The 266,632-nt window shown below is 49.9% G+C and overlaps 70 protein-coding genes and 7 non-coding genes across 77 annotated transcripts in view; 41 read left to right on the plus strand and 36 right to left on the minus strand.

Annotated features, from left to right (window-relative positions):
- Positions 1-1,766: 1,766 nt before the first annotated feature.
- Positions 1,767-3,199, minus strand: B0T23DRAFT_316952 (glycoside hydrolase superfamily; the record flags this gene model as incomplete). Its single annotated transcript, XM_062834965.1, has 3 exons — positions 1,767-2,496; positions 2,558-2,789; positions 2,866-3,199. 3 exons carry the CDS (start codon positions 3,197-3,199, stop codon positions 1,767-1,769), a joined length of 1,296 nt encoding a protein of 431 aa, XP_062692459.1.
- Positions 3,200-5,900: 2,701 nt separating this feature from the next.
- B0T23DRAFT_315790 (uncharacterized protein) lies at positions 5,901-6,143 on the plus strand (the record flags this gene model as incomplete). Its single annotated transcript, XM_062834881.1, has 1 exon — positions 5,901-6,143. One exon carries the CDS (start codon positions 5,901-5,903, stop codon positions 6,141-6,143), a length of 243 nt encoding a protein of 80 aa, XP_062692460.1.
- A 1,525-nt stretch (positions 6,144-7,668) lies between these two features.
- Positions 7,669-8,983, plus strand: B0T23DRAFT_395438 (uncharacterized protein; the record flags this gene model as incomplete). The annotated part of the gene is made up of 2 exons (XM_062838189.1): positions 7,669-8,590; positions 8,661-8,983. 2 exons carry the CDS (start codon positions 7,669-7,671, stop codon positions 8,981-8,983), a joined length of 1,245 nt encoding a protein of 414 aa, XP_062692461.1.
- Positions 8,984-9,604: 621 nt separating this feature from the next.
- Positions 9,605-12,835, minus strand: B0T23DRAFT_404154 (uncharacterized protein; the record flags this gene model as incomplete). Its single annotated transcript, XM_062838872.1, has 2 exons — positions 9,605-12,066; positions 12,139-12,835. 2 exons carry the CDS (start codon positions 12,833-12,835, stop codon positions 9,605-9,607), a joined length of 3,159 nt encoding a protein of 1,052 aa, XP_062692462.1.
- A 3,568-nt stretch (positions 12,836-16,403) lies between these two features.
- B0T23DRAFT_404155 (uncharacterized protein) lies at positions 16,404-17,389 on the minus strand (the record flags this gene model as incomplete). Its single annotated transcript, XM_062838873.1, has 2 exons — positions 16,404-16,602; positions 16,656-17,389. The coding sequence occupies 2 exons, from the start codon at positions 17,387-17,389 to the stop codon at positions 16,404-16,406; spliced, it is 933 nt and encodes a 310-aa protein (XP_062692463.1).
- A 774-nt stretch (positions 17,390-18,163) lies between these two features.
- B0T23DRAFT_378831 (DUF423-domain-containing protein) lies at positions 18,164-18,959 on the minus strand. The gene is made up of 2 exons (XM_062837115.1): positions 18,624-18,959; positions 18,164-18,551 (listed from the first exon to the last, which is right to left on the minus strand). The coding sequence occupies exons 1-2, from the start codon at positions 18,873-18,875 to the stop codon at positions 18,318-18,320; spliced, it is 486 nt and encodes a 161-aa protein (XP_062692464.1). The 5' UTR covers positions 18,876-18,959; the 3' UTR covers positions 18,164-18,317.
- Positions 18,960-19,229: 270 nt separating this feature from the next.
- On the plus strand, positions 19,230-19,763 carry B0T23DRAFT_317181 (uncharacterized protein; the record flags this gene model as incomplete). The annotated part of the gene is made up of 1 exon (XM_062834984.1): positions 19,230-19,763. The coding sequence occupies one exon, from the start codon at positions 19,230-19,232 to the stop codon at positions 19,761-19,763; it is 534 nt and encodes a 177-aa protein (XP_062692465.1).
- A 53-nt stretch (positions 19,764-19,816) lies between these two features.
- B0T23DRAFT_132277 (cytochrome P450) lies at positions 19,817-21,275 on the minus strand. Its single transcript, XM_062832207.1, has one exon. It carries the CDS (start codon positions 21,097-21,099, stop codon positions 19,870-19,872), a length of 1,230 nt encoding a protein of 409 aa, XP_062692466.1. The 5' UTR covers positions 21,100-21,275; the 3' UTR covers positions 19,817-19,869.
- Positions 21,276-21,451: 176 nt separating this feature from the next.
- B0T23DRAFT_315674 (uncharacterized protein) lies at positions 21,452-21,712 on the minus strand (the record flags this gene model as incomplete). Its single annotated transcript, XM_062834875.1, has 1 exon — positions 21,452-21,712. One exon carries the CDS (start codon positions 21,710-21,712, stop codon positions 21,452-21,454), a length of 261 nt encoding a protein of 86 aa, XP_062692467.1.
- Positions 21,713-25,164: 3,452 nt separating this feature from the next.
- B0T23DRAFT_132365 (uncharacterized protein) lies at positions 25,165-28,400 on the plus strand. Its single transcript, XM_062832208.1, has 2 exons — positions 25,165-25,488; positions 25,545-28,400. The coding sequence occupies exons 1-2, from the start codon at positions 25,381-25,383 to the stop codon at positions 28,233-28,235; spliced, it is 2,799 nt and encodes a 932-aa protein (XP_062692468.1). The 5' UTR covers positions 25,165-25,380; the 3' UTR covers positions 28,236-28,400.
- Positions 28,401-29,079: 679 nt separating this feature from the next.
- Positions 29,080-30,862, plus strand: B0T23DRAFT_132413 (uncharacterized protein). Its single transcript, XM_062832210.1, has 2 exons — positions 29,080-30,650; positions 30,770-30,862. Exon 1 carries the CDS (start codon positions 29,216-29,218, stop codon positions 30,575-30,577), a length of 1,362 nt encoding a protein of 453 aa, XP_062692469.1. The 5' UTR covers positions 29,080-29,215; the 3' UTR covers positions 30,578-30,650; positions 30,770-30,862.
- B0T23DRAFT_132382 (uncharacterized protein) lies at positions 30,697-31,663 on the minus strand. Its single transcript, XM_062832209.1, has 2 exons — positions 31,211-31,663; positions 30,697-31,146 (listed from the first exon to the last, which is right to left on the minus strand). Exons 1-2 carry the CDS (start codon positions 31,577-31,579, stop codon positions 30,817-30,819), a joined length of 699 nt encoding a protein of 232 aa, XP_062692470.1. The 5' UTR covers positions 31,580-31,663; the 3' UTR covers positions 30,697-30,816.
- Positions 31,664-32,987: 1,324 nt separating this feature from the next.
- B0T23DRAFT_132418 (cytochrome P450) lies at positions 32,988-34,878 on the plus strand. The gene is made up of 2 exons (XM_062832211.1): positions 32,988-33,453; positions 33,506-34,878. Exons 1-2 carry the CDS (start codon positions 33,345-33,347, stop codon positions 34,780-34,782), a joined length of 1,386 nt encoding a protein of 461 aa, XP_062692471.1. The 5' UTR covers positions 32,988-33,344; the 3' UTR covers positions 34,783-34,878.
- A 6,332-nt stretch (positions 34,879-41,210) lies between these two features.
- On the plus strand, positions 41,211-43,627 carry B0T23DRAFT_132536 (uncharacterized protein). The gene is made up of 3 exons (XM_062832212.1): positions 41,211-41,508; positions 41,679-41,797; positions 41,882-43,627. The coding sequence occupies exons 1-3, from the start codon at positions 41,328-41,330 to the stop codon at positions 43,580-43,582; spliced, it is 2,001 nt and encodes a 666-aa protein (XP_062692472.1). The 5' UTR covers positions 41,211-41,327; the 3' UTR covers positions 43,583-43,627.
- Positions 43,628-45,447: 1,820 nt separating this feature from the next.
- On the minus strand, positions 45,448-47,411 carry B0T23DRAFT_132581 (mitochondrial acyl carrier protein). The gene is made up of 4 exons (XM_062832213.1): positions 46,897-47,411; positions 46,298-46,315; positions 45,998-46,078; positions 45,448-45,731 (listed from the first exon to the last, which is right to left on the minus strand). The coding sequence occupies exons 1-4, from the start codon at positions 47,104-47,106 to the stop codon at positions 45,636-45,638; spliced, it is 405 nt and encodes a 134-aa protein (XP_062692473.1). The 5' UTR covers positions 47,107-47,411; the 3' UTR covers positions 45,448-45,635.
- A 591-nt stretch (positions 47,412-48,002) lies between these two features.
- Positions 48,003-49,254, minus strand: B0T23DRAFT_132619 (ferredoxin-like iron-sulfur subunit of mitochondrial complex I). Its single transcript, XM_062832214.1, has 3 exons — positions 48,811-49,254; positions 48,202-48,521; positions 48,003-48,116 (listed from the first exon to the last, which is right to left on the minus strand). Exons 1-3 carry the CDS (start codon positions 49,071-49,073, stop codon positions 48,040-48,042), a joined length of 660 nt encoding a protein of 219 aa, XP_062692474.1. The 5' UTR covers positions 49,074-49,254; the 3' UTR covers positions 48,003-48,039.
- Positions 49,255-49,868: 614 nt separating this feature from the next.
- Positions 49,869-49,970, plus strand: B0T23DRAFT_t162. Its single transcript has one exon. It is a non-coding gene; the product is annotated as a tRNA-Ser (tRNA).
- An 886-nt stretch (positions 49,971-50,856) lies between these two features.
- On the minus strand, positions 50,857-53,346 carry B0T23DRAFT_132660 (uncharacterized protein). The gene is made up of 2 exons (XM_062832215.1): positions 52,923-53,346; positions 50,857-52,862 (listed from the first exon to the last, which is right to left on the minus strand). Exons 1-2 carry the CDS (start codon positions 53,059-53,061, stop codon positions 50,878-50,880), a joined length of 2,124 nt encoding a protein of 707 aa, XP_062692475.1. The 5' UTR covers positions 53,062-53,346; the 3' UTR covers positions 50,857-50,877.
- On the plus strand, positions 52,893-53,570 carry B0T23DRAFT_132664 (uncharacterized protein). The gene has a single exon (XM_062832216.1). The coding sequence runs from the start codon at positions 53,088-53,090 to the stop codon at positions 53,505-53,507; it is 420 nt and encodes a 139-aa protein (XP_062692476.1). The 5' UTR covers positions 52,893-53,087; the 3' UTR covers positions 53,508-53,570.
- Positions 53,571-54,024: 454 nt separating this feature from the next.
- B0T23DRAFT_441348 (ketoacyl-synt-domain-containing protein) lies at positions 54,025-62,053 on the minus strand. The gene is made up of 4 exons (XM_062840768.1): positions 61,276-62,053; positions 55,561-61,118; positions 55,188-55,505; positions 54,025-55,147 (listed from the first exon to the last, which is right to left on the minus strand). Exons 1-4 carry the CDS (start codon positions 61,616-61,618, stop codon positions 54,308-54,310), a joined length of 7,059 nt encoding a protein of 2,352 aa, XP_062692477.1. The 5' UTR covers positions 61,619-62,053; the 3' UTR covers positions 54,025-54,307.
- A 2,827-nt stretch (positions 62,054-64,880) lies between these two features.
- B0T23DRAFT_316211 (serine hydrolase-domain-containing protein) lies at positions 64,881-66,555 on the plus strand (the record flags this gene model as incomplete). The annotated part of the gene is made up of 4 exons (XM_062834916.1): positions 64,881-64,922; positions 65,120-65,554; positions 65,651-66,176; positions 66,323-66,555. 4 exons carry the CDS (start codon positions 64,881-64,883, stop codon positions 66,553-66,555), a joined length of 1,236 nt encoding a protein of 411 aa, XP_062692478.1.
- Positions 66,556-67,910: 1,355 nt separating this feature from the next.
- On the plus strand, positions 67,911-69,214 carry B0T23DRAFT_132740 (uncharacterized protein). The gene is made up of 3 exons (XM_062832217.1): positions 67,911-68,001; positions 68,053-68,284; positions 68,364-69,214. Exons 2-3 carry the CDS (start codon positions 68,098-68,100, stop codon positions 68,846-68,848), a joined length of 672 nt encoding a protein of 223 aa, XP_062692479.1. The 5' UTR covers positions 67,911-68,001; positions 68,053-68,097; the 3' UTR covers positions 68,849-69,214.
- Positions 69,215-70,395: 1,181 nt separating this feature from the next.
- B0T23DRAFT_441358 (uncharacterized protein) lies at positions 70,396-74,396 on the plus strand (the record flags this gene model as incomplete). The annotated part of the gene is made up of 4 exons (XM_062840769.1): positions 70,396-70,632; positions 70,714-71,220; positions 71,303-71,488; positions 71,557-74,396. The coding sequence occupies 4 exons, from the start codon at positions 70,396-70,398 to the stop codon at positions 74,122-74,124; spliced, it is 3,498 nt and encodes a 1,165-aa protein (XP_062692480.1). The 3' UTR covers positions 74,125-74,396.
- A 1-nt stretch (position 74,397) lies between these two features.
- B0T23DRAFT_132749 (uncharacterized protein) lies at positions 74,398-76,068 on the minus strand. The gene is made up of 2 exons (XM_062832218.1): positions 75,881-76,068; positions 74,398-75,798 (listed from the first exon to the last, which is right to left on the minus strand). The coding sequence occupies exons 1-2, from the start codon at positions 75,925-75,927 to the stop codon at positions 74,649-74,651; spliced, it is 1,197 nt and encodes a 398-aa protein (XP_062692481.1). The 5' UTR covers positions 75,928-76,068; the 3' UTR covers positions 74,398-74,648.
- A 1,368-nt stretch (positions 76,069-77,436) lies between these two features.
- On the minus strand, positions 77,437-78,646 carry B0T23DRAFT_395455 (uncharacterized protein; the record flags this gene model as incomplete). The annotated part of the gene is made up of 2 exons (XM_062838190.1): positions 77,437-78,309; positions 78,548-78,646. The coding sequence occupies 2 exons, from the start codon at positions 78,644-78,646 to the stop codon at positions 77,437-77,439; spliced, it is 972 nt and encodes a 323-aa protein (XP_062692482.1).
- Positions 78,647-80,574: 1,928 nt separating this feature from the next.
- On the minus strand, positions 80,575-83,630 carry B0T23DRAFT_132759 (uncharacterized protein). The gene is made up of 4 exons (XM_062832219.1): positions 83,041-83,630; positions 82,917-82,974; positions 82,399-82,853; positions 80,575-82,333 (listed from the first exon to the last, which is right to left on the minus strand). The coding sequence occupies exons 1-4, from the start codon at positions 83,243-83,245 to the stop codon at positions 80,868-80,870; spliced, it is 2,184 nt and encodes a 727-aa protein (XP_062692483.1). The 5' UTR covers positions 83,246-83,630; the 3' UTR covers positions 80,575-80,867.
- Positions 83,631-85,120: 1,490 nt separating this feature from the next.
- On the plus strand, positions 85,121-85,192 carry B0T23DRAFT_t163. Its single transcript has one exon. It is a non-coding gene; the product is annotated as a tRNA-Trp (tRNA).
- A 128-nt stretch (positions 85,193-85,320) lies between these two features.
- Positions 85,321-86,109, minus strand: B0T23DRAFT_419934 (uncharacterized protein; the record flags this gene model as incomplete). Its single annotated transcript, XM_062839718.1, has 1 exon — positions 85,321-86,109. The coding sequence occupies exon 1, from the start codon at positions 86,002-86,004 to the stop codon at positions 85,321-85,323; it is 684 nt and encodes a 227-aa protein (XP_062692484.1). The 5' UTR covers positions 86,005-86,109.
- Positions 86,110-87,017: 908 nt separating this feature from the next.
- B0T23DRAFT_316933 (uncharacterized protein) lies at positions 87,018-87,670 on the plus strand (the record flags this gene model as incomplete). The annotated part of the gene is made up of 2 exons (XM_062834964.1): positions 87,018-87,505; positions 87,613-87,670. The coding sequence occupies 2 exons, from the start codon at positions 87,018-87,020 to the stop codon at positions 87,668-87,670; spliced, it is 546 nt and encodes a 181-aa protein (XP_062692485.1).
- Positions 87,671-88,517: 847 nt separating this feature from the next.
- Positions 88,518-90,035, minus strand: B0T23DRAFT_404174 (uncharacterized protein; the record flags this gene model as incomplete). Its single annotated transcript, XM_062838874.1, has 3 exons — positions 88,518-88,588; positions 89,753-89,918; positions 89,982-90,035. The coding sequence occupies 3 exons, from the start codon at positions 90,033-90,035 to the stop codon at positions 88,518-88,520; spliced, it is 291 nt and encodes a 96-aa protein (XP_062692486.1).
- A 1,176-nt stretch (positions 90,036-91,211) lies between these two features.
- On the plus strand, positions 91,212-92,624 carry B0T23DRAFT_317478 (uncharacterized protein; the record flags this gene model as incomplete). The annotated part of the gene is made up of 2 exons (XM_062835003.1): positions 91,212-91,395; positions 91,543-92,624. 2 exons carry the CDS (start codon positions 91,212-91,214, stop codon positions 92,622-92,624), a joined length of 1,266 nt encoding a protein of 421 aa, XP_062692487.1.
- A 1,860-nt stretch (positions 92,625-94,484) lies between these two features.
- Positions 94,485-95,554, minus strand: B0T23DRAFT_317005 (uncharacterized protein; the record flags this gene model as incomplete). The annotated part of the gene is made up of 2 exons (XM_062834971.1): positions 94,485-95,406; positions 95,511-95,554. The coding sequence occupies 2 exons, from the start codon at positions 95,552-95,554 to the stop codon at positions 94,485-94,487; spliced, it is 966 nt and encodes a 321-aa protein (XP_062692488.1).
- Positions 95,555-101,082: 5,528 nt separating this feature from the next.
- B0T23DRAFT_378879 (uncharacterized protein) lies at positions 101,083-102,347 on the plus strand. Its single transcript, XM_062837116.1, has 3 exons — positions 101,083-101,467; positions 101,606-102,101; positions 102,325-102,347. Exons 1-2 carry the CDS (start codon positions 101,309-101,311, stop codon positions 102,059-102,061), a joined length of 615 nt encoding a protein of 204 aa, XP_062692489.1. The 5' UTR covers positions 101,083-101,308; the 3' UTR covers positions 102,062-102,101; positions 102,325-102,347.
- Positions 102,348-104,696: 2,349 nt separating this feature from the next.
- Positions 104,697-105,122, plus strand: B0T23DRAFT_428349 (uncharacterized protein; the record flags this gene model as incomplete). The annotated part of the gene is made up of 1 exon (XM_062840129.1): positions 104,697-105,122. One exon carries the CDS (start codon positions 104,697-104,699, stop codon positions 105,120-105,122), a length of 426 nt encoding a protein of 141 aa, XP_062692490.1.
- Positions 105,123-108,227: 3,105 nt separating this feature from the next.
- B0T23DRAFT_412228 (uncharacterized protein) lies at positions 108,228-109,717 on the plus strand. The gene is made up of 2 exons (XM_062839476.1): positions 108,228-108,717; positions 108,774-109,717. Exons 1-2 carry the CDS (start codon positions 108,538-108,540, stop codon positions 109,407-109,409), a joined length of 816 nt encoding a protein of 271 aa, XP_062692491.1. The 5' UTR covers positions 108,228-108,537; the 3' UTR covers positions 109,410-109,717.
- Positions 109,718-112,500: 2,783 nt separating this feature from the next.
- B0T23DRAFT_132857 (uncharacterized protein) lies at positions 112,501-113,567 on the plus strand. Its single transcript, XM_062832220.1, has one exon. The coding sequence runs from the start codon at positions 112,732-112,734 to the stop codon at positions 113,377-113,379; it is 648 nt and encodes a 215-aa protein (XP_062692492.1). The 5' UTR covers positions 112,501-112,731; the 3' UTR covers positions 113,380-113,567.
- A 2,158-nt stretch (positions 113,568-115,725) lies between these two features.
- Positions 115,726-116,981, plus strand: B0T23DRAFT_357278 (uncharacterized protein; the record flags this gene model as incomplete). The annotated part of the gene is made up of 4 exons (XM_062836191.1): positions 115,726-116,223; positions 116,362-116,454; positions 116,534-116,899; positions 116,934-116,981. The coding sequence occupies exons 1-4, from the start codon at positions 116,095-116,097 to the stop codon at positions 116,979-116,981; spliced, it is 636 nt and encodes a 211-aa protein (XP_062692493.1). The 5' UTR covers positions 115,726-116,094.
- Positions 116,982-117,809: 828 nt separating this feature from the next.
- Positions 117,810-118,279, minus strand: B0T23DRAFT_315929 (uncharacterized protein; the record flags this gene model as incomplete). The annotated part of the gene is made up of 2 exons (XM_062834891.1): positions 117,810-117,959; positions 118,088-118,279. The coding sequence occupies 2 exons, from the start codon at positions 118,277-118,279 to the stop codon at positions 117,810-117,812; spliced, it is 342 nt and encodes a 113-aa protein (XP_062692494.1).
- A 608-nt stretch (positions 118,280-118,887) lies between these two features.
- Positions 118,888-121,036, plus strand: B0T23DRAFT_441368 (uncharacterized protein; the record flags this gene model as incomplete). Its single annotated transcript, XM_062840771.1, has 2 exons — positions 118,888-119,856; positions 120,016-121,036. Coding segments are annotated over exons 1-2 (1,878 nt in total), but the record flags the coding sequence as incomplete, so codon positions are not given.
- A 262-nt stretch (positions 121,037-121,298) lies between these two features.
- B0T23DRAFT_315815 (uncharacterized protein) lies at positions 121,299-123,758 on the plus strand (the record flags this gene model as incomplete). Its single annotated transcript, XM_062834885.1, has 1 exon — positions 121,299-123,758. The coding sequence occupies one exon, from the start codon at positions 121,299-121,301 to the stop codon at positions 123,756-123,758; it is 2,460 nt and encodes an 819-aa protein (XP_062692496.1).
- A 637-nt stretch (positions 123,759-124,395) lies between these two features.
- Positions 124,396-126,114, minus strand: B0T23DRAFT_378889 (mitochondrial biogenesis AIM24-domain-containing protein). The gene has a single exon (XM_062837117.1). It carries the CDS (start codon positions 125,937-125,939, stop codon positions 124,572-124,574), a length of 1,368 nt encoding a protein of 455 aa, XP_062692497.1. The 5' UTR covers positions 125,940-126,114; the 3' UTR covers positions 124,396-124,571.
- A 28,096-nt stretch (positions 126,115-154,210) lies between these two features.
- Positions 154,211-157,048, plus strand: B0T23DRAFT_316743 (uncharacterized protein; the record flags this gene model as incomplete). Its single annotated transcript, XM_062834954.1, has 3 exons — positions 154,211-154,359; positions 154,521-154,558; positions 154,920-157,048. The coding sequence occupies 3 exons, from the start codon at positions 154,211-154,213 to the stop codon at positions 157,046-157,048; spliced, it is 2,316 nt and encodes a 771-aa protein (XP_062692498.1).
- Positions 157,049-158,097: 1,049 nt separating this feature from the next.
- B0T23DRAFT_453241 (iron-sulfur clusters transporter atm-1, mitochondrial) lies at positions 158,098-160,589 on the plus strand (the record flags this gene model as incomplete). Its single annotated transcript, XM_062841168.1, has 1 exon — positions 158,098-160,589. The coding sequence occupies exon 1, from the start codon at positions 158,445-158,447 to the stop codon at positions 160,587-160,589; it is 2,145 nt and encodes a 714-aa protein (XP_062692499.1). The 5' UTR covers positions 158,098-158,444.
- Positions 160,590-163,148: 2,559 nt separating this feature from the next.
- On the plus strand, positions 163,149-164,207 carry B0T23DRAFT_378895 (uncharacterized protein). The gene is made up of 2 exons (XM_062837118.1): positions 163,149-164,078; positions 164,144-164,207. The coding sequence occupies exon 1, from the start codon at positions 163,565-163,567 to the stop codon at positions 163,940-163,942; it is 378 nt and encodes a 125-aa protein (XP_062692500.1). The 5' UTR covers positions 163,149-163,564; the 3' UTR covers positions 163,943-164,078; positions 164,144-164,207.
- A 1,035-nt stretch (positions 164,208-165,242) lies between these two features.
- Positions 165,243-165,937, minus strand: B0T23DRAFT_133091 (uncharacterized protein). The gene has a single exon (XM_062832221.1). It carries the CDS (start codon positions 165,650-165,652, stop codon positions 165,272-165,274), a length of 381 nt encoding a protein of 126 aa, XP_062692501.1. The 5' UTR covers positions 165,653-165,937; the 3' UTR covers positions 165,243-165,271.
- A 2,298-nt stretch (positions 165,938-168,235) lies between these two features.
- B0T23DRAFT_316738 (uncharacterized protein) lies at positions 168,236-168,806 on the minus strand (the record flags this gene model as incomplete). The annotated part of the gene is made up of 2 exons (XM_062834951.1): positions 168,236-168,534; positions 168,719-168,806. Coding segments are annotated over 2 exons (387 nt in total), but the record flags the coding sequence as incomplete, so codon positions are not given.
- A 1,079-nt stretch (positions 168,807-169,885) lies between these two features.
- On the plus strand, positions 169,886-169,977 carry B0T23DRAFT_t164. The gene has a single exon. It is a non-coding gene; the product is annotated as a tRNA-Glu (tRNA).
- Positions 169,978-170,392: 415 nt separating this feature from the next.
- On the minus strand, positions 170,393-170,463 carry B0T23DRAFT_t223. The gene has a single exon. It is a non-coding gene; the product is annotated as a tRNA-Gly (tRNA).
- Positions 170,464-170,557: 94 nt separating this feature from the next.
- Positions 170,558-172,925, minus strand: B0T23DRAFT_412237 (uncharacterized protein). The gene is made up of 2 exons (XM_062839477.1): positions 171,091-172,925; positions 170,558-171,012 (listed from the first exon to the last, which is right to left on the minus strand). Exons 1-2 carry the CDS (start codon positions 172,632-172,634, stop codon positions 170,835-170,837), a joined length of 1,722 nt encoding a protein of 573 aa, XP_062692503.1. The 5' UTR covers positions 172,635-172,925; the 3' UTR covers positions 170,558-170,834.
- A 1,190-nt stretch (positions 172,926-174,115) lies between these two features.
- On the plus strand, positions 174,116-176,188 carry B0T23DRAFT_441395 (uncharacterized protein; the record flags this gene model as incomplete). The annotated part of the gene is made up of 3 exons (XM_062840772.1): positions 174,116-174,189; positions 174,248-174,457; positions 174,514-176,188. The coding sequence occupies 3 exons, from the start codon at positions 174,116-174,118 to the stop codon at positions 175,805-175,807; spliced, it is 1,578 nt and encodes a 525-aa protein (XP_062692504.1). The 3' UTR covers positions 175,808-176,188.
- Positions 176,189-176,282: 94 nt separating this feature from the next.
- On the minus strand, positions 176,283-176,354 carry B0T23DRAFT_t222. The gene has a single exon. It is a non-coding gene; the product is annotated as a tRNA-Gly (tRNA).
- A 528-nt stretch (positions 176,355-176,882) lies between these two features.
- B0T23DRAFT_133163 (uncharacterized protein) lies at positions 176,883-178,615 on the plus strand. The gene is made up of 2 exons (XM_062832222.1): positions 176,883-178,112; positions 178,208-178,615. Exons 1-2 carry the CDS (start codon positions 177,265-177,267, stop codon positions 178,452-178,454), a joined length of 1,095 nt encoding a protein of 364 aa, XP_062692505.1. The 5' UTR covers positions 176,883-177,264; the 3' UTR covers positions 178,455-178,615.
- Positions 178,616-179,022: 407 nt separating this feature from the next.
- Positions 179,023-180,696, minus strand: B0T23DRAFT_404192 (ribonuclease H-like domain-containing protein; the record flags this gene model as incomplete). Its single annotated transcript, XM_062838875.1, has 3 exons — positions 179,023-179,846; positions 180,203-180,394; positions 180,468-180,696. The coding sequence occupies 3 exons, from the start codon at positions 180,694-180,696 to the stop codon at positions 179,023-179,025; spliced, it is 1,245 nt and encodes a 414-aa protein (XP_062692506.1).
- A 1,087-nt stretch (positions 180,697-181,783) lies between these two features.
- On the minus strand, positions 181,784-181,892 carry B0T23DRAFT_t221. Its single transcript has one exon. It is a non-coding gene; the product is annotated as a tRNA-OTHER (tRNA).
- Positions 181,893-187,014: 5,122 nt separating this feature from the next.
- B0T23DRAFT_t165 lies at positions 187,015-187,122 on the plus strand. The gene has a single exon. It is a non-coding gene; the product is annotated as a tRNA-Ala (tRNA).
- A 6-nt stretch (positions 187,123-187,128) lies between these two features.
- Positions 187,129-188,644, minus strand: B0T23DRAFT_133209 (uncharacterized protein). The gene is made up of 2 exons (XM_062832223.1): positions 187,768-188,644; positions 187,129-187,679 (listed from the first exon to the last, which is right to left on the minus strand). The coding sequence occupies exons 1-2, from the start codon at positions 188,352-188,354 to the stop codon at positions 187,244-187,246; spliced, it is 1,023 nt and encodes a 340-aa protein (XP_062692507.1). The 5' UTR covers positions 188,355-188,644; the 3' UTR covers positions 187,129-187,243.
- Positions 188,645-189,505: 861 nt separating this feature from the next.
- Positions 189,506-190,911, plus strand: B0T23DRAFT_133248 (uncharacterized protein). The gene has a single exon (XM_062832225.1). The coding sequence runs from the start codon at positions 189,738-189,740 to the stop codon at positions 190,851-190,853; it is 1,116 nt and encodes a 371-aa protein (XP_062692508.1). The 5' UTR covers positions 189,506-189,737; the 3' UTR covers positions 190,854-190,911.
- A 434-nt stretch (positions 190,912-191,345) lies between these two features.
- B0T23DRAFT_133230 (O-methyltransferase-domain-containing protein) lies at positions 191,346-193,795 on the plus strand. The gene is made up of 2 exons (XM_062832224.1): positions 191,346-192,015; positions 192,085-193,795. The coding sequence occupies exons 1-2, from the start codon at positions 191,539-191,541 to the stop codon at positions 193,366-193,368; spliced, it is 1,761 nt and encodes a 586-aa protein (XP_062692509.1). The 5' UTR covers positions 191,346-191,538; the 3' UTR covers positions 193,369-193,795.
- Positions 193,796-194,347: 552 nt separating this feature from the next.
- On the plus strand, positions 194,348-195,360 carry B0T23DRAFT_317689 (Mss4-like protein; the record flags this gene model as incomplete). Its single annotated transcript, XM_062835016.1, has 2 exons — positions 194,348-194,617; positions 194,896-195,360. The coding sequence occupies 2 exons, from the start codon at positions 194,348-194,350 to the stop codon at positions 195,358-195,360; spliced, it is 735 nt and encodes a 244-aa protein (XP_062692510.1).
- A 2,971-nt stretch (positions 195,361-198,331) lies between these two features.
- Positions 198,332-199,222, minus strand: B0T23DRAFT_133317 (uncharacterized protein). The gene has a single exon (XM_062832226.1). It carries the CDS (start codon positions 199,032-199,034, stop codon positions 198,540-198,542), a length of 495 nt encoding a protein of 164 aa, XP_062692511.1. The 5' UTR covers positions 199,035-199,222; the 3' UTR covers positions 198,332-198,539.
- B0T23DRAFT_133318 (glycosyltransferase family 20-domain-containing protein) lies at positions 199,223-202,961 on the plus strand. Its single transcript, XM_062832227.1, has 3 exons — positions 199,223-199,905; positions 200,003-201,938; positions 201,996-202,961. The coding sequence occupies exons 1-3, from the start codon at positions 199,411-199,413 to the stop codon at positions 202,598-202,600; spliced, it is 3,036 nt and encodes a 1,011-aa protein (XP_062692512.1). The 5' UTR covers positions 199,223-199,410; the 3' UTR covers positions 202,601-202,961.
- B0T23DRAFT_441401 (bilirubin oxidase precursor) lies at positions 202,949-205,397 on the minus strand (the record flags this gene model as incomplete). The annotated part of the gene is made up of 4 exons (XM_062840773.1): positions 202,949-204,650; positions 204,768-204,887; positions 204,941-205,166; positions 205,234-205,397. 4 exons carry the CDS (start codon positions 205,395-205,397, stop codon positions 203,322-203,324), a joined length of 1,839 nt encoding a protein of 612 aa, XP_062692513.1. The 3' UTR covers positions 202,949-203,321.
- Positions 205,398-207,767: 2,370 nt separating this feature from the next.
- B0T23DRAFT_441406 (uncharacterized protein) lies at positions 207,768-209,729 on the plus strand (the record flags this gene model as incomplete). The annotated part of the gene is made up of 2 exons (XM_062840774.1): positions 207,768-207,862; positions 208,013-209,729. The coding sequence occupies 2 exons, from the start codon at positions 207,768-207,770 to the stop codon at positions 209,727-209,729; spliced, it is 1,812 nt and encodes a 603-aa protein (XP_062692514.1).
- Positions 209,730-210,665: 936 nt separating this feature from the next.
- Positions 210,666-212,834, minus strand: B0T23DRAFT_317110 (uncharacterized protein; the record flags this gene model as incomplete). The annotated part of the gene is made up of 3 exons (XM_062834980.1): positions 210,666-211,551; positions 211,657-211,707; positions 212,062-212,834. The coding sequence occupies 3 exons, from the start codon at positions 212,832-212,834 to the stop codon at positions 210,666-210,668; spliced, it is 1,710 nt and encodes a 569-aa protein (XP_062692515.1).
- Positions 212,835-213,155: 321 nt separating this feature from the next.
- B0T23DRAFT_337241 (major facilitator superfamily domain-containing protein) lies at positions 213,156-215,227 on the minus strand (the record flags this gene model as incomplete). The annotated part of the gene is made up of 2 exons (XM_062835821.1): positions 214,530-215,227; positions 213,156-214,414 (listed from the first exon to the last, which is right to left on the minus strand). The coding sequence occupies exons 1-2, from the start codon at positions 214,843-214,845 to the stop codon at positions 213,156-213,158; spliced, it is 1,575 nt and encodes a 524-aa protein (XP_062692516.1). The 5' UTR covers positions 214,846-215,227.
- A 1,911-nt stretch (positions 215,228-217,138) lies between these two features.
- Positions 217,139-220,949, minus strand: B0T23DRAFT_133383 (uncharacterized protein). The gene is made up of 3 exons (XM_062832228.1): positions 220,589-220,949; positions 220,250-220,515; positions 217,139-220,178 (listed from the first exon to the last, which is right to left on the minus strand). Exons 1-3 carry the CDS (start codon positions 220,844-220,846, stop codon positions 217,355-217,357), a joined length of 3,348 nt encoding a protein of 1,115 aa, XP_062692517.1. The 5' UTR covers positions 220,847-220,949; the 3' UTR covers positions 217,139-217,354.
- A 2,598-nt stretch (positions 220,950-223,547) lies between these two features.
- Positions 223,548-233,394, plus strand: B0T23DRAFT_428375 (uncharacterized protein; the record flags this gene model as incomplete). Its single annotated transcript, XM_062840130.1, has 8 exons — positions 223,548-224,522; positions 224,583-224,600; positions 224,668-224,727; positions 224,780-226,869; positions 226,932-226,957; positions 227,171-227,443; positions 227,531-227,809; positions 227,873-233,394. 8 exons carry the CDS (start codon positions 223,548-223,550, stop codon positions 233,392-233,394), a joined length of 9,243 nt encoding a protein of 3,080 aa, XP_062692518.1.
- Positions 233,395-234,956: 1,562 nt separating this feature from the next.
- Positions 234,957-237,455, minus strand: B0T23DRAFT_317802 (uncharacterized protein; the record flags this gene model as incomplete). The annotated part of the gene is made up of 1 exon (XM_062835024.1): positions 234,957-237,455. One exon carries the CDS (start codon positions 237,453-237,455, stop codon positions 234,957-234,959), a length of 2,499 nt encoding a protein of 832 aa, XP_062692519.1.
- Positions 237,456-239,800: 2,345 nt separating this feature from the next.
- B0T23DRAFT_404206 (protein-tyrosine phosphatase-like protein) lies at positions 239,801-241,348 on the minus strand (the record flags this gene model as incomplete). Its single annotated transcript, XM_062838876.1, has 2 exons — positions 239,801-240,221; positions 240,534-241,348. The coding sequence occupies 2 exons, from the start codon at positions 241,346-241,348 to the stop codon at positions 239,801-239,803; spliced, it is 1,236 nt and encodes a 411-aa protein (XP_062692520.1).
- Positions 241,349-242,689: 1,341 nt separating this feature from the next.
- B0T23DRAFT_441418 (uncharacterized protein) lies at positions 242,690-244,145 on the minus strand (the record flags this gene model as incomplete). The annotated part of the gene is made up of 2 exons (XM_062840775.1): positions 243,526-244,145; positions 242,690-243,443 (listed from the first exon to the last, which is right to left on the minus strand). Exons 1-2 carry the CDS (start codon positions 243,909-243,911, stop codon positions 242,690-242,692), a joined length of 1,140 nt encoding a protein of 379 aa, XP_062692521.1. The 5' UTR covers positions 243,912-244,145.
- Positions 244,146-244,976: 831 nt separating this feature from the next.
- Positions 244,977-247,975, minus strand: B0T23DRAFT_133406 (uncharacterized protein). The gene is made up of 4 exons (XM_062832229.1): positions 247,704-247,975; positions 245,632-247,649; positions 245,327-245,571; positions 244,977-245,266 (listed from the first exon to the last, which is right to left on the minus strand). Exons 1-4 carry the CDS (start codon positions 247,808-247,810, stop codon positions 245,171-245,173), a joined length of 2,466 nt encoding a protein of 821 aa, XP_062692522.1. The 5' UTR covers positions 247,811-247,975; the 3' UTR covers positions 244,977-245,170.
- Positions 247,976-249,768: 1,793 nt separating this feature from the next.
- On the plus strand, positions 249,769-251,110 carry B0T23DRAFT_133442 (uncharacterized protein). The gene is made up of 2 exons (XM_062832230.1): positions 249,769-250,316; positions 250,382-251,110. The coding sequence occupies exons 1-2, from the start codon at positions 249,909-249,911 to the stop codon at positions 250,913-250,915; spliced, it is 942 nt and encodes a 313-aa protein (XP_062692523.1). The 5' UTR covers positions 249,769-249,908; the 3' UTR covers positions 250,916-251,110.
- Positions 251,111-252,524: 1,414 nt separating this feature from the next.
- Positions 252,525-258,918, plus strand: B0T23DRAFT_133446 (uncharacterized protein). The gene is made up of 3 exons (XM_062832231.1): positions 252,525-252,696; positions 252,772-258,109; positions 258,166-258,918. The coding sequence occupies exons 1-3, from the start codon at positions 252,623-252,625 to the stop codon at positions 258,814-258,816; spliced, it is 6,063 nt and encodes a 2,020-aa protein (XP_062692524.1). The 5' UTR covers positions 252,525-252,622; the 3' UTR covers positions 258,817-258,918.
- A 621-nt stretch (positions 258,919-259,539) lies between these two features.
- B0T23DRAFT_428382 (uncharacterized protein) lies at positions 259,540-260,673 on the plus strand (the record flags this gene model as incomplete). The annotated part of the gene is made up of 1 exon (XM_062840131.1): positions 259,540-260,673. One exon carries the CDS (start codon positions 259,540-259,542, stop codon positions 260,671-260,673), a length of 1,134 nt encoding a protein of 377 aa, XP_062692525.1.
- A 478-nt stretch (positions 260,674-261,151) lies between these two features.
- On the plus strand, positions 261,152-263,106 carry B0T23DRAFT_453264 (uncharacterized protein; the record flags this gene model as incomplete). The annotated part of the gene is made up of 2 exons (XM_062841169.1): positions 261,152-261,965; positions 262,231-263,106. Exons 1-2 carry the CDS (start codon positions 261,189-261,191, stop codon positions 263,104-263,106), a joined length of 1,653 nt encoding a protein of 550 aa, XP_062692526.1. The 5' UTR covers positions 261,152-261,188.
- A 989-nt stretch (positions 263,107-264,095) lies between these two features.
- Positions 264,096-264,667, plus strand: B0T23DRAFT_404213 (uncharacterized protein; the record flags this gene model as incomplete). The annotated part of the gene is made up of 2 exons (XM_062838877.1): positions 264,096-264,135; positions 264,453-264,667. 2 exons carry the CDS (start codon positions 264,096-264,098, stop codon positions 264,665-264,667), a joined length of 255 nt encoding a protein of 84 aa, XP_062692527.1.
- The window catches only part of B0T23DRAFT_133471 (endoglucanase EG-1 precursor), a 2,024-nt gene continuing 27 nt past the window's right edge, over positions 264,636-266,632 (plus strand). The window contains exons 1-2 of the mRNA XM_062832232.1: positions 264,636-265,688; positions 265,764-266,632. The exon at positions 265,764-266,632 is cut by the window's right edge and continues 27 nt beyond it. Of these exons, the coding sequence (XP_062692528.1) occupies positions 265,080-265,688; positions 265,764-266,471 (1,317 nt within the window). The 5' untranslated portion in view covers positions 264,636-265,079 and the 3' untranslated portion in view covers positions 266,472-266,632. The remainder of the gene's footprint in view (positions 265,689-265,763) is intronic.

The following is a 266,632-nucleotide window of genomic DNA, read 5'->3' on the forward strand; positions in this document are numbered from 1 at the left end:
AAGGTACCTCTACAGGGAGTGATCTAAACGCCGGTCTTATGTCACTTCTCCGCAAAAACCGTGGCTGTCGATGATTGATCATATTTCAATCGTTTCTGCGCTTAGCTGCCACTGCATCTCAGTTGTTAGGAGCCCTATCAAGGAGAGTTCTGGAGGATAGAACAAGAGGAGACATTGCCAACGGAAATGTGGAGCACATATGCAGTGGGGACCGGAATTGAGCGGGGCTTCTGCGGGCGGCCTGCAGTCAGCGGCCCGGGCCCTACAACCGGCCGAATAAATGACAAGAGTTCTCCGGAACTAGAGGTATCGACGTAGCTCTGATCACGTGTACCGTGCGTCCTTGGCCCTGTACAGTTCACAATTTCTGGGTATGTAGTATTGCGTCTTGTCCCAGTGATGATCGAGTGTTAGGTTTGCAATGGACCGATTACGCGAATCACACAAGATGTACGAAATCTGAAGACTTCCACCTATGGTGAGGGTACCATGTTGCTGCCTCGTCACACTCACTTCAGATCTGGACGTTGATGTCTTTCGTCGTGATGATGCTGACCCGAAGTAGGTAGGAGCGCCCCCCGCGCCCTCCAGTCCTATCGCTTGCGCCTCCTTCCAACCTTCATTTGATCCTCGCACTTTCTGGTCTTACCTAGGTAGGTAGGTACCTTTTGGCAGGAGCGGCCAAGTTTGCGAAATTCTTTTCTCTTGCATAAACATGTACTTTCAGAAGCTGACAGCCGACAAACATCATCCACCCGGACAAAGAAACTGAAAGCTTTCCTGGTACACACGGTAAATCTGGACTCAGCCAAGAGTCAGACGAAAGCCTTGATATCTACATTCCAGTTCACAGACAATTTCGATAGAGGGGGCATCTACTTCGGCGCGCTATTGCCATTTTCTCCATTGGTGTCGATTTAGGGCTGGCTTTTGGCCAACAACAGGCTCAATCTCCAAAGACCCAGCGTTGAGGGACTTTGGCATGAACTTCAAGTCCTGAGAAGAAAAAAAAAAAATAAGACCCTCAATAATAGGATAAAAAACCTCCTTCCCAGGTTTTGCATGAAATCTCAAGTATATGACCCTTACCTCTACAAATACCAGGTACCTAAGCAGGTTACCTACTTAGAGGTACTTACCTCTAGCCTTGAAACTGCGTACAGAGAAAGTAGCAAAACTCACTTCTTGAGCGTAGTCGAGTGAGTCATAGGTTGATCTTCTGCCTTGAAGAGGTGTATTATTTCTGACCTAAAGTATGCTTCCAGTCTACCTCTGCTTCCCAAGAGCTTCCATTTCTGGGCCAAGCTGGGAGGTATCCTCAGATACCGGGTTTAGCCATGCCTTTTTCCTTCTTTCCCTTCAGCTGACCAGCTGCAGTTATTGTCGATTCCTTCCTCTGTTTCTCTATCCCCTCCCGAGAGTCAATCTTAACGTCCCTAGAAGTAGCAGTACCTAGGCAGCTTCTATCGGTTCCACTGTAGAGGTGTTGAGGAGGTAGAGAATTGAAGTTGAGTGAAAAGTTCAAGCACAGGATGGGTACCTCTAGGTACTGAAACTGACCGAAGGTGTAGTCTATAGGTAAATGTAATTCATGTTCTAAAAATTGTATGTACAACGTCACTCTCTGCGCCTATCGCGTTCGTCAAACCACCACCGAAACAACTATATACAAGAACGCTCATGTTCTCCTCTACTGGCATCCATCGTCACTCTTCGTGAGTTCGGTCTCAGCCTCACGGCTTCAACAAGAACTTCTCTCGAAAAGCTTACAAGCACTGGCTATACCAAGGGTTCTGAACCTTGCAAGTATACGGGGCCTGGCAAGCAGTGGGGCCCGTGTATCCGTTACCACCGCACTGCGCCCAACGCGGCTGCTGCGCGCCAGTAGAGGAACCGGTGGCCGGCTTGGCCGGCTGGGCAGCAGGCGCCGCCGTGGCCTTGGGGGCAGGGGCGGTCGCCTCACAGGCAGGGGCGGTCGCAATCGCGGTCCTGAGGGTCGTGTGCACAGCAGGAGGGGCGTTGGCGTTCTTGGCAGGAGAAGGGGCTTTCGTCGCCGCAGCGGCCAAGACGGAGCTAATAGCGGAATAGGCGGGCTTCTTGTTGAAGTTGCTATCAAAGATCGCAGCATTACCGTTCTGGATCCAGTTGTACTTGTCGATGAAGCCCCAGATGGTGACACCGACGCAGCCGTCGACGTCCACGCAGGAGCCAACCATGTTGGCATAGTCGGTAGCCTGTTGGGCCTGGACGGAGGAGGAGGAGGGCTGGTTCTTGTGCGCAATGTCGAGCTCGGTGTAGGCAACCTCAACACCGAGAGCGGTGAAGCGCTTGAGGAGGTTGGCCATGGCAGTGCGCGAGGGCGTGCCGCCGACAGTCATATGGGCCTGGAAACCGACACCATCAATGGGGGCGCCGGCAGCCTTGATGAGCTTGACGAGCTCAAGGGCCCTTTCGGTCTTGGCGCCGTTGTACTCGAGGTTGTAGTCGTTGTAGTAGCTGGGAGGTGTTAGTTTGGGTACGACCATGTTGGTGTGGCTGATGCGATGAGCAGACTCACAGCTTGGCGTTGGGATCAGCCTTCTTCGCAGCTTTGAAGGCAATGGGGAAGTAATCCGTCTTGAAGGTCTTGAAGAAGATCGAATCGCGGTAGTTGCCTTGAGCATCATCGGAGATGGCCTCGTTCACAACATCCCAGGCGTAGCACTGGCCCTTGTAGTGGCCCATGACATTGCTGATGTGCGACTCGATGACGGACTGAAGGGTGGCACGGTTCCAGGAGCCGTTGGAGACTGTATATTCCCTGTCAGTACACTGCACCGTTCCTTCCCAAGATCGACCTCATCGACAAAAGGTCGAGGTACTCACCCCACGAAGGCAGCTGGCTGTACCAAACCAGCGTGTGGCATCTCAAGAGCTGTCCGTTGCTCTTGGCCACTCCAGCAACAATATCTCCCGATTGGAAGGTGAACTTTCCGGGTTGGCCCTCGGTGGCATCCCACTTCATGCCGTTCTCGGGAGTGAGCTGGCCGAACTCGTGCACGTTGTTGATAATGTTACGGTATGTGGTATCCGAGGTGATGGTGCCTTCCTGGCCAGCAGTACCGAAGTACTTAAGACCGGCAGCGACGGCGAGATCGTTGAGCTGGGCGGTAACGCCGGCCGCAGCGAAGATGACAGAAAGAACGGTGGGGAGATGCATGTTGATGACTTGTAGAGGTAAAGAGTGACTTGGATGTAATGAGTGACTGAACGGAAGAAGAAGCTGTTGATGGGGATAGAAAACTTGAGAGATCGGGAAAGGGAAGTGTCGATGGGTCTTATACTCGTTCTATCCTAGGCGCCGTGACCTTGTGAGGTAATGCACCCCCAGATCATCCATGCCAGTCACCTCCTGTCCTCAATCCTGAATTCGGTTTGATGGTTCCATGTCCCGGCAAGATCTCGCCGTCTTCCATCCTTCCATGCTGGGGACCTTGTGGTCAGCATCTACATCGAGCCAGGGCGAAGTAGCATCTAGCCCAGTCCCAGGATCTAGCGCCAGGCCCATGGAACGATAGCGAATGGACCGATGTTACGGTTGTTAGTTGAGAAAACCAGGAGTTTCCTAAGGTAGCTTTTCTAGTGGAGCGCTTCATGCTGTGAAGCATTGGCCCCTGGCGGCTCTCGACTCCCATATCATTTGCAAACCTCGGCTTCCTGGCCCATTTTGTGAGTCGCGTCATAGAAGCCCGGTCCATGTAGATGTCAATCGGAAAAGCCAACCGAGGGAAGGCCGATAGGGCCACTGGTCCCATGCGTGAATCAGTCAAGGGTACCCGTCGAGACTCTACCGGGGACCCGGATACGGATTCACTTACCTGTGCGCTTGGAGTTTCACTGCTCGTTGAATCATGAAACACACTTGGCCGTCGGTGAACCAAACATGAGCCTGTTTCCTTTTTGGGGAACGCTTTCGATGTTCGGCATGAGCCGTACTCCTTCTTCCCAGGCTGTGTTTCACTTCCACTCCAGCTTCCATGTGGGGCTAAATTGCAGGAGACATTGCGATGTAACGGTGTGATCTTGGCACGGAGGTTACTAAAACCGCTAGGTTCCGAGGAACGCTAGCTCCCGTGGACGAAAAGAGAAGAATTAGCGAAAACGGTGATGCCGTTAGCGACCTACAAGCGAGGTTAGTGAGGATTCGACACGATGTTTCGGTAAGTGGGGACCGAGGAAGAGCGGTAAAGTCCAGGCTATTTCTCTCCGTTATCCCATCGTGCGGGCTCAAACAAAAAGCAACAAACCGAAATCGAGGAGGAAACAAATGTAAACAAATTGTTGATTACTCCTGTGACTGGTATATTCAACATCCAAACCCAACCTCCAGTGCATCCATCCCCCTCTAGATGTGCACGTATCGTCTTTTCGTACTTTGAGTCGGACCCTCTTCCTTTGCCTCAGTCCGTCTTGCGTCCGCCCAGATGTCCATCTACCACCATGAAAATCCAAAAGCAAAACAAGGTTGTACAAAGAAGCTCGCCCAATGACAGCTTCAAAGAGAAGAGAATCTCATCCAATCTGTTTCTTTCTAAACAATCCGATGTCAATCAAACCACTCCAGATACCAGTGACATGAACCAGCTCCTCCCCGTTGTCACTTCAGCCATTCTTCAGATCCATCTAGACGACTGAGAACCCACAGTACAATTGAGTACATGCCCACTTACTCCCGCTTAAACCTGAACTTCTTCTCCTTCGCATCACCCTTTCCAGCGTCATTCTTCTGGGAATCATCCTCATTCTGGTGAGAATCATCCTCCTTCTGGTGGGAACCATCCTCCTTCTGGTGGGAACCATCCTCCTTCTGGTGGGAACCATCCTCCTCCTGGTGAGAATCATCCTCGTTCTGGTGAGAATCATCCTTCTGTTGGTGAGAGTCATACTCGTTCTGGTGAGTATCATCCTTCTGTTGGTGAGAGTCATCCTCCTTCTGGTGAGAATCGTCCTCCTCCTGGTGAGAATCATCCTCGTTCTGGTGAGAATCATTCTTCTGGTGAGAATCGTTCTCCTTCTTCTGGGAATCATCATCCTTCTTCGATTCATCATCCTTCTTCGATTCATCATCTTTCTTCGAATCATCATCATCCTTGGAATCATCATCCTTCTTGGAATCATCATCCTTCGAATCATCGTCCTTCTTAGAATCATCATCCTTCTGGGAATCATCGTCGGCATCAGCCTTGGTGTCATCGCCATCGTCAGCGACGTTGTTGTTCGCACCCTGGCCGGCGGCAGCGGTCGTAGCGGCCGCGTTCTGTGTCAGAAGTGACAGACCGGCGATCTGGCGCTTGTCGCGGCCGAGGGCGTACAAGAAGCGCTTGCCGTTGGCGGTGGCGGCTGGGGTGGCGGTCACGACGGTGACGCCGGTGGGCAAGGTGACGCCGGTGGGGAGGGTGACACCGGAGGGGACGGTGACGGTGATGGCCTCAATGGAGCCGGCGGCGGCAAGGAGGAGGGAGAGGGTGATGGACTTCATGATGACTTCAGTTGGTCGTGAAAGATGCCCTCAATGTTGGGTTGTGTTGTGGATATGAAGATGGTAAGGTACGTGGAGTTCAAGCGAGAGTTAGTGTTCTTCTGGTTGCGTAGATTGTCGAAAGAACAGAAGCGGTGTGCTGAGGGATGAGGAGGGAAAATGATCGACTGAGAAGTGAGTTGTGACGCAGCTAAATAGATGTTTCGATGATGGTGACCTCATGACCTTGTAAAGCTTAGAGAGTTCAACATCTTCCCAAATCACTGACTCGCTCTGTCCCTGAAGCGTCTCGAAATACGCAATCTCACGACTCTCGCAGACCCTAGTAGGCTGTGCTGCAGTTGCTTGCTTTCGACCCTTTGCCTTTGGTTCGAGGAGTTTAATGGAGCTGAACATGGTGTGCTATACTGTTGCGATTGCCGTGGCCTGTCTCCTGACTTCAAAGCCTCTCCTGCTTGCCTCTGTCTTCTGCCAGAGGCTCTTCCTCGACCTCACGCTTCCGTGGGTCGACAATGTGTATCGCCCACCCGCAGAATCAACCTATTCGCCCCAACTCAGCCAGCTCCGAGAATGCGGCATAGCCTTGTCAGTGTCGGCTTTGTGGCTCACGTTGGACATTGCCTAAGATAGAGGTGTGAGGTGGACTTGGTATGCAGTGTCCATTACTTGAAGTTTTTCGAAAGTTAAAGGGCCCTCTTGGAGATTTCTGGATGACAGGGTGAGTATTCAATCAGCTGATTCATGTGAATATTGCAAAACTTGGCAAGTTAATTACTAGAAAATGCAAAGATGTTCTGATCTCTAAGGAGGCGATACACCTGCACATCAGCTGTGCAGTCAGACGGGTGCACCCGCTGCCGAATGGGACGAGTTGATGGAAGTTGAACCTGGCCTGCTGTTTCCGAGATGCATCGATTCTTGCATACAATCGTGGCTTGCAGCTCATGTATGTCCCCCGCAATGACGGGCGATCCATGTCGTTGACATCAGATCGCCAGAATCCTCAAACATGGAAAGACGACGTCATGTGAAGAGAAGTTCGGAATGAGGAGAAAAATGTGTCGGATTCCAAGAGTGAATGCGGGAGCAGTCAGTCCCTTTCCAGAAGCTGGTTGTAAGGAAGAGAGAGAAAAAGAAAGAAAGCAAAGATCGAATGCGCTCAGTTATCAAAAGCCGAGAGAGATGTGCTGATCCTGGCACCGTGATTTCAAGAACAGATTTACGGTTTCTCTCGATGGCAACTAACCCTTTGACGGCAACGTACGTTCTTCTTTTCTCTCTGGAGACAGTTTCTAACAGCAGCGAAAGATCACGACTGACTGCTGGTCAGGCAGTGAAGATTTGTGTCTGGTATCGGGTGAAGTTCAATCGCCACGGGCCGTCCCCTTCCAACATATGCGATCCAACGATTCAACCGGAGAAAGCATCAACTGCCGAGATGCGGGGCTCTCCGTTTTGTGTGTACTAGCTGTGCCGTTCTCCCAGGCTCCCAGCATGACATGGTTGCGTTCTATGCTTGTCGTTTTGAGGTCCTGCGAACCGATTGGCGGGGATGAAGGGCAATGTTGGATGTGTAGTGATGAACCAGGTCTTGGGGTCAATATCAGGCATCTACCTGAACATAGGTTCACGTAAAAAAGCTGCCTTTCCAATGATAAGCTGGCATTGGCGATCTTGTATCGAAAAGCAACGCGGAGATAAATGTGACGGCCACTCAAGGCGACGTTGACCCCTCACTCCCAACTTGCAGAACCGTGGAAGAGGCAGGAATTGGGAAATGAAACCCTTTCATGGCTGTTGATGTTCACCTAGTACTTATGTTGCAACGAAGCACTTGCTTCTTCGGTAACCATTGTTTGCTGGATACCCATCCTCTCCTCAACCACTTGACTGGGAGAACGGCATCCGCTTGAACTGGGGATGCTGCCCACTTCCATCACTTGATCAAAAAAAAAACCCAACAACCGAAGCGCAACATGGGCACCAAGGAAAAAGACAAAGAGATAGCGGGCTCACCATCCCTTAGCGTCGAAAGACTCCCCGAAACCTCGCTCTGGACCAACAGCAAATGTCTCCTCATCTGCGCCCTCGTCTCCCTTGCCAGCATGCAATACGGCCTCGACAGCGCTTGCCTCGCCGCCTTCTAAGCGATGCCCGGCTTTCTCAAAGTGTTTGGATACCCCGACCCAAGCGCTCCAGGTAGCTTTGGGATTGGCGTAAGTTTTCTCACCGCTTCATCCCTCTGTCTGGCTCCCTCTTTGGGGACTCTTCCACTGACAAGGCAACAAGCACACCTTCCAACAACTCCTTTTCTCCTTCTTGACCCTTGGCTCTCTTCTCTCCACACATTTCGCCGGTCCCTTCTCCCACCTCTACGGGCGTCGTCCTGCGCTCCTCTTCGCGTGTTTCCTCACTGCCTTCGGTACCGCTATCCAAATTGGCGCCTCTTCAGCGGCGGCTTTGTATGTGGGTCGAATGATCCTCGGTATCGAAAACGAGTTCCTCGTGACGTTTTCCAACATTCTTGCGCGGAAGTAGCGCCGCCTCATCTGAGAGCTGTCATGGTTGCGCTTTTTCCGGAATGGGTCTGCGTGGGAAGTGTGCTGGGCGCGGCGGTGACGAATGCGACTAAGGGGTGGCTGGGAAAGGCCAGTTGGAGGGTTCCGTTGGGCATGCTGTTTGTTGTTCCTGTGATGTTGTCGGCCGGTGTGTGGTGGGTGGTGCCGGAGAGTCCGAGGTGGGAGGTTAGTCGAGGACGGCACCAGGAGGGAAGGATGGCGTTGGAGCGCGTGAGGGCCGTAAGAGAGGACGACAAAGAAGGGCAGCAAAGGTTGGAGGTGGAGTGGGTGGAGATGGTCAAAGGGATCGAAGAGGAGAAGAGGCTGGCGAGTACGGTTGGGCCGTTGGACATGTTCCGCGGTAGTGATTTGCGCCGAACGCTGTTGTGTTTTGGGGTGATTGCAACCCAGGCTGGTAGCGGCAGTTGGTTCTATATCAGCTACTCGACATATTTCATGATTGTGTCGGGACTGCCGGTGGACCTGTCTTTCAGGTACAACATCATGAAGACGTGTATGGGTCAATGTCGGCATGTACTTGATGCGCTTTGTCACCGGTCGGCGGATGCTGATGACGACGGGAGCGATGGTGCAGGGCATGTTCATGTTGGGCATGGCCATCTCGGCGACGACGACGGAGGCGGGGACGAGGAGGGCGAGGGGTAGTCTGATGGCGTGCAGTGCCTTGTTCTTCTTTTGCTGTCTCCCGGAGCTGAAGGGTCGGGCGCTGGAAGAGATTGACGAGTTGTTTGAGCGAAGAGTTCCGGCGTGGAAGTTCAAGTCGGCAGAGACGTCGATTGTCAGCGACGCCATCGAGGAGGTTCGAAGACGGAGGGGTGAGGTCGGGGAGGACGGCGGCAAGGCAGCGACGGTCGAGATTGTCGAGGAGCGTGAGAAGGAGGTGTGATTTCGAGAGATATTGTGTTCGATTCGGAAAGCTGTCGAAGGAGGTCGAGTGGAGAGGAGGAAGACAGAGAGATGGAAATGATAGAAAAAGTGTGGAGGGAAGTGATGTTGACGGGAGGGATAAGTTGTGTTGGGTTGTTTGGCGGGGAATTGTTTGATTACAGTGGACAAGGCGCTGTACTCGTCTGGGCTAGAAACGCCTCCGGGACCCCAAGCTTTGCTGACTGGGCGTTTCTAGCCCTGACGAGTAGCAACCCCCCGCAAGTGGACAGCAGAGATTCTTCTTTTCCATTTCCACACCACCACCAGAATCACCTCACCACAAAAACAAACACGGGACATCGGCAGGGCAGTTACAATCGACGGACAAATCTGGTCAACCATTGCTGTATGCTAAACAAAAATACACTCGAAATGACACCCAAACCTACACCTCTACACTACCTATGCAAACCCAATGAAAATGCAACAACACCATTCGAACCCAAGTATATCGGCTCCAACCCATGAATGCACTCAAGGAACCCTCGCTGGACAATGCAACCCGCTAACCACCCAAAAACAACCCCCAACAAAGCTGAGTACCTCTACCTACACCTCTCACCAAGTCGGTCCTCTCCGCTCAAAAGTTCCACTGCCTGCACCAGTTCTTCATCAACTCCCGAGTCACGGCGTGCATCTCCCTCATCGTCTTGGAGTACTCCTTCGTCCTCGTCATGTCGAGCGGCACAAACTTGGTTCCCTTCTTGTACCCCTCCGACCAGGTCCTGTACGTGTCAATGAGCTTGATGCCCGGGTTGCGCGTCACGTCCTCGGCCTTCTCCTGGCTCTTCTCCAGCGCCTCGAGCCACTCGTCCAGCGGCACAATCTTCTGGATCCTGTCGCCGTAGTACTCCTGGACGGCCGGCGCGAGCGCAGACCAGCTGGTGCGCTCGGGGTTGACACCGTGGAAGTAGCCGTTGATCTTGTCGAGAGGGACGTTATCGATGACGCCCGACACTTCGAGCAAAAGCTTGGCAATGGCCTCGATGGGCGTCCAGTCGATCGTGGTCATCTGTCCCAAAGAGTCCGGGAGGACACCGAGGTAGGCGGACGAGGCCACGATGGACGGCAGCCACTCCTGCTTGTTCCAGTATCCCTTCTCGGAAGACGGGCCGGCGACCTGGCCGACACGAACGACTTCGGTCGGCACCCCAGACACCTCGGCGGCCTTGTCCAAGATCAGAGAGGAAACGAGCTTGGACTGGCCGTAACCGCCCGCCGCGAGGGACAGGTCGTCGAGCGACGCCTCGGGCACGATGCGGTCCTCGTCGTGCCACCGGTCGACGGTACCGATCGAAGACACAAAAACGATGGGCACGTTCTTGTCAGCCTTGTACGAAAAGTCCACGAGGTTGCGGCAGCCGCGGATGTGAGGCTCAAAGGACTCGACAGCAATGTTAAAGTTGACAGGCCACTGGTTGTGGATCACGCGGTCGACTTCGCTCAACAAGCGCGAGTAGACCTCGGGGCCGAGACCGAGATCAGCGCGCGACATGTCGGCGTGGTAGAACTCGCACTTGGAGAAGTCGGTCGACAGGCCACGGCCCGACGAGGAAGCCGTCTGGCGCGCCTTGCCGTCCTCGGAACGGTTGAGGCAGATGATCTTGGACACGCGCGGGGAGGAAGAGCAGATGTCGATCAGGTAGGAGCCGATGCCGCCCGTGGTGCCGGTAATGACCACCACCTGACCCTCGTCGGCCGGCGCAGGCTTGTTCTGCTTGGGGGTGGGAAGGTCCCGCGTGTACTTCTCTACAAGGGCCTCCATGACGTGGTGCTCGTTGTCCAAAGTGCCCTGGTTGCTGTCCTTGTTGACGATCGACAAGAGGTAGTCGGCCAGGCGCTTGGGAGTGGGGTTGCCGTAAATGACACGGGTGGCCAGCGCCGAGGCTTCAATGTGCACGCCGGCAGCGGCCAGGCCAGCACGGATGAGGCGAGACGCGGTGATGACTTGCATCGAGTCGACACCGGCCGTGAAGAAGTCGGTGTCGGCCTCGAGCTTGGGAGCGTTGAGGGACGTCTCAAAGAGCTTCTCGATAGAGACGATCAAGGCGTCGGACGAGGAAAGATCCAGCTTGGGGACCTCGTCAGTGGCAACGCCCTTCTCGGCATCCTCGTAGATCTTGTCGATCTCGGCCTTGTACATGTTGATGGTACCAGGGCGCAGGACGGTGCCCTTACCCGCGCGCAGGAACGGCTTGCCGGGGGTCGAGAGAGCCATGTACTGGCGGCCGATCTGGCCGTGGGCGACCGTCTCCTTGTTGACGCGGACGACGGTGGGCCAGATCTCATCCAACAAAGCCTTGCGGCCCTCCTCGGTCTCGGGGTGCTCCACGGGCTCGATAATCAGAGCAGGCTGGAACCGGTTCGTGCCCACGACCACGGCGCCCATGACCTTGGGGTGGCCTTGCAGCGTCTCCTCGATGGTTATGGGGTTGAGTTTCTCGCCGTTGGAGAACACAATGATGTTGTCGGCGCGGCCCTGGTAGATCCAAAAGTCCTCGTGGGTAGGGTGGCGCTTGTACAAGTCCTTGGTGCTGTACTCGCTGGAGTCGGGGAACGTGTAGAAGAAGCCCTGGAGACCGGGGTGCTTGTCCTTGCGGACGATTACCTGTTCATAAGTTGACTCGCCGTCATGGAGGCGCCAGTCAATGCCGAAGAGCTCCGTGTCAAAGTTGAAGTAGCGCCAGAGCTTCTGGTCATATTGCCAGTAGAAGGGGAAGGGAGTGAACTCGGTCGCCGAGATGAGGTTGCAGAGCGTCACGTTGTTCTCGACCAGGCGGTCACCGGCCTCGGGAGCGAGGTTGCCGCCGCCAAAGGACACAAAGTTGAGCTTCTGGAGGGACTGGATAGCTTTCTCGTCCTGGGAGAGCTCCTCGAGGATTGCCGGCGGCAAGACCATGCCCTCAACGTCAGCGTACTCGATGTAGTCAAGAACCAGGTCGGAAGACAGTGGACGCTCGCCGATGCCCAAAGCAGCAGGGGTGTCCCAATAGTGGATCATGAGCATGGAGATGTACATGGCAGCCGCGTGGAAAAGAGGCACTGGTTGTCGTCATTTGTTAGCTTCGGACCCTGATCGACCATCATGGTTTTTTTTCGGGGGGGAACACTCACTAGGATGCATAAGCCTCTTCGCCCGCTTGCTCATCTCCACGATCCACATGAGCTTGCCGTCCTCGCGCGGCGGAAGATTGTGAAACTGGTCCGCTACAGCCAGCATACCCTGCCTGGCCACGATGGGCTTGGGGAAGCCAGTGCTTCCAGAAGTGTGCAGCACCATCAGGGGATCCCACTCAGCCTCCTCAAAGGTCTTGTTGTACGGAAAGTCCTCCTGGTCGGCCGGGAACCACTCGTCAGCGGGAAGCGCCAGAATCGCAGTCATCTCGCGCTCGTGTAGCCATGGCTGGACGGTAGCCTTGTAGCTCTGATCAAACACCAGGACGTTGCAGTTCGTCAGCTCAAACAGGTTCACCTGGGCCTCGGCGGAGTTGCGAGTGGAGATGAAGAGAGCCTGATAGCCGGCCTTGACGGCGCCTAGGGCGAAGACTAGGTAGCGAACGTCGTTGGGGCCGATATACGCAACGGTCGGGAAAGAGCCGGGCGCGGCAGCACCGCAGACCCGTGTGAGCTTGTGCGCGATGCGGTTGATGCCGTTGTAGGCGTCAAGGTAAGTGAGGATCTTCCACCCATCTTTGGGGTCGGACGAACGAGGTACAGACACCCATTCCCGGTTGGGCTCGTTGTGGGCACGCTCCTTGATAATGTCGAGGATAAGGCGGCGGCCGTAAGGGGGATTTTGTTGTTGGCTCATGGTGATGTGTGTATTAGGTGAAGGGTGTTGTAATACCGAAGAAGGATGGAAGAAGTCGAAATGCCGGATATAGCCGATATTATGAGATGATAAGCTGTCGTCTCAATATCAGATCTATTAGTTCGGACGGTCAAGGTAAGTTGTCCAAGTTGATGGGTATGGCTGAGCGTGAGGGAAGGCTTCCTCCGTCAGAAATGATTAATGGATGGTGATGTGATGATGATTTCACAAAAGTTCGGTCTCAGTCGGTGGGAGAGGACGGAATATATATCACAGATATGTGCTTCTTTTTCCTCCGCCTCCCCCCTTCTGCCTTCCACTACCTCCATTACACCCTCTCGAGTCTTTTTTCCTTCCGGTGTGCCCGGGGATCCTCGCGACGCGAGACAAGGCCATAGTATAACCAGAAGACAGACAAGACAAGCATCCACCGCCACAGCCAGTTGTCCACAGCAAAGCACAGAGCATCTGGAGCATGGGGATCCCATGAAGACTGGGCAGTAATGTCGGTCATGGACGTTAGATGGAGCCGCCATGAGCACACACCTCCATTCCTCTTCATTGTACCTTGGCAGTCTAGGTACCCTACACGCACGCCAATGACTTGTGGACTGCCAGGTGCTGAAACAAACGCGGACCAGTGTACCTACCGACTTCCGTCCAAAACGGGTGGGAACTGGTAGCCCGGGTTTTTGTTCCGGCACCTGGCTGCTAGAAGTGCCAAAGACATGGAGTGGCGGGGTGCCAGTCATTCAAGGTCATGAGATGCTTCCTATCCTGCTCGTCCAACTTGAAAAGTGTTGTTGCGGTGGAAGACCCACGACGAAACAAGCTTTCTGATCGGGAGCGGACCGCCGGTCATGGCCCTGTCACCTTGTTGGTGCCGGGACTTGCGGCACATTTTCAGGGGTTGATGTTCGTAGTGTAGCAGATACAGTAGACACCCCTGCTTCGACCTGTCCTCTTTTATACCTAGAGGTACCTACCTCTACACACCAAAAACACCTTCAAATGTGCCCGAGTCGTTTCCCCATTCTACAGCTGCCAGCACGCGACAACTTGCAAAACCTCGAAGCCAGATTAATAGGTACCTGTACCTAGAAGGATGCTTCTTTTCTAAAGTCAGAATTTGAAAATTGCTGGCCTCTATACCTCTACCTAGGTAGGCACCTCTAGGTAGCAGACCGTATCGAACCGGATTTATCCCCTTGCCGACCTGACCAATCATCAAATCTGCTCGTCACGTTTTGGCGTCGTCTTCAGATCATTCTCTAGATGTAATTGGTCCTATACTGTGGAGATAGCTCAAATCTAGTGTGAATTCAAGAAAAGCGGTAGTGGACATGGACAGCGACGACTGCTCTAGGTAGCGTTATCGATGGGGTGGATCGTCGTCCCAACACCGCCTGGCTGGCCGATACGTCCGGTCGATGTAGAAATCGTAGCACATTGATCATCATCAAGGGTTTCGGGAGCGTTCGACGGCAGTTGCTCGAATTTCCATGCAGACTGACAAAGTTGAACTCCATTTGAATTTATCCCCATGCTATATCCTAACCAATTACATCGCTCGCTGTTGTCGTCTTGCTGCGTCTGAGTGCCGGCCTGCAGGGTCTTTCCTGATATGTAATTGGCAGTAAAACCTGGGGATATATCCGACAAGAATTACCTATTGGTACCTGTAGTGTCACCGCTGCCGATATTCTTAGCCGACCGACCTCGCTGTTTGTGTTACGGAATCAAAGACAATGCGATGTCCTATTCTCATCAGATCGATGCTTGCTCTCTTGTCATTTCCGCGGGCAGTTATTCCCGCGGAAATCCGGACAAGAGAAGCCGCTGTTTTGACTTCCTGCCCTTGACCGCCTGCCTGTCTCATGCATCAGGAAGTCGAGAAGGGAATGTTACATTCCACCTGGACCGTCGAGATGATATCGAGATGGGATGTTTGCGGTGTTTTTCCTAACACGGATTTTTCAGTTTTGTCCTCTACTTGGCCACAACATTGACACCAACTGGGGTGATCTCATGTAGCAACACCTTGACCTTTTCACCAACCCGAAGGGTGCGCTTAGATAATCCAATGCCGAACCGCTTTTTCGTCAGCATGAGCAAGTATTGCAACAAAGATTGCAACAGACCGTGAATGTGAAACTGAACTCGCCAACGCGAATCACGAGTGGGCTTCCTCGACGTTGGTGTTTGGAGCACGAAGAAGCACTGGAAGGGTGGATAATAACAGACCAAGCAAAAGCCCTTGATCTTTCCCACGCCACTCCCCACTTTCGGTGCCGACATCGCAGTATCTGCAACAGGAGGTGAACAAGTCGGCAACGGATAGCCGAGGCCTTAGCTCAGGGGTCATGGAAGCTTCTACACTACATACGGAGCGTCCTCCACCTGTCGACCCATGAGGTCCAGTTTTACAAGGCTGTTGTGGATCCCGATAAGCTTCACGCTCCACGATCCATCCCAGTACCTTAGGACTGACGTCGTGCTGCAGGAATCCAGTCCATATACATATGTCCGGCTTCCCGACTGGCTGACTCTCTATTGCCGACCGACCCGTTCCTCCCTTCTCAGTGCCCGTTCTGGGTGCCTAGGCAGCGTTAGGTACCCTTGAAGAATCGAGTTTCTCGATAAGCTTGTTCATCCCCCGACTGTTGGTCCCTGATTGTCAGCATCTTTCATCACGGCTTCTGGCATTCACAGATCTTCACAACAAGGGACCTCCTCCTCCTCTTGCCCCGGAAGACGGATAGCGGAACGAAGATGAACAGACATAGCCATTGTTTCAAACGGCCCAACTCGTTCTTGACAGCAGGAAATAATTTGGAATACTTGCATCTATGAATAGCTGCCGGCGAGGGTTGCCGAACTGGCAAGTGGGAAGGGAAGTGAGTACATAGAGGTAAGTCATCTCCGTGATCACGACATGGATAGTAGCGCTGGTGAATCTCGATCCCCTTGTTTCAGACGATCTCGTTCTGTGCGTTGATCCCCGCGGGCGGCCGAGGTATTTTAGGGACTGGATTCGGCACCGGACCCTGACCGAACTTCAAGCGAGCATCACGGAAATCGTCGGGCCCGTTCGCCGATGTGAAGGTACCAATCATGCCCGTGCAATTCCCATACATATCTCGAGATACGATGCGATGTGCGGATCAGCGGCTATGCAAACCACGTCGTCCCTGCCATGAATGTGCCCACACGACCGGCCAGCACAAATGGAAGGCACGGCAGGATAGGCCCCTTTGTCCGATCTGCAGTGGTTCAGTTTGTCCCTGTGGAGCCTCCAGATCGTAAGATGTTTGCGAGAGCCCGGTGCTCGCTTCTTGCTTCATGAACCCCCGGCCGATAATCGTACCTCTAGGACCGACTGGTTGTTGGGGATGCTCGGTGAGATGGCGAGATCTCTTTCTCATTTCCCGTCCCATTACCGCTGTTTCCGCCAGTTCGTGATCCAGCTTTCCCGAGGCGCATCATTACCTCTAGCTTTTGCGAGAAACACAAACAAACACACGTCCATACATCGACGGGAACCACCATCTCCAACTTCACTCTTCCTCTACAGGTAGTTTCCGCTCCCAGCCAACAACTTCCTCCCCTCCTCACTCTCCTCCAGCGCCTTCCTGACCACCGCCTCCAAATCCTCCTCCTCCAAGCCCAACAGCCCCATCGCATACTCCGGCTGGTTCGTCCAATCCCCTTCCACCACCCCCAGCGCAAAGACCAAATCCTCAATTGCCTCTCCTGCCCCCTCCCCCCTGCATCCGCCACCCTCTTCCTCTCGTTGATATATTCCTCCGTATCGACATACTGCCTTTCGTACTTGTTGCCCGTCACCTTTTCCAGCACATGCACAACCTCATTCTGAGAGACGAGGAACGACTGCAACATGAGGACTTTGTTCCTCGTCTTCTCGAGATGTCCAGCGTCACCCGTCAAGATACTCACCACGGCCTTTGACACCTGCCCCAGCGTCGCCTGGGAGCTCTTTTCGTTCCCGGAGCCGAGGATATGCGCCCTCGGAGGTTGTTCGAACGGATAGAAATGCAGGAATCCGTTGGTCAGACCCCAGTCGAAAAAGTGGCCGTTGACCAGACTGGTCCAGCTTAGACGGCCTCCGCTGACCTCGCTCAACATCTCCAGTGTCTCGCGAACCTGCACCTTCTTGCCGAACAAGGGTACAAGATCCTGCGCTCTTTTGCTTCGGGCATCTACGCTGCCGTAGTCGGCCGGGATGAAACGGGTTACTGTGCCGGAGGCCCAGGCCGCTGTGGCGAGGGTGAGATGGGCTGGGAGGTCGCGGAGGGGGAAGGCGGCAATTACGGCGTGTTGATCGCGGAGGGCTAGAGTGACTTCGGGGACGGACCAGGAAGGGACGGTGGTGATGGTGAGGTTGGGATGGGAGGGGTAGGTGGATTTGGAGGAGGCGCGTTGGAGAATGGTGATGTGCAGATTGGTTTTGAGGAGGTGGGAAAGAAGGACGCGGCCCAGGTTGCCGGAGGCACCGACGAGGGTGACATTTTTTATCGGGGTTTCCGAAGACATATCGCCGTAATCTGATATTCGGACAAGGTAAGCGCAGGGACAATGACTGGTTGGTGATGTCGTGATGGGGGTGTGTGATGTTGTCGATGTTGTGCCGTTGATGATGTTTCGAGGCAGGTTGCAAAGTGAGGGGAATTTGGGGAAATGAGGGGAGGGGGTCGATAATCGCTGATGAGCTGGCGTGCAGATCGATTCATTGCTCAAAAAGGTGAGGCAATTAGACAATTCACAATTGGCAAGGCTAGGTAGTGAATGGGATGCCATGATTGCCATCAATGCTGCACAAGACGTATCACGTAACACAAAGAGTGAAGGCATCGTGGGATAAGGTCCCGTTGTGGTGATTCATCACCGACAAACGGGATTGTTGACAACCAAAAGGGAGTCAAGACATTTGTGAATGTGGCCAGCCCCAAGATGACATAATCGCAGGGGAGGAAAAGGCCGGTGCGAACCCTAACCCAAGGAAAGTGTTTGTTAACGGCCGGTGACGTGAAGACAAAACTGAAGCAGCCATGTTCCGCGTCCTTAATGAGGCTGTTCACCAGGCAAGAACGAACCCGCAGAGGAAGAGAATAAGGTAGGTAACCAGCTGAATGGTGACGATGAGTATTACGGTCTACAATCCACCCTTTCCGGTAGACGAACGCAGCTTCCGGTAGACCAGAACTGGCAACCACCTCCTCCACTGCTGCACCCGATTCTCATACATTTGCTGTTTCACGCTGTTGCATGCTTTCGCCGATGCATCCGAGCCTACTGGTGTTCACCTCCTTAACCATGAATATCGAGTTGGGTATTGCTCTCAAGAAAAATAGGTACATTTGATGTTACACGGACCTTTGCTGGTCCTCATGCTCCTAGTGCTTTTTGAGCGGAGTCTCATCCATCATTTTTGCCCATCCACAATTGAGGTAGATAGGTACCTCTAGAAACGAGGGAACCTAGCGACGGCACTCCCCTTGGACGCAAAAGCCAGCGCCAACCAGCCCGCAATCAGAAACAGACCTCCGACTGGTGTCACAGGACCCAAGAACCTGAAGCGCTCGGTATCGAGGGTCAAAGCATAGATGCTGCCGCTGAACATGGTCATGCCTGCGGTGAAGAGGGCGGAAGCGACGGGGTGATGACTCGCGACGAGGATGACGGCCGAGTGGACCAGCTACACGTTGAGTGAGTCTCATGAGCATGCCGGATGAGGGACGAAGGAGTTTGAGCAAGTAAGTTGTCCTACCTGGTAGTGAGCAGCCGTCGACCAACTGGCAATCTTGTTGGGATCAGAAATGCGCTTCTTGAGCCCGTGAGCACCAAAGGCGCCAAGACCGACGGCGGCGGCGCCGTAGATGGCACCGACTCTCCAGAAGAGGGAGCTGCTCATTTTGGGGGTGTTTTCTGGATCGAGAGAATGGTGATCGGTGGGGAGAAGAGTGGTGGTTTCACTAGCAGGTTCGGATTCGGGATCGTGCTGGGCTTGGTTTGCAGACATGGAGATGGTATCACGAATTCAAGCAACTGATTGCAACAATGGACGAGTGGAGTGCTTCGGGGTTCGGTGGACTGCGACGGCCGATGGAGGGGCGGGATGTCGCACTCGCCGAGGTTTGAAGAAGGGCAGTGACAAGGGGAGGGAGGAGTAACGTGATTACGCACGTGCACCGCCAAGCTTAGATAGTACCCCGCCTGGTCCTGTACCAAGTTCCCCACTCAACCACTGCCCCTCCCCGCCCCCCTCACCAGGCATCCCCGCCGTCACCATCACTGAATGGAAGCCATCACTGAAAGGGCAAACGACCAACGCATTTCGCTTGCTTCCATCCTGTCATCACATCGAACCCCAAACATGCCCCCAGTACCAACAACGCGACAAGTCATCCCCGGTGCCGGAGTCAACATCGTACTCAAAGTCGACCAGCCCACCGGCCGCACCGTATCCGGCACCATCCAGGATGTGCTCACCAAAGGAAACCATCCCCGCGGCATCAAAGTCCGCCTCACTGATGGACGAGTCGGCCGCGTGCAATCCATGAACAGCAACCCGGACAGTGGAAGCGCCGACATGGATTCCTTCAATGCCACCTTTGACTCTCCATCACGCCAGCCCCATCACCGTGGCGGTTCACGTCCAGACCGTGGCGGACATCCCCAACCTCCCCCGGCGCAGCAGTTCGGTCTGGATGCGTATATCAAGCCGGCCAAGACCAAAGGAAGAAGAGGTGGAGCTGGTCAGGCTTCTACCGTATCCGATCCTATGCCGTCTACTACTACTACTACTACTATTGAACCGGAAGAGGAATCGGTATGCCCGGTATGTGCCGATTTCCGGGGTGATGCCACGGCGGTTGCTCATCATGTTGCTGCTCACTTTGGTGAATGAGGAGGGACTATCGGGAGGTTACAACAATTCTCAATATTAGGTATGAAACTTTCACCTACCTCTACTCGAGGGACGAACGGACGGACAGCTACACCATCCCGGGCCGCTACAGCTTTCTAAACATTACATCCTTTGTCGGATCCGGAATGGTCCCCGCCGCAATATCCCAGTCCCTATACCTCTCCGTCTCTCCCTCCACCAGTCCCATCTCATACGTCATCACCAGGTTCGCCAAAATCATCTTGATTTCGTTCGCCGCAAAGAACCTGCCGGGGCAGGCATGCCGTCCATACCCGAATGTCAAAAACTCCTTGTTGATGCTCACAAACTGGCCCGACGCCGCCTGTTCGGCCTCCCCCTTCTCCCTAGCCTCGTTTCGGAGGTTATAGAACCTCAACGGATCAAACACATCCGGGTTGGGATACGCTTCGGGATCCCGCGAGACAGCGTAGTTGGGGACTTCGATGGTCGATCCCCTGGGGATGACTTGTCCGTTGGAGAGAGCAAAGGTCCTGAGCACCTTGCGGCTGAAGGAGGTCTGTCCCAGAGGGTGGAAGCGCATCGTCTCCTTGAGGAAGGAATCCGTCTTCTTCATGGCCTGCAGGGCCGAGGTGTTGAACACGCCCTTGTGTTCTTGGAGGACCGACTGGATCTCTTCACGCAGCGTGGCTTGCAACTTGGGGTCTGCGGCAAGGCTGTAAACCGCGTGCGTCGTCACCAACGTGGTAGTATGGATGGCAGCGAAGCTGATAGCGAGCTGCAACCTGGCCAACTTTCTCGTTGTGGTCGTGTCCTCCCCCCACTTGCCGTGTTGCTTCCCTTGTCCCTGATCCGCTGAATCCATCAACCACTGCAGCATGTCGTTGTCCTTCTCTTCCCCCTTTCTTTGCTTCTCCCTGCGGGCCTCGACGACAGGCCTCAAGAAAGCCGTGGCATCCCGCTCCATCTGCGCCAACTTCCGAACCTCCTTCAACCGCCACGCGGCAATGGGCCTGACCCAGGGATTCATCCTCTCCACGGCCCTCTGCGCCTCCATCACGCTGACGGTATAACCCACGGCGGCCTCTAGGTAGCGCTCATCGTGACATAACTCGGGGCCGATGAAGACGCGCCCGGACACTTTGGCGACGATGCGCAGGAGCTTGGAGTTGATGTTGATGGGGGCCCAGTCGGACGGAGAGCTAGACATGAGGGGGGCAATTTCCTGGGAGAAGGCGACCTGCACCTCTTCGGATAATTGTGGGTTGAGGCGAGGGAGCGAGGGCGTGAGCGAGGTCTTGATGGTGTGCGGGAGAATAGGTTCGTGGGTCGGGATCAAGGTGTATTTGGTGTGCATGCTCTAGGGCGGCTTAGCATTTGTCGGACAAACCGCGAGGAGAAAAAGATCGATGTGGGGGGCAGAAGAACTGGAAGGAAGACGGAAGGATGCACATGTTGGATGAGGCGGAAAAAAAAAAAAGAGAAGAAAACTCACATCATCATTAGCAGCATCAAAGCTCACCACATCATCTGGCAACTTCTTCAGCTCGTCCAAGAATCTCGGGGAAACGACAATAACGCTGGTAGCGTTGGGGGTCACGATGCGGAAGAGGCCATGTTTGAACTGTGTGTTTTCGCCAGTGTTAGCATCCTTGTTTCTCTTTTCTCTCCCGCGTCCATATTTGTTGCTTTGTGTTGCCCGATTCACCTCATCTCTTGCCAGTACATCCACATTCGAGGGTGAGACAAACCTTGGTATATCCCTCAAGATAAAGATCCTTTGCTTTGGTTAGATACGCCTGCCTCTTTTTCTCGTACCCATGGTACTCTTCGCCGACGATCGGGAGGTTGGACAGCGGATTCGGCGCGAAGTAGCGCTGGAAGATGGCGAAGGCGAGAATGGCTGCAATGGAGGGCAGCACAAGTGGGAGGATTGCTGACGCCGAGTGCGCCAGTTGGGTGAGGGCCATGATGGCTGTTGTCGCTGAGCCTGGTAGCTCTCTCGATCTCACTTCAAGGGCGTTGGTGTAGTAGGTAAGGTGAAGGTAGCAGATACTCGATGGGAGCAGTGGTGAGAGCACGAGAGAGAATGACTGACTACCTATTGTTCAGACCGAGTGGGAGACCGCGCCCTATATACACCACACCCCGTCCTTGATTCGATTGAATCTATGCCCTGTGCAATCTTGACGCCTCAAACGGAAACAATTCCAGCCGAACGAACGACCTCCCGCCTTAGCGGCGTTATTCCAAGAGGCCGCAATTGAGGGTCCATTTTTGGTGGGGGAGACCCAGGATTGGCAATGACGATCATTCCGACACGACACCAGGGCCCGTCGACTAGTGTCTCCGGGGTTGTTCGGTCTCGGTTTTCTCTACATATCACTGGTCCAAACTGATGGTCGCAAAATCATCCCGGAATCAATGGATGGATACCACCATGTTCCAGGGTTCCTTCCACGGCATCTTGAGTCATTGTGCGAGTGGTGGAAGTGGAAGATTGTGAAACATGACCTAATCGCCGGCTGACTGCCTGGGAGCATGATGTATCCATCCGAAGACTCGGACAACATAGAGGCAGGCAGTAGTCGGCGAAAGGGCTTCCTTCTTCCATCATTGCCTTGAATCCCATGTAAAATCGACGGTTACATTTGCCTCGATCCAAAGATATGGACTCCATACACCGACACGTAGGCAGTCAGTAGTAGGGCTTTCTCTTGCCATCGTTCCGGCGTAGGTGGTTGCTGCATAACTCCTATGCCCATTGATGATGATATCAAGAACTTTGCCTGAAGTCAAGGTAGTATGTATCCCCCCCCCCCCCCCCCCCCCTTTTTTTTTTTTTCTTTGGTGGTTCTGGTCCTAATCTTGGCAGCTTTTGTTTATGCTCGTTCTGGTCAGTTTGCTTCGAACCGCTCGACGTTGTGCTACGGATCTAGTGTACATGGTCGATTGTAAGTGTGCTAAAATTCACCCTTGTAGCAATCTGTAGTGTAGACGGAATCGCACATAAGTCTAGTGAAACGCTCGCATTCGCATTCGGTTTTGAAATTGATTCGCTCTTCTGTGTCTTGGCTGTATGATCCTTGTGATTACCTACTTTACCGACGGAAGGTAGAACCGTTTTGGTTCACTATGATTCATTTTCACTTGCCATGACACTTTTTTTCTTTTTTTCCCTCTCCCACCAGTTCGTCTTCATGTGAGCTAAGTACCTAGTGAACAGACCTGGACTGGTCCAGCGGCCACGTCCCCGCCAAAACCCATGGTGGGGGCGGGTTTAACTTAGTCGGGCGTCACCGAAATCTGACATCATTTCTAAGATCGATATATGTCGGTCGGCGTATCCGTACCGTGCCTCCAAGCCCCGGCCGCCAACCCCTTCCTTCGAGGAATGTAGTCCTTAGCAGCGCGAAAGCGCCCCATGCGTGTCCAGATCGAAATCTAGAAGGGAGGCTTTACCAGTGTCGGCACTTGCACCAAGCCTCACACGATGCCGGTGAGCAATCGCCGATAAACATCAGCAAACGTTGGGTTACATGCAGTTTGAGACTGAGTAAGATGGGTAGATCTCTTGGGGCTGAGTGAGCGATATGGTCCGTGATCCGTCCAGGGGCGGGTTCATGTACATAGTACTATGCCGCATACCTAGGTATTTCCGGGGCGTTGGGTTTTAGGATCCCAGGAAATCAGACATGGTCTGCGAGATAATGCAACATTTATGCCCACCACGGCAGAATTTCTATGCAAGACGGCGATTCTGAATGTCCCCAGCCTGGAGCTCTCTTGAGAAAGTAGGTAGAAAAGACAGGGCACCGGAAGAATCGAATTGACAGTGCTCCGGGCTCTTACGCTGCCGCCCTGAAATCCTATGCGGTAGCGAGGGGTAGGCAGAAGGTACCTAGGTACTGTAAGCACCTTAGGCACGACCTAGCTAAGGTAGGTACATGTAATGTAATGTACTCGTCGGTTAGGTGGATTCGCTTCGCCACCAAAGGGAGGCCCCACATGGCTCTGGCAGGTGCACCTAACCGACGAGTATCATAGGTATCTCTAGGGAGTGCTGGGAATCTGTCAGGTCATTCGGGCTCATCCAGTGGTCCGTTGACGGGCCAAGGCAATGACAACGGGCGAATTCAGGAAGAAACAACTAGAGGTACCTAGGTATGTATGTAACGGGCCGGCATCGACATCGCAGCAAGTCCGCATCCGAGAGAGGAGTCCATGTATGGAAGGGTAAAGAAAATGCAAGGAAAGCACGGGGCAGATGTGCATGGCATTGAATTGAACCATCTGATCTGGAAGGTCAAATGCAGGGAGAGGTTCAAGTTCTGGCTGCACCACTGCGCCAATGAGGGGAGCAGTATTCCCGCCTGGTACGTCCCTTACCTATTTCCCGACACTGCACTGCACTCACTGCGTGGTTTCAGCTGCCACCTTCCCGCACTTTTGAAAATATATTCAATTCAGTCGGGGTAGGTGCGTGCCCCTTGCCAATTGGAATATATTCATTGTGTAGGCAGGTAGGATTCAGACAAATTGGACAAAAGGAAGAGAGGCATCACGGACGAATCCGGGTACCTCAAGGAGCAAGATAATGTGCCCCTCTTCGGTAGGAACTTGACACAGAATGCACTCTGTCGTTACTAATCGCTAGGTGCCTAGACATTATGTATCACGAACAGCGACGGATCTAGGAGCATCAAGACAGCGAGACTGCTTGGTCATCATCCATCTCTTGCCGCTATTATTTATTTATCTGACCCGTGGTGCCCCTTTCTCTTACAAGCCATTTTCCCGGTCGAGCTCGTGCTTCTTGGCCCGTCGATTCCCGTCCATGTCCATCACGACAATCATTATTAACTTTAATGTTTCTGAGGGTTTTGAGTATTATTCAAGCATCCATCTGATCTCTTGATCATACGCACTCCCCATCCAATATTCATTCCCCTTTGGAGTAGACGCTACCTTTCACAACAACCACCAGCACCCAACCAGGTGCTCGCCTCGCGGAGAGGTGAGAGGCTCAAGTACGAAACTTACTACTACCTTTACTACCTACTTACCTATTTATACCTTACTACAGACACAGTGAGCTGCTAGCCCAGCCCCGGCCCCGGCCCTGGCTTTCGGATTCGGATCGATGTTCTTTTCAGTGGTGGTTTCCGGGGTGCACGTCCCACACTTCCATGGATCTCCACCCACCCACATCAGTTCGTCCGCTCGTCACCTCCTTTCTCTCCAGAAACTTGGCGCTCGCAGGCTCCCACGCCATCCACACCCATTTTATCCCATTCTCCATCTCGCTTTCGCATGTTTTTTCTCAGGTTGCTCTGAGACGCTTTTACCAGGACACCCCCCTAACCCTGACAGCACCTGGACACACCATCCAGACCGCAAAAGGTTACGACAGAACGGCGTAACGACAATACGTTTTTACCAGCGACGCACTGCACGGGAGTTGTCATATTTCACCAGAATTACCGGTGGAGATTTTGGTTACTAGTGGGGCCGGTACTCACTCGCACTGACGCGACACTCCAACTCATATACTCTACTACCATATCCGAATACAAACTACACCGTGTTTCACCTCTCGCTTTAGGACAGTTCGATAGGATCGTGTACATACAGGTAGATGTACCAATGCCAGGGCGTGTGGTTGCGACTCATCGAGGACCGCGTCTGGGATACACCAAATCTCGTACCGGCTGCACACGATGCAAGCAGCGACGCGTCAAAGTGTGTACTATTTACTACCCTAACTTGTTCTTATATAATACTAACATTCCGCTTACCTAGTGTGACGAGACTAAACCATCGTGTAAAGCATGTCTACGCCACGGTGTCATATGCAGTTTAATGTCGTCGGGACAAACGGAAGCTAGCGGCTCCACAGCCGGGCCAAGCTCAACAAGGTCCGGGCCGGGGTCTGGGTCCGGGTCCCGGCTCGGCACTACTCCACTAACCGGCAGCGGCGGCACCTCTTTGAGTTTTGCTACCCCAATCGCCCCCGGCCCCTCTCCTGGCTCCGAGTTCCGTCCTCTAGCCACTTTTACCCCAGCACCTGGCAGCGCTAGTGATCCTGTCGGCTCATCCGGCGCCGCTCCCGCCTTTGGCTTTGGGTCTATCTCCGGGTCTAGCCCCGTACCCGGCTTCGGTCGAACTTTTCCTCCAATGTCCGGCGCCGCACCCACTTCTGGCTCCGGGTCTGGCTCCGGGTCTGCGCCCGTGTTCGGCTCCAGTCGAAATCTTCTCCCAGTACCCAGCACCGCTGCCGCCTCTGGTTCCGGCTCCTTTCTTTCACCACCCGGCAGCGCTGGCAACCCTTTTACTCCAACCTCCCGCCCATACTCAACGTCCCCAGCAGGAGTCCATCAAGCTGTCGAATCCGGGATGCATACAACAAACCAAAACAGCCGCAATTCTTCATTTCCAGCATCTCGTGGCGCGATCACTATCACCCCTCCTACACCCAACCGTCAGACCCCCATGGCTATCCAATCGCTCACCAACCCTCCATACCCAACTCCTTCTGTCGAAGTCTCTGGCTCCTCCTCACCTGATTTATACTCAATCACAAGGCCTGCAGGGAAATTGTCCCTTCCTACTATCCTGCCACGAACCAGTCCCCACCCCTCAGCCGGCGCTCCTCACAACCCAGTCCCTCAGTCTCGCTCCCGCCATCCCACCCCCTTGCAGCCGAGTCCCATGCCAATCGAATCATCCAATATTCCCGCCACCGATCCCTTCCGCTATCTCACCCAAGCTTTCACAAACCCCAAATCCCAGTTCCCCAGCTGCCCCTCCAACTCAGAGCTCGGCCCCCAGCTGCCGAACTTGGAACTCGTTTACCATTATACCGCCAACACTTACAAAAGTCTAACACGAGGAGTACACGAACACATCTGGAAGGTCCAAGTGCCCAAGTTAGCCTTTTCATACCCATTTTTGATGCACAACCTCATGTCCACGGCTGCTTTCCACCTAGCGTGTACGGAACAGGATGAAGAAAAAAGGCAGAAGTGGGGTACCGAAGGCAATAGGCATTTCGACTTGGCGTTGAGAGGAATGACGGAGATCTTGCGCAAGGAGGGCGTCACGCCGGAGAACTGCCATGCCGTTTTCGCTTCCAGTTCGCTGTCGTTTATTGGAGCTTTGTGCGGTAAGGGGCCGCTGTTTGGTCCGGCTTATAACAGGGAACAGGAAAAGATACAAGCCCCTATGATTGACGAGCTACTGGGAGTCTTCATACTGGTCAGGGGTATTGGCAGTATCGTGGTTGCCCAGGAAGACATCCTCCACAAGGGCCCTGTGGGCGGGCTGTTCGATGGCGAACCTAGTGGGGAGGATCACCCTAGCATGGACAGATTGGTGCACCAGCTCAAGGGATTTTACCAGCGTGTTGGTAGTATTACAACAAGGCGTCCTGGTTTTTTTGCTTCTCCTCCAAATCTTGAGGATACCCGGCCTCCGATGAGCAACATCCCAAAGGAACATCAAACCATCCTGGGAGAGGTCACAGCCATGATAGATTCAATCAAATTTGCATTAACCAAGGGTGGAATACCTGAGCAGGAAATCATTGCGGTTTGGCCCATTACAATGTCTAGTGACTTTGTGGGCTTGTTGCAAAAACCAAAGGTGCCTCGACAACAACACGAACCCTCCCAGCCATCCACTTCCGCCACCGGCTCTTTCACATCACCACCGCCAGGTGGACGAAATCCGATCGCGTTAGCTTTACTAGGGTATTATTGCTGCGTCATGAAGGGAACGGAGTGTGAGTGCTGGTTCACCAAGGGCTGGGCCGAGGCACTCATTAAGGAGGTAGTAGCCGAGTTGGAGGAGTTGGCAGAGGTAATTATGAACATGACCTCTGGGAGCGGGAGCGGGTGCGGGAGTGCAACGCCGGAGGTTCAGGAAGGGGATCATGACCAAGACCAGACGGGGGTTGACAGACCAGTAGAGGTATGGAGGGAGTGGGTGAGGAGAGAATGGCTGGAGGATGCGCAGTGGGCCAGAAAGTGGATTACCACAAAGGCTGAAGAGGAATTGCCCAAGCCAACATTCTTCTCGGGTAACCCTAGGGCGGATGCCATGCATGTGATGATGGATGCTGAGGGTCAGCAACCGGGCGAGGATGCCCCTGTGATGGAGCTGGATACTCAGGATCAGCAACCGGGCGCGGATGATCTGGATCCTGTGATGGATACAACTCAAGATCAGCAACAGGATGCCCCTATGATGGATACTACCTCAAGTCAGGATCAGCAACCGGGCGCCGACGCCCCTGTGACAAAAACTCGAGATGAACAACCGGACGTGCCCGAACCCGCGCCAGCCGAGGCAACATCCTTGGATGTCCTTGTGGCGGGAGCCCAAGGTCAGCAACCAGGTGTGCCCGAAGCAGAGGCAGCCACGGGGGCGTCGGAGGAGAACGTCGATACTACTGCCACTGCGGAAGAGCCAACAGGATCAAGTGTCGAGTGAGTAGAAGCACACGTCAATAATCCAGTTACTTCTTCTCCTGTGGAAGAAGAGGCAATGGTCTCTTTGGAAGGAGTGTCTTTGGATACTGCTTCCGATGGGAACATCACAGATGAAGGCGCGCGGATGGAGGCGGGGGAGGAAGATGAGGCTGAGCCGACAACCTCCATAATCAATTTTGTCACCTAAAACATTGGTGGAGTAGAGATGTAGGTTTAAGAAATGGAAGAGCATATCAGGAGCAGCAAAGAAAATGGCATCATGAGAGTGAGAAGAGCGTTTGTTTTTTATTACATCGGCATCAGAAAAGCGGGTATGTTTTGAATGACATCATGGCAAGGGAAGACAAAAGAGACGGGTTTAGAGGAATGTTAGAGGCTAGAAGTAGAAAAGCGACAATGAAAAGGGCTTTATTCTGGTGTTGTCCAACGGAAGAGGAGAAACAGAAACCAGGGCAGCCTAAAATACCCAGGAAGGGAGTGCCGGTGGATGGGCAGGGCCCAGGGCACGAACTTCCAGCAGTTCATCTAGTTCTAGTACATAATTCACAGTCCATCGATATTTACTTACACTATCTACCTACCTATCTTTTGGCAGCAACATGACAAAGTACAATATCAAGACCACTTGATTCTCCCACTATGATTGACGATAAGGACGGCGCAGAGTGCGGGGAGATGATGGGCATTCCCCAAAAAGGAAAGAAAGTCCTGGCATCAACGCGATAAGCTGATAAGCCCGAGCCAGTAGGTAGACTTTCAAGAAAAGGACTCGACTTCAAATGCAAGTGATGTAACTCTGTTTCCGTATTGGTCGTACAAGCTGGCTGATAAGATACCTATGAATTCTCTTGGGTGTGCAAAAGAGGGAACTTGAATCAAGTAAATGCTGTGATACAAGACTTCGTTGTGCCCCCATCTTCTTCTGTTGTGAGCACTTGGTGTAAGCCACTACGAATCATTCATCATCATCAACCATCAAATATGGACTCAACAGCCATTAACCACACAACAGTCGCTCCTTCAGGACCCGGGACCGCCGACACATTCAATATGCTCAATCAACTTCTCAATACCCTCCACTCCTACCGTCCAACCCCTCAACAAAGCCTCTACCTCATTGCCTTTCTCTTCCCCTCCCTCTTACTCTCCCTCATCACCAGTCGCTACCAGAAGAAACAGAAACAGAAGCAACATAAACACAGTTTCCTTTCTTCTAACACCACCACCACCACCACCACCTCAGAAAAACAAATCCTCAAAGAAGACCGCGAACCCGGCAAATGGCCTCCCTCCTCTTACATCTTCCCCACCCCGCCTTCCTACCCGGACTGGGACCTGCACAAGACCAAACCGCTCCCCTACCGCCCCTTCCGCTACGGGCCCGTCTACCACACCACTATGGGTTTGCGTACCGTGCAACCGGAAAACTGGATAGAGCTGGATAACCAGTACCCCAAGTTTCACGCGGACAAGGCAGCAAGAATTGCATCAAGGGGAGAAAAGTGCATCATGGTTGCGCCCGAGGCTACTGATGCTTCTGTGGAACTCCTCAAGGAGTTAGTCGAGTATCTACCCGCTCGATATCCGAGTTTGTTTCGCCGGACAGCAGTCGGTATCGAGAATCTCTGGTCGGGAGAATCATTCGACATTTGTTCGTTAACCGGCACCGGCACCGAAGGAGGTCGCAAAGCAATGGAGATGGCCGCCCGTCTAGTCCAAGACGACCTGGTCCTCATGATGGAGCGACCAGATGAACAATACTACCTCGTCGCCGGCGCCGTCCTGCTGCCTGGGTTCTGGCGGCTCACCGACAAATTCGGCATGTCGCTGGCGGAATTGCACACTTCGGGGGACGTGCCGCAGTATCAAGAAAAGTTGCACAAGGGCATGTATAACCTCTTTCGGCGGTTACGGCCGGAGCAGATGGTGGGGAGGAACAATTACTTTATCCAGGTGGACGACTCGTTAGCTTGGTCGTGGAGTATCGGGTCGGAAGACGACGAGACGGAGACGAGCTGGTCGACGGCGGAAAAGAATCGGGCTATCGAACATCATTATTTCAGGAGTGAGAGGCAGACGTTGAGGAGACTGCCAAAGACGGGGGCGGTGTGCTTTACGATTCGGACGTTCTTTGAGCCCATCACGGCGGTTGCTGAGGAGGATTACGTGCCTGGAAGACTGGCGAGCGCAGTGAGGAGTTGGGGAGATGATGTGGCCAGGTATAAGGGTAAGGAGAGGTATGGAGAGGTTTTGTTGGGATACTTGGATAAGAAGCATCAAGAGCAGATGGAACGGGGGCTGGATCTAAGTAGAGAGGATGACTGTCGGGCGTATCCGTTCTAGAAGGTTTGTGTGTGTCTTTGGCGTGTCAATCATGCCGTCAATTTCATATTGGTGCGAACGGTAAACATACCTAGTGAGTGAGCTTTTTATTCCATGTTCCATCTTTTGTTTATGGCTGTCAGAGACGGGCCCCTCGTTTGTATATTGTTCATAACATCATCATCATCATCATCATTATTCTTACATTTGTAGTGTACAGATCCTACTTGTTATCATCCCATTGTTCCCTCGTCAGGTACTTACACCTTTTTATCCTCCTTGGGAAACTTCCTGAACATATCGATCAGCTTGTCCATTGGGGTGGTCAGCAGACCAATCGCAGTCTCGTAGGGCGGCTTGTCAGGAGCGCTGGGGTGGCTGTGAGTGGGGACAAAGTGCTTGGTGGTGTTGAAGCTAGAGGCCAGCTTGCTCGAGTATTCGACATCGATATTCTCCTCGAGAGCAGGGAGATCATCGCGCTCTTCCTCCGTAATGTGATCGGAGAGAGCGTCCCAGAGCTTGTCGAGGGTGGGGAGGAAGTCGGAGGACGAGGGAGTCATCTTTTCGAACTCGTAGAGCAGGTTCTTGACCTGTTGTTTTGGTGGTTAGCTGTGTGTGAAACAAGAGATACATGGAATGCTGAGACAAGCATACCCTCTGATGCTCGGCACGGTCCTTTTCGGCCATGACCAAGCCGTTGGGAACAAACTTCTCGAAGGCCGGGTAGACGATAATCTCCTCGGCGATGGAGTGGCGGGCAAGCTCCCAGATGAACTGATTCTGCCATCGGACTTTGGTGTCTTCATCCTCGGCAGCGAGGATATTTCTGTACTGCTTCTCGAGCTCGGCATGATCGTGCTTGACGCGGTCAGAGACCTTGACGGCGCTGTAGGGGGAGTCCATCATGGTGCGGATGGCGACGGGCTGGATAAAGCGCGGGGTCGCGAGGGCGGGGCGGGAAATGCTGTTGGCGATGCTTCTGGGGACCTGCCTGAGGCCGGTGTGGGTTGCCAGGCGATACATATTTATTATATGGCAGTGTGGTGGTTGAGACGGGGTGTTGTTGGTGGTGTGATGTGGAATGGTGTCTGAAATGACGGGTGGTTTATATTCTGTCCGTCGTAAGTCGAGCGTCAAATGCTGTATTTCTGCAGTCACTTGACAGCCCCATGATGCAGTTTTGGCCCAAGTTCACTTTGTTCGGTTCGACGATAAGTACACGACTCGACAGAGGGGGACTGAGCTACAGTCGTCATTGATATGTAAGTGGTTTTCAATGATTGGCCCGGAGCATTTCATACGGTTACCGTCTAGTATCGCTCCCGTCCGGTGCTTGGGAAGGAGCATTGCCCAGGAACAGTGACCGACTGCAGTGCGCTCTATTGAAACTGAATTGGGTTGTCAAATTCGGAAAGAATGAACATTACTGTACTTCAAGTTCTGCCCACACTCGGTTTCTGGTGTGGCCACGCACCACTGCACTCGACCACCCGGCCTACGAAGTGAACACAGTTGTTGGAAACTAGTCGATCGAATTCAGTCTCGTACAGTTTTCCACAAGTTATGGACGAGTCAGTGTCATGCTGCGATGGAGGATGCTCTCTCCAAAATTATGCACGTCATTGTCCTGTCTTCCCCATGTCTTGGCATCTGGGCTGCTCTCCTGATCGACCCGACTGGATTGGCGTTCCTGGGAAGAGCGAAGATCCGGTCTGGATTTGAATCAACGGCCGTTATGGTCAGCAGAAGCAATTCGTGTCGTTCTTGGGTTGCCCTTCAATTGTGAGTACCTTGATGGTCAAGAATGGTCTGTGCGTTCCCCAGCATCATTCTGTCTTGAACAGTAATTCTCTCGCCCGTAACTCCCATCGTCAGCACAACAATTGCATCTTCTCTCACCCAAGAATATCTGCTCTGTCTTCCTTGAAACGGGGTGGACTCTAATCCCTCCCTGCCCGGGAGCAACTTGTGCAGCAACAGGGCCCGTATGTATGGGGGACAGTACCTTAGTACCATTGGCAATCATGGTACATATATGATCAATGCCTAGGTATCGTACATCAGTTTGAACTGATTGGATTGACAAGTCTGCATAGAGGTAGCTTTAGGGAAAAAAAGATAACGACAACAGCATAGGTTTGGTGATGCGCGGGCATCGATTGTATGTCGACAGCCTCAGTTATACACTACACTACTCAGCTGGTGAACTGGGTGGTGGCTGCGCTTCCGTTCGACCTCAGCAGTAGGTAAAAGTGGGTTTAGTCTGCCCGGGGAAGGATTTGAATTCACCCCGCTAACCCAGAGCCCAGGGACCAGCCTTCGAGTTCGCGCCGTCAACATTTCCACTTTGCATCTCCAAGCTCCACGATTCTCTTCAGCTTTGCCTTTTCAGGTGCACCACCGTCGACTCGCCCCAATCATCCCGCGCCAGATGCACTTCAACAAGCGTTCCATTGGTCACCATATCGTCCCTAGGCATGTTTTTCTAACTCCAACCAGTAATCGCCTCGAGCTACGAGATGCATGTCTCAACGCATCACCGCGCTACACGACATCGAGCCCTCCGAGTTGTCATCATTTCGAGGAACACAGGGGATACAATGTCTCGGAGTTTGTGGAATGGCGGGTCGAAAGGAGGGACGAGAGGCTGGAAAACGCTGTGTCATCGGAATGACGGTCGGCGAGAGAAGAGGTATAATGGCCGAGGCCGCACCTCTTGAGCTTCTCTCCCACTTCTCTTGTCTTCTCTTCAACTTTTGCGTTGCTGTAGCGTCGCACAATCACCACAATGTCGACTCCCATTCCACGACCACCGGGAATCCCAGTGCTGGGAAACGTCTTTGACATCACACCTAGCAACACATGGTGGTCCCTCAAGGCACTGGCAGAGAAATATGGTGAGTCCCGCAGCCAAAGACGTCCATGGATACGCCGGCTAACATAATTCAGGCGAGATCTTCCAGGTCAAGATCCTCGGCAAGACCATCGTCTTCGTTGCCAGCGCCGCCCTCGCCGAAGAGCTCTGCGATGAACAACGCTTCCAGAAATACGTAGGCGGTCCTATCGTCGAGATCCGCGCCACAGTCCACGACTCGCTCTTCACAGCCTTCCACCACGAACAAAGCTGGGGAATTCATCACCGAATCATCGCTCCCCTCCTCACCCCTCAAGCTGTCTCAGGCTACACCCACGACATCAACCTCTGCGCAACAGAGGTCATCCAGAAATGGGCATCCCTCGGTGACAGCAACGTCCTCGAGCCTCTCGTCGACCTCAACCTCCTCAACCTCGAAGCCACAACTCTCACCCTCTTCGGCCAAAAGCTCAATTGCATCCAAGCCGGCGGCCACCCCGTCATCCAGGCCATGGAAGATGCCGTCTCCGAAGCTATCATGCGCCCCACGCGCCCCGGACTCGTCAACTGGCTCCTCTACTCCTCCAAGTTCAAGAAGGCAACCAAGACGTTGCGCACCTGGGCCGCTGACACCGTCAAATACCGTCAAGAAAACCCCACAGACAAGCAAGACATGCTTTGGGCCTTCATGAACGCAAAAGACCCCGAAACCGGCAAGGGTCTCTCCGAGTCCGAAATCCTCGACGAAATCGTCACCATGCCCATTGGCTCCGCCACCGCTCCCTGCGCCGTGACTGCCACCATCTATTACCTCCTGCAAAATCCCGAAGTCGTCACCAAAGCCCGCGAAGAACTCGACCGCGTCATCGGGGCCGGCCCTCTCAAGGACGAACATCTCTCCCAACTCCACTACATCGAAGGCATCACCCGCGAAACCCTCCGCCTATCCTGTGCCGCCCCAGGCTTCAACATCGAGCCCATCCCCCGCCAGAACAAGGCCGACAAGTCCCCCATCCTCCTCCAAGGAGGCAAGTACCAAGTCGCGCACGACCAGAAACTCATCATCGTGCTAGCCGGCGTAAACCGCGACCCAGCCGTGTTTGAGGACCCCCTGGCTTTCAAGCCGGAGAGGATGATGGGCGAGGAATTTGACCGCTTGCCCAAGGGCGTGAAGAAGTGGTACGGTAATGGCAAGCGGGAATGTATCGGTAAGAAGTGGGCCAACAATTTCTTGAAGATTGTTACGGCGAGGTTGATACATGAGATCGACTTTGAGGTGGCGGATGAGGGCTATGAGTTTAGGCAGGATGGCTGGTTCCAGATTAGGCCGGTTGCGTTCAACGTGAGGGTCAAGCCGAGAGTGAGGGCCTAGGCTGATGGCCTGAGAGTTTGTCTGGGAGGTATGAGAAGGAGGGCATCATGGAAAAGTAAAAGTGCAAGGTGTAATTGAGGGATGTTGCTTCTTCGTTGAACAGCAATTGGAATATACCATTGCGTTTGTTTGAACATGTTTTTGCTCAAGCTTCTTGGTGTTATGTTTGTTTCTTGCCTTTGTTCACCATGATCAAAACAAGGAAGATCGGATATTCCATCCCAAGCTCCGATACGTACTTCTAGACATACTCGCGGAAGTAAAGTTCAACTCGTCAGCTTCTTCCTCCTGCAGTATCTTCACTCCCCGTTCCATTAGCATTGTCACTTTTCGGGAGACTGCCTCCAATGTTTCGTGACTGTGACTTCCTGGTCTTCCTTCTTCTCGTCCATCGGCCTCCAAGCCCGGGTACTGGCCTGGGATTGTTATCAGATACCTCTACTTTCACTCTCCTAACAGCGTGCCATCAGACTGTAGATCCTAGCATGTAGCATGATCTCTTCTTGTGGCGTAGAATAACAGGTTGATCTAGTGCCTTATGGCAGCTGTTCTACAACTACAGAATATCTCCATACCTACACGTACCTCTATCCTATCCTCTAGGACAAGTGAGTGACCCATCCAGTGCCCCGTGGCAGCTTTTCTAAGTACACCTACAAATTGCACAGCTTGACGTCGACGGTACTGGCCCAATGCCTTGTACTAGATTCCCCAGTCCTACAAGGCGACTTCTCTTGGGGAGCGGCAAGGCTGGCTAGTGGGATGGAAGTAAGGTGGTGTAAGGTAGACTCTATGCAGTGCCCGGCGAGGTGTGTTTTGTTCTTTCACCTTCCCTTCGCCGGTTACAATATTGGTTTCGAACTAGACCTCAAAGCATTAGAGAAATGACATCCATTTGCAAGCATTCGTTAGCCTCTCGGTGAGCTGCAGTGCTTTAATGAGTGAATGAAGTAAGAGGGGCCACAAAATAAAGAATATGGAAGAAAAAAAAAAAAAAAAAAAAAAAAAAAAAAAAAAAAAAAAAAAAAAAGAAGCAAGAAAGAAAGAACCTGGAAGGAAAGAAAAACCTCCACGCAATAAGAAATGAACCCGCTTCGAACGACTTACAGCAGTTAAAGCTCAAGGTAGGAAAAGGAAGGATTGGGAACGGGGGCATAGAATTATCTCTTGCATCATTGATGTGTTTCAGGAAGTCCGCACTCAATAATGCCCCAAGCCACTCCCACCTCTCACATCTAACAAGGCCACAGCAGCGCATCCATTACTTCCGAAAGAGAATCCCCCCCACGGCCCACGCTGGGCATGCTTGTTTTTTTCCACCTGACCCCAACCACAGACACCCAAAGAAAACCTTCGCAAGGCTCCAGCCCAAGATGCCATGTCTACTCTACCTAGTGTCACATGAGGTAGCCTCAAGTCCCTCCGCACCTGATAGCTTCGGCGTGGAGCAATGTCGGGTACCAGCATCTGGTAGGTAGCAGGTGACGTTCATGTTAACGTTAACCGTTACAAACAGGATTACCGCCTTTGTTCCTATAGGTTGCCACAATCTGTTCACTTGCGGATCCATCATACGATGGGATTTGATAGTTCTGCGGATAAACCTGGCTGACAGCTTGACATCTTCATTCCACATGTGTTGGTTGATGGGTGTTCGATGTTGGATGTCCATGTCTCAGTTGGTCCCATACTTCAGGGGGAAGCTGCTGTGGTCTGTGAGCTAAGACTGACGGTAGTTTGGCCAAGCTATATCTCGTACAGGTTGAGGTCATGTAGAATCGCGTCGATAGTTAGGTAGCAACTGCGTGTGGTCTTGATAAAGGTGGAAGTAGGGTGGAAGGACAGACGCGTGGCCGGACAGTGCCCAAGTATGGACGAGCCTTCTTTCACTGTTCTTTTCAGACTTGAACTTGGAAATGGCGATGATGGTTTGGAGACTGGGTCTAGAGCTGAAGAGTCGATTCTCCCATTCCTAGACACTCTGGGACATCCCGCCTGCCATTAAACCTCAACTGTGGGCACTGCCATCAGTGATAGGAAAGGCCGTGATGCTCACCTCAGCTCCTACACCCACAATCATTCCAAGGGAAAGCTATTTTGCGTTCACGTTTAAGCCCACTGGGGTCTGAATTACATTCCAAGGGGCACTGTGGCACACCTACTTGCACTCCAGTCCTGTGGAATTAGGTACGTAGTAGCGTATAAGTGGAGCTTCGTATGAGACAAGCCTCTCTTTGAGAAAGGGAATGAACACCAACGCCATGATGATCCGAGACTCAGACTCGACTCACGGCAGCGTGTCAAGCCCGTCTGTCTTGCCTTGCCTTGTCTCAGTCCACGTGCCTGACGTACTTATTGGCTGAGTGAGACAGTGACTGTGGCGGAGAAAAGGTTCCCGTGTCAACTGAGACCGTCGCCGGCGCTTGAGCTTATGACAATTGTTGGGACCCTCTGCTCTATACCGTGACGAGGCTGGGCGGGTGTCAGTATGAGGAGGGTGGCATGTGGCAATGGAAGTTGGAGGATTGGACGACGCGAGTCTTCTGGACTGGTAAGCAATGCGATGATGGCGAATGTGGTAGTGTAGTAATCGAATTCGATACCGTTGAGGGCGGCAAACGGAGAATGGCGAGAATGGCAATCGTACCACGATGACGATCCGTTGATCATGGGGCTCGTATTGTGGCTCATGGGTGGCTCATGGGGTGGTTGAGTGCCGGGCTGCCTTGATGTTGATCGCCGTGGTTGATCTCGAGACGATAAATCACGGACATGGAGGCAGCCTAGGATGGGTGGGACGGATAGGAGTGGCGGCTCGAGAACGGTTAGGGAAACTTGATTTCGGCCAAGCAGTTCTTCCGAGTGGTAGGCCATGGATCAATGCCACGGCTGAGGTTTGTGAAGAATGGTGGTCTCGGACGTTGATCTGTGCTGATTATACGAGGGGAAGTGAACAGGTAATGTCTTATGAGGAGACATTCATGCTATTCGAGACGAAAGAAGTAAGGCCACTCAGTAGCTCTGGTCCCATCTCGTCATTCAATGTTGTCCAAACCCCGAGTAAGTAAAGCAGTGAACATGGGCGGCTTTTTCAGCTCATGTGGACAAGTCTTTCTCGTCCTGGTATTGTGAAGCTATTCCTGCACTCGCAGTCAGAACAAGCCACTAGCTCATCATGAGGGTGTCGTGTATCACGCAGTGATTGGAGAAGTGGTGAATGGCCGTTGTCACATCTTGACATTTTGTGACATCTGAGGAGTACAGGACGCAGACCGGTTTGACAACTTGAGGAGGAAGAGTAACAGGAGAGACGACCAATGAAGAAGAAACCGTTGTGAATGAATCTTGCTTGTGGACTTCTGCTGCAAGATGATCTCTCTTATGCATGGGACATGAAGTGATACCGCTCTCGCATTTGCGATCCCTCGCGGTGGTCCTGTGAGTGCCATCCAGCCAGTCGATCTTGGCCTTTTGAAATCCTCATGGGCAATGATGGACAATGTTGGTCGACAAAGGGGGATTAATTCGATGAATCGATGGCAACCTTGTGGACCCCGGCTGCACCCCGGATTATCAACCACTAGTGTGGCGTTGTGGTGATAGGTAGGATCAAAGGGATTAACCCAGGCAAGTGGAGGATTGATCAACGTTAGGTAGCGTGAACCATTGCTCTTGGCTTGTGAAGCCGCTGAGTATCTCCTCCTGGTTGATGTGATCAACATCCATGTGTGGAATCGGTCCGAGCCGCCATGTTTTCGAAACGAATGTCGATAGGCCTCAGGAGAACTGAGTTTTTATTTTTTTGCTGAAGTTGGAGGAGCTTGTCACAGTGCTGGTGATGGCTTGATGCTGTGAGCCATGATTGAGGCTTGAAGTGAGACATGCGTCGGCAGGCAGTCAAGGCGTCAAGCTGTCAGCGTGTCGAGTCGAATCCGAAGGAATTGATTTCGATAAGAGTGAGCGAGTTGTCGGAAGCTTTGAAATTCCGAAAAAGGAAACGAAGGCACTGCAGCTGATAAGATGAGTGCATGACGCCCAGGCTCATCCATGGAAGGAGGCGGGGAGTGTGTGAATGTTCTCGTGACGAGGCACGCCGCCCAAAGGTACTAGGTACACTACAACTAGAGGTAAGTACTGTAGTATGTGGCGCGGGCGCCCATCCGATTGCAACTTCCCGGTGGGAATGCTTCCGAGTCCCCTCACTGCCCTCACCGAGACATGTTGACCTTGGCTCTTGACCTTGGCGCAGAAATGAACCGTGACCCCCACGGCCAGACGGCTTGGAGCTTTGAATTGTGCAACCGACCTGTCCGGCTGCCTTGTGTGCCGGCGGGTTGCCCACATGACAAATCCAATCATTGAATGAGTGCTGTGTGAAAATGGTTGTTGCGTGGATGTTTCGATATCAAAGACTGGGGCCAGGTGAGCCCAGGGTCGGTGTCACCACACCGAGACAAGAGGCCGGGTTGACAGCTTGGCCAGTTCCCTTACTGCTTATTCATTCTAGAGAACTTGAAAGACTATCAGCTCCGATGTTATCTAGTCATTCGTGGCGTTGAACACCGGAGCGGACTTGAATATTGGCGTGGTTAGTTAGATGGGGGCGTAACATACGGTAAAGGTAGCCGAGATACCCCACTCAACTCCGAATGACCGATCGGGAGGGAAGGGGAATGCCTCGCGATGGTTGCCATCGCAAACACCGTCAGAAGTCAGCCTTGTTATAGAAATAGGTGGAATGGGAAGGGAACGGAAAGAGGACGAGGCGCGGACCAGTCAACAACCAACTAGACGTAGGCAACTGAACAGCCTCTTGTCACTCACTCCGTTGGTTCCATTTATTCAGCTCGCTCCATCCCCGTCTTCATTGTCCCCTTTGACTTGCATGGTTTCTTTCCTCTATCCCAGCTCTACCGTCATGCGGATGCGTATTTCCATGTTCAGGTTACACCACCAAGAGACGCTGAGAAGTGAGAGATCAACTTGAAATCACTCGGCTGACTCGACCAAGCCGACCTTAACCTTTACAAGACCCTGATGAGCACTCTGTCTATCCGATCGATTGTCCGTCATCCCGACCAGAAATAGCCGGGCTTATCTTGTCGCCCGATCCCCTCCCTTCTTTACCTACGTTTATCGAATCCACGAGTCCAACAAGGTCCCCGTCACTGCCGGCCCCGATCCATACACTACATAGCTATTTATCGACGTTATCTGTCATCTCACCTCATCCATCTTCCGTCCCAGTTCCTGTTTGGTCATCCAATCTACCGGTAGACGTTGGATCGAACTGATAATTGCCAACACTTCATTACAACATCATCAGTTGCATATGACAAACTCTGAATAACCTCAACTTGGCCGCTGTCTTGGACAATCAACCAAGTCTTGGCAGGCACCGTGGAGTTTTGTTTGCCTGCCTCGACCAATCGCCATATCAGCAAATCAAGTCGGCATTTGACGCGATACTAGCTGTGAACCCCGCCTGTTGCCCCTCTTCCCTCGCTGCAATTGGCCGATTCGACCCCGACTCCCCTCCGTACCTCCGCCCGTCCACTGGCAGTCTTGGCATCCAGTGTACTCGACAGCAGCTGGTGTGAGACTCGCAGGAGTTGGCCGAGTGCGTTAGATAACGGAAGGCCATTACCGGCCACCAAATCACTAACAACCGAACCTGCCCAACAACACGCCTGAACCGAGCAAGCGCATTCGGGGACTTGCACTACCTAACAGCAAGCATTCCCTACCTGCCCTGCTACTGGCTGCCCGGCCATCAGAATCGGGCCGCCGCCCCTCCACCGCCCAACTGAAATTCCAATCCAATCTTTTTTCCCCTCAGGCGATTCCCAGGTCCTCCGGTTCCCTTTGTTGCGATCGGAGCCGAGCCGAGTTATCGTGTATGTAAAGGTTCCGTACCTTACCTACCTTAGCTTGCTTCGACATATTATTCCTACCTTGACGTATCTGCACATTGGATACAGTACCTCTACCTACACATTTATACCTCCCACTACCTATTGTACAGCTTGAGTCCCGACTTCAGTTCTGCCACCCAACCCCGACCCCAACTGCCTCGTCTCCGCCTGTTAGTGGCCGGCCTCGGCTGTCATCTCGATTCTTCAACACCACCTCCCCCCTGCCTGTCACCACTTCATCCCGACTTCTTTACTTCTTCAGTTCTCTGCCTACCTTGCCTAAACCTTGCCTTGGACATTCGGCCCAACCCTCGAATCGACAGTTCAATTGCTTCCACTCCGTCACCGCCGCCATTGTCCAAAGCAACATCAACGGACATCCGGCACAAAGGCATCAAGTACGGTACCTACCTCTTCGACCCGCCAGCCACCTACCCGGGCCCTTCCTGGTGCAGCCGGACTTACGCACCGACGACGGGCTGACAACGGCCTGATACCGGACTACCGCGCCTCGGGCTGCCTCGTCCGATCCCCGAATCGCACCGCCGATAAGAGTCATACCTGGACTGAACAGCTTTCATAAATCCCAATCTGCGCCCCTTCCAAGGCTCGCTGCAGCACTTCAACGCCATGTCCGCTACCAACGGTGCGGCCGCCGACTATCGTAGTCACAGTCACATACGATCGGGCAGTCTCAACATCAACCCAAACCCCGCCGGGCCTGGTGCTGCCCCGACCATGATTGCGTCGCCCATGCCTGGCGGCCAACTGCCAGCAACACACCGATTTGATCATTCGCGTAGTCCGCCCAGTGAGTTGCCCTGATGATGATGATGCACTTCTCCCCGCTATTTTCTTCTTCGTCGTCGTTGTGAGAACAGGAGTCAGAGCACCAAGCACCATATCCCCTCAAGATGCTGGATTTCACAACGAATACCCCAAAGTGTCGCCTATGGGCTAACGCGCACTACTCTTTCCCAGACACATCACATGTTCCGTGCAAGTTCTTCCGCCAGGGCGCTTGCCAGGCCGGCTCCGCCTGTCCCTTCAGCCACGACCTCAGTGCCGCGGCCGAGACGGTGTGCAAATATTTTGCCAAGGTATGACCGTCAGGACCCAAATCCCCGGGCCTTTCCATCCTGTCGTCCTCCTGCTGACATGTTCCTGTGCCACCATGATTATAGGGTAACTGCAAATTCGGTCCCAAGTGTGCCAACATCCACGTGTTGCCCGACGGCCGCCGTGTCAACTATGGCAAAGGCGGTGTTACGATCGGTGCCCCACCCGTCGCTTTGGGTGCCCGCGTGAACCCAAACACTTACCACCAACCATCCAACAGCGCCCTTACCAACTCGTTCCTCCGCGCCGACGCCGTTCCCCCGTATTCCGCCTCCGCTTACGGCCATCACGATGAACAATACGTCCCTCAGCCTGGCCAGAACGGCGGAGGCAATGGAATCCCGACCATCGATACCACTTATACCTCCAACCCCACTACCGCATTTGGCTCTCCCCGGGATGAGGATCTTGCCGCTCGCTTCGGTCTTGGCGTTTCTCCCGTCCCCAAGGGCCTGTCGGTCCTAGACGCACCCCTCCCCGCCTCCTTCGACAGCAATGGCATCTCCCACGCCGCCCGCTACGGCCCCTGGCCCTCCTCGGTTCCTGAAAAGTTCGGTCTGGAGTCCAGCTCCCTCGGCATGAGCGTGACCCAGGACGTCAACACCTCGCACACCCTCCGTGCGCTACGTAATTCCGCTTTCGGTGGAAATGACAACATCTCCCAGTCCCTCTTCAGCGGCGATGGATTCGCCAATAGCCCGCCCACTCACTCCTCGGCGGCCTTCTATGGTTCCAGCCTCGGCGGTGAGGACTTCGGTTTTGGCAGAAGGCCGATGCACAGCAGTTCGACCCGGTTTGCAAAGCCCAGGCTGATGAGCCAGAGCGTCCCCCATGATCGGGATTGGGACTCTGATTTGATCTTTGACAACGAGGAGGATTACGTGCCGGCAGAGTTGGCTAATGAGTTGCTGACCCCGGCCGAACGCGCGAGAAGGGGATCTAGCACCGCTACCGTTCGTGGCTTCGACGCCCCGCTGGACTCTACCGGACTCGACGCAACCAAGTTCGGTAGCCCGATTTCTCAAAGCCCGAGCAGATGGGGACCGCTTTTCCAGCGCCAAAAGGAGGAAGAGGAGAGAGAAAAGTTGGAGTCCAACGGAGGTAGCGGCAGTCTCAGCTTTATGCCCATCGCTGGCCGCAGCATCAAGCACCCGCCCTCGGCTTTTGGACACGTTGGCAGCCCGCTACGTAACTCGAGCCTAGCCAGTGCTTTTGTATCTGAGGACTCCAACCGCCAAGGAAGCCTGACCGGCGAGTCGTTGTCTGCGCTCACTCAGCAATTCCAGCGTAGCAAAATCGGCGAGGACGTATCCGTCACCTCCTCTAGTCCCCGCGGTCTTCACCCCAACTTGGGCCGCAATGGAGCCTCCGGAGCCGGTGTCATTGGAAAGGAAAGGGGAGACAGCTTGCAGAGGCACATTAGCTCCAACTCCATGAGCTCGACAAGCGGGAGGTTTACCACACCCATCATCAATGAGGATAATGAGGAAGGTGAGGAGGAGGAACAGAGCGAGTTTGTCTTCAGCATGGAGGAGGAAGAGGACACCACCCATGCGGGGCAGAACCAGAAGCGTAACGGTAGCCCGCTGGGAAACGGGGGCTCGTTGGGTAACGGCGGGTCATCTTCGTCGCCTTGGGGAAGTTATGCGGGCGCTAGTGGGAACGGATTGGCGGCCGGTGGTGCGAACGGCGATGATTCGAAGGGTCAGAACGGCCAGAACGGTGTCAGCAAGGTGGGGGCTATTGGGGCTGTTGGTGGGAAATGATCGACCGCCTTGTCTCAATGGGCAATCCGCTGCTCGATCCGGATACTCGAATTTTCAACACTGCAGCAATCTCAGCCATCTCACACGATTCAACATCGAACTTTCACTATCTTTATATGCATAGACGCGCGGTCCTTTGGATATGACACATAATCTGGCAGCTTTTTTTCTTTTCTTTTGTTTTCTTTCATGGAACTGAGCAAAACAAAAGCACATGGGAGGGGAAGAGAAAACTGGATGGGAAGCAACAAGCATACTTTGGCCATAGGAAAACAACTGAGCGGAGGGGGGGATGGCGTGCAAAACAAAAACATTTGAAGGATCTAATCACGAAAGGGGAAGATCAAAAGCGCTTGAATTCTGCTTGGTCTTCAACTGTTGTAACTGTTTTTCACTTCCTTGCTCTCGGAGTCAAGGTAGTTGCATGACATGTATGTCAGGGGTGGTAGTGTAGGATTAATGGTGTATAGAGTAGCTGGTGGATGACACTTTTCTTGCTTTAAGTAGTATCTTGGCTGTATACACAGAGCAGCGACAGTATTGTTATTTTGAATGATATTGTTTATAGATCATCAAATCTGTTGTTTCCTTTTTAAACCCCTCGCTCGGCGTCTTGTACGCACACACTGTAAAGGTAGGTTAACCGAAGTGGATGGAGTTGATACTATCAAGTTCCCAGGAATGAATACTTTCTTAAAGAAAGAAGGAGGGAAAAAAAGGAAAAAAAAGAGATGATATAGGAAAAAAAAAAAAAGAAAAAAAAAAAAAAAAAAGGTAAAAAAGGAAAAAAAAGGAAAAAACCTTGTAAGTACAGAGAACAGTTTTTGGCTTAAAGTACATAACAAACCCGACTCTACGTGATCTTGAGTGCAGGTATTTGAGGTGGTGAATGTAGGTAAGTAGCTTCATGCCGCGATTTAAATAGGTATTGATGTGGGACAAAGGACGACCAGACATACTCGGAGTGTCAAAGATTTCCGTCACATCAATCTTCGGTTGGTCACAACAAATTTGACGCTCTTTTTTGAGAAATATCACATATTCAGTTCAAGGTAGGTAGGTACATAGTCAGATGGTTTCTCCTGGTTCGCCTGCCAATTTCGCCGCGATTCAGGTATTGGTCTGTTTGTTTGTGTGTGGATGGTGGGCGAGAGAAATGATGGCGTAGTGAATATATCATTCATGATGCAGAGAGAGAATTTGGTAGGTAGGTAGCTTCAAGGGGGCGATTATGTTCTCAAGAGCTGGTTGTAAGGTACGCATATTGAACTGAATTGGTTGACTGCAGTGATCAGACATCGAGATATGAATGCTAGCCTTCCACTGAATGCGCTCCAGTCATTATAATTTACTTTGCATGTAAGAGCGCGCGGATGATATTTCCTACATCAGCTGTAGTCGGTTGGTTTCGCTGTGAACCAATTCTTTCTTTTTGCTTAGAACTCCTCCCATCAGCGAGCGTCTCAGCGCGACAATGGGTATGTACCTAGTGTAGACAGACATACTACCTTGAGGTATCCATCCATCCATCGCTCCTCTCTTTTTATTTGTTTCGTCTTTTGAACCAGCTTTCACTTCAAGAAAAGGGGGGGTATGTAAGTACGAATATTTGCGACAAACAAAACATAACGCAACAGCATAAGACTGGACACCACCGCTATATTGAGCCTGCCACATTACCACTTAAGTGACCACCAGACATCGCAACTTGTCGCCGCGTCGACCAACCCAAACTAACAACTCTGACAAGAACAACAACATCAAGAGCAAGTCCGACCTGCCCACATTTCACATCTAGCCCGTACCCATCACGATGCTCCATTCCATCCATCATCTCTTCTTTCATTCAGGTTCTAAGTTTTCGTATGGTACACAGATCGAATCGAATCTCAAACAATGACAAAGATATGTTTCGAATCGATCTAGTTAAGGATAAGGATAGAGGTGAAAAGGTAAGGTAGGTAAGAAGGGTAGGGAGAAGAAGTATGCTTTATATTTGCGCAAGTAGTGGGGTTTCTAAAACGCTCGAACAAGGAACGGAACAGAGGACTTTTTAGTTGGCATCGGGCTGGCTCAAGATGTACTCGACGGCCTTGTCGACCGAGTGGATCTGGTCGGCGTCCTTGTCGGGGATCTCGATGGAGAACTCCTGTTGCGGGTAGGTTTGTTAGCATCGTGTTTTACGTCCATGTGCTATGACTGTGTTCGGGTTGAGGGGTGATTGTGATAAGAGGCTGAGCTTGGGCTGAGAAGGGAATCTAACATGGAGCAAGCATGCGACCATATAGCGGAACACTTGCCAACCCCAACAGCAGAGTAAGACGGGACGGGAACAGGTTGAGGCCCAAACTAAGAGGGTTTGGAAAGCGACGGATCTTTTGAAGCAAGACAAGGGAAGTAAGGGGAGCAACATACCTCCTCAATAGCCATGACAACCTCAACGGTGTCCAAACTGTCAAGACCGAGGTCGTTGGCGAAGTGGGCGGTCTCGGTGATCTGTGATGCGCAAACTTGTGTCAGAATCTCTCATCGCTGTATCTTTGGTCTCTCGTTCCATTGCATCTATTCTTGCGGTTTGCCCGTCTCGTCTCTCCTTCCAGACTTTCAGGCCGGGAGCACAGGGCACTGGGATTGACCCATCATAACCAAAGATCGCAGCATATTTCGTCTCCGTGACAGTGAGGAGGAAATGTTGGTGGTTGCGTCTGTACTTACGTTCTTGGGGTCGTTGACCTGGAAAGGAGATGTTAGCTTGGACCTGAAAGAGGTTGCGAGGACGGGACTGTTGGAGCTTCTGAAGAAGAGGCTGGAGGAGAGGGGAGATCCAGCCGAGGTAAGGAAGAAAGAAGAGGGAGGGACAAGAAGTTGACCAGCAAGATAGCAAGAGAAAAAGGGCAAAGTAGCGAGGCGAGAGCATCATCATCTGAGCAGAACCGGCCCAGCCGGCAGGGCAACCCATTCAAAAAGCTCCCGAGCTCCCGATAATACCGGCCATGGCACAGCGTGTGCAGCGCGCAGTACTCTTCAATATATTCCTTCTCGTTTCGAGTGCTCTCGTCGCGGCCTTATGCTCTTTGCATCTCCTTGTTCCTCCCGATTGCGTTCTGTCTCCAGGTTGGTTCGCTTGCGATGATGATGCTCTTCCGCACGCTCCCTTCTCTTATCTTCGCGTAGCGTATGTCCCTAGACCACTTGTATCCCTCTGCCTCTTCACACCTCTTCCTTATCCCCTGTCTTCCTGCTGCTCCTCCTCCTCATCCTCCTGCTCGAAGTTTGTGTGCATGTCGTGAGGTCTCGTGTGATGTAGAACGCACCTTGTCAAATCCACTCAACACCTGCGCAATCCTGCTAAAGACCTCATCCTTCTTGAGGTGACCACCGGCGCTGTAAAACCGGACAGCCTGGAAGGCAGCGACCTTGGGGACGGCCTGGACAAAAGCAGGACGGGCAACACCAGCGCGGACGGCGGAGGCGACGGCGGGACGGGCCACGCGGGCGGCAGTGAGGGCGGCGGTGCGGAACATTTTTGTTTTTGTTTGGGTTGGCTGTCGCGGAAAAGGTCAATTGCGCGGGTCGGTCGGGTGTTTGAGGTGGTGGTGGTGACAGGAAAGGCTGTGGCCGAAAATGAGTGTGACGCTACTACTCGGTGGTTCTCGGACGAGGTTGTTGCGGGTTTCTCTGGCTGGGCGGTGGTTGGCTGGAATCAGCAATGATGATGATAAATTTCTCGCCTACTTCGGCGGGGGCGCGGGAAACGGGTGCGGGCAACTGCGGGCGGCGGCCAAGCTACCTACACTAACAAACCCGCCTGGGCTCTGACTCTGGAGCTCCAGCGTGTAGAGGTACCTTGGTACCTACTTACCTCGATGCTCCCCCGCAACTGACTGAAGCCATGGAAGCTTCAGCTCGTTCTGCTAGGTACTCGTCAGCCGAGTCACGTGCAGGCCGCTCAGGTACCGCCTTGTACATGCGGGTATAGAATTCCACTGCGGAGAAATGTGTTAAGCAGATACTCCACTAACACCCCACGGGCAGGATCACTCCACTCGCCTGTTAGACGGGTAATCCTGGTTGATGGATACGATGGGATGGAGTTCATGACGATACAGCTTGTATCTTACAAATGGTACCGTACACTAATTATACACTCAGCCTTTCAAGCATCTTCAGGTTTCTTGATGCGTCCCTTTGGCCGAGTAGTAGGATCTTCCCTGGCGAGATAAGACTCCAAAAAGACAAGAAATTGGATCAGGGACGCCATTCACAAACGTATATACAGCCTTCTTTTGCCTGTCCGCCTGCCTGCCTGCCTGCCTTCTACAACACAATGGTGCGTCCTGTTGATACCGCAACCCGTCCGAAACTGCTGGTTCCGAAGCTCTAGCAAAGCAACAAGAAGAAAAAAACCTCTGTCCTCATTGTCCGTCCTGTTATCCGGTCTTCACACCGTAGCCCCTTTATCTGTAAGGAGAATCGGCGCGAATAGCAGCCGCAAGCTCAGGCTCCCACTTGTCTCCGTTGGAGAGTAGCTTTTCTGTATCTGTTGTCAGCACATGTCATACCTCCCTATCCCCCCAACAGCAACAACCTATCAACGCATCCCCCAGACAAGAACTCACCCTTATTATACAACAACTCCTCCCTCGTCTCCGTCGCGTACTCCGCATTGGGACTCTCCACAATCGCATCCACGGGACAGCTCTCCTGGCAGAATCCGCAGTAGATGCACTTGGTCATGTCGATATCGTAGCGGGTCGTCCTTCTGCTTCCATCGGCACGCTCTTCGGCCTCGATGGTGATGGCCTGAGCAGGGCAGACGGCCTCGCAGAGCTTGCAGGCGATGCAGCGTTCTTCGCCCGAGGGGTAACGACGAAGGGCGTGCTCGCCGCGGAAGCGGGGGGAGATGGGACCCTTTTCGAAGGGGTAGTAGATTGTGTACCTGGGATGGGGGTGTCAGTAGATATGGGGAGATGGGTTTGGGCAGTCGTTAGGGAGCTGTTGATCGTCGTGATGAGGAGCGGCGGGAGGAGCAGCACAGTACGAGCGCGCTTAACCAAGCGGAGAGCCGCAGAGCCGCAATCTCCATACTCTCCAGTGCGCGAGTCATGATACTTGTCATGTCGTGGATCCTGCCCACCTCCTCACCCCCGATCCTTCCAACTGTCACCACTCACCACGTCCTATCCTCCCAAGCCAGCAAACAGACAAAAGACAGACAAAGTACTTACGGCGGCCTGAAAAACTGCTCCATAGCCACATACATGCCCCTAAACATCTCCGTCAAAAGAAAGTACCGTCCGTTCTTGTCCAGCACGTGTTCCTCCTCTTGGTCCCACGTCTTGGGGGCCGGAATGCGGAAGCCCTTGGGCGGGGGACCGGCCGGGGTTGCGTAGGTGCGGATGGCCTGGGAGACGAAGGAGGGAGCAATGACTCGGCGGGTGGTGAGTTGGCGCGCGACGGCCGCAGCCGAAGAGGCAGTGGTGGTGAGCATGATGGGCGGTTGCGGTGGATGGTGTGATTAATTGTGGTTTGAGGTTGGCTGGCTGGCTGGTAAGGCAAAGGTTGCGACTTGCGTTGCGCCAGGTGCTATTAGAGGAGTGGCTAGGTAGGTAGTTGGTTGTCGTCGCAAGCCTGGTTTGATGATGTCGCAGGTTAATACAATGCTCTCTCTGCGCTTGCGACTCAGCGACGACTTCGTTCGGTTCCACTCCGATGTCGTTTCCTTTGTTTCGGCTTCGAACTTCAGTTCTGTAGGTTGGTAACAACCAGAACCAATTTGGGACGACGGTATTATAGAGTGGATCGAAGCAGTTCAACCTTAAGGGCGGGAAGCGGAGACAGCGCACGAACCTGATGGGGGCGACGGACGTTCAGCAACGATCCCCGGGCTGCGATAACTTGACGTCGGTCGGTAGGTTGTCGATGGATCCCTGCCGTGTGCTTGCGAGTATCGCCGACAGGACGTCCACTTCCAGAGCCTTGGAGCCTACAGTACGGCACGGGACAGTGGATTGGAAAGGCTGTGCTGCAATTGGCTGCAGTTGGCGAGCTGTGTTGCGAAGTCGTGACTGTACACGTGATCCTCTCTCAACGCCGCTCCCAGTGCCTGCCGCCAAGTCACCGTACCCCACCATAGCTGGCAGACCGACCCCACTCAAGCTCCCACCGCTGCAGCTCCAAGTCCAACCAACCAACAGCCCAACCCCTCACTCAGCTCAGGGGAACTGAAGCTGCTTCCCCTATATTAGCCTCCTATGGTCAGTCAAACTACCAACAACATCCACTTGTCAACATGGCCGAGTGGTTAAGGCGACAGACTTGAATAATCCTCACTATTCTTGCCTATCTGTTGGGTTCGCCCGCGTAGGTTCGAACCCTACTGTTGACGATTAGCTTTTTCTTTTTTTTGTCTCGGTTTGGGGATGGGTTAGTGTTTTGCTTCCTTCCAAGTCATCTTCTCGAGTTGTTGTATACGATACATGTTTCTTGCCCTTATAGTCATCCATACCCTAGATGTTCTGCGTCTGGCGGTTAGTTTCAATGTGTTTTTTTGTAGATGGCAGTGGCGTTACGCGTCTCGAGTTTCAAATAACAAATGGCTCTCCTAGGTGGGGAGCTACTTTCTTTTGATGTACATACAACTACACTAATTAATTCATGGTTAGGTAGTCAATCTGTGGTCATGTCCAATCCAAGACGTACATCATAAAAGCCCTCGGTGCGATATATCGTTAGGGCCAGCGGAATGAGCCTTTCCCTCCGGGGCAAAATATACCTGACTGCAGACAGGACATTTTCTGTTTCCTCTCTGATGATCACACCCTCATCATGTTTCAGCTGCCTCTGGCACCAGCTCACTTCCAGCATGATCATCACCAATGACACCAGACCAGCACAGAAAAGATACGACACTGCCAGCTCAATTCATCAGTCATCATTCATCCCTCATACCATGCTACCTCTTTGACCATGCTACGCTATGGGTATCTTATCTATGCCATCATGCTATCTATGTACTGTTCCCTCGCCTCTCCCTACCTTCCCCATTTCTTCCTTTCTTTCTTCCCTTCCTATTTCTGTTCCATATCCCCTCGGTTCCTTGCTTAACTTCCACCCTTTCCCTCCTAGTACCAAGATTATTACCCAAGACACCGCACTATCTCCCTTTCCATCCCCCCTTTTTTCCACCTCCCAATACCCCCCCTTCCCCTCCTCATTACCTTCACGCCTCCCAAACCCAAACACCCTCTTAGCGACTCACTGTGTTTGTCCCTGTGTTCCCTGGTCCCGGTCTCCTAAAACCTCTTCTCCCACGTATTCCACCAGACCCCCATATTAGCCGCCACCACCAAATCCAGCATCTTCAGTCCCTCATCATGAATAATCAGCTTCCCCAGCTTCGCTCTCTTGCCTCTACATCCTCCACCCGCATCTTCCCTGCCCAATGCATTCGGATCAAAAAGATCCTCATCGTCGAAATACTCGTCTTCCGAGCTAGGAGGTTCCAGACCTAAGAACTTGGAGAAGCGAAAATGGCGCTTCGATCCGGCAGTGTGACCCGGCGGGCAGTTCTCCGTGCCGGTGCCGGCGCCAGGCGAACGGGGTTCGGAGGGTAAGTTGAAGCGGAGTTCGGAAACGGGCTTGGCGCCCGTGATGGCGGAGCTGAAACTGTCGCCGCGGGATTGACCGATAGTGGGCGCGTCGCGGACGGATTGGGCGAGCTTGGCGGGGTCAATTTGCGAGAGCTGGTTAATTCCGCCGGTGTGCTCGTCGAGAATGTGTCGACACTTCAAGGAGCGGCCAGTGGAGCCGGTGCGGAATTCACAGCGGCCTAGCCAGGGGGAGAGGAAGACGTAGCCTTTGGGGCGGAGGTTGGGGCCTGGTTGGGTTATGAGTTGGCCACCGCCCATGGAATCCTGGCGGTTGTGACTGGGCGGGGGAGACTGGGGCTTTTGGTGTTCGTTAGGCGAAAGATCGGCTGAGCCAATGGTTGAGGAACTGCCATGGCGGGCGTGTCCCGGGAGGTCGCCAGCGGTAGCCGAGGCAGTACTGGCCGAGCGGGAGTGTCGTCTGAAAGCGCCTTTGAGGCCCGAGGTCCAGGATTTGGTGTAGGCCATGACCACCTGGCGATGGAATCCTTCTTCCATTTCCATGTGCGTTACACCCATGATCTGCTTTTGCGGGCTTCCACTTGATCTTCGATCACCCTGATTTCCATTCCCACTTGTACTCCCCGAACTCGTCCCTAAGCCTTGCAGCGTCCGGGCAAAGGACTGAGGGGAAGTCGGCCGCAAAGCCTCAATGTTTGCACGGCTGAGCATTCCCTTGTACTTTGCATACCCGGATGTCTCCAAATGGATGTCAATCAACTGCGTCGCAATCGGCGGCGGTGGTTCGGGGGTTGACGCATCGTGTAGCTCACCGAGATCCGGATGGGCAGACTCGGGAGTAGGAATGTTTGTCTCAAACGAAGAGATCTTGCCCACGTTCCACTGGAGGTTGGTCGAAGGATCCCGCCGGATGAGTGTGAGCGTGAAAGGAATTGTTGCCGCTAGTTTCGAGTTGCTGGAGGCGCGAGCACGGGTGACGGTAGGAGGGGAGAGGATGCCATCGCCGGGCCGGGGGACGTTGGAAGTAGGAGGGTAAAGTGCTTGATCGGTCGGTGAGATGGGTCGGTTGCTCGTTGGGGTCGTCCCAGGGCTGACAGCCGGCTCCTCGGGAATCGTCAAAGAGGTCTGTGGCCGTGGGCCAAAGGGACGGCGCATCGCTGCTAGATTCTCGGCCGGGGGAGGGAGCTGAGGCGTTTGTCTGGGAGGCTGTTCGGAAACCAGACTGGGCTGGAACATGGGGTTCGGTTTGTATCCATCGTTCCCGGCAACAGGCTCCTGAGCAGGTACAGCCCGCTCAACTCTCTCCGAACCCAGGCCTTGTGGGCGTCTTACAGAACCTGTACGTCTGACCGACGGCGACCTGGTCGGTACCGGCCCGGTATTGTTGGGCACATTGTTCTTGTTATGAGTCGCAGGCACGTTTGCAGACGGTTGTCTCGGAGTGGGAAGCTCGACGCGGGCACTAGGCGGTAACGGTTTCCGGGGAATCACACTCCTCGCGCTCTCACCACTAGTTCGAGGCGATGCGGAAGTGGATGTCTCGTTTGGGCGGGTGTTTTCGACCAGTAGTTCGTCCGTGGGCAGGTCAAGGTGTATCAGGTAGAGAGCATTGTTAATGTCTTCTATCGTCACGTTCTTTCGCTGCGGACGGAAGGGGGAGAGGATGACATCTGTGGCCCGGGTTGTTTAGTGAGAGAAAAGGGAAGGGTATGGTAATGATGGGGACATACCTCGACTACCGGGGACTCGTGATATGTACAAGATCAAGGACTCCTTGACATCGGCGCTGTGAGGGTATTGTGGGGGGTTGGCGGCGAGGGAGTTGAGTGTCGAGAGCGACCTCGCTTCCACGTGCTGTCTGGCGGCCATGTGCGTGATGATGATGATGGTGTAATATGATGCGGTTCTCGAGATGCTGTAATGTAATGTCGTGGATATTCCCAGCTCTTGTATCCCAAAGTGATACAGTATCTTGCTTGCCTGCCAGCAGGACAAGGGTTGGTCGTTGTGATATGACTGTCGTGGGACTGGCCCGGTGTCCCTTCTTTGTGCTTCAACCAAAAAGGCGTGTGTGCTGGGAAGCTAACGAATCGTCAGCCGCGGGGGGCTGTGTCTTGGTCGGGTGTCGAAAAGACGGGAACGGTGACGACGGTTGGGCTGGTCAGAAGGACAGCCGAGTCGGGTTCGGGTTGCTGAGTGTGTACAGACTGACTCGAGTCGGTGAGTGTTATGGATGTGGAAGTATCGCGAGTCGGCGGAGGAGCGACTGGACTTTGCTCGGAGTTGCTGGACAGGACCTGTTCAAGAAGTTGTGATGAACTAGCCACTGTTTGAAACAGCGGGCAACAGTGGATATTGTTAGTATACCTAGTAGTGTAAACCTTAGGTTGCAGACGGCGGCCTCTCGAGTCTCTTGCCGACCCGGGGTTGCCTCTGGTCCTCAGAATTGTCCCATGGAATGTTCTGTTGTCGACACCCAAATTGGAAATCTGAGAGCACACTGCAAGCAGTTAAAAGGTTCGTGTTTCAGATGGTCTTTGGGCGCTTGGCCGTGCATTTCCATCGCTCGTGATTTGGCTGTTCTCGTGTTTTTGCTTGGCTGGAGCGAGTTCCATTGGCCGCTTTGATACAGGGGCAACTTGAAGGTACTTAGTACCTCTAGGTAATGATTGGCGGGGTGATCGGAGCCAGCCGAGCAATGTGGCAGTGTTAGCAAAGCAACTGCCGTAGCGGCGAAACTTGATGGGAAAAGGAGGTTTGCACTAACAAACTACCTACTACTTCCTACCTTGCAACAACTTGCCCGACTCTGGTCAACCTCATCACTCGACACCAGGCAACCGACGAAAAATGAAATGTGTCGCCATTCTGACTAGAACCCTACAATAATAACATCGCTTTCACCCAGCTCTATAACTTGACCATCCACCGACCAAACAAACACCAATGGCCGACATACTGGTTTCTGTGAAGCGACTGCCGAGAGAACGAAATCCGTCGGCAGTCTATTCCTGAGTGGTATCATGACATGTCCTCCCATACCGTACTATCACTGAATGCAACATCAATTCCAGACCTTCATGCTGTATAATCAAAGACGCCCCGAGCATACAAATCATGTTCCGGCCCTCGTCTTTTGCACAATAATCGCCGCCAAATCATTCACCGTCCCGCTGCTCAACAGCTCCAAGATCTGCAAATTGGCCCGTAACTCCTTGGCAATCCAGTTCCTCAACTCGATGGCCGTCAAGGAATCCAACCCGTAACTCGTAATGTTCCTCGTCGCGTCCAGGTTGGCCACATCAATCGTCAACACATCCGACAGCTTCTGGAGAATGCCCTGGCCCGCAATCGCCATGGCCTCCTCGTCCGTCTTGGCTGCCCGGAAGGCATTGCCCGCAGACGTTGCGGCTTTGGGAACGTGACCTTCACGCTCAGCGGCCGCCAGAGACTCGGCTTTGAGTTGAGTGAAGCGCGCGTCCGAGGCATAGTACGGCCACGACCCATCCGCCTGAACGTGTAGCGTGAGCCCGGTGAGGACTTGGGCCGGGCTGACCCCGCGGACCGCGGCAGACAACAAGGCGAGCACTTCTTGCTCCGAGACGGTCTCGTTGCCAAAGTTGCGCATGATGTCGTCCTGCCGCTCTGCGTTCTCGGCGAGGTATCCGGCGTCGGTGACGGCTGTGAGGTCGAGCGAGGTGCCGGGGAGGCCGTTGCGCACACGATATTGCACAAACGAGTCGAGGAACGTATTCGCTGCTGCGTAGGCTCCCTGGCCACGGGAACCCAGGATGCCAGCGGCCGAGGAGAGAACAACAAAGTAGTCAAGGTTGGCACCGGTATCTGAAAGCACGTTGTGCACGTTCCAGGCTCCAGCAAATTTGGGCCGGATGACTTGGGTAAAGTCGGAAAAGGACATGCTCTCGAGGAGGACGTCCTGGGTTCTGTTAGCTGGCTTGACGTACAAGGCAAACAGCGGACGAGTCACAACATACCCTCAACACCATGGCGGCGTGTATGACACCACAAATACTGGGCAACTCTCGAGCGCAGTCTTTCGCCAACTCGCGCACTTGCCTTTCATCGCTCGCGTCGCACTTCTCCACCCGGATGTGCAGATCAGGGCAAGCAATCTCCTTCTCCAGCTGCTCAGCCATCTCCCTTCCTCCGCCGCTTCTCGACAGCAGGACAATGTGCCGGGCACCATGCTCAGCCATGTACTTGGCCATCGATCGACCGAGGCCGCCGGTGCCACCAATGATGATATGAGTACCATCTCTCCGGAAGATACCCCTCGACTTGCGGTATGTTGCCTGTTGCTCGTTAGCCACTTGCTCAAACTGACAAGCACCTCCAGCGATGACATACTTTGACCTGATCTTTCTCTCCAGCAGCCACCACAACGGGATACACTGTCATGCCCCCTTTCACCCACTCCAGCGCCGCTGATAGTTCAGACACCTTATAGACATGCGTCTTGGTCGGCGGCTGGAACTCTCCCTTCTCCAGCTTTTGCATGACGGCCGCCAAAGTCTCTTGCATCTCCTGCGGCCTGCCCACAGTCAAGCTGACCATGTCGATGCTCACAAACGTCGCGTTAGCGCCCAACTGCGGCCTCGAACTCTGCGTCCCCGATGCCCTGATCTCTACCAACCGGCCAAAGTCAGCTAGGCACTGCCAGGCTTCGTTTTCGCCTCCATTATTTCTGCCCCCCGACACCGTCAAGATCACCTCGAACCCTGTCCCGCCGGTGGCTTCATCCAGCTTTCTTCGGATGTAAATGCTTCGCTCATCCAACACCCTTTCTCCCGCAAAGCCCATTTTCCGCGCCGCATCGGCTTCGACGTCGTTGGTGACATACACCCACGTATCTGCGCCCAAGGATTTGGCAATTTCCACCGCAGCGACGCTCGTCGGCCCGGACAGCTGAATCATCAGTTTGGTGCCTTTGTGTACGCAACCGAGAGTGACGAGGGCGCGCCACGCGCGAGCGATATAAACGGGAATCCCGGCCCCTACTTCGGGCGTGATGTTGCTGTTCAGCGGCACCACGCTGGTTACCTTTGCTCGGGCGTGCGTGCCGAACCGGCCCTCCGCTAGGGCACAGACGCAGGCGCCCACAGCGACCTCATGAACCCCCCTGCCAACACGGGAGATGGTGCCGGAACAGCCCCTCGCGATGTGGTGGTGTTGGGACGCGTCATGCTGGATGTAGTCAACATCATCAAGCGTAATCGCGCTTGCCGCTACCAGAATCTCTACCTCGTCGTCTTTCAAGACAGTCTCTGGGCGGTCTTCAAAGTGGAGGTGATGCAGGTTACCCTTGGGTCCATGGCTGGGTGCAAGCTCTAGTTGCCTCAGTCCGTTGAGCTCGGGAGAGTCTTGGTGGAAATATTGGGTGTATGGGATGGAGGGACCAAGTTCGCGGGAGATTTCAAGATTGAGCTGCGGATCAGGCTCCAGCCTTGGGACGTACAGCTTGCCCTGCTCCTCGGCGAATTCTAGCTCGGCGCTTTCGGGATCGTTCTCGTCGTGGGCGGCAGAAGAGGAGGAGAGGACAGATCGGCTGAATGCCTGAAAAATCAGGTTGGCTTGCTGCTCAGCAGAAAGTCTCGATTCAGGATCCAAATCCAATGCAGCAGCAACCGCCGAAGCTTCACTCCTCGCCGTCCTCAACAGACCTAGAGCCATGTTGGAGTTTGGGGAAGTTGGGAAGCGGGTTGCGCCGCGGGTTACCCAGAGCAGTCCCGACGACGTGGTCAATAGTTTTTTGATCTGGTTCAGTTGCTCTTCTGCAGCAGGGTTCTTGTTGGTGAGGGAGCTGACGAGGGGTTGGTCGAGTTCGGAGAGAACCAGGAAGGATGATTTGGTGAAGTCGGTGATCTTTTGTATGGAAGAGATCCGTGCCTGCTTTCCTGTCTGCTTTTGAATCTTGCTATAGACAGCTTTAATCAGCGGAGATGTATCGGGATTGGGCATTTCGGTTATGATTGCTATGTTGGGAGTGGACTTGTCCTCCGGTTCTTGTGTATCGGCCTTGTTATCATCCCAGTTATCGGCGTCGGGCCTGTTTTCAGTCTTGAACTCCTCCCATCTCACCTGGAAGCACAACTCCCTTGGCCTACCACTTTCCTTCTTTTCAGCTTCCAGACTCTCAAACTGCAACCCAGCGATCGAGATCGCCGCGGTCGTGGAGCCTGGGGAAGTAAAGGCTTCGATCATGAAGCTTGCATCACGCCCCTTGTTGCTGCTCTCTACACCAGAGTGAGCGCAGAAGGTCTGACCGGGCTTCTTCTTCCATCGCGACCTGATGGTAAAGTGTCTGATCGCTGCCGGCAAGTACGACGTTCCAGTGGACTTGTCTTGCACCCCGGCGCCCAAACTCAACAAAGGGAGCTGCAGCAGCTCATCCAATACTGCTGGATGAATTCTGTACCCAGTCTCATAGCCCAACGGCATCTCCGTTTTGGTCTCTTTCACCACACAGTTAGCCGCAGCGGTGTTTTCATTCGCTGTCACCTCCGTCAAAGTCTTGAAACCGCTGGGGTATTGAGCACCGACGGAGGAAGCCAGATGGCCGTAGATGGTCTCGCTCGAGTGAAGCTCCAGATTGTACGGGTGTGTGGCCCTCGCATGCTCAAGCTTCTGTTCGAGCTTCTTCTTGTCCAGGGAAGCGGGGGCAGAGGTGCTGTGCCCGGAGCAGGCAGGTGTGTCGGGGGTTGTTGAACCTTGGGCCTGGGCGGCTGGCACGTCTGCTTCGGTGGTATTATCAATGTGTATGGAGCCACTGTCTGAGGCCGAGGATGAAGCGGGTTTTGGAGATGAAGAACCGGATGCGGAGTCGGACTGTCCGTCTACGGAAGAGGCGGAGGTGACAGTGTCCTCGCCGAAGGTTACAGTTTTGGGATGAGACTGCGCCCGCGGCCTTGACAAGCCGAGAGGCTGGCGGACAGGCGAGGTAGAGTCAGCCTTGACGAAACCTGTGCAATGCTCAAGCCACCCGCGACTCTCCTCAAACGAGGTGATTCGAAACGAGTCTCGCCGGCCAGTATCGTCGCCAGGCCGGATGGTAAGCAGCACCTCGTACTCCTTCTCCTCATCCTCCAGCCACAACTGCTCCTCCACCCTCAGGTCTTTGACCTCAAACTTGCTTGCATCCCCCTCTAGCCTCATCAAATGCAACTGCCACGCCGCTTCCACCACCATGGCCACAAACCCCGACACTGGGAAGACCATCCTCCGTCTTTGACCCTGACCTTGGACAGCATAGTCCTTCAACCAAGGTAAGACCCCTCCACTCAACACATTCCTCCAGGTAGGCTCTATATCTGAACTCCAATCTGCCAGGACGCCCAGCAAATCATGTCTCGGGAATGGCTTCAACCGATGCTGCCTTGTAATCCTGCTCTCGGCCCAATACGACTGCCTAGTCCAGGGGTAGCTGTATAGCCCCGCTACCAAGTCCGGACGCTCGTACTCCTCCCGGTTGTGGTTGATGTTGAACCAGTTTAGCCCCTGAAAGCCCCGGGTGAAAAGAGCACCGGTCGCTTCGAGGGCGGATTGCGCGGCGGACTTGGCGCGGTCGAGAACAGAGAGGTAGGTGAGCTTGGTGGCCACTGCAGCGATGTTGCCGACGCCAGGGGGGAAAGTCCCTGTGGACGGCGTGGAGGTAGAAGGGGAAGTGCCGAGTGAAGGAGAAGAGAGGGACTTGATGGTTTGCATTATCGGACCTTTCAACGCCGCATGGGGCCCAACTTCAAGCAGGATATCCGGCCGGAAGCCGGAGATGAGGTGTTGCAACGCCGTGGAAAAGCGGACGGGCTGCGTAAGGTTGTTGACCCAGTAAGAAGGCCCAAGCTCCGACAGAGAGGACAGGCGGCGGGCGTGCAGGGACGAGTAGAACTCGACGGTTGAAGAGGAGCGCGATTCAGGTGGCTGAATGTGTGAGACGGCTTGGAGGTATTTGTCGGCAATCAAGGCCATGTGCGGAGAGTGGTAGGCGACGTCGACGAACAGCTTACGGTTGAAGGTGCCCTTCTTCTGGAACAGCTCGGCGACCCGGTCGATAGCGGATTCGTCGCCCGATATGGTGGTGGAAGAGGGTGAGTTTTCGCAGGCCACTACCGCTTTGGATGCCGAGGTGTTGATTTGCTGGAGAAGAGGTGCGCATTCTTCGGCTCCGGAGCCCACGGCTAGCATGGAGCCTCTGAGTTCGGGGTACGCTTTCTTCAGCTCGACGATCATCTGGCCGCGGTAGTAAGCGGCTTCCATCGCCCCTTCAAAGGTCAGCGCGCCAGCTGCGTACGCAGCACCAATCTCGCCGGAGGAGTGGCCCGTGACAGCACCGGGCTTGATGCCGAATGAGTCCAGCAGGTCTACCAAGGCCAACTGCACAGCGGAACAGATGGGCTGAGAAATGTGCGCCTGCCCTACTTTGGTTGTCTCCTTGTCGCGCGTGAGTTCTTCGTAAATGGAGAAATCAGCGCCCACCTTCCGCAAAGCTTCATCGGCTCGCTTGATGGCCTTAAGGTAAAGGGGATGGGTCTGCAAGAGCTCGCGGCCCATGGCATACCATTGCGCTCCCTGGCCGGTGAAGATGAATGCCAGACGTGGTTGTTCTGACGAAGCGCGCATGGGAGTGAGGTCGTGTCCGTTCAGCGATCCCGCAAGACCAGAACAAATCGACTCAACGATGGCCACCCGCCACGGGAAATGCGACCTTCGCTGGCAGAGCGTATACGCCAAATTCCGCGGCATGGTAGTCTGATACAGCTCGGCATGCTGCTCCAACCAGATACCCAGTTCCTTGATACTCGTCCTTAGCGCCTGCTCATCGTTGGCGGACAGCACAAAGAGCCTCGGAGTCGTGTACGCGCCGTGTTCGCCCAGCTCGATCCTGCGATGGATTGGTGGCCCAGCCAAGATACACGTCGAATTGCTCCCGGAAAACCCAAAGTTGTTGACGCATGCATACTTCTTGTGTGCCGGCCATGGCTTCTGCTGTTTGGCGACCGTCATGTTCCATTCCTTGAATGGAATCTCCGGGTTTTCCTTGTCAAAATCCGCATTGGGGAGGATGAACCCGTAGTAAAGCGAGAGCACCCCTTTGATCACCGACACCAGACCGCTCGCGCATTCAAGATGTCCCACATTTGGTTTGCTGCTGCCGATATACAGTGGGTCGTCTGCGGACAAATACCGGCCCACGGCCTTGTATATGGCTGTGGCCTCGATCGGATCGCCCTTCTTCGTGCCGGTACCGTGGGCTTCGAAAAAGCCAACCTCGCGCGGGTCGATCTTGGCGGCAGTGAAGACGTCTCGCAAAAGCTGTTCTTGCTCGTCCGGGGAGGGGGCGACGATACCGACGGTGCGACCATTGTGGGAGACCCCGCTGTGGCTGATGACGGAGAAAATGTGGTCGTTGTCTTTAAATGCTTTTTCGACGGGTTTCAGAACTATTACTGCACAGCCCTCGCCGCGGGCGTAGCCGGACTTGGCCCTATGATCGAAGGCGTACGTCCGTCCTTCGTCAGAAAAAAGACGAAGCATGGACATGGACACCCATACATCCGGTTGAGTTATAAGATGGCTCGCTCCCACCACTGCCGCGTCGCACTCGCCGTTTCTGATGGACTGGACGGCAAGATGCAGAGCGTGCAAAGATGAAGAGCACGCCGTGTCAACGGTGAAGGTCGGGCCGTGCAAGTTAAAGTAGTACGCTAATCGGCCGGACAAGAAGGCTGGTTGGTTGCCGGTTGCATCGAACGAGGGGATCGTGTCGAGATCCCGCATATGTGAAAGTCGGTGCTCGCCATAGTTCCCACCAATGAAGACGCCGGTGCGGGTGCCTGCAATGTGCTCGCGTGGTATGCCGCCGCTCTCCAAGGCTTCATAGGTGCATTCCATTAGGAGGCGCTGGGCTGGGTCTGTGTTCAGGTTCTGTTAGCCATTGTCTCCTTTTATATGCCCTATCAACCCCCGTGAACTCTTTTCTCCTCCTTTTCTCTTCACTCCTTTCCCACTGTTCGCTTCTGTCTTCCTGTTTTCGGAGATCAACAAACGCAAAACAGAAAAGGTACTAACCCATGGCCTCCGCCTCCCGTCTTGTGACATCAAAGAACGCCGCGTCGAACCCGCTCAGATCCTGCTTGATGAAGTATCCGCCCTGCGAGTTGAATGTCCCTTTGTGGTCCGGATCCGGGTGGTTGTAGGCTTCCTGGTTGAATCGGTCTTTGGGAACTTTGGACCAACCTGACCGCCCGCGGCACATCATGCGGTAGAAATCCCCTGGTGTCTCGACACCCCCAGGAAGGCGGCAGGACATGCCTACAATTGCTACTGGGTCCGGGGTGCCGGAGGGTTGCTGTGTGGGCGAGGGAGCCGGGCCGGCGGTGGCCCCCCTGGCCCCAGGGTCGCGGGATGCCATTTTGATCGGTTCTCTGGTGTGTTATAATAAGTCGCTCGGAATGAGTCAAACAAGGCTTCGTGGGCAAAAGACCAAGGAGGTAATTGGCGAGAGAGAAGTTGTCTTAATATAGTCGTCAAGCCGGTATTGCTGGTAGAAGGTTGATGTTTTGGATAACCCGTGTGGAAGTAGGATGGTGACGGACGGGGGGAGATGGATGATGGCACGAGTGAGAGCGAGAAGGAGGGGGGAAGGTGGAAGGGTTGGTCCAAGAATCGGAAGTGAAAGTGAATGTGGAAGGTACCGCGTCTCCCGGTGCCAGCTTGGTATCTTCCTGCCGGTTTGTAGACCATGCACCAGCAGGCGCTCTTCCACTTGAAAGGTTGTCAGTCACCCCGAGTTCAGATGGAAGTCACTACCTATCGTTGCTGGGTAACGGGTAGTGAGCAGTCCACTTGACGCTTCTTGGTCAGTCCACGTCACAGCTGCCAGATGTCGGAAAGAGTGAAATTAAGAGAGAAAGTGAGAGTGAAGAATCAGAGGGACTGAAAAGAGGTGATGAGAGACGAGGTGAGGTGGAGTGAGAGGAAAGCCTTTAACGAGGACCAAAGAGAGCGACAACCATCAACGACGAAGATTGACTGCTGGAAATGTGATGGCGGCTTGGGCGAGATGTCGGTTAATTTGGTGGTCTCCTCGTCAATGAGGCATGGGCTAGCTTACGAGAAGAATTGAGGTGAGTATTTAGTCTTATGAGGGTCTGTTCTTACAGTTGACAGTCACGGACACAGCCTCAGCGAGGTTAGAGGACAACATGTGAGAGAGTGACGGGGCATCATGCTTTCGCCCGGTATCACTCCATAGCCGCTTGCAGATATCTGGAGATAACTACGTCGCTGTAGTGAAGAAACCTCTCTGTGGCTGGACACAAACAACCTTACTATGCAGAGGTAGGTATGGCTGGATGGCTATGTCGCCTTCTTATGCAAAATGCAGTCTCTCCAGCCGACAACCCAGCCTGACGCGATCGTCCGTTCCCCAGACTCCGGGACCAATCGATCCTACAATCGACCTACCGCCCGTAACCCTTACAGGCGCTCGAAGAAAAGCTTCGCGTGATTCGAAGGAAGTCAGCATGATCTCTTCCCAGCACAAAGAGGCTTCCAAAACCTTTCGGTTTCTGCTTCGACGACTGCGTCTAACTCCATACATAACCCCGTGGCCCTGACCAGCTCACTCTCCCCACCAACGACTGATTCAACATGAAGACGACGACCTCGAACCATCTCTCTTGCATTCACCGCCCAGCTTTCGAGCATTTGCGCATGGGTGTGCCAAGCTCGACTCATGGGAGCTTATTTTAGTATGATCAAGCAAGCCTTATTGCTCAGCTCGTGCCGGGCTGCACGTCCAGACCCATAACTTCGAGCAATTTGAGTTGGGGATGGTGCCTAAAACAGGCTTCAGTTTAACAATTTCTTAGCAGCCGTCAATGACTGGCGGTGTGGTTGTTGGACAAGCACATTAACGCTGCTTGCCGGCCTGACAAATATGGACCCCAACCACAAGAGGCTATAGAGGTATCGACATGTGAACACGCTTGCTCTCTAACTCCTCCTCAACCACAACCCAGGCTGGAGAAGCCCGCACGGACTACAGCCCATCTAACTCCGTTGGGCTGTTTTTCTATCTTCTTTGCTTGTGTGGCCTGTTCTCTGCTTTCCCGGACGTCCCGCACGAAGCAATGCTCCTGAGGCATCATCGTGCCGACCGGTGCATACTCGCAAACAGGAATAGGAACACACACCCCACGACGCGTACACTACACGCGTAAAACGATTTCGGAAAGGAGAACCCGAGCCCGAGGCCCGAATCCGACGAAAGTCCAGCTCTACCTCTCGGGTGTTGTTTCCCATGAACAGAGAACCACACAGGCTCAGCCAACGAGAGTGGCTCGATGCTAGTAGTGAGAGGAGGGAAGGAGGAGGGCACTGAGGGCATCCCCAAACCCATCAAATGTGTGATAGAAAGCTTAAGTACCTCTAGTCACACTGTCTCGTGCGGCACCGACAGCGATCCAGTCGCAAACCGTAACTCGTCCAACGTATTCCGACAACCACATCATATCCATTTCGTACAGTATCCAACACCGAAAGGCTGGTGTGCCAGCCACATGGTCTCAGTTCACACAGCCATCACCTCCAGCCTCTTCCTCCTCAACGCCGACAAATAGAAAAAGAAACCATTCTCGGCGTAACACTCGTACACCATCTCGAAGTACAACGAACATTCGACGCCTCAACCCAATAACAAAGCTTCAGCCCTGCCTCTCAGGTGTTTCACAACAGGGCACACATGGACTCAGCCAAAGAGAGTATGGAGGGGAGAGAGAGGACACTGAGGGGAAGGAAAAGGGGAGAAGTTTAAGCCGAATATCTACAATTTACCTACTGTAGCGCAATGTTCGCCACCTAGGGTAGCCATGCGCTTCTCAAGAAGAGGAGAACAAGAAAAAAAGAAAAGAAAAAAAGAAAAAAAAAACTCGAAAAAAGAGGGTTTGACCAGCACCCTACATCTTCCCGCCAGCAAGTATGCTGTCGACAAAAAACATCCATATTTTCCCAACTTATGACGCGAATCAAGGAGGCTACCTCTGAGTCAAAAGCAATGGCCAGACTAGAAATCTATGTCGAGGTACTGATGAGAAGGGTGGTAGACGCATGGCGCTAATGGAACTCACCAGAATGGCAGGCATGCTGCGGCGCGTCAACACCATCCACTGCTCCTGACACGCCAGGCATGCTCAACCCCCTCATTTTTTTTCACTCATGGCATGAACCCCGCAGTTCCTAGTCCCAACTTCTCAAGACTAAGGTAAGATATATCTGGGGGATGGGCCTTCGTCGTGGCCCAGTATGGGCTGAAAATCGCAGTAGCGTCTCAGCAAACGTTTATAATCTCATCTAAGAAAGAGCTAACGCCCATAGTACAGAATGGTCACGCGGAATCCACGATCGAGAGAACTTCGTCGCGTGATAGTCGCCCAAGTCCCCGTACCATACCAACGAAAGAAGTCGCCACCACGCCTGGAACATCGCCAGGAAGGGAAGGGCATAATAACGGCACGGTCGACCGCGACAATAGATGGGAATTGGTGTCAAGTCGATTCCATCCATCTTCTCAAAAACTTCACTTCACTTTGTTCTTGTGCCGACGAGTTTGAACGACATTGGGTCTCGAAAGACGAGAGGGAAAAAGACTTTTACGATACAAGCAAGTCAAGATGAAGTTTCTCTGCCTCCCTGGTGCCTACGGCAGTGCACAGGTTTGTAGACCCCCTGATCTCCTGTTTTTCTTTCTTTTGTTTTTCTCCCCTTTCTTCAAATCTTGCAGTAAAGTTCACTGGAACTGTATAATCCCTTGTTTGACACATACAACAAGAGATGTTGTCCAACTGCACCCCCCCAGCGTGGTCAAACTGTACTTGACATCAATGACTGACAGCTCTGGTCCGCTTTACAGAACTTCGAAGTCCAATTCGGTCCTCTCGCGAAAGAATTCAAACGCCGTGGTCTCGGCTCCTTCACCTACTCGCAAGGCACGCACGAAGTCGCCGCGCCCCCCGGTTGGGAAGACTACTTTGGCAAACCCCCTCTCTACCGGTTTCTCGACGTCTCCCAAGGCGATGCCTTTGAGACTCTGCGCCGGCTGCGCCACGTACCGCGCGGCCTGAACCCCGAAGACACCATGCGCCAGCTGCAGGGCGCGACGGTCGAGGAGGACTGGCACCAAGAGGCCTGGCGCCACGCTCTGAATGGCGTGTTCAAGACCATCGATGAAGACCCGGAGATCGATGCCATACTTGGCTACAGCGAGGGCGCGATGGTGGCGGCGAGCACGATTGTGGAGGAGGTGGAGCGGTGCGCGCGAGAGAAGGGGAGGGAGCGAAGGATCAAGGTTCGTGATTCGCACGCCTACCCTCATTCGAGTGGAGTTTGTCTTCTATAGTACCGAGACGCTGACATGGGACACTGGGATGTACAACAACTATAGTTTGCCATCTTCATCGCAGGCGCACCGCCCCTCAAATTCGAAGGGGACAAGCGCATCACGGCGCAACTATACGACGAAGTCGGCACGTGCATCGACATTCCGACCCTCCACATCTTTGGCTGCGACGACGCCTTCCTGACCTCGGCAGTCGCCTTGTTCAACGTCTGCGAACCGAGCAGCGCAGTCATGTACGATCACGGACTCGGCCACATTGTGCCTCGTGACGCTGAGAACGTGGCCCGCCTCGGAACCGTCCTCAGCAATCTCATCCCAAAAGTCGAGGACCAAATCAAAAGAGCGGCACACTTCAGCAGGAAGGAAAAGAGGAGGGAGGAAAAGGAGGCGAAGAAGAACAAGCGGAGGGTGGCTGCTGCGGCCGAGGGCGGTCAGGGAGTGGAAGTAGTGCGACCGGAAATGCACCAGCGCGGACACTCGCACCTTTCTGCTACGTCGACGCAGGGACGCAGCAGTTCGGGCCCGACAACGAGCGGAAGCATCACGCCGGCGGAAGTGGACTTTACGGCTGGTAAGTTTGTTTTTCTCGGTGTCTTGTGTCACGTGGGAGGCTACTAACTTGCAGAAGCTATGCTGAAGGGGGCGGACGTCTAGGGCCGAGCGGCCCAGATCACCTACCCAAGGTCCGGGCTCCGCGCGCATTGGATTTCGGATGAGGTGAAATGAGGGACCGGGTGAGGACCGTGGATTACGGCGCTGAGATTGCATGGAAACGGTCTGGGAACCGCATGGGGAACGGACAAGACTGCAGTAGAAGGGGGGGTAGGGAGTTGGAGTTGGGACGTGAAAAGGAAACGAGCAACGGCAAATGTTTGATACCAGCGACGGCAACAACAGTACACCTCGCCGACATTCAATATAATCAAAGCGCTTATGTTACTTCGGATTGATTTTCGGATTTCTCGACCTTTGAAGTGATCGGGCATGGGATAGATGCATTGTCCCTCAGCATGGAAGCTGCAAAACATACCTCTGATACACAGCCGGGCGGAACTCACTTGAGGTACTTGCAGGATCGAGGTAGGTACCTAGGTACGCAACAAGATGACGGGAGAACGGAGAACTGCAGGAGCGAAAAGGAGACATGAATTATGACACCGAGTGCTATTCGTCGAACAACAACAACAACTCGGACACCAACACCAAGACCACCGGAATCGCAGCCGAACGTCCCGTCATCATCACTTCCCTCGCCCGCAGGCTGACCATGTGGACTTCAACGCGGATGGAGTCAAAGAAATCATCTGGAAGGTCACGTAGGGAAACGACAAGAGTTTGGTGCAGGACCCATCCTTGAAGTTTTCTGTCCGAACGACTTCGGTCGTCAATGGATGTTGATCCTGGGTGTTTTGCCATCGGTCATGTCCGCTGGTCCTAGTGCCATTTGGCACGTGTGGATGATGGCTAGGTGTAACAAGGGATACGCTTGTTGGTAATACTCTTGGCCTTTGAAGAAGAAACGAAAACTGATGAAGGGTCACCGAACTCGCCGAGTGTTTTCGGTGCGGTGTGCCTTGACTTGAGTTGCTGGGCGTGGTATGCAGTTGGATGTTAAGGAACCTCTAAGGTAAGGAGTTAATGTAGGCACGTACAGCAAGAGGTATCAATCTCAGCTGTGCAGGTGTGATGGGAGGTACGGTGAATCCCCCCTGAAACTGCATATCCCATTCTCGCAACTACACCTGGCACCAAAAGGTGCCCTCGAACCGCCTTCCCAGATGCAGTCTCAGATTCTCCCGTCTGCCGCCAAAAGCCAGATTCCCATCCTTCATATGTATGTGCCCCTTGTTGCATAGAGGTACTGAGATCTGGCAGTCCCCTCAAGTGTCCAGGTCATAGGTATGTATGCAGCAAGACGGGAAAGGACTTAGAGGCACTTTGCCGATGTGCATGCTGCTCAGTCGTGCAACGTTGGCATTGCACGTTGCTTGTGCAGGCATCCCCCAAAGGAGTATTTGTGGCTTTCAGGTGCGAGCAGATATCGGATATTTATTCTCAGATTTCAGATTTCGGACTGCGAGATGCAAGGGATTGTTGCATCCAGACCCCCGTCGCTGCTGAAAAGAAAAAGAAGAAGAAAAAAAAGACCAAAAAAAATGACAGGTCCTCTCTTCCCCTCATGTCTATCTCCCGTCTTCGAGTCCTTGGTTCCTTTTCTCCATTTGCCACTTCCGTGATGCTGATAAAAACCCACCAGGACCCCTCTCGCTCGCCTCTCCGCACGCCTCGTTTTTCACGAGATCCTCAAGATACATGAACAAAAGCACTGGACACATACCTCCACTCTCATATGTCGGTGCACAACCCTTTAGTGTACCAAGATACCCCAAAACAAGGTTCAGACCCATGACTACCGAATCGCCGATCACCAACTGAATGTCATGCAGGTGTCTCAGGCGAGATGCAGGGCCCATTGCTTTTTCCTTGGGACAATGCGCCATGTCTGGTCTAGGCCTCCCATTGTGCTAGCTCCATCCATTCATGTCCCAATGGATCTGGATGGCTTTTTGGATGAGAAGGAAGCCATGCCGGTTCAAGGACCTCGCGACCGAAGCACTCACGTACATATTTCTCTAGGAGACGAGTGCACTGGAAGATCATTCTGGAGTCGAGTCTGGGGTTCGTCATCGTTTCAGACATTTGATTTCGATCGACACTCGTCCAAGATCTGGGATGTAACTAAGAAGGACCCTAAAAGTCTTGGTAGGTGCCGCAAAGGATCCAAAAAGGTTCCACACAACCTTCGATGGTCGGCTTTTCTGCCGAAGCCGAGATCAGATTGGATGGATCAACAGATTTCCTTGGGGGCTTGGGAGAACTTCGGTTCCTTTGGCAAAGTCAAAGCGCCGCCGAGCTGGTCGCTGCCCCCCCAGAAAAGGTAAAAATCACTCACCATTCGCCGGGCCTTCGCCATGCCGGCGCCGGGGTTCCGATTCGGATGGAGCACGCCCAGAACAATCGGACCCAGTCGTGGCCAATGCTCTTCAATCGGTTGAAGACGATCCACTGACGCTAGAATCGATAGAATCGATGAAAAAGTCAACCCCTTATCCAAGCTTGCATCAAATACCTATCTTAGCGGACACTGCAGCCGAGGGGAATATCGTGGAGAAGACCGGAGACGACGACTACGGGGAGAGGGCCGAACGAATAGAATTACAAGCCCTCTTTCAGAGCAAGTGAGGATCCGAGAACGAGACCAAGTCGCCAAGAGAATGGTGTCTTAGTGTGTGTACGCGCACACACTGTTCCCCAGAAGCATACCCTGTCCCGGTCATTCAGCTGCCAAGATGCCAAAAGCAGGCGGAGTCCTGGACAACCTTGGGATCAAGGCTTCAGACATTTGGCGGATCGATGGTCTCAGCTCGAACCCTCGAGTTCCAATTAACAGCAAGGAGGACGGGTTATAACCTAAAGAACACGGATTGTACCGATACGCGAGCCGAAAGAGCCGATCGTGGCCGATTGGACAAGATGAATGGCTAACGAATCACACACTAGAAACGACAGCACTGGTTCCATGCCTTGGGGGAGTAAACAAATCAGAGAAACAGGTCCAAGAACCTAGGTAGGTAAGTTGAGGAACAAAGGGGTGTCCGTGCATACAATCACATTGGGAAAGTTCTCACGAGCTTTTTTCTGTCTCCAAGTGAAACACGGGCTTGGTTAGCGGCCACCTACTCCTCGATATGGCTTCCATGTTTTCGACTAATCACGCCTCCTGGGCTTTGAATCCTCGAGAGAGCCGCACTCAGCCGCACTACATGTAGTGAAAGCATCTGGTGTGAATCTGTGAGATAATTTGGTCTTTTCACATCTCGTGGCCATGGCCAAAAGTTCCCAGACGGCCGAGGCACACTTCTCGCAAGACTATCCCCCTAAGGAAAAAGAAAAACAAACCCCTTTCCCACTAGGTTGGCCACATGCGAATCGAAAGACCCCTGTGCCCTACACACATACAAGGTTGGGTCGTTGTCAACTTTACACTAGTGCAGTGATGAAAACTGGGATGGGCCCGGCTTTGGGTAGGCCAACTGGCTCGACGCTATCTATTTCATGCAAGGGGAGACTTTGACAGAAATGATATATCGAACACGCTGGCCTGCTTTGTTGTTTCGTTTTCGAACGGTCTAGTTTGTTGCTTGCTGTTTATCGTGAAAAGTTTCCTTGCGGTTGTTTCTAGACATCTATCTCTGCGACTGAACGAACTGATCGACACTCATTCCTTTCACTGACGTCGACCATACACTAACACATACCGGAACAATATCACCCCACAGGCAATCTAGAGGTACCCATCACACACCACTCGTTGCTCTTCTTCCTTCTCGCTGTCTCACATCTACGGGACCACTCCGACCAATGACGGCGTAAACGCCCCTTGATATTGCCTTTGGGCATGTTGGATCCACGACGACATCAACGCTTACGACTTCGACTTTACCACCACAAGCAAGCCAATACTACCTACCTCTAAGCTTCATTAGTGGTAGTAACAAATTTACTACCATACCATACCACGCTACCACGCGATATAGACGCGGATCTCTTTGTCAACAATAAGGTACCTACATGTAATGGTCCATCGTTCATTATCATCATCAACAAGATCATCATCAACCACCTTTACAATCCTTGTACATCGAGGATACTCAAGGCACTGCAACATAGGTGTTGATCAAAGCGAAACACGCATATAAAGAACGAACGCAACTTGAAACACAACAAATATGAACGAGACACATTATGGGGAAGATCCGTCGGAACTGGCCAAGTCATACCTAGGCCAGATCGTCCCATTCCACTTGTCGCCGGGCATCATCATACTCAGCTACATCATCAGTCTGTGCGGAGCGATATCGACGCTGGAGTTGATGAACAGGAGGACGTCACGCAAGGGCCTTTACAATCATTTGCTTCTGATAGGAGCGGCGATTTCGTTGGGAGGTGTTAGTATCTGGTGTATGGTAAGCTTATCCCTTTGTTTCTACCATATCCAATACAGTACGACCTCCTCACTAACCCCTTTTGATGCAACGGGTTGACAGCACTACATTGGCAACCGAGCCATCATCCTCCACCACGGCGAAGTCGCTCTCCAAATCGCTTACCGCGCCGACCTCACCGTCGCCTCCTTCTTTGTGCCCATCATCGTCTTGCTGTCTGCTTTTCTCATCACCGCCAACACCACCATCATCACCTGGTGGCGCATCCTCTTGTGCGGTGCGCTATCAGGCATCGCAACATGTGGCATGCACTACCTCGGTTCGGCAGCCATTCGCAACTACAAATGCAGCTATGGCACGGGGTACGTGGTGGGCGCGGCGGTGATCGCCGTGTTTGCGAGCACGGCGGCGTTGATGCTGTTTTTTGTGTTCAAGGCGCAGTGGACGAATAGCTGGTGGAAGCGATTGGGGTGCGCGGTGATCTTGTCAGGCAGCGTGAGTGGCATGCATTGGTGTGCGGCGGTGGGAACGAGGTACAGGCTGCAGAATCTGGAAAGTGTGAGGAGTATGATGGCGCATAATGCTACGATTATCGTGGTGCCTTTTCTGGTGAGTCGTCTTGGGGAACATGAAGCATCTGGTGTGCAGGAAGGAGGAAGAAAGAAGGAAAAAAAAGAGCTAACGGCAACAGGCTATATCCTCATGTTTGGTCATGGCAGGCGTGGCCTTCCACTCGAGCAGGGTTCGCAAAGTCTATGCCAGCAAAGCGCAAAAGATCACACTCGCCGCTGCCATATTCGACGACCATGGCCGTATTCTCGTCACTCCGGATGGTAACCTCCCCAGCGAGGAGATCACCACTACTTTCCTCCAAAAGGTTATACACAAACACCCCTTTTACTCTTTCCCACCCCCGTTTCACGCTAACATACATGACAAAAATAGACTCAACACGACGTCTTCTCAACCGGCCACCCTCTCTTCCACTGGATCTACCAAGCCTCGCGCGACTGGTACCTCATCTCCAAAATTGCCGACAAGATGGAGCTGCACCTGGCCTCGCTTCCGCACAGTCCCACCTCGTACTCGCGCAAAGCACGCATGGGCATCGAGTTCATCGACGAAGAAGGGAAAATCATCGAGGACTACGACGTGATTTTCCGGGAAATGTTCTGCTTGGCGACTGTCGACCTCTCGACGAAAATGAACATGACGCTGGACGAAGCGGGCGTTTTGTGGGATGAGATTCTGACAACAGGAGGTGGGATGACGAGTGGAGTGCATGGTCCGGACTCGAACGCCAGTGGTGGATTTGATAAGAGGAAGGGATCGACTTCGACTTCGGCGGCGGAGATGTCGCAGAAGATGACTTTGGAGGAGCTGGCAGAGAAGGGAATGATCCAGACGGGCGATCAGGGACATGGTTCGTTGATGTTCTTGGTCAAGCGGGTGCAGGGAACTCATGCGATCGACAAGCTCGAGGCTTCGGGACACCTCTTTGCGGACCTGCACCAGGTCTGCAGGATCATGAACAACAGCATGCAGATTCGGACGGGCAAGTTGGAGGAGAAGCTGAGGTCGATGGAAAGATACACGCAAGACGCGATGCTGGATCCGGGCGTACACGTTGGTCTCTTTGCCATCCGGGCACGAGTGGACATCCAGCAATTCGATGTCATGGTCCGCAAAGAAGCGCGCGGTTTGCTTCCCAGTGTCAAGCTGCCCATCGAACGACTCGACTCCTCCGACCTCGCCTTCCTCCGCCGCCACGACGGAATGTCCATGTCCTACTTCCTCAAACGGTACCGGCACAGCGAGGAGATCCCCCAGCAAGACGCCAAGATTGCTCGTGTCCTGTACGACGCCATCAAGGACCTCCGATCGCTTGTCGACGACACGCTGTTCGATGAGGCAACGCTGGTGGCCAAAGTCTCCCAGGTGCCGTGCAAGTCGCCCGACAATGACTCGCGCACCTTTACTTGCTCCATGCTCACCTTCTGCATGATGATTCCCATCCACACGAGCGTCAACTGCCCGCAATTTGAGTTCAGTCCCCTGCCATTCTTCAAGGTGCGGCAGTTGGCCTACAAGAACTCGCCTTACCACGGCGCGTTCGCTCGGTCTGTCCATCGGGAGATCTACCCGATTCTCAACAACCTGCGGACAACGTCAACCGCGACCAACAAGCGACGAGGAGTTCCCGCATGGTTATCCTCCTCCTGGCTTCATACTTCGATGTCGATGCCGATCCTCCCCTTCTGGCGACGACCGAGCCACAGGTCCCACGATCTCCACCCCTGGCGTCACCAGCGCAAAGACGGCATGGACTCTTCATCCCTCGTCTCTTCCAGCAAGGAAAATGTCCTCCAGCCATCTTCGCACCGTAGTGTCTCAACCCACTCCCTCGACGTCTACAGCTCCATCATCTCGGACGACAATAAAGGGGGGATCCAAATCCAGCTGCAGCCACAATCGCCTCCTCGTCTCTCGCCTTCCCCTTCACCGTATCCTGGCTCAGCAGAGCGACAGCAGGGGCAACAACAACAACCAACCGAGGAGATGATGGCCCGCCCCAGCCTTCACGTGTTTCCCCCACGCGACACAAAGCCACGACAGCTTTCCTGGGGCGGCATCATGATCTCCCAAGATGTTTCCATCTCCGTCGATGACTCTGCCCTGGCTGTCACTAGTTCGCAGCATACGTCGTCGTCGCATCACCATTTGCGTAGCAACCACCGCCAAGGCAACCATCAGCATAGTAACAGCGCAGGAGGAGCATTCGATCTGCAGATGCAGCAGCATGGAGGGAAGAAGAAGCGGTTCCTGAGTACTTCGGGAGATAAACATGGGCATCATCATGACCGAAAGAACCAGCGCGCCAAATCAAGACCGCGATCAGGTTCCATGAGTGCGGAATTGACGTTTATGTCGTCGTCGATCACCACGACAAGCCCCTCTCATCATGACCATCCTGGTACAAACCGCCGCAACTCCTATCCCATCAACCCAGGGGCACTTGACCTACACTCATCACCCGACGATCATCAAGCATCCGAGCAAAGCGTGATAAGCTACAGCCGTACACACCCCTTACCTCATAACACGCACGGTGGCGGCGGCCTCGGCCAGGGTCTCGGCCAACTTGGCCCCTTGTCACATGCGACAACCCTTTCACTTTCTGATCCACTAGATCATACAAACTCGGCGTCTACCTCCAGCTCCATATCCCACCAAAAACAACAACATAAGCCGACGTCCCCTACCAAATCCGACTTTAGCTTGGCCGTCGACAATTACAACAAGTACAATGGGTTCGGCATGGACGGCGTACATATAAGCGGCGGCGGCACCAGCGTGGGTGGTCTCCGACTAGGAGCGGCGAGCAAAGTGGAAGTGAAGAAGGGAGAGGAGGTGGTCATGACGTTTGTGGATGATTTGTTTAGTGTCTGTGTTAATAGCTCGGGGGCGGGAGGAGGGGCAGCGGGAGGGGAGAGGGCAGGGTGGAGGAGGTGAGGTTGATTTGCGTTTGAGATGTCATTTGCTTGAATGGATGGAATATGATGGAAGCGATGAAATGAATGAGAGGAAAAGGACGGCGAGTTGTTTCATGTGCGAAGGATACCCCCCACACCTCTATAATGTAAATATTTCTCTCTGATGAATGCATATACCTGTAGCCATTCAGCTTGATGCCGATGTAGTGATGTGGACTTCCACTTGAGAGGGTGAGGTGGGCGGAGCAGGATGGTCTGGATCGATAACGTTTGAATGGTTGGTGTTCGCCCACAATGGAATGATAAGGTAATGAATTAACCTCGAACGTTCAACGGTTCAAAAGCTCAAGATACAGCGTGAAGCTGCTGTCTCGTTTCTGATGAATACACTCCAAGTCAGCATCTCTTTCTGGTAATCAAGTATTCCAACGCGCCTTTCCCAAGCCCAGCATGTATATCCCGTGGTTTTGCCCTTGTTGATCGACCAACCTGGGGTACTTTCTCCTACCATCCGCTAAAACTGCATCCCCCACCACTCGGCCCTCAAACGACATTGCGCTCCCTTTCGCCCTCCCTCCTCGAACTCGTCGGCAAGGGCAACAGCCGGTGCAGCCGACTCACAATCTCGGTGTAATCCGGCTCATTCTCTGCCGTGATCACACCATGTCTCACCAAAAAGTCGATCATAACTACCGCACAACTGGGCTTAAACTCAAGCCTCTTCATGGCCGTCATCACCTCATCTGTGTCCATGACCGCCCAACTGTCAATATCTCCCGGCACCGGCTCGAACCTAAAGTCTCTCCCCTCATCAGGCAGCTCCAAGTCATAGACGTACAGCACGCCCGGGTTGATCAATCCTCCTTGTCCCGGCCCGGCGCGGCGGTCAGAGATGTTGAGCCAAGTCACCGTGCCCGCCGCTTTCGCATTCGCCCTCACAAACTCGTCGCTCAACGCCGACCCTGCTTCCTCGACGGCTTCCCGGATGATACACTCCCACGGCGTTTCCCCCCTCGCCACTCCACCCGCCACCGCCTGGTCCAACTTGCCTGGATAGGTTGACTTGCTGTAATCGCGCCTCGGAATCCAAAACCGCAGGTCCTTGCCAAGCCCCCTTTGTTGTTCATCATCGCCATCTTCTAGCGATGGGGTTGACCGAACGCGCGAGTAAACAGTCATGTGCGCCCCCCTCCCTATCATGCCCAACAATCCAATCGCCGACCGATCAACGCCCACATCGAACTTGGCGCCAACAATGGGGAACTGCTCCCCTTTCTTCTTGGGTCCCAGAATTTTGCTCAGAACGTTGTCTTGTCTGGCGATCTCAATTTGCTCATCCAGGATCCTCGAACAGGCGACTTCCCAGGAGCCGTTGTCCTCGGGGAGCAGGTCCTCGGCTGAAGGCGCGAGAAGGTCGACTGCTTGGTTGCCGACGTCGAGGTAGAAGTGCTTAGTCCAGCGCATGTTGCTGATGACCTCGTGGGTGAGGAAGCCATGGGGAGTGGGGTCGTAAGGGAGATGGAAAGTCCAGAGATTGGAGAGGGCGCGTGAGTAGGGGTCTAAGTCTGAGGAGGGGGCTGCTGGAGGGGGCGATGTGGTGGGGGCCGCTGAGGCCGCACGGGAGACGGTGGTAGCGCGCGAGACAGTGGTGGACGACCAGGTTTGGAGATGGGGGCAGCAGGGGTAGGGGAAGCTGTGATGGTTGGGGGGTCAAGTGGTTAGTGGTGGTTCACAGCAGGGTAGAGGTACTTCTAGGCAGTGGTGTCATGACTCACTTGTCGCAGTCCCTAACCACTTCAAGGAGAGTTGCGGGGTTGGCCATTTTGGGCGATGGTAATGCTGATGTTTTCTCCAGGAATTCCTTTTCGATTTTGTTATTGGGGCTGTCTTCAGGTCCAGTTGAGGGTCGTTTGAGACCTGTGACTGGCTTTGTTTCGTTCTCGTAATGTGAAAGAAAGAAAAGAAAAGAAAGAAATACGGGAAAATGAGAAGAACGAGGAACTGTCGTCAAACTGTGGATCCGAGATCTTATCTCTGGTGTTGCCGATTGGTCGATCTGGCTTGACAAGGGTTCCTTTGTGGGGAAATGGGCGCCGTGTTAGTGTAGCGGTCCAGTAATGACGCTGTAACTGCAGTGCTGTGATCGCTGTAATTTCAGAAAGTGCTGGCCCTGTGATTGTAGGTCTGGATGATGAATGGAAATGCTGTATGGTATATGTCCACCGATGATGGAATCCAATGATGATGAAGTTTGATGATAGTGGATAGGTTCATGGCCTGACCTACAGTAACATGTTGGATCAGAGCAGGAGCGAGTAAGTATCTTCCACACTGGAAGAAATGGGTGACCACGACCGGACACACTTTGGATCTTCCTCCTTCAGTCTCCTAGAGAAAGCGCTGCCTCTTGTATTGTACTCCATTCTTGCCAGTCTACAACTTCCCTCACCTCTTCCATCGCCTTTTGGCCACTCGCTTCTCCTTCTCTTGTTTGCCCATTCTTTGGACTCCTTTTCTTCCAGGCTCGAAACGTCCTGGTTCTGACTGGAATGGTATGGTGGTGTGGTGAGCAAAGGAAATGGGACAAGACTGTTGTGGCCGTGGAGTGTTGTCAAAGATTGGCAAAGGTTGCAACTGCCGAAGGGGTCTTACCTTTTGACCAAGTACCATTGGGCAGAAAGAGAAGTAAGACACAAGACACAGTAGGTCAAAGATTATACATCATTGCGTGGTCCAGACACCACGGCAGATGCACGAAGAACCGAATGCTATTCGAACCGAAAACTCTCATTAAGCGCTATGTTATGCTAATTGTCCTCCCTCAACAACAACGGCAATAAGCGCCGTCCAACTGTCGAGCCATAAAGACCTCAAATCCGCCATCATAACCGATGCTAGAAATTTAAGCCATAAAAACCGAAAAAAAGAAAAACTGACTGACTGACTGAAAGAAGGGTATCAGCAATGGACCGAGACGAAAACATGACCCGCCGCAACTCCACGCTCCTTTCTGTTCCGTTCCATTTTCAAACTCCGCGGCAAATAGGGAAGTGCCAGAGACACACGATACAGGAATGCCATCAATCCTCCTCTCATCTTTGTATGTCCTCCTCCGTCCCTATTGCCGCCAAAGGAACATGAACTGATGACCCTTCGCTATGATGTGCCTTTGATGTACCCGTCCGATACTGGAGGTACCAGACCCATGTTGATGATTAATTCCCACGCTAAAGCAAATAAAACCAGTCCTTGATGCTGATGCCAATGTCCGATGTCGATGCAATATGCTGCAAGACCAGAAGCCAATGGAGTTCCTTGTGAGAGAAATCTCTCAAATCTCCCCCTCATCACAATCCTCCTCCTGCTCCCTCTCCAACTGCTCAGCAGCTTCCACCTCGCTGCTATTTCCAGCATCCTCGCGAACCTCAGTCTTGACCTTCACACCACGGTCGCTCTCCTCACCGGCACTGGGGGCATCTTCCATCTCACTATCCTCCTGCTCCTTCTTGATCTTCTTGCTCGCAGCCTCCTCCGCCGCCTTGGCAGCAGCAGCAGCAGCCTTAGCCTGAGCCGCTCTGCCGCGGGGAACAGCAGTCTTCTTGGGTGAAGCAGTCTTGGCAGCAGCGGCGGTCGTGCGAGGCTTCTTGGCCGCGGGACCCTCCTTCTCAGTGGATTTGGCGGAGCGGCCGCGTTTCTTGGTGATAGGGATGATGACTGGCTCTGGCTGTTGCTCGTGTTCTTGCTCAATCGAGACAGCAACATCCTCAACATCGCTGCTCTGCTCGGACTTGACGGGTGTCTCCTCCTCCTCCTCGTCGTCTCCGATGAGGGTATCCTCCTTCTTGATCTTGGTCTCCTTCTTGACTGTCTTCCTCACAGCAGGCTTCTTCTTGTCGGCGGCCTTCTCGGTAGAAGCGTCGATCTTGATCTCCTCACTCTTGACGCTCGAAAGTTCAGACTTGTCGCTTTCAGCCTCAGACACCGGCTCGTCCTTGACATCAGCAGCGGGCTTTGCTTTTCCGTTGGCCTTCTTGCTTGAAGCGGCGCCGTTGGCAGCGGCTTTGCCCTTGGCCTTGGTGGGCTTGGGCGGGAGAGGGATATCTGGCTTCAGCTCAGAGATCTTCTTCTTGAGTGCCGACCAGGCGTTGGAGGCGCTGCGGTGGTTGGCCATGCCGAGGTGGTTGGCGAGTTTGACGTAGTCGACCTAGGAGGGATTAGCATTGGTTGCATGTGGGTGGGAGTGGTGATGACGAGGTGAGGTTGGGGTGGGTGAAGTGAACCAGTATGATGCATGTTGTGGATGCATGAAGGAGAGGCATGATGGGGAAGGTGAATGGTGAATGGTACTGATAAAGAAGAACAAGAAGAAGATGATGATGATGATGATGATTACCACGATAGTGATGAATCATGATGGAAAACAAAGAAAAAGTGCGACCTACCACAGGCATTTCGGGCATGCACAAGAAGGACATGACGAGAGTGTCAACCTCACGCGCGGTGAAAGGACCCTTCTCGGAGGCATCAACCTTGGGAGGCATCTTGACTGTCGATTGAAAAAGTGACAAAGAAAAGTCGCGTGTGGACGAGTGGCGATCCTAGCACAGAAGATGTGACAAGGAAGTTGAGATTGTTGATGGATGACGAGTGTGGATGTATGAAGGAAGAGTTGAGCACGGAAGAGGTGCGAGGTTGTGAAGAAAGTTGTGCGGGTGCGAGTTCGGGAATTGGAAAAGTGCTGGTGGGAAGAAGATACAACAGGAAGAGTTGATGGTAGATGGGGGGGTTCTTATACTCTGGGAAATGGTGCGGGATGCTGTGAAATTTCTGGCAAGTGTCAGACCGATGTTGGACCAATGTCAATGTGTCGGGGACAGGTGTCATGGGCTGGCAAACACCATGAGTGTGGCTAGGACCTTGATGTGCAAAGTGGTTTTGGGTGGGGAAGGGTGGCAGGAAATGTTGGGACGGGACTTGTGAATGCCAGGCTTGCAGAATATCTGTTTGCAATAAGGTTGGTGATGGCAAGGTGAGGTGGGAGGTGAGAATTGGGGCGGGTGGTGAGAGATATCCAAGGCGGGAGGTGGTGATGCGGATCCGGCTTATCACAGCTACAGCACGCGCATGGGGTGGTTTCTACAGGAAAAAGTAGAAATGACTTCTAGGCATTACGCGCGTGGGTTGAACAAGTTCAAACTAGCAATATCTGATAGTTTGGGCTGACGATTGTGGTCTTGGGCGGCGCGGTCAGCTTGATACCCATATCACTTCCAGCTTTGGGTCGATCATCACGGGCTCGCTCCGGCTGCACCGTGAGAACGGGCAGAAACATTCACCGGACATTTGCACAGCACGTCATAGCGGGTCTAGGGCACTGCATTTACCATTTGTGGTCGAGTGTCAAACGGTCTCGTCAAGGTTTGGATCTGAACCAGAAATGGGTCCTGACAGTCCAGCATTTTGTGCACAATTCGATGGATAGAACTCCACGATTAAGGGAGAAACTGATATATTATCATTTACATCATGGCTATATGCTTACAACAGCCACTAATCTGAGCTGTGGCCGTGATATTCTCGAGTGTCTACAGTGCCTTTCGACTTCCAAATTTGCCAAGACTCCCCCCTGGCTCACATCAACATCAGAACTCGACCTGAAATGCATAGATCACAACAACGATCGCAATCCTTCCATAAAGGATTGCAAACCGATCCATCCTCAACATTGAGCAACAAATGCCTGATCTTGATGATGATGCAGTTGTGTTGTTTGCATGCGGCTCCTTTTTTTTTTCCGGCGCCAGACATGGATGGATGAAAGGAGTTCGGTCTTGTCGTCCCCAACTTCGTCACATCTCAAACGAGCTCGAGCTGGCTGCCTCTTCCACCTCTCTCGCACTGCCGTCCTAGATATCGCCCATTCGGGTGTTCAGTGTCAGCTGTTTGTCCATTCGTCCCAAGCAAATTGAGCACCTCAGCAGTCCCAATGGCCATAAATGCATTCACCTCGACTGCCCAACTTTGAACCTTGAGGTCCTTTGCACGACACCACATTAACTCTGTTCTGGAACATTCACCTTTGCATCCATGTCAATTATCCGATCAGCAGGTCCAATTCAGTTCCGCCAAAGTACCCTGCGCCCGCCAAATGTCATGTACACGTACGCATTGGCGTCCCCGACCACCTGTATCGAATGCACCTTTGTCTGCACATGTATTGGCGCAGGTTCCGTCCCAAACTACCCCTGAATAATATTCCCACAGGGTGGACGTTTCTTTGAGCCATCATCCTATGAGACATGAACACCTCACGCTCAGCCTTCATTTTTAAACCTGTGAACACTCAACGAATTCTCGTACCAGTGTACGGACACACTGAACATCCAAACTTCCGCACACCCTAAGGTTAGCATACACGCATCCTAGGACGGTGAGGTGGAGATTTAGCCTACATAATGAAAGAATGCCGGGTAGAATGGCGGAAGGTCAAGTAGGTGGCAGGACAACCACTCGCGAGGAGCAAGGCAACGAAGGGACCATGCATGCTAGGCCTAGAAGAATATTATTGCGATACTTAATAACCAGGAACAAAATTCAAACAGAAACATGACCGAAGACAACCAAAACGAGATGCTTAGGGCCAGCCTAAGCCACAATGCCCTTCTTGTTCCGCACTCCCGGACACCTTCCACAATTACAGTCATCCATCCGTCAAGAATCGACAGACACCCCCCCACGCGCCCAAGAGAACCTCGAACTCATTCAAACGTTCGGGACAAAGTGACCCTGGATGAAGAGGAGCTTGTCACGGCCACCACCTTCACCATCTCCCCCATTAGCACTCGCGGTGTTCATACTTGCAAAGCCCCCACTTGCAGCCTTGACGCCATTGGGGCGCGGAGCAGGAGGAGGAACCACAGGAGTATCAAAGATGGACTCGGCACGAGCATGGCCCTTGACCGTGTCAAGCAAAATCGGCAACGCCACGTCCAAAACCTTGGGAGCAACCTTGACCACAGCCGAGCCCATCATCTGGACTGTCTTGAGCAATCCGTCAAAGAAAGACTCGGGCTCGGCGGAACCGCTATCACCGAGGATAACACTCTCCTGAAGATCGCCATTTTTGGCCTCCAGAACGGCTTGGAGTGCACATTCGGCCAAAACGGCACGATGAGCTAGCAAACCAGCGGCCTTGGCATCTGTAATCGGACGGTTCTTGTCAGTAGGGTTGGGCGGGGCCGAAAGGTCGGTTTCGGGTGATGCAGACTTCTTGGAGAGGTAATCGTCGAGCTGCTTCTGGCCAGTGGTAAGGACAGCCCGAGCACCGTCAATCAGCGCAGGCTTACTAGCCCGAAAAGCTTTGCCAATGAAAGCACTGAGGTTGTCGAAGAACTCAGATTCGGCATCATCAATCTTGCCCACACTTGTGTATTGCTTGACCTCCGTCTGAGTAACAGCGTTAATGAAGCCAGCAATTTGCGGGTCGCCGGCCTCGAGGCCGTCAGCCTCGGGTCCTGTGGGCTTGGGGACCTTCTTTACGCCACTGACTTGCTTCCTGCCAGTGGCGAGGTTCTCGTTGATGGCAAGATGAAGGCCGGCCTGGGACAGTAGAGGAACCAATTTGGTACCAAGCTTGTTGGCCTTCTCCGAATCGAACCGGCTACCTTTATACTTGGCTTGCATGTTGTCCATGATGCGCTTGTTGGCTGGGCTGCGCTCCATACGGAGAACAGTCTGAAGTGCAGCTTCAGCTAGGACAGCACGTTGCGCTATACCGTCCTCAAGCTTGTAGGATGGCGCCTGGTCTTCGTCCAAAGCAGATTCCTCACAAACTTTGCTTAGCGCGCCAAGGGCAATGCCACCAATGGCAGAGACGGGGCCTCCTAGAGGGCCGAGAAAAGGCGAAGCAAACGAAAGACCTTGTTGGGCGATGGGCGCGACAACGCGGCCAATGTCCTTCAAGACGTCAAGGAATCCCTCCGCCTCATCGAGGTCAACCTGGTCCACGGGCTTCACGCCAAGAATACCCTGGCTTATATCCGTGACCAAAGGACTGCCGTTCTTTGGGAGACCGGCTAGGAGCGCCTTGTAGTCGTTACCGTACTGACCGCCAATGACGCTGGCAGAGTTGTTACCAGATCCGCCGTAGCAATGGGTGCCAATAACAGCATCCGGCACTACGCGACTACCGCTGAACTTGAATTTGAGGACAGGAGCGCCAGACTGACCTAAAACAGGCACGCTGTTAGATCGATTCACTACCTAGTGATTTAACACGCTGACGAATGCTCACCTCCGGCAGTCGAAATTGGGTATTCGAGCATGTTCCTTTGGCTGACATTCAAGTCAAATGCGACTTGCTCGACAAGCTCATACATCTCGGCGCCTTTCTCGTTGTTCATTGACTTGTCTCCCGGATAGCCGATGACGCCCAGGAGAGTGCTATCCTTGAGAGGTGTGTCCTGGTACTTGAAGAGGTTAAGGTTGCCGTCGAAGGGCTGGTCAACCTTGACAAAGGCAACATCACGGCGACGATCGCCATCAATGATGTACTTGGATGTGGTGACGACCTTGGCGGCAGAGCGGAATTGGACGGATGGATCGCTAGCCGAGTCTTTCCCGTGGTATCCGATGAAACATTTCATGTGAGTGAGACGACCGAGACCGTGACCATCATCGCCGCGGTGGAAGACGCAGTGGCCGGCAGTAACAAAAGTGTCGGAGGCGACAAGGTAGCCAGTGCCGATACTAGAGGAAAAATGAAATTAGCGATAGCCCGCTCGTCCGCAACACGAGTGGCCATAAACTTACGCCCAGCGGTTATCACCAGCACCCATTCCCTCATAGCGCATGGCAAGCTTGATGATAGCTTTCAAGGAGATTAGCAATGGTACGTCAAGAAAAGTGATTCAAGCTTTGATCTGAAGCCACTTACAGCGATACTTTCCACCGTCCGCAAAGTCTCTAGGGTGAACCTTCTCGCGGTTGTCTGGATCAAAGACAGATTCTTCGGTATGGCAACCATCCTCAAGCAACCCAGACTCTGGCTTTGAGGCCAAGCCCTTGACATCGGGGAGCCTCCAAGAAGCGCCGGGGGCCTTGGAGGTCTTGAGAGCTTGGACAAAGTCGATGTTGGACATGATGGGCAATGATGAAGAATGGAAGTTGTTTGAGTGTTTGGATGTTTTGTCAACTGGTGTTGTGATTGTGATGTTGATGGTGATGGTGATGGATTGTGTTGATGGGAGGATGGAAAGAGGGTTTTATACATGGCATTTCTGACCTCGACAACTCTCTGTTCCATCTTCGGTATCCTCATCAAGCGCGTCCTGGAAACCGGCGTCCCATCCTCGTATGGCCATGAACCAATGGCTCTCCTCAGTCTGGCATCACGGCATCTCCGTGAGAGTCGATGTGTGAAGACCAGATATTGTGGCGTCCGCACCTTCGTTGAGTGGCCGGTCCATCACGCAAGCGAGGCCGACTATCGAATGCCATCACAACGAGGTAGGCTGGTCGTTCCATGACAGAAGCCCACTAGTGTTGTTGTGCTCGACAAGGCATCGTCATGTTGGTTGCGTAACAAACTGTTCATTGAAGCCCGAAAGGGCATGATATCCCATGCCAATGCTGCCCTGATCGGAGCTGATGGAAGAAAGATGTGTTGCGCCGGCGGTTATCCTAGGACAATTTGCTTCGTTAGTCAGTGATATCAGCTTGGAGCCAGCACACAGGTTCGTACATAGTTACTTTCCAGCCTTCAGGACATGACTTGGAGTGATAATGTCGTCAACCAAGACAGACTAGTTGCCAGTCACACGTGGGGATCGCCAGTGATATGCTTGCGGGGGAAACCATGTTGCCGACATCAGCCTCAGCCCAGGGATTAGAGATCTGTTTGGGAAAGCCACGAGCTAGTTCCTAGCTGACGCGCCGAGGAAGGATAGAGAGGTGGGGTAGGAGGAAGAGGTCTAGAATGGTCCCTCGTTGTCACATCGTGGATCCGTTCGGAGGCCTGTCGTCAGGAACGGCACTATTGAAAGAGGCCTCGTGGGTTCTGTAGTGTACGATGATGTCCGAGCGCAATTCTGGGATTGAATTTTCCGAACAGAAACTGGCCGAGGCGGGTTCGAAGACGAGAATGTCCATGGATTGAAGTTTGCGACGGAAGAACCGAATGAAGAATCCAGAAATTGAAGTCCAAACAAAGATGGAAGGAGGAAATTGACGTCGGACGAACGATGGACAAAATGTGGGGAGCAAACAAGACGGACGGGGAACTGAAACATCGATGGATTGCTACAGCGCACAGGCCAACCGCTCTCCGGTGCTCTGCCCAGTGCGGTGCCGACCGTTAAGTGGCTGCAGCTCTATGTAAAGACTGGAAGCAGGTACGTACGTAGGTACCTGCAGTTACCCTCTTGGCAACCTCAATCTACCCTACACAGGAAACACCCTCCTGTCCGTGAAGAAGCGTTGACCGATGGCTTGATGCGGCCACTTGTTCATTTCCGCCATGCAGTGGCTGCGGCGGGAGACCTAGTAAGGACGGAAAAGGCGCTTTCCGTGGCCGCTAGAGGTACTTACCCCGGACGCAATGGCCACCGTCGTCCGAAATCAGCGAGTGTGAACTATCGAATTTCAGCCCCAAGAACAGAGGCACATGATGGAATGTTTCCCAGGCGAGGGCCACCTACGTACTTGTCACGGCCAGAAAGGTATGATCAACCGTTGAATTAGGTCTGAATCGCTGGACTGAATGCTGCTGAAAAGGTCAACGTGGGATGGCGCAAAGCCACGGCGGTTGTCGCAAGTCGTTCCTTTTGGCTCGTGTTCGCTGTGTCGTCGTGGGTCAGTGAGGTTCAGTTGTTTGGAGCGATTTGTCGGAATTCAACACCAAAGATGACAGATCCCGCTCATTGCCCTCCCTCCAAACCAACAACAGCCGAGGTAGCGTACCGCTCCGGCTTGCAGCTGAGGTAATAAGTACCGACTTCAGCACCTGCTTTCAACAAGGCCCTATGGCGCAACGGTAGCGCGTTCGACTCCAGATCGAAAGGTTATCCGTTCAAATCGGGTTGGGGTCAAAGCTTCAAGCATTACTTTTGGGCCGTTTTTGGACCTGACTTTCTTTTTTGCTCCTTTTCTCCTTTTCTTTGTTTTTGGAAAACTGAAGTGAATCCCTCCGCATCTCCAAAACCCACCCCCGTCCTGTTCACCCACAATTCGCATCATTATCATCATTATCACCACCCATCATCCGCTCCATCAACAAAGTATACCCCCTCCCATCCTCCCAATTCCTCACCTCCAACCTCCACCCCTCCACAAACGCCCCGTCCCGCCTCCAGCTCTCTGGAAACCACGCATCATCACGAACCCCAATCTCCACCTCCCTCAGCCTCTCATACTCCCTCGTCTGCAGCTGGTCCCTCAACAAGCCAAACTCATATCTCCCCACCGTGTTCGCCCTATCGCACTCCAGCTTTAACCGCCTGATTTGCCTCTTGTACATGGCCACAAATTGGATCCCCAGCCCGCCAATGTCAATCATGTCCAACGCAAAGTTCACCCAAAGATACCTGGCGGCCGCCGCCGCCGGACTGCACCGCCCCGGACTACGGTCCGTGTCCCATTCCGAAAAGGCTTGCGTGTATGCCTTGAGCCCGACCTCGCGGGATTCGTGGCAGGTACGAAGAAGCGCGGGCGCGGGCGTGGTTGGGAGCAGGCTATAGGCGGCTTGGGTAGTAAAGGGACGCCAGTGTCTCGTGCCGACGCGTAGTAAGACGGTGCGGGGGGTGATGGTGAATTCCCATATCTGGAGGCGGAGTTCGAGAGGGAGGAGAGGGAAGAGGTGGAAGGTGGTGGTGGTGGTGGTGGTGCTGCTGGTGGGAGACATAATATGTCCTCGATGGACTGCAGTGAGGCCGGTTGGGTACCTAGTAGCTTTGGCGATAGAGTGATTTTTTGCTTTTTTTTTGGTCTTGGCTTGCTGCGCATGTGGCCACGCTTCAGTTTGGCCGGTGAGGAGCTGTTGTGGTTCGTTGAGATGACTTCCACGTGTGCACTGATCGACCTGGCGCATGGAAGGATGGCTGCCCAAGTTGTTACGGTGCTTGGCCCAAGGGTTGGGTTACAGTACTTGTACATATGCTTAATTTAAAAATTGGTCCGAGCTTCCATCTGGCCTCAGCTGTCCGCCTTTTCATATGCTGCCCCTGAATACTTACACTAAGTATTCTTCTCTTCTCATCCTTTTCTTTCCCTCCCTCATTTCTTTTCTTCTCAAGAAGGTGGAAGGATCCGTTTGCATTGTTACCTACCTTACCACCCCGGCCTTACCCCATTTCCCCAAACTCCGAAATCCTCTAGCAGGGGTCCCCGCCATTTGCGTACTACCTACCCAGAGGTACGTAGGTACCCCTAAAACCTTGGCAAGTCAACGATAAACTATTGACTCCAATTGACTCCGTCCCATTGACTCTCATTGCTTCCTTCATTGCGAGCCCAGTGGCTGCCATTGTCACGAACCCTTTTCCAACCAAACTTTATCAATTGAGCGTAACCCAAACTTGGGCCACGCTAAGTTGTGCACGCTTATGTCAGCGACGCATGATACGTCAGTCCTGGGTAGAGCAGCATATACAATACCGACCTATCTACCAGTACCTTTAACGGTACGAAGTGACCGTGTGGTTGGCTACGGCTGGGCGGGGTTCATACGGTAACTTCATAAGCTGACCGGATTCCCATTTGTGTGGAAATCTTGGACCTGGATTCTTCCTAGAACCAGAAACCCCTGTGACGAACAAACGCGCGCGTCCATGAGTCGTACGACATCAGGTCTTTAAGCTTGAAGTCCTGGTTTTCCCCATCAACAGCATTATCTCCACATCCAAAGGCCCCGTCACGATGGCTACCACCTTCCACCCCTTTCCCCGGCTCCCGCTTGAGCTCCGACTCGTGATATGGGAAGCAAGCATTTCACCGCGCACCATCAACTTTCGGACCTGCGCTTTCAGATGCGGCGGCGACGACCAAGAACAACGGGTAGAGGTATCCATTCCCACACCCAAACCTAATATCAGCTTTTGGACTTTTACCTCAACTCCGCCACCACCACCGATCCTCCACACCTGCCGCGAATCCCGCAACATAGGGCTTCATTTCCAAGGCGGCTACCAAAAGGCTTTCTCCACCTGGTGCCTGCCCTACTTCGATGGCAGCTGGAACAATCGGTATCTCTGGGTCCATTTCGAGCTGGATATATTTGACTTCGGCGCTGACTTGGACTCACCCATCATCCGCATTGCTAATAAGGATCGGTCGAAGATTAAGCAGCTGAGATTTGAGCTTCATGGGACGGACTGTATATTCTGGAACAAGCGTGAGGCGCAGCTGTTTGGACGGACCATAATCAGAAAATTTGGGCAGTTGAGGGAAATTTGTATGTGCATTCCTTGCGAAGAAGCGTCCTTCAAATTGCATCCGGACTGGTTACCTGAAGGGAGTCATGGAGGGTTTATGGAGGGGTGGAGGACTATGGATTATACGGTCAGTCCTAGAAATGGAGATGAATATCGAGATGGGGAGAGGAGCGAGGATGGGAAGACGGATGGGAAAATGTGGGTTACGTTGATGTTGGAGAGAGAAAATCCATGTGCATCGGATAGTTCTTCTTGACAGTAGACCTGTCGCACTCAAGGAACCAGTTTGATACGGAAAGCCATTGATTCAAGATGTACAGGATCAATCATCCCTTTTCCTGATCTGGGCTTCCATCCCTACGATCGTCGTAGCGCCTACGGCAGACTTCTCTTGAGGTTAGGTATTGCTTGTTGACGAAGAGATGCCACCACATAACTCCCGCGAGCCATACCACGGGAAAAATTAGGAATCACACTAAGCACGTTCTGCGTTGTGCGTCATGCAGGGTTCAGTAATGCAGCAATATTATTCTGACCACTGGTGCACGTCAGCTGAAGGGGTTCGAACGATCAGCAAGAAAAGCAAGAGCGAAGAGCTTCAATAGGTAGACAAGGCGGACCGGAAGAGACCAGGGTTCGAGCCAATTAAGGTCTAGTACTTAACGGAACACCAGGTCAGGACCAAAGAAGAGCAAAGGCAGAAGGAGTGGCCCGAGGATAAAGGTCCAGATGTAAGCATGAGGGCGACTGGATGCCGAAGGAAAGAAAAATCGGCGCCATAAATGGGGCTTCGAAGAGGAAAGAGTGCCTGACCGAGATCTCAGCTGAGGCAGGAACCTATCGTCAATCAAGCGTGAAGAAGTTGCAATGAGGCGAGAGGGTCAAAGGGCACCCCTTGAACCACAGCCGGAGCTCTACAGTACCCCTTCCGCCACTCTTCCATATTTTGCACCTCCTTCTTCCTTCTTCTTCTGCTCATCCCCCCTCATGTCCTCCTCCTCCTCCAACTCTTACTGTTGATCCTGTTGCTTTCGTGCCCTGGCTTTGGTCCGGCAACTGAATCGTACCAGCACCAATGGCGTTTCCAACCACAAAAACCTAGCCCTTTTCGGCATGTGTGTCCAACTTTTCAAGGATTGCTTGTCGCATAAACTCAACACATTGTCCCGACGATGGGCAAAATCTAGTACCTCTATATCACAATGCCAGCCCGCTCTCTTTTTCTGTTATTGGAAACCACTTTGACAGACGCGCTTGGGGCTCAGGGCAAGAATGAGTCCACCAACGCCTCCTTGACTGATTGTTCGATCCTTCATGGACGTTTTTGTTCAGCTCGACCGCCGAAGCGTAAGTAGATTCAGCGCTTGGAGACGTTTGGTGCCTGGGTCGAAAGAGTGCCGGAATGAGTTGAGTGTCCCTCTTTGTTCAAAATCGCTGAGCTGCATTTCTGCTTTCTGTCCGTGGACTTTACTTTCTCGCAAGGCGACAGACCTATATGGCAGAGTAATTAGCACGCTTTCCATGTCAGTGAAGGTGGGAAAGAGACAAAGTGCCAAACGGCGTTAATGAATTCAAAGTACCTAGCCTTCCCTGGATTCCTTTGGTCGTTTCTGAAATAGCTAGCCCTGATCCCTCTATTTGGCCTGCTCTTTTGTTTCCAAGTGTCGCTCCCTTCATGTCTTCAAGTATCTCCTTCATCGGCTTGTAGTTCAATGGATTGATTTCTTGCTCTTCGCGACCTTTACCAGGCGCGGAGTGTCCAGGCATGCCCTCAAAGTACCTCATCAATCGCCAAGTATCGAAAAGACGTCTCTCTTATTGCTTTGTTGACTCTGTATTCCTTGATGCCTGGTGGTAAACGCTCGTGGCAAGCACCAAAGCTCTGAGGAACTCTTGGAACAAACACAAGATCTTGTCTGGCTCCTCCAATGGTCGCGACCCATGACGGGAGTTTTGCGCTTAAAGGGAGTAGTGAACAGCCGCTATGATGCTGTCGCAACAGAAACAGAAGCAACCTCGACCCCTACACCTAGGCTACCTCTACAAGTACCAGTTCCAATGGAGCGCTTGAGATGGAGTCTAGAGGTACAATGGTGTTTGTTACTGTCGTTCTTCCCGGAATTCATCGCGCGAGGCCGGAAGCATGATTGAGTACCGCTCCAGTGCCACCACACTTGGAAGGAGGACTCAAAATTAGGGAAATACCTCCAACTTGCGTACCTTTAGGCATGTGGCCAAGCACCAGATGGCTGGCAAGGCCAAGGTCACTGTTAAGGCCAGTAACGTTGGCGGCCCCAGCCTGAAGGAGAATGACGATCTCCGGTGGTTTCGTACAATGTTTCCATTCGGAGCAGAGCTTGCCGAGAGGTCTGTTGTTTGGCAATGACTTGTAGCGATGCTTAGCGAGCTTCATTGCGCCGGATTGAAGACTCGATCAAGGAGTGAATACGTCGCGCTCGGTCAACATAAAGTTCGGTGTAGGCGCACCGATACGGTCAGCCATGATGGCGACCGGTTGCGATATATGCCTGGGTATGCCTGTGCGACTCAAAGCGAGGCGAGGTCGACGCGGTGACTGGACTGAAGTCATCGAGGAAATCTGGCACTCGACGTTCGTCGGTTGAGGGAGCGAGTTGACTGCTGCAAACTTCGAAGAGAGAACCTTGAATCAAAGGGAGAATAACACGGTATTGGGGACGTAGAGAGAACGGCGACGGTGGTTAAGGGTTCGTTTCGTCCATGGTCGTTTAGTTATGCCAGGCAGTCCGGTGTCCATGTCGAGATCGGGGATGGTGATAAAATGGAAGTAAGGTACTGTAAAGCAGCTTCAGACCTGCTCTACCAGACCTTGGAGGAGGTACTCAGAGACAATCACATAAATAGGAAAGATGCATAATATCTGGGCTGCTCAGCTAACTTTGATACCACGGGAAGGGCTCTGCAAAAAGGACCCCCAAATACAGATGCAAATCCAGGCTTGCAGGATGGATGGTGAAGATCAGGAAACAGAATCGGAGAGGTCCCAGACTCCTACGCGCCCGGGAGCCCCAGCTTACCCTCCCGACGTCAAGCACCCGAGCCCGGTGAGGACTCCATCGGATATCAGCCAATAATCCCAGCCTCTGGACCTCGTCTTCGTCACAGTTTGCCAGCCCGTTGCCCGGCAAAGGTATTTGCGGCCCCCCTGACACTGGCAGAAACTGGCAAGGCAGCCAGTCCCCTTTGCTTGCCTCAGACGATACCCCTCCACATCTCGTGAGCTTCGTTCTCCTTCTCTGCAGCTTTCTTTCCATCACCAAAAAAAGACAACAAAGTAACGCATTCGGTCTGTAAAGTAAGGCATCAAACCCTCAACCAAACTCGTTCACGTCTTCTGTAAACTCCTTCGAGTTTTTCTACAACTGCCTCCCGTCTAGTGACGGACTCCCATTGATATCATCGTGAACGCATTCAAGTTTCTCTAGCCACAAAAGACGGATCAAGACCCAAGATATCTTCTAAACAGGCTTAGATCACGTAGACTGACTTTCGAAACGTTAGCAGCTCAACAAAATCACACTTGCCTCGAATTCTTCGTAGACATAGGTACCTTAGTCTCCAAGCGCCTATCAGCAATCACTCTTTCTCCTCGCTTCCATTTCGTTGTATGTACTAACCTAAAATGTCCAGCAATCAGGAAATGGACATCGCTGCTCTCCTTGCGGTCTTCTCGGAGACCACCTCCCAACCTCAGTCCACCGTCGCAGCGGCCGCAACCCACAACGTCGGCCACAAGCATGACAAGGAGGAGGCCAAACGGCAGATACAGGAGAGGAATAGGTTGGAAAGTACCTGGTACAGGGGCTGGATGGCAATGAGAGGCAGTAAGTATCTCCTTTTTTTGGATCTTCAACAACTGCCCTCTGTTTGTTTGTAGACACTCCGGCAAAGTTCCAAGTCGCTTTCATTATTTCACCTTGAAGTTCACTCGAGCACAAAGACAGCTGAACTAACCCTCTTTTTCCATCCAGACTACCCCCGTTTCTTCCGTGGCCGTATCATCGTCCAAGATGAAAAGGACGAAGGCGGCGCCTACGCCCTCGCTTTTCAGGCGGCTCAAGCTGCTGGCTCCCACGTCAACACCCCCCAAGACACCCAAGTGGTGATCTTCTCCGACGCCTCCATGGACCCGCGCAAGCAGACTAGCACCTGTGCCGGAGCCGGGGTAGCGTTGCGCCGCCATGACCCCAGCTTGGCGGGCGCACCCAACGGCATGGTGGAAGTGTGGGCGGGCTGGCCCGTGTGGGTAGACGAAGCCGATGCGCTCAACATCACGGGTGCAGAGACCCTGGCTCTTTCCTTTACAATCCACGTGGCCATGGTCGAACTATACCGCTTGGAGGCCAGGCTGGCGGTGGAGGAGAAGAAGAGGAGGCAGGAAAAAGAGGAGAGAAAGGCGAGGGAGTGGAAGGAGAGACAGGCAAGGAAGATGGCCAAGCAACATCGCAAGTTGGCAAAGAAGGCGAGGAGAACCAAACGGGACGCAAAGAGAACCAAGGAGCGCCTGCGCGAGAAAAGGGCAGAGAGAAAAGAGAGGAGAATAGCCAGAAGGGAGCACAAGAGGCTGAAGAGAGCGACCAAGTCCAACCAGCGGCGGACAAAGGTCACCGCCAAGATCTTTACCGACTCCACGGGCGCCCTTCTCATGCTGGACGGCCAGCTCCCCATCACCACTGCCGGTCTGCGCATGGCCGCCACGGCTGCAATTGAGCAGTCCATGGAACTCGAGCGGCGTTTCGTCAACCGCGCCGCGTCCTCTACTCTCATGGACGTCGGCCTCGAGCTGCACTGGGTGCCTGGCCACAGTGGTCGTCAGCCCGATGGCGCGGCAAGGCGGCTGCATAAAAAGGCGGACGCCGAGGCAGGGATTGCCCGCGACTGGGCTTGTTGGAATATCAACAACTGGTCTAGGGGGTGCGGGTTCCCGGTTTCCCTCAAGGAAGTTAACGCCTATGTTGCTGACCTGAACGGGGAGTTGCCTGAGTGCAATGAGCCGGCCGTGTCTTTACCTCTACTGTCTGAGCAGTTTGGCGACATGGAGTTGCCGCAGTAGCCTCTTTCCGGGTAGACTTCGCGGTCCCTCGCCCCGACATTGTCGACCTCGATCTTGGCCATCAACAGCAACAGCAACAGCAACAGCAATGAAAGCCGCACGAAAGGCATCCTGGACACTCGATGAACGCTCTTCAGTTGCGACCGCACAGCTGTCCTTTTAAGGCTTGTAAATATGTACAACTTATGTTTTGATTAACAACACCAGGTCTTTTAAGCTTTCCTTGAGCCGGGAGAGTCTCTGGTTCAAGAATCTCGCCAATTCCGGGATCCGTTTTTCGGGCTGAAATCCCCAAACATGGTGTCTCCAGGGCCATGTCCTTTTTGCCGCACTTTTCTTGAACGATGCCAACAGCCACACAGAAAGGTAGTCGCAATGCCTAGCTTGGAAGCCACAGGTAAAATCAATGACGAATAGCATCAAGAACAACCTGGCATCTTGTTGTTTCCGAGAACTTTTCCTTTTAGGAAGGGAAAGTGGGATACATGTAGTTTGGAAGAAAGGTCGGAAGGTGCGAATCAGTGACTTTGACAGATTCCGGGCAACGTCTCGGAACCGACCCAAGCTCCGGTAAAATGCCCTCCACCACAAGTAGAGGTCGCGACATGGAATTTTGGAGTGGAACATCAGGGCATTGCAAGTGACGGGGAGGAGGTACCACGGCAACATGTATTGGAAGTTCCAACACGCAGTTTCCCGCCTTGCCTAAGAGTGCAGATACAACTGGATTGGGGTTAAAGCGTTTCAATCCACTCAAGTTAAGAAGCTACACACCAGGTAATTACATCAATGGATAGGAAAGAAAATATCCAAATAAAGAAAGCTACTTCTACTGAGCGGCGGCGTTGTTGTATGAACAAAGGTTAGAAGATCATCCCACTTTGTGCTCTCACCATCATTTCCTATCGCGCTCGTAACGTATCGTAAAATACAGCCATTCATCGAATAAATCGCATTACCGCACAAACATATTACCCGAAATGTACATACTTGTATTGAAGAAAGCGCCTTCGTTGGCTGCCATTACCAGAATAAATTACTGTATCACCAAGCATCCCTGCTGGACTCAATCGGAGTGATCGCTGCATGGGATCGCTGTCCCTGGCCCAAGGAACGGTCCGTCGAGGTACCTGTTATGTAATGTCGGTACCTGGTGGGTGAGACAGCATTGTTCGTGCACTGCGAGTTTTCTTTTCTCCCATGCTGGTCCTTGTCTCAACAGGGATGCTATCAACCAATGAAATAACTCAATTGGTTCTTGACTTTCCTAATCGGTCAAAAGCAAGACCGTTAACATGCAAACCCGCCGAAACCCGCAAAAAGTAGCGTTACTTCGTTAGCGGCCCGAATGTCATTGACTGGGACGGAGGCGGCACAACGATGTCTCGTCCGGGTTGGTTGCGAACAAGGTGAAAAGAGACGCAATTAGTTGGAAGAAGCATCGACGCCAGGTAAATACAAAAGTCAAAGACAAAGCGAACCATCCTAGTTAGTTTTCTGGAACAAGCCCCCTATCATGGGCTAAATGAACTGCTGACTGAAGATTTTAGACATTATTTCCACCTGCTGCAAAGGCCAACCACGTCGCGAAAAGAACAAGAAAAGCCAAAACAAACAACTGGAGAAGAAAGAAAAGGACCTTACTGAAAGATAACGCCTCCCCGCGCAATGACTAAACTAGCGTAACGAACAAACTATCCTCATACTTGAAAGTCTCGGTACCTGAACTGCAGTGGTGCGTGCCGCAACACTTAGATCGAAACTCCGGGCCCCTGAACGTACGATACCTCTGCGGTAGGCGAGCTGACTGAACTGTGTAGACTAACCCCCCCACTATTCATCGCATCCGCCGTATTCCATTCATCTCCCTTGCCTTCCCATAGCAATGTTGCCTTCGAGTCTGTGCATATCCTCCTCTTCTTCCTCCTGTTGGGATTTTGTCTTGTGCTTCTTGGTCTCTCTGTGACGAGCAAAGTCTCGCTTAACGTCTGTGGAGAAGCGGCAAGGGTGACAGGTATAGCGGTGGGAGGGATGGTTATTGTAGGAAACCCTGTAGACCCGTCCTTGTTTTTTCTCTCTGCGTCTGCTTGCGCTTGCGCTTGCTTTTTGTTCTAGGAGCTTTGGGGCGTTTGTGTTGTAGTTGTAGTCAGCGTCGTGGCCGTGGCCACAGTTGTGGTCATTGACGGCTATCGTCATGGGGGTGGCGGCGGTGGTGATGGGTGGAGTCAGCAAAGGTGTGGTGTTGGGCATCGTGCTCGACCGTATTGCCGAAGCCGGGTTGAGCGCGAGGTTAAAATTGAGGCCAAGGTCGGGGGGTTGCGCATAGACATCGACATGACCGTAGTCCGGGGTACCCATAAATATATGGGAATGCGTTCCATGAACGGCATGAGTATTGTTGTTGATGAAGGAACCGTGCGGCAATGCTGTGAAGTGTATGGCGTTGTTGTTATTCTCCAAGTTCATGGTGTTGAACACTGTCCCTTGATATTCGCCATACGTCATGCCAGTGTCCTGAGTACTTCCTAAGCCCGCCATGTAGTTGACTTCCGAAAGCGAGTTATTCGGGAACCACTCATCGTCGGATCCTACAGGTATTGATTGTTCCGAGGTTACAAAGTTTACTGGGTATACTTCCATGTGGGACATGTCGAGCGGTGGATTGGCGCGCTGGTGGTTTATGATGTTAGTCGTTACGAATGCGTAACCTTCGCGGAATGAGGTAGACGGGAGCCGAAGGGCCAGGCGGGGTCCCTGATTGATGGTTGTTGGACGTACATGGCTGGTAGAATACAGCGTTTGGTGTCCATATCCTAACCCATGTTGAGTGTTAGGGTCTATTTCTAGATCCATCCCATTGCCATCGTCATCGTCAGTCCCGTGGACACCAGAGAAGTCCGGATGGGTGTTGGACATGGACCCGGAGTCATCGTAGTTGAAGGAAGGGGTGGAAAACGGTGACCAGTTGGACTTCATCGGCGCTTCCTAGAGAAAAACTTGGCGTTATAGGCGCGTGTTGGAGTCGCCTGGCGACAGGTTGTGTGCTTTGGAAGAAGTGTCGAGCAATAGGCAAGCTATCGGGAGTCTGGGTCAGCATCTGTTATTAAGTTGAGACTCGGGCAGTGGTGGAGGATGTGGCCTTGTCCGTGTCTTATACAGTTGAATCCAATCCATGGTTCACATCGGGCTGGGCACAAACCTGGGGGTAAGTTGCGACGCCATCTTGGGTATCGATAGACTTGGTCGTCATGTTAAAGATTGAAAGCCTCGGGCCACGAATCGCAATGGGCATCCGATCCTACAGACAACGAATAGACGTGGAGACGATGATCTGGCTTGCTGGCGACGGGGCTAAGTCCGGCGATGTCGGCTGGGATTTCTGTTCAAGGACGGTACCCTTCGAGGTGGACAGGTAGTCGGAGCGCTGTTGCCGACATTGAACCGGAGGGTGGAAATCTGGGTTGTAGAGTCATTCTCCAGTATGGTGATTATCACTGATTGTAAGGCTGGGAAGAGGAAGGCGTAAAAGGATGATTTGGCAGATGGATATGAGGAGGAAGATGGAAACGCGAGGCGCAATTCCCTTGCCCGCGATTCCCGCCCGTGTGTTGTTGTTGATGTAAAAGGAAAGTTTCCCGGAGTTGGAGTTCAGGGGAAGAACCGTGCAAGCAGACAACCTGAGGTAGAAAATGTGCGCCAAAAAAAGGAACTGTTAGCAGGTACAATTCTGAAAGCCTAAGCTGGGCGTAAAAAGAAGGGTTGCGGCTAACAGGATGGGGCTCCCTGCAGAAGTCACCCACCTGCACTGAACTGTGGGTGAGATTTGGTCGCGGGGTTGAGGGCATGACGGGAGCCAAGCTTCGATGTTGGTTGTGGACCCTTTTAGTGCCAAAGTCCAATTTAGTGTACACGTGTGCTGGAGTTGATGCCTTGCAAGCGCCACGCCTAACAGACCAGTGAATGGTGTCGGACTTTGACCAATGATTGATGCGGCTATCTCTAGTACTACGCTCCAGTATTACATCGATGTCGTCGACTTAAGAAGAAGTCTTTCATTCAGCCTCAATTCAAGCTACCTTAGCTTAGCCACTGCACTCACTGTTTCAAGCCTGTCCGGCCTGTGTTCTGTTTCACAAAAGAGCTTCCCGAATCCTCAACGTCTGTGCCTCTTCTCCTCCCGTACCTTTTCTACACGTCTTGGGCCAGGCGCAGTGTTTCAGATAAGGTGATGCCATTTGTGAAATCAGATCAAGACCAAACCTATCGCACCGCTTGGAACTCGGTCCATGGTCGGACGAACAAGGGCTCAAGCTCTTCAACGTCCACATATCGATGTCCAGTCTCGCTTGCTTGGGTAGGTAGGAATGTCATGGCGATTTGTGCATCCAGATTATGCAGCGCAATTGATGACATCTTTCTAAACGGCCATTCTGAAGATGTATAAAGCATGGCATCCCTTGCAATGAGATGGCCGGATTGACGATTGTTGGAGTTGCCAAGTTGTAGGGCCACACGTTGAAGGCTCGTTGGGTAACTACGTGAAGGGTTGATCTCCAGTACAAGTTACCTCTACATGCCCAACCAGTGCTGATACTTTCACTGTGTACAGCCAATACGTAAATACCCGTGAAGATGCTTGCGCAATGATACTCATAAAGTGAAGCGATAGATGGACATAATGTCTGATTCTGCAACCCTACACCGCTCCCATGACCCTTGATGTCCATAGGACAACATATCGGTATCCATAAGGTATGACAGAATTGACGATGCGATGCGATGTGCTGGGGAAGATAGGTAGGTACCTTATGTATGTCTCTGGCCTACCGTTACTGTATGCTGTGCATAAGTACGTAAGTAAGCTAAGGTACGTACCAGTCTGAAAACTACCGGGGTAGCATTCAGCCCGAAGGAGGCTGAGCCATTGGTCCCAAACACACCGTTTAGTTCGTCGCATCCATTCCGAGTACCGAATGCGCCACTTCCTCTGGCCACGTCAACGGCCGAAATGCGCAAGAGATTTTCGCCGCAATTCCCTTTTTATACACTACACACTACCTCGACCTACTAAAACATGAGCATATCCATTTTTCTCTTTCTTTTTTGTGGTTAGCGCACCTATCGGCCATTGCGGGCGGCTACTGGGTGCCTGAGGCTCTGCAGCGGCCTCCACGTTCAACGACTTTGGTCGGTTGACGTCTTGGCCATCAAATGGTGGCCAGCACAACCATGAGCTCACTTGAAGCGATTCCCATCAACACTGTCACATATGGATGGAAAGACAGCTTGAGGCGGCATTGCTTGCTACCCAGGCACATCGGCTAGACCGTTTAGGCATAGCGGCTAATTCTTCGCTAGCAGGCGGTTTATACTTAGTTATATATTCCATGAGCGGGACAACAGGTGCTTATACTAAAGAGCCTTGCTGGACCTGCTGAAAGGCATTCTATTTTGTACACTGTCGAGTGATAGATAAAGCAAACATCGAATAGTTGACGAAATGCAGAACACAACCTATCCAATTGGCTGAAGCTGAAAAATACCTCCAAGTCCCTGACCTACCGTTACCGTGTCATACACTAGAGATCCGGTAGTTGCCGCACCGGGTACCTAGTCAGGTCCCACCCGACCCCGCCCGGACAGTCGGGGCATCCAGGCACTAACGTCGGTTAGCTCCAACGCCTGGGCAACGACTGACGACAACAAGGGAAACAACAACAACAATCTACAACGCAGAACCCTCTTCAGCTGAACTGCACCGCAACAATGATAGCTCAACAGCGCTGATTTGTCAATGCAACAACAAAGAAAGATCTTTGTTGCCTTGGATCGTCTTTATCACTTTTCTTCTTCCGCAACATGGACTGCCATATCGTCAATCCATCCTTTGTTGACTTTCCTCGTTCTCCATTCCGCCTACAGTCCGGATCTTACAGAATGGATTGATGGCGCTGGGTACGTTACCCACACTGGGGTTGCGGACACGTCGCAAACCGAGTCATGCAGGAGAGACGCAAAAAATAGAGCAAGGCATCTTTCCATATTATTCTAACAGAAAATAATCCCAGGCCTCCAAGGCTCTCCGAGATCTTGCGTATAATCCCCTTTTGACCTACCTTGGGCTGTCCTGGGCGTCTGACTTCCAACTGTCATTTTGAAAACTATGATATCTGCCAACCTCTCTGACTTGGAAGTGTGACAATCTGCTCACTTTTCCCCCTCTTTACCTCCTGACTGTCGTTACCGAAGTTCAAAGAATGAAGAGCCTCCTGAACTCGAAGATAGGTAAACACCATCCCATGGTCACTTGATGCTAAGCAAGCGCAACCATCTACATATGTCAGTTCAGAAACATACCTACCCCTCGATATCTCGACCATCCATCGTTTAGTTCTCAACGTTCAGAGAGCCACTCGCGAATCTCCAGACTCCACCCAGCACCATCGATCCAGCCTCACACAGAAATAGTAGGGTCACGCGCATCTTTGCTCTTGGAAGATCACCAGAAGATAAAAGTCAGTTGCATCGACATTAGCACCAGCACCATGATGAGCCAGCAACTTCGTCCCCATAACAGCCGACACGACCGGCCAACTAACAGCATCATATGCGATGCCGGCCGCTACATATAGGTACCTTACACAATGCCGGCCCGAATGTGGAGGCACGGGATTGACAACTTCCTTAAACTGCTGCAACAATCCTGCCAAGCTTCAAGACACTGATTGGTCAGTCTGATTTGATGGCTCTTATCTCACCAATGGGAGCTCTCCATCTGCTAAAACGTCAGTCCCCAACTACCCGATTCATTGAGCGGATAGGGATCTATCTTGCAACTAGGCTATATTCTACAAACCTCAGTGAGTAGCTGTTAGTGCGCTATTTGCCCTTAGACTCCGAGAGGGCATTTCAAAATGCGGTGGTGCCAGGCATTTCAAGTGAGGCGCGACCGTGAAGCCAGCCGGCAAACAACACAGATGACGAACTGCACCAAAACCTGACATCCAAGTGCAGCTAATTCGATAGTTCGATGAACAAAGAGTGATATGATATTCAGAGCGAAAATGTGAAATAGCATTAAGAAAACATCGAAAGCGACAAGGTCGGCTTAGTTCTCCCGTGAGGGGCTGGCAAAGCAGGGACAGACAGCTGGAGCCAACCGGGACCGGGCGAGGATTGCCCAAGAAGAGTGGGTCGACGTTCGGAGCCAACCTAGAGGTAACATTGGCTGACCACACTATAAGTACCTAGGTATCCACTGCGCTACTGGCGCTAAGCCTCCAGCAAGACAGACAGCCAGGCAACTTCGGCGGGTCAGGGCAGCGGGCGGGCTGGAAAGGGAACAACCACAAGGGACTCGGAGCTGATGTAGGGTCAAAGTAATACCCTAGGTAGATACGTGGACGTGCAAATAAGGTCCCTTACAGTACAACCGCAACTGAAGGCTCACTGCGTGTAACATATCTTCAACCTCCCAGGTCCGTCTGCGCCATAACAGCGGCCAATCACCTGGCATAACTCGGGAAACTTGTGCAAACTTCCAGCACTAGCATCATATTACCCTAAATATCCCCGCCCGAGTATGCCACAGAAGTGAACCGGTCTATGGTGTGTGGAAGGTGCGCTCTGGACCGTGAGAAGCGGTGCGTAACGCATTGCATGCGGCATGCATTGGGCACTCATGTAAAATGCAGCTCATCGTGCAACCATATACGCAGTACACATGCAGGAAGACCAGCTAATCGGCTTAGTGTGGAGGACCTTGGCGCTAAGGGCTTTTGCTAGCTACCTCTAGTGAAAGTCATTCCCGCGGTACGAATCAATGTCCCTGACTCGTAGCCCGCCCGCTAGTCAGACGGTCGATTTTGTAGACCTGACGAGTACGGGATGACTGGTAGGACCACGGTGGTGTACGTGTGTGGGATGGGAGGGTTGCCGTGTCGATCGGGACGGGACTGTAGAGGTAGACGGGAACCAAGCATCAGCAATGGGTCTTGGCATCTTCCGACAACCAATTGCTTTCCTTTAGGCATGTTGACCGTCAACCATCAGGCCCGTTGCAGTGTGGCACGCTAATGACAAGAAAAGTGACAGTTTCTAGTAGTAGTGCCCATCCAAAAATACTATCACTTTTTTTGTCATGAGCGTGTGTGGGTGATCTTGTGAGATCACATCAACGAGATCAAGCGGTTGAATCCGATTGATTGAGTGTGTGCTAATGAGAAGAAAGAGGAGGAAGACTAGCGAGTCTGGAAGGCTAGAAACGGTATGGTCTGACCCAGCACGTGGAAGAGCTCGGACAGTGGGGCTGTGCACGATAGAGGTACCTGCCCGGTAGTACCTACCAACACCTGGCAGATCTGCATTGCGACTGCAGTGGTTGACGACTCGGACTACTGGACGCCCGCCGATATAGATGACTTGTCCAGGGTTGGTGGGTTTCGTTCAAGGGACAGTTCTTTTCATTCACTCCTCACGAACAGTTCTAACTTCATCCACAAGGCCTCAGAGCAAAACAAGATTGTTTGAATGGTTTGGCCTCCTCAAGAATGAACGAACAGCTCTTAAAGAAGTTTAAATGGAGGTGAAGCGCATCATGGTTCCTCCACTTTGTTCTCACTCTTCAGTTCCAAGCCCCTCCTCACACTCAGACATTCCTTGACCATTAAGCGACCACCAACGCAATGGACTTCTCCGAGCATCTTCAAGGATTTTTCCCTCTTCATTTCCCTGTCAATGCGAATGACATGACCTTCATCGACAATGAGGCTGATCAAGCCCTATGGAACGGCCTTGACCAGGAACAAGCCCCCGACCCGCTCGTCTGTCTTTGCCCAGAGGTACTCAGTTTCTCCTTGCCTGTCCAGGTACCTTCTCATATCTCTCCTCTATATTCAGATCTATCCCAAGGCTGATCTGACGTATACTGGCGACTCATGACGTGGATGCCCATGCTAACCCTCTTGCTTGTCACCCAGTACCCAGGCCATGCTGATGGCGCTCTCAACAACGCTTGCCAATTGGCCCTCGCTGGACCTTCCACTGAAAACAACATGGGCGTCGCTGGACATTCGCTCGACCAAGCTCCCGGGGTCATTCCCGACCACCTCAACTACCCAGAACGTAACAAAGCCTTGGGTTTAGCCTCTGCCGAGCCAGCCGCATCCCTCACTCCCAATCCCAAGCCCTTCACTTGCGATCACTGCGGTTCCATCTCCGCCAAGACGCCGCGAGACTTTAAGCGCCACTTGGCTACCAAGAAGCATCTCAAAAACGCCATCAGAAACGGTCCAGGAGAGATTGAGTTGGAGTCGTCACCGAACCGTGGCACTGAATTCCGCTGCCCAGTTGCACCGTGCAACAAGACATTCCCCCGCAAGGATAACCTGTGGAGGCACATTGCTAAGATGCATGGGATCTCGGATGAAGATGAGTGATGAAGCGTTGTAATGGTTCAATAAGTGGCGATGGACAGATCTGCTTTCCTGTTAGCGATGTACTTATAGGAGGGATAGTGACAGCATGATTGATTTATATGTAGAGGGTAAAGAGGAGCATATGCAATGGGGCGAATATAATGATTTTTGATCCTATTCAAACCGACCAGAGCTTTCTGACGCTTATCGTGTTGATTAGTGGTCTTTTGTAGAGGTGTAGAAGCCAGCCAAGTGAGTCTTGCGCTAACAAGAATGATGGATACTTTAATGTCTCACGAAACTTTTGTGTTGATGCCGAAACATGGCGCCGTGATATCAGGGACTTGAAATTCTGAAATTTGGTCGATTTGGCCCTTCTTCAAGTGTTTAAGTAACTGAGCCGAATCCAATTGAGGCGTGTTCGAAGTGAGTTTGGAGAGGAGTCTTTGCTGTCAACGCCAAGACCATTGTGGAACTCGCGGTTGCACTAACAATTCCTTTGTCAGCTACCAGCATCAAAATTGTAGTGTAGAAGCTCGCAAAGCTGAGTAAGGTATGGAGTTAAGGTCTGTGCCGTAATTTTAGAACCGATGATGAATGCCGGCCGGGGGTCAATCTTTCTTCTTTTTTCTCGCCTTGCCATTTGGCTGGTAATGACAGGAGTTCTTCAAGAAACCCCTAAAACCGAAACCCGCTGGGCTGTGCAGAAAAATGTCGACAACGTAATTTCCCCGTCGGCAGCGCGATCGACCGGTCGTCAATCGGCCGGGCCATACCGCTTCCACTCCTCGATGGGCGACGGTCGTGCGAATAACCTCAAGACGGACGGGTGTGCGCGACACGGGATTGAGAGTTTGTGAAAGGTCACCCAAGGCTCGGTGCGGATAGTTTGTGATTTGTGGTCGATGACGAGTGGTCCGAGTGTACGGTTCGTTGAATTGGAATGAAGAAAAGACTTCAGTCTCCAGTGACGCAGGTACAGACACGTGGGGAGCCGCCCGGGATGGAAGGTCAATGAAAATCAGGGGGGCGGGGAAGAAGTCTGGAGGTTTTGGTTGCTGATGAGCACAATCAGAAAAAGGCCCGTGCTCACTTGTGTTTTCGGGTGATCGTGATTCCCTTTGTGCACATCATAACCCAGCGCCACCCTGGGATGCCGTGCTCGTCGCTGTCGTTTCATCAGGGGGCGGTCATTTCCCCATGTCTCGCCATCGCTTGTTTTTTTTCTTCTGACAAGTAACGGTCTTGTCTTGCATTCTTCAATCGCATGACATTTTCTGGAAGAAAAGCGTCGATTGATGGCAAGACAATCCGGTTTGAGTCGGCGGGCAATTTCACCGCTTCGGTCCGTTACTTAGTACTCCCGTCGTTGTGCAACCGAAGGTTATGTCTAGATACTAGTACCTACACTAATTGCTCATAATTCACTCACAGGTAGCGGCACAGGTTGAGATACATAGGTAGGTAGGCTGGACAACTGAACTGCTGCTTCGAGGCCGCCGCCGCGCGCATCCCACTCTTCTGGCGCTCTTGATCGTCCACATCATTAGCTCCTCGCTTGTGGCTTGGACGGTTCAGCGTTGCAGAATTTTTTTTAGCCGATATCCGAAGAAGACGCGCACCACATCGAAATCATGGAAGCGACAATGACCTTGTTCACTTTTGTCCTCTCGAAACCATACCTACATAGTGTGTGAATGCGGCGATAAAGTACGTGGCCCAGGCTCATACCAAGAACTAATCGAGCATAAACCCAAAACGGCATCTCAAACCCGGGAGTCCGCTCCTAGTGTATGATGAATGGATCCGTGCTTTGTGTTTTGTTTTGCAAGAAAAACCGAGACAGGATGGCCCTGTTGTGTCAGCAGGAACTGAGGGCAACTGATCCATGCTCGTTTCTCGCCTTTTAATTAATCGTGGGTCTGGATGCTTCTTGTGCCTGGCGCCAGGATCCATTGTCCAATGGCAGCGACAAACGAAAAAGAAAAGCGGAGCCCCTTTACCACTCTCAGCATGGAAGGCGGGGATCCAGAACTGCAGAGGGTCCATGCCCGGTCCCGAAGAGCAGTGTGCGAGTGGAGGACTGCTGCTGTGGGTGTGCTGTGGGCAACCACGACAGGGGGTGCAGTGGCACCATGAGGCCCCGGTGCCGTCGTAACGAACCATTAGGTTTCTTCCATCCTTTTCCTTCTTCAACTGCTTCTTCCCCTCTCCCGCTCTCCCCTCTCCTCTCGAATGGTTCACCTGCTTCTCCCCAACCTCCACCAACCACCGCGCGGCTCTCTTTAATCGACTGTAACGTCAGCCAGCAGGCCCGATAAGTCGACCCTACACTCGTTCTCTACAACTACCAGGGCCATCCCACACACTCTCTCTATCCAAATCCCCTCACCACCAGTCTGTCATTGAAACAAGCCTGAGTCTCCGGTCATTCCGCGCCCCAGCAATATACCCACCCTTTCATCTCGGAACTCAGTATCCGCGACGTCACCAATCTTTTACCATTTCTTCCGACCCCGAAAACCACTTCACTCTTTGCACGCGACGACAACGCCGACGCTTTCACTTGCGCAATTGATCAATTGATTGCTACTCTCGTCCGCGACACGAAAACCAACCCTCTTCCAAATCACAACACCATCAGAAATCCATCACAATGGGTCTCAGTCTCTTCGACCGCATCCAAGCCAAGATCGAGCTGTTCCGTCTTGAGCAGCGCTACACCCGCCGCCGTCATCGTCGCTCCACCTTTGTCTCCAACGCTACCTACGTCGATGGCGAATACGTCTACAACACGCCCAACACCACTGGTTCCTCGACCAAGTCGAGCGCGACCAACGCCACCCGAGAAATGCCCTTCTCCCCCGACGTCGGCGTCAGCTCTCCCAAAGAAGAAACACCCGCCAGGAAGGTCTCCAACAGGTGGTCTACCGTGCCCGGATTTGGCAGCAGCTCGACACCCTCGAAGCAGCCTAGCATGGAGAGCGTATCGCCCGAGCAGCCAAACTTTGAGAGTCGGTACCAGCAGAACTCGTGGGGAAGGAGCTCGAAGCGCGTCAACTTCAACGAGGCCGATCGGTAGAAGCGCTCCGCTCGTTGGCTTGTTGCTGTGTAGGCAGATCACCGCTGTTCGTACTTGACAAGGAGCGACATGATCAGACACGCACACACGACTTTTGGGCAGGACATGGCCATTTCGGAAACGGATATGTCGCCTGTCTTCCCATTTGTATATTTTTGATGCCCACATGACGCTCAATCACGGCACGACCTTCGATATCGGAACCGATCGCGCTTTGGCAATCCAGTACATGTTCCACTTGGGCCCCGGATGCACGTCACGCCGATTATCGATTTGATGACGACAAATTCTTACCTCCTTTCTTCTTTTTTTTCTTGATTACCGCGCCAGTTCGATCATAGTGGGAGCTGAGCAATCACGACTGATCCACAAGGCATACTACCCATCAGTGTGGCCTCCGGCTCTTGATGGATACGAACCAGCATTTGTTTTACTTCTTTTCTTGGTAGGCGCAGATGCATTGTATGCTTTCGGCATCATACATGGTCTGCTGCCTTTGATGGAGGCGCAAAGAGGGCCATTTGTGGATGCGCCTGCGTCTCCAGCGGAGTGCCTTTGGCCTCCAATTAGGTTTGGGATAGGAACTGTGCCCTGCATGCATGCATGTCACCATGCACTGGAGCGTGCTCGGACAGGCCAGTTTCGAGGAGGTGGTAAGGAACAGCCACAAGGTCGGCGTCCACCTCCATGGGGGAAAAGTATTGGAAGAAAACAAAGCGGAGGAAGGGCGGACCAGACGCCGCTGGACATCGTTGCCCCCATGTTACTAACGCCAACTGGAAGAATACGTTAGGCTATGTATTACGTTCTTTTAATTAGATCGGGGGACATAGAGATGGCAATGATAAGACATTATATCTGCATCAAAGAACAATGCGACACTGTGCTTGACGCTTTGCTGCGTACCGGGTGTAAACGAATGCTGGGTGTTTCCGCTGCGATGCGGCTCTTTGTGCATTGGCTGGGAATTACCTTGGTCTTGCTGTCTCACTCCAGTCTTCCAGAAATCCAGCCTTGTTTTCTTCGCTTGTTGTAACGACAAATTTTGGTCCCGGCATGGGTATCAGGATGTGAAAACACGAAGTTTAGAAAGAAAAAAAAAAAAATAGATGGGGAAAAACCAATTGACAAAAGCTACATGCACGCACAGAGGCAGGGGTCCGGACAAAAAGACTTTTCGGTCTGCTGAAGTTGTTGGCGGGGACTAAGACGACGAAAAGGTGTTGATTCTTGTCACGGTGGAACGAGGGTAAAGGGAAAAAGCAGGGCAGCCTGGCCCGGACGGGAGTGCCAGTGACGGAATGGAAGCACACTCAGTGAATGGGCCCGGGTGCCAAGACCGGCCAGCAGACGCAACTGAACTTGAAGTGCAGTGAAACGGAAGTTGAGCGAGGCCATGCGCTGCCCGGAAATCTCATTGCGGCAAAAGAGCGCCCAGCCAGGTCCAGGTACAGGGCATTGCGTGACCACCTCCGACCCTGTGAACTGTAACTGACTAGTGGAAGGAATCAACAGGAGGTAGCAGGGATTTAGGGGATAACGGGAAGAGGCGTGTCCACTGCAGTGGGCTCCCCTGCCAGGCCCGGGTCCGTTCAATGGAAGCGGCCCCCTGTTTTGAACGCTGTTCTCCGTTTCCAGGTGGTCCAGTGAAGGGTGCAATGGCTGGCCGCACGTGATACGGGAAACCCACCTCCAACAGGGGCAGGCTGTGCCTGCGTTTCACTTAGGTAGGTTGCTTTACCTAGCCAGGCACGGGCTGATCGGCTCTACCTAGGTAGGTATCGTCTGGTGTGGTTGTCCTTATTTAGGTTGGATTGGGACTTCGGTGACTGGCTCACTCGAGAGACAAGAAACCTACCTATGGTACCTGGTATGGTTCGTAGCGCACACGCCATCCCAGATAGATCCCGCGGCGGCCGTGTATCCTCGGAATAACTTTGTTTGTTTCTACCTAATGCATATCGAGGAACTGTCATTGCTCGTTCCAAGTCTTTTCAATCTTGGAAAATCTGAGGGGTCTAGTCGATCCAAGGCTTTTTTCTTTTTGGGGGGGGGGGGAGGGGGGGCTTAGGGCGGCCCAGCCCAGGGGGGGGTAAACTACCTAGATTTGCGCCGAGTGCATCGTTCCTGCACCTGGCGGATCACTAGCATTGGCGCTTTTTCTCACGTATTACTAGGTAGGTACGATGAGCAAGAATGGGGACCGGGGTCATGTGTGCTAAGCTGGACCATTGATGCGAAACGACCGGCAAATGACAACCGGGGCAGGCAGACCTGGACGTGGCAACCAACAACGATGATAAAAACTCCGTCCGGGCACGACGTTAAGTAATCGCACTTGCCGTTGAGCTTGTTATATAGGGGCTCTGGGGAAGTTCTCGCTGAGCTGTCAATTCAGAAGCCTTTACCTCCACTACATGGAAACGTACCCTACGGATACTGCAGAGTAGTAAATAGCAAACCGACGGAATGACTGCGGTGTAATGTAGTGCGTATAGGTAGATACGGCTTTGAGTTGCAGTGTAGTGCAGAGATAAGTATTACTATGATGTTGGAGCGCGGGGCGAGTGTTTTGTGCAAACTCCGTCCGAAAGAAGACCGAAGGAAGTTGAAGTTGCATAGGTACTTACCTACCTAGTGTAGGTATTGATTCCACGGGCGGGCGCAATCAGATCGATGCCCCTGCCGCGGCGTTCGGTTGGAGTCCAAGTGCCGATCAGTTCAGGTACGGTGCCCAGTGTTGGGCGGGAGCGTTTTTCACTGCCCCTACCGCTGTAGTGTCAAAGACGATTGGGGAAATTCCAACCCGGGGGTTGAGGTCGGAGGCTACTTCGTGTCATGGGTAAGTTAAATTGGGTGGGATAGGTACCAAACGCATAGTGTCCGCGCAAAAGAGTACCTGACGGGCAGAGGGGTTTTTACTTTCGCTCCCGACCACAGTAGGCGGGTCTGTGGAAATGCCCTAATTGGACCCCACCGTGCCCGTGGTACGGTCTGGGCGAGGCACACAGTGGGGACTGTGCAATGCCTGCCCGGGACCCATCCTCACCCGCACCACCTCCACCGTTGCTCCCAATTCAATTTCATTAGTCGCAAGTCCAGACGGACCGTTCCTTACTGCTATCTATGATTATCCGACGATAGAACGACATCCATCGATGCGTTAGGAAGAATGTCTACTACACCCCTTATTAGATTATGGCCTCTCTTTTTCTCCCCCTAGTCGGGCAGACAAAAGATGGCCTTCTATAAAGGACATGGAAGCTTCCAAGTCCTGCTTGCACGTCGTTCAAACACTATTAAGAAGCTCACCAAAAACTTAGCAGCACTGTACTATATATCCGCGCCAAAGAACGGATCCGATACCCAATTTTACTTCATTTCTACCTACACTCAGCTGTTTCGATAAGCCACCATGGATTACAACCACTTCGATTTGCATCATCCTTTACCCGTCACAGACAATGACATCTCCAATGTCTACAACCCTCTTTTGGGCTTTGCCGACGACGGATATCATAATAATGAAGCATTATCCAACGTCCTTGGACAGTCACACGAATCTACCAACCAAGAGCTCGATATCACTAGCTCTGTACGTTCATTAACAACCTACTACTTGATTGACCGCCGCTAACACATCCAACGTAGTACCCTATCGCCAATTTTTACACGTATCCGGGGCCTCCACCGTTCGTAGTGGAAGACTTATCTGGTTATAACTGGTCTCAGCACTTCTCTCCCACTACCGGTCACTTCCAGGGCCTTCAGGACGAGGGAGTTATGCAATCTTTTGAGGGTGTGGATGGAAACATCATCCCCGTCCTTAACACTGCCGCCCATCACGATATACCGTCTCAGCCTTCGCTTCCGGCCCCTCTTCATACCGTCAACTCTATGTCCCTAGGGCCTTACACCATCCAGGACCTAGAACCGTCTTCTATTGACCCCGACAGCATGCCTTCCTCAACCCGCGCATCCCTTACCCCATCTCCACCAGACAATGAAGGTCGCAGCCCCAACACCCGTGGGACTGCTCGCTATCACTGTACCGACTGTGGTACCTCTTCCCAGACAAAACGGGACCATGAGCGTCATCTCACAACCAAGAAGCATCAGAAGAAGACCAGCGACGGCAGCGGGAGCGGGAGTGATGCCGCCGTCCTGGGATTCCACTGCCTGGCGCAGGGTTGCGAATACTCTCGTGAAGGCGGGAAGACTTTCACTCGCAAGGACAACTTGTGGAGGCATATGAATACTGCGCATCCCATCAGGTCGACAGCGTGAGGATCGAAGAGTTCTGCAATGCCTGGATGCTATATGAACATCGTGAGAAGTCGGATGTTTTATTTTTCTAATCACTATACAGCTGGCTGTGTTCCATTTTCCTTCTATAATCTCTTTTTCTACCTACGTTAGGCTCTTACGTTGTCTTCGCTTATCCCCTCTACTGTTTGTCTTTCTTTCCTATCTGCATCTGTTTCAGCTACCTGTAGCCATGTTTCTTTTGTTCAGCGATGAGACGATGTTATCTATTATGCACATATTGTTACGATAATTGGAAACTGTACTTGGACGCTTGGTTAAAACTTTCCCCATCTGCTCTATCGATATCACGGAACATTAAATGCATCCCACAATTGTCATTACCGTACCTATCAGCGCGGGGTCGCTTAGATGTTGCACTAACGAACAGCCACTGTTTTTACGTTGATACAGGGGCAATCTACGATAGGCGCTTACTGCCAAGCCTCAATCCCGTTCCTACCTACCTAAACTCAAAAACTATCATTTTCGACATCGGGGGATGGAAAGTTGTGCACACCCCGCCACCCCGATCGGACAACCGACCTTTGACATTCTGGAGCTCCGGAACTGAACGAAGCAAAGGAGCAAGACCTTGGGGTGTAGACCGCGCGCTGCAGCGATCACCCGGCTCCGTTCCCGATCGACTCTGTATGGTGAAGACCCGCTCTCTTTGGAAGGGGTGTGAGTCTGGCCAGCCCCAGAGCTGAGATCCGAAACGATGCATCTAGCTAGATAAGGAAGGTGGTAAAATGACGATCAACACATGGGTAATTAGCGGCGGCCTCAACACCAGAGTTGGTTCGCAACAGACAACGGCAACGATGAACCTTGAAGGCCCGGAAAGATACCAGATGGGTTGGGTATGTCTTTTGTTTTTCTTTTCTCTATAGCCGAGAAACGCTTCAATGGCCTTTGCGATTGTGTCCATTTGCTCCTCTTCTCTCCAGATTCCAATGTGTTTGCAGACCTCCTGTGTTTCGGATCGATACAACCCTGTAAAGCACCCAGCTAGTCCATGGGGTAAACCGCAAGGCAGATTTCGCTTCCAACATCAGTGTTGACGGCAGCCGCTCCATCCGCAACGAAGGCCGGGCCTCGCCGAAGACGAACCGCGATCATCAGTGTCACCTCGAGAGAAGTCTGTCTGAGGCGGCAACAGGGGCATGAGCAAGGGTCGCAATGACAAGGGAAGCCTGCGAACCGCGAGCAGCAACCAGTCCTTCTAGAACACACCGACTGTGACTGTACAGTCACCCACCGTTGCTGCACAACAATCAGGCACCTAACACCAATGATTGGTTAATTCCGTTGAATATCCCACTTTTCCTTTACTGTAATTAGGCAAGGACAGATGCTTGACATTTTGGGTCCACAATAAAATACACGTCCGGGTGTACAACTAACACACTAGTAGAAACTTCTTGAAAATAGCATCGAACTACTGAAGCAGCACACTACGCCCTCTCCCACATACACCCCGAATATCAAAGTTGTGTGCTATCCAGTCTGATATGGTTCCGCCTTGTTAATCAAGCTTTCTCAGTCGTGTCACAATGCCCAAGTATCTACAATCCGAATCCGAACAGTGGAGTCCTTAGGTTGCAGTAGTACCTAAGGTACCTAGCTCTGCACCACTTATGGTCACGTTCATGACTGCTTGACATCATAGAGCATAGGTATCATTCCCCTCGCGCAGTTCAACAAAGAGGTGATGATTTTCGGGATAGTGTTATTTTTTGATCAAGAATAAGAAGTGGAGGAATTCCAGCGAAATATACCTAAGGTACCTAAGGTAGGTAGCCTTTCATCCACCTGTGAAATGGAAGATGGATATGACAGGCTAGGCGTGCACTATGGCCAGGTCCCCAAACGATCCGATAAAAGATAGACGTAATTCTACTTGCAAGGCAGTATACGAAGTGTACATTATATGGGCATGTCAACTACTACCCCGTGACAACGGAGGTATGTAGCGGGATGCGAGCTGAGCTGTCGGAGATTATCGAATGCCCACCTACGTGGCAGGGGCACGAGGTGGGGGAGAGGTAGTACTACGGGTACTACACAGTGTCCCTTTACCACTGCAAGGAGTTTATTCTAATGCCAAGTCCAAGTTTAGCAAATCTTTGGCTTCATCCTATCTACTTTCTACATACATCTGGGCCCATGCATATACCTCAGGTCATCAGCTTTTGCAGCCTTCTTGTCACAGCAGGGAATTGTGTGGGTGGGTGTGGAGAAGCCAGGGGGGGGATCGACAAGGTAGAGGTACCTAATTTACAATACCTTGAGGAGGCGCTGGCTACCTACCCAGGTAGCGCTGCTTAGCTGCATCAGAAAGTCACTAAGTACTGCAAGTTCTTCAAACTTTGGCATAGGTAGTACACTGCAGTACAGACTATGTATTTACATGGACCGTTACTTAATAAGGGGATGATCATATAGGTACACTACACTAGACAGGTACCAGCCAACGGTTCTGCACGGCTCGCACCGAAAACTCTGGATGACGCGGCAGATCAGGTCCACTGACTGCGTCCCGCCATTGCACGCCCCGCCCGTCCAGTCACAAAGCCCGATCCTTATCTCCGCATATGGCACTCCCTTGTACCTCCTCGGTACCCGACACCGAAAAATGGAAGGGGACCCAACAGGAACATGGACACCCAGACATCAGGGGGGGGGATTGGTTCCTGGCAAGTTGCGGGGAGTTCAGGGGTTAGCCCAGGCAGGCTGCTTGTTGTGGAGTCTTGAGCAGACATAGCCCGGTATCGAGTCCTGCCCTGAGCACTACAACGTTGACACGTCATGTGAGAAGGAGTCAATGCATTCCATGCCGCTGGAGACCAGAGCCCTGTGAATTACCTGACTGTTTTCTCCTTGCGCTTGTTTCGGACCGACATCACACCGGTGTCCGAGACTATTTTTATATGTGAATGGACACTTAGAGTGAGGCCATCTCCAACTGAGCCAGGTCATCTCCAGCCTCACTGATGTTGGCCAAAGATTTCAGACTGATGAGTTGGTGCAAGTGAGCCTCGATGTATCATGCGTATACTAGATAGAAAGCATTTGGAAACAGCCGGAGCCGATCTGATCATTACCTCTACTACCCTACCAAAACCATTTACCCAATGCGGCCAATTCACAGTCATCGCTGGGTCGCAAATTGACCCGTATAAGCAGTAGAAGTGCGTACTAGGACTCGACCGTCATCTTCTGGAACCTCGTGTAGGTCGACTGGAGTGTAGGTAACCCCAAACCAACTGATTATCCACGCATTCATGTGGGATCAAGTTAAATGCAACGCCCCCAAAAATGCAACGAGGCTGAACGCACACACCGTCATTTCCCTGTCGATCCAAAGTTTGACATCTGTCGTCGAGAAAACAAACGTCGCACCAACGCGACCAGATCGTCGTTAATGTCGGTCCATGATCTATGGCGGAGGCGAGCCATGCTGACAGAGATTGCAACACGTTCCGACGAGCAACGTAAGTCACGCCGTCACATGGAACAAAAAGTCTGCCGGCGCAGGCAGGGCCGGCGCCTTGCTACGGACTGGCCAACTGGCGCTAATCACATCGTGAGAGTACATGTCCCTGAGTACCTAGGTAGGCACTTGAATCTAGCCGAGACGCCTACCTCCTTCCACTGTTTATCAGCCGTACTACGTAATGTCATTTTCGTCTTCTTCAGAACCTCAAGGCTTGCTGTGTCCACGCCGGAGAACCCCTGGCTGGCCTGCGACGTGCGCCTCCCCGACCCTCTCCATATCGGCACGTTGCTGTTGCATGCCAGACTCAGGGGTATACTCCTTCCCGAACTGAAGACTTCTGGTTCGGGCCATGACTCGGTCCGACACTGGCACGACCGTCGCCTCTCATTTCTTCGTCGTACAATCCATAGCCCTAAGCAGGAAGAGGTCGTTTCGGCAGCCGGCCGTTGATGGCAGGAGAGGCACATGCATTTGTTCTTGCGATGGTTGAGTGTTGCGAATCGATATGTTGATTGACACCATGTTACGCCGGCAGAAAAGGGAGAGTTCGGGTCATCGAGATATGGAGTTATCTGTTGTCATTGTCTCTATCCTTCTCTTTCTCCCTATGCGCGTCCCCATTTCCACAGCTTCAACACTCCCTTTCTGTTCCATCTCTTCTCTTGGTTCATCTTATTTCTCGTCTATTCGCATAGTCGAGATCGTGTAGGAAGCGACAAAGGGAATTCGAAGCGGGTGTCGAGGACGTCGATAGCATCGAGAGGTTCACATCCTCGATTATTACGTACTTGTCGTCATAATGTTCCTCGATTATCGCTTGCCGTCATGATCGCAGCTGTTGTTGGTCCCAAGGCTTCCCACTTGGGCGGTCGCGTACGGCTCAGTTCTGTCGATGTCGGGATTTTGGCGGTGATTGCTGGGAGCAGCCCGACGGTGATTGACTCTCGATTATGCAAGCCTTCGTCAAGCCTCCTTGGTCGAGCCATCGTGTTGGAGTCAATAGAAGATGGTCAAGACGTGAGCATTTGCTGCCCTTTTCTGGCACAAGAGTTGGAGAAAAGGACAAGTGGAAGGAAATCTGATGGAAGCTGCTGCATGCAAGAATCCATTTCATTTCGTTAGGCGCCCAACGGCCTGATGCAACTAGTGACGTGTGTGATCCCGTTTGCTTAGATGTGGCGGTGCACAAGTCCACGCAAGAATTAAATTACTAACAGGCTCTAGCAGAGTCTTGCGCTTAAGGCAGGCTGAAAAGGATCAGAGAAGATATGCTGGAATGTCAGCGCGCGATTGGTGTGGCTGTTGTGAAAGGTGTGGCTTAGTGGCTTTCCGAGGCCCACTCAGCTTGTCCTGACTTTGTTCCATCCCCAGCACAACGCTATGCGATACCCTTCATCATCATGCAATTCTCTTCATCTGATCCATCTTAAACTATTATCTATGGCTTTCTTCTTCATTTTTTTGCTACATGTTACCTACCTACGATGTGTCGATGAATGGATGCATGACGGAGCTTGTTTGCCTCGAATCGTGTCGAGTCGCTAACTGCACGATGGCTTGCAGTGGTAATTGTTAGTGCATACGTCCTGGGGGGTCTGGGGGAAAAATCGAGGTGAGAAAACATGGCAATTCACCTCTGGTTTATTTACACCCCTTTCCTAATGAACCGACTCCCACTTCAGAAAGTTAGTCGCGAGGCATCTAGTGTATGTCAACCGAGAAAGTGCCGTCCATCAGCTCAAATTGGGGCTGTGCAAACAAACACTTACACTTCTGAATTTGGTTAGGCATGGCATTTCCGGATCTTTAGCCACACGGTAGAAGACGTCTTGGCGCCCAGCCTCCCATTGCAACACCAGGAAGGCAGGAACTCCTGGAAGAAAGGGAAAGCCGCATGACAACAGGAGAAAGAGCTCTTGGCTTGCTTGTGATACAATTCTCGGACTGATATTTGAAAGGTGACTGAGGTAGTCAATTCTGAGGTGATTCTACCTTCACATTTGCTCGCCAATGGCATTTTTCATTTCTTATGAGTTTTGGGCCTGTCACAATGGGACAACCCATTCAACAAACCCTCCCGACACCCGAACAGGTACTTGGAAGCAGCCACCGATGGCATTTTCGAGATGTTCCTGATTTTTGGACCACATACTCACTTGGTTTCAACTACAGCCGTATCTTCACACTCACTCTCGCTCGTGCAGCTGCCACACCCCTTTCCAATGAGCCCTTTCACTCACAAATACGATTCGAATGGCGTTTCTTGGCATTGTGCATGATGTGTTACGTAGGTAGTATCGGGTAGAGGTATGGGTTCTCAGCCAATGACGGACTTGAATTGCGAGCCGTTTCTGCGAAACCATTTCCCCGTTCTTCACCAGTTTGTGCCGCAGCTATACACAGTAAGAACCCCTGCTTTTACAACTAATGCCGGCAGCCCAGATTTTTTACAAAAGAGGGGGGTTTGCAAAAGGGAGGACAGGAGCACAGACCAGGTAAGAGTCTTCTAGCCACTTAGCAATGGTTAGAGGTATTAGAAAGGTGGATCCCCTGGAGCTATCAGACCCCGGTATACGGGTATAAGAGTGCCCGCCCCACCAAATTCGACCCCTGCTTTTGTAAATCCGGGCTGTTAGCGTTGCAAATTGTAGGTTGCAGGAATTACCACTAGAGGGAATGCAGGCAGTCGAAATCTTTTGCAAAAGGGGGGATTTTGCAAAAGGAGGGGGTTGCAAAAGCAGGCAGGGATCTTCACTGCATCGCACTTTTAGACAGCCCTAAACCCAAAGGAGCCTCCCAGCTTTCATTACAGGAGCACGATTCTTTTTGAGTAATGAGCCACACCAGCAGACTCGGTCAGCTAAACTTTGGTGATGGCCTCTTTAGGTACATCTTCGAGTGGTTGTATCAGGTGCCTACCTATCTCTAGGAGATATGTTTGCGTTGCAGAACGCACTCCCAACAAAGTGTCTAGCGTAGGTATAAAGACAGAGCAGATTCCGGCGTGCAATGCCAGGACTCACTACCTCACTCCCTCATATGCGACATTAGCTGCTCCAGGAAACTACCAGCATCATTCCCTTATATAGCATTCTCACTCCATTACCTTCCATTACTACCACCCTAAGACGTCATTGGGCCCAGTATCTTCCACTGATCACAGTCATGACGGATATCCTCCCATATCGCCATGCGGATGCACATGGGGACGACATGGCTTTATGGCCAGATGACCAGGAACTTCAGCCCCTACCGGCGAACGTCAGTCCTTCGATGGAGACAACTGTTTGGTTTGTACGACTTTCAAGTCTTTATTATCGTATCTTGTCCCGGCATCAGATGGGTTTCTTCTATCCGAGCTTGGTGTTTCTCCATCAGTTACCCCTACATACCGGATGTCTTGACATCCCCGCTCACCCTCGTTTACTCTAGAATCCTTATATAAACGCACAGCTTGCGGTTGATGTGTTGTCCGCCGAGCCAGACCTTACCAATACCATGGACTTCCAGGGCTTCAACCCGGAGGTACGTAGCAGTTACCATGTCAAAGAACACAAACCTCCGTCTTCCAAAGAACATTTTCATGTCTAACGACCGTTTGCAGGGTCTAAACACTCCCCAAGACCAGGGGCACCGTGCATATCCCGATGCCACCGGTGAAACGGGGTTGTACGAAGGCGGCGACGGCGACGACTTGTTGAACAGGAACGGTGTCATCGAACAGCCGGACTTTAACACAGCCAACAATGCCCAGATCTTTAGCCCACTACTGTCTCAGGCCAAGTCCCCTTCTCCCTCAGTGGCAGCTCGTCCTTCCGAAGTTGATATGGCGAACATCCCAAGCACTCACGGCCGCCGGTATACCTGCCAGCCCTGCTCGTTCTCTTCCAACACCAAGCGGGACTTTAAGCGCCACCAGAATACGCGGAAGCATCAGTCAAATGCGACGAGGAGCATGGCTACTTTGGGTGTAACCGGGGAGCCTTTTCTCTCAAGCGCGACAGGTTGGCACTGTCCCGTTCAGAATTGCAAGTTTTCTGATGCGAGCATGATGTTCACGCGCGAGGACAACCTCATGAGACACATTCGAAAGGAACATGTACATGGCACTCAAAGTAGGTAAACATTGACGGCCAAAGACAGGATTAAGTGGCAGGAGAATCGGCACTCAGAGGGCTGGGGGCAGGGGGATTGGCTTTCCATGGAGTATGGTATACTTTTTGGTGGTAACTCGTTTGGTCTTTAGCTTCTTCATCTTCATTGTTCCGTCTTATGAAGGTACATTCGCTTCGGTTCCTTCCTTCCTTCCCGGTCCTTTCCACCCTGTAACGCGTACCAGGTACTCTTTCTCAATTGAACTTTAAGTTGTCCCGTGTCGATGGTAAGAAAGTCCTTGCTAAGATCCCTAGAGCTTATAGGGCATTGTAGAGTGCAGACTACGAGTATAGCTACGGTAAATACTACACATATTTTGGGGCCTGTATGCATTTTGGTGGCTTTGTACGGTTATTCCAAGAAGATGTACAGTTTTCTAGCATATATATAACCCTGACCCGACTAAGGGGGTTCGTAGATTGCAATTTCATACAGCAGCATACTCAATGATGGCTCTGTTGTACGAAACTGTGCCTCTACGGATATGGCCGTATGAGGCCATTTATACTGCAACCGTACCAAAACAAATGCAGCCTTAGTTTCACATACGCAGCTCCGTTGAAGCTTCAGCCATTCACGGACATCCAGCCCCATACTGCAACCGTTCACATCAGTCTCATATCCTACTCTACGCCCACAGTACCCTCCTAACTCTCTCAACACTCGTCGGAGTCGGCGTCGGCGCATCGGTATTCACGTCCCTAAACCAATCCCATTGTCAACAATCAGCATCTTTCCTTCCCGTCCTCCATATTACTTCCCCCCAAAATTCTCTCACAGGACAGCAGGGAAGGGAACACCAACCGACAAGCATCCTCCTTCCGAATCAGCTCCGTAACCGGCGAATACCCAAGACATCCATAGCATGCGCAGACCTACACCCAAGAACACAGGTGGTTGCAGTTAGCAAGCAAGCAAGCATCCAGTTTTGAAGGACCTTCTTCTCTAGTAGTGGTCAAGGAATTCGGATATGTATGAAAGGTTAGGTAGTAAATCAACGTACACCCTCCTTCCCACCAGAAATACAAGCAAAGATCTGCTCCGTGCTCGTCGGGTTCAAGAAGCAAGCGGTGTTGTCCATGATCTCCCAGCAATTTTCGTTGTCATTGTAGGGGCAGGGACCGTAGTCTGTTGCTTTGACGACGGCGCTGCCAATCAACGTCAATAAAGAAGCGAAAAGTGAAGAAGTGAGCATTGTGTGTTGATAGTATTGATGAGTTATGGCGTGGTGGAGAAAGAAGAATTGTGTGTTGTGTGGGAGAGTGCCTCCACATATGGGCCGGCATACATGTAAGGAGAGAAGAGCGGTGATCTTATGTATCCCGGCCCAGGAACTCACCCGGCAGGAAATTTCCAGATAATTTGTTGGGATCGGCTTGAGCATAAAGTCAGGGCCGGAATGGAGTGTATTAATCTGGAAAAATCTCGAAAAGGCAATGATCGAGATGAAATCCGGCGGCCCGGCTTCGTTCCCAACCATTATTCATCCGGGTGATATCCCCGAATGCTACCTACCACCCACTGTTCTCGGCTCATGCCGTGTTTCGCACCATTTTGGCTCGGCACATGGTAGATCGATGGGTCGCAATGACTTTTTAGCCATTGTTCAGTCGAAGCAACCTGGATGTGACTTGACGTCTTCTCTGGTGTCGTGACACCAAAGGAAAGGGGTGGTAAACAGTGAGAACTTGGGACAACGAGGGTTAGGGTTGACCATGTACGGCTTCCAAGACTGGCATTGGCTCATGGCTGCTTGGCACATCGCCAAGACGCGATTTCTTCACCAAACAACAAACGCGGTTTGGGAGATCTAATGTTGGACACTCGCCCATAATTCATCAACGCTTGCATGAAAACACAAAATAACATTTGAAATCAAATTTGGAGGTGTCAAAGTCTTGGTTTGAGTAACAAAATGGTCCAGACAAGGCGCCGCAGCGCTCGAATCGCGGACGCAAAGGTCGATCCGCTGGGCCACTACACTGCGCCAGAGCATGCCGATTCAGACTCAGACTCCTCCGCCCTTTCGGACATTGACGAAAGTGAGTTCGACTCAGATGTCAGGCCAACTAAACGTCGGAATACTGCGGGTGGGCAAGCATCGCGAGCGGATAGGAAGACGAGGAGCACGACCGTCAAGACAGTGACGACGAAGACGGTGACGACGAGGACGAAAGCATCGGCTACCACCACCGCCAGCACCTCTACTCTTACCACTACCACTATCGAAGCAACAACAGCCAAACCCAAAGCAACAGCAACCTCGATAAAGGCCCTCGTCGCTCAGCTTTTCGATTGCCCCCTCCCTCAAGGAAACGAACCCCCATGTCATCCATCCCATCCTCATCCATTAACCTACCACAACCCCCTCCTCGTCTCTTCCCCCACGGCCCGCACATACCGCGATGCCCTCCTCACCTGGTTTGACTCTGTTTCTTCCTCTCGGCAAATGCCCTGGCGAAAACCATGGATCGACACCACCTCCCTCGTCTCCTCCTCCTCGTCCGGCGTCTCTCCCCAAGAACTGAAAGAAATTGTAGCCCAGCGGGCCTACGAGGTGTTGCTTTCCGAGACCATGTTACAGCAGACCCGAGTATCGACCGTCATTGCATATTACAACAAATGGCTAGCCGCCCTCCCGACCATGCAGTCTCTAGCAGCCGCCCAGCCAGAGGAAGTTCTCTCCCTCTGGAAGGGCCTCGGCTACTACTCGCGCGCCACCCGCCTTCATGCACTTGCTCAACTGGTCTGTCCGCCCCCCGAAGAAGGTGGGTATGACGGGTTGCTCCCGCATACGGTGGACAAGTTGGTGCAGCTGCCGGGCGTGGGGCGGTACACAGCTGGCGCCGTTGCGTCCATCGTGTACGGTCGCGCGGAGCCAATGGTTGATGGGAATGTTATCAGGGTGTTGACGAGGCAGTTGGGAATCAGAGGGGATGTCAAGAGCAAGGAAGTGCTGGAGGTGGTGTGGGAGGCTGCTAAGCGGCTAGTTGAGGCTGTTGCTTGGGACGGCACTGATGCCACCGAAGAGGAGCGGGAGGGAAAGGAGCCGCCGGTCAGTGACAGGCCGGGCAGATGGGGTCAGGGGCTGATGGAACTTGGAGCAACTGTCTGTTTACCAGGGCCAGCGAAACCCAAGTGTGGACTGTGTCCTGTCAAGGAAACTTGCAGGGCTTATCAAGAGGGGGTGGAGATTGCGACTCAAAAGGGACTGATGCCGGGGAGAAAAGCGACGGCGAGGAAGAGAGTGGTGGACATTGAAGATTCCTGCACGCTATGTCCCCCACCCGAAGCGGAAGAGTCTGGCAAGCAGGAGAGTGATGTTGGAACGAAGAAGCGGAAGAAGCAAGGCGAGGTGTCCGCGTTCTTTGACGAGTTCATAGCCTCAGGTACGCGCCGCAAGAAAGAAGCAGCAGAGGACTCCGATCCAGCAGAGCCATCTTCAGCCGCCATGGAAATCATCGCCTCTCACTGCTCAAAGTATCCCTACACGAAAGCCAAGACGAAGAAGCTGCGCGAGGAAGAGTGTCTGGTGGTAGCAATCCGACGTCCATCCGACGGCCGCTACCTGATCCATAAGCGGCCGGCCAAGGGTCTGCTGGCGGGCATGTGGGAGCTTCCCAGCCATACCTTGCCTGCTGATTTGACATGGAACAATGAACCGGGTACGAAGAAGATGAAAAAGGTGCACATGTTTTTGAAGGAGATATTGGAAGAGGTGGGAGTGAGGAGTTGGAGGGAGAACGAGGAAGAGTTGGGGACGGTGCCGTGGACGTTTTCGCATTTCAAGTTGGCGATGCATGTTTGGGCCGTTGACTTGGTAGAGGGGGATGAAGTCGGAAGTGAGAGAGGAGAAGGTAATGCAAAGATGAAGCGGTGGGCCACGATAGAGGAGATTGAGGGGGAAAACATGGGGACGGGGATGAAGAAGTGTTGGGAGTTGGTCAAGGAAAGCATGACTGGGAGTTTCATCCGTCATCATCAAGAGCGATATGGGGTTAGGGTTAGACGTGCATAGCAACTTTGCCGAGACGCGATTCTCGCAAAATGCAACGCGTTCACCGCTTCACCAAATTCGGACCAAGTTGGACACTCGCACGCAACTTGACCACACCGGCGGAACGCGACCAGACGAAGACGTCGAGTCTCGTTGGGCCAGGATCATGGACAAGAACAGGCGTCCAAGCACCCCAGCTGTCACCGTTCAAACCGCCATGACCCATGCATCAACGGCAACAGCAGCCCAACCTGGGAGTATCACAACCGTGACCATCAAGCAAGAAGATGGCGTGTCAATTCCCATCAAGCCCGAGCATGACGCCTTTAGTCTCTCGGATTTTCCCGCTTTCGTTCGAAAGGAAAACGGAATGGAGGTCATCTACGAGGACGGTCATCTGGAAGAAGAGGACGCTAATGTGCAAGAAGAGGGGATTGTTGTCACCAAGTTCGGGCCCCATCATGGCTCCAGCCATGCCAACAGATTTGAACCAAATCGCCCAAGAACCATCACCAAGCGCAAGCCGGACTTTCAAGAGGACGAGCCCAGGACAAAATTAGACAGAGACTCCGACTCCGACTCCGACTCCGCCTTCGAGTCCATGAGTTTGGGAACCCGCAAACGCCAAAAGACCAAGACTGGCCGGGCGAATACTACCGCAATCAGCACGACAGCAACTCAGTTGAGGCCCGAAACCACCACAGTGTTGCCAACTAAACAGATCATCGCCCAAATCTTCTCCTCCAGTTCTGCTCGAGCCCATAGCGATATCCACACCTACCCACTCCCGCCAGACCAACCTCATCGACATAGCTACCACAATCCCCTCCTCCTATCCTTCCCAGGAAGTTCGAACTCTTGTTCTACGGGGAAATCCACAGCTGCAGCCCGCAAGCACCGCGATGCCCTCCTCACTTGGTTCGACACATACTGTGCAGCTCGCCAAATGCCGTGGCGGAAGGCTTGGGTTGATGCCAGTCCGTTGCTTTGCCCTGCCAGCGGTATCCCTTCTCCCTCCATCACAATCACCACCACTTCCGCTCCCGCTCCCGCTTCCGCTTCCAAGCCCCCTACTTCCAGCTTTCAGCCGACATCAGACTCGCTTGTGGGTCCCAAGGTGAAAGCTTCCCCACCGATCCCGGAATCAGTCCTCCTCTTCCCCAACCTAGCTGCCTCGATTCTCCGCGCCCAAGCCGAAGCTGAGGCACAAAAACAGCAAGCCCAAGCTGAAGCTGAAGCGAGAGCCCGCGCCCACGCTCAAGCAAAAGTCGAAGCCGAAGCCAAAGCCAAATCCCAAAAGCAAGCCCAAACTCTCCAATCCCTCCGGTCCACCATCGCGCAACGTTTTTACGAAACTCTCCTCTCCGAAATTTTGCGCCAAATTTTCCGTGAGACGGACCAGGAGCAGGCGATACAGAACATCACAACGCAATATAACCGGTGGATAAAGGCTTTTCCAACGATGGAGGATTTGGCCAAGGCGAAAGAGGAAGAGGTGGAGGAATTATCAGACGACATCCGCGCTACACGTTTACACAAGGCGGCGAGACAGGTTTGCGAAGGGAAGAGTTACAGATGTATCGAGACTATTCGGTTGCCGACGACGGTTGAGAAGCTCCAAAACCTATCGGGCGTCGGGCCTCATACTGCTGGTGTGGTGGCTGCTGTAGTTTTTGGGCGAGCAGAGCCGATGGTCATCTGGGACGTCACCCGCGTCCTGGCGCGGCAACTGGGAATCAGAGCGGACGCGAATAAGAAGGACGCTCGGGAGGTGATTTGGGAAGCGGCGAGGAGGTTAGTGGAGCAAGTGGCCTGGGATGGAGTGGAGGCCAAGGAGGAGGCCAAGGCGAAGCGGTTTGGGATAAGCAAGAAGGGAACCCGAAAAAATATGAACGAGGGAGAAAACGTGGTTGATGGGGAAGACAGAAGAAGAAACCGAGGGCCACCCCCTCTCAGTGACCGGCCGGGACGCTGGGGTCAAGCGCTTATGGAACTGGGAGCAGCCGTCTGTCTCGCGGCGCCGAAAACGCCCTTGTGCCACTTATGTCCCATCCAAGCCACTTGCAGAGCGTATGCAGAAGGGCTGGAAATTGCAAGAGGAGAAGGGATGGTGGTAGGAAATAAGGCAACCAGAAAAGAGCAGGACAGACAAGCGTTGAAGGAGAAAGTGGACAAGTTGCAAAAGCAAAAGGTGGTGGATATAGAAGATGTGCCATGTTCGTTATGCCCTCCTCCGTCATTACCTCCTTCGATTTCTCCTTCTGCTGGTCATCCTTTGGATATTTCTACACCGAAGATCAAGAAAGAGAACCAAGACGACATAGAACAGACAGGGGAGTATCTGGAAGACACAGACACGGACACAGAAGTGCACTACCTCGGCACCGTGCCTAAGACGGCACTGCCCAGCACCAAAGAAGACACCCAGACCACCCAGGACACTACTCGACAAACCAACAACAAGGACAAAAACACCATCTCGACCACCTTCTACAAACAAAACAGCTGGTTGAGGCTTTCTGCTGACCTCAAACGCCGCAAGCCTATACCCGACCGTCTTGACTTGACAGCCAGAGAGTTTATCACTACTTACTGCGCCCAATATCCCTACACTGCCTCTAAGCCGAGATTCAATGGGAAGAAGACGATGGCATCACGCCCGTCGAAAAAACATTGATTTTTCTAGGTTCAGGTATAACTGAGGTACCTTGATGGCGATAAGAGTCTCGGGCGTTCTCAATCTCAGTCTCGCTTATCATTACCAATGGCTTCAAGGGCTCGTACCTTGCACGATGAAGGGCGCTTTGAGTTGATTGTGAGCTGTTGGATACATTTATCGCGCATCTCCAGTCACCTGGAATACCTAGGTCCATATCGTTTTGGGGGTAGCGTGGTCGAAGGGGTTCTGCGTGATCACCCAAGGTAGCTTACCTACCTGGAGGTGTATACCGGTATTGTCGGTTCTAGGGAGCATGGAATCGGTTAGGTCTTGTTTTGACAGTTGTTGGGGCTTGGAAAGTTAAGGCGGGTATAGGGAGGGCCCTTTGGTGTCAGCGAGACGAGTCATAGGAGGCTCGTGGCGGGTGGAGGAGAGCTTTAAGCGTGTTTGTCGTCTTGGATTCTTGACAGAGTTTGATATTTTGGGTGAATTCAATGAGTGCTTTTTCTTGGATAGATATAGGGAGGTTCTGGCGGATGGTAGATCTGGCCGCATGGCACGACATCTATAGGCAATTCAAGCACAAAAGCATGTTGAACACCGAGCTTCAAAACAAGTTCTTTCTTTTTTCATTCCACTCCCTCCCTCCCTCCCTCCCACATCCACACCTTTTAGCGTTCTCATGCCATGGATTGCCCCATGCCCATGCCTTCCTTCTTCATGAATACCCATGCACATTGGTTCTATCGTTACAACACAAAGAAAAAGGAAGAAGACGACGAAAAGAAAATTACATGCCCTGCAGCCAACCTACAATCTACAATCAACCGCTCACCGCACAAACTGGTTCAAGTCCTTGGACTCCTCAAGCGTGGCCTTTGCATCCTTCCCCACGCTCGCATCCCTCAACTTGACAGGCTTGGTCTCAGCAGCTTCACCCTCCTTCTCCTCACCCGTAACGTCCTCAATAACCTTCTCAGCAGGAATCTTGGCCTCCTCAGCAAAGTCAACCTTCTCACCAGCCACCGCAATCTCAGCCACCAGGGGAGGCGTCTCCGTCTTCTTTTGTTCCAAAGCCTTCGCCTTCGCCTTGGCCTTGGCCTTCTCCTTCTCAATCCTAGAAGTTCCCAAAGCCTTGCCAACCACCCCCGCTTCCGTGTCGGCAATTTCGTTGACATCCTCTCTGCTTAATACGTCCGAGACGCGCACGCCCCTGCTAGACATGAGGATATTCGTCGGGCCGCGGAACTGCATAAACAGTCTATCGCCCCAGATGGTCCTTCTCGTCGCCGTCCTGAGGCCGTATAGTATCCTTGCGAGGATGGTGTAGAACTGGGTATCCCTCATCTGGGCAAAGAACTCGGAGACCTTGGCGGGCACGAGCCTGGACGCGGCGTTGCTGATGTAGTGCGGGACAGCGGGGACTTGTAGGTTGAGCCGGGTGCTCTTGAAGCGGAAGGGCAGAGGCGGGTTGCGGGTGACGGAGTAAGCGACCACGTGGGAAGGGTGGAGGGTGAGTTCTTCGCCTTCCGCTAGGGTCAACTCGTAGATCTGGCCTGGGGCAGCCAAAGCGACGAGGCCGCGACCGGTAACGTGGGTGGCGCCCCAGTTGGCGGGGGCCAGACCGTGTTGGATGCGCGGCGAGACGCGGATGGTGTGGCCTGTCCAAGCGAGCAGGGCGTTGCGCTGGGCGACCATGTAATCGGTGGTTCCGTCGAGGTGGAGGACCGAGAAGCTGGTGTTGGGCGACTTGGTGCCTATTAGGGCCGTGATGGGGGTGGTCGAGGAGATGCGCTGGTAGAGGAAGGGAACACCAAGGAAGGCGCGCGGCAGAGGGGAGAGGACGGAGAGGGTCGATTGGGCGTTTTCGACCTTGCCGGCGACGGAGACGAGGGTGCCGCGACGGGTGTAGAGGCGTTGGGAGGCGGACAAGGTGACGGAGAGGAGAGAGGCGGGAGCGCCAATGACTTCGAAGCGGGCGTCGGCAGTGTCACGCGGGCCGCCAGGGAGCGCATCGAAGACATCGGGGGCGGGACGGGAGTCGGTGGCGGGCTTGGCGCTGATCTGGATAGAGCGACATTGCCAGCAGACGAAGTTGTTGGTTCTGGTGTTTAGTAGTAGAGGTGTCGTCGTCGTTGTCGAGGTTCTAGTCAGTCGCGCAGTCCGCGCCGCCCTGACCAGGGGAGACTGGCCGCGCATTTTGTGGTCGCCTTCCGATTATGGGGGAACGAGTCTTCGGTCGAGGTTGTGGGAGGTTCGAGGTCGGTGGCGGAGGTTATTTGGAGCTTGGAGCTTGGAGCTTTGAATTTGGAGCTTTGGAGGTTGAGTTGAGCACGAAAGATTGAAACAGGACCCGTACAATGTAATGACGCCAATTGGAATACAGTAAGGTGCCCTATTAATGCAAATAATGCAGGCAGGCGAAATTTTTTTGCAAAAGGGGGGCATTTGCATTAAGGGGTACGCTATATCAAAAGTATTAAAATCCCATACATTTTTATTCTTTTCTATATTCCAATATCCCCTCAATCGTTATTTGAGTTTTTCTATTAGTTTTCCAACCTTCTACTTGTTATTTTAACCGTTTCAACTACTGTAGCTCCTTAAATTTAAAATAGTCCTTCTTAAGAGCCTAGTCTAATATATCGCCAATGTGCTATATTACCTCCTTACTTAAAATTGTAATTAGAATCTAAGTATTATAACCGTCTTCTTCTACTATTATTTTATTCTTACTATTTTCTATTTCCCAATCTGTAATAATAAACTCAAATACCTCGTCTACTATTTTTAGTTCTATAAGTACTTTATCCTTGTTTTTAGGGTTAAAAAAATTAGACAAAATCATTCGATCCCGTATAGGGACGGAATTATTAACTCGCTCAAAGATAATATTAATATTTTAAAATAATAGCTTAATAATTATAATTATCTCTAAATTATTATTAATTATAATAGATTTAACCCAATAACCGTAAATAGTATTACATTTTACCTCTAAGAACCAAATTTATAAAATCTATTTAAGAATAATCTTCAAATTTATTTTATTAATATAATCCTTAGTAATAGAAGTGTTAATAAATTACTAGTATATCTAATATAAAAAGTAATAATAATAATAAATCTTAAAAGTACTAATAATACCCTAATCCATCGGTTAATATAAAAAAGTAACGTTAGTAGGTAGGATTTTAATAATAATATAAAAAGGGGAAAACGCTAATTTAATGTTAAATTCGTAAGTAAAAAAGCTATCAAATAATAAAAATATTAATTGTCTAGGCTTTTTACAATTAATATACGTATAAAAAAATTAAAGTTATTCTTTTATAATTTTCCTAATTATTTATACTTTATTATTATTTCGTTAAACGATTCGTATGTTATTAAAATTAAACCTACGTAGAGTGTAAAATTCTTTAAACCTCCTAATTACTTAAATATTGAAATATTTATTACTAATATTATTAATTATAAATATAAGCGATATATATGATTTATCTTTCTTTATACTTAACTGTATGTTTAAAGCTAGTTAGTAAAAAGTAGTATGCTACTAATATAACCCAATCTTATTTATATTATATTAGTTACTTTTAGGAATAATAGTAATAAGTATTTGTATTTCCTTTATTGTTTAATATATTTTATTATTATTTTTGGACGCTTTAATTGCTTCGTTGTAAAAAGTACGCTTGTAAATATAATACTACTTTTTGAAAAAATAGTACTACTTCTCTCTAAAGATAGAATATACTACTTCGTTAGTTAGTTTGTAATTATAGGCTTCTAAGTACCCTAATTAAATTTTATAAGCTTTTTACTATAAAAATTTAATGGAGGTACCTATACTTTGCATTTCTAAATTAATTTATTAATAGAATAAAATAGTCTCGAAAATTAATTAATTACTAACCTTTATATATGTTAATTAAAATTACAATTTATACTCTTAAATTTAAATAAGATTAGTAGGGTTCTTTATTTTATTAAAATATTGTAAAATCGAATAGAGAGGGATATTATAACCCCATTTTATTTAAATCTAATAGGCGGTATAAGCGAAGGATAGATAGGTATTATAATAATTAACCTAATCCTATAATTATAAATACTACTCCTAAGTTAGGGAGGGGTATTGAAATGGCGAGAAAACTACAATAATAACACCAACACTACCACGACCAGCACGATGCATAAGGACTGTAGTTCTTAGCTGTCTGATTAGGTAGAGTAGTAAATAATTTTTAAGTCTTTTCGGATGGTTGAGATGGGAGGTATTAAGCTAGATACGATTTATTGGAGTTACGTATTTATTGAATGGTTTAATGTTTAGTTTTCGCCGGAAAACGAGGGTAATTATTAGATCTTTCTATATTTTTCTTTCGGATGTAAATGGGGATATAAATGAGTATTTTCTTAAGAAGGATAAAGGATTACTTAGTATACTAAATAAATAAAGATAAAGAATTAGTGACTATTAAAAACTAATTTTGTATAACTAAGAATTGCTAAAGAGATAGAAATTGACTATTTAGTTTAATAAAAGGTTAATGTTCTATTAATCTCTTATTTTATTTCCTTATATTTAATTTCCTTCTTTTTCTATTCTTTTTTTATACTAACTGTCTAGGTTTGTTCAATCTAGAAAGTACTTCCCTAATCCTATATATTTTAAAAATTTTTGAAAAAAAAAAAATTATTATTAAAAACTAATGTATATATTCCTATATACCACCCCAAATCAAATCTTCCCTTTGAATCTACGATAAATCCCTTAAGCAGACTCACTTTTATACATATATATATATATAATCAGTGCCTTCCTCTATTATTTCTATTACCCCTATATCCTTTCTTACTTTTTACAATTAAATATTTTTCTTTAACGCTTTTAATAAAGAAATAATTATTTATTCTCCGAATAATATTATTCTAAATCGTTCTAATAAATTATAAAAGTCCTTATAGTCTTAAATGAATATTTAGATTAAATCTTTCTTTAAATTCTATTATAATTTAGGAAGGGTTATTAGGATTATATTTAGAAAGGTTATTTAAATTATATTTTATATAGTAAATAAGGTAGATTAAAAAATTTACTATAAACTTATAGGAATTAAAATTAAATAGTACTACTACCTATAGTTGATTAATTATTAAATTTTAATTAATAATAGGAATTTCTCTAATTAAGTAAAAGTTCTTAAATCTGGATATTAGGGATAATCCTTACTACAATATAAATATAAGGTTTAATAGTATATACTTATATTAAAAGGAATTGGAGGGAGTAAATAGGTTCGAAGGCTTTTTAAAATTTAAAGGGATTAGTAATTAATTAATCCTCCTTATTTAAATAAATATCTATATTAAATTTATAGGTAATCCTAAGGTACTTAGTAAGTTAATACTTTTTAGAATTAATAGAATTCTATTTTTTAATAATAATTTAAAAATTCCTATATTTCTAAATAGAAGAGGAATTCGTAGCTATATACGATTTATTAGAGTATTAATAGAAAAAGCTTTAGTTTCCTTAGGAGGGTTGGATATAGTTAGTATTAGGCTACGGCGTATTTAATTATTAATAATTAATTAAATAGAGGCGCTTTGTCTCCTAATTAAGTAAAGATTGAGAAGTAATAATATTATTAAATGAAATGAAGTTGGAGTAGAGGCCGGCTAATTTATTATTCTTAAATTCTAAGAACGAATTATAATTTATTAAGGTAGAATTAGGGTTAGAATTGAATTTCGGGAAGAATTTAGAGGTAAATAAATATCGTTTGAGGAAGAGATTAATTTTTTAACCTTTCTTTATTGTACTATAAAAGTAGGAGAGGAAGAGTTAGATAATAAAAAGTTAAATAACGAAGAGCTTTTACTATTATTTTCCTTAATAAATTTAATTGATATATATTAGAATAGAGGAAAGTTAATTATAGTATTAGGGTTATTATATAGTTAGTAGCGAAGAAAGATTTCTATGCTTCCGAACCCTTATAATTAGTTCTCTTCAATCTAAATAATATAATTTTTAGGCTATATAAGACGCTAAGGCTTTTTTCTAGTACTATATATATATTTGTTTTATTGGGAGAGAATATTATTGGATCTACTATCGATTATAAATAATATTTCCCCTAAAGGATTCCTAAGTAAACCTTTAGGTTGCTATTACTTTATCCGTAAAGTATTATAGATTATTCTCTAATATTATCGTACTATAATATTCTTTTTCTATTTTTATTTAAATACTATATATTCCTTTAATATTGTGCTCTATTTTTAAATTTTAGGTATAAGTATTTAAAAATTTGGATTATATTCTATTAATCTTATTCGTATAGCTTCTACTACTATTAATTTATAAATCTAGTCGGATTTTTAAGTAACGAAGTCGATTTAATAAATAAAAAAATTTAGGTTAGACTTTATTACCCCCTAAATACTAAATTTTTAAAATAATAAAACTAAGGTTGACTTTATATTCTTTAGTATAGAATTATATAGATTAGAATTATAATAGTCCTATTAGCCTGCTAATTAATTAAAGATAGCTACTGAGAAATATATATTTTATAGGTATATAAGGATTACCTAAAACCTTTTTTCCCTTATAGGTAATTTAATATTGCTTAAATTAATTATATATTTTAAAGTTTTATTAGTATTATTTAATTGAATATATTTATTTAATATAAAGATTATTCTTAACCCCTTTTTGATTACTTATAGAAGTAGGGTAATTAGATTATTAGTATAGGTAAAAGTATATTTATTAATACTATATTAAAGGTTAGTTAAGCGTACTATAAATTGTTTTTAATTATAAAACCTATTCTTATTTGGTAGAAAAGCGCTTACTTAATTAAATTATAATTTAGAATAAAAGAGTTTATTAAATAATTTATTAGTATTTAGTTTGTTATAAGGTAAGTTAAAATTAAAGTGCTAATTTAATTAAGTATTGCTTAGTTGGGGATAGTTGAAAGGTATATGCCTATTTTTTGACTTTGGATTTCGAGGGGGGTTAAAATATATTTTATAAACCCTACGTTTATTATTATACTTTAGTATCCAATTATATAGTTAATTTATTCTTATAATATTTAGCTATTTATTAATCATTTTTAATAAGTTAAGGAAGGGTCCCTAATAATTTTAAATGTATTAATTAGTAAAGCTTTAGAATACGGTCTTTAATAGTTCGGGCGTAGTATTAGTATTTAATCGAAGTATTTGATTAATAATATTCTAATTGAATATTATTTTGAAAGTTTCTTAAATTTATTTAAATTAGAAGTTTGATGATGGCGTAATTACCTGTTTGTTAAGTTAGTTGAGGATTAGTACTCTATTATACCTTTATAAAAATTGAAGGCTATAAGTAGGAATAAGTTATTAGGGTTGTTTATTATTAGTATTATTAAATTTTATTATTTTAATTAGGTTTAAAGTAATTTAAAGCTTTTTATTTTTAATTTTATTAGATCTATTTATATTATTATTACTTAAGGTAATTTAAGTTTTATTGTAGGAAGAAGTACGGTTATTAGAAGATATATTAATAAAGTAATATTGCGAATAATTAATTTATAGGTATTAGAGGAAGAAAAAGCTAAGGTTAATGTTTAATATTTTAAAACGTATTGAATTATATATAGTAAAAGAATTAACGATATAAATTATATTAAATTAGGGTTACTTTAATAGAGAAAAAAAAGTTTTAAAAGTTTTTTAGGCTTCTTAATATTATTATTATAGGGAGAAAAAAAGGAAGGTAGGGAAAAGGCTAGGGGAAGAGGGTATTATATAGATAATTCGTAAATTATTTAATTATTAAATTCAAATATTAAAAATATTTTTTTAAGGTTACTATTTGCTTAATTAATAGTATAATATTTAACTTCGTAGTATTTACCTTTAATAGAATCGATTTATCCTTTCTTTTAAAGCGAGTATTTAAGCGGTAAAGGCGGTAAATTATAAAGGTTTAAGGTAGTAGGAATTTTTTATCTCTTCTTTTTCTAACGATTATAGTAATTTTAATAATTACTTAGAGCAGTAAATTTTCTCTAAATAATTACCTTCTCTTAGAATAGTAAATAATAGATTAAATATTAATAATAATTTACTATTAGGGTATAAGAACTTGTTTCCCTCGGTCGGGTTTCCCTTTTTATTTCCTTCCTTTTCTAATTAATTCCCTATTGTTCTATTAATTTTCTTTTTTCTATATTAAATATTTATTATTAAAATATTTATTTATAGTTCTAATTAGTTTTAAAGATATATAAATCCTATATAATTTCTTCCTCCCGCTATTGTTAATTAATTAATTAATATTCGTTAGAACGTTTATAAAAATAATATTTATCGGCTGTAGTATAATAATATTTCTAAGCTAATTTATCCCTATTTTGTTTCTTATTAAATTTAATATAATAACCGTCCTAAAATTTATAAATTTCTCTATTTACGAATTTAGTAATAGATTAGGTTAGGACCTTTACTTATAGACGCTATTTAGGGAGCTTATACGTTAATAAAGGGTATAAAATTAGCTATCGCTTATTTAAGAGTTTATATTATATTCTACCCTCTTGAAGCGTTGTATTTTATTTTTTTATAAGGATTCTCTAATTATTAGGAAGCGTTTTTATAAATATTTAATAATTTTAGAGCTAAAGGATAATTTCTAAATTAAATTAAATAAATAATAGTTTCCTCTAATATAATATTAAATTTAATTTGGGTTAATGTTAAGGGTGGTTGGCCTTTTAATTACTATACCCATTATATAATTCAATAAAATAAACAGTTAAAAGCGCTAATTATTTAAATCTTTAGTAAAAAGTATATATTTCCGTTTACTTAATTAATTCTCTACTAATTTTCTTCTTTAAATACTAATACTTCGCTATAATATAGTTACTATATTTCGATATACTAAAAAGAATATATATTAATATTCTACGGTACTTCTAATGAATTTAAATAGATTACAATTATAAATCCTTTTATAGAATATTATTTACTTCTATTATTTAGCTTTAAAGATAGTATTTGTAGTAATTGTATATAGTATTGCAAAATAGCCAAAGAATATACTATAAACTCTATTTCTTTAGAGCTTATTTCTAAAGTAGGTAATTTTAGTAAATTTAAGGTTAGATAGTATAGTAATCGGGAGGTTTGGACTATAATTAATATTCCTTTTTTACAATTTTATATTAGACTATTCTTTAGGGGTAAAATTGGGCTTTAGGTTAAATATTTTTAATAGGAAAGGGAATTATATATTAGAGGTTTAAGGTTGGATTCCTCTAGTATATAAAAGTCGATAAAGTAATTAATACATTTATATAGTATTTTGGGACGGGAATTCTAGTGTGGGAAATACGTAAAAAAAAAAAAATTTTTTCTCTAGGGGTAATAGGGGTAGTTATTCCAAACGTCTTTAAACGTTTTAATTTTTTTAATTTCTTGTATATTACTAATTAGGAATAAAGTAAATTTAATAGTATATAGGGAGATAGTAAATAAAGTCTATAGGGAATGTTTTTTAATATTGTAATAATATATAATCTTTTTTATCTTTCTCTTCCCTTCGAAAAGAATAATAATATCTATTCGGTTCTTTTTGTATAAAATAATAAACTAATTAAAATTCCTTACTTCCTAACCTATATATTAGTTTCCAATCTTTAAACTTCTCTTTAAGTAAAATAATTTTAAATTTCCTATTATTCTATTATATTATTTAATATATTTTCCTTTTACTATTTTAATTAATTATATAATCTATAGTTTTTTTAATAGTATTTTTATTAATTATAAATTCTTCTAAAGTCTCCTTCGGGTATAATAAAGGAAGTATTTCCTATTTAATTATATTATAATTTAGTTCTAGCTATATATTATTATATAAAAAGTATTTTTTAATTTTCTTAGCTGGGTAAGGGTTTGTAATATTAATGCCGTCTAAGGTTTTTAAAAGGTATTTGTATTTGGAAATAATCTTTTTAATACGAAATAAGCTAAATTAATAATAAGTAAATTTTCGGACTGAGTTTATATTAATTCGTCGAATATAATTATAAATTAATATTAGATCCTCTACTTGTAGTTTTGTAATATTAGGTCTAATCTTTCCTTTATTTATTATATTGCAGTATTTTACGGCCTTCTGCCGTGTCGTAGAAATTCGCTCGGCTGTAAGGGTAAATTTATATTTACTATTTTAAAGTAAACGGGTTTTAGTAAATATTAAATCGAACCGGGCTTCGGGTAATTTATTATCCTATATATTACCTTATTATATAATTTTTTAGGAAGGTAAATTAAGTTTAATTAGTAAAATAGAATTATATTTATAATTGAAATAAAAGGGAGTAAAACTATAGTTTCCCTAGATTATAATCTAATTTATAAATAAGATATAGGGTAGTTAGGGTTTCTAATTAAATCCTATACTACCTATAATTTTTATTAATATTATGGTAATTAGGAAATATTTAGCTTTATTCACCCTATTTACTTTAGAATTATATAGTAAGATCCTAATAAAAGGAATATTGAATTTCTTTAATAATTCTTTACAATTTTTACGGAATTCTAATCCGCCGTTAATAATAATTAATAACGGAAGGCCCTATTAATAAATGATTTATACCTTAATAAAACGAATAATATATTTCGAATTTACTATAGGAAGGATATCTATTTTAATATAACTAGTGAAATTATTTTGCGCTTTAATAATCCCTATCCTTTTTCCGTCCTTGCCTAATATGTATTGGATATCCAATATTTATTTATAAAATAGTTATAATAATAAATTAGTATATTAAAAGGTATTAATAAACCGTTTAGGATTTTATTTTTAATCATCTGGGTAAGACCTAATACGGGTTTCTACGTAGGAATAAATACCCTTCTACTAATAGAAGTTGGTAATACGACGGTAAGTTGCTTCTTTTCCTTTATAACCAACTTTATTATAATATTTGCGGAAAATGATATTGCGATTAATATTATTATTTATAAGTCTATATAGCGCTTAATTAGTATATATAAATTGTAATTATAAGGCTTCTTCTTAGAAGAAGAACCTTAAAGCTTCTATTTTAAAGTATTATTATTCTTATTTAGTAATTAAATTAATAAGTAATTCTAGCGTTTGAAGGTATTTAATAATTTTTTAAAAGTTATAAATCTAACGACCCTTTAAAGGTTCCTAGGTTTTCTTCCCTTAGTCTAATATTCCGTTTAATTTAATTATATAGATTTATTAATCTATATAATTATTAATATCTTTTTTATTAATTTTATCCTACTGATTTATTACTGAAAGAGGTATACGAAAAAGGCTATTAGTAACGATATTCTTTTTCCTAGGAATATATTTAATTTTGAAATTAAATAGTCGGATTTAAGTAATTTAATATATAATTATTACTATTAGGATATTAGACGCTATACTATTTAATTAATATACTATAACCTACATATTAGTTTTAATAATAAAGTAGGTATTGAATAAATAGTATTTTAGCTATTTTAAAGTATAAAGTAGCCTTCGAAGTTCTCGTTTAATAGTATTATATCTTTTCTCGGTATTTAACTAAATACTACTTTTAAATTAATAAGGGTAGCATTAGTTATTTAAGCTAATTTATTTAAGGACCGCTCCCTAGTCGATTAATAATGCGTCTACTATAAGGAAAATCTTATTATAGCGGGTATTATTATAAATAATAGGTATAAGATAAGGAGTAAATAAAATTTTGTATTATAAGTATTCTAAAGTAAATTGTTTATTCTTAATTTATTGCTATTTAATATTTTTTTTAAGTAGGGCGTATAAGGGTTGAGCGATAGTACTAAAATCTTTGATTTAAATTTAGTAATACTTAATAATTCTTAGGAAGGCTTTTAGCTATTAGAATTCTTTACCCTTCTATTTGGTAAATTTGTAATCCTCCTACTAAAAGATTCTGGATATTTTGAAGGGAGATGTCAGGAACGTAGGCAAAAGGTAGGCTGAGGTGACTACGGTCGTGGCCATACGTAGGGGACGGTAAGTTAGGGGTTAATCCAAAGATGTATTAATAGTTACCGACTATAATAAATTATACTCCGTTAAACCTCTTTTATACCTATATAAACTCTATTTATCCATTAACAAATATTATAGAGCCCTATATTAATTTAACGCTTCGGCGCGGTACCGGATTATCCTTCCCGCGAACCCGACCCAATATAGGCGTTATTATTAGTAATCCCCTACATTAATTAACGAAGGGGAGTAATAGCCATTAAAGTACTTCCGTATACGAATTTTAAGCCTCCTAATACAACCCCCCCCCTTATAAATTCTATCCTCAAAACCTTCGCAATTCGTAATAAATCCCAATTAAATAATAGAAAGTATTAATATTGTACTATTATAGTATTATTAAATTACATTGCTAATAAGGGTACAATATCTTCGCTCCTTAATTCGGATGAACTATTACTCGTAATAACCGCCAACGCTATATCCCGGATATTATAGCCGCTTCGCTATCAGCGAGCCGCCCGTTAGAATATTAACCTTATAATATCCCTTTTCCTAAATTCCAAATATAGATACGAAATTGCCCGCTAGAATATCGGTATTGTAATATCTATTCTCCTAAATTCTAAATACAAATACGAAGTTGGCCGTTAGAATATTAGTATTATAATATTTATTCTTATAAGCCCCTAATATAGCGAGCCGCCCGCTAGAATATCGGTATTATAATATCTATTTTTACGAGTTCTAAATATAGATACGAAGCCGGCTATTAAAATATTAATATTATAATATTTATTCTTATAAATTCTAAATGCAGCGAACCGCCCGCTAGAATATCAGTATTATAATATTTATTCTTATGAGTTCTAAATATAAATACGAAGCCGCCTGCTAGAATATCGGTATTGTAATGCTTATTCTTATGAATTTTAATACGGATACGAAATTAGTATTAAATTTAAAGTATTAGCGTACTATCCATTAGAATATTAGTATTATAATATTTATTTTTATAAATTCTAATACGGATACGAAACTAGTATTAGATTTAAAGTATTAGCGTATTGCCTACTAGAATATTAGTATTATAATATTTATTCTTATAAATTCTAATACGGATATAAAATTAGTATTAGATTTAAAAAATTAGCCGGGTTCTTAATTATTACTAAGATTGTTATTCTATAGGTATACAAGGTAGTGAATTTTATTTTACCTATTAAAGAGTACTATATCGAATTTAAAAATATTAATAAATAATTACAATTTATTATAATATTTAAATATAATCCCCCTCCTTATAGGTTCCGTTTTTAGGATTTTCGTTTCCTTCCTCTACTTTTTAACTCTATATATTATTTCCTCTACGAACCTCCTTTATTTATATTATTCCTTCCTAATTACCTTTTTATTACCCTTACTTTATTCCTTATATTATTCCCTCTATTTTAATAATATAATTCTTAATTACTTTCCTCTATTCTCTTTATTACTATTCGAATTACATACCTTCCTATTTTCCGCTTTTCTCTTTTACTTTTTTATAATTACCCTATTACTTATTCGTCCTATCCTTCCTTTTTTAACTATCACCCTCGTTTTATTTTTCTATTTACCCCCTTCTATTACTTATATAATTATTTAACATTCTACTTACCCTACGTTACTTTATACTTACCCGCTTTAAATTATACTTACTTATTTCAATTTATATTTATATAGGGACTTCCTCCCTTATTTATATAATATCCCTTCCGCCTACCTTCTTCGCTTTTCCTTTTTTCTTCTTCCTATTCTTATTTTTATAATTATATCCATTACCCCCTCCCTTAATTTCGCAGCCACTTCGCTTACCCCTTTACTTAAACTACCCTACACTATAAATATATATATCTTTATTATATATTTATATATTAATTCCTATTTCTTTTATAAACCTAATTAGTATATTCGTTTATCCTTCCTATTTTTTTCTTTTTCGTTCCGTCTTTTCTTTCCTTTTACTTTACGCCTATAATTAACTTTTAATTAACTATTCCTTTCTTATCCTCTAGTAATATCCGCCCTTTTACTTACTTAGAATATAATATTACTTTAGTTTAGGCATTTATTAATACCCTAACTTTAAACTTACACGAAATATTCCATTTAATTGGTACGTACACTTACTAAATTAAAAGTACGCTATTATCCCCTTATTACTTCTCCTATTTTTTTTTTTTTTTTTTTTTTTTTTTTTTTTTTTTTTTTTTTTTTTACTAACGTCTTCTCCTTCTAGAGTTCAACGAAAAATCGTAATATTCGCTATCACTACGCCGCTATATACTCAAAGTCCCTTACAGTATTCGTAATCTCTAGAATAATATATAGGATATAGTAGCTAAAATTATATACTTTACCGATACTAATAGCCCCTTACCTACTTTCTTTTTATAGCGGTTACAATAATCTACAGTAACATTTTAGACTGCAATATAGGTGCGCTTTATTAATAATAATCTCCCTACAACATTACTTAATATATTCCAAATTAAGAATTTCAATTATAAAAGTTATTCAAAATTTGGCTATTACAATATTAGCGATATTAATATTAATATTAATCCGGTGGCCCCTATTAATAGTCTTATTATCAGTAATGGCGGTTCTCCTATAAATATTTCTACGCCGAACTTTTTTATTCGTATTACCCCCTCCCCTAATCGCAGTTGGGGTCCTTAGTATTAGACGGTTAATAGGAGATTAGTATTTATAAATAGGAAATTAAATAAATTATTAGAATTCGCAAGGAAGGACTATAAATAGATAATATAAAATAATATTTATAAATATTATTAATAGGCGTAGTAGCGCGCGGGAATATTCCTTTTAAAGTTATAAATTTTAATTTTATATTAATAATAACGGACACTACCGAGGATTTTTTCATTTGGGGCAATAATAGAAAATACGGGTTATATTCTACTTAGCGCTTTATTAGTATTCTACATTAAATTAAATTACCTTCCCTTCCTATTTCTTATCTTATTTAGCGTTTTTATTTTACATTTTACATTTGCGTTTTGCATTTGCATTTTACATTTTTACATTTATATTTTATATTTGCGTCTTACATTTACGTTTTACATTTGTATTTTATATTTGCGTTTTGTATTTATATTTTACATTTTATATTTGCATTTTACATTTACATTTCGCATTTGCATTTTACGTTTACGTTTTACATTTTACATCTACGTTTTACATTTACATTTTACATCTTATATCCGTGTTTTACATTTACGTTTTGCATTTTACATTTACATTTTATATTTTATATTTTGCATTTTGCGTTTTATATTTGTATTTTACATTTGCGTTTTACGTTTTACATTTATATTTTACATTTTTGTTTTGGATTTTTTAATAATTATTATTCTCTTCCTACTATTTAACTAACCCTTATTAACTTAGTAGTTAGTCCACTATTAATACGCTACTGCTATATTTCTTTAACTTTATATTCCTTAAAAAGGTCTAAGTAATTTATATCCTTTTATAAAACCTATGAATTTTTATCGTTCGGATACTCTTTCTATTTAATTTAGAATTAACATTAGCAGCCGGATCTACGATATTTTATAATCATTTTAATTTCGTACTAAATATTATTCTCTTCAATATTTATAATTTCCTTTTACAATATTACTATAGCGGGATCCCTATAGTACGGCTCTAATAGAATAATAGGGAATATTAGGTAAATCTAGTAATATACGGGGAGTACGAATCGGTATACCATCTTCTTTTTTCTAATAATTTTAGTAATTTAGAAAAGTCCTAAAAATTTATTTACTAATTTAACGTTTAGGCAATATTATTTAATATACTTCGTATTAAATAAAACCTAGCTTCCGACGTTAAACTCCTTTAGCTTCCGAATTTTATTATACTATTTTACATACTTTTAGTTAATAACCTTTAAGGCCGCTACAATTTTTAATTATCCGCGAAGTAGTTCGTTAATCCGATCAATAGTTATTATTAGAAGGATTATCCTCCGCCCTCGCTCCGGGTCCACTAATCCCCAAGGATAATATCCGAAGAGTAATTCCGAAGGGGACTTTTTAATAACGGCATAAAAATGATTATTGTACATTTATTATACTAATATAATTTTTTCGGCCTAATCGATTTATTTTATATTATAGAAGATTCGGAAGTATAATTCTAAATTCTAATTTTACTTCTCTATTTATTTATCCATTTAAAAATATTAGATTATACTAAAATATTTACAGATATTTAGGAATTTATAATAAATTTTTTAAAATTAGTTTGTAAAAAGGCTATTTCGGTCTAATATAATAGAATTCAGGAAGTTAAATTATTAGAAAACATTTCGCTAAAAGAGGAATATAAATTGCCGAACATTAATTATTTTTTGTATAGGAATATATAAGGCGTATTTAATAAAGTAATCAATAATAATAAGAATTGCATTATAAGTCCGATTAAATACGGGGTCGAATAATTTTAGTACTTTAATAATAAAATTATACAAAATATTTTATTAAAGAATAGTAGGGATAAGTAACGATTTTAATAATTTATATAATCGGTAATTACGAAATTTAACCTTCTAGTACATTAAATATTCGCAGATATATAATTCAATATCGGTTGTAATAGTAGGTTAGTAATAGAATTAATTAATATACTTTAATATTTTCCTTTAGTCTAGGTATTTAATTATTATTATATTATAATAGGTATAGAGTAATTCAGCCCGTATTTATTCTAGGATATAGATTTAGTATTAATACTATAGAGTTCTATCTTCCTCTATTTTCCAATTTTTCGCCCATCTTTTCCCTTCGCTATTCTTCTATATTTTTTCAATAATAAATAAATCTTCCTTCTACGCCTCTAATAATTATTATCCTAATAATAGTAATTATTCTTTATCCTTCTATACCTTCGCTACTACTATATACCCGCCTATATTTCCTATAACAATACTTTCGTCCTTCTTCTTTAATTTAACAGTAGCTTCGCTTACAAACTTTACCCTTTTTTTTACTACCCTATCCTTTCTACTATTACTTTTAATTTCTTTTCATTTCCTCCCTTCCCTATTTAATTTACCCTCCCCCTACGAATTCTATTTTTCCTCTCGCAATTCAATTCCTTTGTCCTCTAATACCTAACTTTCTTCTATTTCGTTTATATTTTATTACTATTCCTTTTCTTTTACTATTATCCTTTAAATTTCCTTTCCAATTAAGATTATCCATTGTATTAGTACCCTTACTACTCGACTCTCCTTTATTGCCCGACCCTTTTCTTTACCCCCTTCAATAACTTTTATTAATAAGTAATCACTCCCTATTTCCTATTCTTTTCTTTATAATTGCAGCTTCCTCAATAATTTATCCGCTAAATTTAATTTTCCTAGATAATATTCAATTCTAAAGTTATATACTATTAATTTTAACGCCTATTAATTTTACCTTACATTAACCCGTTTCTTTTTTCGAAAATACTATAAGTTTAAATAATTTGTAATTATTAGGAACGGTTTATTTATATATAATAAGTATTACCTCTATACCTTTAGTATTCCTACGACCGTTAATAGCTTTCTATCCCTAACTTCCTTATTTAATTTCTTTTAACAATTTCTTTTTCGAAAAAAAAATTACTAGGTATTATTTATTACTATATAGTTGTATAAGAATTACCCCGATTATAAAGTCTAATATATCTATTTCTATTTAAATTTATAATATTAGGTCGAAGTAGTACAATATAGGAGCTTCCTAGAATAGTTTTTTAAATTCCGTAAATATTTCTTCCACTTCCTTTATAAATTCGAACGGCTTCCGTTTATCCTCTTTTAATAATTTTATTAAGGGTATAATTACTTTGGAATATAATATTACAAAGTATCGATAGAATTTTATAAACTTTAAAAAAATTTAAATATTATAAATATTCGTTAGAGCCTCCTATTCTACGATTATTACTACTTTTTCTAGATTTATCGCTACGCCTTCTAGGGAAATAATATATCCTAGGAACGATATTCGCTTTATATAAAATTCGTATTTGCCTAAGTTTATATAAAAGTTATAATTTTATAATTATTAAAGGACTTCCTTAATATAATTAATATAGTTTTCTTCGTTTTTACTATAAATTAGGATATTATTAAAGTAAATAATATATATAGTATTTATTAGCCCTATTAATATATTATTAATATATATTTAAAAAGTCGCTAGTACGTTCGCTAATCTTATTAATATAATTAAAAATTTATAGTGCCTATATTTTATATAAAACGCTATCTTCTCTTTATTTCCCTCTCGAATCTGAATCTTATAATATATATTTTTTAAATTTAATTTTATAAAGATTTTAACCGACGATAACCGATTTAGAATTTCCTAAATAAGGGGTAATACTATCCGATTCTTCTTTATAACCTTATTTAACATTTTAAAATTAATATAGAGTTTTAATTTTTTACCCTTTTTTAGTACAAAGATAATAAGAATATTCGTTAGGTTAATAAAAGGACGAATTTACCCCTTTTAAAGTATTTTTATTAATTATTTATATAATATTTCTAATTCCTTAATATTTAATATATAGATCGGTCCTTAAGGCGTTAATTCCCCTTCGATTAAATTAATATAATATTCTAATCGATTATATTAGGGTAGGGGTGTAATCGAAGCTTCGAATATTAATTAGAATTCTTTATATTCTAGTAGGATAATTGGTTTAGGAATGGCGGATTCGCTTTTTATTTCCTCTAATAATTTTAGGGGTTGTAGTAATATTAGTTCTACGGAGGGTATTAGAGTAGAGTAAACGCTATTGAATATTATTTAAAAAATTTTAATCGGGGGGGTAGGGGTTAGAGGCGATTCGGCTAATTCTATTACGATAAGTAGGGTTATAAATTTTAATATTAAGGAAGGGGGGATTTTGAATAGGATATTCGTATATACGGGAAGGTAGAAATCCTCCTTTACCTTTACTATTTCCTAAGGGTTTAATAGTAGAATTAAATCCTATTATAGCTCCGCTAGGACGGTTATAATATTATATATTTCTTTTACTAATATTATATTTAATATAAGATCGCCGGCCTTAATACGAAATTGAAACGACTATTGTTACTAATTAATATTAGGGTTTTATTTATAAAGTTAAGGGTAATTAAGGATAATTTTTATAATTGAGGATTTAATTATAATAAAAGTAATTCGTTTTATTTATTTAGTACTATAGGAGTTATATATTTTAATAAAATAGGTAGTTGTATTATATATAGAAATAAGTTGAAGGGAGAAATTAATAAAATAATAGGGTACTAGATTAATTTTTATATTTAATAAGAATAAATATTTATTAATTAAATTTAATTCCGCGCCCGAATTTATTAACCTTTATATACTTTACTAATCTCTATAAATCCTTATTAATAACTTCGTCTTTAGGTATATTTATAATTTATTTGTATTATCTTAAGTAATTATAATTATTACTCTAATTGCGATTAATTCGGTGTTCGCTCTATATAAGGGGGTACCTATAGGAATAGGGTAATTCCGTACTAAATAGCCGACCTAATTGTAATTATAATAAGTTCGGTTTAGGTACGTTATTATAAAATAGCCCGTTATATTATATTTATAGTAGGTATTCGGTAGCTTCGGCTAGGTATATTAGTTATACGTATAGCCTTTTTAATAATAAAGGGAATAAATAAGATTGGGATTTATTTAAAAAATAGTAGGGGGGTAATAGGAAAAATCGGAGGGGTTATTACTATAGGATAATTGAGAAAGGATATTCAAAGAGGAAGTAGGAGGGTACGAAGATAAAAAAAATAATAAATTATACTTTAAAAATATTTAATATTAATAATATAATATAGATAGTTTAATATTTTCTAAACTTTTTAATTATTCTATATACGCTATTATTTTATTTATTATATTAATATTAATTATTAAGAGGATACTTTATTTAAAGAGGGAATGTAATTAGTTAGCCTAAGTAATAATCCGAATATATTTTAATTAATTATATAATAAATTAAATTCTTCAGTATAATAATAATTATAAAAGGTACGAACAGTTTCTAAAGTATTTTACTATATATATTCGAATTTATTAAAAGCGGATCGTTTAATAATTTAAATATTACTATTATATTTAATTTTTAAAAAAGTACGGAGGTTACTCTATATAAGCGTATTATAAATAATATTATACTTAGGCTTATTATAGAGAGTTAATATATATTTAATTTATATATTTTTGGGATTGCTTTTAATATAATTAATAGTAAACGAGAGGGAAATACGGGGGTATTTCTAAAAGTATATATTAATATTATAGAAGTAATTCTGTAATTATAAGAAATTTTCGCTAGTAAATTTAGTAATATTATATTTAGGATGGTATTCGGTATAGGCTAGCGTAGCCGTAGTTAGTAAAAAGGTAGTTATAGCGATAGCTATTAATAAAGGGGTAGTGAAAGGAAATATAATAGAAATATAAATTTAATTATAGAAGAGGTAATTCTAATAATAAAACCCAGTAGGGATAGGGGGGTAATTTCTTATTAAATTTTATTTAGTAAGGCCTACGAATATAAATTATTCCTATTAGGATATATACGAAGGGAAGTAATTAAGGAGGAGTTTGATTGTAGCGAACTGAGATTCGAATAATTATTATTTGTATACGAATTTATTGGCTTCTAAGGTTTGGGGATACGAATAGGGAGTTTAAGGCGGTGTAGGGGGGTAGTTTTTATTATTATCTTCTTCAATAGATTCTACGGTAAATTAATATTATTATAATAAAAGTAAAGGAGGTTGGGTTATTTTAATTATAGTAATTACGGGGGTAGTAATACGAGAGGGACGAGGGGTAGTTTTAATAGTATAAAAAATAGACTGGCCGTTACGTATATATATTTTAATAGTACCGGTTCAATTCTTAAAGGAAGAGTTATTAATTTGTTAGGAATATAGGCGAAAGGTAGGCTGAAGTGACTATGGTCGTAGTTATACATAAGGGATAGTAAGTTAGGGGTTAATTTAAAAATATATTAATAGTTACCGATTATAATAAATTATATTCTATTAAATTTCTTTTATACCTATACAAACTCTATTTATCCGCTAACGAGTATTATAGAGCCCTATACTAGTCTGGCGTTTCGGCGCGGTGCCGGATTATCCTTCCCGCGAGCCCGACCCGATATGGGCGTTATCGTTAGTGATCCCCCGCGTCGGTTGACGAAGGGGAGTAGCAGCCGCTGAGGTGCTTCCGTGCACAAGCTCTGAGCCTCCTAATAGGAGAAGGTTATTAATTATTCTTTAAATAGAAATATCCTACGAATTTAATTTCTAGTTAATATTATTTAAACTTTCTAATTATAATAATATAATTATTAAGTTTGATATTAATTAAGATTTTATTAATATTAATTAAGTAATTAAAAATATATTTTCGTATTTTAAGTCTAATTTTAAGTCCGTTATAATTTATAATTATTAATTTAATATAAATATTATTTAAGTAGGGCCGATAGATAGTCGGAATTAGATTATATAGTATTTTAATTATTACTTTTAAGAATTGAGTAATAGAGTTTGTTCCTTCTTAGGGTAGTATAATTATTCTTTTTATTTTTATTATATTTTAGAAGGTAATTATATTTTTACTCTTTTTATTAAGAGGGATTTAATCGTATCTAAAAAAAAATCGAGGAGGGAAAGTATCTTGAATCCTCCGAATTCTTTATTAAATTCTTTATAATTAGAAAGAATATTAGAATCCTATAAAGTTATAGTATTAATTTATTAAATATTATTAATTAGGCGAAGGCTACTATCTTTTTTAAATATTAAGAACTAATTATTCTAGTAAGCGATATAACTATCTTCCAATATTCTTCATTAGATTTAATCCTTTAGTAATTTATAAACTTTCTAATAATTAGCCTTTAATATTAGGATTAATCTATATTATTATACCGAATATAGGAGTATTTTAATTTCTTAGGGAAGGAAAACATTAGGTTTAATTTTCCCTACGTAATTAAAATCCTAAGTAAGAACTACTTTATAATTATAAAGAATGTAAGTAAATATTTCTTATTCTTCCTTAATTAGATTATTATTTAAATTATTAAATATAATTTAAAGGCGTTCGGGGGTTAACTGTTCTCCTTTAAGTATTTTCGAAAAATATAGTATAATAATTTTATTTTATAGCGATGAATAAATTTTCTTTTATTATTTTAATTTATTTTTTAAAGTTATAAGATATTGTAATTTCTATTCTAAATTTCCTTTACACTTTAATTTATCAGAAGGTACGTTATTAATTAATAATACTTTCTAATTTTTTCGCTTATATATAGTATAGGTAGTAAAGTTCTTAGAGGGTATTATATTATTTTATAGTAACTAATTAGCCTTCCTATTAGTAGGTGTAAATTTATTACTTTTGGGAATTTTCTTCCTTTAGTTTATACGCTTCAATTGTTATATTAACGCCTAATATTGAATAAAGTTATATATTTACTTTCCAAGTTCCATTGTAAGCTCTTTTTCTTTTATTATAAATTGGGGAGTATTCCTTATAATTATTATACTAAGTATATTATTTAATTTATTATAATTAGTATTATTAAAGTCCCTAAATAAAAATCTTTCGAATTGTTTAATATTAAGTGGTTCGTTTTATAAAAGTTCTTAGAAGAATCCTAAGACGGCCTTTTTTAATAAGTAACGTCTTTTTTAAATATATTACAAGTATTTTAATAATTTATTAGTTATCGAATCTTCTATCTATTTAAGGATATTATTTTAAGTTTCGCTATTATATTAAATAGGAGCTAATATATTAATTTTAAAATTAATCCCTAAATAGTTAGTAAACTTATTTAGGGGGGACGGCTATTCGGTGAATTCCTAGGTATATAATAATGCCTATATATTTAGCTTCGCTCTTTTTTTTAAAATTAATATAGCTTTAATAATTGTTTCCTCTATTAATACATTTACTAATTTAATATTATTAATTAAATAATTTAATTTTATTTAAGTATTTTTAAAGAAGGGCTACCTAAATATAACGTTATAATGTAGTAGGTAAGTGGTAGTAATAAAGAAATATATTTCCCGTAGAATATTAATTAATTATATTTAATTATATATTTTTTTAACGAAATTCCGTTTACTACTGTTATTATTTATATTTAATATTCTAGTATTAGTAATAGCTAATTTATATTCCTTAATTAAATTGTAGGTAATTGTATTTACTTTTGTATTAATATTAAGGAGGGTTTTAATTTTTAGCCCTTTTTATTATAGGGAGATAAATAAGGTTAGTAGAATAAATATTCTAATTATATCCCCTAAATGTAATAGGTAGGAGAATTTATATAAGTAGGCGTATAATTGTATAAGAGTAATTACTTTTATTATATAATTAAAAGCGGATTTCAATATATCTTCCCGAATAAATTTAATTATACCGTCTAATCTTTAATCCAAATAATAAATAAAGGTTTCGGTAGAGTTTGGATTTTCTGTGCTGTTGTTTAGGTTTCCTATAATAAATATACTATTAATTTTATACTAGGTTAAGGGAATAACCTTATTCGCTTCTTCAAATTAATTAGTTATTACGCTACTTTTATAGGAGATTTTAATAATATTCTTCTTATTTAGGTTAGTTTTATATTAGATTAGAATAATAAATATAATAGTAAACTATTAATTTATATAGTATAATTCCCTAATTCGATAGGGAATATTATAGTCGATAGTTTTAGAAACGAAAGGGTATTACTCTTTTACCCGTTAAATAGCCTCCTTCGCAATAGCGTCGGTATTAATTATTTTAGTAGGTTTTGTAAATAAAGTATTAAATTTTGTATTTTCCTTATTGGAATCGGGGGTTAGTAAATTAATTGCTTTATCTTCTATAGTCGGTTTAAGGATTTTTATTAGCCGGTTTACCGGAAGTATTTAATTAATTTCTAAGGAAGTAGGTTGGGGTAGATTATTTTTAAATATAGTAATACTATTATTAATAATATCCAATTACTATAATTATTTAATTAGACGGTTGAAAAAGGATATTTCTCCTATAAAACTTGTAATTTATTTATTAGACCTTCTTATATTAATATTTTAATTAAATAGCTTTAGATTAATTATAATATTAGTTATCCTTTAATAAATATTTTTAATTTTATAATTTAAAGATTGTATTTTTTAAAAGAATTATGTCTAATTTGCCTTAAATTTGTATAATATTTCTATAAAAGTTATAGAAGGATTTTAATATTTAGGTTGTACGGAGGAATTTATAGGGGCTTTTATATAGTATAAGGAAGAAAGTATTTATTTAATAAATATAATATTACTTTCCGATTTTAGTATATCTTTAGGGAATATATTTAATAGGCTATTAATTAAAGGTAATAATAGCCTTATAATAATAGGACTAGACTCTTTTAATATATTCCCTATTTCTTTAAATATTTATCCTTTAAATAATAATTAGATTAAATAATTTTTAGTAATATAAGATTAGCCTATAAAATAGTTATTAAAGTTTTGGGAATATTCTACGGGCGTTTGGCGGATTATAATAATTTTATATTTAGTTAAAAATCTCTAATATACCTCTTAAGTAATATTTAATCTATTAATTATATAATAATAGTTTAATAAATTAGTACTTATTATATTTATAAAAGTATTTATATTATTATTCCTTTATTATTATTAGCCGTAGGTATTATTAAGTAGTAAAGAGAATTTTAATTCGAAGTAGTATTTTTTCTTTAATATTTAAATATTCTTCTTCTAACGGTCGAAGATAGCCTTATACTCGGGAAATATCCTATAAACTACTATCTAGAATTATATTAAAAGTCCTAACTTCCTATCTTTAATGATTAAAATTAGTAAATTATTAAGAATAAAATTATTATAATCTTTTTTATTACCAATAGTAATAATTATTTAGGAAGTGTATATAGGATCCCGAGGTTGAAAGATTGCTAATTTGCCCTTTTAGATATTATTTATTATTTTTTAATATTAATTCTAATAATAATTACTACTATACTAATAGTAATAGATTTAATAGGAGTTTCTACGGCTTTAATTCCCTCCTCTACCGCCTCTTTATTTATTTTTTATAAAAGAATTATTTATATATCCTCTTCCTTCGTTAGTAGTACCTCTTTAATTAGTTATTAATAAATAATTAATTTAAATTTCCTCCTTTTATTTCTTTACCAATTTTTTATTAAATTAAGATTGTATAAGCTTTATTTAATTAAATTCTTTAGTTATTTTATTAATATCTAATTTTTTAATTAAGTAGGAAATGGTGGGCGTTGAAATAGTAATTTAATTTATTAAAGGAATTTTTTTATAAAAAGGCTGGTTGGAATTGTTATTTAATTTAATTAAATTGCCTTTTTTTTTAACGATTATTAATACTTTCTTTTTAGTCCGATTTATATTAAGGCTATCGTTTAATAAAATAACTACTTTATTATTAGTACGAATATTATCTTCGAAGTTAAAATACTTATAAATAGCCTTAATTATTTCAGTATAGAACTATAATTAAGTTATTTAATAGATTTTTTCTTTAAAGCCCTATAGTCGTTATAATTATTCGCCTAATCCTCTTTATAAATTTTTTATAGAAATTGTATATTACTATAGATTAAATAAAATTCTTTTCTTTATTCAGTTATTTCATTAGAAGTACTAAATATTAAAGTACTATTTTAATAATCTTCTTTTTATTATAGGGAATTAATTTATTATAAAAGACTTTTAGTAAAATAACTTTACTATTTATTTAATTAGGGTCTAGTATTAAAAATTCTTATTTTAGAAGACAATAGAATTTTTTTTATATTTAAGTACCTTTATTAGTAATATCCTTCGCTATTTTTCTATAAATTTTTCGGGCATCTAGTATATACTATTAGTATTAGGTATTTAATTTAATTTTATTAGAAAAGTAATAATTTTAAACCCTATTATTAAATTCCTCTAAATATATAAATATATTCTTCTCTTTAAATTGTATATTGGACGTATAGTCCTTTACGAAGGAAATTGTAAGAATTTTACTTATTAATATTTGTACTAAATATATATTAAATAAACTTTTAAGCGGGTCTATATTTAAATTTTACTATAATTTATACTTAGGCTCTTACAGCTATTCGGATTATTTAAGTATTATAATACTTAATTTTAATAATTTTAAAGAAGGATATTAATAATTATTAAAAAGGGTAGAAGTAGGGGTAATAGGATAATAGTCTTGGGGGTTCGGAAGATATTATTTAAATTTAAAACTTTGGGAATAATTAATTTTTAATTTAGTATAATAAAATTCTAAAAGCGATTAAATAAATTATAAAAAAATAATACGAAAAGGCGGAAATTAAATTCGAACGTTAAATAGAGGGGTAAATAAAATATATAAATATAGGGTACGAATAAAATTAAATAAGTTTAATAATAGGTTTTAAATAGTAGGTTAATTATATTTATTATTATCCCTATAATAAAGGATTTAATAGCGGTCTTTTTTATTTAAGTTAGGTGAAGGATTCCCTAAAGGGATTGGCAATAGGTTTTTTAATAAGATTAGTAAAGGTATTAGAAATTGATTAAGTTTTAGAAAAGGAAAAAAAGTAATTTTTAATATAAGAATAGAGGAAGGAAGAGTAGAATTTAGGAGAGATAATAAAAATAGTTTTAGTACTAATATAGGAGGTTAATTTAATACTCCCTAATTAATATCCGAAATTAAAATTATAAAAATATTTTAATTATTTTGGATTTTATTAGTATTATTTATATTATTTTACGTACTTATTTTCGTTTTATTTTTCGTTCTACCCTTCTTTCTTTTCTTTTTTTCGGTTAAAGATCTTTATTTTTCTTTTAATTATTTCTCTTCTAGTAAAGTATTTATATACCTTTTCTAATTAGAGATCTCTTATTAGCGTTCTTCTTTTTATTCTTCTAATGTCCCTTTTTTTTTTTTTTAAATAAAAGGAATTTCTTTAGTTCTTATTCTTTATTCTTTTCCTTCTTACTACTTCTATTATCGGTATTAATGAGAGGTAATTCCTATTTATATTAATAATATTATTATTAAAGCCTTTTTAATAAAGATTTATAGTAATTAATTACTTCCTTTCGGTTCTTTAAAATATAATAATAGTAATAATTACGATCCTGAGAGTTTATTAATAATAATAGTCGATATATTTTACGAAGGAGGAATTCAGAGATAATAATTAATACCCTTCCCTTTAAGGAATTAATTATAAATTTTTAAAGAAAAGGGTCTAAGGGTTATCTAATTTTTCTATATTTAGGTAGGGGTTATATATTATTAATTTAAAGATAGTAGTCTTTAAAAGCTTAATATTAATATTTATTCTAATTATCGATAGATTTTTTCGTTATTTATTATTCTCAAATAGTCTTTTAATTAAACTACTATTTAAATAATTTATTAATCGTCTATTCTTATTATTATTTAAATATTATTAATTAAATATTTATTTATTTATTAAGTTATATAATCGAATTATCATTATTTAGTAATTTATTTATCGTTTATATTTATTTGCATTTAATTATTATTGTTTGGATATTTATTTATATATTTTTTTTATTAGTTAATTATACTATTATTCGTATTCTAACGTTATATCCGAGTAGTAATCGGGTGATTATTGATTAATTATATTATTACTAATTGTAGTACGGTTATTAATGTAGCTGTATGTCGGTTATTATCGAGGGCCTTAGATTATAGTAAGTATCCGGTATTAAAGATTTTTATTCTTTTTTGAAATAAGGCTATTTAAATTTTTTCATAACGATTAATTAAATATCGTTGATAAATATCGGGCAAACCTCAACGAGGATAGGAAATTGTAAATTCTCTATATTCGTTTTAATTAGTTTAATATAGAGTTTTAAAATTTATTTTATCCTTATTACTAATTTGAAATAGCGAGAAAACTATAATAATAATATTAATACTATTACGATTAATATAATATATAAGGACTATAGTTCTTAGTTATTTGATTAGGTAGAGTGGTAAATAATTTTTAAGTTTTTTCGGATAGTTGAGATGGGAGGTATTAAGTTAGATACGATTTATTGGAGTTACGTATTTGTTGAATGGTTTAATATTCAGTTTTCGCCGGAAAACGAGGGTAATTATCGGATCTTTCTATATCTTTCTTTCGGATGTAAATAGGGATACGAATAAGCATTTCCCTAAGAAGAATAAAGAATTACTTAGTATACTAAATAAATAAAGATAAATAATTAGTAACTATTAAAAATTAATTTTATATAATTAAGAATTGCTAAAGAGATAGAAATTAATTATTTAGTTTAATAAAAGGTTAATATTCTATTAATCTCTCATCCTATTTCCTTATATTCGATCTCCTTCTTTTTCCATTCTTTTTCTATACTAACTGTCCAGGTTTGCTCAATCTAGAAAGTACTTCCCTGATCCTATATACTTTGAAAATTTTTAAAAAAAAAAAATCACTACTGAAAACCAATACATATATTCCCATATACCACCCCAAATCAGTATTTCTATTTAAGTATTGTACTATTATTTTATTAGGAATAGGATTACTAATAAAAATATATAGGGAGCTAGTCTTTTATAAATAGGGTAGGTAAAAGAGGGCGGTTGAACGTAGGTAGTAGGGTGGGTAAAAGGGTGGGTAAGTGAAAGTGGGTAAAAGAGTTGTAAAATTAGAGTATTTTAAATATAATTTAGGCTGATTGAGTGTAGGATCTAGAAGTTTCTAAGACCCTAACCCTGAGTCTGGCGGGCCGTCTACAACTATCAGATGCCCGTATTGACCAATTAGTAGCCCCCCTAATGCAAATCCGGGCCGTTAGTATTGCAATTAGTAGTTAGCAGTCCTACCTACTAGAGGGAATGCGGGCAGCCGAAATCTTTAGCAAAAGGGGGGCTTTTTGCATTAAGGGGGCTTAGTATTAACAGGGCACCCTACTGTATTTCGTTAGCTTCAGTTGAGGGACACGGACCACCTTGGATTCGTCCAATGTCGCGATTTCCTTGTCCGAGAAATTCCATTCATTCCCTTCCAGACTTGGCCGCCGGCCGCGGGGAAGGTAGCCGGCCGCTATCGATAAGCCTTTAGCTTTTTGGGACTGAATCACTGAAGAGGAAAGTGCACAGACCACCACGGGAAATGGTTCCTGCCTGCCGCCAGCACATTCCATTGCTCCCGCTGCAAGCACTGTAAAATGGCAGCCACAACAGCAACAGCTCACTGCAGCCAGATCACAGCAGCGATCCCATCGGCTGCACCCCACAATAGCCCACAGTTAGTGCAGCAACACTGCATTGCCCAGTCATTCCAGTGTCTCACTAGCGGGACAAGCTGTTGACAAGAGGCCGCTGAGAGCCAATTGCTTAGGTGTAGTTCGGGTGCGTTGTTCCCCCCTCCGTTGCTCGGTTAACTGAAATGGTCCCCTGTTGGCTCACATCCCGAGTCCCGACTCCATCCATCCACACACACACACTTGGCTGTTCATCAGACAGACAGACAAGTGGGAAGCCCTGGCGACGGCAACGTGCTGAGACTCTCCTGCTTGCCGCACCCGTGCAGACTACGGGGACGTCGACGGGAGAGAAGCCAATTGCTACTCGACATTGTGTCAGTTTGCTTGTCCACTGCACTCCCCCCCTCACTTGGGGACCCAATATCAGATCATCGATCGGCCATTTGTTGACCGTCCGTCTCCTTTTATTCCACTCTTCCCGTCCGATCACTTGGATTCTGATCCCTGCCCTGGTCACAAGGCGGAGAGGGTCAACTGAACTGTCAACTAACTGGAGGCTGGAGGCTGGAGGAGGAGAACTGAAGGAAAGTGAAGAGGCCATTGCCCAACCCCATCCTTTTTTTTTCACTCTTTTCAGTTTTGCTTTTTTCTGTCTCTTTACTTGTACACACACACATCACACATCACACTACACGTCTACACTACACTACACTACACTACCCTACCCTACAACCAACTCATTGGGGTCCCCATTCCATATCCTATCCCATATCCCATCCCATCCCATTCACTATTCCTACCTCTACCTATCCTTTTCCTCCCCTTTTCATTTGATGTATCCTTCTCGGGAGCCGTCGTCCTATCTTTGTTGTCCCCATCCCTACCTCTAACCTACTCCCCCTTCCCCCCTTTCATTCTAGTATCTTTCTGTCATCGCGACACCGGCCGACAACCGAACCATGTCTGTCCGTGTCGTCGCCAGGATACGTCCGCTGCTGAAGAAAGAGCTGGACAAGGATGTCATTGTACGCGCCGCCAGCACCGACGAAGGCAAGCCCTTCACCATCGTCAAGATCCCCAACCCAAAAAACGAAACCGAAGAGTTCTCGTATATTTTCAACAGCGTCTACGACCAATCATGTACCCAGGAGGACCTCTTCAATGCTGAAGGTAGGCATCATCATCTTCCTCTCTCTCTCTCTCTTCACCGACTGTGTGGCTGGGGTCCCAACGAAGGACTGCCCCATCACTGACAACAACAACATGCAGTCTACCCTCACATCAAGGCCCTCTTCCAAGGCCTCGACGTGACAATATTCGCCTATGGTGTGACCGGCACAGGCAAAACGCACACGATGCGTGGTGGCATGAAGATGGACGACCGCGGTCTCATTCCTCGACTATTGAGCAACGTGTTCCGGCGCGGCAAGAAGATCGAAAAGGACTCCAACGGCGAGACCACAGTCGACGTCCACCTCTCGTACTACGAAATCTACAACGACAAGGTATACGATCTGCTCGAACCGCCCGAGATGCGCACCCCGATGGGTTTGCCCCTACGAGAAAAGGAGGGAAAGACGTTCGTGGTCGGGCTGACGGAACGGCCCTGCGACGACGTGACGGATTTTGAAAGGCTCTACGTCGAAGCCAACAACAACCGCGTCACAGCCGCCACCAAGCTCAACGCCCACAGCTCCCGCAGTCACGCCATCCTTCGCGTCAAAGTCACACAAACAACAGGCGACATGGTGTTGGAAAGCACGGCGTCGGCCATCGACTTGGCGGGCTCCGAAGACAACAGAAGGACCGACAACAACAGGGACCGCATGATCGAGTCGGCCGCCATCAACAAGTCCTTGTTCGTTCTGTCGCAATGTATTGACGCCATCTCGCGCGGCGACAAGCGCATTCCCTACCGCGAATCCAAAATGACGCGCATTCTCAGTCTGGGCCAGAACAACGGCATCACCATCATGATTCTCAATTTGGCCCCGATGCGCTCCTACCACCTCGACACCTTGAGCAGTCTGAACGTCTCGTCCCGCGCCAAGCGCATCGAAGTTCGCGAGATTGAAAACGAAGTCGTCTACAAGCAGCCGCACCGCTCGCACAGCTCGACCTCGTTCAGCGGTCTAACCAATGGCGTTCTGGCCCCTCGCCAGCCATTGCGGCCGATCGGCCTAGGCACTCAGAACTCGTACACGGGCAGTGCGCCCGCTCTAGCCCGCTCCAGCATCGACCGCGCCGCCGCCTCGGGAGCAGTCATTGAAAAGATCGAAAAGCCCTCCAAGCTCTTCAACGTGTACGCCGACCGCGCTTCAGCACACAAAGCCACGGCGTCCATGGGCGGCGGCAGCTCTTCACGACTCGCCGGCCCACCACAAGCCAACACGTCGCAGATCCGCCAGCCTCTTTCTTTGTCGGGAGGACTAGCCTCGCGGCGCTCCATGACCGACACCACTCCCGCTTCTTCCTCAAGCACCGAAACATCAGCCCTTCGCTCAGGACTCATCGGCACGGGAGCATCGAAACTGGCGCGGCCTACTGGGCTTCCGCTACCCGGCTCGGTTTCCGCTGGTGTCTCCCGCCAGAACAGTAGCTCCTCGGGCTCCATCCAGCCCCCACAGCAAACAAGCAAATCAGTAGACAACACGCCCATCCTTACCCTCTCAGCAGCCCAGATCGAAGCCATGGTCGAGAAAAAGGTCGCCGAGATCTTGGCTGCCCGCGCAGCAGCCGCCGCTGCCCTCGCCCCGCAGACACCTACCCCTTCTACGCCCAGATCGGATAACCACCACCCCCCGGGGAGCGAGCAGCAGCGGCCCAAGTCGTCGGAGCCGCGGATTAGCGAGGAGGTGCAGAGAAGATTGGAGGCGCTGGAGAGGAGGATCGAAGAGCAGAGCATGAGTACTTCACGATCTAGTTCGCGACGGGGACGCGGCGGAAGGGACGAGAAAAGTGCGGGGTTGCAGTTATTGCTAGAGGCCAGAAAGGCAAAAGAGGCGGGCCAATTGGAAGAGGCGTTGGGGATGTACGAAGATGCGCTGGGATTCTTCCCTGGGCAAAGGAAGTTGGTGGGCAAGATTGAGAAACTCAAGTTGAAGTTGGGCAAGATTAGTAGGGAGGACTACGAAGTTGGTGCGCAACTGAGGGATGAAGAGGCTGGTTCACGACAAGGCAACCGAGTTGGAAGTGCGATACAGCAAAGCAGGAGCGCGAGCGTCACCAGCGGACGACGAACAGCCATGACGGGGATTTCTTCGACTGACGCGGAAGTGGACGAGGAGGATCTTGACGACGACATGGAAGCCGACGTGGAAGAGACGCCCGAAGAAGCAGAAGCGAGGAGGAGGAGACTGTTGAAGTCGCGAGGCCGCAGTGCTACACTAGGCGTGGGCATTTCTAGCAGGTCAAGACAGCAGTTGTACAGCAACACGACGACCGACACGGGCTCCGATTACGATGACCGCTCTGCTTCTAATTCGGATCCGGAACAACAGTCTTCGCAAGAACCGAGCCCGAGAACGAAGCAGTTGCTGGATATTGTCAATTCGCGCGATACCGAGCTGATCAAGTCCCTTAGTGGATTCGGACAGAAGCGCGCGCAGGATCTGGTGGATCATTTGGATGATACGCAGGGACCGAGCGGGAAAGTGAGGAGCTTGGGCGAGTTGACGACGGTTCCGGGCGTGGGCGTCAGGACGGTGGAGAGGGCGTATGAAGGGTTGGCGGTTGCGGCTGAGTTGAGCAGCAAGTTGGCGCTGAAGACGTATTATGATGAGACGGAGACTTTTTAGGGGAGGTCTTTTTCCGTGGAGAAGGAAGGAGATGGGAGGGAGTGTGAGAGGAGAAGAAAAAGAAGACGGGAAGTGAAAAGGAGGCGGAGAGAAAAGAAAAAGAGGGCGAGAGAGAAAGGCGGGCAGATGGGTAGATGGAAGACGAAAGATGAGTAAAAGGAGGGCCAGAGGGGGTGAAGAAAAGAGAGAAAGAGAAGCATCGGGAGCATTGCATTGCATTGCGGTTTCACCAACCTAGAGCTAGAGCTAGAGCTGGTTTTGTCGTTTTTGCTTGAGGGCTGGCTGGAGTCACTGGACGGGGGAGTTGGTTGGACTTGCAGAGTTGGATTTTGCTTCACGGCATTCATTCAGCATTTCACATCACATTGGCAAGACGGCATTGGCTATTCTTTTGCATGGCATTGTCTTTTGCATGGGGAACTATGCGCCCGATTTTTCGTTTCATTTTTTTGTCTGTTTCCTGCATTGCGAGGCGTTGATGTTTGTTTTCATTCACTATTGGAGGGGTGATGAAGAGTTCATGCCCCCCTTGGTGTCGTCGGTCTTTCTTAGCACACTCCTTTTCTTAGGTAGCTTTGGCATGATTGCCTAGACATGTCATGTCACGTTCTTCTAAGGTACTCTAGACTTGGATATGGAAGAAGAAGAGAATAGGAAGAAATTCACAAGAACTAAAAGGCGGTATACGACTAAGTTGATGAGTGAGGCTGATATAGTCAAGAACGCAAAGTGATGATTGGTGTCTGACTACCGGTCGGAGTAGAAGTACTTTCTAGTCTCGGCATTTATACCGGGACTAGTGTTTTTTGTGCCGGCCATAGATACGGCGTTGCGGCCGGACTGCCGGAGGGATGCCGAAGACGCTGGACGGAACTTTGCTAGATGCCGGCCGGCTGCGTGTAATTGGTCAAAGCTCCACAAGAATGTTAGGGCATTGAGAACCCTGAAGTCCAGCCAGCCGGGTCTGTGCACAGCTGGACCCCTGTAAGACACTACGGCGGCACCCGCGGCAGGCTAGGTACCTAGAGATGCCCATTGCTCAGGCTGATTGCATCATTGTGGATGCCCCACAATCGCGACTTTGTGAAGCTCCGAAGTACGAAGCCTCGGCGGTTTACTTGGTGATGTTGTTGCACGGGGGGTAAAGGCAATCTTTCAGTTTGACAATCCCATCTCTTTTCTATATCCCTTCCCCGAGTCACCGATACCTACCTCCCACCTCCTCCACCACCCATTGCCAGTCTACAACCACCACCACGGCATGGGCTCTCTATAAGAGCTGGCGCGAATTCCCCTCCCCTTCCATTGAACACCCATACCGACCGACTTATACAGAGCACCACCACACCCCCCTCGAGGAGCAGCCAATGCTCCCGGGGCACACACAGCAACAACCATGGCGCCGTCTATAAAGCTCAGCACCATGGCTACCAGCCTCCATCGAGCCCACGGCACCTCCGCCCTCCTCCGCGGCCCCCGTCTCTGGGCACCCCGACTCTCCTCCATCCACGCGACACCCACGATTGCCAACCTCCGAGCTTCCTTCACCACGTCCTCCCCCCGTCTCTTTGCGCCCAACGGCAGCGCCAAAGATGAACCGAAACCCGCACTTTCCACCGTACCCAAGACCACCGGTCGAGGCCCCTCCGATCCCCTTGCCGCCATCGATAAAACCGCGCAGGAACAGCGCAAGGCCGATTGGGCCATCATGAAGGAAATGTCCAAATACCTGTGGCCCAAGGGCAGCTGGGGCGACAAGGCACGAGTACTGCTAGCTATCGGCTTGCTCGTCGGTGGCAAGGTGCTCAACGTCCAGGTGCCCTTCTACTTCCGCGAGATTGTCGACTCGCTCAACATTGACTTTTCTACAACGGGCGGGTCCGTCACGGCCGTGGCGGGCGCCATGATTCTCGGTTATGGTGCGGCTAGGGTAGGCGCTGTGGTTTCGCAGGAACTGAGGAATGCCGTCTTTGCGTCGGTGGCGCAAAAGGCAATTCGCAAGGTTGCAAGGAACACGTTTGAGCATCTGCTGAATCTGGATCTGAGCTTCCATCTGTCCAAGCAGACGGGTGGTTTGACCAGGGCTATCGACCGTGGTACCAAGGGCATCAGCTTCCTCTTGACCAGCATGGTGTTCCACATTGTCCCTACCGCCCTGGAAATCAGCATGGTCTGCGGTATTTTGACCTACAACTTTGGCTGGCAGTATGCCGCTCTTACGGCCCTGACCATGGTCAGCTACACGGCCTTCACCATTCTTACGACAGCCTGGCGCACAAAGTTCCGTCGCCAAGCCAACGCGGCTGACAACAAGGCCTCTACCATTGCCGTCGACTCCCTCATCAACTACGAAGCCGTCAAGTACTTCAACAACGAAGCCTACGAGGTCGGCCGCTACGACAAGGCCCTCGCCCAATACGAGAAGAACAGCATCAAGGTTGCCACCTCCCTTGCCTTTCTCAACTCGGGTCAAAACATCATCTTCTCCTCCGCCTTGACGGTCATGATGTACATGGGCGCCCACGGCGTCGCCACCGGCCAGCTCACCGTCGGCGACCTGGTCTTGATCAACCAGCTCGTCTTCCAGCTTTCCGTCCCGCTCAACTTCCTCGGTTCCGTCTACCGCGAATTGCGCCAGTCCCTCCTCGACATGGAAACCCTCTTCAACCTGCAAAAAGTCAATGTGACCATCAAGGAGCAACCCAACGCCAAGCCCCTCACCCTCACCCGCGGCGGCGAAATCGAGTTCAAGGACGTCACCTTTGGCTACCACCCCGAGTCGCCCATCCTGCGCGATCTGAGTCTCACCATCCCCGCCGGCAAGAAGGTCGCCATCGTCGGGCCTTCCGGGTGCGGCAAGTCCACCCTTCTCCGTCTGCTGTTCAGGTTCTACGACCCCCAAAAGGGCGCCATTTACATTGACGGCCAAGACATCCGCTCCGTCACCTTGGAGTCTCTTCGTAGAGCCATCGGCGTCGTCCCGCAGGACACGCCCCTCTTCAACGACACGGTCGAGCACAACATCCGCTACGGCAACCTATCCGCCACGCCGGAGCAAGTCATCGAAGCCGCCAAGGCCGCGCACATTCACGAGAAAATCATTTCCTGGCGAGACGGGTACAACACCAAGGTGGGCGAGCGCGGACTAATGATTTCCGGCGGCGAGAAACAACGACTGGCTGTTTCGCGTCTCATCCTAAAAGACCCACCGCTGCTGTTCTTTGACGAGGCGACGAGTGCGCTGGATACGCATACCGAGCAGGCGCTGATGGAGAATATCAATGCCATCTTGAAAGGGCTGGGCCAAAAGGGCGAGAAGAAGACGAGTCTGTTTGTGGCGCATCGGTTGAGGACGATTTATGATTCGGATTTGATTATTGTGTTGAAGGAAGGGAGGGTGGCGGAGCAAGGGACGCATAGAGAGTTGATGGAAAGGAATGGCGTGTATGCGCAGTTGTGGAGGGCGCAGGAGATGTTGATGACGGAGGAGGGGGAGGTCAAGAAGGGGGAGAAGGAAGTGGTTGAGAAGAAGACGGCGTAATGGGGGGAAATGGGAAAGGGGGTGGAGGGGAGGGGAGAGGAGATGAGATGAGATATATAGATGGGGCACTTTTTCTTGCATAGAACTCTTGGACATACATACCTACATACATATATAGTTTTGGTCTGGAGGAGTTCAAAATCGACTTTTGATACTTTTTTTTTCTTGGCATCTTCATATCACCAGTAGAACCAACCCTGCTTTTTTCGGCCTCCTCAAGTCTACTGCCCTGTCCACTTTTGATCAGTCCCGTCAATTACGGCATCACGCCTAAGAAGTCTTCATCGACCTCAACGCCCGATCATCAACAACAACAACGAGTGTGCTGCCGATCATGCTTACCCCGAAGGACCCAGTGTCACCATCGGGCATCAACCATCAACCGTCAGCCAGGTGCCCCGGGAAATCCAGAACATACGATTACCAAAATGCACGCAGGTAGGTATACTAGGAACTCTACAGCACTACAGCACTAAAGCTCGACAGGCCATCAGGCGCCATTACCGCTCGGCTCGGTTCCAGTTGGCTAATCTACGTTGCTTACGGTTTATATTACATAGTAGGTAGATATTGATCATTCATTTATAGACGCAGCGCCAAGACCTTTTTGAGGTTTGTAAGGTGGGTAGGTTTGTTTATTGAACCTCTGATCTCGCTTACTTGGTACACCGACTGCACCCGTCGTATCGGTTTTGGGCTGTGCTCCATGGGATGTGTTAATCTGGTTGGCTGGTTGAATGTCGGTAGATGGGGAGAAGGAAGAAGGAAGGCAAGGAAGGAAGGCAAGGAAGGAGGGGAGGGAAGGGAGGAAGAAAGGATGTTGTCATGGCTAGAGGTAGCTCTATGTGCTCATGATCTTGGTTTGCACGGGAGTACGAGGGTAGGTAAATAGTCCTGGTAGTTGTTGCAGTCAGTGTCTTTCACGTTTTGCTTGCTTGCTCGGTTCTTCTTTTACACTTGAGTGCCCGTTCATGGTCTTTCTCACCCTTGTTTCAACTTCCCCTTCCTCTCCCCCCCTTCTCTTTCACCTTTACGTCTCTTTCTCTTTAACTGCTTTATCCGCGAGGCCGAAAGTCTGACTTTGAACGAAGCATGGAACCCTGGCCCCAAAAAATTTCCAGCAAGAACATAACATGGAAGGAAACAGAGAAGGAGCTTGAGTTGTCTGTCCTATTGTCCTTTCCGGTCAGCCCTCAAGGTTCACGTTCACACCTGCCGCTCAACAGGTATCTACATCTAGAGGTACCGTAGTCATAGTAGAGGTAAGCATTCATTTGTCTACTAGGCTATGCTCCTGCCGCCAAATAACTCTACGATATTGGAAAGACTTCCCCTCCAAGCTCCAAGCTCCAAGCACAAGGGTCTGGATTCATCAACGGTTGAGTGCATCGGACAGCCGTCTGCCTTACATGTATGGACCCTTGTCTTGCCTGCGTTACCTGCTTTGCCTCACTGGAGTGTAATCCGACAGCATCTGACATGACATGAGAGTCCGAGAGATTTTATTGTGTCCCCGAAGTCTGCAAAGGCCTAGAGGTAGGTAGTTCTAGAACGCACTGTTTCACAGCATCAAGATTCAAGGGTCGAGATCCTTACATCTACCCCAGTTTGTGGCTTTGTGATGGTCTGGCTAAATCCGACTGCCGGATGACTGCATAGAGGCAGATCCTTGTCTCCTTGTCATGCCTGCTCACACAGACGTTGTATGCCAGATGTTGAGTAAGGTAAGATACACACATCAGACAGTGATGACCGTTCACTGGCTCCCAGAGTCCGGGGAAACGGGTGGTACAGCTGCACTCCACAGATGCGAAGGGGGTGGTACAACTTGCTGCACTCCACAGATGCGAAGCGGAAGTTAAAAGTCAACGGTCAACTGACACGTCGCATATCTGCCGTGCCACCGAACGGTGTTACCCCTGACTACTTAGGTAGGTAAGTACCCCTTACGTAGGGCTTAGTCGTGCGTCAGACGAATAAGCTTCTCCCCCGCGTGTGTACACTGCATGTACGACCCTACAACCCTCGGCCTGTTCGAACGTCATGCTGTGAGACCCTGTCAGACGAATAAACGACCTTTTTGAAACCAGCGTCATCATTGGTAGACTTTAAAAGAACAGATGACTGGAGCTGATGGTTCCACCGCTTTCAGCCCTCTCTCCCATTCCCTGGGTCCCTGTTCTGGACTGGTACCTACCTCTATGTACGCAGACAGCTGCCGTGTAAGGCGAGATCAACTGCCGTATGAGGCGGGTCTGGAGGAGCTGATGCGGGGAATAAGAATAGCTGCAATAATGCAGTGCCAGGCGAGAATAGATTGCGCTTATCTCACTTCTTGGAGGTATTACTCTGACCGTCAGCCTGGTACGACTCGGAGTTGTGATTCGGTGTTCAACTCTGAGCGGCGGCGCGGAGATGAGGTTTGGTCGACTCTCATTGGCCGTATGCTGTTTTGAGAAATAAGGGGCGTGGTTTTTTGACGTAGACTGTGATTGTTAGGGGTTCGCAGAGCTGGTTGATGAGGTTGCTCCAGCTTCACTTGGTGAAGCACATGGTGATACGAGTCAAGGCAAGATTCTCTACCTAGGTAATAAACACCTAATATGGAGGGAGGCAATGTGGTATTGAAACATGATGTAAGAAGCTATTCCTGGTGGCTGTCGTTGATTCTCGGCGTGGCAGTTTCGATGACTGGTGTTGGAGTGTCCAAACTCCAAAGGTGGTCGAAGAGGCGAAGGCGATGAGCGCGTCAAACTTGGAACCCGTTTCGAGACACCCAAGCATTTTGATCACAGAAAGCCTTCGACAACACGTATAAAACGATCAATCCCACTCTCTCTTCGATCCAGCTCTTCTTCCCATCATCAGCAACTTCCCCTTCCTTCACCTCCAATCCAAACAACCAACCCAACCAACCAAACCCACTTCATCCTGTCCCCATAAACCTCAACCAACCCCCAAACCCAACCTTCAAAATGCACCTCACCACATGCACCCTCCTCACCACCCTCCTCACCACCCTGACCATCGCCGCCCCTGCCCCTGCCCCTTGGCCCGCTCCCGAGGCCGCCCTCGAACCCCGCGCCCAAGACCTCATCGACCTCTGGAAGAACAAAAACTTCCTCGACCTCAAGTTCACCGGCTCCGCCAACCCAGGCGACTGCAAGAACCTGCCCTCCAACTTCAACGACATTGCGTCTTCGGGTAAAGCCAAGGCCGGGTTCCGGTGCACGATTTGGGTCGATAGCAACTGCAGGGGTACGGGGTTCAGTTTTAATCAGAACCCTGGATCGGCGAGTTTTCCGGATTGGATCAATGATAAGGTGAGTAGTTGGAAGTGTGTGAGGGATTAGGTAGTTGTCTTGGGTGGGGTGGGCTGGGTTTTGGGTGTTGGGTGTTGAGAGGTCCGGTTGGGAGGAGACTTAGAGATGAGAGTTGAGATGAGGCTTGAGACGAGAGTTGGTTGTAGGCATGGCTGTGATGGGATTGAGGAGGGGAGGAAAGTAGGGGAGGAAAGGAGGGGAGGAAAGGAGGGGAGGAAAGGAGGGGAGGAAAGGAGGGGAGGAAAGGAGGGGAGGAAAGGAGGGGAGGAAAGGAGGGGAGGAAAGGAGGGGAGGATAAGGGGAGGTTGGGAGGAGAGGATGAGAGGGGGGATATGTAAGGGGAGGAAAGAGGGATGGGTATGAGAGGTAGAAGTTGAGAGTCGGGTACTGGGTGAACGACTCAGAGTGTCGAAGTCTGGTGTCGGAGTGAAGAAGGGGAAAAGAAACCTGTTTCTTTTACCCCGTACTGTCCTGTTCTGTTCTGTCCTGTTCTTTGCTTTTCTTTCATTGTTTTTTGCCCCAGTTTGTACTTAACCCCCAGCATGCTACTTCCACTTTCGATAAAAGGCCTTTTACACACCTCCAGTCCGCCTCGGAAGATTTTCGTGCAGTGATCAAACAAAACACGGTAGTGTAGACAGTTGAAAGAACATCATTCATCAAACCAATCCCGGGGAACAAGAAAAAATCCTCTCATTGAAACAAACAATAGTAGTCTATGGGGTATCAGAATGCATGTCACAAACTGGTGATTAAAAAAACAAAATCTCCAATAAAAAAAAGGAAAAAAAAAAAAAAAAAAAAAAAAAAGGAAAAGAGAAAAAAAAGGAAACCCAGTAGGACGAGGAAAAGAAACTGCAAGCTTCTTACTTCCCCTATGTCCTCCTCGCCCCGACATTATCATGGTATCTCAACCCCGTTCCTTTCACTCAATCCCAGCACGGTCTCCGGATAGCTTAGCGGAGCGCAGCCGTAACTTCGACGGGTACGCTGAGAGATCCAATCCTTGTGCGCGCTGCCAGACAACTTCACGCCTTCGACCCCAGCCCTGAGTACTCCCTCACGGGGATATACCAGGAATTCTCGAGGACGCAGGTGCGTTGTACGAAGATAAGACAACATGAGATCAGGTCAAGACTGCGTGAACTGAGGCCAGGCCAGGCCTTTCTCTCCGCCCATTGGAGTCCATGTCATGTTTGTTGCGCTGTCTCGCTGTGTAGGTTGGCTCTCGTTGCTTCTTAGGGATTGACAGTTCCGTTATTCGGGGAGCGCTGCTCTTTCCGCCATGCGCAGTCCAGTCTCATTAGGATCCCTCCCCCTCCCTCTCTCTCCCCCTCCCCATTCTTAGGTAGTTGGCACCTAATACCTAACACACCGCCAACTACTAGCCCGATCATTGATCCAATCCGGGAACCTCGCGCCGGACCCCCGATCATCAAAGGTAAAGTTCCACTTGTTGGTCCGGCAATTGGCATCAGGCCACACCGTGCAATGGTACCCGGGCCGGGCGCGGCCGCTGCTGAGGTTGTCGTTGAAGTTGGGCGGCAGGTTGACGCATTGCCCTTCGTACGCGGAGCCCGTGTACTTGTTTCCGTAGTAGTTGGCGTTGACGAACATATCGACGATGTCCGGGGTGTTGGCTTGTTGGTAGTAGTTGTACTCCGGGGCGGGGGCGGCGAGGACGGTGGATGGGGCGGCGGCGGTGATGCCGAGGGTGAGGAGAATGGTGGTGAGTTTCATTTTGGGTTTTCTTTTTGGTCTTTCTTTTTTTTTTGGTTAAATGGTTGGTTGGTTGGGTTGTGATTGCTCGTTTGCAGTTGGGAGGAGAGAAAAAAGATGATTGGTAAGTAGGTTGCCTGGCTTTGTTCTGAGAGTGTGAAGCTAGGTACCTTATCTGTAGGTAGCTAGCTCGTGGTGATGGCGTTTGTCGGTGTGTGTGATGAGAAAGTCCGACGGAATTCGGAGCAGATGGAGGATAGTTTTATACCTACCCCGAGGTTTTCTGGCGCCTCACTCGGAAGCACCGAGGGTAAGTAGGTGTTGATGATCATTGATCTTCTCAACTTACCTGGCTGTACCCACTTCCGGGACTGGGCAGGTAGGCCCTCTTGAAGGTCAAGAGGAACTTGGGCACACTTTGCCTCCCTTTCCTGTGCTTCTCACGACATCCTGGATCCGAACCCAAAAAAAACCATGACCATGACCGGAAACCCAAAGCTTCACCACCACTCATGGCGTCGACACCCAAAACCGTAGCGAGATAGACCCTCCACTTTTCTTGGGTGTCGACGTCATCGCCTGTGCCCTTTTCTATATTGCAATTTGAAGTGAAGCTATTGCCATGTGTGCCGCCGGTTCCATGACCGCTGCGGCCTTCAGCATTACCGCTACCGCTACTCGACAGTTAATGATGCGTTTTTTGGTACATTGAACTTTGATCATAGGGCGAGGTTGAGGGAAAGCTTCCACTTGGCATGATACCAAGAAGAAGGGGCACACATACAAGGACATCTCCCCTAGCCAGAACTTACTTACAACTAGGTAGGCATAAACGAAGGGTAGGACCTAGGTCAGGCTCACACAAGCCCATTGATACCTGACTGAGGAGAACTCCGAATGCCTTCATGTTCGTGATCTGCTCTAATCAAATCAAAAAATATGGACCCTTTTGAAATGGACGTTTTCAGGGGGAACCACGCTGACCCTTTCCTGAACCGGGTTTAAGCGGGAAACGTCCATCAGATGTGGGGTTGCCCGGTATCCAGTTCACACCTGGATTTTCCCGATCCTGTTGGAATGTCCCGATTCTGAGAAGAGTTTCTGGAAATGAAGCATTTTTGGGGTGGGAAATCTCGTGATCTTTTTGGTCGTCGCCGGATGTAAATAATGGCCCAAGAATAGCAGCTCCTCTCACGTAATCAGCTTTGGTTGGGCGTCGTCGTCACTCCGAGTAAAAAAGGGGCTTTCCAACCAAGATCATCGTCTTGGCTGCCGTCCAACCGTAGGTAGTCAGTCTAAGGCCTAAAAAGGCAAGCCGAGTGCCGAGCAAGCGGTGCTGCCGCTTGTTCACAGGGAAAGAGACAGAGAGAGAGAGTGTGTGTGTCTGTGTGTATGTAAGGGCATGTCCAGTGCTGCAGTACCATGGTGTTGTGGATAACTTACCTTAACCCATGGATCATCATGCGGAAACCGTTCCGTACAATTTGGCGGGTGTGGTGCGGTCAGTGGTAGTGTGGTGTAGGATGAGAGGGGGGGTTGAAGGAAGGGTCCAAAGGGTCCTGGGGTGGTGGGTAGTGTAAATTGCGTGGCAGATGCTGACGTTCAGATGTGAGGTGGTGATGCCCCGTAAATCTAGCAGATCTGTGTTGTTTGATTGGCTGGAACTGGTTCAGCCGCCAGCGCCAAGCCACATCACCGCTGCACCGCTTCAAACCCCAAATACCATGGTGTGTGTGATACGAGGGCTGACACAAGACAGTTTGAAATACTTCAGAAGAGTGAGGTAAGCATGTGTAAGTGAAGACCTGGGTAATCAACCGGCAGAGGCACTTGTTAGTGTTGAGACTTTTGTACCTGCAACTGATCCTGTCCTTATTGTACTCGACACATGAATGTTAAGCTGTTGTCGTTGTACGTTCTGGAATTTGACAGCTTTCGACGTTATGAAGCAGTTCATGAAGATAACCAACTCATTACAGTGACGTAGTTGTTACCCAAGCAAGTGACATGGTAATGTCTTCTTGGACCCAAAATGTCAAGGGGTAGGGAAGATGATTGGGTAAACCCAACCATGGGATTCTGACAGCGGACACTTGCCCAAAGTCGATCCCGATGATCGAGGAATCGAAATTGTCGAACTCGGGATATCGGCAGTATGAGCAAGGGGGCAAATAGCACCTTGATAGAATCAAAAGGGGATTGACACAGAAAGACAGGCGCGCAGGCCCCGGTGGGAAGGGGAAGCTGGCCGGGGAGGAGATTGTCCATCGACGCGCGTCTTGCTAGCGTATACAGTCTTCCTTCAATCCTCGACGAGACCGTCCGTGTCACCTGAGGGTGAGATGAGGACCGTCTGCGGCAGGGTGTTGTAGATTTCCGATCGGCAAGACGTGCCCGTCCTACCAGTCATGGGAGCAGATTTCTAAGCCGGTAGGCATAGGGACCGCGCATTTCCTGTCATGGGCACTCGCCGACGCCAGTCGCCATTCATCCAGATGTTCCTCTCGTTGATCCTCCATGTCCAGTCGCTCCCATTGTTGCATCGGTCACACAACGGCCTTGCCTCAAAAACAGGGTATGAATTTTCAGACTGTCATCATGAACCTAATGCCAAGGCCAGACGGCAGCAGTCTTCGTATTCGTGCTACAGGAGTCTTGCTTTGCTAACAAATCCGCCCCAGCCCGAAAAGTGGTGATGTAGTCCGGATCATGGTGTAGTGGCGGTGTTGTAGCAGCCAGAAGTGCTGAATGTTTCCAATCCTCTTCTTCCGTCAAGCCGCCACTGCAGCGATAGCGACAGCGGCAACAAAGCAAGCCATAGTCGTCCACCAATACGTCCTCGTTGTCGAAGAAAAAGAACCGCTGAGTCTGAGCCCGAATGGGGGCGATCCGCTTATTTAAGCCTAGAGGGGGGGGGTAATTGTTAGTACCATGTCTTGTGTGTGATCGGTCCAAGTGTGAGGTGGTAGTGGTGGTAGTAGTGGTGATGAGTGTGGTGATGAAAGGGACGGGACGGGAGCGGTTGGATGTGGTCGTGGTGCTGGTGATGATGCTCGTAATCGGTATCGGAGACAAGCGTAGACGTACTTCTTCTTGGGGCGGAGCTGGTTGGTGTGGCCGCACTTGCGCTTGCGGCAGTTGGTGGCACGAGGAGGGAGACGAGCGTAGCACTTGCGGCTGTTGCGAGTCAGTCAGTATTTCCGTCGCTGGATGTTCGCTGTACCTGCTGCCAGGCAACAGAGATTCGTCTGGTGGTGGCGGTGAACATACCAAATCATCTTGTCGCAGTTGAACTTCGACGCCAACTAAAGTAACAAAACACCATGGTCAGACTCTGCATATTCCTCCAATAACAATGTCATCGGTCGTTTGATTCATGGTGGCGGTGGTCGTCGGTATCGTGGTTGTCTTGTTGTCGTCGAAGTCATCGCTGTCGCCGTTGCTGGTCATGCGGCCTTTGTCGTGATGGCGTCTTGTCGCCTTCTTTCTTTTTTTTCGAGGGAAATTCGTCGGTGATTTTGGTGGGAGTCAACAACGGGGGCTACTAACCGCCTTGAGGGATGGTTCAATCATCTTGACGGCGACAGTTAGTACTGATGGTCAAATTGGCAATAACTGGTTGCTGCTCAACGCACCTTGACGGATCTCGAATGGGCTCCTCGTAAATACCGTTGTCGCTACACTTCGGAGAGGAGGATTGAGTTTCGCGACTGTCATTGAAAATTCACCTTGTGTGCGGTTAGTCAGCAACCATTCTGTGGGGGCTTGCGAAGCGCACAAGGTCACGCTAGTCCACTTTTGGTTTAAGACTTGGTCTGTGCCCTCCAGTGTTCGTCTGGTTGCCCAGGGCTGGACGCTTGGTTCGTCCATTTCTTGGCCTCCGCTCGCCCACCTCCGTGTTGCCCGACCGCGTCCGACTTCGTCATCAACAGCCGGTCCCGATCACGCCGGCTTTGGTTCCGGACGGTCGGGACTGTGTTTTTCGACGTCGTTTATTTTCCATATTGCATCATCTGACGACCAGACAAATGGAATATCAAGAAAACATTCAAACCACTGTTTGCTCTCTTATTTTCTCCAAGAAGCACCAGCCAGCCCTCAACCCGCTCACACCCTCATCCCGGGAACCCCAAACCAAACCCGCTCTTCCGCTCCACCCACACCACAGAAAATCTGCCCTTCATAAACCCATTTTCCTTCAATGTCTCCCATCATCCAATCGGGACCATCTCCTTCAGATCTTCGCATCTTGAATCGGGTATGGTGTAGCGGTAACATCGTTGACTCTCACTTCTTAGGAGTGACTGCTCTCTCAACAGCCCCGGGTTCGACTCCCGGTATCCGAGTCTCAATATCTTTTTGCGTTTTTTGTGGCGTTCCTTTTTTCCTTGTGCTTTGTATTGCCATCTCCAGTCTGGAGCAACAAAGTTCTTTTTTTGTTAAGGACCTGTTGTGTGTGCACGGGCCAGGAGAGGTGGTTGTGAAATACTTGAAACAGCCCGAGAACACAACACAACGGTGCTGCTGAAGGAAGGAAGATCCAAACAATCAACAAATGTTTCTGCACTTTCACTAGGTAGCTTGCGAAAAAGTAGATCCCATAGGATAAGCTACGTATCCCGTTATCTGAGAACTACTAGGCGAGCACAGAAAGAAAAAAAAAGAATAGATCAGAGCCTCTTATCATGCATGCCGTGCTGGCACTTTAGTTGTGAAACGCAAACTAGAGAAAAAAAAAAAGTGCAAAAAGAGAAACCGAATTGCGCCAGCCGCGAATCGAACGCGGGGCCCATCGATGGCAACGATGGATTTTACCACTAAACCACTGGCGCTTATTGGCTGTTTCTGTGACCATTTCTGACTTGGCTTTTTCAAGGCAGCAGAGTCCTGCCTCGTGTCATAGCATGCCATTCATCTTGCAATCTACAACGTGCCTCTTGATACGACAGCTTGCCATGAGTGATTGCAACACATTCTCTATTGAAGTTATATCTCATTCTTCCTGATGCTGTCTGAATAATACCTCTTCTTCCGCTAAAACCTGTGCAATTCACCGTATTTCATAATCATGTTGCCGCTGTGAGTTATATGCATCTTTGCGTTTGTCCTTGACGCCCCATTGAAGCCATGCTGTCCAGCTTTTGTACCATGCATCTTTCCATTCCATCTTTCATATATATTATAGATGACCACTGCTCCTCCATCAGTCCAACCAGTCTTCCGGAGCCTCGAATGACGGATCATCGAATGGGTCCTGAAACGGATGTCCTCCTCCCGGAAACTGCATGCCTCCCAAGATGAGTTCAGCCAGCTCGTGGTCCGGCATCAGACCCTCAAGAGGATGGTCCAGAATATCTTCGTCCATCAAGTCATCGTCGGGGCTGTTTCGCGATAAAGGTCAGTGTTTCGTTTCCTCATGCAATTGTCGAGTTGAATGGTGGGTAGAGATGAGTACTCACATAGGCTCCATGTTCTCCCTCGACAGCGGGCAGTCGCTCACGTTCGGATTCATAAAGAACTTTTGGACTTTGGTCGCCAGCTCCGTCGCCCCATGATCCTCTGGATCACCCATGAACCACTCCTCCAGCTCCTGATCGCCGTCCTCCTCGCCCATTCCTAGCGCCATACCGTAGATGGATACCTCCTCCATCAATTCCGTCTTGAGTTCGTACCGCAGCTCCGGCAACAGCTTCCTCCACGAGGTCGTGACGAGTCGCATATCCCTGAGTTCCAGCCTCATCAAGCTGTCCTTATGCCTGACCACAAAGTCCGTCAACTCCTGCCTCTCCGTCTCCAACCCTTCGAGCTTCAAGCTCTCCAGGTTCGGGAAGGTGTGGTTCAGCGGAACGACATCCTGCAACCTCGCGGGAAAGATGAAGTCGTTGTCTTCCGCATGGTCCATGAACCCGATCGACAATACCTCCAAGTTCGGCATGCCTTTTACCAGATTCCGAATGACGCCCGTCCTCATCAGCCCCTGGCACCGGTAAATCTCTTCCATCACGTCGATGCTCATGTTATTCATCTCGATCGCGTCCGCGCGCTGGAAATCCTCCGGGTCCTGGCTCGGCCCAGGGAGCACAAGGAGCTCGAACCGCGTTAGGTTGGCCAGCAAGTTCCCCATACTGTGAAACCCGAAATTGCCCAACGCCTCGTTGAAAAAGCTCCAGTGAATCAGTCCCGCGCAGAGACTCTTGAGTTCGATCCCCGCCTCCTTCACAGCCATCAAAATCGCCCGCAAATGCCTGACCCCTTCCTGTCCCTTTTCTCCATCCAACTGCGTCAGACAATCGAGCTTGTCGAATGGCGTCCTGCAGTTCCTCAGCGCGTCGCTCTTCATGGGACCGTTCCCGCCATTGGATGAACTCGAAGAAGAAGTCCCGCTCCCCACCCGAAACTCAAAGTCGCTGCTAACCATGACCTCCTTCAGATTCGTCATCTTGCCCACCACTTCTCTCAAAATTTCATAATCCCTTTCGTCGCGCATGATTTCCTCCTGCGCCTGATGCACGCGCTTGTACTCCTTGTAACTCTCCCTCACCTCCGCCTGTGGTTTCGGCGGGCGATTCGCCTCGTCGCACGCATGGCGCGCGTGCATCTTGGCCCGTCGCTTCTCCATGCGCCGGCATTCGGCTATGTACTGCTTGAGCGAAAGCCGGGACGAAGGCAAGAGGTCGCATCCGTAGATCAGGGAGCGCACGAAGCGCGGGTAGATGGGGTGCGAGGCGATGGAGCGGAGGGCGGCAAAGTCGGTCGTGTGCAGGTAGAAGACGAGCTCTGGCAGGGCGTGGCAGGCGCCGATTTCGCCGAGGAAACGGTTGGTGAGGCGGAAGGAGCGGATGGATTTGAGGGGGAGGTGGGCGCACACTTGGTGGAGGATTTCGGGCGGGAGGTCGAGGAGGGTGAGTTTCTTTGGTGGGTCATGTTCTGAGGAGGAGGAGGAGGAGTCTTGCATTGGTGTGTCGTCTGTTTGTTGTGGTGTTTGTCCCTGTGGTTGGCTCATTGTGTCGGATGAAGGATTTCCTGGAACTGGAACTGGATGTCTTGCGTGGTCTGTTTCTGTTCCTTGTTGTTGTTTGGTGGACTGAGATATTTCGATTCAGGTACCTAAACTTGATGAAAGAGTGAAGCCGTGTATGAATGCTTCAAGGTAAACTACGCGTATATACGTCTAGTGTGGTAGGTAGACCAGGAAATGGCTGTTGATGGTTCCCTGTTGAAGATGGAACACTGAATAAAGTGAGGTTGAGGAGTCTAGAAGATGGAAAGTTAGTATGACAAATGGAGAAATTGGACAGGGGTCCTTTTGAGGCAAGATCGATGTCCTCGGCAGTGGCTCGTGCTTTGCAGTCCCAGCGCCAACTTTGAGCCACGGATCCTGACTGTGCATCTCAGCCTTACAGCGGCCAGTCGGCAGCAGCTGGTGGGGGCTGTCATACATTGATAAAGACAACCGATAACAACCAAAACCTGAAAGGAAGATGCCGGGTGGAGGAGACGCGGTTACGTTACCGGCAGCAGCGTTACACAATCTTTCATCGGCCGCTGAAGGATTTCCACTTGGACTTCACTCCATTAACTTACAACATCTCAATCTCAATAAAGTCGGACTATCGGCCCTTACATCGATTTACGTCATGACGAACCATCATCCCGTCTCCTTCTGCCAGTGCGCGCCACGTTCTGAGTGGGTGTTGGGAGCACTGAGTGCGGCCAGACTTGTGCATGCGGGGCCAACACTCGCACGGTGACCGGCCTTATCATGACCCTCACCGAGGTGAACTACTTACCTAGATGAAGACCATTTCGAAACTGCTTCCTTTTATCAATGTTTGCCAATCCCACCGACCTGGTTTAGAAGCTTTCACTACCTGAAGACATCCATCTCACTCCGGCGCCTCACCAGTGCAGTGCCAACAGTCAGTTCAAAGACCGCGGAAACCGGCGAGCAGGGCCGCCAACGAGACAAGGGACAATGGATGCGGATATCCATCAAAGAGCCTCCCTCGGTGACCTGCATGAACCAACAAGGCCTTCCAAAACACGACGCTTCCGTTAGCAGCAGACCTTTTGTTATTCTGCACCTTTTACAAGCGAGCTCTAGCACATGGAGGTCTGGAGCTCGGCGCAGCCCTCCCAAAAGCTATCGGAAGCTCCTTTGTTCAAAAAAAAAAAAAAAAAAAAAAAACGTTGTGTACGCCCCACGCTTTGTTCGGCCAACATCCATCCCGTCACTCCATCATGGACTTCAAGGGCAAGTGCTTTTGTCTGCTAACATGCAAGTTCATGTTGGTGCTATCGTTCCTTTGTCCATGGAACGAGCTAGGAAAAGCTTAGAGTTCGGTTGGGAGCTAGGTTTCCATTGCTCAAGCTTGTTTTTATATATGACCTGTTCAAGATGGCGCTAGATCAATCTGCTCGTCATCTTTTCCTTAGTTCCAATCTCCACTCGATACACACTGTCACTTCAAAGCTTGACGAAACATGGCACTCGGTACTATTTCCAGGATTTTCCGTGAAGTCAAGGGCCAGAATTCCTACCAAAGCGAGTACTACGTGTGAGTATCTTTTTGTCCAAGCCTGAATTTGGTCATGCAGTGGACTGATGCCGAGTAGCGTGCGCCAACCAAGCCATCGCCGCCGTTCCAGAGCCCGCTCCGTTGAAAGAACCTCCTCGAGCGAGTCGAGGCCAAGGAATGAACACCATGTGCACGAGGTAGAAATCCACCGAAAGCCCTCCAGACGGCACGGAGACAGAGAGAAGAAGGTTCGGAAAGAGTACGAGTACCGCTACGAGCTCTTTCAGGACGACTCGGAAGCCGAGGAGTAGGTTCCACGCCCACGATTTGGCGTATTATCTCCCACTAATCTTTCCACCACAGCAACGACGATCTCAAGCACGTCTCCTGGGCTCAATGGCCTGACCTCCATACTCAGCTCAGCGACCATCAGGCTCGCCAATCAGCACCCGAGCATCATCGAGCTCCCGAGCCCTCATCCCAGTTCAAACCCCAAACCGACAACCCCGACCTCCACCAATGGATCTCCGCCGAGCTCGCCCTCCTCTGGTCCTCCATCGACCAACTCCACCATCAACACAAAGAACGCTCTGCCAACTATGACCCCTGTCTCCAACAAGCCATCCTAGCGTCCTATGCCACGTTCAAGCAGGAGCAGATTCAACCTTTGCTCGATGAGATCGCTCGCCTCGAAAGACAAGGGAAGGACTACGAGGAGCTTGTGAAGGAGCTGTTTGGTGTCATCAAGGGATACCAGGTCGAGCTGAGGAGCGTGTGGGACAGAGAGGAGAGAGAAAAGAAGGAGAAGGAGGAAAAGGCCGGCAGAGCAAAGAGGGAGAGGGGGAGGAGGCACGATGAAGAGGCTACACCACGAAGGCGAGAGTGGGAGACGTGGCGAGATCTCTCTGGGCCTACTCTGGCTGGAGTAGCGTCGGGATCAAACCCTTCTTCTCCGACGGGAAGTGCCCCTCCGCCTTATGACGATGGGCAACTGCCGCCAGCCGAGATTCCTGCTCCAGCTCCAGCTCCTCAGTCCGTTCCTATTTCTACGGTCCCTGCTCGCCCACCGAAGGAGCTCGAACATCCGCAGCAGCCGAGAGTCCGCTTCGACGAGTTCCTACATGAAATCCCCGCGCCGCGCATCTACACCGACGACGAGTACGAGTACGGACCCCGCGATCACCGCCGCCGCGAAAGGGGTAGAACCCACGGCCATGATCATCACCGCGAACATGAATACACCTACGACCGACCGCGGTCTTCTTCAAAGGAGACGCACATCCACCGTGATCGTGATTGGCAGCACCCCGACGATGTTCGCCACGGGCACGGACACCGCCCTCTTGACCGGGACCATCAGAACGACCGCCATCCTCGCCGGCATCACCACGATGACCGGTCCGAGCGCCGATTCGATGATCGCTTGACTGATTGGAACATCCCAAGCCCAAACATCCCAGTCCCAAGCACCCACTGGGACTTGCACCCCCGTGGTCCGCGATCCGCACGGGACTTTGACGCTTACGAGCTCAGGACTAGAAGCGAGCCTCGCACCCGTCGACGGCACTCGGTGAGCTACTCCGCGCCTTCGCAGGTTGTCGAGAGGGAGGGGGATAAGTACCCTAGGGGGTGGAGGGTAGTAAGGTTTGCTGCCTGATTGGTATCACCTAGAGGTGTGGAAGGTCGTTGGTGACGATTGACCAGACGGAGGCGAAGGCAGAGGCGCAGGAGTTCAACTTGGCTGCGATTTCTTTGTATGATGTTCACTCTGGTGCAAAACTTTGTTTTTTGTTGTCGAATTCTGCTTGATGCTTTTAGTTTTTGAATAATCATGTAGACGTACCTGAAGTCCAAAAGACCTTGAATCCCATCGTGTCAATGAAGTTTGCTGTTCCTAACCGTTGACACACACCTATTGAACATGATGACCGTGCTTCTGTTATGTCTGGCACATCAGGCGACGTTGCTGCCTTGGCGTGCTTGCTTGCGTGGATAACACGGAACCTCCAAATGCAAAGATAGTAGAAAATAATATTACAAGAACGAAGAAAAAAAAAAAAAAAGAGAAGACGAAGATAATCGAAACTGAAGAAGAAAAGCAAAAAGAAATCATGAAAAAAGAGACAAAAAGTTGCGCCAAGAGGGAATCGAACCCCCACCTCATCCTTGGAAGGGATGAATCCTAGCCGTTAGACCATTGGCGCTTATTGTTGAAAATGTCAGTTGATTTGGGCATTATATCCAGATTTTGCAGGTGGCTTGGCACTTTGGCGACAACTGAACATCCTCCCTCAGGGCAGTAATGTCGCTTACTAGCCTGCTAACATCCTAACGATGCTCCTTGTGAAAACCCAAGAAAATGACGCCTTGGTGTTAGTCCGCCATCTAAGCTGGCTGTTTCTTCCTTTGGTCGGGAAAGAAACAGGGCATCCAAACTCCACTCAAGCACCCGACCGCGTCGACTCTACCTAACCAGTCGGCCATCATCGTCTCCAGAATATTCAGTTGGCACACATGTTGGCCAGGCCCCTGTTTTGAAACACGAACACCCATCCAATGATGTTGCTTCCTCGCGATTGAGGCCACGAGTGGCTGAGAGGCCAAAGGGCCCCCGAAGAGGCCCCAGGCGGAATAGCAGTTCAGCTGACAGTCCCCGCTCGAATGAGGGCGCGACACGCTTTACGGTGCGTGCCAAATTGTGCACTTCCAATTTCGCTTGTGGACTTCATGGCCGACATTGTAACGTGCTAGTATAGTTATAAACATGGTTCGCGTCGTCAGCGGACGGGATCTTGCGTGAGGCCATCGCGGCAATGCCTCGCTGTAAGATTGAAGAGGCTGGACCTATGGTGTTGTTTCACGGCGACTTTAGCTCGTGAGTCGCCTGTAAGTGAGGCCCTGGGTGTCTGCTAGGTGTCAGACGGGAAACATAAGTAGTGGGCAGGAAGGTCGCTCGCTTCGCAATTCCGGGCAACTTCCAACCCCTCGGCCACATCCTTTACATTTTTTCGTAGAAATAAAGGAGCCCAATCGCTGCCAAAATGTAGTCCGTAGTACACACCACAACTTGTAACTTTTACCACTCATTGCAGACACACGAGGATTCTTGGTATCATGTCAGATCACGTCGATTTTCTGTATATGATCCCGAATGGGTCCGCCTCCAGCTCTTCGCATAGGGTTGGAATGGTTGGTGACAGGGTAAAACATAACTCTGACTACACGAACCTTTCCCACACCGGCGATGCGTTCATGACAACACCCGTGTCTTTGTTAGATGCCCAGAGCCAGAGAGTTGTGACTTCCCCTGCAGCGTCCTCATCCGGAAATGCGCTCTTTCCATTCACGACCCCACATGCTTTGGTGAGATACCCGGCCCTCTTGCAAACCGAGGACAACTTGAAGGGCAGCCACCACCTTCAGATGCAGGAAGCCCTTGCCCTCCAAGCCTGGCATTACCAGAGGTTCTTGCAGCTCTGCGAGGATGTCAAGCGCATCCAATCACAAATTTCGAACCACTTCTCTGCCCCCTCAACAACCTCTGCGCCCGCGGCCCATGAACAGTGGACGCCTTCTTTTCCCCATGGCAACCACTCTCCTCAGACAGGAAATCACTGTTCTGCTTCATCCAGTGACTTTCCATGCAACAATCCTTTCCCCCCCTTTGATTCCAGCAAGTTCATGACCTGGGATTCTATCCAAGAAGCCGGCAACACTTTTACCCATGACGCCAGCCTTCTTCAGAGCCAGATGGATAGAGGTACGGTCGACATTCATAAAAATGGCATGTCCACGGCCACCCTCTTCGGCAATTCGACCGAGTTCGACTTCTTTACCTCTATTGACCAGTCTTCCAACGGCAGAGGTACCTCGACCTCGGAGACATCAGTACCACCAGCCAATGCTCCATCTCCCAGTCCAGAACGCCAGGAACCGTCTCATACACCGGCAACTGGCCCCAAGTAAGCGCTTCCTGTAAACACAGCTACCATTGACCACCGGAGCCAACGCTCGAATTTGCGAACGACGAAACTGACATCCCTCGCCTCCGCTATAGAAGTCCCAGCCCCAGCTCCTCAGATCGCATCCCATGCCCCATCAACACCTGCGGTCATACATCGGCGACCAAACGGGACATGCAGCGTCACATTGACGACAAACATGATGACAGACCTGAGGACTTGACTGGCGCAGGGTGGAGCTTGAGCCCAGAGATACCATGCTCTCACAGCGGCTGCACCTTGAAGTTCCGCCGCAAGGATCGCTTGAAGAGGCACCGTGCCGCGGGAAAGCATCGCTGTTGATAGGTACTTCCACCAATTCGACGCCATACAAGGAAGTATCACTCTTCTTGGTACTACCTTATTCTGAAGGCCTACGTCCCCCGGAATCAGTATAGGAAATTGAACACAGAGCGAAGAACCGCTTTGGACAAAATGGACACCCGAGGACAAGAAGGCAATAAACGGGCAGCATTTGGGAACTAGAGGGAAGTGAAAGAGAAAAGAAAGAACTTAACCTGACCCAAAAAATCACAGAGTTGAGGGACTGGATGGCAACGGCGTGGGAGTAACAAGGAGTCTAGGGCATGGGTGATACCTAGCCACTACAGCGGTACTTTGTTTGATGGTTTATTTCCTTTGCACTCTTACGTTCGATTATCCTTACGTACACGCAAAATCTTTCTGTATTTGTTCTCAACTCTGCCAGCTACCCGGTAGCTTTGCTCCTGTTGCCGCCTGCACTAGCAGCTATCAAAGACGGCTGTGGCCCATCGTGGTCTGACCTCCATGTCCCTACCCTAGGCAGTTTTGCTGCCTGGATGTTAAAGTCCAAACGAAGGGCCATTGCCTGCGTTTCCAGAATCCCAACTCATGGGAAAGCAGCAAAAACAGAACCTATTTCCGCATCCCTCGTACCCTCCGCCAGTACCTGAGCAAAAGCAGCCTCAGCCTCCCTCTCGGCCTCCTTCTTCTCCTTGTCCTTCTGCATCAGACCCAAAATATGATGGTGGATCAAGTCCCTAGCCGCCACAGCGTCCTCAACGCTATCATGCCCCTTCTTCCCACCATCCTGAATCACACGACCAAGCTTCTTCTTGGTCAGCGCCTTCAACGACATGCCATCTTCCCCTCTCTTCCCCCTCATCTTCTTCATCTTCTCCTTCTCCTTGATCTCCTCCTCCTCCATCATCCTTCTCGTCTCCTCCGCCATCCCCGGGCCACAATGCAAGCTTATCTCCAACAACCTCTCGTCTTTCTGCTTTTCCCTCACCTTTTCCTCCTCCTCCTCCTTGGCCTTGATCTTCCTCCTCACCCCCTCCTCCACCACCAAACTATCCACACACCGTTTATGTATCCACCTTAAAGCACTCAAATCGTTTCTTACCGAGTGTCCAACTACCACAGTCTGCGGCCCTACAAACTTCCACACCTCTTTGCGCGCCTCTTCCAGTCCACCGAGGATACAAGTCCTGTTGCGAATGGCATTCTGAAGATCCTGCCGCGTGACGCCCGAGTAGCGCGTGTTCATGTGTTGCATTGGAACCTTGGGGCGGACGAGGCGGTCAATGAGGATTTGCCCGGAGAAGTAGTCGATTAAGGAGAGACGGATGAGTTCGGATTCAAAGTCGGAGGAGACGCCCATTTCGCAGTCGATGGCGACGGCGGGGCGGAATTGAGAAGGGGACGGTGGCGCTTGGGGTTGGGGGTTTAAAGAGGGTTGGGAAGTTAGAGGGAAAGGGGAAATTGAAGGGGAAAATAAAGTGGAAGGGGAAAGGGAAAAGGAAGTGGAAGGGGAAGTGGAAGGAGTGGGGAGGAAGAGCCACCGGGATTCGAGGATGCCGGGGGCGTAGGTTACAGGGGTGTGAGATGGGGAGCTGGAGCAGGGGGGTTGGGAGACGTGGAGGGTGCAGCACGTCCAGGTCTAGATGGGTAGGTTAGTGGGAGGTTTTCTGATGTTTGGTGAGTGGGATGGGGAGAACTTGCCTTGTTGTTAACTCGCCCGGGGTGGTACTTGCAGATCATATTGGGTTTATGTTTGCTGTTGATACCTGCAGAGGTAGTCTCAGCCTGCTTGCCCTCGTCAAGCAGCTCGCCATGGCTTCTGAGTCTACACGTCTGGCTCGGGCCAGAGTTTGACGCAGTAGAGGCAGTTTCGTTTGTGAAGCTTCCATTACTGGAACCCTCCATGTTGCCGGCGTAGGAGGAGTTTCTACCTCTAGGTGGACGATCAGGTTTTGTGCCTGCCGGTGAACGAAAAGTCAGTGACGGTGCCTGGCACCGATCAGCGGTATGTGCCGGTAGGTGAGGACTCACATCTCTTGTGGCAGTTCTTGCACTTGACCTTTGCCTGAAGCTCCGTCGGGGTGAGCGGACTCACTACGAAGCCGGCCTTTACAAGCTCCGGTGTAGATGGGATCAGCTTGGTCAGGTACTGCATGTACTCCTCGGAGGCGACGATGGGCTCGGCGACTTGACGGCCCATTGCCGCTTTGCCCATGAGCTGCACATGAGCCATGTGGGAGGTTTGTTGTCGAGAAGCCATGACGCGACTTGCTTCGATTAGGCAGTTGCGCGCGCGTGTGCTGTGAGGGTTGGTGCCGGTGGATAGTCTGGGTGAGAGGTGGAAGGTGTTACTGAGGAAGAAGGAAGAAGGAGTCTTCTTCCTTGGAGATGATGGATGACGGAAGAAGAAGTGAGTTCTGGTATCTGGTGTGCGGGGGAAAAGATGGGAAGAAGAAAGGTACGTGAAGGGTAAGAGGTGAGTGTACCAGTTATCTGCCGTTAAGTTGTAAGGTGAGAGTTCGTTGTCGTCCAGACAATGAAATCTCCCCTTTGCCGATCCAGTGGGAGGAGCGGAAATAATGTAGAGGTGATATCTGATTCACCAGCGTTTGACCAGTTATCAATGAGTCAAACCTAATGGACAAGTTAGCAGAAGCTGCAAACCCTTAAGGCAAACATCTGTCGAGGAACAGTCAGTCACACAAAGGATGAAGGACGTTTGCACACCTGGTAGGCAAACACGGCGTGAAGATTAAAGGTCTTTGCCAGCTGATTGAAACATCTTGTTAAAGAGATGACGGAAGCCGATGAAGGGGATCTCAACTTCGTTTTTGACGTTGTTTGGAGGGAAGAGTAAGAAATGTAAACTGGCGAACTCATCCGACACGGACCTCATGCTCGCTCATTGTCCTCTCGTACCTTCTCTCCACTCGTTCCGCCATTTAAGCACGTCTTGCGCCAATCCCTAAGCTCTTATTTTCGTGTTTGTCTGCCTGTTTCGAACATTGAACCAATCCGATACATGCATGAGGCCTACGACCATTCATCTGTAGGCCTCGTTTACCTCTACCGCAAACGACTGGACCGTAGCAGCCTATCACGACATGGAACCATCAGACGAATGAACGCTGGCCACTCATGAAGATTGGGCAACAATTGAGACCTGACGAAAATATCTGCGTTACTATCTTGATCAAGCACTCACAGCCATTCAAGGACGGGCGGGTGTTGTGTAGCAACGCTGAACCCACCAAAAAAAAAAAAAAAAAAAAAAAAAAAAAAAAAAAAAAAGGAAGGAACAGAAAGAAAAAGAGGAGAGAAAAGGGAGAGAGAGAGAAAAAAGAATGTAGCCCGTACCGGATTCGAACCGGTAACTTCCACGCTGCCGTAGAGCCGCGGACACCACGACAATACGCCAGATTAGGTAGGTAGTGTTGACCATTACACCAACGGGCCACGGAAGGGTGCGCGGGAAAGGGGAGTTATATACCCCAGCCTAGACCAGTGGCAGTTGGGATGACGAGGGGCAGGTGTAAAATATTCTAGTAACCGGGATGACAAGAAGCTCCGAGTCCAGGCACGATTTAAGTTGACTCCTTTATGTCACCTTCGAGTGATGGACGCATAACACCCAACCCTTCGCTCCTAGGTACTCATTCCCATCGTATATGTACTATCAACAGCACTTGTGACAGACAAAAGGCCTGGAGATTTCAGTCGCTATATCATCGGTAACCTATGTAGGTAGGTACCTTGTGGCTGCTGCCAATACTGGATATATCCAGTCCAGTCTGACTATTCGGAACCTTCATCACCCATTTCTCCACGCCAAGTGGTCGTCTTGCAACCTAACGTAGGGTAATTCCCCCCCAACCACAAGTCGCACGCAGTCTACCCTACCTCCTACCCGGTCTCATTCACCGGCCCCTCGGCCGACTCTACCTGCCCGGCTGCCCCTCGACGCACCCCGTCAAGATCCCACAAACCATGCCCGAAATCGTATGGAGCACCACGCAGCTCAACGACAAGGCGGACTGACTGCCGATGGATTGCAGCTGTTTGTTTTGAGCACGGGCGATACCACGGGGTGTAAACAGCATGGCGATTATGTCTTTGTAGATAGGTATGGAAGGGCGATGGTCTGCAGAGGTGATGGGTGACAATACCTACCCAATAAGAAATGTATGGGGAGTGCGTGTGGTGGATTGAAGGCGCAGGACTCGGATACTGGGAAGACGAATGTTTGTAGCGTATAACGTGTTAAGGAAGGTGAGGGAGGAGTAGGAGCACAAGGGGTGGTTGAATAGGATGTTGCGTATGGCGATGGCGACGTAATCTGGAGTGTGGACTGGGAAGTGGGGATGAGGAGGTCAGGAAGTGATGGGTTGATGTTATTTGGTGCTGAATGATGTGGATAGAAGTGGTAGATGAGCAGTGCAAATTGTAAGCGGATTGTTAAGTCTCGCTAGACGGTCGTCGTCATGGTTGAGAACGGGCATTGATGTGTGATTCGGACTTAATTGACTAGTGTTCGGGGCGGCAAGCCGCGGCCCTTCTCAGTGGGTGTAAGGCTGGATTCTGGGTTGGAGCCCGTGCAGAGCTGGATTCTAAGCTAGCTTTGAAGTAACTATTCGTTTGGTAATAAAAGGCTAAGCCGGTTACTTCTCAGAAATATGTATTACTTTAGAATTTTAGTAAAGCTTTTCTTTTTTTTTACCAGGGGGCTGCGCCCCCCGGCACCCCCCTTTACCTACGACGTTCGAAGTTTATAGCATGAGGTTTGAGAATCAACTGTAGACAGTTTGTAGGAAGCCCCCGTTAATAGATTGAAAGTTAAGAGGTTAGTGCTAACAATTTTCTAGATGAGAAAATGTAATAGAAAGAGCTTGACTTGCCGCACCGTCCCCAATGTCCTCGCGCACCTTTTTTGACTTTACGTACCACATGTCAGCTGTCATAATTACAAGCCGTTTTCCCATAGAAATGTCCGTATTTTTAATGTTTCTGAGTATTATGGTGCACTAAGTTAAAGAAGGGTGCGGTAAGTCGTGAGGGTGCGCTAAGTTATAAGGGTGCGCCAAGTTATCTAGCGATATTTTATAGTATTGAACGAGTAATAATCCCTTAATTTCTATAGTAATATTGAGGCTCTATAAAGCTTTTAATCGTTTACAACTAGTGGATTATTCAAATTATTACCCGGCTATACTCTATGTGGGTTTGGGTTTTTTGGGTAGTCTTTTAATAGGTAAATTTATTTAACCTCTTCGTCTGCTGCTTCCTTCTCCCTCTTTTTGATTGCTGCCCGCTTCCTTTAGTTTGTTATAGCGTAATTTAGATTAGTAAGGTACTTCTTTTTAATATTATTATTATTAGTAGTATTCAATAGAGAGTTTGGTAGAGAGCCCGGTTCTATTGGAGTAGGGCGTTTGCGGGAGGTATGTGCCGGGCGGTTGGAGGAGGAGGAGGTTGGAATTGGAACTTTCGCTTTACTTTTACTTAATCCCTTTAGTCTACCCCTTTTACGTTTTGGCGGTTGCTCTAGCGGTTGGTTATTATTACTAATAATAATATATTCTTATTTATTATTAGCGGTATTAGCAGTATTGAGAGCCTTTAAGCTAGGATTAGAAATTTTAATTTAAGAGTAGTTACATCTCGTATTGCGGGGGATATAGCTACCTTTTCCGATTCGAACTGCCCCGTAGGGACCTCGGGCTCCCTTATTGGTATTATTATTATTAGCGATAGGGGTAGGGACGATGGCTTTATTATTAAAGGGACTATATTAATTCTTTAGCCTTCCCTTAGGAGCTACTTTGGTTATTGAGACGATACGGAGATACTAGTCTTGTATATTTAGTACCTCCTCGAAATACTAGAAGGGGTAGTAGTCGATCTTATTAATTAGTGTTTTTTGGAGATTATTGTAATTATACCGCTTTAATAATTCGTAAGTATATAATAAATTATATTAGTCTTTAAAGTTATTGTAGTAGGAGGGGAGCTCTTAAGGGTGGGGGTTACAATTTGACTATATTATATTAAACGCTTTTATATACTATTCTATTAATATATTTAGACTCTAATTAGATATTTAAAGTTTGTAGTCGCTTAATTAACCTTTGCGTAAATATTCGCAACGTACCCGGGTATTAGACGAGGCGATACCCTTCTTATATAAATTGTAGTGCTTTTAGGTAATAATTTTGGTAGTATAGAATATTTTATTGAGACCCGCGCGGGTTGATAATCCTTTTGCTTTGATACTAATATTAGTAGATTCGTTGGGGGAGGTAATTCTGCTACTGAAATTGAGGTTAATTTTAGTATAGTAGCCCGCTTACTCTAATTTGCTGGGTATAAGCTCGTTGTCGATATATTTTAATAATTTTGGCTAGGTTTTTCTAAAACTATTATTTATAAGCCGCTTAATATTAATAAAGACCGTCGAATTACTGCTAAATATTATGTGTTGTTAGTAAGTAAAGAAGGCAGTCTTTGTTTATACTATTTAAGTAAGTAAGGAATTTATTTGAACTTTGGTTCTAGCGGTGGTGCGTACCTTCTAGTATTTTTATTAAAGCTTTTCGAAATTAGAATCGTTATAATTATTGTTAGAGTCGTTGCTTTGCCTAGGCTGGGCAGATTGGGGGGGTTGGGGGGAGGGAGATTGTAAGGGAGATTGGGGGGTTAATTAGGGGGGAGATTATAAGTTATATCCATTTTAGCAGGCACCCCTCCCTCTACTTCTCCCTCTACCTTTACCGCATTAGGAATTACGCCCTTAATGACTATCCTCTTTTACCTTATCCCTCTACTAATATTTTTTAATAGTAGTAATAATATTATTATTAAGATACTATATATAACGCTACCGCTATCGATTAGGGAATGTAGATTATAGAATAGTAATAAATTATATATCTCTATTTATAATAAAGATTTTAGGCAATAGGATCTTTAATTCCTCTATCGCCCCCTATAATTATTTAAAGTACTATTTAAATTCCTCCTCCTCCTTCTTATTATTAATAAAATATTGAAAGATAGGAGCGGTAGTATATATAAACATAATAATAACGCCTATAACCAGCGGCTTATAGAATTTATTAGTCTTGTAAGTAGCGTCGATTATTAATACATAGGGATACCGCTATTATAAAGATTCTTACTCCTTAAATATCTAAAATATTAAGTAAAATATAGTACTATCGTTATTATTAAAGTCGGTATTAGCGTAGATAACCGACCAGTTACTATCGCTAAGTTCTACCTCCTTCTTTAGTAATTATACGAAATTTTGGATATCGGTATAGCTAGTTTACTATTCTTTATAGGTACGGAAGCGTATATTGGAGTAGTCTTTAGTAATAAATAGAAACTTTAGATATTTATATTCAGCGAGCTGTTTAACGGTATAGATCGAGAGTTCTCGTTGGGTAAGGAAATTATAAATATATTCTATTTAGTTATTCGTAATAATAAAACGAACTTTAACAAAGGCGGTTATAGAGGTAGTTAGAGGATGACCGCAGTGCTCGAGATTTATAGGTGTAATAATATAGAGATTTTCGTCGCTAGATACGCGTTTGAACTTAAATCTAAATAGGTAGTCGCGCACAATCTTCTTAAAGCTACAATAAAGGCGGGTAATTTCTTTAGGGATGGGGTAGTTGCGGTATTTAGCGTATTCGTATTGTAGTTGGCTAGAGATAAACTTACTATTATAAGTACGAAATTATTGCTTCGTTAACCTTATACAATGGCGGTAATAGAAGTTGTAGATTGTTTTGACGAGTGCTTATTCCTCTATAGGACTAATACGAAAGAGTTTATTATTTTCATTAATTAACTATATTGGCTCGTCGGTTCGGGGAGGCTCTAGCTAGTTAGCGCTTTCATCGTTGCCCGTAGCGGTGTGGAAGTTGGCTGTAAATAAGGATTGAAATAATTATAATATTGTAAAGCGGTTAATAATTGATATTAATTGTAGTACGAGTGCTTTATTATTAGTTATTCAATTAAGTGTAGTTGGTTTGGCGGGTATAGCGGTAGTTGGGTTGGGGGTATGTGGTTGTACAGCGATAAAATATGGCCTTGACTGTGCAGGAAAATATCGTATATTAAAATCGTTGAATTTTATTAATATTTCGTTGGATGTTATATAACATTTCAAAAGTAGGTTTTACCATACAAAACGCGGGACTTTACATATCAGCTATCATCGGTTGGCATGTGGGGAAAAAGGGGTGCGGGAAGTCAAAATAGGGTGCGCGAGGACATTGGGGACGGTGCGGCAAGTTAAGCTCAATAGAAAAGTCCGTACGATAACGTTTAGCTAGTACGTACGGAGTTTACGTGGGAACCGCCCGCAAAAATCCTTAACACACTAACCGCACTTTTTAGCGTCCCAGCTCGTGTAGGTATATAGAGAAGATAGTTTCGATGGTGCCGCCCTTCCAGACCCGTTGTCCTGCCGGCCGCTGCAACCTTGGCCGATCCTCGTCCCAACTCTCTCCCGCCGGTCTAGGGTGAAGGTACCTCTATAAGTCACCTTTCCCGAGCACCTTTCCATGGTCCGTTGGTGTAATGGTAACACTACCTACCTATCCTGGCGTATAGCCGTGCTGGACGCGGTATTATGGTAGAGCGGAAGATACCGGTTCGAACCCGGTACGGGCTACATATTTTTTGTTTTCCTTTTCGCTTTGCTGTCGTGACGAAACCCATACATAGAGGTATTATTACCTATGGGTAGTCATTGACCATTCCCCCTAGATGCCAGCTTCCTTCCTGTTTGTAGACTAGAGTGTCTTTTCAATCTCCTCAATCTCCATCAAATACTTTTTCCTCCCCGCCTCCCACTCCTTCTCCCCCATCCTCGCGACAACCGGCACTCTCGCCGCCTCCAAATCTCCAAAGCCCGCAACCCTGTACGTCGCCTCCTTGATACCCCTCAAGCCATACTTGACGACAAACTCCTCGGCCTTGCTCACCACGTATTGCAACTTGTTCAGCTCTGCCCTCTCCGACGGCCTGAGATCGTCCTTCTGCGCTAGCTCGAATAATCTGACCACCGTTTTAGGGTAGTAAGCCGACATGCCGTCAATAACGCCAGCTGCGCCAAACCGAACAATGGGACCGAGTTGTTGGCCGAAGCCGGAAAAGACACGGAATCGTTCGTGGTTGATTTCGGGATCGAGAGAGACTTGGAGGTGGTGCGAGATGTTTCCATGGGACCTGCACATTTATATTTCCATCAGCACCGCCTTATCTTGACAATCCAGACGTCCACCAAAGGGCAATGAAAGACAAGGGTGGAACTCACATCTTACACCCAACCACCCTCGAATCCTCGGCCAGAGCTCTATAACCCTCCGGCTCCAGCACCACCCCATTACTCACCCCGGGGTAATTATACACCACGATCCCCATCTCCTTATTCTTCATCCCCCAGAGAACCTCCTTAAACCAGTTCACCACCCCCTCCTGTCCCTCTCCCCACACCCCCTGTCCAGCTCCAAAATACCCCGGCACCAACACCAACCCAAACTCCGCCCCGGCCTCTGTGTAATCATCCAACCACTGCACCGTCTCCTCCACGCCTCCGTTGGTCAAGACACCCGCCATGATGGGAAATTTCTGGAAGCCGGCCTCGTCGAGCCCTTTCCGGACGGACTTGATGAGGTGGGACCGTTCAGACCGGGAAAGGTGCATGGCTTCGCCTGTGGAACCTAGGAGGACGACGCCGGTGATGCCGGAGCGGGCGAGGAAGAGGGTGTGCGCTGTTTGGGAGGCGTAGTCGACGGCGGGTTGGGTAGCGGAGAAAGGGGAGGGGGAGGACGTGGTGAAGAAGGTGGGGGAGGGGACCCAGACGCCTTTGGGGGGGATGGGGATTGAGGAGGAGGCAGTCATTGTGGTTGGTGGTGGTCACTGGTTGATGATGCGAGACTGGAGGTGGATGTTGAAAGTTGGGGGATTTTGATGCGATGGGAATTCGATTTAATCAAGGGGAGTTGGACTGAAGTAGAAGAGACGTGAGGAGATGTTTGTTGTAAGAGGGAGATGCAGCAGCAGCAGCAGCAGCGAGCAGGAACAGGAAAGAAGAGAAACAGGAAGACAAAGGTAACCGGTTTCCAAAGTCGTACCAACTGGTCGCGGGGTGCTTGGCTTCGGCAGTCGTATCACCGAGCGATGCTTGTTAGTCAGTGTTGGTGGGATGTAACTCGCTGTGAACTGCACCGAGACGTCGTTAGGTACAACCGGCCGGCCGGCAGGCATCTGAGCCCCACTTGGCGTAAGGGGTTGTCGAAAGTGGAGGAAGATTACAAAATACCTACCGTAAAATACAGGCTGCCGACCTCATGTAATATAAAGTGCAGGATTCGAGCTGTTTAATGGATTAGTTACTGCTTTTCCAGTACGATATGGTAGTGTCATCAGCAATAGAATAGAAGGGATCTAATGTCCCATTGGAATGGTACAGCGTGATGCCTAGCCGCAAGCCCATCTCATGCTCTAATAACCCTAACCCACTGTCAGCTAGTGCTTTTTTTCTTCCTCTCTGGAAGGACTCGCAGTTATGACGACCGTGACAGCTATTATCCTCGTAATTCGACATTCCCAGTATTTGTTCGGCGGTATCTAGGTAATCTTTAATCCCGACTCTTCTCGTATCTTTGTTATGGTTCGGTGTCCAAAAACAAGAGTGCCTCTCCTCTATCCGATATGTCAAGATGTGGAAGCTGCCGAAAAGATCCATCGGAGATGCCCGAAGACCCGGGGTCATGAGGCTTAACTCCGTCAAAGAGACAAACAAACCCCCCTCCTCCATGTCGATACGGCGCCATCAGCTAGATAACCGAGATCCGGAACAGGCCTAGTTTGTTTTTGGATTGATAACCATCCGTGTCCATCTGGGGTATGTGATCTGGATCTCGAGTCTCGACTTCTCCTCCCTAACAACTTCCTGGGAGGGAATATCAAGACAAACTCACCACCTTGTGAAAAGAAAGACTGCAGTTTCACCAACATCTGCTATTTTCAGTCAAACGCCGCCAGTCGTCCATTCACCATCGAGTATCACCAGCCGACAAACGTTGAGTGTCCGTCACGACCCTGGAGCCAACGCAACTAGACGACCGTCACCTTCATTAACGAACTAAAAGGTCACGGTGACTCAATAGGCCACAAAGAGCGCAGAACACGGTCCTATAGCACAGCTACTTAAGATCCAATTCCTTTTCGACAAACGCGCTCCAGTTCAACCCGGCAACCACTACCCACAATACCTCCACAATGTCCACCCCAACAACAACAACAACCCTCCGCCTAGCCTCAGGCAACGGCCCCATCACCCGCTCCATCCTCCCCCATCCGCCCCGCGACGCCCTCCCCTCCGAACTCCCCATCATCTCCCTCGCCCCTCTCTTCTCCCCTTCCTCCTCCCTTGCCTCCCGCCTAGAGGTCGCAAAGCAAATCCACCAAGCCGCCACGACCAACGGTTTCTTCTACATCACCTCCCACGGCATCTCCTCCTCCGTAATCCAAGAAGCCCAAGAATCCGCTTTTCGATTCTTCCGCTCCCCCGTCTCGGAAAAAGAAAAAGCCAGCATGCACAACTCCCTCTACAAATACGGCTGGAAACCACCTCGCACGCAGCGCCTCAACCCATTTGAGAGCGTCGACCATCGCGAGTCTTTTTCGTGGAGGTATGATCCCCGGTATGATCCGAGTGTCAAGAACATAGAGGAGGAAATACCCGACGAGGTAAAGGCCATGATCAAGCATGACGCAGACGATTACCCGTGGAGTGCCGTCCCTCCGCAGTTCAAGGCCGCAGTCATTCAGTATTTCCAGGCGGTCTTGCAGCTGGGGAGGGTACTGCAGCGGGCGTTTGCGTTGAGTTTGGGGCTGGAGGAGACGGCGTTTGATGAGAAGAGTCGGTGGCCGGATTTGGGCATGGCTGTTAATTATTATCCGCCGTTGTCTGCCTCTGAAAAAGAAGAGGAAAAGGGAGACGAGACCAAGGTGTCGATTGGGTCGCATACGGATTTTCAGTTGTTTACCATTTTGGGACAGGATGAGGTGGGCGGGTTGCAGGTCTTGTCGAGGTCGGGACAGTGGTTCAATGCGAAGCCTATCCCGGGCACGTTTGTGGTCAACTTTGGGGATTACATGCAGCGTATTACCAACGACAAGTATGTGAGTACGGTGCATCGGGTGCAGAATTATAGCGGGAAAGAGAGGTTGAGCATGGCTTTCTTTTTTGGGTTTAATTTGAATGAGACTTGTGAGGTGTTGGAGAGCTGTGTCGAGGAAGGGGAGGAGCCAAAGTACGAGGCTGTTAGCTGTTGGGAGTGGACGCAGAGAAGGGTCAGGATGATGCATGATGTTAAGGGGGATGGGAGTTAGTTACCTAGAGGTAACCAAGGGTTAAAGGTGTCTGCCCACCACTTTCAACCACTTACATGATGCGTTGGGTTTTTACACCTTTAACCCTGCCTTGTGCCTGCCTGCATTCCCAAGTTCATTTCTTCCGTCGGCATCGGTTGCCTGGCTGATTCGCTGCCCAAGTCATGTGGAAGGAGCGACTGATGCTGTGATACTCCGGATGATAAAAGTGCCGACCACCGGTGGCTCGGTCAACTCGGATATTTGAAGGCAGTGTTCGCGACCGAACAAACAAACAAGGTCTTGGTTGCCCACTCATGGTCGTTGTTCCAGTTCCACTTGATCCCCTCCGAGCTCCTCAACATCCAAACACCCGACGCTGAGATTGAAGAAATCGCCCGCCCTTCCCCAACCATTCACCGTGAGTGATGCGGCGTCTTCTACTTCCGAGTCCCGTCAGCCGAAAAGGCCGAGCTGAACTTTGTGTGGCTGTGGCGCAGCCTATATGTCCTGATGTCCGAATAAATTACCGGGCAGTGAAGGGCGCGAGGGCATTCACCTGGGTTCAACATGACATGACAATTGCAGGCCAAAGGTACAAAACCATCTCCGTTAGGATCCAGCAGCCTTCGACTCTTCCAATTCTTGCGCCCACAACAAATATTTCGAAACTGCGCGGATCCATCGCAAACTGAAATAGCCCAACATGACGGACCCGAAATTCAACGTGTCCGTGTCGACCCTTGAGATCGACCACAACAACAACAACAGCGAGGACATGGAGTTGCCGAGTTTGTTCGTGCCGACTCCCGCAACTGAGAGCGAGAATGAAAGCAGCAGCGAAAGCCAGCACGAGAGCGGCCATGCTAACAACATGAGAAACGACGACGGCGAGCTGGAGACTGACAAGACAGCCGCCTCGGCCGCTACCCCGACCCCAAGCGCCCCGGCTTTCGACCTCGTCGAGGCCGCTGAAGCCCTCCTCGCCCACGCCAAGAAGCTCAAAGCGATTATCGACAGCAAGCCTACCCCTCCCTTCGGCTCCCCCGAGTCGGCAAACCATGCGCCCTCTCCTCCGTCGCCTGAGGAGATTGAGCTCCGCCAGCGCGTTGCGAAGCTAGGCAAGAAGATTGCCTTTGAGACCGCACCACCTATGGACTCGCTCAAGTCGGATTGGGTCACTGTAAGCTCGCCCCGTTCCCCCATTCCAACTCGCAACTGTTGCAGCCTGACTGACAGACCCGTGTAACAGATCGCCGACGTCGCAGCCTGGAACATCTTCCTCCACTGGCGCGCCTTTGACCACATCCCTCTCACGGGCTCCATCTCCATCGCCGACCTCGCCCGTGCTATCAATGCCGACGAGTCTCTCGTCTCCCGCATCGCCTGCATGCTAATCTCTACCGGCAAACTCATCGGCTCCCGCCTCGGCGGTGAAGCAGAGAAAGGACCGCCCACCCACGTCTCCCACAGCCGCATCTCCCGCCTTCTTCGTACCAACACTTCGCCGGCCACCGCTGCCCTCGCCATCGTTAGTTTCGGCAACGGCATGAAGGGCTTCGCAAAGTGGCCCGAGTACTTTTCCACCTACGACAGACAGGAACCCCACCCATCGGATAATGAGATCTTGGTCCATGATAGTAATGGCATTGTCGTGACGACCAAGAGACGCGGCGCACAAGACGGTACTAGCAAAAGCTACATCCCGACACCCTTTTCTCTTGGCTGGGGCCACCCGGCCCTGGCGCCGTGGGAAGTCAAAGCCCGCTACCCGGAGTATGCGCGCCACTTTGAGATGGCCATGGCAGCCAAGGACAAGGGTGCGCAGGGCGCTTTGGGCGGCGATTTGGGCGTTGGCGGATATCGCGGTATCAACTCTGAGTATCCGGCCAACAAGTTCTCGCTTACTTGGCTTGCCGAAGTTGCCCAGCTGCAACGGCAGCTGCAACAACAGCTGCACATGCTCGGAGACGTCAACACCAGTTTGAAGCCCTTGGTAGTCGATGTCGGCGGCGGACTGGGCCACTTCCTAGCCAACCTCCTGGCTAACATTCCGGAGGTTAAGCCGGAGCAGTGCATCTTGCTGGACAGGCCCGAGGTTATTGCCCAGGTCGCAAAGAACATGGAGGGTGGTGATGAGAGGTTGAAGGGTGTCATGACCATGGCACATGATTTCTTCCAGCCCCAACCTGAGGAAGCCAAGGGAGCAACGGTCTACGTCGTCCGTCGTGTGCTACTGGACTATTGCGATGAGCAGGCCGTGTGGATTCTGAAGCACTTGAGGTGTGCGCTCAGCGGCAGCGAGGGAAGAATCGTCATCATGGAGGGAGTCCTGTTGGACAAGCCGACGCCGGAGAACAGACTGGTGGACATGGTGATGATGAACCTGGGAGGCAAGTTGAGGAACGCAGAGGGTTACAGGAAGCTTTGTAAGGAGGCTGGCCTGAAGGTTACGGGATACTGGGTGGATGTGGAGGGCGCGAGTTGCGTTGTTGAGTGTGTCAAGGAGGATGGAACTGATGGCTCTGAGGAGTGATGATAGTCTCTCTGCATCTACTGCTGACTGGGTTCAGTGAAGCTGAGGACACCAGTCATGGGAGCTGAAAGAAGCCCAGGAAGAGGAAAGGAAAGGCAAGGCTTGGAAGAAAGAGATGGGAAGTAGAGCCGCTGGCCGGAGTGTCAATGCCAGGGTTCAAGGTGCACATATCCCAGGGTTACGTATGTACATTTTCCACATCTGGAGCCCCACGCAAGCGGGCAAACTGGTGATGACTTTACACCACCCTTCCATAGCTGTAAATAAGCAAATCAATTGACCACTTCAATCAACTTTTGCCGTCGCAACAGTTTCATATTTCCCCTTTGTGCAAGGTCGTTCCTTTTTGCCAGCAGACTATCGATAGTGACGTCACTGCTACCCCACATCCATCGGCGATGAACCGCCCGTTGGCCGTTCCTGAGATTTGAGTGCCGATTGCGAATGCAACAACCCGTTGATCGGTGACGACAACCTCAGGATTGGAGCACGTAAACAGCATCATTTGGCATCATTGATTTACGCAGTACCTAGGCTGGACCGGAGCATTTGCTACGGTGAGTTGGGAAGGGAAGGACAGAGGCGGAGGTGAGAGACAGAAGGCGAGAGATGGACATGATGAAGGTGGAATATTATATGAAGGAAGGAACTCTTATGTAGACCTGGAACGAAAGAAACAAACATTGAATCAGTTTGTGATACCTCTCATCGACGACCAGTTTACATTATTACCAATTCACATTGAAGAACCCCGAATCTTGAAGCCGCTTCAAGGGAAAAGCAAACACCAGCAACAACTGACGTAAACAAACAACCCGCAGCTTGATACACAGCTCGAACCGCAGCACAGCTTATGCTCCTCGCCCGCCGCGCGTTACGCCCCTCATCTACCAGTTTTCCACTTTCCAAAATCATCATCACCCTTCCCATTACCACCCGCTTCATCTCAACAACAACAACGACTCCCACCAACCTCAAAATGTCCCCCAACAACAATAACAACAAAGACACCAAACAAGAGGGAGGAGGAGGGGAGGAACCTCACCAATACCAATCCGGCAACCGCACCGATCGCCCCGAAGACGAATGGAAGTTCCGCGCGCCGTACAAGATCCACGACAAGGGCGAAGACTTTCAGGTCAAGTGGCGGGGGAAGTGCCATTGCGGGGCGGTGCAGTATGAGTTGAGTAGGGAGAAGCCGTTGGCGAGCAAGTATTGTCATTGTACGACTTGTCAGCGGATGCATGGGGTGAGTTTTTTTTTTTTTTTTTTCTTTTTTTGTTTTTCTTTTGAGTGGAGGGAGGGAATAAAACGAAAAAAAGAGAAAGAAGGAAAGGAAGAAAGAAAGAAGAAGAAGAAGAAGAAGAGAGGAAGAAAAAGGAAGAAGGACAAAAAAAATCGAGCGTAGCGAGGAGAAAAAAAAAAAAAAAAAAAAAAAAAAAAAAAAAAAAAAAAAAAAAGAAAAAAAAAAAAAAAAGAGCGAATTCGAGCGTAGGGAGGAACAAATTGCTAACAGAAAGTATCCAGGCCCCCTTCCAATGGGCAGCCATCTTCCACAAGTCCGACATCAACTTCACCAACGGCCACCACGATCTCGGATGGTACGACCCAACCGCCAAGTCGACAACACACCACCTGCCATGCAAGGTGCAATGCGCCTACTGCCGCACGCCCATCATGGACGAAGGGCGCAACATGATTTTGTTGTTCCCTACCCTGATTGAAGGGATTAATTCCCCAGAGGGGAAAAAAGCGTTTGAAGTGCAGAGTCACATGTTTTACCCGCAGAGGGTGGTGGATATCAAGGATGGAAAACCTAAATTCAAGGGACTGGCGGATGAAACTAATTTGGTGGATGAAGAGACGGGGGAGGAGGTGGTGGGGAGTAATCCCAAGGAGAAGGAGAAGAGAAAGAGGGAGGAGGAGGAGGGGAAGGATGGGGAGGGGGATGGGGAGAAAGGAGAAAAAAGGGAGAAGAAGAAGGATGAGTGAGTGGGGGTTGTGGAAGGAAGTTGTGGTTGAGGCATGAAAGCATAAGCATAAACAATGAGTTTACCACACACTTTTTTCCGCTTTTTGGTAATTTTTTTTTCACGATGGTGTTGCAGAACAGTGAGTGGACAGTGAACAGGCAGTCAGCCAAAAGACCATCGACATCGACAGCAATCAACGGCATCGTGTGCGAAATCGGCACACCACAAACACAAACAAAACAGACTGCACTACATCAAACCATCAAACGATGCGAGTTCAGCGTTCATCTAGATGTAGATGTAAATCTATGGGAATGGAAGCACGACTTTCCTTCGTATCTCCAGTCGCTGTATAGAATGTTGTTCGAGGCAATCGCTGAGTTTGTAGAGAACTAAAAAATCGGATGCAATCGCCCTCTTTTTGTTAGTTCAACTGGGCGCGCGCTTGACTGCATCGCAAAGGATGTGACCGTGGGGGGTGATGATGGATGAGAAAGGTCTCGACTGTCGAGGTTCATACTCCAGCTCCCGGAGAGAAAGGGGACCTTGATGGTTTGGTGTTGCGATCATAACGTATTAGCACGGAATTACTACGTGATCATGTTAGTGCTGTATCATACCAGCCCAGTGAGCTGGATGCCGGACCAGGCCAATACAGTAATGGCGGACAACGACACGATCGGCTATCTCCATCGATAACTCAAGATAACGACATCAATAACACCAGACGACGGGAAGAAGCGAGAACCAACCGCTCATCCATTCTGGGAGCAATGGGCTCTTCATTGGTCGGCGTTATTCAGTCCAGTACTCACTTGTACACGATTCCGCTTCAGCGCTGTGTACGATTGAGATACTTCAGCCTGATATTCATGTTGTTTCTCACGCATGTCGGGCCGCTTGTATCGCGTCGTCAATGTTGGTTACCTGCCGTATTCTCGTTTGGAGATTGGATTGAAGATTGACGGCAGGCATTTTGCGGCAACTCGGTGATAAGCGCGGCAATCATCTTGACTGGGGGATGACAACCCTAACCCGTACATGATTGCGCCATGAGCACACAGGCCCGTGGTCCGGTCGCGGCCCCGGACATGGAATGATATTCGCGGAGAAAGTCTGGAGATCTCGGGGATGGTTATCGTATTGTAACCCGGGGTTGCACGTGCGATTTGGGTTTTGGCGGGGTTTTAGAGTGTGTGTCTGTGTGTCTGTGTGTTTTTTTTTTCTAGAAAAGATTGAAGATCATTGGAAACGGACGGCGTCAAGGTCGGTGAAGAAGAGTTCTGAAACGTGAGTGACTCTCGGACGCGGCGACCGGGTCGGAATTCTCCGAGAGAGTCAAAGGGATTGGGGATACTGTACAATAGAATTGATGTCTGGGCGTTGAAGGCGGTGACTTGGGCGGTGACCCCCCGACTGAGTCGCTAGATTCAGTTGTTCGATCACGATGCTCGATTCGCGAGATCCGGGGGCACATGGAGGGATGGGGAGGGCAATTGGAGGCTCAATTCTTTTGGTCTGATGTTTTGATGTTCTGCTTGCCGGCCTTGCCCGGGGGTGGCGGTGAGTGTATGTATGTGCACTTTGACATGCTTGATATGCAACATGTACCAGAGACACGAGTGTTCCAGCTCTACACTACATGTGATCTTTGCGATACCTTTTCACCAAAATCTGTACGCTGTCAACACTCAGTTTTGGGGGTTTTGACTAGGTCTCAGGTAGCTGAGTTGCCAGTTTCCATCACCGCCACCAAAAGCGAATACCTAGTCTGCGTGGAAAAGGGGATCGATCGCTTTTGTCATCGGTCCATCTTCGGTGTCTTTTGTCTTCTCTTTTGACACCTGATAACTTTCTTTCTGATTCTATTCCCAGAAGGCACTTAATCCCCACCAGCTACACTAGTAGTTCTCACGTTACGAGCTGATAATCGGTATCCCCCGTCACCTAGACCCCCCCTGACCAGCGTTACACAAACGAGCATCCAGGAGGCATCATCCACACGTGTACAGCTGGCGCAATTGAAATGGAAAAAGAAGCTTCCTTGGTTTGTCGCACTCTGGACTTTGCTAGCGCTGAGCTTACTTGGCTCAATTACGTCAGGTCACTTGGCCCATGCTTAGGTCTGGTCTGGTTTTGTCTGCACTGGAACCCCAAAAGGTACATTTGCTAGGGTATGTAGGTACATACTGTAGTGCCATGTAGTGCACCTACCTTGCTGCCTGCCTGCCTGCCTGCCTCCGTCTGCATCGTCGATTGTTTAGTTCCTCAAGAGTTTGGTGTTTGGGTATCAGATCAATCAGAGTAGAGCGATTGAACTGAGATAAAATTCAATCCCTCGAACTGCTATTCTGGGCACATGATCCTCAAGCAAGCGAGGGCTTTCATTTCCCAGTTTGGATCATTAGGTAGTTTGATGGCGACTGGGGAGCGGGCTGGAGTGTACCTACCCCGCCATCCCCTCCACCACGGGCATTATTGGAGGTGCTTCCCCCAGTCTCTTTTCCCCCATGGCCGGTCATTTGGCCGTTCATCCAATGGACATGCCTGGATGCGGATCTTCGGGCCCATATGCGGAAGCCTATAGCAATGTAATCTTTCTTAGGACAGTCTCCTAGAAGAAATATTCTGTCCACACCTGGCGACAATGACAACATTTGATGGTGCCCTCTGCCGCACCGTGACACCGAGAATGGGGCCTCCTTTGTTTGTAGAGCTGACAGTCACAGTCACAGACTACGTACCTACAATACAGTACTACAGACTCGCAGTCGCACCGAGGAGAGGGCACCGTGACAGCATGACATGCCCGACTACATACAACCCAAGCTTGGGTCCAGAACGGCGTCTAGCTGAAAGGTCCGACTGAAAGTTTGAAAAGGAGGGTGAATGAGGGGCATTTCTGGAAAGAGACCAATATCAGATTCAAGTTGATGGGTGGCATGGGCAGTAGGGAAAGTGTTGGTTGGGCATCTTTCTTGTTCCATGCTCATGCTGCATATCTGATTGCTTCGAGCCTCATCTGTGTACTACCATAGGTACCTATACAATAAAGACAGAGAGCGGGACATTTCAGATTGGTGCCCCACCAACAGAAGCTTCGACTCGATCAAAGAAAACTGAAGCATTCAGTTCAGTTACATTCCTGTCCCTCAGTCAGGTCTCTGTTGTCAACTTGGCTCACTGCATTCATCCAGTTCAAAGCACTAATCCCTCCTGCTTCCTGTCTGCTGCTGTCACTCTCTGCTTGTTGCCGTCCAGGCTGCATCCTCCCAAGTTGTTGCCTCGCACTGCATGAGAGGAACGAAGGAGAAAGAAAGAAAAAGTGGAAGCACAGACCACTTGGTTTAAACTGAACTGCAGTGGGCTCTTCCCCTGGCTACCCGCTGTTCCTGTCCACTCCACCACCGGTACCAGCTTCCTTGTCGCACCCCTTGCTCCCAGCCGACAGGATCCCTGCTGGTCGACGACGGCGTGCATCGACATCGGATCCATTTGAAGGCCAGCGAGACTGGAAGGACGGAGTGAAAGCAGGAACTGAAGAGAACTGAAGTGTCTCGCTGGGTGACGCATTGACAGGTCCATTCCAGTCGTTGACAGCCACACACCAGTCACCGCCCGCCCGCCCAACCTACCTAGTACTGCGACTGCGACTCCAACTCCAAGGCTCCTTCCTTTCTTCCTTCCTTCCATTGACTACCACCACTACCTACCGACCTACTACCTTCCTTGCCCAACTTCTCTTTCAGGCTCCCAATCCCCCTTCTTCCTTCTTCCTCTTCCTCTTCCTCATCCTCCTCCTCCTCCTCCTCCTTTTTCTCCTCCTCTCAACTTCCCCTCCATTCTTCCCTCTTTCCTTCCTTACTCAAGATACACAACCACAGGTCGCCTCGTCTCCTTCTCCCCTTTCTCCCCTTAGTACGGTAGACTAGACCTGCTTCAGTCTTCATTCTGTCTGCGATCTGTTTACATCCGTCCCGCTCTACATAATACCCACCCACTCACCCTTATCGCACGAGACAGAGCGACGGCACATCAGTCCGTCCTCACCTACCACACAACCGCCAAGATGACACAAGGACAACAGCAGCAGCAGCAGCAGCAGCAGCACCGGATCGTGATACCCAGACCAGAAGCCTCGCGCACCGAATCCTCGCTCCCGGGCCATCTGCGCCCCTCGGTCATCAATGTGCCCGTCACTCCGGGCATCAGCCGCGAGGCCTACGAAGAACAGCTCACCACGGGTCCTGGCTACTTTGAGAGGCGAATTGACGAGCACGACATTGCCCGGTCTCCAGGCACCGTCGGCCTGGAAGAGACAGGAAGCGTGGACAGGCAGCTCGCGGTGGGTGCCGATGCCGGCAAGGACTTTATGCGCCGTCTGAGCACGGCCGTCACGGACTCCGGCGCGGCGGCCATTGGGAGCCAGGACTCCCTCTCCGACATCCGCCACAGGTTCCCCAACCTGTCGCTTAGCGGAAACATCATCTCAGCCACCTTTACAATCCCCCACCTGCTCAAGTATACCAAGGCCAGCGGCGAAAAGGGCACCACGGGTTCCTGGGTAAGTTCCCTTCTGATCATATCCAAGCTTTGGCAAGACAGTGAGAAAAACAGTGGGAAAACAGTGGGGCTGATGTCATGATGCGCAACTCCAACAGGATCTAAAACCCCGCCGGGGACAGTCGGCGCTTTTCGATTCGTTTTCGTACCTCTCGTCTGATGACGCCCCATGGAATCACACGGTTGTCGCCTGGACTGGCGAGATTGAGGAGGTCAAGTCCGCCCAGCACGCCGGCAAGGCGCCTGCTACCACGGTCGGCCAACCCTCGCTCAACCCCCTTTCCCGCCCTGTGCCCATCGATGGCAGCGTCACTCCTCCGGCCCATCCCACGGCAGATGGTCTCTGGATTCCCAAGGAAGACATGCACTTGCTGGAGCACGACCTGTCGCACAACCGAAAGATCAAGACCGTCCCTGTCTGGCTCGCCGACGACATCGAGGGCCACGACGATGGCATCAGGCTGAAGGACCAGGCCCGCTGGAGACGCTACGCCGAGCACTCCCTCTACACCCTTTTCCACTACAAGCAGAACGAGCCCGCCGATGGCCGCGCCGAAAGAATCCAGTGGGCTGACTACTACCGCATGAACCAAAAGTTCGCCAACAAGATTCTCGAAAACTACAAGCCCGGCGACATTGTCATTGTGCATGACTACAACCTGATGCTTCTGCCTAGCATGTTGCGCCAGCGGGCTCCCCACATGTACATTGCCTTTTTCCTGCATTCGCCCTTCCCCAGTTCCGAGTTCTTGCGCTGCCTCCCCAGGAGAAAGGAAGTCCTGGAGGGTGTCTTGGGCTCCAACCTGGTTGGCTTCCAGAGCTACAGCTACTCGCGCCATTTTGCTAGCTGCTGTACCCGCGTCCTTGGCTTCCCCTCCGATACTACCGGCGTCGAGGCCTACGGCACACGTGTTGAGGTCGGCGTCTTCCCCATTGGCATCGACGCTATCAAGGTCGCTGCCGCTGCGTGGAAGCCGTCCGCCACTGCAAAGTACGAGGGGCTGAAGAAGATGTACGCTGGCAAGAAGCTCATTGTCGGCCGCGATAAGTTGGACAGCGTCCGTGGCGTTCCCCAGAAGCTCATGGCTTTTGAGCGCTTCCTCGAGCTCTACCCCGAGTGGAGGGAAAAGGTCGTTCTCATCCAGGTTACCTCGCCCACTAACATTGAGGAGGAAAAGGAGGATTCCGAGAACAAGATCTCCAGCCGTGTCAACGAGCTTGTCATGAAGATCAATGGCATGTACGGCTCGCTTGGCGACACTCCTGTGCAGCATTACCCCCAGTACATTTCGCAAGATGAGTACTTTGCTCTGCTCCGTGCTGCCGACATTGGCCTCATCACCTCGGTCAGAGACGGCATGAACACGACCTCGATGGAGTACATTATCTGCCAGCGTGACAATGCTGGCCCGCTCATTCTCTCCGAGTTCAGCGGTACCGCTGGCTCGCTGAAGGATGCCATCCACATCAACCCCTGGGATCTTACCGATGTCGCCAAGCAGATCAACAATGCTCTCACCATGTCGCAAGAGCGCCGCCAGAGTATCGAGAAGAGCTTGCTCGAGCACGTCACCAACAAGAACGTCCAGTTCTGGATCACCGGTCTTCTACGTCGCCTGATTAGTGTCCTCGCCAACAGAAAAGACATCATCGCCACTCCCCTGCTCGATCGCGCCACCATGCTCCGCAAGTACCGGGCGGCCAACAAGCGTTTGTTCATGTTTGACTACGACGGCACTCTCACACCCATTGTCAGGGAACCTAGTGCCGCCATCCCGTCGGAGCGCGTTATCAACAGCCTCAAGGCTCTGGCGGCCGATCCCCGCAACGCCGTCTGGATCATTTCCGGCCGCGACCAGGAGTTCCTTCAGCAGCACCTTGGCCACATTACCGAGTTGGGCTTCAGCGCAGAGCATGGTAGTTTCATGCGGCACCCGGGCTCGACGGAGTGGGAGAACCTGGCCGAGAAGTTTGATATGGGCTGGCAGGCCGAGGTTCTGGAAGTCTTCCAGAAGTACACCGACAAGACTCCAGGTCAGTTCTTTGATTCTCCTTTGCTTACTAAAACAATGGCTAACATGAATTTGCTAGGCTCCTTCATTGAACGCAAGCGCTGTGCTCTCACCTGGCACTACCGCCTCGCCGATCCCGAGCAGGGTCTCCACATGGCTCGCGACTGCCAAAAGGAGCTCGAGACCACCGTCGGCCGCAAGTGGGACGTCGAGGTTATGGCGGGCAAGGCCAACCTTGAGGTGCGTCCCACGTTCATCAATAAGGGCGAGATCGCGAAGCGCCTCGTCACGGAGTACAATGCCGAGCTCAAGGCTCTTGCTGCCAAGTCTTCGGGGTCGCCAGACAAGGTTGCTTCCGAGAAGCTCGAGTTTGTGCTCTGCATGGGTGATGATTTTACCGATGAGGACATGTTCCGCAGCCTGAACGTGCTGTCTGGTCCTGGCGAAGATGCCGAGATCAAGCCCGAGAACTGCTTCACTGTCACGGTGGGCGCCAGCACCAAGGTTACGCTGGCTAGGTGGCATTTGCTGGAACCTGAGGATGTGATCGAGTGCGTGGCTCTTCTCGCTGGCGTTGGTGGTGCTGGCGCTGGTGGTGTTGGCGGCGCACTGTCCATGGGAGAGGTCAACCTTGGAGCGTTGAGCACGGTTGAGGATCATATTCCCGATGGTCAGACGAATTAAGGGGTGTATAAAAAACCAACAAAAAGGACAATAAAGTAAAACCAAGGGAGGGAAAAGCAGTATGGGATTAGATGGGTTGTTTGGTCACCAGTGGCTGGCCGGGCTGGGCTGGGACTGTTTTTTTTTTTCATGTCCGTTGTGTTGATATTTTCCGAGCCCAGGCCTGATGCAGGCCGGTAATATCTGTATCCATTGTGCGCTGCGTTGCATTCTATGATTTTGAAGAGCGATGATATTGAAGGACTTGCCTTAGACAGAGATGGTGCGTTATAGGTAGACGGGGCTTGTGTTATGAGTTCATTCGGATCAGGAAGGGAACAATTTTTCATGGTTATGGTAACCTCTCAGTATATGTGTTCGCATAGGAGGTGATTTTGAGAAGGAACGGTGCCTTATAGGACTTTTCTGATGGGTGTAGTGACATTATTTTTTACATGTGTAATTGTGCACTCCCAAGTGGGATTACTGTTCGTAATGAATGTACCCCACTTTCGAGCTAGCTCCGATCTCGACTCTTGAAGCTATTCACAGGTCTTGGCATTTACATTACCCAGCTTTTCCTTCATGATGCGATTCCGAGATATCAAGTATATGCCATCTGTTGATCTCCTTGTCTTGTTATGTCCATCGATATCTGCCATTAACTCCTGACTTTGCAGAACCAGTTTCTCATCAAAGCATCCCCCCCCTGACTGCCCTCCCGAACCAGCTCAAGAGGAATCTAATCCTTCTTCTTCGTACTCGTCGATGAAGTCCTGGTCGAGGAACTGCTACTGGTCGTCGTAGTCTTGAACGAAGTAGTGAAGACCCCAGCACTGGTAGGGACCACAGTAGCAAACGTTGTCGTCGGGATCGTCGCCGCCGTCTTCGTCTTTGTCTCCCAATACTGCTCCAACACACTCTCCACCTCCTCGACCTTATCATACGGCCTGAACCCTGCCATCTCCTTCACCCTCGCTTCCACGGCGCTGTCATCAAATGCCTCGACACTCTGCTGCCTCGCCCGCCACCGCTCCTCCATCGGATCGATATAATGCGTCTCGTCATACCCCAAATCCTGGAGGACAGACACATTAAAAGCAGCCATCATCTCATGATCCTCATGAATCAGATTATGGCAGTGGAACATGTACACCCCATCCCAAGGGGCATAGTGCGCTTCCACCGTGACTGTCTCGCCCGGCCCCAGCCACACCACATCCTTCAACCCCTGTGCCTCATACGGCAACACAGAGCGTTTCCCATTCACCCTTTTCTTGACCCTAAAGTCCACCAGGTGGATATGAATAGGATGCGTCCACCCACCACTACTATTCTCCAGCTCCCACACCTCCACAGTTCCGCGCTTCGGTCTCGCCAGCACGCGATTCGCCACATCCGCAAACGATACGCCGTTGATTTTCCATTCGCCATTGGACCGTTCAAACTTGAAGTGCTGGTCCACTTGACTCTTTGTCTCCGGAAACGGAACACTTCTCAAGACAGCCGGTACCCTCGACTCGTCATCCACCTGATTCCCAGAAACAACAAACTTCATCACCTTATCCGTATCAGGATAATCCCTATCCGCACCGACCTCCCTCGCATTTTTCAATGTGACATTCTCCCCTTTATACTCTCCAAAATCCACAACGACTTCGTACCGCTCCGCCATGGAAATATACAGCTCGTTCACCCTCTGCGGAGCAGTGAGGAGGCCAGCATCGGAGGCGATCACGTCAAACCCGACTTTTGTCCCAACTTTGGCGTCACGCTCGAAATAAAGCAAGAAAGAGCGGGAGACGGATGCGTCGAGAAAGCGGAACCGGTATTTACGCGGTTCGACGCGCAAAAAGGGCCAGGGTTGGCCGTTTACGTGGATCACGTCCCCGTACAAGGAGGTGGTTTCGCTGGCGGGTGAGAAGAGGGAGCCGGAGGGGGTGTATTGTTTGGCAGAGAGGATTAGGGGGATGTCCGAAGTGCCGTACCCTGAGGGAAGATTGAGGGCGTCTTCGAGGGGGTCGTGCAGGATGTAGGTGCCTGCTTGTCCGTAGTAGGCGTTTTCTGCTGTCTTTTTGGGTCATGTTAGTTGGGGGGCATAGGGTGATTTGGGGTGGTGGGAAGGTGGAGGAGGGAGGAAGGAGAAGGCAGAAAAAAAAGGAGGGAGAAAGGAGGAAGAAAGACTTACGTGGTCAATGGCGTGGTCGTGGTACCATAGGGTTCGGCCGGATTGGCTGTTGGGGTAGTAGTAGTCTTTGTACCAGCCGGGGGGAGTGATGTCTTCTGCCCAGCCGTCGAAGGGGGCTCTCTGTGTTGTGTTAGTTCGGGTGTTTCTGTCTTTTAGAAATTGGGAGGACCTACCGAGTAAGACCCATGAAGATGCACCGAGTTGGCCAACCTTGCATTATTGATAAACCTCACTACCGTCTCGGTCCCCTTTTCTACTATGAACGTCGGACCCGGTGAGATGCCATCGTACCCCCAAAGCGTCGCCGGTCCACGGTCGGGATAAACCTGGGACTTGAACTCTTTGATTTCAACCTCGTAGTAGAGGATGTTCTTGCCCGTGATGGGGTTTACGATGGTTCTGAGTCAGTGTTAGACTGTTGATGTTTGACTTTAAGAAAAGAAAAAAATGAAGAGAAAGGAATTACTTTGACGGAGCCTTGACAGGAGGAATAGGTAAAGGGAATTGAAATGTCCACTTGTACTGGGGACTGAGCCACTTGTCGACTCCGGCAGAGACACTGCCTAGTTGTACGGCCGAGAGAAGAAGAAGAAGATGAAGAAGGGTCTGACTGAGGCTGAAAGACGCCATTTCGTTGTTTGTCTGGTGCGACTGGCTTGACTGTGTCCCAGAAAATTGGGAGAACCAAGGAGAACCAACTCAAGAGAGATCCTCGCCAAGGTCTTGCAAGGTTTGTGCAAGGCCAAAGTCCATGTCGAAAGAGGGCACAGCTTCGTTGCTCTCTTCCCTTTATAGGTATCTGTTGTAAGTGGCCTCTCGTGACTCGGGGGTCCATCTTACGGCTGGGCTACCGCCGACAACTCATCCATCACCTTTACCTACAGGTATCCAGCTGCGGACAGAAGCCGTAATGGCGTTCATACCTAGGTAGGTAGCTCGTATCGCCTCGCCTTGTCACCCATTCTAGACTGGATAGACCTATGCTCAGGCAGGCAACAAAGGCACCAAGACGACAACAAAATGGGCCATGATGCGCAAGCCACCCGAGAATAACATCCGAGACAAAGCTCAGGAATGTCCTAGTTTGGACAAGTGATGCTTGCATATGGTGTATCGGGTTAAGCCGATCCCGTGCCTCGGCGGATTCGTTTCCATTTGACCGGGGGCTGCTGTCTAGTGTAGGTGGCGTCGCGAAGAAGGTCTCTCGAATGGGCCAAAGTGTGCCACTGGGGCTGGCTGCTGCTGAGTATGGGTCTATTGAGATAAATCGGGCTGTACCAGACATCGCTCGGTGAGGCCTCTAGTTCCGGGTTAAAAAGAATCGAAGGCGCACTGGGCTGATGGCAGGAATGTGCAGACTGAAGACTGAAGAGAGGCGTTGGCTTCATTGTGAAGTCTATCGTATGGTAAGCGCTTGCAAACTCACGATGAGGACAAAAGTCCACAGGAGGTGAAGGATAGGTGTAGCGTAGTTCAGCTGAACTGTAGGCTGAACTGCACGGCGCCGGAGTGCATCATACCTACCTAGCCAGCGAGTGAGGTTGGTTTGATGACTGATGGCCGGGCACGATAAATGTTGTTGGCTGGTTGAAGAAGGAAAGAGGCCCCGTCACCGGTAGAGCGGCAGCCAGTCATAGCTTTAGGTCTGTCTGAACGAACTAGTGAATCCTTCCAGATCTGAGGAAGTCATACTGCCAATCTCATTCAAATCGGATCTATCCTCCAGTCCGTACTGTACACTTGGTAGCCAATTACATCTGGAGAAGAGACCTCAGCAAACCGCATGATTGGCGAGGACAGGGGGGATGAACCCGATTTGTAGCAGCAATAATGGGACTTAGAATCAATCGGGCCCTGGGCCAGGCCTTCGTAGACCCTTTTGTGACCTCGGAATACCCAATGAGGTATTGTGTGGCTTGTGGTGGTGATCCATATTCGGAACACATATCGTATTGGTGTGACGATGGCGACCCTGAAAATCGTGTTAAGCTTAATTCGACCTTGATTGCTGTCGGGCTGGAGTTGATGTGTGTGAGAAGATGAGCTCATCAGTCTGTTCCTTCCTTTGTTATTGGCAGCTAGCATTCGGCCAACCGTCCGTCCATGCCTTCCTTGTCTCTTGGTGATCATCTCACAGTCTTCATATCATCGTTTTGGCTCAGCTCCATGCGAGTATTTTCTTCTCCCCGCATCAACCGGTCGAGCCAGCTGGATGCGAGTCCATCACCATCTTCCATATGCAATTCCAGTTTGTTGTTGCTCACCTCCACACCTCCACAACCAGCAGCGGCTGTATATGACCCCGACGAGCTGGATACGTGATACATGTTCTCAGCCCTTGCCGAGGACACCAAATAGCACTAGCTACGGGATTGGAAGAACCCGCTCTTTGCCCCCCCCCCCCCTCCTGGCGATGCTTGAGACACACGATACACCACGGAAGCACCGGATAAGCGAGTTGCTAGGCAAACGCTCCAGTAGAACCAGGCTCCGTGAAACTTGACAGCCCTTTTGTGGCCTTTAGGAACCTGATGACCTGGCATTCCGAGTTATCAACCCAAAGACTGGGTATGGCGCTGTCCAGCCCCGATATCGTGATACCCGAGTCTTGTTCTCCAGGGTTCAGACGTCTAGAATCTGGACTAGATGCATCGCATGTCGATTTGAGTGTCGGCTGAGCAGTCATGGTGACCTTTCAGATCTCCAGCAGTTCCGCTTACGTGTGTCAAAATAGAGGTAACTTCAGCTCGTAAATGCAGCATATCGGAGTTGTTGTTCAAGTTGAACAGCTTCGATTTTGTACGTTGCGAGATGCAAGATGCAAGGAACAACCGTCTTGTTGTCAGTGTCGGGGCCTCGCGGTTGATGAAGACAAGTCGTGATATAAGACAACCTAACCAACCCCTTCAATGTCTGAGACCATTGACTTAGACACACCCATCGCAGCCGAAGTCTGCTTCCTCGGGGCTCTCGAACTTTTGGGCTCTAAGACAAAACACGATGCAGTTATCCCTCATATTCTCCAGCCTTCTTCTTCTGCCGTCCTTCTGTCTGTCTCAAGACATTCCATTCGATGTGGATGGTGGTCTAGAAGGGTGAGTTAGACATTTCCTCCCGCCCAAGAAATCCCCAACAGTTCCGTTCATCTGTCTCATGAAGCGAGACAGTCCATGTCTGAAAACACCCGACTGCCGAGACAGACATACTAACCCGCCCCTTGTCTCACTCCTTTCTGGACGAAATAGATGCACCATAACAGACACGGGCATCTACAACTCAGGCGGCACCATCTCCGTCGCCGGATGGACCATCAAAGTCCCGCAAAACACCCAAGTCGGGTTCCCCGCCGCTTGGGTTCCCTGGCGTGACTTTTGCGCCGACATCACTTTCATGAAGGGGTTCGAAGTTACTGTGATAGGCAACTCGATCCCCCTCCACGGCCCAACAGCAGGCCAAATCTTCATTTCTCAATTCTCCACCTCTTTTGGCCGGGGGTTGATCTCTTCCATCTCCTACGACGGTTCCATCCAATTATCCCAAGGGCCCAAGCTGCGCATCAACGACCCCAACGGCGTTTACTCGGTCGGATACACCTCCCACCCGTTTTGGACGGCCGACGATGAGAACCCCAGTATCTCTTCCTTTAGTGGGTTCCCCATGTGCGTACCCCGCAACGCTTCGGACGTCCTATGTCCAATGTCCAACCGGCCGACCATAGCTGGAAGCGGAATCAAACAAGGCACGTTCACGGCTCCGGACCCGATGGTCATGGCTCCGCTTGTTCCGGGGGATTTTGTCGAGTATGCGGGAGTGTGGGTGGCAGGTGGAGAAATGTTGGTTTATGAGCTCGTGGCTACCAACGTACAGATACTCACACCGGTGAACTTCCCGCCTTTTATGCGGATGGAAGACGTGTTGATAGGGGTATACAGCGGGGATGTAAATGCCGAAGTGGCGCAGACAAGATTCATAGGGTACACTTCTGCTGCGTCGGGGACGTCCAGCTTGACGATCCATGCCGTGACGGGGTTTGATATCTGCACGGGGAATATCACCACCAGACCCGTCAGCGGAGGCAGTTTGATCGCCGGGCAAGTGAGGAATAAGTTCCGAACGGGGATAACGAGTGTCGCGGGGGATGTGTACGCGCGCGAGTACGTCATTTCGTCGACACCAAACCCGGTGAGGACAAAGAACGGGATACTGGCCGGTCAATATATCCAGCCGGTGACAGAATGGATCCAGCCGGAACTTACTACCCCAGGACTACCGCCTATTCCGAACGATTTCTCGGCAATGGAACACCTGGTTAAAGGCCTGGGAAGGGACGAGGAAGGTAACGTCTGGGGTCCGCTTGATCCGTTCCCGCAGTCGGGGGTGATGGTTTCTGCTCCTCCTGCTCCTGTTGTTAACGAGTGCCCTCCAACATTGCCCTCACCTTCACCAACTACCATTTCCACTGATGACCCTCAACCTCAACCCACCACCACTGTCGCTACCCCTCCCCCTCCCCCTTCTACAACCACCATTACCCTCCCTGCTGTCACAAAAGACACAATCGCCATCATCGCCGCCACGTGGATCAGTTCCGGCTCTGGAACCTTGTCAGTAACATGTACTTCCTCCAACACGAATAACACAGCGGTGGGCATGCTGCTTGATACCCCTGTGCAGATGGGGCTGGTGATGACGGGGAGCACGACGCAGCCGGGGACGTGGACGTTTTCGAGCGTGAAAATCAAGCAGGTGGCGAGTGTTACTTGTAGGAGTAGGCTTGGTGGGAGTGCGACGGGGGCGGTGGTGGGGAAGGGGAAGAGGGATGGAGATGGAGATGGAAATGGGGAGGGGGTAGAGAGGAGGAGGTGGATGATGGGGAGACGTGGTGTTGGGAGGGCTGTGAGGGTATTGGAGGGGGAACATTGGGAGGGTGGAGGCGGAAAGGGTGAAAGAGTGAAAGGGTAAGAGAGGGATAGGGGGATAGAAGGAGGTTGAGGGAAAAGAGGAGGTGAGGTGAGGGTTGGAGATGAGAACTTGGCTATTTGCAAGACAGGCGGGTGGTATATGCCCGGCCGTAGAAGGGAGGGGTGATCGCTCTAGGGGTACTAGAGGACTGGGAGTATTTGTCTCTTTTTTCACTAAATAGGTAGGAGTATCCTACATCTGGATTGTCGAAGTGGCCAACATGTGTGGCTTGACTGGAGTATGATTCGGTTACATGCCCCTTCAAGTTCCCTCTTTCATCATTTCCTTTCTCATCAACATGGCCCTTCATGCCCTTCCTGTAGATGCTCCCTAGGTATCTGAGCCCACGGTATTCTCTTTTTCCACCCCAACATCAGTAGTTCAAGCTCGCCCAATCGCTGTGAGTCTCGAAGAAACTCCAAGGTAGGTACCCAAACAACCACTCATCGGTGCTTCGTAGCCACTATACCTGCCCCTGGTCTCCTATTGCGAGACGCCGAGACCGTAAGCCTCTATCCAGTTTTCGTCATCCTGACCATGGGGAGGTCATCTCATCCTGAATCGCCACTTCGCTCCGTAAATCACATGCCGCCATCGTCTTGCCAAGAGCGCCGCATCCTTGGGTTCTCCTCGGTCGAGTTATCCGAGATAGATCGTTGTTCTTTCCCCCAGAAATCCAATTCCAGAGGACCACTCACCGTCTCTACCCTCTAGGCACGCTGAGGCGGCGGCGGGTGTAGAAACGGTTCAATCCACAGCTGATCATTAGGGCCAATACAGGTTGATCAGCTGTGGTTCCACAAACGGCTCATCATAATTCAAGACTCCCACACCCGGGCCATTATCATGCACGACTGGTGCATTGTCGTCGGGCGAATCCTCTTCGCTGGACGACCACTCGTCGAACGAACTAGTCTTAGACATGGCGGTAGGTCCCTAACCCAACGCCGATCCCGATCCTGATCCCGTAGTTCCCGTCGCCGCCGTCGTAGTCGTTGTCGCCTTGGAAAACTTCCCGCTCCAATCCGTCCATCCGGCACTAAGATCCCTCTTGCCCGCGCACGTCGAGCAGCTCGCCTTGAGCTTCAGCTTTTCTGTCGCCAAGTGGGTGTAGTAACCCTTCTCGGCCCTAGTCGGCTTGCTCTTGCAAAGGGAACAGTGTGCATCGGGGAGGTGGGCGATGAAGTCGCCCGTGTTGCGCATGGCGCGGAATACATCGAGCGTAAATGAGGGGACTTGGTCGAGGAAGGCGTTGAAGTGCTCGTTTTGCAAAAAGTAGAAACGCGCGGCGTGGATGAAGGAAAGAAAAGTGGCGCGGATGCCGGGCGTGGGGTGAGAGATGTCGGTAAGAGGCACGTCGTTGTAGATGAGGCGGATGGCTTCAAAGAGCTCGGGGAGCCAGTCGGGGGAGACGCCGTTGCCGTCCGAGGCAGAAGAACCGGAGTTGTAATGGAGTTGGAGAGGGGCGATTTTGGCGTCGAATTCGGCGTTCAAGGTGTCCAGGGCGATTCTGGTGAGGGAGACGAGGGCAAAGTAGTCGCCGACGGTGTAGACTTCGAAGCAGGAGACAAAGTTGGTCTTGGTGTTGGGGGAGAGAGCGGGAATGTCGCAAATTCCGGTGTAGATATAGCGGATGAGGATATCGATGGCTGCGGGCTCGAAGTTCTCAATGTTTACGACGCCCGTTTTGGCCTCTTCAAAGTGGCCGGTGAGAGCCTTTTCAAACCAGATGCTGCGCGAGCAGAGGATGTTCTTGTGGAGGTTCCATGTTCTGTCGCCGCACTTGACGACAACATCCGAGAAAAGACCGCTCTCGAGGAGTCTGAAACTGGGTTAGTGTGTGTACGAAATCAAAAGGTGTTGCGACGTCATGCAATGGCGGCTTGTCAATGACGGCGACGGCGATGTCTGACGGGGAGAGGCTTACTTTTCGTCGGAGGATAAGAACCGCTTGTCCATGGTGTATGATTGCGCCTGACTAGTTGAACGTGGAGGGATGGTTGAAGAATCGAATGGGAACAACGAGTTGACGACTCGATGTTGTTGAGCTGAGAAAGGATCGAGTGGCTGGAGAGTGGTTGATGGAGGAAGGAGAGACGAAGTGAAGTGAAATCACCAAATGGCCAAGTAAATAGACCTGAAGACGCGCACGGACGCGATACAGACGATACCGTAACATGGTGGGGCTGTCCACTTACTGATGATTGTATCTTATATGGAATTACGTATTATTCAGGTTAGTACCGCGCAGTGAAGACTAGGAATTCCTATAGAGATTAGGTATAGAAAGTACATGACCTCCATTTACTACCCTTGTTAAGCCCCCCTCCACCTCTTCTTCACCTCCCTCCTAACCTCCCTCTTCATATCCCTCATAAACTCCTTCTTCCACTCCCTCCCCAGACCAACTGTCCTGACCTTGAAGACACACCCCCTCACCACTCTTTCCACCTCTTCCAATTCCCATTCCTTTTCCCCCTTCACTCCCTTTTTATTCCTCTCCTTTTCAGAGTCCGTCTCAGCAACAACGGGAACCACCTCCCCCGCCACATCCCCCATAAACCGTCTCCTCAATTTATCCCCCTTCCCTAACCCATAAACCACTTCCACCATCTCCTCAAACATGCCCTGTTTATGTAGTAAAACAAGAGGCGCCAACCGCTCATAATGCACCACCACCTCCTCCCTCAACCTGCCCAAGTCATACTTATCAGCCACCACATACACCCTCATCAAATGCAACAACAGCCCCGCAATCTGGCGCTCCTCCTCCGCTGTAAATTTCATCGTTATGAGATCCTTATACGCCAACTGCGTCTCTAGCTCATCGTCGCCGTCTAGCCGGTATAGCGAGTGTCCGTAGCACCACCGTATGGCAGACACTAAAGCGTCGGGGTCATCGTCGTGGAGAGTAATTAGATGGTCTGGATCGGAGGACTCGCGGAAGGGGAGGGTGAAAGCGGAGGCGAAAAAGGGCGAGTGCAGGGAGAGGATGAGGCGGTGGACGGGGAGGTGACGCTTGTCGCCTGTGTGGGTTTGGTACGAGATGGTGGCGTCGGCGAAGAGGGGGGAGTTGAAGTAGGTGGTGAAGTCGGGGTTGGACATTGCGGTGCTGTATCTTCGGTAATTAGAGGTTTGGGATGACAGGACTCGACCAGCGAGACATAAGGGCCCGGGTGTCTTCATCTTAAGGTCGATGTGGGACAATGGAGGGTGTTGGGCAATGTGCTTTGTTGCATGGTGAGAGACAATGGTCATTGAGGGCCTTCTTTGTTTGTGACAGGATCTCGAGTATGTCGACATGAACAAGGTAAGAGTCTCGGCAGAACATTGTATGTAGACATTAGCGTATCGTAACTCGAGTATTATCCAACTTTTCCACACCCCATTTCTGTTTCCCTCATGCAGCCGACGACGGGCATCGATTCAAACCTTGACCTTCCAAACCCCTCCACTCTCCCCCTCCCTCTGCGCCTTCCTCGCCTTCACCATCCTCGCCGCCGCCAACAAGCCCGTCCCGCACAACAACGTCGACCCCGCAAACGCCTGCGCGCCATAATACCTACCCCCTATATTCGTGATAATCGCCCCCGCAATCGGCGGCCCCGCCAGCGTCGCAAAGCTATTACACGTGAACACCATCCCCATCCTCACGCCCGTCTTTCTCAAATCCGTCGTCAAGCTCGTTAATCCCGCCGGGAACAGACTCTGAATCCCTCCCGCCGCCGCCCCGTAAAACACGGCCCACACATACAGTCCCGCCTCCGACTCGACCGCCATCCAGCACAACATACAAATGCCGCCCACCGCCGCAAACGGAATAAACAAATTAATCGGCCCCACCCGATCAGCCAGGTAATTCGGCACCAGCCGCCCAAAGATACCCACCCCGTTCAATACCAGCAGGATATTCAAGCTATCCTCGTACGCTAGCCCGACGAGATCCCTGCAAAAACTCGCAAGGTAGTAAAACGTAAAGTACAGCCCCAGGAAACACATGAAGCTCCCGGCCACAAACAAGGAATACTCCCCCTCTTTGAAGGCAGACCACTCCACCAACGCGCCTCGCATCCCGCGCGGCTTGGTGCGTGGTTTGATCACCCAGAATGCACCCAGTAGACATCCAACGCAGATGAACCCCATCGCGCGAACCGTCCATGCGAACCCGACGCGAGGCAACAAGCTGCGCATCATGGACGGAAACACCAAGCCGCCTGTGGCAGTCCCGCAGGCGCCCATCCCGATAGCCAGACTCCGTTTCTTGCTGAAATATGTAGATAACGTAGCTACGCAAGGGCAAAAGAGGCAGCCGTTGCCTAGTCCCATGGCGATTCCTTGCGCGAGGAATAATTTCCAGACTGCGCTTTCGGCAGCATCACCATGATTACCATTGCCGGAAGTGAGGCCGTCCAAGGCATCGGCGGTGGAAAACATGCCGAGGGCAATGAATGCTGTTCCCAAGAGGTAAATGTGCCGAAAGTAGCCGCCGTCTGTGAGACGGCCGGTGAAAGTGCCGATGAAGAAGAGCAAGAAAACTTGGAGAGAGCCGATCCACGAGATGGTGGAGGGGGTGACGACTGAGGATGGGGAGTGAGCGTTGAGAGTGGAGGTGTAGTAGGTCTGGAAAACGCCAAAGGAGCTGATGGTGCCCCAGGTGGTCATGACTACTAGGTGGGTTGCTGCGACTGTTTCGTGTTGCGACGTGTTAGTGTATGGTTCAGGATGAAAGTGTCGTGTTCACAATAATAATAATAATAATAAAAAAAAAAAAAAAAAAAGGAGAGAATAAGGAATACATACCAGTACACCAAGCCCTTGCGCCTCCATCTGGCGGTGGTCCCGGATCGAAATTCGATTCTGGTCTTGATAATACTCGTGAAAGGGTCTTGACTAGGGAAAGAGCACCTCCTCCTCCGTTGTTGTTGGTGTTGGTGTTGGTGTTGTTGACTGCGTGCTTCTCATCTTCTTCATGGCTGTCGTCTTGGTCATGATGTTGGTCGTTTCCGTGAATATCAATATCGCTGTCTTCACTGTCTGATCGTCGTCCTCTTGAGTCTTGAACATGGCTTCCTGCTGTTCGGATTGCTTCCATGTATGGAGGCGGGGATGGTGGCATTTTGGTGGTGCTCAATGTGACGAGTGAAGATGGTGATGATGTTTTTGTATTGGGTTCTGGTTGTCGAGTAGGTAGGTAGACAGTCGTCACTGGTTGCTTTCTTTGCCGAGCCGTGAACTGGACTCGGTTGTTGTTGACCGGTGGGAGTATTGGTTATGTGTTATAACCGTCGAAGAAATGAAAAGAAATAAAAGAAAGTAATGGCTGCTATATGTCCAGTGAGTCACCCAATGATTGGTATTCCGTTGACTTGACCTAAATAAGTGAGTCGTCGAGATAGACGTGCGGTGAGCGGGACTGGACCCGTTTTGTTCGTTTCGGTTTAATTCGGTTCACGTTCGGGTTCGGGTTCAAGGGTTTTCAGTTTTTAGTTTTAGTTTTTCTTTCTTTCTTTTTTTTTTTTTTTTTTTTTTTTTTTTTTTTTTTTTTCTCACATGAATTCGGGATCTGCAGGTACAAGCAAAAAAGCCCCCTTCAATGGTTGGGGAATATCATGAACATAAAGAATCCACCAAGCATGAATAACAGAGCACGATAGAAACCTAAACAACAAGATAAAAGGGAATTTATTCGAAGCACCACATCCTTCTTCGAAAGCAGACATGTAGACCTGCAGACCTCCAGACCGCACCTTCTTCACACGACCCGAACTCCAACGGGCCGGGTGTCCACAACCGACGGAGCCCACAATTTTCGGCCGAATTTCGATGCGTCATTCCAGAAGAAAAGGCTAAACCTTAAGCTTGCTAGCTTCTGAAAAGCATAAGAGATGATAGGTCAATTGGAGAGGGGGACTACGGAAGCTATTCCCTGTTTGTGTTAGCTGTTGGGTGTGTCGAGGTAGAGGTTGGGACACAAGGCAAGGAACGGTTGCCGAGCGGATGCCGAAGTCGAGTTCGACGATTCGATTTTCGAGTTTTTGGGTCACCATAATGGATTTGTGGGAGTGGATTGTTGACAATGGTATCAATCGACCATCAACCGGATAATACTATATGTACCTCCCAAACTGAACATGACGCTATTAAGACGGGATGTCGTGAGCTGTGTGTGAGATGCTATCATCAATAGCAAAATTGAGGTTGCGAGTTCTCTTCCGTCCGTCCGTCGTCTGTCTGCCCCTCACGTCCCCCTCTAAGGTATGACCTCTACCTCCATGTACTTACCTCTCCTCCCCTCTCCTCTCCTCTTCTCTCCTCGTCACAGAGGCCCAGAACTCGTAAAAAGCCAAGACAGCAACCATCACCGCAACCCATCCCCATCCTCGTTCTTTATTTCCGGCCATACCTACCTACCTACCTACCTACCTAGCTTGCCGTTGCCATAGTGGGCATGGTGATCGGTTTGCCGTCGCATGCCGCACCGCATGCCCGCATCCGGCCAAGTCCATTTCCCATTTTCCATTTTCAACCCCACCCATTGTAAACCAAAGGGCGCGGCGCGCGGCGGGTCCGGGGTGGTCCATGCATCAATCAGGTACTACCAAACTCGCCGGCGAGGTGGAACCGCTGTCAGTCTAGAGCCCGGCCGGCCGGACGCATCAGTTGGGTTGCCCCGTCGAGCCCCGAGGGTTTCTAGCTCCGTGTATGTAACCATATCGATTGCCGATCGTGCGGATTTTGTTCTGTGAAGGGCGCAGAGTGGTGTATGTAGTGTATCGCGGATTTGTGATGGCTATGGTAAAGGTACCTAACTTGGTATTGGCTGCCGAGACCCCACGAAGCCGATTTTGGGTTCGCGGTCGGTCGGAGTTGGTGGTGGTGGCAGTAACGGAGAATTCGGGGGAGCACTACATGTAACATCAACAAGCAAAATAAAGCGAGGATGGGCACCGATCTTGTTAGTAAAAGCCGATCAGGTAATGTACAGGTACACTAACGCCGATGCTCTCCATTAGCTGCGTGGTAGCGGTTAAGCTGTTAGTGCAATTCGTCTACATCCCCACTCTCCGCTGGCCAAGGGTGACAAGTGGAAGCTCATTCCAACAACCGCACGGCACTGACAAACTATATATATTCCCGACCTCAACGCCGGTGCTACCTATTCTACTACTACTACTACTACTAATTCTACGGTAATGACAGACATAATCATCCTCCTCTCTCTTCATCATTCTTGATCCCAATCTCAACACCCGATTCCCAACACTAGTACCATCAACCTTCGCAACACCATCAACAGAACCAGAACCAAAAGACCCCCCTCGTTGACAATCACTTCTTGGGCAACCAAAGCATGCTACCTGGAACCGTAGCAGCTGCTGTTGCCGGCGCACAGAAGAAGAGGGAGCTACAAGAACCAAAAAGGACGCCAACTGCAGTCCTGTCTGGCCACTGCCACTGCCACTCTCGCATGAGCGACTCACCTTGCACTCACCAGCACCTTCCTTGACACGGTCATTATCATCATCAAGATCGCCAACCTCATCAGTCGTGACCATGACTTTGACTTTGACAATGCCAACCTCACCAACAACGACTTCCGTCCGGGGCTTCCCGCCCCTTCTTAGTCAATCCCGTCCCTGTTCGCCCTGGCGCAGGCCCGTGGCTCCCTCATTCTCCTTTTCATTCCCACGAGTATGAGCATCCTGAAGCGAAACCTCATCCGTAGAAGCCGACCCAAAATACTCTCCGAAAATCTTTTCTTCCACATCCATATCCTTCCACAATTTGCCCTGCCCTCCGCTCTTGGCAGCTCCCCTCCTCGCCCTCCTTCTCAAAAACACCCGCTTCGCCCACTTCCACCCCTCAACACCCCCAAAGAACAAACCAGCAGCAATAAACACAATACCCCACTCCCACGAGATCCCCGTGTGTTTGAACACGGCATGATTAATCACGGGGATATACAACGTAGGGAACAGCGTGACGAATCCGCCGACAATCGCCCAAAACAAAAACTTGTTGCGCCACACGTCCACCATCCATTGCGTAAAGTACTTCTTGCTACCAGGCTGCATCCGGAAAAAGGAGCGGCGCATATCGACCAGTTCCCAGGCTAGAAACAGGGCAAACCACGTTAAGCACGCAAACGTGGTGGCGCGCGCGCGAAACACGGTCTCGCATGAGTCCGAGTAATGCTCGTTGCAGCCGCTGCCCAAGTCGCCGTTGCCCCAGGCGTAGACCCGCAACACAAACGAGGCCAGACACAGCGCCGTGATCCACAGTCCGTAAAAGATCATGTCGATGATGAATTCCAGCGTAAAGATTCCTGTCCTTAAAGATTGCGGGGGGCGCGCCATGATGTCGGGCACGGCGCGCTCGAAACCGAGGCCCATGTCCGGAAGACCGGAGGTGATCATGATGATCCAGACGATTTCCACGGGAGCTAGAGGGAAGACGGAAAGGCCGGAGGCGTCCTTGAATGCCAGCCCGATGAGCAAGGTGCCTGCCTGAGCAATGTTCTCCGCCAAGACGTGCAGGACGAATTTCTGGATGTTGTCAAAGATGCGACGGCCTTCTTCAATGGCGGCGACGATGGAGGCAAAGTTGTCGTCTGTCAGAACAATGTCCGAAGCGTCTTTGGCGACGTCCGAACCGGAAAGACCCATGGCGATACCGACGTCGGCGCGACGGAGGGAAGGAGAGTCGTTGACGCCGTCGCCGGTCATGGCGCAGAACCGACCGCGACGATGCAAGGCTTCGATCATGCGGACTTTGGTAGAGGGCGCACAGCGCGCGATGACGAGGGGGAGAACGGGCAAAGCGTCAACTTCGTCATCGGACAAGGCATCGAACTGCGAGGCGGTCATGACCATTGCGTGGGCGACAGCTGAAGACACGCGGGACATGGAAGAGAGAGGGGGCAGGATGCCTACTTCGATGGCGATGGCCTTGGCGGTCTCCGGGTGGTCACCAGTGAGCATGTGGACCGAAATACCGGCTTCGTGGCATTGGTGGACGGCCGAAGCGGACGAGGGGCGGGGAGGGTCGTAGAGCCCGATCAGGCCGCGGAAGGTGAGCTCGGATTCGATGAGGGAGCGGGAGGTTTCTTCGTTCCAGGTGGTGCCGTCGGAGGGGAGGCGGCGGGAGGCAAGGGCCAGGACGCGCAGACCGAGAGAGGCAAAAGATTCCATGTTCTTCAAAATATCGGCGCGGAACTCGTCAGTCACGGGCTTAGCCACCGCGTCAGGACCATCAGAGTCAAAGTAGTTGACGCATGCACCAATAACCCTTTCCACAGCGCCCTTGGTGAGGGCCCAGTGTTCTTGCGTCTGCGTATTCTTCATGATAACCGACATGCGCTTCACATCCGAATCGAACGGGAATTCAGCGACTTCTTGCCATTCAGGGTTGGAACCGGAGACAAGACGGAGACGGTTGAAGTCGAAGCGGGAAGCAAACACCTGGATGGCGATTTCGGTCGGGTCGCCACGCGCGTGCCATTGTTCGGTGCCGGGTGTTTCTTCGGATTCCTTGGAGAAGACGGTGGCAAGGTTGGCGAGGGAGCAGACTGAGAGGAAGTCTTGGAGACGGGTGGTGCTGGATGTCAGAAGCTCCCTAGGGGCCGTGACAGGGCCGGTAGAGCTCTTTTCAGCGTTGGTCGACTTGAAATCAATCTCCGACGGCATCTGCTTCGCAAAGCGGATGTCGCCCTTGGTCGGGTTCACCGGCTCATCACCCAACTCGACGGTGTAAGTACCCATCCCCGGGATCCAAGCACCCCTCGCAACCATTTTTCCTTGAGTAAGCGTGCCAGTCTTGTCCGAGCAAATGTCCGTCACTGCGCCCAGAGCTTCCAAAGACTTGAGGTTGCGCACAATGACGTTCCGTTCCACCATCCTCTTGGTGCCAGCTGCCATGGTGATGGTCAACACCACCACCAAACTCGCCGGAATCATGGACAGACCCGTGGCCACGGCGTAAATAATGACTTCCTGACGGGTGTTGAACTTGTTCGCTCCCAAGACGATGATGGCGCAGATAACCGCGATGCCAAAAAGCAACATGGCCAGCTTTGACAGCTTCCTTTGCAGCGGAGTGCCGACGTTAACACCCAAAAACCGACCGATGGCGTCTCCAAGTGTCAAAGTGTACGCCTCCAAATAACGATGGGGACCAGCGTGGCCATTGGGCTTGCGCTTGACTGGGCGGACCTTAGAATCCTTCTTGTTGAGGGCAGAGGCGATGGCGCCAATTTCGGTGAACGTGCCGGTAGCAAAAACTATACCCTTTGCTCTTCCCTTGGTGACGGTGGAGGAGGAGTAGGCGACGTTGAGACGGTCGCCAGGGCCGGTGGTGTCGTCGAAAGTGGACTCAACCGTCTTGCGAACGGGAAGGGATTCACCGGTTAGGAGAGCTTCGTCGGTTTCAAAGTTTTTGGCTTCGATCAACCTGTTTATCCAAAGAAGAACCTGATCAGCCATTGTAAAAGGGGGTAGTGGAGAGAATGGTCAACAGGTTACCTGATATCTGCCGGTAGAGTATCGCCCATTTTGACTTCAACTAGATCACCGGGGACAATTTCACCAGAGGGGACGACCATGGCCTCGCCGCCGCGGACGACGGTGGCGGTCGGAGAGGAAAGAGAGCGTAGACTGTCCATGGTTTTCTCGGCAGAGTACTCTTGGAAGAAACCGACGACGACGTTGAGGCCGATGACGAAGGCGACGACACCGCCTTCGATCCAGGATTTGATACCAAAGGAGACGGCCATGGCCAGGATGAGGACCTGTTTGCTGTCAGTATGCCGTCACAGAAAAGGAAAGCAAAAAAGAAGAAGAAGAAGGGAAAGGAAAACATACCAACGTCATGGCATTGGCAATCTGAGCAATGATGATCTTGATGGGCTGGACACCTTCAGCCTCGCCCAGTTCGTTTTTTCCATATTCCTCAAGCCGACGCTTGGCCTCGTCGGGGGTGAGACCGGAAAGGGGGTCGGCTCCGATTTCGTGGGCGAGATCTTGATGGGTTAAGGCGTGGGCAGGTCGGGAAAGGGGTTTGTTGCTTTGGCCAGAGACATGGTCGCCAGCAGCAGCCTTATCAGGCTCTGTCTTGGTCATGTTTGTCTGTAGGAGTCAGTTGTGTGGATAGTCTGTCTGTTTGTCTGCTAGATCAACAACATGTAGACAGCTGTAGAGTAGTAGTAAGAGTAGGTAAACAGCAGGACGGGGTCCGGCTCGTAGATATATATTTTGTATATTACCTCAGTAGAGGAATTCTCGCCATCTTGGTCTTGGCCAGCCTCTCAGCTTGTCTGAACACACCTCATGTTCCCCCGACTCGTCCGCACTGATCCCTTCCTTTCTGAAATACCAAGCCTGCGCCAAGGCCAAGGGCTCCTGGATTCTCACTGCAGGTTTATCACAGTTATGTATCCGATTGACAGACAAGAAACTGGACCTGCCCAGCCTGCTCGAATTGCCGTGGCGGGACAAAGGAGCGGCGGCTTGGGGAGGTCTTGGGCCGTTCTTGGTCCAGCCTTGGTGCCTCTTGGCGCCATGGCGAATGTCAGTCATGTCTGTTTTCAAGTTGTTGAAGAAGCAGGCCGAGGGTAGTTTGTATGTAGTGTATCGGTGTCGGTGTCGGTTCGCTTTTTGGAGCCCACGTAGTAGGGAAGTACATTCAGCATTGGAAACATGCTCGACGAAAGCGAGCGCCCTCGACTTCCCTTTGTCATGATTGCCGTTGTGCGTGTTTCCCTTTGGTCATTGTTGATGATTTCTCATTTCGAATGCGTGGTGTTGACACTTGGTCACGTCACACAAAAGTCGAGGAAAGAAGACATTGTGTAGCGAGCATGTTTAGGTATTTTGAATGGAGAAGGAATTATGGAAAGAGAAAAAAAAGAAAGAAGAGGTTGTACAGCATATGCAACCATCGTTAATGGCACCACAAGTCGCAGTTGTCGTTATATTTCGTGGAGAACAAAAAGTGACAAACCGAGAACGAAGCCAATCCAAAAGAAGCTCGAAGGCTCGTGCGCTGACACTGAGCCCCAGAGTCGTCAGGGTCTCCCCAGTGGGACTAGCGGAAGCAGTGGGGTAGTGGTACAGGGTCAACGGCGGGGTGGTCCAGCCTCTGGCGCAGCGGGGGTGGGGCTGGGTCATTAAACGCTTATGCCAGAAGTTGGAGGTTGAGGCCGAGGGGGACCCCTTCTGGCATAAGCATTTAGGCAGCGTTGAGAGCATTGACGAAAACGACAAGACTGCTCTGGAGCCTCTTCCTCTGCACCGGGCAAGGCGACGAACGGGCGGTCCAGTCTCCAAATTTATCATCACTCCCACTCCCGCCACTACCTAGGTCTCGTCGGCGAACTGTCAACATCACCAAGCACTGCACCACCTTGGCCGCTTGGCGTCGCCCACGTGTGCACATTCGACAACGAGGTTGGCAAACATGGAAGCTTGTCTTGTGTCTTGGACCTCTTGGCCCTTTCTTTAACGTCACTTTTCCCCTGTCCATCTTATGTCACTTGCGGCGCCTGGGCGTCATGGCGCCAACTGCGTGGACAGCCAACAACAAACACCATGGTGGCATGTCAATCGCTGCGAACTCGGCGCGATTCAAGTTCCTCGTTTACTTGGTTGTTCTGGTCGACTGAATCAAAAAAATGAGGGCCTCGGGGGTTCGACTACGGCGTGACTACGGCAGGAGCAATGAGTTTTACATTGAGACTGGTCGCATGCGCGGTTTCCTTTTTCAGAGTGTTCAGTTTTGCGTTTCTCTTCTGCCCAGTCCCTTCCCAATACAGGTCCTTCATTTTATGTCTTCAGTTCCACTTCTTGAAAGAGAGAGATTGCAAGCTGCAGTTCTGCTCGAATGTGCCTTCCTTGGGTTCATTCCTGTCTGGTATGTCGTGCGGAAGGGGCATCTCCCCGTGAAAATTTTGCATTCGAGAAGGAAGTACCTAGGTACTAATGAGCTGACTGAGGGAGGAAACCCGACAACTTCAAGTCACCAGAGCAGGCAACATCAAGCATTTTTCCCGGGTCATCATTGGACTCACAAGTTGATGTCCGGTCGATTGACAAGGCGCCTTATCGATAAGAGTATCGTCAGCCTAATTTGGACATCTCTCACATCCCATTTTGTCTTCGTCGCTCAAATCCGTCACGACCAAGTACAGCCAACAAGACTCATTCATGGGCAGGCCTGGAGGTCGTTATGAGCTACCGAGGCCATACCTGTTCAAGCTTCTTTCATTGTTCTTTTCGATCCTCCTTTGATGTTCTTCTTCTCCTTTGCAGAAGCTGTAGCTCAGCCGCGAGCATGTCATTTTCTTTGTTCTCTGCTCATCTTCCCTTGGACACTCGACGCTCGAGTCCTCAACTCATGATGTCTCTTATCGAATACGCTTTCGAGAGGACAAGACAGCGTATGCCATAGCTCATGATGTATTTCACCATGACAATACCATGTTCATTCTCAACTTGTCCCATGAGGCAAGATGCTTCGAGACATCATCTCCCACACTCACCCTTCGCTGTCTCAAAGAAAGCTCGGCTCATTGTGTCTCGACTCGAGCTTTCAAGCTACATAATTGCTATTGACGTTTGCGGCCCTCCCCCTTTGTCCCCTTTGTTGATCTTGTGCCCGAGTTACCACTGAGCTGCCACGATCCCAAAATGCCCATGACTTCCACATGTCTACTCGACACGTCTTGTCCATCATGCTTCCTCGACAACGTTCAACAACCACCACCACCACCACAACAACAACAACAACAACAACAACAACAGCAAGCACGACAACATCAACATCATGGGCCGCGCAACATACGCCTCCGTTGGCGAGATCGGGCCGGATACCGAGGACTCTCTCCCACAATATCCACATACTGAAGAGCTTCGGCGTTATGGCGGCTGGATGAACCCTTACTTTATAAACTTTGGTCAGTCGGGTCTCGAAACCCAGTATCCCTCCTTGCCCGCTTTGGGCATGGACATGAGCAATGAAGAAGCTGCACGTCAAGATCCTCTGCCCATCCCGTCGCCGCCCCAGTTGGATACCTTTTTTTTGGCCGAGCGCTTCCAGCAAGAGATCAACGATGGCTTCAAGGCCTGGCAACTCGCCTCTCTTCACCAGGGCCTCCCCCCCGTCAGCGAAGCCTCCATCGCTGTCAACCCCCAAATGTGGCACCCAATCTTCCAAAAGGCCCGCTGGTACGACCTCAAGTCCCCCGTCGACATTACCAACACGTCTCTCACCGCTCCCCATTGGTCCATCGACAATCCCGACGTCTTTGCCGAGTTGGGCATCTGCGTAGAGATGGCAAACAAAATCTTTGCCGAGGCCCAGTGTACCAAGTGGCTACACGCCCTCTTGTTAAAAGACTGGGACCCAATTACGGGAACCGAGTACCAAAGATACAACAGACGGACCGGCGTCGAGGCCCAGCGCTTTCAAGCTCACGGTGACCCAGATGCCCCCTTGACCCAGGCCGCACGGATACGGCTTTACAACGAGACCACTGACCTCGCCGACCGCATTGTTTGGTCCTTCTTTGACGGCGACGATCCTAATGCATTTGGCTTCGCAAATTCGAGGTCGGACAAGGTCACGTCCGCCTATACAATGCTTGCAAAGGACAAGAGGACAGACGAACAATTTGTCGTCATTCGCATGAATGCTCGGATTTTGAGGACTTTGCTGCAAGACAACAACGGTACCAACAACCCGGCGGAATGTCTTCGATACGGCGAAAAGCACATTGCTCGTCTGCAGTTTGCCGTTACGGTATGTATTATCTGACGTCACATTCCTCTTGCTTGGATGAGTATGCTAACGTTTGTCCAGATGATACACGAATTGGCGGTACGTTGGTCCTTTTTCCTCCTCCCACAAAGCCTGTCTCTCACTGACCACATGCTCCGAGATATAGCATGCGCTTAACTTTGCCGCATTGCTTAAAGAAGGTGACGCTCCTGATACGTACGAACCAGTAAGTCATACCGGCTCTTCCTTCCCGCTACGTTGCCTGACAATGGTCCTAGGTCTACAACAGCGAGTGGGTGGCTGAGCTGGGCTATTCAATCGAAAATAATCTCTTTGGTGGTACATTTCGCTACACCCCAGAAGGCACAGAAAATGATCTAATTCCGTCTACACTGCCCGGTTTGCGGCAGTATGGGCTGGCCCTATACACATTTGAAGACACCAATTGGATATATAGCTCAAGTAACTATACCATCGACAATCATATTCACTGGCCCTCAGGTCAGCCCATATCCTTCGACAGGTATCCCATTCCCGCCTTCTTCGCAGCCTCCCTCCAACTCCAAGATTTTTGGGACGTGTTGGTAGGAACCAAAGGCCGAGGCGCCCTACGGCCACCCCGCCCCTTTAGGACCCCCGTACTGGACCAGCACGAGATCACCCGCGTCTTCTCCGTGGTCCCCAACCCCAACAACCCCCAAAACTTTGACGCATATCCTGAAATAGCCGCTAGATACCAAGATTGCGTCGACCACCTCCAACTCCGCAAGAAAGCATGGAAACGCTGGCGCGGTATTTCAGGACAAAATGACCATTTCGCCCAAGCCTATGCCTACTGGCAACGCACCCCTTACTCCCTCGCGGGATGCCGCAACTGCGTCGAAGTGTTCAGCGATGCCGCCTCCTGTCACGACGAGAAGACTTGCACGACCATGATCAACACGCTTCAGACGAGGATCGAGGAATGGGAGCAACGCGCCGGCCCGGCCAAGTCCCTGGGCTTCGTCTACCGCATTCTGCTCCACCTCATGAGAGCGGCTATTCCCTGGCGAAGGAAAGCGGTCAGGTTCAAAAAAAAGCAAAAGAATTTCCAGACTGAAGCGCCCAACCTTTGGCATCCGAGCATCAACGCTCTTGTCAAGGGAACGAGGTGGAGATTTCCCGATCGCCATGTATATGGCGACGACGCGGGCAAGAGCTGGACCACGTTGAATCTGTACGGCCAAAAATACGCGTCTCACACTGCCTACGACGCCCGTGTCGATGTCATTTCCACAGCCCTTCGCGATGGGCGCAGGTGCTGGACCATCACCCCGACTCCCATAGGGCTGCTGGATGCCATTAGGCAGTTGGCACATGAGCTCCTTGCTGCACTCGACCACGAGGCGGATCTCCGCGGCCTTGAAACTGAGGGCTGGCTGCCCTTCAACTTTACCTTTCCGGACTGGGTCATGGGCTTGGAGAAGGGAGGCTCGAATCAGGTCGGCGACGTGGTGGAAGTGTCGGAAGCGGAAGAGAAGCGGAGGAATAGGAATGCACATCGTGCGTTCCTAGGGAGCGCGCCGTCGTCGCCTGTCAGTTCGTGGGCATCTGATGCCAGTGATCGTGATGATGAAATGAGTGATAGTGATCATGACAGTGACGACGACGGTGACGACGACAGTGACGGCGACAGTGATAATGATAGTGACATTGAGATGGGCGGTCAGGAACAGAGTCAGGGTCAGGGTATTGCCAGTCGTCTAAAGATGGTTTTGGACATTGGGAAACTGAGCGGTGTCTCGAAAGCCATGAAGAGCCGGGGTCCCACCCGCGGTATCTCCAAACCTCGTGGCCGTGGTTTCCGCGGTAGACGAGGCGGTGATGGTGGTAGCCGAGGAGGCGGTAACCCCGGTGCCGGTCTTATCCGCCGTCGCGGTCCCCTCCGCGCAGGCAGATCCCAAAAAGCCTGGCGATCCGTAACCCACGATGTCAATGATAGCGACGGGGAGGAGGAGGAGGAGGAGGAAGAAGAAGAGGATGACACTGATCCTGATGCTATGGACATAGAATACGCAAGCCTCTCTTCGCTCTCTCCCCCACAGCAAAATTCGCCTATCCGATCTAACCAGCCCCTCCCCGACGATCTCAACTTCTCCCAGCTGCAACTTAACAACCGCCACCGCTTCGTTCTGGACGAGTTTTACAAGTCTGGCTTTCTCTCCAAGTCTGAAGCCTTTCAACTTTTGCTAGCCCACTACAACTTCCACAACTTTGACGAAACCTGGGAGAATTTGGGACAACCGTACTTCGAGTGGCCTGCCGAAGGCGGCACCAAATCGTTCTATACATATAATGGTGACGAGGCTTTGGCAGACGTGAAGGATGTGTGGAGGACAAAAAAGCATTGGAGTAGGGGGGAGGTTGCTGATCATTGCCGACCTCTAAAAGAGACGACTGGGCCGAGGTGGGTGTTGGTAAGGTGGCGCAGGGAAAGACATATCTATGATGTTGGTGGTGGTGGTGAGTATTTTCCCTTTTTTTTTGTGTTTCCTTTTTCATTCGCTTTGCGTTCCCTTTTGTTTATCCACACTACGAGTGACAGTAAGCGGAAGTGAGAAAATCGCAGACATAGGTATTACTGACGTGTGAGAGACGGACCCAGCGGTGCTAACGAAAAGCTCATGTAGTTGAACAGTGGGAATCAACCGCTCAGGGCCTTTTTTGCTACCACCGCCCCCACCAAAAAAGCAGCACAGTCAAGTCACACGTTGCCCAACGTTGTCCCGAAGGCTGGGTGGTCATCGATAACACGATCAAGAAATATCTCCAGTCAAATGCTCATACGCTGTTTCGCGGTAAGCTCCTGCAGGAGAGAACGCTGGAAGAGGTGAGAGAGTTTCATGGACGGGATGGGGGGCCAAGGTGGGCGTATATCGGGAGGGATGTTTTTGATCTTAGTAGTAAGTCACTTCAGGTGTCACCAGTCACTTCAACACCCGCTTCCAGCAGAACCACTAACCTTCACCACCTTTTCTTCCCTCCACCAGGCATCCCAGAGGAACACGATGGCTTTTTGAAGGTTTTCGTCCGCAACAACATTGTAACCTGCCAGGACTTGACCGTGTTCTGCCATAAGTACAAGAAGAACCCCGTGGATCTCAGGAACCTGCTGTGGCCGTGGCGGTGCGCAGTTCTCAAGGACTACATTATGCAACCCCCGCCGAGATGGACACTGGATGTTTTTACTGAAAGGGAGCTTGGACGACATGCTTTCAAGGAAGTAGGGATGTATATTCGCATCCGAAACAATGTCTATGATATTTCTGGTTAGTGTTTCCATCCTCCCACATGTTCACTTCCCAAAAGAATGGGAGTTAACGAGACCACAGAGTATGTGGAAGACCACCCCGGCGGCGCCAGACGCCTAGCCCTCAACGCCGCTCACAATGTCACGGACATCTTCACCGAGAAGCATGTCCTTGACCAGGAAACATACTCTTGCATCATTCGCCCCTCTCAGGACACCGAAGAGGAGACCGTAAAGGACAGGTTATCCAAAGTCCTGAAAAAGTTTGCACACCTCCGGATCGGCTTCGTAATCCCGGAAGTCCAGCCAAATCACCAGCTCGGCCCTAGGAGCCTGGTCCTTAACGGTTACATTTACGATTTTGCTTATATCGAGGACCGCAACGGCCGACCTCCATATCGCTCATGGCTTACCCCCTCAGCGCTCGGAACTCTCCGCCAACTCTACGGTCAAGATATCACGGAACTCCATAACAGCGAGACTAGGCGAGGTCAACAGCTGCGCGAGATCTTTCGCGAAGTATCCAAACTCAAAGCCGATGTAATCAAGGGGAAGATCTACCGCCCTCCCACTCGGCAGATTACTCTCCGCGAGCTGAAACACCACGGCATCAAAACCCTCGCCACAAGGACCCAGCGCAAGCGCAGAGCCGCTCAATGGGCGAAGCTGGTCTACGCTGGTGGCCGAACCCTAGCCCAATGGGCCCACAACAGCATCGTCAATAGCGAACCCGCCCTATGGGTAAACGTTGGTGGCATAGGCGGACTTGTCTACGACGTCAGCGAGATGGCGCGGTACGCTAAGCCTCGTATAGCGCGCCTTGCAAGGTCCGTTTCGGGCACGATGATCCCTTCTGCGTTTGCCAACCAGGAAGAAGAAAGTCAAGAACCGGGAGAGGAAGATGGCGCGGACGCGATTCGGGAGTATAACGCGAAGTGGATAGCCACGATGCTGACGGAGGTCTTTGCCGCGCGGGCGGTAGGTGTTTTGGTGGAGGATCCGCCGGGTATGAGCATGAGGGAGCAAGAGGGGGTGGCGGAAAGTGCTGGGGAGAGTGAGGACACGGATTTGGAAGCGACCTGGGCATATGAAGGTGATGGTAAGGCATATGTTGATGTCGCCGGTGAAGAAGGGAATGGAGAGCAAGAAGACAACTGGGATATCGACCCAGACCTGCTTTCCAGCCGGGATCGTGCCAAACTCGCCCGGCGACAGAACGTCACGCCTAGTCCACCTCGTTCTCAACCAACCCCAGGCTCCCGGCCGTCTGCCCGTGTTCCCACCCCGGGAGCAGTACTGGTAGCCCCTACCGTGGACAATAGCGCCGCCCTCTTCCGACCTGGAGGACGTCGACTCCCTCCTCAAAGCCAGACCCGGAACAATAACCTCGCTCGCCGTCTCGACTTCGAAGCGGCACCAGCTCCGAGACCAACCAACACCCCCCAGATACATGGCAAGAGACCAAGAAGTGAGCTATCGGAAATCATCGATGGCATGAAGATCAACTTCAACTTCCAGAGCAAGTCAACGGATACTAGTAGCTCCTCCAACGATGACAACGACGCACCCCCTTCCCCCACGGCTGGGAAAAAGGGCAGACCAAGAGTGGTCAGACCCAAAAAAAGGAAACGACCACTGAAACGGTCAGCAGACAAATCTTCGTCACAACCGCAGGCTAAACGGCCTCGATTAACTGGACAAGCTGCTGAAGATGATGCCGCGGCTAAGAAGGACCAGGTAAAAGGGGAGAAAAAGACCAAGGCGGCGGGAGCGGCTGCAAAAGCAAAGGCAGATACGAGGGAGAGGAAACCCATTAAGAGGGGGCCTGATGGTAAGAGTCAGAAGCCGGCGTCGGTGCCGCTGCCGAGGGGGAGTACGCCTGTTCGTCCTGGTGCGGGTGCTGGTGCTGTGCCGAGTAAGCATGTGACGCCTGGACTTATTGGGGAAAGAAGGCCCATGGCTACTGTCCTTGAAGGAAATGAAAATGAGAGTGATGTCGGAGAACGTAGAGGTCAGAAGCGAGACAGGAGTGATTCGCTTGAAAACTCGCAACAATGGCTAAAGGAGAAGAGAAATCAAGGCAAGAGGGCAAGACAATTGTCCCCTGACGAGCCGGAGCAAGAACAAGGAGGTAACAATGAGGATGCTGGCGACGGACAGAGAGATCGTCAACGCCCGGCAACTTCCCAGCCTCAAGGCCGGCGAGAGGCTGAAAGAGGTCAAGGTCAGTCCCAGCGTCAACCGCCATCGGGACGAGCACAAGCTGCTGCACCTGGAGGCGATCCGCCAAGCCAGCCATCTTCACAGGGCTCAGAGGGCAGAAGGCCAGGTCGAAGGGTGGGAAGCAGCCCCCACCGACCCATTTCCATCTCAAGTCGTGAGTCGACTTCCAGTGACGACGACGGGAGGAGTCCACCCCCTCAACCCGCCGGCCGGAGCACAAAACGTGGACCCTCTGCCCCTCTCCATTCACCAGGTGCAGCACGCACAGATATAATCAGAAGTCCAGGTCGATCAATTGGTGGCCGATTCCCACCTCAACCTCAAACGGACGATGACGAAGTCGAGAACGTCGTTGAAGAAGAAGACAACGACGATCTTTTTGGCCACGAAGACGATCTTTTTAGCATTCCAAACGAAAATATGGACATAGGCCACGACGCCCAACTCCAAAAAGCCGAAGCGGCCGCCGCCGCCGCCGCCCAAGATGAACCCAACCCCGAACAAGAATCTCCACAACCAGGTATCCCCTCCCCCATCAGACCCCGACAACCTAGAATCAAACATGTCAACCGTGCACCTCCAGTGAGAGAACAGCCCGTTCAAAATCGCCCTATTCCAGGCCGTGGCAAGTTCGTTCCTGGTCAGGGACCCAGTCCGGGCCCGATCAGACGGTATGAACCGGGGTCGGACGATAGGGATCAGTTCACTGGTTATAGGGAGAGGAATGAGGATAGGTCTAGTGCTGAGGGGACGGATGAAGATGACAATGAGGATCATAATACTGAGGAGGAGGAGGATGGCGAGTATGAGGAGGAGGATGGTGATGGTGCTGGACGTGGACATTCTGGTAGCTCTCGCAGATCGAGGGGTTCTCGTGGCTCTCGTGGATCCGGCGCCAACAGGTGGTCCGAGTATTCGGGGGACAGCATGTTCCACTCTCCTAACCGAAACAGAAACAGGCATGCCGAGAGGGACGCTACGCCTGAACAAGAAGACAACGACGAAGATGTCGCCATGGGCGGCGTTGACGACGTCGACAATGAAGAAGCACAGCTACCCAAAACTCCACCCCCGGTCGACAACCGCGATCCCCGCCATCCGGACTACCTCACTCCCCACCTCCGCCCCGAGTATACTCCGCGCCAGCGCGCCTACCTGCTGGAGCTCCATAATAACCGCGTTAACTACTCTCCCACCTCTCGACAGCAATTTGACAGGCAAGCCCGATACGAATACACCGTCAATCGACCAGCGCTCCCAGGTAGACGTCCCCGTGCCCCCTTCAGGACACCCGCCAGGTTTCTAGTCAAGGGAACACCCCGTGCCATCCTCAACGACCAACAGCTAGAGCAACAAATGCGTGGGGCAATTGATCAAGCAGTCACGGGGTTCAGGGAAATGAGAGAAAGGGTCCTGGCACACCTAGAGGACCGAGAGCCCGTCCTTAACCGACCCCCGCCAGACCATACGGGAGGGAAGTTCATCCCTGAGCATGGGTATCATGGACATCCACCTCTTCCAAGGCCACCGCAAATGGAAGACAGGGGCGAAGACGAAGAAGAAGAAGACCTGGAAGAAGATCCGGAAAGTTTTGCCGAGGGCGAGGCGAGGGTCCGAAGGGAGGCGTTGGAGCGGTTTATCAGGAGTTATAGGGAGAGGTTTAGGGATACTTTGGATCCGAGAGATGTGGATAGGAGAGAGAGGATGATGAGGGCGTGGGCAAATGGAAGGGAGTATATCATTGAGGTCGAGGAACCGGATGAGGAATCGCCGGAGGATAAGAAAGGGAAGAAGAAGGGGAGGAAGGGAGCTACTGCCTCTAGAAGAGGTAGAGGTGCTGGTGTTGGTGCGGCTTCCAGCGCTGCTCCTGATGATCCTTTTGCTCCTGCTCCTGCCCCTGCTCCTGCCCCGGCCCCATCCCGTACTACCCGGGCCCGGGCCTCTGCTGCCCCGGTTCCTGCTGCGCCCATTACGCGGAGCACTCGCAATAGGCCTGCTGCACATGACTCGGACGAAGAAGCTCAACTGGTGGCTCAACTGCAAGAGGAAGAAGCTCGACGAGAGGCGGAAAGACAGCAAGCTGCTGAGCAAGCTGCGGAGCGGAGGACGGCGAGGGCAGGTGGAAGGGATGCTGTAGCACAGCCTCAACCCGAGTCTCGACCGGCTCCTACTCCGAGACCAGCACCGGCACCACAACCCCGAGTTCCAGCTCAGCTATCATCTCGCCCAGCTGCACCCGCTGCACAGGCACCTCGCCTATCTGCACCTTCTACACAAGCAGCCCGACCAGCCTCAACTCGTCCAGCAGGTGCCACAGGCCAACAGCCATCCCGCCCATCGGCACCCACCACACAAGCACCTCGTTCAGCCTCAACTCGTCCAGCCGGTGCAGCCCCCAGCCAACCCCGTCCTACAGGAACCCAACCCCGTCCTACAGGAACCCAACCCCGTCCTTCAGGAAACCAACCTCGTCCTACAGGAAGCCAGCCTCGTCCTATAGCAAGCCAACCTCGTCCTTCTGGAAGCCAACCTCATCCCTCAGGAAGCCAACCTCGTCCACCCCCTCCCCCTCCTGCCCCGCTCCCCCGTCAACGTCGCCGCGGTGACGCCGATCCCGATGTCTATCAACCGCTCCCCATTCCACCCAACGAGACTGCCACACAACGCGCCGCTCGCATCAAGCGTGACAAGGAGGAAAGGAAGAAACATCGCGACAGGAAGTATCAAGCGGAGAGGAGAGCAAGGGCACGCGAGGCAGAGGATGCTATTGCCGCAGCAAAGAAAGGGAAGAAAAAGAAGCAGAACGAGGAGGATGACTACGAGGATGAAGATGAGGAAGATGAGGAAGACGAAGAAGAAATGACAGAAGAGCAGAAGAAGAGAAGAGAGGAGCTCAGAAAGTTAAATGCCAAGAGGCTGAAAGATAAGTTGTATAGAAGGCAGAAGAGGGCGAGAGAGAGGGAGGAGGCGAGGAGGGCTGAGGAGGAGGAGGAGGATGATAGTGATGATGATGATGAGGAAAGTGATAAGGGGAAGAAAAAGAAGAAGGGGAAGGCGGTGGATAAGGGCAAGGGCAAAGCTCTCGACAAGGGTAAAGGCAAAGCCACGAAGGCCACGAAAAAGGGCAAGAAAAATGATGACTCGTCTGATGAAGATGAGGACTCGGACAATAGCAACGAATCCTACGGCGACGAAGCCTTCAACAACTACCGCGGTCGCGCAGGGGAGAGTAGCGCGGTGGGAGGTCGAAGAGAAGCCAGGGCTACGAGGGGAGCTAGTAGGGTTGTGCATGAGGAGGAAGACGAAGAGAATGAGGATGATGACTTGAGCGATTGGGATTCTGAGCAGGATCGGTCGAGCGATGACGATTGGGAGGCGTAGGCTATAATTGAGGGAGGTTGGATGGCTTAATGGTTGATGGTATTGTACGGAGTTTCTATTTTTCTTAGATTCCTACTGACTTCATTAGAGTTGCGGAATCGAAATGGAGGCTAGGCGTTAAATTGCGAATTCGTTATTCTATTCCCTTCCGGTTTCTTTTTTGCTTGCGATTTGTGTGTGCTGTTTTCTGTCTGGATACTTCTATGTCGTCAACTTGGTATTGGATGGTTGTTACTTTACATACCTGATGTTGATCTCCTATAGTGAAAGTCTTGTCTACGTCTCGTGTCCCTGGGGAATCCTCTCTCGTCTTTCCCAATGTGTCTTGCGTCTTGTGGGCTATGGCTTACAGTTTTTAGCATACGGCTTTGAGGTGAAAGGAGGAGATCTTTGACATTGACAGTGGTATTGAAGCAGGAGAGAGGGCCCTCGTCCAGACCTAGGGGGGACTTATCGCATCAATACCATGCCCAAATAAGCAATTTGCATACGATCGATCGATCGACTGGTCTGGTGGGAGAACGTCGGCTAAGGTCGCTGTTCAAAGAGCTGCTGTGCATGTGCATATATGCCAAACCCCCGTCGTCGGAGTCTGTTCAGCTTGACTAGAACGTTGATAATTTTGTTGACACCCATGTTCGCGACCGGCTTTTTGCCCAAGAGGGCCTCGTGAGGCCTGATTCGCGTTTGGCTGCCACGTCGATGAACCTCTTCTCGACCAAGCGGGCATGTTGTCGATTTGTAGAGGTAGGTAGGAGGTATTGGTATGTCCTGGTCCTCGCATGGGTATTTATGGTGAGTTCATCTTTCAGAACAAGATCTTCCTTGGTAGAAGTATAATCTTTCACGAGATGCAGGATGTTCGATACAGCGCTGACAATAAACGGGTGAACTTATAAGGGCGTGTTACGATCACTTGAGCTTTGAAGTCGAGGACAAGATCTGGACGCAAAGGTTAGGTAGGTTTGGAACTGAAACAGAGTTTCGCTAGGTGATAACGCTAAGGTAAGTTGTAAGGTAGTGGCGTCACTACCTGGAACTACAACTGATGATCCAATTCTGGAAAAAGGAAAACGCTAGGTGAGATTGGAAAAGATCCAATTCCACTTTTGAAAAGAAAATGCCAAGGTAAGTTGTAGAGGTAGGTAAGGTAGGTAGGTAGGTAGGTACTGTTTTCCCTACCTAGGTACCCACCCAATTACAACGAAAAGGATCCAATCTATAATGAGAACCGCTGATGTAGGTAGATGATGAATGAAATCTCTCCTACTCCTTTTTTTTTCCCGCTTTTCTTCATTCTTCCTTCCCCTCCTTTCCTTTTCACTCCAGCTTCTCTCCTTCCCCTCCCTTTTTTCCCAATCCCCCATCTCCTTCCCTCTTTCCCTTCCCTTTCCTCTTTCCTCTTTTCCTTTCTACTTCCCCTTCCCTCTACGCTGTCTCCTTTCCCCTTTCCCCTTTCCTTTCCCTCTTCCCTTTCTCTGCGCGTTGTCGTTGTCGTTGTCGTTGTGTGCGCAGTCATGTTGCAGGCCGGAGATAGTTAGAGTTTAGGTAAACTCTAAACTCTAAATGTGGGTTTTATGTTCCCATACGGGGGTTGGGGTGGGGGTCGGGCGAGGGGTGCCGAGAAGGGGGTTGGGGGTAGCGATGAGGGGGTTAGGGACACGGGACTTGGTGGCGGGCGTTTTGAAAACGGTGGACTTGGGGGAGGGGTTGTAGGCCTGGTTGAGGTTGCCCCTGGTGATGTTGAGAGGGGGGAGGGGGAAAGTCTCGGCACGGCGGGACTTGGCGGTGCCTTGGGAGAGGGGCTCAAGGTGGTCATTGTCAACGACGCCGGGGAGGACGTCCTTGAGGGGGGCGTGGTTTATGAATGGCTTGGGTTGTAGGACGTCGGTGGGCTGGGGTTGGGGGACGCCGGTGGGAGTGGTGATGTTGTTGATGGGGGCGAGGCGGATGGGCGTAGCGGTTTGCTTGGGACGGGTGGCATGGTCCGCGTTGTTGGTGATTGGAGCCAGGCGGATGGGCGAGTGAGTGGAATGGGTGGTGTGCAAGTCCGCGTTGTTGGTAACGGGGGGAAGGCGGATGGGCGAGAACGAGCTCCGAGTGATGTGGGTGGCGACGCTGAACCCAGACATCATAGGAGGGACGAGTTGGCGGGAAACGACAGCACCATCCCTATTGACAGTAGCGTTGGCATGATCATCAACCACGCCACCAGTGGGCAACATCGGAGGGATGAGTAGGGGGGCAATGTCATCACCGCCATCCAGAGAAATCAACTTCCCCACTGGTATCCTGCGCCTAGGGGCAGTATTATTCAGAGGCTCCTCCAATGAGTCCAAGTTTCTCTTCACAGCATAAGCAGCAGACGCAGGCACCTTCTCAGGAGGCACTATACCATTGTCGTCGAAAATGTCCTGGCACACGAGACAGTTAGCCTGCGCCAGCTGCAGCGTCGACCTCGTTTCGGTGGGGGCGGCGGGTGTCACGGCGACATGGACCGTGGCCGTCACCACGGTGACATGGACCGTGGCCGTCACACTCGTGCTAGTCCTGGTGGGTGCCACGGTGACATGGACCGTGGCCGTCACATTCGTGCTGGTCCTGGTAATGGTAAGGAGGGGGCGATCATTGGTAGTAGACGAAACGGGAGCGGCATCGGCAGAAGTTGAGGCAGAGGCAGCGGCGGAGGAAGACGAGCCACTGGAGGAGACAGAAGCAGAGGCACGGGTAGCGGGAGCGACGGAGGAGGAGCCACTAGAGGAGACCGCTCCGTCGCCTGTCCTCTTCGCCGTGACGAACACCGTGGACAGAGTTGTTTCCGGCGTATCGAGGCTACTGACAATGACAATGCCAGGAAGGGTCTTGACGACATCAGGAGTAGAGGCAGAGGCAGCGGCGGAGGAGGAACCACCGGAGGAAACCGCTGCGTCGCCTGTCCTCTTGGCCGTGACGAATACTGTGGACAGAGTTTCCGGCGCATCGAGAGTACTAGCGGACACAACGACAGGGCCATGACCAAAAAGAGGATTCATGAAAGCAGAAGAGGTAGAGACAACGACAGGGCCATGACCAAAAGGAGGATTCATGAAAGCAGAAGAGGTAGAGACAACGACAGGGCCATGACCGAAAAGTGGATTCCACACAACAGGAGAGGCAGAGGCGAGGGTCGCGATGGAGATGGCACCCCCGTCAGAAGAGGATGGCGAGGAGGGAGCCGCTTTGTTGTCTGCTCTCCTTGTTAGGGTAACAAGCGACGTGGGCAAAGTTACGAGTGCGGCCGTGTCAATTGTAATGGTCCTCTGGACAGAAGTGGACGGCTCGACTGAAGTGGCCGCCTCAGTAGCAGTGGTCGTTCCCTTTCCCAAGGTAATCGTGGTCCTGCGGGTGGAGACAGCGTTGTTGGTGGAGGCAGAGTCGGAAACCTCATCAGTGGAGGATGACACTCCAACAGTAGAGGTAGAAACGACCTCGGGGAAGACAGTAACAGTAGTCACCTCGATGGAGGTGGAAGCAGCATTGGCAGAGGAAGAGGGAACATCGCTAGCCGAAGAGACGACACCGCGAGAAACAGGTCCGGCATCAGTAGAGGAGACACCCCCACCGTAAATGATGGTAACCGTCTCAGGGGACACGACAACGACATCGGTGACGACTTCGGTAGAGATAGAAGACACATCGGAGGAACCAGAAGAAGCATTGTTGTCCTCGACGCTATTCGTCGCCGAGGAGGCGGCCGGCGTGACCGTGACCGTCTCCATTACCGTAGTGGCCGTGACCGTCTCGACAACCGTAACCGGTCGTCTGGAGCGCGTACGGCGGAGGCTGGGGGTAGTAGCAGCAGTGGGGACGGAGACACTGCTGTCCGCTTCGAGGTTTGTCACCGTCGTGCCTGCTGTGGACACGGTGGTGACTGTGATGGTGGTGGCATCCTTGCGGGCCAAAGATGCCGGGAGGGGGACACGGGCACTGGGGATGTATATCCCGGTGCAGGTGGTTGAGAGTGCGAGGGCCACCAGACCAAGTGATCTGGTAAGCCCTGTAGTGCCGAATGGTGAACGCATTGCGGCTGGATGTGTTAGGTAGTCTGATGGAAAGAGTTGTTAGTCAATTAGTTATTCTTTGTCAGAAGGGGAAGATGTTCGAAGACAGATAGGGAAAGGGGGACATACAATCAGACGATGACTGATGAGTTTCAGATGTAAAGTGTTGGAAGAAACTTTCTGGCAGGTTGCAAGTTTGGTTGAGCGAGAAGATGGTTAGATCAGGTCGAGGCTTTGATGATTGTGTGTGATCTGGTGGGAGAAAAAAAAAACACAACTGGAACACAGAGTTGAGGAAGAGGGGCTTAAATAGGGTCTTGAAGAGGAGATTCGAGCATTCTTTCTGGTTATTGCGTTCATCAGAATTGCGTGTGCTGGGCATTAAATATTAATATTGCTTGTCCGGTAGGTGTTCCGGACCTCCGTCACCTCGACAAGACATGTGCCTTGGTGCAGCTCGCCACTGGTGTTGAGATTGCAGCTTTCAGGATTGCAGAAAATTATGTAGCCCGCAGCACCCGGGACATGGCCAAGTTATCATATCACGAAAGGAAAAACACCAAATGTCTTCTGAGGCAAAAGAAAACTGTTCAAAGACAAGTCCAAAGTTTTATACGTATGATACACTGTGGTGTCTACATCGTAGGCGTCGAGTGTCTTCATCATTCTACAAAATACTTTGCTGAAATGCTCCCCAATCCGGACACGTTGATTTCACCACCACCACCACCACCACCACCTACATCACCACATGCATTCTCGGAACTCCGGAGCTGCAAACTGCAAAGCTTTCTTGCCGAAACGGAGTTTATGATTTTGTCTTTCCTTGATCTGTCTGTGCCTGTACCTGTTTATGCATTGCAAGAACAGGGCAGTCACCGCCCAGCGCCCAGCGTCCACTGAACCAGATTTCGCAGTTCCGTCTCCGACGAGCCTGACCGGATTTCTCCAGAGGCATCATGACCTGGCCACAGGCACAAGCATCACACGCGGGCTCACATACCTAGGTAGGTAAGCAATGGACATGGGAAATAAGACATGCAAGTAGGGGTTGCAAAAGGGCACTCAGCCCTCGGTCGCTGCCATTGAGGTGCTCACCTACCTACCTACCTTTTCTCTGCAAAGTTCCACATGTAGTTTTTTTGCTTTCTTTCTTTTTTTCTTTTTCTTTTTTTTTTTTTTTTTTTTCTTTCTTTTCTTTCTCGGGCATCGATGTCCACTTTCCTCCGTCGTCATTCTTTGATTCGCCACTAGTAATACCTAGGTACCGAAGCAAAAACAGCACGCCTTTGAATTCGACACAAGAGATACAACACAAACATACGACACAGACATACCTACTTAGGTAGGTACCTACCTCTAGGGGTAGACATGACAAACACCAAGGGTCCGATAACCCAGGTCTGTCGTACCAGTTAACAGGACCAAATCTCAAGCGAACCTATTTCTTACGGTTTACTGCCTGCTCACTGCTCACTGCCTGTTTTCATTTTCCTACTCGATTTGACAGCCATCCATGCACCGAATCCAGTCCACTCCAGTCCACCACTCCAGTCCAGTCCACTCCAAGAGAGGCAAGTCAGAGTATCCTTTCATTGCTGACCTTCGTTTTCATTAAATCGTTAATCACTTGATAGAGGTACTCACGTCTCACAACACAGAAAGGTAGGTAACCATCCAAAGCACCGATATGTAACCTCCCAAGTAGGAGCCATAGGTAGTCAATAATCGCTTATAATATTTCCATCGCTGAGCTGATTCTGCATCTACTTCCATGCCCCATGGTAACTCGCTGCTGTCTCACCTTGATAATATCCCTCAATTTTTATTCCTTAGAGGTATTCCTTTCTTCATTCGTTACCATCCTCCACCACCTACTCAGTCCGGCTCCTCGGCTTGATAGAGGTACCATTCCAATTATCCCCCCGATACATCCTCCCCAAGCTTTCCGTCTGCGCTCGACTCAAACTCAACCCGCCCACTCCTCTTTACAGATCACCCACGTCGCTACCACCTTCGTCTCTCCCTGTATCAGTATCGGAATCAGAACCAGTATCGGAACCACTATCAGTATCAGACTCCGCACCGGTACCAGCACCGAAACCAGTATCAATACGAGCACGAGCGCCGCTAGGGACAGGAATAGGAATAGGAGCAGGAACAGGAGTCGGTACCCGTCCAGCTAATCGCCCCCAGCACCCAGTAGTCCGAGAAAGGGTGGGAGATGCAGCCCACTGTACATGCCTGCCGCCCATGCCCCCACTTCCACTTCCACTCCCACTCCCATTATCATGTTCCTTCTCATGTCCATGTGCATGTCCATTCCCAGTTCCAGCCCTAGAGGTAGCTTCCCTGCCACCAGCATCCTAAACCTGTATTCCACCCTGCGGAAGAACCAAGCCCCCCATTTCTTTTACTTGTCTCCGCATTTCTTCCCGCTCATCCAACCATTTCTTGTACGGAGCCTTGGGTACCTTCTTCCTGTTTTGATGTCCTGCCTTTCCATGCGCCCCCTTTCCGTCCACCTCATTTCCGTCCAGCCCTTCGTCAGAGGCAATTTCAACATTCTCCTCCCAAACATCAAACTTGCACTCCTCCCCCCAGACCCCCAACTGCCGCAAAAACGTCGCGCTGGGCTCCACCTCCTTCCTCCGCACCTGCACGAACCGCACCGCCTTACGTGCTGACAGGTTCGGCTGCTGCTTCATTATGTAAGCGACGCAGGCGGCGCCAGAGCGAGAGACTCCTTGGTTGCAGTGGATTAAGACTTTACCGCCTGTTTCGAAACTGGATTGGGTGGAGGGGCTTGTGGGCGTTGATGTAGATGTTGACATAGATGTAAATATAGATGTAGATGATGATGCTGACGGGCCGGCTTGGGCGGCAGGAGAAAGAGCCGAGAGTTGCGAGAGTGATGTGTCGAGTAGTGGTGAGAGGTGGGGTTGGCCAGGAAGTGAAGGGACAGGGGCAGAAGGGATGGAGGGGATGGAACCTGATGGGACGGATGGGACGGGGTGTATGTCGTCGGGGATTAATGATCGGACTCTTTGCATTCGTGGTGCGGGGATTGAGTTCCTTCTTGGCTTTTGCGTCGGCGACTCTGTCGTGTCCTTGGGATTTTGCGGTGATGTCAATGTGGGCCCTTCAACATTCCCTTCCTCATCGGGAATCAGACTGCGCACTCTCTGTTTTGGTTTAGACTGCTGCTCCTGATCAGCAGTCCCGGTATGAAACCCCTTGGGCACCTCACTCGCAGGTAACACACTCTTTAGCATTTCCTCGACGCTTTGCTTCCGATGTCGTTGCTCAGGATGCCCTTCTTCAATCTGGTCCTCGACAAACTTGCAAATCATGGCCAACTTCCCCATTAGATCTTCCTCTGGTGAATCCTCACAGCGCACAAACAGCCTGTTTTGCTTGGGGACCAACATCCCCAAAGCGGGTGAATTCCACGCATCTTCGTTGAGTTGTTGCTCCGCGGTGGATAGCAAGGAAACCATGGAAGTGATGCCGTAATGCATCAACGTCTGGATCGAAGTGGAACTCGCATTGTTCCCGACAAAAACGTTGGGCGTGATTTGGCTGATGGAAACGCCGGGTGGGAGGACAAAGGCGCTAGTTCTACTGCTGCCCGGGCTAGGAGAGCGGTAGCCGTCTTGGGAGGCGCTGGAGGATGAGCGGCGATGACGGAAAGGGGGCAAAGATAAGTGCTGGGAGGTACTGGAGGATGACATGGAGCGGTGATGGCTGGAGTATGTGGGCGTGGGAACGGAAATGGTGGGCACGGCAAAGGCCGAAGTGGCGGCGGCGGCAAAGTGTTCGCTGCGCGTGGAGGAGGCAGATGATCTCCGGCGGCTTCGGAGCTGGTTCTCTGAAGAGAGACCGTGTCCCATGGAAGCGGGTGGTGGTGCCATTGTTGTGTTTGAGGGTACTGTTGCTGTCGAGTTGGTGATTGTGGGTAATACTGAGCTTCTTAAAGAGAGACTGTTGCGTGGTGATTGTTCTTTGCGAGTGGATGTAGTTGGATCACCAGTATTGATGTTGGTAGTTGATGTGGGTGTTGTTTTGGAAGACATTGCAAATGTTTTGACGTGGGCGTTTGGCTTGGTTTTGTTTTGTTGATGATGGTGTTTGTCTCGGGAAGTTGCGTCTTATAAAGCTTGTTTTTCGGCAGCCAGAAAGAAGATCAAATTGCTTGGAGTGATGCAAGAGTGAGTCAACTGGGTGAGACAGTGATTCAGGAACAGACAGTGGCGATCATTTAACCAAACTGGAAGTTGTCATTGACCCCGGGGGGGGGGGGAGTGTTGGGACCTGGTACGTGATGGACATGGATGTCCCGGTGGAGCCTACCCAGATCGGGTGACGTAGGTCTCGACGAGGTCAACGCGTAGGCCAAGAGGAGGTCTGAACTAAAAAAGCTTATTTGAACAGCATCGTGGCGGAGTCGTAGGAACACGAATTGGATCGCTTGGCTGGTTGACATGGGAACGAGGTACATATCCATGCCCAGAGCGGCGGTGTTGAGGCTATTGCTTTCTCGGACCCTTGGCAGTGATCACTGATCCGCACAGGGTTCGGCAGTTGGTGTCGAGATCTCTCTGATCGATTTCCTTCTTTGTCCTCCACATGGTCCTTGCCATCATTTGCTGGAATCGGTTTGTCCGCTTCTTTTCTTGGCGCTCAAATCGGATTGTTGATATCCAATCCCAATCATTGCTGAACCAGTTGTAAACCCATCTTACCTAGCACACCTCATCGCTGTTTGGGATTCAGGGGTTTTTGTTGGAGTCTGGTGTCTGGCTTCAAGATACTTTCCCTCATAATCCCTCGCTAAACTCATTCAAATCATATACGACCATACCCACTGGAAAACTCGGGATCCCGTCCGCTCTCCCATAGATAAGCCAGTGAGGGCCAGACTAGTAGTTGGGTCGGTGACGACCAGCGAATCCCTGGTGTTGTATGTTTTTTTCTTCTTCCTTTTGGTCTTCCTTTTCTTTTTTCTTTATTGTCTTTCTTCTCACTTGATTTGACAATCGACAGCCCTAGCCCGTGGTGAAACGGCGAAACTGTATCATTGATGATCACCTTTCCGTTTCATCCTCTTCATCGCCTTTCTTTTCTCTCTCCTGCTTCTCATCTTGGTCTTCTCCCTCGACTGTTTCTCATTTCCGTCCCCGTTCGCGCCCCCATTTCATTTCCACATCCATTTCCAATTCCTCCTTCCCCCAGAAAACATCCTCTCCTTCGTATCAATACCCACTCTCCCGATCCATCAAATTCACCAACCCCCTCGGTCCCCCATTCACCCTCCACCTCTCCAAATTCTCCTCTAGAATCGCTTTTACTCTTTCAAAGTAAAACGGCGTCTGCCAACTCACATGCGGCGTAACAAAGCACTTATCCGGCATTTTCAGCAATTCATGTCCCTGAGGCAGTGGCTCGGGGTCCGTAACATCCAGCGCCGCGCCTCTGATTTTATCCTCCTTCAACGCCTCCACCAGCGCCTCGGTATCCACATGTCCGCCCCTCGCGATATTCGACAAGAACGTCTTTTTCTTCGCCAGGATATCGAACTGTTTCCTTCCGATAATCTGCTTGGTCGACGCCGTAAGCGGAAGCGAAACAACCAGGATGTCGAGATCTTGAGCTAGAAAGTGGTCGATGTCCTCGCGTGAAGAACCGGAAAACCATTTCGATGGGATGATACCGTCCGGATCACCAGTGCCGGGGACGTGGTAAGAGTCGTCCTTGCGGGACTCGGGAGTGGGTTTGGGACGGCGCGTGTAGGCGTAAATTTCCATGCCTAAGGCTTGGGCGACGCGCGCGACTTGGCGGCCGATGGCGCCGTAGCCTAGAATACCCATGCGCATGCCGGGCGAGTCGACGGTGGTGAGGTGGCGCAGGACTTGGGATTGGCCGTGCTGGGCGGCGGCGTCGTGGTAGGGGAGGAAGTGGTGAGAGAGCATTAGGTAGGTGCCGATTACCCATTCGGCTATTTGGGGGCTTTTTACCTCGGACAACACTTGTTAATCATCATGTTGATTTCGTGTGATGGGAGGGAAAAGAGGGGAAGGGGATAGCATACGGATGACACCCGTTGGCAGTACAAAACACTATCTCCTTGTTCAAGTACAGCGGATGCTGCAGCCACGGGTCAGCACCGGCGCTCGTGAGCTGTACCCATTTCAGCTTGGGCAACAACTCGGCCTTGTGCGGGTAAAAGGAGCATAGCATGGTGACGCCCTCATACCCCTCGGCCGCCGTGCTCTCGTCGTCCTTGCCGTAGTCTTGCCATGAGCGGTGTACCCACCGGACTTTGAAGCCGGGGTACTTGTTCTCAAGTCTGTCGATCCAGGCTTGGTCCGGCGGAAGAGGCACGTGCAGCATGAGGATGTCGTTCTTGAAGACGTCAAAGTTGTTGATGCCCTCGGCGCCGCCGCCCGTGGGCGCGGTAGTGTTTGTGGAACCCATGCTTGGCGTATAGGTCGTCTAGTATACGTATGTAAGTGCTGTGACGAGTGATGAGACTTGAGTGGGTGAGGATTGTAAATATTTGCGCCGGTCACGGGTGAGAGATACGGTGGACAGGTGGAGAAACTGGGGAATGTGTATGGATCCACTGTGGAGTTCGTATGTGGTAAGTGGTAGTAACGTGTAACATGGATGGAATGAGGCTCAATCTTAGTGCATCACCACTGTATCAGAATAGTCAAAAAAGAGAGGTTCAGAGTCTTCAGACATTGAAAATAATTGTTACTACACGTACTTTATCAGCCTCCCACCCAAAAGTTCATGACACATGCCAATGGCGCAATAGTTCCGCGGGTCCAATCACTGCAAAGTAAGTATCCGAGCTAACTGAAGAGGGGTTAATAGACCGCGTCTATCGGATCTCGGCTCAGTCATGGCGGGGGCCGTGTGGAGACGGTGCAGGGCCCGTCGTTATCGATGCGGCGCGCCCCGACGCCTTGAGATCGGATCCGAATAGTTATCGAATCACCGTTCCCATCCGGCATGCTGTTTGAAGCCCCAGGCTTGTTGCCCCGGACACCACACTCGTGGGCTGTAAATGTCATCAGTACTGGCTGAAAAGCACAAAACCCCTAGTGCTTAACACAGCCCCCTCGTTTACTAGCCTCTTCCATCTCCATCCCATATCCTCTACCCAACTACATCCCCGCCATTGTCGTTTTCGGGCGTGGTGGCGTTTGTGCTCCATAGTGTTGAAAATTGAAGTTGAGAATTGTCGTCTTTTGCAATAATGGTGATTTCTGCCGAGGCGAGAGCGGCAACATGCCACGGTCAAATGGCGTATCAAAACCCGAAAGTCGAGGTTCGGCATCTGGACGCTATCGCCAGCTGTCCGACTCCGAGTCGCCTTCCCGTTGACGGCTTGGGGCTACATGAATAACACATTAGTGTTGCTCGACCTCTTGGACAATGTTTGGAATTGTCAAGGCCAGCAGAGAGAATGCGCTGCGTCAAGCCCGCGTTATGTAAAGGGAGGGAGGGCCAAGTGGCTGTCGCTCTTTACCATCTTGGATTTCGTAAGCGGCCGCGCTTCCCGTCACCTTCTGTCATGAGTAAACTGAGAAATTCACGATGCATCCAGCGAGGGCTGATGTGCCGTTCGATGCTGTTTCGTCATGACTGCAAATAAATCACAGACAAATTCCACAACGAGACATATGTCGGTTAAAGCATGCATTGGTGGTGTGCCTCCAAATAATTTATTGATAGCCTGGCATCTGAGGGTTGAAAAACGTATTCCACGGTATTTGGAGCTCGTCAGCGTTCGTGTTATGGACCTGTTTGTCCCAGAAGTTCTGTTGCATCCATGTTAGCTTCTCGTTACTGCCCGCACCAACCAGCTTCCTTTTGCTTACCCAGTCGGCCGTCAAGCTCGGATCCATGAACTGGTCCATTGTGTTGTAAGGGGAAAGGTCCACGGGTCCTATCGGAGGGGGGAGGTCTGGCTGCCACGCCAGAGGATATTGCATCTGCTCGGGGTGGGAAATTGTGGTTGTTGGTGGCATGACAATGGGTATAGCAACGGGTACGGTCTGGCTCATGGCGGTGGGAGCCTGGGGCTGCGTGTAGTAATAGGGATTTGCACCCATCACTGCCGTCGCTTCCGTGAGCAGTGTTAGTCTCGGTAGGCCGCACAAACATCATGAAAAAGATTGCTTACCTGACTCTGAGTTTGCATATGTAGACGCCTGGGTCGAATCGTATGCGCTACCCGACGATTCAGGACTGCTCTCGAACACGGCTCCTGTTGACAAACACAGCATCTTGGACAGAATCTTGAAGGCCCTATTTGCTTCGGTCGACTCCTTCCTTGTCGACTGCCAGATTTGCCGCGACATCTCGAGCATCTGCATCAATGCGTCCTTCGAGATGACATCGTTCTCAACTGCATTATGCCGCGTGCCACAGGGAGATGCCTCCCTTTTCTCCCGGGCCCTGATGTGGGAAAGTTCGAGACAGAGGATCATGCCGGCGAGGAGAAAGTCGTGAGTGGTAATACTGGCTCGGAAAAACTGCCCGTTTTTCTCCGAAGCCAATCGCCCCTGGGGCTGCCGCTCACAATAAAGATCGAACTGGCCTCGCAACGTCTTGGTGGCCGCGTCCAGACAGACCTGCTGAGAGTGCGCGTAACGCTTATCCGTCCTTCCGATGCCCATGTACCTTCGGTGCAACACGATGCGTGCCTTTTGATACATTAGTTCCATCCAAAACCGCTGCATCACCACGTCGATAGGGTCGTCCTTGGACTCGGCAAAGCTGCGAAACTGGAGGAGAGGCGGAAGACTGTTGTGGGCGTCCTCGAGCTGCTTGTCCAGACGAATGACTTCGGCGTAGCTGATGGGGTTCCTCGAGCACATGGCCGCTGTGATATCTGCAAAGGCACATATCGTGCGAGATTTTACTATGTTCAGGAGGACGGATGTCATCTCGGATTCGGGCCGCGAGGGCGGAAGTTCTTTGGTATTTTCGTCAAAGTCCTCATCAAGAAGGTTACGAGGGATTTCGGTATCGTAGAAACGGGACTGGATGTTGCTCGGGAGCCCAAACTGGAACGCGACGATCTGGTCAACCTCGACAAACTGTAGCCAGAGTCTCCTGCGCATCTCGCCCTCAAAGGGGCTCATGTTAGGGTAGTGCTTCGGGTCACGATGTAGTCCCATGTGCATGGCAAGTCGGACAATGTTGGCAAAGATGATGGACGTGCTGAGCGGTGCGTCAGGCTGGCCGATAAACTCGGCAATGAAATAGACATACAGGGCCTCAAGTTTGTTTTTCCCTGGCGTACTGTAGTCAGAGAGCGCAAGGGCGTGAGCGCCCGTGGCTTTAAGCATGCTATATGCCTGCATCGGGCTTCCCAAGTTGCCAGGAACTTCCTCGCCCGTATGGATACAGAAGAGGGCCGAGTTTGCGTACAGGAGGAAGAAGAAGGCCAGATCGGTGTAGGTAAGCTCGGCATCCTCTTGCCAAAGCGCATCGTAGTATTTCCATAGCGTGGGCAGATGGAAGACTGACCAGGCGGCGTCTTTGACCTGGAAGAAGATGGACAGCAGACGGTCGCATACAGGCTTCGGTGGCATGCGTCGAAACAGGTCGGCCGGGGAAACAGGAGCAAAGCCGCCAGCAAAGAGGACCGAGACGGGCTGTCGTTCAGGCACGTTACACCTGGGCGACCAGTGTTCCTCTTCCTCTTGATCGCTTTCATCCGAGGCCTTGAGATTCTTGGTCAAGGTGGTAAGCTCGTCGTAGACTGCTTCCCAATGAATGACTTCGACGTATCGTGTCTGATCGGCCATGGCGCCTGCTGTCCCCTTGGACGGCGCGCTTGTTTCTGCATCCGGCTGCGTGTCTTGGGCAGAGGGCGACGGAGGGACAGGAGAGATGGCCCTCGAAGAAGAAACCGGCACGTCCGCACCACCACCACCACCACCCTCCTCACGGCGCATTTGCGCTTTCAGGACCTGGACCATATGCTCGAGATGGCGAAGGCGGGCTGCTGCCGTCATGTCCTGAAGGGCCCCTCTCCTGTTGCGGGCGCCAGCATTTTGTGAGCCGGGTGTGGTGCCCGAGACAGAGGGGGGTGGGCGCGGCTCATTTTGGGCATAGGGAATAAAGTTGCATGTTGCGGCAACGTTCCTCTTGATGCACTGGTCACACGGAGATTGGCGATTGCACTTGAGTCTTTGCACTGTGGTCAGCCAAGGCGTGAAAACAGTGTGGGATGGGCGGCCTTACTTTTTCTCTCGACAGGTGGTACACGAAAACCGGATGCGGTTCCTCTTTCTCTGCTGATCCGACCTCTCGTCTTCGCTGCCCCTGAAGGCCGTGGGAGGAGTGTCCATTGTGTCAGGACTGTTGTTCTCGATGCAGCTGGTGACGGCCTAGCATTTGATGTGCCGGAAGCCTCGAGTCGGAGCGAACAGTGGGAATATGTGCAAGTCGTGGAAAGACAGAGTTCGGGAGGTGATGTGTGCGCGCGCTAGAGGAGTAGGAGGAGACCGGACGGCCAGAGTTTTGCCAGGCAACAAGTGCAATCAATGGTCAACAGCCATTCACAGACTTCCCGATGCAGCGATTTCGTAGCATCGCCGCCAAGGCCCAACACTTTCCCAGGATCCCAAGTAGCGCCATGTCGCCCCGAGCATGTGCGTGGTTGGCTGGCGGTGGGCTGCCACCTATCTAGTTAGTAGTGTACATACTGTAGAGCGAAGGAGACCACGAGGCGACAGTCTACACTAACCTGAATGCAATGCTTTGGTGACAGTCAAGTACCGTATGAACTGAATCCATTCAACCACAACGCTGTGCCGGAACTGTGTCCGACGCGGCCCCGTTTTATCTATTCTGTCGGTAGAAGAATCGACGCCATGGCCCAGCCCAGCCTCAGCGTTGCGCTGCAGACCTGCGGTGCCTGTGCCTGTCCGCCTTTTTGCCCGCGTCACAGTGTCCCAAACATGTCCATGTCCACCAAGTAACACAAGCTGCTCTGGCGTGGGAGTCAATCCGATTCGACCGTGGAATTGCTTTCGCCTGTGGCGGCATTGGGGTGTCGCGCTTTGGGAACCGCTTAGCCGTGCTAGTACATCGATATGCCACGACTGGTGCCACGGAAGAGGAAAGAGATTCGTTGTTGTCGAAGGGGGAACCCGGCCAGGTGGATTGATTGAACGAGTGTCCAGTCCTGTCGAGTCCTGCTTGTCACTTCACTCACTTCTGGAGATGGATGTTTTGCGCCTGGATCGATGGAACGTTGCCATCGGTACCAGCAGACGTCCAAACCTCCATCCCAGAGGAGCTTAGTTGACCTGTTTGGGATGCAAAAAAATGGGCTGACAGCTGGTCACTGGAGCACAACCGGGCGTTTTGGACCGTTGGGAGCGGAAAAGAACCGCCCGAAACCCAGCAGTTCAACAAGAGGAAGATTCTAGTTCTAGGGTCCAACCCGACTTTGAGATAGAAATGACCCACGGCAGTTGCCTTTCTGACCCCCACCGCATGACAGTTCCGTTTTTCTGGACGGCTGAGGCACATCGTCCCTCGACGAAAAGACATGATTTCCACACCTTCAAAGATCAGAAAAGGACCTTCTGTAAATCTGGCCCGCCAAGATTGCTCGAGACCAACCACCACAAAGCGCGCTTCCGAAATAGTGGAGTAAGCTGGCCGCCAAGCCATTTAGTGTACTGGACCAACGAGAGCTGGAAAACCAACGAGGAACCTAATTGTTAGAGAGCGGGAATAAACCGGCTGAGATGGGGCATGGAAGTGACTTTCCAAAGGAATTACATAACCCATTCTGCATATATAGGTGAAGTGCCGGACAACACTCCGGAGCTCTACGGGTACTGTTGCATCGGACACACCCTAAGACGAGTACTGTTTGGTCCATGAATTTCTGCCAACAAATGGGATACATAAAGGGAGTGCAGTTGATAAGGCTTGCAAAGGCGGGGCTCCAGTCCTCGGGTGGTCTAGGCTCCACATCGTCGTTTGTGAGTGGAGCACTCTCGGTCCGAGTCCCGTGCGCCCTCTGCTCCGAATGTGGGGTAGACAGCTGTCCCGCCCCGCCGTCAAAACACAAAAGTACTCCGCCAGCCCACTGTGCTTTCTTTCTCCCGCCGGCACTGCAGTCCACAGTGTGTAGCCAGCCCAGCGCTTGAGGCTCGCCGACCACTGCAGGCAAGACTGACAAACCTGTGTAACACGAGAACCGCGAGTTACGACGATTTGCGGTGCAGAGGACGTCACGCCGCCCGGTCGGTCGGTGTCACCTGCAACTCGTCGCATTTCAGTGACCAAAGTCTGGACTCTTTGTCCTGTTCTCGGACCACGGCGATATTCCAGACTCCTTCCGATACCAGATCGAAATCCATTCAGTTGCAAGTTGAACAACAAACCCGTCGCCGGCGCATAAACCACCACCACCACTGGACCTCCGCCATGCCCTCCCTCCCCGACGCCAGCGGTGGCGGAAGCCGAAGCAGCCCGCTGCTCTGGCGCATCCTGAAAATCTTCCTTCGGCCCTTTCGCGGCCCCGTCGATCGTGCCCGTCGTGCCTTTCGCGCTGCCGCATACCCTATCCAAGGCATATACTACTTTTTGCGCCATCCCGAATTCTATCCCGTGTTCCTAGGCCGCCTACTCCCGCTGTCCATCATCTCGTTCCTGGTGTATCTGATCCTGTTTACCTTTGCCTTTATTCCCCAGCTGCTGTTCTTGATGATCTTCCAGGGAAAGGCCGGGGCTTGGTTCAATGCGATAGTGCTCGTGCTGGGAGAGGGCCATGTGGTGATCCAGGCTCTGTTTGAAGGCTTCTTTGTCGACGAGGCCCAAGTGGATATTTTTGACGTAGGTTAAATTGGGCTTTTCGATCTGCATGGTGGGAAAAAGCCTGCTAACGGTATGACTAACAGGCAACGCTAATAAACCACGGACTGACCGATCTCGTTGCGCCCCATCGTCTGCTTTTCCCGGATGCGCCCACGTCGGTCAAGATGTTGGGCAAGCCCACCACCAAGGCCGAGTTCCAACCCTTCAGCCTGAAACAAATCATCGAGCTGATCGTCTTTCTCCCGCTCAACCTGATACCGTACGGTGGCACGGTTGCCTTTCTCATGATTACCGGTTCTCGGTACGGGAAGCTGTCGCACCACAGATGGTTCCAGCTGCGAGGGTTGAGCAAGCAGGAGATGAAGCGGGAACGCAGCTACTGGTCGTGGGAGTACACGTGGTTTGGAACCGTAGCGATGGTCCTTCAGCTGATACCCGTGCTGAGCTTCTTCTTCCTCTTGACTACCAGCGCTGGAGCTGCCTTGTGGGTAGCAGAACTGGAGCAGAGGTCGCGGGTCAGAGTTGGACGGCCCGTCACTGCCAGCGACCAGGCGACTCGAAACCAGCCAGACGAGCCTGTCTACCATGACGGTATTTACCATGACGATCCGGTATAGATTATGGACTGGCACAAGTAACAGACGTATTGCTTTATGCATGTTTTATTCCCCGGGCCAGCGAATGCCTCGTTGTGCTTTTGGGTACCCAAAGTCCATCACGAAAAGGCCACTCTAGTCTTGTCATTCTTTGTTACAACTACATTGTGTACTCTTTTTCTACTGTCCGACCTAACATAGGTTTCCCACTCACTGCTGTCTTGCAATTTACTTCTACTGAAGGTGTCACCTCCATTCTGTTCAACAAATCGCTATCACACCAACCTTGACACACCAAGAAGAAAGGAAAGAATATATACTACTCGCCAGTGCATTGCCACGCACAGAACCAACCCGTTTACTCACACGTACCTCGGTGATTGAAACAACATTCAGTCGTCTCCTTTAGTTATGAACGGCCTTTCCCTCCGAGATAACGCAGCTGGCGTAGAGTTGCCGCAAATCGCTTACGTATCTCTATTTGATTTAGAGCAGAACTGCGGAAGTGATGGATGGGCTTCACATATGATGCTGCGTGAACCTTTCCGATATTTCTCAAAGAAGCACGGCGACAAACAAACAGTTCGGTTGCTTGAGTAGCAGGAAACTGCCAAGGAGAACAAATTTGCCAGGGATTATTGGGGCAACTGAATGTTGTGACGGAACTTTGAGTTTGGTCAGCGGAAGGAGGGACGACTGGAGGAAGGAACACAAGGTCACTCATCTCAGCTCCGTCCATCGCAGAGGGTAGAGGTACCTGCAGTCATCCATGCGAGCGCTTCTTACCAGGGACATCGATCTTGCAACTCAGTCCCGTCTCCGTGGAAGCCTGCCCGCCAGCCAACTCCGAAACTTCACCTTGGTTCGGTTGGGGACGACTCCCAATGGGAAGTGCGGCCTCCTTTCACTCCTGCCGCGATTCGAGGTCGACGAGGATGACTTCGTTGCTACTCCACCGCAGTCAATGTGTCCAATCTCAATCCGTCGGTCCTCGATGATGTTGGTCATCACAAAAAGTTTGCAAGCGGGAAGGAGCGATATGTTGAGGAAAGGATACAGAAGTTTGGGTGGATTTTCTCAGTCCCAAATCTCGATGGCCAAGTTCTCTTACAGACAGAGATGGCAGTTGAGGAAGGAACGTCTTTCTTGATGATCTCACATGGACCAGTCCCCTCATTGAAGTCCCCTGAGCTCCTTCCATGACAATCAAGCACATCATGTTTCTCATTTCCGCTGCGGTCGAGAGTGGCTTTTCATGCCATCAAGTCCTTCCCCCTTCGTCGACTTTCGCACGATTGATGTCCACATGCTTGCCTCCTCTATTTTGTCCACGATGCGCAATCTTCCACTTCCACCACAACACCTTCCTCCCCAATGTTATGATCATTGAACGCAAAGGAAGTCGACATGCTGCTCGTCCCTGACCTCTCGTCATCTGCTTGAAGGGTGGGAGACGAGGATGGCTCTTCAGATGGCCTACATAAGACCGCCGTCCTGCTCCTCTTGTCGTTCTCTCGATTCATCCTCCTCATCCTTCTCCTCTCAACTCAATCTCTCTTCACCTTGTTGATCCCGGCATCATCAGATTTCCCGCCTACTTTCTTGCCTTTTGGCGTTTTCTCTTCTGGCATCACGCTCATTATCACCTACTGTGTCCAAATCGTTATCTTCTCTTCTTCACCTTGAGAGGCAAGATCACCACTTCGGCATCCAGTCGCTGACACCAAGATGCGTCTCAACGCGTCTCTGGGCGTGCTCTCGGGCATAGCCTGGACAACATCCGGTGCTGTTGTCCCTCGCAAGTGAGTCCTTTCCCATCCCTTCTCCATCCGATGCCATTGTCTCTTTTCTTGTCTGCTGACTTGTCCTTTCCACAGCCTCGATTACGACATCGACACGACTTGCACAAGCACCGAGACAGACCAAGGCACTGTCTTCGTCACTGTCCCCGGCGGCAACTCTCCGACTGCTGCTGCCCCAGCTGGTTCGGTCTTCACTCTCACGGTTCCTGTTGGCGGTTCTGATCCTGGTGCCGGGTCTCCCGGGTCATTCGGTTCACCTTCTGGTTCTGGCAACAATGGTCTTCTTTCTTCCACCTGCACCACTGAGTCTTCCCCCTTCGGTTCTCCCTTCGGCTCTGCTGACACTCTTGAACCTGTCACCATCACCATCACAGCTCTCTCTACTCCCATGAGCACGGTCACCATCCCGGTATCAACCATCACAATCAACACACCTGGCGCTGGTTCTGGTGCTAGCAATAACGGCAACGGTAACTCCCCTGGTTCAATTGTCACAGTCACTGCCCCCCAAGCATCTCCCAGCCCAGCTTTTCCAGGCTCTGGTTCTGATATCACAATCACCATTCCCGGCGGCTCGGGCTCCGGTTCCTCTCCAGCAGGAGTGACTGTGACTGTTCCTCAAATATCTGGGCAGGCCGGTGAAGTTGTCACTCTCACAATACCGGAAGGCCCCAGCCAGTCGGCCACTGTTGTGCTCACTGTCACCATTCCTGACGTTGCAGACAGTCCTGGGTCATGGTCTACCATCGTTTCAGCTCCTGGCCTGAATGGCGCGACATCTGGTCCGCTTGTCACTGTCATCGGCGGTACATCGGCTGGTCCACAAGTGCCAACCAACTTGCCAGTGCCTGGAGGTCTCCTTTCCTCGACATGCTCCGATGCGCTCACACCTGGGGCTGGCGGCTCCGGCAACCCTGGTTCCGGCAATACCCTCACCGTTCCTTTGCCTCAGCTCACCACGATTCAGGGAGGCAAGGAGTCCTACCCACCATTCTTCGGCGGTCCGAATCCTCTGACAATCACTTACACGATTCCTGCCGAGCCTGGAATGCCCACTCCTCTTGTCGAGACTCTCACTGTGACACCCAACCTCCCCTACCCACCTGGCGACCCGGGCTCCTCATACGGACCGACTGATCTGACTATCCCACTTGGTCCTTTTGGCGTTCACAGCACTGTGTCCGCTGGGGATTCATCAGGTCTCACATTGGTCACATACACCGTCCCTGCTGATGGCAACTCGCCTGGCTACACCGGCGTCTTCACTTTGACACCTGGTGCCGGCTCGTCTCCCGACCAAGGCGGTCAGAATGGCGGATCGCCCGTCACTGTCACTGTTCCCGAGGCCACTCAGCCCGGTCAGAATGGCGGATCGTCAGGCGAAACTGGCTACCCTCCTTATGGCGGCTCTGCTGCTCCTGCGGGCAATGGATCACCCGACACTGTCACTTTGACTGTTCCCCAAGCTGGCGCTCCCACTCAGTCTTTTCCTGGCCAAGGTTCTGGTCAGTCTGGCTTCGGCTCCGGCAACCAAGCTCCCACAGTCACGCTTACGGTTCCTGCCAGCAGCACTCCGGGTTCAGGCTTGGGTGGCCAAGGCAGCGGTCCTGGGTATGGCAACGGCCAGTCGACTTGCTTGACGCTGACAATTCCTGGAGCAAACTCTGATGGTCAGTCTAGCCTTTTGACTGTCACTGTTCCAGCTGGTTCTGGTTTCCCCGTTGGCGGTGCTCCTTCTGTGCCTTACAATGGCCCCTCGGATCCGGTCACCGTTACAGCTTTCCCCTTTCCAGGCGCCTCTGTCCTCCCTGGCAGCAGCCCGTCTGGCTCAGGCGACGAGGGTCAGTCAACCTGCCTGACTCTTACGCTTACTGGAGCCAACGGCCAGCCGAGTCTTGCCACTGTTACTGTTCCAGTTGCCTCAGCGTTCCCTAATGGTGGTGCTCCATCGGCACCCTATAATGGCCCTTCGGGTCCGGTTACCGTCACAGTTCCACCGACTCCCGGAAGCGGCTCCTCTGGTTCAGGCGATGATGATCAGTCGACTTGCTTGACCCTCACACTTACCGGAGCTAATGGCCAGCCCAGCCTTGTCACTTTCACGGTTCTCGCTTCAGACTATCCCTCTGGCGCTTCTCCTTCTGCTGTCAACACCAATGGCCCGTCCGGTGTTGTCACTGTTGTCGTTCCCGAGACCACCGATTCCAGCGGTTCCTTCCCCGGAAGCGGCTCGTACGGCTCGGGTGGCAATGGCCCATCAGCTGTCTTGACCGTCACTGTTCCTGACAACTCCGGTTCCGGGTCTGGTCCGTCTGCAAGCGATCCTTACGGCTATGGCGGCGGAAATGACCAGCCTGGCGTGATTACCGTCACGGAACCTGCTGGTTCTCCATCTGCTGCCTCTGGGTCTCCCATCGTTGTCACTTACACCGTTCCCGCTGGACCAGGCGAGACCGAGTCTTCCTATGCCGTCACTTACACCCTCCAGCCATCATCGGGATCTGGCTCATCACCTTCGGTCAGCGGTGGTCCTGCAGGGTATGGAAACGGTGGTAGCAACCCATTCGGATCTGGTTCCAACCCCACTGGTTCCTCTAGTGGGCTTTCTCCCATCACGATCACCCTCGGGCCGTCTGATGGGTTCGCTACACCCGTGGTTGTCACATACACTCCTGGTGTGACGGGACAACCGTCTAGTCCTTCGCCCACACCTTCTGAGATTGTCGTTTCAGAGTCGGGAACTCTCTTTACCATCACGCTTCCTGGATCTGGGTCCTTGCCTTTCACAACCTCGCCTGCCTCATCGGAGATTGTCATTTCTGAGTTTGGGACTTTGTTCACCATCACCGTTCCTGCAACAGCTCCGGCCGCTCAGCCCACTGTTGCCAGCGGTTCTGTCAATGTTCCCGGATACGGCTCTGGTGCCGGGTCTGGTGCTGGTTCTCTTCCCAGTGGCCTCACGGTCTTCACCATCACTCCCACTTCTGGTTCACCGTATGTTGTCACCATTCCTGTTGGCGGCGGCTCCGGCTCCAGCCCTTCCAATGTTTTGACTGTCACTGAGGGTCCGTCCCCCACTGGCTATGGAACAGGGTCTGGATCTGGAAGCTCCCCTAACAATGGCGAGTTCACTATCACCATTGACGGCACACCGGTCGTTGTTCCTCTTCCTCAGAGCAACCCAGGCGGCAACCCCGCCACTGGCTCCGGCGTCGTGACTGTCACCGAGGGAGGCAATGGCTTGGCCACTCCTGCAGCTGGCACAGTGTTTACTCTCACGCTCTCTGGTACACCTGTCGCCGTCACCGTTCCTGCCAGCGGCAACACGGCTCCTGTCGGTCAGGGAGGCATCCTGACTGTGACTGAGGGATTGCCTTCTGGTTCACCATCCATCGTCACCGTTCCGGCCGGTGCTGGAGGCGTCACGGCTCAGCCTTCTGCGACTCCATATGGCGGCTCTTTTCCCGGTGGAGAAGTCATCACTGTGATTGGACCTGATGGACATCCTACTGTTCTTACGATTCCTGGCGGCGGCAACCCAGCAGCCACTCAAAATGGCCCATCCAATGTCTTGACTATCACTGAGGGTGGTGCTGCTCCTACCGGAAGTGTCCAACCTGGTGGGAATGGTGTCGGCACTGCATTCACCGTCACTTTGTCGTCGCCTGGCAATGGGCAAGGCAGTGGACCCCAAGGCTCCGGACAGGGCAATGGTCCTCAGGGTTATGGCTCACCCAACTCCGGTCTTGGTCCCGTCTTGACCATTACTGAGTTGCCTTCCGGGGTTGCCGGTGGTCTACAACCCGGTGCAACTGGATTTGCCACTGCCCTCACCTTCACCATTCCATCGGGCTCTGGCATCGGACCCTCTGGTTCGAACAATGGTCCCTTCGGCTCCGGGAACGGGCCTCTTGGTTATGGCAGTGGGCCCGTTGGTTCCGGCAATGGCCCTCAAGGCTACGGTTCACCCAACTCCGGTCTTGGTCCTGTCTTGACCATCACTGAATTGCCTTCCGGGGCTGCCGGTGGTCTACAACCCGGTGCAACTGGCTTTGCCACTGCCCTCACCTTCACCATTCCATCGGGCTCTGGCAACGGACCCTCTGGTTCGAATAACGGTCCCTTCGGTTCTGGCAATGGCCCTCAAGGCTACGGTTCACCTAACGCTGGTGCCGGTTCCATTTTCACCATTACTCAGGGAGGAGCTGGCGCTGCTCAGTCTACTGGTCCTATCTTGACCGTGTCGGAGGTTGTCCTATCGGAAACCATTCCTATTGGCTCTGGTCTTTACTCGGTCGTTGCATTCACCACTACTCTCGGCTCTGGTTCTGGCTCTGGTCCTGGCTCTGGCCCAAGCATTGTCACCATCGATCCCAACGGTTCCGGTAACGGTCTCAACTCTCCCTCTGCAATTGGCGGTGGTGCTTTTGCGACCACTTTGACTTTGGCACGTCCCTCCGCTGTGATTGCGACGGCACCTGCTCTGGGTCCTCAAGTCGTCACTGTTCTGCCTTCGATCTTCACTGTCTGGCCTCAGAACACACTGGTCACCACCACCTCGTGTACCACCAGCAATGGCGGCGCCTTCTTTGACCCCGGTCAGAACGGCGGCATTGGTCCCTCTGTCGTTACCATGTGGCCGACGTACTCCATTGACACCACTTGTACCAAGTCCTCGACCAGCTATATCTCCGCCAGCGCTGTTGCGCCAGCCCCGTCCTCCGAGTCATCCACTGTATTGATGTTAAGCAGCTCAACCTTGGCTGTCATTAGCTCAGCGCCTTCTCTACCATCACCCAGTGACTCATCTACCGTCCTGATGCTGAGCAGTTCCACCCTTGCTGTGATCAGTTCAGAGCCCGCAACTCCCTCAGCCGTTGCTCCAGAGCCCGTTAGCACTGCATCCGGGGAACAGGCCATCCCAACACTGACAACTGAGCCTCCCAGCTCTTCTAACGAGGGCCAAGCCATTCCCACTCTGACTGCCGAGCCTGCTGAACCTACCAGCGCTGCCGGTGGTGGCCAGCCTATCGAGCCTTCTGAACCTACCAGCGCTGCCGGTGGTGGCCAGCCTATCGAGCCTTCTGAACCTACCAGCGCTGCCGGTGGTGGCCAGCCTATCGAGCCTACCGACTCATCCGGCGGTGGCCAGAGCATTCCCGTTGTGACTCCCGAGCCCTCCACTTCGTCAGATGAGCAGGCGATTCCCACATTGTCATTCGAGGTCCCGCCGGAGTCCTCTGCTGGTGAAGAGGTTCCTCCTCCCCAGACCGAGTTTGGCCTTGGCCATATTCACCCCCGTGCTGCGCATATTACCGTTATTCCCACCCCTTCCTCGGTTGCCCCTGACTCGGTTTCTACGGCGTCTGTTGCATGCGGCTCACTTGGTGATCGTGGTGGTTACACCTTCAGGGTGAGTTTCTCCTTGGCCCCTTTTCTGCAGTTCAAGATCACTGACGTTTGCTCCAGTTTGATGACATTCCCGCTCCCGAGACACTGAACAGCGACACCAACAGTGCCATGGTTGTGCGCCATCAGCTCGTTCCTCGTCCGTATCACCGCTTCTTGTTCTCGGATGACTTCCGTGTCGTGCCTCCGCCTCAGTCGCGCTTTGTCCCGTCCTCTGGGTCCCAGATGGTTCAATACGATGGCGCATCCAAGAACGTTGCACAAATCGGCCTCGCCCAGCTTCGCAACAACCCTTGCTTCCGCTTCGACTTCCTCGGTGTCAGCCTTGGTTGCAACTCGACTGTTGAGCCATGCGTCTTCAACGTCAAGGGCATCCAGTGGAACGGTGTTCACGATGTGATCCAGGCGAACAAGACTTTTGTGGTTGGCGCTTGCAAGAACATTGACAGCTGTGTTCTCCGCCATCAGATCCTGGATTCTGCTACTGCACTGCAATTCACCAACTTGACTGCAGTCAACATCACGTTGACGGTTGCCGGCAAGCCCGTGACCTGGTGGGCTGATGACTTCCAGGTCGCCTGGACGGAGAATGACTGCACCACTGCCGCATGCCGGGCACTTGTGCCAAACACCGCCTCTACTCCTCAAAAGCCTTGGGGTGTTTCTGAAGAGGTGAAGGCCAAGGGTCTTCGTTGGTCTATTCGTCGCTGAAGGGCTGAGATGTTTGTTTTATGACAAGTCGCTTGACTTTGATTCTGAGCGGTTCTCTCACTCTTTTTCTCATTTGTCCCGCTTGGGAATTGTGTTAATATTTCGAATACCATTTGCATGTTTTTACGGCTTGTCGTTCCGTCCTTGGGATGAGGTGACAGTCGTGGGATTTCTTGGTGAATTGGTGATCAGATAGAATTGTGTTTACAAAAAGGGGTGATCTTCACAACGACGGCATGTAATGAGAGGTGGAAGAGTCGAGTCGATGATGAGTCGGATCTTCAAACTAATAGGGGAGCAATTCGTCACTCTCTGTACAATTTTGGCCATATTCTCATTGACAGCTATAATTCCAACTTGTTGTCGTGGGAAATCTTTGCCGCTGTGTTTTATGTCGTTACTCGCAGTGATTGCATGTCATGACGCATTCCAGGGTCTCATCATGGAATGTTTATCACGGCAAACGAGATCAACTAGCTCCTTATCGAAGTATTGATCATGCTTGCGTCAATCGCCTAGCAGCTCAACCTTGGACAGTTACAATCAATTTCCGCCATCCTTTAAAGTCCAAGTCCGTGTTTCATCATCGGCCTCGCCGAGAAACAGCGTGGATCATGCACAGGTGTGTTTAAATTGTATCCATCTTTCTTCCTTATCCTTTATGCAAGAACATCCCTCTACCTGTCTTCAATCAACCATCTTGCCCAGAGACTTGATCTCAATATGTCAACTCACGCGATTGAACGAAAGCCTGTTCCCTTGTCCTCGAGTGAGGTCCCTCCTCCACCACCAAAATCCGAGAAACGAGTTCATTTCGCAGCATGGACTGAGTCCGAAGGAGGACCTTCGGCCATTCCTCCCACGATACCTCCAGTAAGCATCATCAGCTCGCCCCGTTTACCATCTCCGGCCCCGCTTCAAAGACCACCAACTCCAACCGAGTACTTTGACATGCCATATCCACCAAATACATTCGACCCCGAGAGTGACATGCTTCCCTTTAATATCCCCAGCACGCCCGTCAGGCCTCGACCTGAGTCCAACCTTACTTTCCGCACCGCACCATCAGAAATAGACGCCGAAACCCGAGCACGGAACAACCATATGTTTGCAGCGGCCACCAACCTCTCCAACGGTCTCACCCAACTCGAAGTCCGGCTAGGTGGCGTCGACCTTATCCCCGGTCTTCGCCAACAAGCATCCATTTCGCGTGTTGAATGCCAAGCCTTCTACAATTTCCTCTCCCCAGCCGACAAGGAACAGTTTTTCATCCAACAGATACCCATCTTTGCTGCTCGAGTACATGCCCTAGTTTCAAGAACGGAGGAGTGTAACTTGAGGGTACCGTGCGTACAGGTACTTGATACTAGAATTGGTGTAGGCGGTGGGAAAGACGGGAAGGAGATGGTTAGATGGGAACGAGGGGAAAGGGATGGACCGCCGAGTTGGAGGGATATGGCACTGGGAGCGGGGATTCTGGGGTGGGTGAGGAGGCGGAGGGGTGTTTATGCTCGTCCTGGGGGGGAGGGGAGGAGGGCAATGGAGGATGGGGTTGGTGGAAGAGTTAGGAGTGAGCAGGTGGCGCTTTGGGAGGATCTACCGGGGGGGTTGAAGGGGGTGGTGGAGAGGCCTGAGGGCTCGTCGAGTGAGTATGGAGAGGGGGATGGGGATGGGGAAACAGGGGGGAAGGTTAATGGGGACGGGAGACGAAACGGAATTGGGAGCAAGATCAAGAAGCCAGGGTTCTTGACGTTGTGGCATGAGATGTTGAGACGGGATGATGTGGTTCTGAGGAAGAAGGAGGAGTTGGTGAAAATGATGAGGGAGGGGAGGGAGAGAATGGAGAGGGGGGAGTGAGATGGTGTGGGGAGAGAGATGCGGGACCTAATGGCAGTGGTGGACCTGGAGGGTGGTTGACGAGATTGAGAGGGCGGTAGATGTTGTCTTGGGGTGCGGAAATACATTATTCTCGAGGAGAAGCTGAGAAGTTGTGTCTCAGGGAAATATGGCTTACAGGTTGAGAGTCTGCGCAGACGACGGGAGAAAGAATGCTATTGTCTCTCTTGGTGTGAATGAGGCATGTGATGATTTGTCTATACTCTTTGTACGATGAATAGGATAAATGGGTCAAGAAACAAAGGCTGTTTGTTTGGATGTTCTATTTCAGGGACGGCAACGGGATGTATTGCGAACAATGAAGGTTCTGCTCCAGAATAACGTGTGTGCTTTGCTGTATTAACTGAACCGTCGCAAAAGTCAAAAGCAATGACCCCTCCTCTGTTTTCCTTCCTGCATCCTTGGTTTTGAACTTGTTATTTTTTTCTGTAAAGAGGAGTGCTCATTGAAAACCGGATTGTTGACTACCGACCAAGATGTCCCGCCGATACCCCGACAAGAAGTACTACGACAACGACCGCGGTCTACCACCAAGACCGCCACGTTCACAAAGAGATCAACGGGACGACGATAACCGTAGGGAACGTGATTACCCGCCAGCGAGAAATTACCCGAATTCAAACTACAGCTCATCGTCGAGAAACCCACCAGACCGACGCAACCCTCCACCGAGATCAGACTATGGCGGATCGAGAAATGACCGTCAGAGATCCAGATCACCACCGCCCTACCCGCGACGAAGTAACCAGATCATCAACAATCACCAGCCAGGCGGCTTAAGGTCTGGTCGGTTATCCCCACCACCGAGAGAAAGACAAAACGACAGGTCCACATCTGGCAGGAACTCCCCGGCTCGAAGTACGAGCAGTGGAAATCGGACTCCTGCACCGGCAAGAACAGCGCAGCCTTCTCGAGCGCCTTCTCACGGTCCATCTAGGGCTCCGTCCCCAGCTCGAGCTCCGCCCTCTCCCAGTAGAGCTCTAGCACCAGCGTCAGCTACCAAACCCAAAGGATTTTCAGCTCCAAAGACCAAGAATCCCCGAAACACATTTCATTTTCTTGAGCTCTCCCTCGTCCAAGACGCCATCATCCACGATTCGCACATCCTACAAGATCTCGGACAGTGTATAGATGAATGTGAGCAAAAAGATCCCAATACGCCATGGGAGCAGCAGGAAAGGGGGAAGGAGTTCCTCAAGTGGTTTGAGGAGTATAGAAGTTCGGTGACGACGTTGAGGCCGGTTGTTCCGGGGGTGAGTTTTGGGAATCAGGTGGTGAGTATATTTTACGTTGTAGTATTTTAATGAGAGACTGTGAGACATGGGTGAGAGAGAGATGGTGGTGTGATCATGGATGGGGTAAAATGGCGGAAGAGAAGTAATTGGAGGGAGACGGAGGAGAAGAAAATGAGGGAAAAGAGAGGAAATAGGGAAAAGAGAGGAAATAGCAAGGAAGAACTGGGAGACGAAAAGAAAAGTGGAAGAAGAATAAAAGCTAACGAGCAAACCAAAACCACAGATGCGCGACCACGCCCTACTAACAATGAAAGACATGATCAAGAAGAAGTTAACGAGGAGGAAGTTGTTTACCGAGCTGTATCCACCACCATCAACGGAGGATGAGAAGAAGGATACCAGCGATATCAAAAACAACAATCCAAATCCAGAACCCAAACCCACCATCGACGTCTCCACAGACGTCATCTGCCTCCTCCGCCCACCCCCCTTCTCCAAACGCTCGCAGTACATCACCTTTGCCCCTTACCACCTTTCCTCCTCTCCCACTCAACCATCCCCCTCCAACATACTAATCACCACCTCCCCAGCCCTAACCAACCTATCAGGCTCCCACCCCTTTTCCCTCTCCTCCGCCTTACCAGTTCTCCAAGGCCTCAAGCGCGTCGCCTTCCTCTGGGACTCCGCCTCCCCTCCTAACGGGCCCGGTCCATTACCCGCCGACTTGGCATTCTTGTTTCCAGATAACTTACCCAGCCTAGAAACGATCTATATCCTCCATCCGGAGATTCGTCCAAGAAGCGAATGGTTCTGGGTGAGTCCTGAGTGTGATACGTTTATGGGAGGGGAGGGACAAGGGAGTGAGGCGTTGTTTGTAGAGGTGAGGGAGGGGGATGTTGAGGGGACTGGGACGGGGATGGGAACTACGGGGAACATAAAGGGAGGAAGTATGTGGGAGGTTTTGGGGGAGGAAAACGATGGGGGTGGGAAAAGGGATGTGTGGGGGAGGGGAGGAGGGGAGGAGGTCAAGGTTAGTGAGGGGGTAAGGGATGCGTTGAGGGAGGTTAAGGCTTTGGAGGGGTTGTATAACGCTGAGGGCGCAAAGGGGAAAAGGAATGTGAAGGTGAAGTTGATGGGTTGTATTCCTATTCGGACTTGAGAGAGGGGGTGGTGATGGGAGGAAAATGGGATGGAGAATGGGTTGGATGAGACAGGTGAGAAGGCGCAGGTGGAATTTAAGCCCTGGACCTGGAAGGAAGACGAAGTAGGTCCGCTGGTAAGGCAAAGTGACACCTATAATATAGATGATTGAACATAAATAAACGCTGTGATTTTCGTAGCATACCTGTATCTACCGAGAATTAAGGACACCTGGAGGGTATGGCTGCCAATGCCGACCGAGTATCACCAACAGCCAAAGGGGGTGTAAGCCATGCATTTTCCTGAATGTAAACAAATTGGGAACGTAAATGATTAATGCTGAGAATTACCCCACGCTGGTTGTCCATGAATCTGGGGATTGGGGTGTCCGGTCATGGAGACTCAAGGCTGTCACTGTGACGGTGACTTGACCACGTCCATTCTCGGTACCATCCAATGTTCTTGGATGAGAAAAGAGGAAGCTGGTCATGGCGTTAAATGAATATTGAACATAGGCGGACGATGATTATATGAAGTTGTTCTCAGTAAGTTGACAGAACAAGTGACTACCGTCGCCGACCTATACTCATTTGGCCAACTTGGGGGGTGGAGGCCCAAAGTCAAGTTGAAGGGAAGAAATACATAGTGGTCACGTTTAAGACGGAGAACGCGACAGGTAACGATTTCAGATTTGCGAGATCCGGAAAGTTGTTGATCATGGCCTCAAAGCGTTCAATCGTCCAAACGCCGGAGCCAAACAATATTCGCGAGGTGCGGGGAATCGATCGGTAAAATGGTCCAGGGAAAGGTAAAATCGCTTTTGGAGAGCTGGTGATGGACGGGATTCGTCAATGGCTGATGCCGATTCACGAATGGAGATGAGTGTTGAAGAGGCGAAAAGGAAGACGAAGAAAGTTGAGAATTGGGTGGCTTGACAAGGCCCAGTTGCCTAGCTTCAGCCATGACTTCAATTTCGCATTTTTGCAACTTGAACAACAATACCTAACCATGGCCATCACCAACAAGAGCAAAAGTCTCCAGCATCCTGGTAAAGGACCTCAACCATATCTCATCTTCTCATTTGATGGCCTCTCACAGTGACGACTCACGGCGCCTGAAAGTTGCGACTTCGCGCCTGGGAACCGCTAACAGATTTCGGATAAGGACCGCGAGAGGCATATCAGACCCTTGGGCGATTGGAGCGCTTCTCTCGAGGTTCGGTCGGTGTGATCATTCGGCTACCTGATTCCGATTTGCGGCCAGCTCTTCTTGCTTACCTATTCAGATCCGCATAACGACACTCATTTGAGACAACTCCATTAACCTCAAACTGCTGACTTCTCCATACCTTCAAAAACTTGACAGCCTCAGGGTCTGGACCGGAACATGCGGGGAAATGGCAGGGACCAAGATCCAAGCTCGCCAAGATGAACCATCGGCTCCGAGTGACCGAGTTACCGAAAATGGCATCCAACATCGACGGAACAAGGCTCGCCGGCAACGGAACTAAGCCCACCGTCGTGACGTCCTGGACAATGGCCCGTACTTCCGAATTTTGCTACGACCATCACCGGATATAAGCACGATTCTCTCGTAATAAACGTCTTCCAAAATCTTGGAAATCCCCTTATGTACCCGCATGTCGGGGTGTCACTCCGTCTCAAGACACCATCCACCGCCAAAATCTCCCTTGAATCATGCCCCGATCCCTGATCAACACAAGTTCAAGACCTCGACTTCGGTTCTTTCTTCCGCTCAAACGTGGCGAAATCCAAGGAGAGACGGCAATGCCGGTCTGGAGGTTGTATTCGGTGTTCTCAACCCGTCATTCCCAAGGCCCTGTATCTCCCGACAGACTTCACACAATTCATCGGTCGTGATATATATCATCAATCATCCACCATGGCATCCATATACTTCACCACCCGACTGCATCCATTCCATCGGTGTCATCTAAGCGTCATTACCTAGGCCTTTAGACAGACGCCCAAGATGGTTCACAAGCTCGCCTTTTTGACCGGCCTAACCGCCTCCCTCGTCTCCGCCCAACAAATCGGCACCCTCACCCCCGAATCCCACCCCAAACTGCCCACCAAGCGCTGCACCCTCTCCGGCGGGTGCCAAACCGTCTCAACCTCCATCGTCCTCGACGCCTTTCAACGTCCTCTGCACAAGATCGGTGACCCATCGACCGCTTGCGTCGTAGGCGGTCCTCTCTGCCCCGACGCCGCCACCTGCGCAGCCAACTGCGCTCTCGAAGGCGTCGACTATGCTTCTTTGGGAGTCAAGACCGACGGAGACGCCCTGACGCTGAACCAGTGGGTGTCTGACCCGTCGAACCCAGGACAATACAAGACAAGCTCGCCGCGTACTTATCTCGTGGCTGAGGACGGCAAGAACTATGAAGCTGTCAAGTTGCTGGGGAAGGAGATTTCCTTCGATGTGGACGTTAGTAACTTGCCTTGTGGCATGAACGGGGCGTTTTACTTGAGCGAGATGTTGATGGATGGTGGACGGGGGGAACTCAATGCTGCAGGAGCGGAGTATGGCACGGGGTATTGCGATGCGCAGTGTCCCAAGTTGGATTTTATCAATGGCGAGGTTTGTCTCCAATACTGTCTTCCGTTCCTTCTACTTGTACCTGCGTGGCTAAGTGCTAACGCGGTTCCATTCCAGGCAAACATCAACAAAACCCACGGCGCGTGCTGCAACGAAATGGACATCTTCGAAGCCAACGCCCGCGCAAAGTCCTTCACCCCGCACCCCTGCTCCATTGAGCGCGTCTACAAGTGCACGGGAGACACCGAGTGCGGCCAGTCCCAGGGCGTCTGCGACCAGTGGGGATGCACTTACAACGAATACCAGAAGGGAGTCCACGATTTCTACGGCCTTGCTCCTCCTGCCAAAACCATCGACACCACCCAGAAATTCACCGTCACCACACAATTCCTGACTGACAATGGCCGCGAAGACGGCGTGTTGGTGGAGATCCGCCGATTGTGGTATCAGAATGGAAAACTGATCAAGAACGCGGCAATCACCGTAGACGGGAAATCGACGGATTCAGTTAGTACGCAGTTCTGCGAAAAGACTTCTTCGTGGACGATGCAGCGCGGGGGACTCAAGACCATGGGCGAGGCGATGGGAAGGGGCATGGTGCTGATCTTTAGTATCTGGGCGGATGAGAGCGGTTTCATGAATTGGTTGGATGCCGAGGACAGTGGACCGTGTAGTGCGACCGAGGGCGATCCGAAGCTGATTTTGCAGAAGAAGCCGGATGCGCGGGTGACATTTTCGAATATCAAGTGGGGAGAGATGGGTAGCACGTATGCTTCTGCGGGGAAGTATGGTGTTAGACGGGTTGCGAAGGGGTTGAGTGCTTGAACTGAAAGAAAACTTGGTGGGTGGTGTGGTTGTTGTTTGTTGTGTAAAAGGATGTATATAAGGTTTCTTGGATACAAATCGCATTGGAGAAGAAGCTTCTGTTCGTGGGCATAAAATTAGTAGCAATTTCAAAAAGATGTCTCCGGGATCAGAACTCTAAA

Source organism: Neurospora hispaniola, assembly GCF_033458365.1.
Source record: "Neurospora hispaniola strain FGSC 10403 chromosome Unknown B0T23scaffold_4, whole genome shotgun sequence".
In the NCBI taxonomy this organism is placed as follows: domain Eukaryota; kingdom Fungi; phylum Ascomycota; class Sordariomycetes; order Sordariales; family Sordariaceae; genus Neurospora; species Neurospora hispaniola.

Bases quoted from the DNA above. Each gene is read 5' to 3' on its own strand.
- B0T23DRAFT_378831 (XM_062837115.1), bottom strand. From the start codon at position 18,875: ATGTCTGCAAACCAAGCCCAGCACGATCCCGAATCCGAACCTGCTAGT. The intron at 18,552-18,623 runs GTAGGACAACTT...CTCAACGTGTAG, and splicing joins CGACGGCTGCTCACTACCAG to CTGGTCCACTCGGCCGTCAT.
- B0T23DRAFT_132277 (XM_062832207.1), bottom strand. From the start codon at position 21,099: ATGCACACCAAATACACCTTGATCCCGACCCACGAACCTATTCTCCCG.
- B0T23DRAFT_132365 (XM_062832208.1), top strand. From the start codon at position 25,381: ATGTACCAATGCCAGGGCGTGTGGTTGCGACTCATCGAGGACCGCGTC. The intron at 25,489-25,544 runs GTACTATTTACT...CCGCTTACCTAG, and splicing joins GCAGCGACGCGTCAAAGTGT to TGTGACGAGACTAAACCATC.
- B0T23DRAFT_132413 (XM_062832210.1), top strand. From the start codon at position 29,216: ATGGACTCAACAGCCATTAACCACACAACAGTCGCTCCTTCAGGACCC.
- B0T23DRAFT_132382 (XM_062832209.1), bottom strand. From the start codon at position 31,579: ATGTATCGCCTGGCAACCCACACCGGCCTCAGGCAGGTCCCCAGAAGC. The intron at 31,147-31,210 runs GTATGCTTGTCT...CCAAAACAACAG, and splicing joins ACCGTGCCGAGCATCAGAGG to GTCAAGAACCTGCTCTACGA.
- B0T23DRAFT_132418 (XM_062832211.1), top strand. From the start codon at position 33,345: ATGTCGACTCCCATTCCACGACCACCGGGAATCCCAGTGCTGGGAAAC. The intron at 33,454-33,505 runs GTGAGTCCCGCA...AACATAATTCAG, and splicing joins GGCACTGGCAGAGAAATATG to GCGAGATCTTCCAGGTCAAG.
- B0T23DRAFT_132536 (XM_062832212.1), top strand. From the start codon at position 41,328: ATGTCCGCTACCAACGGTGCGGCCGCCGACTATCGTAGTCACAGTCAC. The intron at 41,509-41,678 runs GTGAGTTGCCCT...ACTCTTTCCCAG, and splicing joins TCATTCGCGTAGTCCGCCCA to ACACATCACATGTTCCGTGC. The intron at 41,798-41,881 runs GTATGACCGTCA...CCATGATTATAG, and splicing joins TGTGCAAATATTTTGCCAAG to GGTAACTGCAAATTCGGTCC.
- B0T23DRAFT_132581 (XM_062832213.1), bottom strand. From the start codon at position 47,106: ATGTTCCGCACCGCCGCCCTCACTGCCGCCCGCGTGGCCCGTCCCGCC. The intron at 45,732-45,997 runs GTATGTTGCTCC...TACCCGCAACAG, and splicing joins TTGTCATGGCTATTGAGGAG to GAGTTCTCCATCGAGATCCC.
- B0T23DRAFT_132619 (XM_062832214.1), bottom strand. From the start codon at position 49,073: ATGCTCACCACCACTGCCTCTTCGGCTGCGGCCGTCGCGCGCCAACTC. The intron at 48,522-48,810 runs GTAAGTACTTTG...CCCCCATCCCAG, and splicing joins GAGCAGTTTTTCAGGCCGCC to GTACACAATCTACTACCCCT. The intron at 48,117-48,201 runs GTGAGTTCTTGT...CAACAGATACAG, and splicing joins GGAGTTGTTGTATAATAAGG to AAAAGCTACTCTCCAACGGA.
- B0T23DRAFT_132660 (XM_062832215.1), bottom strand. From the start codon at position 53,061: ATGGCCGCCAGACAGCACGTGGAAGCGAGGTCGCTCTCGACACTCAAC. The intron at 52,863-52,922 runs GTATGTCCCCAT...CCCGGGCCACAG, and splicing joins ACGAGTCCCCGGTAGTCGAG to ATGTCATCCTCTCCCCCTTC.
- B0T23DRAFT_132664 (XM_062832216.1), top strand. From the start codon at position 53,088: ATGATGCGGTTCTCGAGATGCTGTAATGTAATGTCGTGGATATTCCCA.
- B0T23DRAFT_441348 (XM_062840768.1), bottom strand. From the start codon at position 61,618: ATGGCATCCCGCGACCCTGGGGCCAGGGGGGCCACCGCCGGCCCGGCT. The intron at 55,506-55,560 runs GTATGTCATCGC...AACGAGCAACAG, and splicing joins GAGAGAAAGATCAGGTCAAA to GCAACATACCGCAAGTCGAG. The intron at 55,148-55,187 runs GTATGTTGTGAC...TTGTACGTCAAG, and splicing joins ACGCCGCCATGGTGTTGAGG to CCAGCTAACAGAACCCAGGA.
- B0T23DRAFT_132740 (XM_062832217.1), top strand. From the start codon at position 68,098: ATGCGCCATGTCTGGTCTAGGCCTCCCATTGTGCTAGCTCCATCCATT. The intron at 68,285-68,363 runs GTTCGTCATCGT...GGACCCTAAAAG, and splicing joins ATTCTGGAGTCGAGTCTGGG to TCTTGGTAGGTGCCGCAAAG.
- B0T23DRAFT_132749 (XM_062832218.1), bottom strand. From the start codon at position 75,927: ATGGCCAACCCCGCAACTCTCCTTGAAGTGGTTAGGGACTGCGACAA. The intron at 75,799-75,880 runs GTGAGTCATGAC...CAACCATCACAG, and splicing joins GTGGTTAGGGACTGCGACAA to CTTCCCCTACCCCTGCTGCC.
- B0T23DRAFT_132759 (XM_062832219.1), bottom strand. From the start codon at position 83,245: ATGTCCAACATCGACTTTGTCCAAGCTCTCAAGACCTCCAAGGCCCCC. The intron at 82,975-83,040 runs GTAAGTGGCTTC...TCTCCTTGAAAG, and splicing joins GGACGGTGGAAAGTATCGCT to CTATCATCAAGCTTGCCATG. The intron at 82,854-82,916 runs GTAAGTTTATGG...TTTTTCCTCTAG, and splicing joins GCTGGTGATAACCGCTGGGC to TATCGGCACTGGCTACCTTG.
- B0T23DRAFT_378879 (XM_062837116.1), top strand. From the start codon at position 101,309: ATGGACTTCTCCGAGCATCTTCAAGGATTTTTCCCTCTTCATTTCCCT. The intron at 101,468-101,605 runs CTCAGTTTCTCC...GTCACCCAGTAC, and splicing joins TCTGTCTTTGCCCAGAGGTA to CCAGGCCATGCTGATGGCGC.
- B0T23DRAFT_412228 (XM_062839476.1), top strand. From the start codon at position 108,538: ATGGATTACAACCACTTCGATTTGCATCATCCTTTACCCGTCACAGAC. The intron at 108,718-108,773 runs GTACGTTCATTA...CATCCAACGTAG, and splicing joins AGCTCGATATCACTAGCTCT to TACCCTATCGCCAATTTTTA.
- B0T23DRAFT_132857 (XM_062832220.1), top strand. From the start codon at position 112,732: ATGCAACGCCCCCAAAAATGCAACGAGGCTGAACGCACACACCGTCAT.
- B0T23DRAFT_378889 (XM_062837117.1), bottom strand. From the start codon at position 125,939: ATGCGCGGCCAGTCTCCCCTGGTCAGGGCGGCGCGGACTGCGCGACTG.
- B0T23DRAFT_378895 (XM_062837118.1), top strand. From the start codon at position 163,565: ATGCACCTCACCACATGCACCCTCCTCACCACCCTCCTCACCACCCTG.
- B0T23DRAFT_133091 (XM_062832221.1), bottom strand. From the start codon at position 165,652: ATGAAACTCACCACCATTCTCCTCACCCTCGGCATCACCGCCGCCGCC.
- B0T23DRAFT_412237 (XM_062839477.1), bottom strand. From the start codon at position 172,634: ATGAGCCAACCACAGGGACAAACACCACAACAAACAGACGACACACCA. The intron at 171,013-171,090 runs GTGAGTACTCAT...ATCGCGAAACAG, and splicing joins AGGGAGAACATGGAGCCTAT to CCCCGACGATGACTTGATGG.
- B0T23DRAFT_133163 (XM_062832222.1), top strand. From the start codon at position 177,265: ATGTCAGATCACGTCGATTTTCTGTATATGATCCCGAATGGGTCCGCC. The intron at 178,113-178,207 runs GTAAGCGCTTCC...CCTCCGCTATAG, and splicing joins ACACCGGCAACTGGCCCCAA to AAGTCCCAGCCCCAGCTCCT.
- B0T23DRAFT_133209 (XM_062832223.1), bottom strand. From the start codon at position 188,354: ATGACTGCCTCCTCCTCAATCCCCATCCCCCCCAAAGGCGTCTGGGTC. The intron at 187,680-187,767 runs GTGAGTTCCACC...ATAAATGTGCAG, and splicing joins AGGGTGGTTGGGTGTAAGAT to GTCCCATGGAAACATCTCGC.
- B0T23DRAFT_133248 (XM_062832225.1), top strand. From the start codon at position 189,738: ATGTCCACCCCAACAACAACAACAACCCTCCGCCTAGCCTCAGGCAAC.
- B0T23DRAFT_133230 (XM_062832224.1), top strand. From the start codon at position 191,539: ATGACGGACCCGAAATTCAACGTGTCCGTGTCGACCCTTGAGATCGAC. The intron at 192,016-192,084 runs GTAAGCTCGCCC...CCCGTGTAACAG, and splicing joins TCAAGTCGGATTGGGTCACT to ATCGCCGACGTCGCAGCCTG.
- B0T23DRAFT_133317 (XM_062832226.1), bottom strand. From the start codon at position 199,034: ATGGAAGGAAGGAAGAAAGGAAGGAGCCTTGGAGTTGGAGTCGCAGTC.
- B0T23DRAFT_133318 (XM_062832227.1), top strand. From the start codon at position 199,411: ATGACACAAGGACAACAGCAGCAGCAGCAGCAGCAGCAGCACCGGATC. The intron at 199,906-200,002 runs GTAAGTTCCCTT...CAACTCCAACAG, and splicing joins AGGGCACCACGGGTTCCTGG to GATCTAAAACCCCGCCGGGG. The intron at 201,939-201,995 runs GTCAGTTCTTTG...TGAATTTGCTAG, and splicing joins GTACACCGACAAGACTCCAG to GCTCCTTCATTGAACGCAAG.
- B0T23DRAFT_133383 (XM_062832228.1), bottom strand. From the start codon at position 220,846: ATGACCAAGACAGAGCCTGATAAGGCTGCTGCTGGCGACCATGTCTCT. The intron at 220,516-220,588 runs GTATGTTTTCCT...GACAGCAAACAG, and splicing joins TTGCCAATGCCATGACGTTG to GTCCTCATCCTGGCCATGGC. The intron at 220,179-220,249 runs GTAACCTGTTGA...TTGGATAAACAG, and splicing joins ACTCTACCGGCAGATATCAG to GTTGATCGAAGCCAAAAACT.
- B0T23DRAFT_133406 (XM_062832229.1), bottom strand. From the start codon at position 247,810: ATGGACACTCCTCCCACGGCCTTCAGGGGCAGCGAAGACGAGAGGTCG. The intron at 245,572-245,631 runs GTAAGCAATCTT...TGCTCACGGAAG, and splicing joins ATATGCAAACTCAGAGTCAG to CGACGGCAGTGATGGGTGCA. The intron at 245,267-245,326 runs GTAAGCAAAAGG...TGGATGCAACAG, and splicing joins CGAGCTTGACGGCCGACTGG to AACTTCTGGGACAAACAGGT.
- B0T23DRAFT_133442 (XM_062832230.1), top strand. From the start codon at position 249,909: ATGCCCTCCCTCCCCGACGCCAGCGGTGGCGGAAGCCGAAGCAGCCCG. The intron at 250,317-250,381 runs GTAGGTTAAATT...TATGACTAACAG, and splicing joins CCCAAGTGGATATTTTTGAC to GCAACGCTAATAAACCACGG.
- B0T23DRAFT_133446 (XM_062832231.1), top strand. From the start codon at position 252,623: ATGCGTCTCAACGCGTCTCTGGGCGTGCTCTCGGGCATAGCCTGGACA. The intron at 252,697-252,771 runs GTGAGTCCTTTC...TCCTTTCCACAG, and splicing joins GGTGCTGTTGTCCCTCGCAA to CCTCGATTACGACATCGACA. The intron at 258,110-258,165 runs GTGAGTTTCTCC...CGTTTGCTCCAG, and splicing joins GTGGTGGTTACACCTTCAGG to TTTGATGACATTCCCGCTCC.